Source organism: Phacochoerus africanus, chromosome 9 (assembly GCF_016906955.1).
Source record: "Phacochoerus africanus isolate WHEZ1 chromosome 9, ROS_Pafr_v1, whole genome shotgun sequence".
Classification (NCBI taxonomy): domain Eukaryota; kingdom Metazoa; phylum Chordata; class Mammalia; order Artiodactyla; family Suidae; genus Phacochoerus; species Phacochoerus africanus.
In genome coordinates, this window is record NC_062552.1 from 62071131 (window position 1) to 62327336 (window position 256206).

The following is a 256206-nucleotide window of genomic DNA, read 5'->3' on the forward strand; positions in this document are numbered from 1 at the left end:
CCCTATTGATTCACTTTGCTTGCTTTTCAACTTCTTATAGTGTAATCGTACCCAGGTAATCTTTTTTGTCTGTTTTTTTTTCTTTTTTTTTGGCTGTACCCATGGCATGTTGAAGTCCCTCAGCCAGGGATTGAACCTGCACCACATCAGCAAGCCAAGCCATTGCAGTGACAACGCCGGATCCTAAACTCATTGCACCACAAGAGAACTCCCTGTGTCTGGCTTCTGTTGCTCAATATAATGTCTGTGAGGTTTATCCATTTTTTTGCATGATTCTATAGTTCTTACTTTTTAATTGCTTTATAATGTTCCATCTGTATGAATATACTACAATATATTTATCCATTCCTCTCTTGGTGGACATTGGGTTGTGTCTGGTTTGTGGCTACTGTGAACAAAACTGCTATAAAAATTCTCATACATGGATTTTAGTGAATGCATCAGGCATTTCTGTTGAGAATAAACCAAGCAGTAGAGTTGGTCAGTCAGAGGATAGCCCATAGAAAAAAAAATTACAAACCAAACTCCTTCATTACAGTTCAAGTTCTTTTTCAGATATCTTCTTTTCATGTTTGCAGATAACATGAAACTGCATATAGAAAAGCCTAAAGATGCCACTAAAAAACTATTAGAACTAGTAAATGAATTCAGTAAAGTTTCAGGACACAAAATTAATATATAGAAATTTATTGAGTTTCTAAATAATAACAAACTGTTGTAAAGAGAATTTAAGAAAACAATCCCATTTACACTTCAACAAAAAGAACAAAATTTCCAGGAGTAAATCTAAGCAAGGAGGTAAAAGATCTGTATTTGGAAAACTATAAGACATTGATGAATGAAATTTTGAAGATAATACAAACAAATGGAAAGACAAATTTGTACATGGGTTGGAATAACTAGTACTGTTAAAAAGATCATACTCTCCAAGGCAATCTACAGATTCCATGCAATTCCTATCAAAATACCAATGACATTTTTCACAGAACTAGAACAAGTAATTCTAAAATTCCTCTGGAAACACAAAAGAGCCTGAATAGCCTGAACAATCTTGAAAAAGAAAAACAATGCTGGAGGTAACATGCTCCCTGATTTCAAACTATACTATAAAGCAACAAAAATTCAATGGTACGATACTGGCACAAAAACAGACACATAACTCAGTGAAACAGAAGAGAAAGCCCCAAACTCATTAGAACCCACGTTATAATGGGCAACTAATCTACAATAAAGGAAGCAAAAATATACAATGGGGAAAAGGCAGCCTATTCAATAAATGGTGTTGGATATGCAAAAGAATCAATATAAAATAAACTCAAAATGGATTAAAGGCAAACATAAGACCTGAAACTATAAAACTCATAGAAGAAAACACAGGCGATACACTCTTAGACAATTGGTCTTCGCAAAAGTTTTTGGATATGTCTCCTCAGGCAAGGGAAACAAAAGCAAAACTAGACAAATGGAACTACATCAAACCAAAAAGCTTTTGCACAGTTAAGGAAACTATCAACACAATGAAAAGACTGCCTACTGAATGAAAGAAGATATTTGCAAATGCTATATCTGACATGGAATTATTATAAATAATTTATAATTTATACAAATCAACATGATTGGAAAATTGACAACCTGAATAGAAATTTTTCCAAAAAAGACATATGACAGGCCAACAGACACATCAAAAGATGTTCACATTCACTATTCATCAAGTAAAAAGACAACAAATAGTAAGCATTGCCAAGGATTGTGCACTGTTAGTGGGAATGCAAACTGGTACAGCCACTATGGGAAACAATAGAGTCTCCTCAAAAAAATTAAAAATAGAACTAACATACAATCCAGTAATTCTACTTCTGGGTAATTTTCCAAAGAAAACAAGAACACTAGTTTGAAAAGATTTATGGACCCCTATGTTCATTTCAGCATTATTTATAATGGCCAAAATATAGTAGCAACTTAAATGTCCATTAATATGGATGAAAAGGGAAAGAAGAAGTGTGTGTGTGTATATATATATATATATATATATATATATATATATATACATATGTATATATACATAAAATACTACTCATCCATAAAAAGAATGAAATCTTACCATTTGTGACAACATGGATGGACCTAATATAATCTAAGTGAAATAAGTCAGAGAAATACAAATACTGTAGGTTTCACCTATATGTGAAATCTAAAAAACAAAACAAATGAACAAACAACAAAACAGAAGCAGACTCATAAATACAGAAAAAAAAAAAAAACAGGTGGTTGTCAGAGGAGAAGGGAGAAGGAGGATGCACAAAATAGGTGAGTTGAGATTAACAGGTGTAAATTTCCAATTACCCAATAAATGTCATGACGATGAAATGGGGAATATACATGGTAAACATAGTCATTAATATTGTAATAACTTTGTATCATGACATATAGTCTAGACTCAATGTGGTAATCATTTTGTAATGTACAGAAATATCAAATCACTATACTGTCACCTGGAACTAATAAAAAAACTGAATAAAGTTGCTGGAAACATTTGTGTACATTTTTTGTGTGAATATAAGTTTTCATTTCTCCAGAATAAATGCCCTAGATTTCAACTTCTGAGTCATATGGCAGTTGCATGTTTAGTTCTATAAGAAACTGCCATCCTATCTTCCAGAGTGGTTTTAACATTTTACTTTCTCCTCAGCAATATGTATGTGATTTAGTTTCTCCATATCCTCAATAGCATTCGGGAGGATGACTTTATTATTTTAAGCATTCTTTTTTTTTTTTTTTGCCATTTCTTGGGCCGCTCCTGTGGCATATGGAGATTCCCAGGCTAGGGGTCTAATCGGAGCTGTATCCGCCGGCCTACGCCAGAGCCACAGCAACTCGGGATCCAAGCCGCATCTGCCACCTACACCACAGCTCACGGCAACGCTGGATCGTTAACCCACTGAGCAAGGGCAGGGATCGAACCTGCAACCTCATGGTTCCTAGTCGGATTCGTTAACCACTGCACCACAACGGGAACTCCTATTTTAAGCATTCTAATAGGTATGTAGTGATATCTCACTGTGGTTTTTAACCTGCATCTACCTGATGTCTAATGATGTTAATTAACTTTTCCTGTGCTTATTTGCCAATGGTATATCCTCTCAGGTGAAATGCCTGTTCATGTGTTGGGCACATTTTCTAATTGGATTATTTCATTTACATCTTTTTTAAAATTGTTGTTTTGGAGTTACATAGTCTAGATACTAGTCCTTTGTAACATGGTTTGCAAATATTTTCTCCCAGTCATCTGTAGCTTGTTTTTTTGTTATTCTTTTTTTTTGGGGGGGGTGTCTTTTTGTCTTTTCAGGGCCCCACTTGTGGCATATGGAGGTTCCCAGGCCAGGCGTCCAATTGGAGCTACAGCTGCCAGCCTATGCCACAGCCACAGTAAGGCAACATCGGAGCTGTGTCTGCAACTTACACCACAGCTCGCTGCAACCGGATCCTTACCCACTGAGTGAGACCAAGGATCAAACCCTCGTCCTCATGGATATTAGTCAGGTTTGATAACTGCTAAGCCTCGATGGGAACTCCGGTTTTTCTTATTAATAGAATCTTTCACAGAGCAAAGTTTTTCATTTTCATGGGAACTAATCTACCAATATTTACTTTTATTAATGTTTTTGCTGTCAAATCTAATAACTCTTAGCTCTAGATCCTGAAGATTTTTTTCCTAGTTTTTATCCTAAAAGCTTTATAGTTTTACAATTTACATATAAATCCACAATTCATTTTGAGTTGATTTTTGCATAAGGTACATGGTAAGTTGAGGTTCATTGTTTTGACCCCAGGATGTCCAATTCTCCAGCACCATCTGTTGATAAATCTATCCTTCTTCCATTAAATTGTCTTTGCATTTCATTTGGGTACATTTATGTGCATCTATCTTTACTATAGTAATTTCCCAGGACAGAAGGACAAGAAAGAAAAGCATCACAATTTGATATTGTGTTTTGTCCTCAACTACTCTTGGAAAGGGAATTTGTGGAACAGTTTTGCAAAATATTGCAAAGAGAAAATGTAACTGCAAAAACTAAACTCCTTCTATGATAGCAGAGGAGAGACCTTTTATAAAAAAGTTAGGCCTTTTTTTTTTTCTTTTTCTGCTGCCTCTGCAGCACATGGATGTTCCCAGGCCAGGATCAAATCCTAGCCAGAGCTGCAACCTACGCCACAGCTGCAGCAGTGCTGGATCCTTAACCCACTGCGCTCACCCAGAATCAAACCAGTGCCTTCACAGAGATAAGCTGGATCATTAACCCACTGCACCACAGTGGGTACTCCAAGTTAGGCATTTTAAACACAGTATTTTCAAGTAATTAGTTGAGCCCCTGGATCTCCCTGGGAACATGACTGGAAAAGGTAAAATTTCTGTGTGTAAGAAAATGTGAAGAAGATGGGTATTTCTCAAAGGGGCAGCAAAGAATTAAAGAGGATAAACAAAGATGGAAGATTAAACAAGCCAGGCAGTTATGCCAAGAGGCTTGGGTCCAAGGAGAAAAATGGCTGAGGAAGTTTTGTTTTTATTTCGCTCTTTACTGTTTAAGGACAAGTTTGCTTAATTACAGCTTTAGGAGTTCCCGGTGTGGCTTAGCATTAACGAACCATGAAGACTCAGGTTCGATCCCTGGTCCCACTCAGTGGGTTAAGGATCTGGCGTTGCCATGAGCTGTGGTGTACGTTGCAGACATGGCTCGGATCTGGTATTGCTTGGCTGTGGTGTATGGCAGCGGCTGTAACTCCAATTGTAACTTCCTCCAATGAAGCCGGAGAACTTCATATGCAGCAGGTGGGGCCCTAAAAAGAGAAAAGTAAATAAATACAATTTTTTTTGTCTTTTTTTTTTTTTCCCCTAGGGCTGCACTCACAGCATACGGAGGTTCCCAGGCTAGGGCTCTAATCAGAGTTGTAGCCGCTGGCCTATGCCACAGCCACAGCAACTCGGGATCCAAGCTTCGTCTGTGACCTGCACCACAGCTCCTGGCAACGCTGGATCCTCAACCCACTGAGCTAGGCCAGGGATCAACCCCACAACCTCATGGTTCCTCGTCAGATTCATTAACCACTGCACCACGAAGGGAACTCCAAATAAATACAATTTTAAGGCACTGTGTTGACATAGTATTATTCTGTTTCCCAAAACCTTTGGAGAAGTCAGCTTCACACTAATGACTTGTGTAACTTTTCTCCTAGATGAAGTCTATGTCATTACTTTTTCCTTTTCAAGAATAAGCCCGTTCATGTTTTAGCAACTCTGAGCACTTTCCCTTAAGGCCCTAGACTGACCTGGGTGTGCAGGACCTCAGTGTTCTGTTAGAGCTCCACAGACTTGTGTCTTACCCTTTGCTCTTACTACCTTTATACCCCACTGCATAGTGAACTACTTGTTAACGTTTAATAAACCTCTGTTAAATTTTTGTTGAAGGGATGATGCATGAGAAGTTGGGTATGATTAAAAGATGATGGAGGTTACAGGTTTCCAAACCAGTCAAATATCTCCATGGTTTTAGGCATACTTATAAGGAAAGTAAATTTTGTCTTTAACAATCTTTCACATTTGTTTCAACACTTTCAGTGTCCCTGCTCTCCAAGTAATTGGCTCTTTGATCTTGCCTAAGAGCTCCCAAATTCTACCCCCACACGAGCATCTAGACCTCCCCTTTGCAAGGTTCCTTTTTCTTCCTCCTCTCTCAACTATCAAAACATCTGCTCAGTAGTATTTGGCTATATAAATTATCTAATTGATTTAATCAACTTAAATTAAAATATCACTAAAATTTGAACTATCCCCATAGAGAATCTGTATGTTAATACAGACATTTTTTTCATTCATTTTTACAAGGAGGTATATCTTTTAATGCTCCCTGCCCTGTCCATCCTTTACTCTCTCTCCTGGTTCCTCATCTAATATTCCAGAAAGTAAAATGTGTTGAATGGGGGTGATATTATTTATTGAAGCCACTTTTAAAGATGATAAAATTAAGGGCTATAGAATTTACCTAGTGAGGGGTACAGGCAGGCAGAAATAGTATAACAGCTTTTAGGAGTCTAAGGAATTAAAAGTAGGTTTTCACAGTGAACTACTAACACAGCCAACCAAAAAATTAGCTTCCACTTTCAAAGACCACAATCCTTTGTGCAAAACCATTTAAAGTCTCCCTGAGTCTAGATGATATACTCTCTTGCAGAGAGTCTGTTCCTTTTGCCTGTATCTTATTCCCTCCTTTCCAATTCCTACAAATAGTCGGAAATTATAGGAATCGGCTACATTTTTTCCCCCTTTTCAGCCGCCATACGGCATATGGAGTTCCCAGGCCAAGGATGAGATCCGAGCTGCAGTTGTGACAAGCTTCGGCAACACAAGATCCTTAACCCACTGTGCCAGACCAGGGATCAAACCTGTGTCCTAAGATGCTGCCAATCCTGTTATACCACTGTGGGAACTCCATCACCTACATTTTAAAATGAGGTATCTGAATAAAAAATAAGAGACAACTTTTCAAAAGTTACCTTGGAGGTAGAGAATTGAATTTAATTACTCCAAGTTACTTACTAAAATAACCTGGGGTTGTAGAGGCCAACAGGAATAACTTCTCTATTATTTACTGTGTTTAGCAATAAACAGCACTAGAAATTTCAGAGCCTTGCTGGTTAATGGAGGATCTTAAGCCCAAGAAACTTAAATATTTGCCAAAAGTTAGCCTAATTCATTAGGGGAGTGAAGCCCAAAAAACGAGAGTCTGAATTTCCAAACAGAATGCCCTTTCCATTCTGCTAAGAGATCCCATTGGGTGGTCATGAAAATCTGTAAAGGCTTGGTGGCTTGGGCTCCCCATCTTTTGCAGCCTTTCCCATCACAGCACACAACACGAACATGGAAACTTCTTTTAATCAGCTTTTAATCACTTTGTGATTCTTAGGTTGTTGGTGCCTTTGACCTAAATGGTACGAATGATTATCATCCACAGTATCAATCTGTTCAGTGAACAGGGTGTAACGTAGGGAGGATTCGACAGTCCTCATACCATCCTCTCAGAACTACATCGGATACCCCTACTGCTCCTCACACAGACTCAACAAAATGTCTTCAACCCCAAATGGAAATATCTCCGCTGGATTGCTTTTTTTCCCCTTGCCCTTGACTACCTGACATCTAAGGTTAAATTTTTTTTTTTTGTCTTGTTGTCATCATTTCTCTCAGCTGAATCTGTTTCCATCATTCCTATTTTCGGCCATTTGCTTTTGATTACCCTCAAGTCTATTGCAACGTATTTCTCGGCCTCAGGTCTTTTTTCTACTGGGTCAGCAGAGGTTCTTCCTCAGCAGCTAACCTTGCCCGAGGGATAAACCCATCCCTTATTACTGATTCATCTCCTATCTCTGGCCCTGTCTGTATCTCTGACTCTGCCTGGATTCTCGCTTGTGCCACTGCACTTAACTGTCTTTCTGGTGTCTCACTCACCCACGGAGAAACACCTACATTTGCCTCAGGGAGACCCAATTCCTCTGCGGTTGTAGTTCTTAGCCTTGTCTTTGTTATAGAGACCATGAGGAGATTTTGATCCAGAAGAGAATCCTGAGAACTTATGTGACTGAGTCCAGAGAGGAAGCCTAGAGAAAAATAAAAGCTCAGGGTAAGCATGTTGGACAAGTAATGGAGAGAATCTCAAGTCATCAAACACCCCTGAAGAGTAACACTGGCTTAATTATAGTGTAATTTGATCAATAATACATTTCTGAATATCCTGTTCATTATCTTCATGGAGCTTGGGATTCAAAATATTAGCATCAGCTTTTCTGTAGTACAGTGTTTCCTGGAGGGTATGCAAGCCAATTTATTGGGGCACAGGAAGAAAATAATTTCTTTTCATATTTTTAGAAAATAATGATTTAAATTTTCTTTTTGAGTGTTTACAATGTCATGACTATATAAATAATATAATACATATACATATTTTATAAATAAACATTTTGGAATGCTCGCTAAAAAAATGTCTTACTAACAGAGCATGTGGTACAATGGTTTGGAGACCACCATTGTAGTTCATAAAAATAAGTACATGGTTTAGAAGGATTCAAGGAGAAGTGTTACCCATCCTATGTTACTGTTCTACTTTATTCTGGAGAGTCACAAAGGTGGAGAGGTTATTTGATATGACACAAGGAGAGGAGAATTTAGAAACTGTCTTTTGGAAAAACAGAAGATCTACAGAGTAGCTCGATTATATCTTTACCTTCTTCCTCTGCTTCCTAATCTTTCTCCTGTCCATTCAGGGTAAAGTATCATTACAGAAAAAAAATGTTTCAGATAAAATTGGAATACTTGCTTTAGGATGGATGTTTAACATAGAAATGACACTTGTGGGGCCCTTCCAAATTGTGAGATTCTAATATACCAAGCAACCAACCAAAAGAAAAGGGACTAGAAAAAGAGAGAAGGACCTAGCACAGAAGCCAATCACAAGAGGTTTTTTTCCTGTGCCTTCACTACTTAACAAGAGCATTAACTCACCAACTATCACATAGAAGATACCGCCCCACCAATTGATGTGGTAGACCAGAGGAAATAGGGCTCCAAGACATTCCCACTGTATAATTTCATTTGCATCAGGAATGAGATGAGGCAGAGGAGTAGGCAGGTGCCTAGGGTTGGAATGAAAGCTGTTAAAACCCATGATAACCCTTCTTCTGCCATCCCTCCCATTCCACCCCTTCCCTCTCTTCTTGGCACTTCTTGTCACCCTCAGCCATCTCAGTTATGCCATGGAGGCCTGTTACATGGCAGTGGTCATGGGAAGACCCATTTGGCAAAGGCCTTCTGCTTTAACAGGAATAAAGTTGTCACAGTGGAGCCTGTAGATAAGATGGACAGAACAGGTAGCTTGAAGCTACATGGTAATTTTCTGGGTGCCAGAAGGGCCTCTAGCCTATAATATCTCCTCAGGAGTCCCTCAGATAACAACTCTTAGAGATGTTTCCATTGGATTAAGCATAATCTTTTCAAGGCTGCCTCTTTAAGAGGCAATGGCCCTGTAAGGAGTGAAAATTTATTGGAAGTTTTCCTCCCTTTGGGAAGACACAAAGGTCCTGTGATAGTAGTATCCATGTAAGGCTGGGAAGGACTTGATAAAAGAAGGGGTAATGGCACCAGAAATGGAAGAAATACAAGGACTCTAGGGACAAATTTCTCCAACCTCATCATGCTGTACTACAGAAGATGGATATGCCCAGATCTGTGACCGTTTGGTGAGAGAGATGCTGAGCCACATAATATTAATGAGGATGGAGAGGACATAGATGAGGAAGAAGGCCCTGGAATACTGGAGGTAGTCTGCCCGGGAAGTGGGAAAGGAAAGGCTTGGCTGGGGCAGAGGTGACCCGCTGTTAAAGAAGGCTGGACAGGGTCTTGGGGCAGGAGCCAAGAACAAAGGGGTTGGGAACTTGTCTTACTTTCAGTGTCTTACTTGCAGTGGAGTCTTAAGAGTAAGGAGCCACCAAGTGGGTGGCTTTATAGGACCCTCCTTCCATTTCCTTATTGACATGTGGAATTCCTTCAGCTAGGAAATAAATCATTTATTCCACAATGAGAGGAAAGTGGATATTATACTTATTAACTGGAGAGGCATATTATGAAGTAACTATTATATTAGGGTGTAAATGACCAACATTTCTTTTTCTGAGGGAAGTTGTGAGCGCAAAGGTCACTAGACGTTAGCTTCCAACAGGGAAGGAGCTTTGGCTTTTAAGTCATGGGAGGAGCCGAGATGAGACAAACTTGGGCACATTTCTCCTGTTTGGAGGGGCTGGTGAATCAGTCCAGGAAAGAAGAGGCAGTGTTGTGGGAAGGAGAAAGGAGAATGGTGAGCTGTGGGGGATCTGACTGGGTCTACCAAAGTTGGGGTGGGGGGAGGTTGGGGGTAGCGCTAGGATTTGGAAAGCACTCACAGGGTGCCTCTCTGTGGATCTCTGTGGCTCCAGCAGAGATTGTGGTGGCACACGGTCCAGAACCCTGCCAGGACCCTCTGCTTGTTGGTCAGCACCATGAACCACACCCAAGTGTAAAGAGGACAAGCAGAGCAGCAGGACACAGTTGAAGACCTAGAGGCCAGTACAGAGAAGGAGAATGCAGCTGCGGATCTTCTCCAGGAGCCTATGCTGGAGGGCTGGCATGGAAGAGAAGCGGTGCATGCGAGAGAGAAATTGGCTGTGGTGGGGAAGAGAGGGGAACATCAGGAAAGGAATTTCTTCCAGGCGTCTCCATCTCCATTCACAGAAAAGACAAGCCCGGCATCTTGTGCTGAGAAAAACTCCTCCTCACTCCACACTTCAGCATCTTTTCCTTTTTTGGTTCCAGAGCCTCCCACAATTTTTTTTTTTTTTTTTTTTTTGCTTTTTAGGGCCGCACTCTTAGCATATGGAGGTTCCCAGGCCAGGGGTCCACTCAGAGCTGCAGCTGCCGGCCTACACCACAGTCACAGCCATGCCAGATCCGAGCCCTTTGTCTGCAACCCACGCCACAGCTCATGGCAACACTGGATCCTTAACCTACTGATCAAGGCCAGGGATCAAACCTGCAACCTCATGGTTCCTAGTCAGATTCGTTTCAGCTACGCCACGACAGGAACTCCCTCCCACAAATTTTTATTTTTCAATATTAACTTTAAAAAAATTCCATTTCACCTGTCCCCAGTTTTTTAAGAAAAAAAAAAAAGCGGAGTGACCTTGGCCTCTCCCACCTCAACAATTTCCCCATGACACACACAAGCTGCTTCTTCCAAAAGGATCCCCACCCACTTTAGCCTACAAAAGGCTTCCTCACTCTGTAGGTTGGGACACTCATTCTGCTGATATTGTAAACATTCGGGAAGATCTTGTCGTTTCCTTCTCTCCATCCTGGCTTCTTGCTCAACTGCCATAGAACTTAACACCCCTCGGTCCTGACACCCTTTCCTGCCCCTCCTCCACCAGAGGGGACCAGAACCAACAGGAGTCAGAACATAAAGCATGGGAACAACATCTCTGTCCCATGATCTGCCAGAACGGATCCAATCCCTTTCTCCTGAACAGATCTCTGCCAAACTCCAGACTCCTATAGCAACCTGCCTGCTGCACCCAGGTTTCTCTCAGACACACCAATGCCCGAGAGGTCTTTGTGAAATGTAGCCACCCTCTTTCCACCCTGCACCCTCATCCTGTACGGTTTTCTTATCTCCCACTTGTCAGTCACAATGTGTTCTGCCAATTCCACGTCTTTAATGTTCTCAAGCTCATGTTGTATCTCATCCTGTATCTTTAATGTCCTAAGCCCATCTCAAGGCCACTTAAAAAAAAAAAAATCGGAGTTCCCGTCGTGGCGCAGTGATTAACAAGTCCGACTGGGAACCATGAGGTTGAGGGTTCAGTCCCTGCCCTTGCTCAGTGGGTTAACGATCCGGTGTTGCTGTGAGCTGTGGTGTAGGTTGCAGACGCAGCTCGGATCCTGCGTTGCTGTGGCTCTGGTGTAGGCCGGTGGCTACAGCTCCGATTAGACCCCTAGCCTGGGAACCTCCATATGCCGCGGGAGCGGCCCAAGAAATGGCAAAAAAAAAGACAAAAAAAAATCTCTTTGTCATTCCTACCCTGGATTGCTGCAAAAGCTTGTTACCTGGTCTCTCTTCCACCAGGTTTGCTCTCCTTCAGTTTATTCTCCACTGAGTCACAAGGTGGGTGCCTCTAAAAGGCAAATCTGACTGCATCTCTCCTTTACTTAAAATACTCGGATTGCTCCCCACTACTATGAAGTAAAACCACGTTAGCATGAATTGGCAAAACTCAGGAAGATGGGGTTTCTGCTCACTATCAAGCCTCACTCAGTCCTTCGGTAGCTCCTCTGTGCCAGGTATGGTGTTAGGTACTGAGGGTGCAGTGGTTTGTTGCAGATCTTCCATGCACCCCATCCAGATCCACTCTCCACCCTTGCTCAAGGAGGCTGACAGATTTGGACTCTTCAGTGGGTTTTCTTGCCATCCAGTCTCTGATTAGACTTGACCAATAGGCAGGCATGGGCAGATCAGAGGTGTAGAAATCAGTGTGTTTATTCACTGATTCCCGCCCTGCCAGCGTGCCGAGGGGTGTCCATGTCCTTTAACTAAGGAAGAGTTCCTAATAGGCAGCCCTCTCCACAGAGCCACCCTTTTCTATTATGGTCACTGCTGCTTTCACTTAAGTGATCAGGCTTAGGAGTGGTAATGACTCTTCCCACTGATGGTTTCCCCAAATCTTTTTCAATTCTAAGGGGAGCTTGTAAATAGTCCCTTAAGTCAGTCTGTGCCAAGCCATCTGTTTCCTGCTGGATGTGGTTCTTAGTATCATGGAACAAAACGTTGAGCGTCAACTAGGCTCATTCTCTCCCTCCTTCTCTCCTGGTGCTCCAATTTTATTTTTCTTGCAGCTTCCTAACCCAGCATGGTCCTTCTTTTGCAGACGGTGCAATTGTTATGTAGCTGGTGCATGGTATCTATCAAACTTCCCACTTCATTTGTTAACATTATCAAATTCATTTTAGTCTTACCTTTTGGGGAGAGCCTTCCCGGAAACCAACCCTCAATCCCAGAATGTGTACTCCTACAGCACTTTGCAGTTGCCCTCTCACAACCTTTATCACATATTTCTGCAGTTTGTATGTTCTTCTGGTCTGTGACCTCCTTCAGTAGCAAGGATATAGCCTATACAACTGTGCATACTCGACATCTAGCACGGGGCTTGGAACATCATAATGATTCAGGAGAGGTTTCTGGATTGGAGGAAAATTTTAAAGGTAAAAAAAGAAAGACTGGACTTCAGGTTTCTGGTTTGGCATGCAAAGAAGTTGGAAGTTGTCACTCCAGTGTAACAACAGGTAAAAAGCTAAACAAACGGGAGTTCCCGTCGTGGCGCAGTGGTTAACGAATCCGACTAGGAACCATGAGGTTGCGGGTTCGGTCCCTGCCCTTGCTCAGTGGGTTAACGATCCGGCGTTGCCATGAGCTGTGGTGTAGGTTGCAGACGTGGCTCGGATCCCACGTTGCTGTGGCTCTGGCGTAGGCTGGCAGCTACAGCTCCAATTAGACCTCTAGCCTTGGAACCTCCATGTGCCACAGGAGTGGCCCTAGAAAAGGCAGAAAGACCAAAAAAAATTTAATAAAATTAAAGATCTACAAATAACAAATGCTGGAGAGGATGTGGAGAAAAGGGAACACTCTTATACTGTTGGTAGGAATGTAAGTTGGTACAGCCGTTATGGAGGTTCCTTAAAAAAATTAAAAATAGAGTTACAGTATGATCCAGGAGTCCCACTCCTGGGTGTATATCCAGAGAAAATTTTAATTCGAAAATATACTTGGGAGTTCCTGTCATGGCTCAGTAGTTAACGAATCTGACTGGCAACCATGAGGTTGCAGGGTTGGTCCCTGCCCTTGCTCAGTGGGTTAGGGATCTGGCATTGCCATGAGCTGTGGTGTAGGTCGCAGATGCGGCTCGGATCCCATGTTGCTGTGGCTCTTGCGCAGGCTGGAAGCTACAGCTCCAATTTGACCCCTAGCCTGGGAACCTCCATATGCCTCGGGAGCAGCCCTAGAAAAGGCAAAAAGACAAAAAAAAAGAAAAAAAAAGGAAAGGAAAAAATACATGGACCCTAATCTGCACAGCAGAACTATTTACAATAGCCAAGACATGAAAGCAAACTAAATGTCCACTGGCAGATGAATGGATTAAGGCGATGTGGAATATATATACACAATGGAATATTAGCCATAAAAAAGAATGAACTAATGCCATTTGTAGCAACATGGATGGACCTAGAGATTATAATATTAAGTGAAGTAAGTTGGACAGAGAAAGAAAAATACCATATTATATTGCTTATATGTGGAATCTAATGATATATATGAATGACATACAAAAGAGAAATAGACTCACAGACATGGAAAACAAACTTGTGGTTACCAAAGGGGGTGGTGGGGGGTGGATGAAGAGATAAATTAGGAATTTGGGATTAACATATACACACTACTATAGATAAAATAGATAAACAACGAGGACTTATTGCATAGCACAAAGAACTATATCCAATACCTTGTAATAACCTATGATGTAAAAGAATCTGAAAAAGAATATAAATATGTATGTATGTATAACTGAATCACTTTGCTGTACACCAGAAACTAACATAACATGGTAAATTAACTATATTCCAATTTTAAAAATGGTTATAACAAACAACAAAAACAAAAAAGCAAAATGCCAGGGGACAAAGAGATCTTTAGCCATCAAAAGATCCATGTGATTGCCTGAATGCCTCACCCTTACTCAGTGTTACACAGTATATAAAAATATGGAAACTTTTTTTTTTTTTGGTCTTTTTTGCTGTTGTTGTTGCTATTTCTTGGGCCGCTCCCACGGCATATGGAGGTTTCCAGGCTAGGGGTCTAATTGGAGCTGCAGCCACCGGCCTACGCCAGAGCCACAGCAACGCGGGATCCGAGCTGCGTCTGCAACCTACACCACAGCTCACGGCAACGCTGGATTGTTAACCCACTGAGCAAGGGCAGGGACCGAACCCGCAACCTCATGGTTCCTAGTCGGATTCGTTAACCACTGTGCCATGACGGGAACTCCTGGAAACATTTTTAACTTGGTCCATGTATATACTTAGATTGAAAAAAGCCCTTTAACTTCATTTGGCTCAGTGAAACATAACTGTAGCCTAAGGAATCAAAAGAGTCACAGGCTGTCAAGAATCTGAGAGAAGAGGGGGGCTCTGGAGCCAGTTCCCGTGTAAAAAGAGCCCATGGACAGATGAGCTCTCTCATTCTGCCCTCTGCTTTCCCTTAGCAGTGTATTCAATAAAGCTCTTCTAATTTACTTCTAAAAAAACCTCTCCCTTCTAAAAAAGCCTCTCCCCCCAAAACCAAACCAAACCAAACCAAACCAAAAACAAGAATCTGATGGAACCTATGGCCCTCTTCACAGAAAAGAGCATACAAGTTTTATACAGAGTGTCAGAGTTTGTAGACACTTGGTTAATGCTTCCCCCAGCCTGGGGAGAAGTATTGGGTTTACATAATAGCCTATAAGGGCTTTAAATGACCAATCCTTATGAGAAGTGGGATTTCATAGATTCCTCAGAATCTATCCAGCACCTCTCAACTCCTCTGGGTGGTAGATATCATCTCTATTGCTGTTCATTCCATTTCTCCAATTCATATTCAACAACGTTGTCCAAATGCCTTCTATCCTGAGTATGCCCAAAGCCACACATGATAAAGAAAATTTCAAACAGAATTTGGTGTCATTTTTCTTCATGGACCAGAATGGTCCATGAGATCCCTGATGCCCAAAGAGAGCTCTGATCCACGTACCACATCTTTTGCTAGTTTCTTTCATTTATGACCCTAAACACTGATGTTTTCTTTCAGAAACCTTTTCTTAAGTGAGTTTTCATTACTTTATGACTGTCATACACATTTTGGATGCAATATACGCAAAGGACATTTCATCAGGTTTAATGCTGTCTCCTTCAGTAACATGGACATGATGTTTGGAGAGTTTCCTCCAATCTGCACAACTACTCCCTACTCAGTTGGCTTCTCCCCTGTTTTAAAGACAAGGAGTAGCTGGGTTGTCCTATCGCCATCACAGTTCTGCACTTGGTAGTTTTGTCTCTCTTTCACTTGTAGATTCTATCGGAGACCTTAACTCCTCATCTTCAGCAGGCGATACTGTAGTCACTGGACCAATTCCCAGCCTTGACTTTTCTATGGGAACTGCAGAGACATTTTGATCAAGGGGAGGAGCTCTGGAAGTTATGTAGTTGAGGAAGAAGAGGATCCCTAAGGGAAGAGAAGAATTTGAGATGAGTTTCAGTAGACAGGTGGTCTTTTAGTTTTTAAAAATCTTGCTCATCTTTTACATACTCAACTCAGAAGGCCTCTTTTCAGTAAAGCCAACCCACCCTCCCCCACCAGGGTTGATTCCCTCCTGTGCTCCTAGTTCATTATAGTATTTCTCATGTGGTTAGGACAAAGCTTGAACCTCTTGGGTGCAAAGCATAGTTCCACTACTTTCTGCATGGTCTTGAGCAAGCTACTCAACCTGTCTGTGCCTCAGTTAGTGGTACAACAGATTATGAATTCTAGATTTCCAGACTCCAAAATTCATGATTTCTTTACCATACCACAGTGCTTCTCCACATACAAATGTTTTTTGGGTTTGTTTTTGGTTTTGGTTTTGGTTTTTGCTTTTTAGGGCTGCATTCGTGGCATATGGAGATTCCCAGGCTAGGGGTTGAATCTCGGAGCTACAGCTGCCGGCCTACACCACAGTCACAGCAAAGCAGGATCCAAGCCATGTCTACAACATACACCACAGTTCACAGCAACACCAGAACCTTAACCCACTGAGCAAGGCTGGGGATTGAACCCGAAACCTCATGCTTATTAGTCGGATTCGTTTCCCCTGAGCCACAATGGGAACTCCTAAATGTTCTTAATAGGAACAATTAGTGCTTCTATTTCTCCTAGATTCCACCTCCCTCTCAAGAACTGATTTCCCCTTCCATCCTTCTTGCATAAGTCAGGGAGGGAACTGACTCACCTGCAAACGTGTATAATAAGTCACTCCCCCAGGTAAGATAATAGGTCCATAGTAAATTTGACTCCATGGCACCCCTAGTATGCTCACGAACCTGTGCCAGAAATAGGATGAGGCAGAGGAGCAAGCAGAAAGCTAGGACCAGAAGAAAATATGTCACATCCCATCAGTGTCTTCAATTTGCCTTGACTGCCACCCCCAACTCTTCTACTTCCAGACACCATAATGTCTGGAAAGGATCAAAGGGAGAAACACTGGGGGACTGACCAAAATGGGAGACAGAAAGGGTCTCTACTTCTCCCCCGGCATAAGTCAACTAATCCATGTTTTATACCATAAGACAGGGGAAGTAACTGGCAACTTGATGTGATACTGAAGGAGAGAAAAAGGACAAGAAAAAGGAGGATGAAAGCCCCCACAGAGGAACTTTGGTCCCTTGACAATTTTACCATGGTGTTATCTTATCAGTCTAGGTCTGTACCTGAGATGAAGGTGAGCATGGATACCTTCAGATCCAAGTTAGCAGCCATGCTTTCTCTTTTAGGGAGGCAAGAGCGCAGGAGCCAGACAAGGACAACAAGTATGGTAAAGACAGAGATGAGGAAGAAGGCCCTGGAATATTGGAGGTAATCTGCCAAGGAGAAGAAGAGAAAGGCTTGGTTAGTCCAGTGGGGAACCTCTCCTTAAGAAAACCAGACAGGAGTTCCCGTCGTGGCGCAGCGGAAACGAATCCGACTAGGGACCGTGACGTTGCAGGTTCGATCGATCCCTGGCCCCGCTCAGGGGGTTAAGGATTTGGCCGTGCTGTGAACTGTGGTGTAGGTTGCAGATGCGGCTCGGATCCTGCAATGCTGTGGCTGTGGCACAGGCCAGCACCTGCAGCTCCAACTGGACCCCTAGCCTGGGAACCTCCATATGCCAAGTGTGCCACCCTGAAAAGCAAAATAAATAAATAAATAAAAATTAAAAATCATTGCAATTCTCCCTTAAAGTAAAAAACAAAAAAATTTTTAAAATTAAAAATAAAACAAAAAATAAGAAAACCAGGAGTTCCCATTGTGGCACAGGGGAAATGAATCCGACCAGCAACCATGAGGTTGTCAGTTTGATCCCTGGCCTTGCTCAGTGGGTTAAGGATCCGGTATTGCCATGAGCTGTGGTGTAGGTCGAAGACGCAGCTTGGATCTAGTGTTGCTGTGGCTGTGGCACAGGCTAGCAGCTGTAGCTCTGAGATTCAACCCCTAGCCTGGGAACCTCCATATGCTGCAGGTGTGGCCCTTAAAAAACAAACAAACAAGCAAAAAAACCAGACAGAGTCTTAGAGAAGGGACTTGCTAAGTGGCATCCAGGGCCTAAGTAAGTATCTTTTTTCATAGTTCTTCATTGATACTTGAATTTTTTACTATGAAAGCAAACCCTTAGCTGTAAAACTAAAGATAATATGCAAACAGTTGTACATTAACACATTAAGCTGGACATAAATTAGTTTATGAGATGTGACTATAACATCACAACATAAATTTAAACTTTCTCTTGTTCCTAATTCTAATTCTGAAAGTAATACATGTTCATGGAAGCAACATAAATGTCAATTGATAGATGATTGGATAAAGAAGATGTGATTATATATATATATACACACACACACACACACACACACACATACATACATAAAATGGCATACTACTCAGCCATAAAAAAGAACAAAATAATGCCATTGGGAGCAACATGGATGGACGTAGAGATTATCATACCAAGTAAGTCAGAAAGAGGAAAACAAATATGTGACTTATATGTGGAACCTAAAATTTGACAGGAGATCCTCTTGTGGCTCGCTGGTAACAATCCTGACTAATATGCCGGTTTGATCCTGGGCCTCCGTCAATAGGTTAAGGATCCAGCGTTGCCATAAGCGTAGGTTGCAGACATGGCTCGGATCTGGTGTTGCTGTGGCTGTGGTGTAGGATGGCAACTGCAGCTCCAATTCTACCCCTAGCCTGGGAACTTCCATATGCCGTCGGTGTGGACCTAAAAAGACAAAATAAAATAAAATAAAATAAGATATAAATGAACTTATTTATGAAACAAAAACAGACTTACAGACATAGAAAACAAACTTATGGTTACCAAAGGGGTAGAAGGATGGGGGGATAAATTAGGAGTTTGAGATTAGCAGATACAAACAACTACTTTTTTTTTCCCTGAGCCACGACGGGAACTCCTACAAGTTACCACATTTAAAACAAATAAACAACAAGGTCCTACTGTATAGCACAGGGAACTATATTCAATATCCTATAATAAAACGTACTGGAAAAGAATATGAAAACGAATATATATGTGTGTATGTGTATGTACAACTGAATCACTTTGCTGTACACTAGAAACTAACACAACATTGTAAATCAACTATACTTCAACTAAAATTTTTTTGTAAACTTAAGAAATAAACAAAAGGAATACATGTTCAATATAAGCACTGGAGAGACTACAAAAGTATCAAGAAGCAGGAAGAAAATCAGCCACAGTCCCACTACCCAGAGACAATCATTGCTAGTATTTTATTTGATTTCTTTCTGGTATTTTTCTATCCTCTGTACATAGTGAATACAACTCTAAATTTTGTGGGGGTTTTTCTTATGATCTTAGGGTAAGATTTTCCCCAAATCATCTGTTGTAAACATTGTGTTTTTCTTGGCAACACCCACGGCATGCAGAGGTACCCAGGCCAGGGATTGAACCTGCATCACAGCTATAACCAGAGCCACAGCAACAACAATGCATGATCCTTAATCTGCTGAGCCATGAGGGAACGCCCAAAATCATTTTTATTTTTATTTATTTTGTTTGTTTTTGTTTTTTGTCTTTTTGCCTTTTCTAGGGCCGCTCCTGCAGCATATGGAGGTTCCCAGGCTAGGGGTTGAACAAGAGCTGCATCTGCTGGCCTACACCAGAGCCACAGCAATGCGGGATCCGAGCTGTGTCTGCAACCTACGTCACAGCTCACAGCAACGCCAGATCGTTAACCCACTGAGCAAGGGAAGGGATTGAACCTGCAACCTTATGGTTCCTAGTCAGATTCATTAACCACTGTGCCATGACGGGAACTCCCAACATCATTTTTAACGGCTACAAAAGAGTCTGTCAGAGTTCCCGACTAGGAACCATGAGGTTGTGGGTTCGATCCCTGTCCTTGCTCAGTGGGTTAACGATCCAGCGTTGCGGTGAGCTGTGGTGTAGGTTGCAGACGCGGCTCGGATCCTGCATTGCTGTGGCTGTGGTGTAGGCTGCCGGCTATAGCTCCAATTGGACCTCTAGCCTGGGAACCTCCATATGCTGCGGGAGCAGCCCAAGAAATGGCAAAAAGACCCCCCCCCAAAAAAAGTCTGTCATCTCAACATATTTCCCCCCCCCTTTTTTTTTTTTTTGGCTCTTTAGGGCCCCACCCACAGCAGGTGGAAATTCCCAGGCTAGGGGTCAAATCAGAGCTATGCCGGCCTATGCCGCAGCCACAGCAACTCAGGATCCAAGACATGTCTGCAATGTACACCACAGCTCATGGCAATGCCGGATCCTTGATGCAGTGAGCAAGGTCAGGGATGGAACCCACATCCTCGTGGATACTAATCACATTCATTTCCACAGTACCACAACGGAAACTCCTGATTTTACGGTTATTGGAGTTTGTTTCCATTTATTTTTTCTCTTTCAAATGTATCTGGCATGTACAGTCCTTGTCAGCCTGTGACAACAAAATGAAGTCACATTTACCTTAACTCCCATATTGTAGTGATTTCAAGCCCTCATGGATTGCAGGAACTTAACACCCCGCAAATATCTCTTCCCTCCTCCCAGCCCCAGAGTCTCTCAAGGTCCCATCTCACATGTGTTTGAGGAAAGACCTGCTAAAGTTCTCTTGCTCCAATGCTCTGACCCAAGTGTGCTAACACTCCTCCTTCTCTCTCTCATCTCTTGGCTCCAGACTCTGCTCTTTGGCTCTGCCTCTGCAGCCTGGATGCTGGTAAGAGAGAAGACGGGACACACTAATTTTACTTTTCACTACCACATCCGTGATGTGGAATAGATCCTTGCCTTGATTTCCCCAGCAATGTTTTACAGAAGATTTAAGAAATAGAGTAACTAACAATTACAAGTAGATGTATTCTTTCTGAGATACCGCAGGCCCATCAATATCTTCAACATCCTTTATAGGGTGCTTCCTTGTCTAGCTTATTTTCTGTCTCAGTGTAACAACGGCCAGCTCATCCACCACTGAAAGCTCTCTAAGCACATCTATGCCTAAGGATTGAAATCCAACTTCCGAGTAACCCAGAGAGAAGAGTATTAAGCTTATCCCAGTCTATGATCTGCCTCTTAAGTTTTGTTTTGTTCTCTAGAACACATCACTGGCCAACATGATCAATAACAGTAGTTTCCATTAAAAGAAACCACACTCCTACCCACAGAGGTCAGTTCTTTGGCCCCAACAAGTTATCCATATTAAAACCTGGTAAGCCAAGGGCAGCACATTTTCTGAAAACCGTGTCATTCAGAGTAAGAGTATATGTAGTCAGTCAGAACCATCAGCTGCATGAAGCCCAATGTCTTAAGTATCTTTTGCAGTATGTGGCCCACAGTCCTCCATGGGCTCTAGAAGCTCTTGTCTAGAGCTCTGGATGCTTGATTATAACTCCCTTGATTACAGCTAATAGGATCAAGGAAGGGTGTCTGATCATGTTGGACGAATTTGATTCTTATCTTGGATATCTGGATTTGGGACTGATTGATGCTAATTTCCCCTTTTGATTGCTTGAACCAAGAAGATATAAAGCTAGCCTGGGATATCACTTTTCGGGCACTTATACACTGATAAACAGGAAAGACTGAGCTGCAGAGATAAAAGAAAACATAAAAAAAAAAATGGAGTTCCCATCGTGGCGCAGTGGTTAACGAATCCGACTAGGAACCATGAGGTTTCGAGTTCGGTCCCTGCCCTTGCTCAGTGGGTTAAGGATCCGGCATTGCCGTGAGCTGTGGCGTAGGTCGCAGACGCGGCTCGGATCCCGCGTTGCTGTGGCTCTGGCGTAGGGCGGTGGCTACAGCTCTGATTTGACCCCTAGCCTGGGAACCTCCACATGCCACAGGAGCGGCCCAAGAAATAGCTAAAAAGACAAAAAAAAAAGAAAAGAAAACATAAACAAAGATAAGTGACAAAGGAGCTCTAGAGAGACTGCATGACTGGCTGGCTTGATTTTGTTTGAGATCACAGCCTCCTTTGAAATCCCCTAAGGTCCAGAAAACTTCCTGCCTCTGGGAGCCTATGAGATTCTTTTAAATCTTTATAAATAAATTCACTCTTTAGTTTATGCTAGTTTGAATGTGTTCTGATATTTAAAACACAAAAGAGTACTTGCTAAGATATCCAGTCCAACTCCTAGACATGTTACAGTCCAGCCTTTCTTCTACCACAAGGGGAAGACTGCTCCTTCGTGTTCTTATTACAATCTGCTCTGTTTTAGCTTCTCTTCTCCTGAAAACTGCATAAACAAGATCACCCATAATTCCACAGGAACAATTAAAGTTTTGCAGCCTAGTATAGTCTGGTCCCATGAGGAACCAAGACTATCAGTCATAATGATATACAACAAATTATCTAGGCAAACTAAACACAGCTTCAGAGTCTAAAACAGCTGCATTCAGTTAACTTCATCGTTTTTTTAAATTTGTGTAATGAGACAAAGTTCTGAAAAGTGAATTCAAACCTTTATCTCCTCTTAGACATAACATATTTCAACTTTTAAACAACAGTTTGTACAGCAGCTTACCCACTAAAGTTTCAAAAATTTTAGGACCTAAGTCCAAAACAAAAGACCCTATTTGTACATATCGGTAAGAAACCTTGGTTCAGGAGCTCCCACTGTGGTGCAGCAGGTTATAGATAGACCCAGTGTCGTCTCCGTGATGGTGTGGGTTTGATCCCTGACCTGGCGCAGTGTGTTAAGGATCTAGTGTTGCCACAGCTGTGGCATAAGTCACAACTGTGGCTTGGAATCAGTCCCTGACCCAGAAACTTCCATATGCTGCCAGTGCAGTCAGAAAGAAAGAGAGAAATAAATAAATAAATACATACATACACACACCTTGGTCCAGAGAAAGAAGTGCCCTAGATATAAGGAACACCGATGGGGGTCTCTTGCACGCAAACATTTCTGAAGCCTTCCCTAAAGACGTGCATCAGTTGCAGGAACAGCAAGGCAAGGCTCCCAGATAATGAAGGCGATGAAATTAACGCCATGGGAAGAGAGGGGATGTCAGTTTCCATTTGGAGAGAAGTCTAAATCATTTGTGAAACTTGGTAAGATCCTCGTTTTCAGAATCATCCCGGTCACTGTTTCTGCACTTCAGAGCACCGTTAGGTAGGATGTAAAAGCTACCCAGATTAGAGGGAATGCTACTCAACCAGAAAGCAGTAGCATTTCTCAGTGAATTGAGAAACCATGTGGAAGTTTGTAACTGATGGACAGGATCTCCTTCTACTATTATGAAAGTAAAACTTTGCCCAAGAGTTACTGAAAAGTGGGAGGTACAGGACTATAAGCCACCCCACTCTTGTGAACAAATAGGTTTGCTTCGCACTCGCTGCTCTTCTCTTTTAAGGCTGTTGACACCCTGGAAGGAAGCAGTGGAGAAGCCAAGATGACATGAGAAGAAAGAGTACAAGAAAGAAGCCACCTGGCACTCAGATGCTCCAAAGGGGCTCCCCTCACCTAACTCTAGGTCCTTCAGCAAAAATCAAAGCCGGGATAGGAAAGCAGTGCTCCCAAAGGTTCTAGTCCCTTTTAACTTTGAAGGAGGCAGACTGAAGGGATGGAGGTGGGATGTAGAATTGATTTTGAGGGTGAGGAATGTGCTATTGGAGATAATCTTTTTCAACTAAAATTAAACCTCCATGCTGCTGCCATTATGCCTTCATTCTAGACGCTCCATTATGTAAGGTCAAGACCAAACTCCCCCAGATTGAGGAAAAATGCCCAAAGGAGGTGGTTTTGGAATGGAAAAGATGCTGGATGGATACCTAACACCCTGAAGAGGAAGCTTTGAACTCTGCTTAGTATTTAGATTCCCTTGCAACAGGTTGGTATCAGGATAAAAATCCCTACACAGCTTGTGGGTGATGACTGTGTGATGGTTCCTGGGGTCCTGACTCTGGACCAAAAGACCAAGGCTTTCTTCCCCACCCTCAACAAAACAGTTCAGGTTATTCTCTGTGGCAACACATTCTTTTACATTACGGTCTGATCTCACCTATGCAATGTGAGAAATTAGAAGTGAGACCTAGTAGTAAAAGTGAAGGATGATGTCCTTTACTCCTCATCCTTTCTTCATCGCATGAGCAATAGCTACAGCACAGGGGCCATCAGTTACCTAGAACCAGGTGAAGTCAGAAGAGAGGAACAGGGAGTTCCCGTCGTGGCGCAGTGGTTAACGAATCCGACTAGGAACCATGAGGTTGCGGGTTCGGTCCCTGCCCTTGCTCAGTGGGTTGATGATCCGGTGTTGCCGTGAGCTGTGGTGTAGGTTGCAGACACGGCTCGGATCCCGTGTTGCTGTGGCTCTGGTGTAGGCCGGTGGCTACAGCTCCGATTCGACCCCTGGCCTGGGAATCTCCATATGCCGTGGGAGCGGCCCAAGAAATGGTAAAAAGACAAAAAAAAAAAAAAAAAAGAAGAGAGGAACAGGAGTTCCCTTCATGGCGCAGTGGTTAATGAATCCGACTAGGAACCATGAGGTCATGGGTTCGATCCCCGGCCTTGTTCAGCGGGTTAGGGATCCGGCATTGCTGTGAGCTGTGGTGTAGGTTGCAGACGCAGCTCAGATCCTGTGTTGCTGTGGCTCTGGCGTAGGCCGGTGGCTACAGCTCCGATTCGACCCCTGGCCTGGGAATCTCCATATGCCGTGGGAGCGGCCCAAGAAATGGTAAAAAGACAAAAAAAAAAAAAAAAAAGAAGAGAGGAACAGGAGTTCCCTTCATGGCGCAGTGGTTAATGAATCCGACTAGGAACCATGAGGTCATGGGTTCGATCCCCGGCCTTGTTCAGCGGGTTAGGGATCCGGCATTGCTGTGAGCTGTGGTGTAGGTTGCAGACGCAGCTCAGATCCTGTGTTGCTGTGGCTCTGGCGTAGGCCAGCAGCAACAGCTTTGATTTGACTCCTAGCCTGGGAACCTCAGTACGCTGCAGGTGTGGCCCCGGAAAAGACCAAAAAACAAAAACAAAAAACCAGAAGAGGATCAATGGCCTGAAGTGAGTCGAGGACAGTCTATCCAGGACAGAAAAACAATGGTCTGAAGTGAGTCACATTCTTGAGCCTGAGAAAGCCCCAGTGAAACTCTCAGAAATGACTGGGGACACAATGGGACAGTGGGATAAATTCTTGCAATTCAGTCAGCAAAAGTTTGAAGCTTTTTTTTTTTTTTTTTGTCTTTTTAGGGCCACACCTGTGGCATATGGAAGTTCCCAGGCTAGGGGTTGAACTGGAGCTTCAGCTGCTGGCCTACACCACAGTCACAGTAATGTGGGATCAAAGCTGCGTCTGCGACCTACACCACAGCTCTCGGTAATGCCGGATCCTTAACCCACTAAGCCGGGCCAGGGATTGAACCCACATCCTTATGGATCCTAGTCGGGTTCATTACCGCTGAACCACACTGGGAACTCCAAGTCTAAAATTCTTGAACTTCGGCAGTAATGTATTTGGGTAACACTAACATTAATGTCATAGGCTGATGAGACCCGGACATACTGACTACACTTGGGGAATTCCTTATGAGATCTGTATTGCAGACTGATCACTAACCCTAGAAATAGGCCTATATAACATTGGAAATAGGATGGATACTTGACTTACAATTGTGTCCTTAAGGACTCACTTAAAGAATTAACAGTTGGCCTCAGGTGAGTTCAAGGCTCCAAGAAATAAGCTATTTGCTGATTATTTAAGAGACAACATTTCAAGATTTTGACTCCTTAAAGATTTAAATAATAGCCTCACGGCCCGAAGTTTAGCTTGGGTACTCAGTCACATAAATAAAACGGCAACTTAATTTTTATGCCTACATCTCTTACTCAGTATCTCTAGAAAAGAAATTAGCAATTGTAAATCTCTGGATGCACATAACCACATTGCCTTGGTTGTACCTATTTACACAATCCCAGCGCGTATGGGGGGTGTGCAACGCTGTGCGTTGCCATTTGCAAATCTCTGTGAATGTCATGATCGAGAAATCCTATCTCATCATTCATTTGATTTGCCGTTATTTAATGACTGATTGAGGTTAAAGTTATTTTTCCTATGATTATTGACATCTGTAGTTTCTGTTTTGTGAATTTTCTATTTACAAAAACATTTATTGGGGTATTCGTCTTCATAATAATAATTTGTATATCTTTTTTTTATATATTAAGGCCATTAACCTTTTATCTTTTGTATTTGTTGCACATATTTTCTCCAGTTTTTCTTTTTAGTTGAATATGCAGTTGAATTGTCTGCCTGCCTTTGCATTTAGTTTCTTCCCAAGATCTTGTTTTAGGATCCTGAGTCTTAGTTCCAAACACCCACAGCCCATGCCAAATAGGTGAGGCTCTACCTCAGGGTTGGCCATAGGTACCCCTTTCCTGCCACATTCTGAAACTCCTGTTTATCTAAGAAGGAGAAATAAACATTTACTCATGTTATTTTTTCTTTCACAATACCTCTTCCTTTGTTTAAATGTATCTCTTGTGAATGTTTGGGAAACTGTTGAGTGTAGTTATATCTTTTTTTTTTTGTCTTTTGAAGGCCGCACCTGGGGCATATGGAGGTTCTCAAGCTAGGGGCCGAATCAGAGCTGTAGCTGCCAGCCTACACCACAGCCACAGCAAGACTAGATCTGACCTACACCGTAGTTCACAGCAACACCGGAGTCTTAACTCACTGAGTGAGGCCAGGTATCGAACCTGTGTCCTCACGGATGCTAGTCAGACTCGTTTCCGTTGAGACATGATGGGAACTCCTGCAGTTGTATCTTTCCTCTATACCTTGGTTCTGATTGAAAAACTCATGCATATGATATTTCCTAAAATACCATGTCTCGCATTTTCAGATTTACTTAAATTCACATAAAACTGGATAATTTACTCTCTAAATAGCTGGCATTTCTTACACTATATATCTGACATGCACTCAACTCCTCTTCTACTGCTAGCAGAAGAACAAGCTGACCTTGAAAGTTCAATCTGATGGAGATTGAGACACTTTGCTTTATCTCCCAGCTAAGAACAATCACTTTGATTTCTGCAAGCTACATTAGAATAACAATTTCTGAGAAAGCTCTGAGAACTGCGGGGCCTATGGCATTCAATTTAGTGGCACTCACAGGGTGGCTTGGGGGTGTGGCTCCAGCACAGCTCATGGTCGCATGAGATCCAGAGTCCTGCATAGAGTTCAAGGCCATTCTTGATCACCAGGAGCTGCACCCAGTTCAGTGGGGACACGAAGATCAGCATTAGGAGGCTAAAACCACAGAGACCGCTACAGAACATTCGGATGTAGGCGTGTGTCTGATCCACATGCTGTTGTCGCCTCTCGGGTGGCATCGAGGCACTTGGATGTTTGTTGGTGGGGAGGGTAGGCTACAAGGATGAGGGATGAGGAAGATATTGCCTACCCAAAAAGACAATCCTTGATCCCCGGGATCTCCTGCACTTCTCCAGCTCAAGTATCCCCATGTGGGTTCTATTTGTGGCTATCTTTCCCTACCCCATCTATAAAAACCGGACATTTCAAGGTCACCTTTTCCCTATCTTTAGGAAACTCTGGGCCCGCCTTTAAGTAAGTCTACTTCCTCCCATCTTCCTCCATCCAGACCACTACTAGATGGAGCTGCTGTGGAAATGATATCATGATGGCTATTTATTCTCCCTGCAGAACCTACAATTGGGTACTGCCTCACCCTTCGGTAGTTTCTGTTCCCCTTGACCTTGGGAACCTTGGGATTGTAGAAGGTAAAGGTTACTTGTTCTTCCCGCTCCATCTTGGCAGCCAGTTCACTTTCTAACTGTCACGGAATCTGTCTCACCACTGCCTTATATACACTGGCAGAATCAAAAGAAACCATAGCACAGATCCCATTTCTGTTTCATATTCTGGGTCTGGTCAGACCAGCAAAAAATAAATAAATAAATAAATCATTACATTTTACGCATGTGCGTGTATGTGTGATGCTCCTCACCCTCCCTTCTCTGACTCCTCCCAACTCCTTGATTAAATAAATCCACAAATATTTTGTCAGCAGTTGTTGTGGGTCAAGCTTTCTGCTAGATCCTGGGATATACAGATAAATAAGACACAGTTCCCTAAAAACAAATAAAAAAATGTAACTCAGGACAGGGAACTTGCCAGGGCCTGAGATGCATATGACAAAATAAGCACTTATTCACAGCTAACAGCTGTCATTCACTTACTTTAAAAAGCAATGTGGGGTCTTCAGTCTGTGCTACAGGCTCCACTTCCAGGCCCGTGGGGTCCCAGGGGAGCATGGCCACAGCCAGTGCACCAAGTGCCTTACTCCTTAGATCACTACTGGATGGAGCTGCTGTGGAAATGATATCATGATGGCTATTTATTTTCCCTGCAGAATCCCAAAGCTCTGCTTTTGCACTGAAGGCCTTCAGTGTGGAACTGGCTCAAGCTGGTTAAAGAATCAGTCTCTGTGAAAACAATTGGACTGATGCGAATGCAGTTTTGGAAAAAAAAAATGTGGCCTATATATACCATGATAATCCACCCCATCAGCCTGTGGCTAATGAACAACAGAAGGTCTGTGCACCAGCAGAGCAGCCCTTGTTTCTGGGCCCCAGACTGACTTCACAGATTCCCAGTAAGGACGGCAAGCCAGGCCCCCACATGGGGGACTGAGAAGAAAAAAATGGATGGGAAGCTGCTATGAAAAATCGTAATTTGGGAGTTCCCATCGTGGCTCAGTCGTTAACAAACCTGACTAGTAGCCATGAGGACTTGAGTTCGATCCTTGGCCTCGCTCAACGGGTTAAGGATCTGGCGTTGCCATGAGCTGTGGTACAGGTTGCAGACGTGGCTTGGATACTGCGTTGCTATGGCTGTGGTGTAGGCCGGAAGCTGCAGCTCCGATTCAACCCCTAGCCTGGGACCTCCATACGCCGTGGGTGTGGCTCTAAAAAGACAAAGACAAAAAAAAAGTCATAATTTAGGGAGTTCCCTTTGTGGTGCAGCAGAAACAAATCTGACTAGTATCCTTAAGGATGCAGGTTCAATCTCTGGCCTTGCTCAGTGGGTCAGGAATCCAGTGTTGCCATGAGCTGTGGTGTAGGTCTCAGATGTGGCTGGGATCCTGAGTTGCTGTGACTGCAGTGTAGGCTGGCAGCTGTAGCTTTGATTCAACCCTTAGCCTGGGAACTTCCATATGCTGCAGGTGCAACCCTAAAATGTAAAAAAAGAAAAAAAAAAACAAACAACAACAACAAAAAACCATAATTTGACCTTGCAGTGGATCCTAAAAGTCATTGATGAAGGAGAAAAAAAATGTGGATGACAAAGCATATTATAATGTGCAGAAACTGGAAAATTGTGCTGAAAACACACAGATATCTCTTCTTGTTGTTTTTTGTTTTCTTTCTTTTATTTTCTTTTCTTTTTTGGCCACACCATGGTATGCAGAAGTTCCTGGGCCAGGGATTGAACTCATGCCACAGCAGTGACAACTCAGGATCCTTAACGCACTATGCCACAAGAGAACTCCCAGAGTTCTCTTCTTTAACGCTGGAAATACTGGGTGTAAAGGATCTTGGTGCAGACCATACTGTAAGTCATACTGGAAAAGCACAAGGCATTGTCATATACTTAAGAGCAATGTCCTATCATGATAGCACAAGAATGGTGTTCCTTCCCTTTTATATTTGCATGTTTGACAAATACAACACATAGTGTTTCACGAGAGAATTTTCTACAGAAGAACCAAGAATTAAAATGGGAGAAACATAATCTATGTCAGAGTGGGTTAAGATAACTGCAACATGTTTATCTAACAAAGGGCTTGTAGCAAGAATACATTAAGAACTCTTAAAAGTTGGGAGTTCCCGTCGTGGCTCAGTGGTTAACGAATCGGACTAGGAACCATGAGGTTGTGGATTCAGCCCCTGGCCTTGCTCAGTGGGTTAAGGATCCGGCGTTGCCATGAGCTGTGGTGTAGGTCGCAGACACAGCTCGGATCCTGCATTGCTGTGGTGTAGGCTGGCGCCTACAGCTCAGGCTACCGCTCTGATTAGACTTCTAGCCTCCATATGCCGCAGGGCTCTTCAAAGTGAAGAGGAAGGAAAGCAAAGTATTAGAGAGATGAAAAGTCCTTAATCGTTGTTTTGCAAGATATCAAAATGGCCAATAAACATACAAAAAGGTGCTTAACTTCATTAGTCATCAGAGAAAGGCAAATCAAACCACAATTATCACACAAGTGCAATTATCACTACACTTCCATCAGAATGGCTCAAAGGAAAAACTATTGGCAAATATGTGGAGCAACTGGAACTCTCCTATGCTTCTCTTGGCAGTGTAAATTGGTATCATCACTTTGGAAAAATGCTTGGCAGCATCTGCTGGAGCTGAGTAAACACATGCCCTCTTCCTTGCAAGTAGGTATGCAACAGGAAAGTGTCCTTACATCCACCAAAAAGCATGTATTATAACACTCACAGTGGCACATTTCATAATAGTCCCAAACTGGGAACTACTCAACTGCCCATCAACAGAAGAATGGAAAATTGGGGTACATTCATACAACGAAATAGCACACCGCAATATGAACAATCTATAAGCACACTGGAACTATGGATAAATGTCATGAACCCAATGCTGAGCAAAAGAAGCCAGACACTAAAGGGTATGATTCCACTCAAATTGAGTACAAAACAGGCAAAACTAATCTGTGTTGTCAGAAGTCAGAACTACTCGGGAGTACCCGTCGTGGCTCAGTGGAAAAAAATCTAGCATCCACGATGAAGCAGGTTCCATCCCTGGCCTCACTTACTGGGTTAAGGATCTGGTGTTGCCGTGAGCCATGGTGTAGGTCCCAGACACGGCTCAGATTGGGCCTTGCTGTGGCTGTGGAGTAGGTCGGCAGCTATAGCTGTGATTTGACCCCCTAGGCTGGGAACCTCCATATTCTGCGGGGAGGAAAAAAAAAAAAAGTCCGAAGTACTCTTTGGAGAAAGATGACTAGGGACTAGAAGGGGATAAGCAAGGGACTTTTAGGATGCTAGAGCTGTTCTATTTCTTGATCTGGGCACTGATTATCAGAGTTCTATATGTATACTTCAATAAAAAGTTAAAAAATAATTTAAACATATCAAGAATATATATCTTTTAAAATCAAGAATCTTATATACAGATGGCCAACAAACACATGAAAAAATGCTCAACATCGCTGATTATAAGAGGAATGCAAATCAAAACTACCATGAGATATCACCTCACACCAGTCAGAATGGCCATCATTAATAAATCCACAAATAACAAGTGCTGGAGGGGCTGTGGAGAAAAGGGAACCCTCCTGCACTGTTGGTGGGAATGTCAACTGGTACAGCCACTATGGAGAACAGTTTGGAGATACCTTAGAAATCTATACATAGAACTTCCATATGACCCCGCAATCCCACTCTTGGGCATCTATCCGGACAAAACTCTACTTAAAAGAGACACGTGCACCCGCATGTTCATTGCAGCACTATTCACAATAGCCAGGACATGGAAACAACCCAAATGTTCATCGACAGATGATTGGATTCGGAAGAGGTGGTATATATACACAATGGAATACTACTCAGCCATAAAAAAGAATGACATAATGCCATTTGCAGCAACATGGATGGAGCTAGAGAACCTCATACTGAGTGAAATGAACCAGAAAGACAAAGACAAATACCATATGATATCACTTATAACTGGAATCTAATATCTAGCACAAATGAACATCTCCTCAGAAAAGAAAATAATGGACTTGGAGAATAGACTTGTGGCTGCCTGATGGGTGGGGGAGGGAGTGGGAGGGATCGGGAACTTGGGCTTATCAGACACAACTTAGAATAGATTTACAAGGAGATCCTGCTGAATAGCATTGAGAACTTTGTCTAGATACTCATGTTGCAACAGAACAAAGGGTGGGGGAAAAAATGTAATGTATACATGTAAGGATAACCTGACCCCCTTGCTGTACAGTGGGAAAATAAAAAAAATTATTAAAAAAAATCAAGAATCTTAAAATGTATCTTTGGTAATTTCACCTCTAAGAATCTATAACATCAATATTTTATTATTAGGGCTTATTTACATAACCTCTTATCTACTAGAAACTCTGCTAGGTGCTTTGCATACATTAATCCAATTGCTTTTGTGAATCAATTTTTCTATTTTATTTCATAATTTGTTATTGTTAACATGGAAATAAGCTATCTTTTTCTTTTCTTTTCTTTTGTTCTTTTCTTTTTCTTTTTTGGCTTTTTAGGGCCTCATCTGCAGCATATGGAAGTTTCCATGCTGGGGGTTGAATCAGAATTGCAGCTTCTGGCCACAGCCACACTCACAGCAATGCAGGAACTGAGTTGCCTCTGGGACTTACACCACAGCTCTAGGCAAGGAACCTTAACCCACTGAGCAGGTCAGGCATAGAACCTGCATCCTCATGAATAGTAGCTGGGTTCATAACCTACTAGGCCACAACGGGAACTCCTAAGCTATCTTTTCTTATGTATTTATGTTTTACTAGGGTATTTGATTAAATTATTTTAATTCCAATCATTTGTTCAGATATTTTTCTTGAGCCTTCTAAGTAAACATCGTCTCATCTGCAAATATTGATAATTCTCTCTCTTCCTTTATAAAATGTGTTTTATTACACTGATTGGATAGTGTTTATTAAGAGTAGTGGGCAACCTTATCTTGCTCTTGACTTTATTTTTTTTATTCTTATTTTTTATTTTTTGTCTTTTTCCCTTTTCTAGGGCCTATGCTACAGCATATGGAGGTTCCCAGGCTAGGGGTCTAATTGGAGCTGTAGCCACCGGCCTACACCAGAGCCACAGCAATGTGGGATCCAAGCCGAGTCTGTGACCTACACCACAGCTCACGGCAACGCCGGATCCTTAACCCACTGAGCAAGAGCAGGGATCGAACCTGCAACCTCATGGTTCCTAGTCGGATTCATTAACCACTGCGCCACGATGGGAACTGTGATTGCTCTTGACTTCAATGAAACTGACTATGGCTTTTTGTTTCATATGTACATTCATTTTCATGTTAATGAAGTTTCATTCTACTTCTATTTTATATTTCTAATTTAGAAGAGCTGTATCAAATTTTTTAATCTATTTAACATAAACACTGCCTTTAATACTCTTCCTTTTGTTTATCTAGTTTCACGTTCCTGTAATAAAATGTTTGGACAGGTCACATTATTCTGATATACTTCTAGGCATATTTATTTTTATAGTTGGCCCAAGAATTATTTAGAATTTTTTTTTTGTCTTTTTGCCATTTCTTGGGCTGCTCCCGTGGCATATGAAGGTTCCTAAGCTAGGGGTCCAATTGGAGCTGTAGCCGCCGGCCTACACCACAGCCATAGCAATATGGGCTCTAAGCTTCATCTGCGACCTACACCACAGCTCACGGCAACGCCCGATCCTTAACCCACTGAGCAAGGCCAGGGATCCAACCCGCAACCTCATGGTTCCTAGTCAGATTCGTTAACCACTGCGCCACAACAGGAACTCCGAATTATTTAGAATTTAAAAAGTATATCCACGTATTTAGAAGTCCCCCCATTTTAATATATTATGCTCAAAGAAAACGTCCGTTAAGAATTCTAATTTTGGGGAGTTCCCGTCGTGGCTCAGTGGTTAACGAATCCGACTAGGAACCATGAGGTTTCGAGTTTGATCCCTGGCCTTGCTCAGTGGGTTAAGGATCCGGCGTTGCCGTGAGCTGTGGTGTAGGTCGCAGATGTGGCTCAGATCCCGCGTTGCTGTGGCTGTGGTGTAGGCCAGTGGCTACAGCTCTGATTGGACCCCTAGCCTGGGAACCTCCATATGCCGAGGGAGCGGCCCTAGCAAAGGCAAAAAGACAAAAAAAAAAAAAAAAAAGAAAAGAATTCTAATTTTTGGAACTTAGTAATATTTGCCTTTTTGCCAGTTTTTCTAAATGTCTTATGAACATTTAATAACTGTATAAGATAAAAAGTTTTAAATATATTTGTGTAGGATATAAGATTCTATTATACATTATTATAATCATCATTATTATTTTGCTTTTTTTTTTTTAGGGCCACATGTGTGGTATATGGAAGTTCCCAGGCCAGGGGGTGGAATTGGAGCTGCTGCTGCTGGTCTACACCACAGCCACAGCAACTCAGGAATCCGAGTGATGCCTGGGCCCTACATCACAGCTCACGGCAATGCTGGATACTTAATCCACTGAGTGAGGCCGGGGATTGAACCCATATCCTCATGGATACTAGTTGGGTTCATTATCGTTGAACCACAACAGAAACTCCAAAATCTATTATACTTAAATTACTAATGATATCATTCAAGATGTTTCCATTCTTATTTTTTCTGCACTTGATAGAATATTTTCAGAGAAATGTCAATGTTTCTCACCATGATTATAGTTTTTTCTTTTCCCATATATTTGTTCTGGTTTTTGCTTTATACATATTTCTTTGTTGTTAGGTGTCTGATTGTTTATGCTGTCTATTTTCTTTATGAATTATACCTTTTATCATTAAAAATATTCATCTTCAATTTAATTTTTTTGTCCTGGGTTTTGTCAGATGTTAATAAAAGCCTTCCTTGCTCTTTTTGTTTGCATTCTCCTAGCATATCTCTGACCATTCTTTTACTGTCATCACTTTGGTTTCATTTAAAATGTCTCTTACCAAGATTTATCCTGTTCTTTGCTCAATTTGAGTTGTTTTGTCTTTTATGGGGGAATTTAACCTATTTACATATACAGTGATAGTTTAGATATAGTTGGCTTATTTCTATCCTCTTATTCTTTGTATTTTTGGTTAAATATATAGTCATGTTGCTTCCTTCCCTCCCCCCCTTATTTTTTTCAGAATGATCCAGCTTCTTTTTCTACAATATGTAGAAGGCATGAATCCTGTTTCTCTCTTGCTTGAGTTTACATGTCAATTTTACTAGATACATCTTTTAAAAAATTAATTCCAAGGCATTATCAGTAGTGATGAGAAGATAAATACTAATGTAGGAAGAGAGTAATAAACCCGGCATTTTCATACATTATTGATGGAAATGTAAAATCTTATCGCCTGTTTCCAAGTGTTTATAGTGAGGGGGTGGGAAAAGTAGACAGAAACCACGGAGGGCCTGGGGCTACTCTAAGTCTCATTTAAGCTAGCAAACTGAAGGATGAAATTTCCAAATGAAAAACAAAGTATTCATGGTGAGAAAGGATGGTAATAGATGCTGGCATAACAACCAATATCCTTTATAATGGTCATTGCAGCATTGTTTCTAACTGAGAAAACCTGGGAGCCACCTAAATGTGCAGCAACAGGGAATTGGTGAAATTATAGAATGTGCACACAATTCCTCCGGGGAGATCAGAAGAATGTTGACTTACACAGAACTTTGAAAGATAGCAGACTCTCCAGAAGCATACACAGGAGAATGAGAGGACTCGGGGGCTGGAAATTTATGGAAAATTATAGATCTATTATGCCAAGTCATGTGTGAACAGAGGTTATAAAGAAGCTGATGTAACTGTCAAGCGATGTGGAAAAACTGATCAGAGAAACAGATAGAGAGGAACAGAAAAGCCATGAGAGAGAGGGAGATGAGAGAGTCATCAGGTCCTTGATTTCTGCTCTTTCTGCAGTTAGGTTTTCTGCTCTTCTGGGTTGTTATGCATATCACTTCAGTAGACCTCCTTTTCTCCGCAATGACATAATAAGTCATTAATCCTTGCAAGCAAAAGCCATGTCATGGAGATAAAGTCAATACATTTTGACAACATGAGGACTTAGGACCTATCTATATTTAAAGGTAGGAGGCAAAGGAAGTCAGATTTTCTGGTAAGCCCTTCATCCTCATCCACACCTCTAATCTCAGCTTACTCTTACTAGCTACCATCTCTCCTCTGGACTCCTTTTGACCCTCACAAACTTCTCTCTCACCAGAGTCCTCTTTCTCCCAAATTTTTAGCCTTCCTTCCCTTTTCCTATTTCCCTTGACTGTTCCATATATCTTTATGATCTCAACTGTCATCTTAAAGCAGATGATGCCCAGAGCTCTCTTGGCCCCGCTAAATATCCCAACTTTGCTGTCCTTCGAGCTCCCCCACAAAGCAGCATGTCTCAGAGCCCATCATCTTTTCCCCAAACTTGGCCCTTCCTTTTGTATTTGGTCAATGGCACCATCATTCCCTCGGGAAACCAGACGCGTACACCCTCACATTTTTTTCTCTCCTTTTCCCTCTGTCCTCATTCCCACCCCACTCAGGTAGTTGAGTTCTATCATCTTGTACTGAAATATTGCATTTGAGCCATATCCCTCTTTCCCACTGTCAATCTTTTTGCTCAGATCTGCTGAAAGTTCCCTTGGGGCTTTAATTTTTCCAATTTTTTTTCCTTTTTGGCCGCCTTGTGGCATATGCAGTTCCAAGGCTAGTTATCAGATCTGAGCCACAGTTGCAACCTATGTCACAGTGGCAGCAATGCCAGATCCTTTAACCCACTGTGCCAGGCTGAGGATCAAACCTGTGTCCTGGCCCTGGAGATGCCACCGATCCCATGGCATCACAGCAAGAACTCTGTTTTTCTAATTTTCTGACCATAGAAAAACACCTGCATAAATACTCAGGAAATTCTTTTTGAAAAGTCTATGTGTTGGAGTTCTCTTGCAGTGCAGCAGGTTAAGGATCTGGCATTGTTACTGCAGTGATTCGAGTCATTGCAATGGTGAGGGTTCGATCCCTGGCCGGGGAGTTTCAACATGCCGTGCTCAAGGCTGAAAAAAAAAAGTTCATGTGGGAGTTCCTGTTGTGGCTCAGTGGAAACAAATCTGACTAGTATCCATTAGGACGTAGGCTCGATCCCTGGCCTTGCTCAGTGGGTTAAGGGATTCGGTGTTGCTGTGGCTGTGGTATAGGCTAATTTGACCCCTAGCACAGGACTTTCACATGCCGTGGGTGCAGCCCTAAAAAGACCAAAAAGAAAAAAGTTTATGTATTGCTTAGAATTGGATAGATGTAAGACAATTATTGCAAGAGATATATATTTAGAGTTAGGAAAAGTTGTTAAGAATGAATTAGGAACTAAATATGAATAAGATACCTGGGTGGTTATATGATAGATATGAGAAAAGAGGGGATAAAGCTCAAAAAGGAAGACAAACTGGACACGGAATATTTTTAGTAACCCCAAGGAATGCTGTACATGTTCAGTAGAGGGAAACTGGGAAGCATTTTGTAATTCTGGAAATAGGATGGGAGGGGCTGGCGGTAACAGTATACAGCAGAGGTAGGGATGCCTCATGTGAACTGGAATGGGTCTAAACTCCATAAGGGGGCCTAAACAATTTTGGCCATCTCCACTACTGTAAACTTTGACAAGTTAAACAAAACTTAAGTCTCACTGGTCTGGCTAGCCAGTGCAGGAGAAGAGAAATGAAGCCATGAACACCAAGTGAATTTAGCTCTGCATTCTCTGAGTTCCACAGCACACAGAAATGGTCAGGTTGTTTAGACAGCTCTTAGCCGCAGACCTAACCTCCCTGCCCACGGATTTCCTCATTCAATTCCTCCACATACATTAACAGATTAATCTTAGCAAATTTCAACTCTGGTCTTGTCACTCCTCAAGTAAACAAATTCAACTAGCTTACTCAAGAGTAAGATCCCAACACAGTCTTCAGCCAGCTTTCAAGGAAGTGTGATAGATGTCTTAAGCAATAGGCTCTGGCACAGAAAATCTTGGTCTAAATACTGGTTTTGACAACTATCTATGGGGCCATAGTTATTTTAACCCTCAGAGCCTGTTTACTTACCTGTGTGTGAAATGTAGGTAATACTAAATTTCATACAACTGTTGTGAGAGATCAGTAAAACAGCATATATCTAGTACACGGTACCTTGATCAAGAACTTCCTCCTTTCCTTACTTCACGACCTGGCTTCAACCTACTTTTCTAACATTATTTTTGTTACTGTTTCTCTTTATTCCCTATTAGTTCCAGCCAAACAGCATTGCTTGGCATTCCCTTCATGGCACAGAGGTTAATGAACCCGACTAGGAACCATAAAGATGCAGGTTCAATCCCTGGCCTCACTCAATGGGTTAAGGATCTGGTGTTGCCATGAGCTGTGGTGTAGGTTGCAGAGGTGGCTTGGATCCTGCATTGCTGTGGCTGTGGTGTAGGCCAGCAGCTGCAGCTCTGATTCGACCCCTAGCCTGGGAATCTCCATATGCCGCAGGTGTGGCCCTAAAAGGAAAAAACAAAATAAATAAATAAATAAATTTTAAGGGCTCTCTGACATGTTGACAAAAGAAGAAAGGAAGGAAGGAAAGAAAGAAAGGCCCTAGAGGAGATGTCTAAGTGCTTCCCAAAGTTTCTCACGTTGTAGCACACACAGGAGATTCCTCTTGGCTGGAGATGACTGACTAGATATCTAGTTGCCCCCATGCTCTGCCTGGCCACCCTGAGGACTGGGGTAGGAGGGTGTCACTGTCTCAGTACACCTGTACTCCATCACAGCATACCTGTTGGTCTGTTCTAGGCTAAGACCTGAAGGATAAAAAAAGGCTAAGTAGAAGAGGAAATACTCAGGGCCCTTCACTCATTCATTTAACAAGTCTTTTTTTGAGAATCTACAATGTGCTAGACACTGAGCGAGGGGCTAGGAATACAACAATGAACACAGAACCTGCCCCAAAGGAGCTTTTACTCTAGTGGATAAGACAGACAAATGGACAGGCCATTACAATACTGAGGTAAGTGTTCCAATGGAGATAAGCTCAAAGAGGTATGGAACCTTATCCAGATTTGAGGAGTTAGAGAAGATTTACAGGGTGGTAAAATATAAGTTTAGACCTTCAAGTAGGTGGTGGGAGTGGGAGGTGGGAAAGGCATTCCAGAGAGAAGTGAATATGGCAGAAGTGAGATAATTATGGCCCTTTTTCGCTTCTCACTATCTCCATAAACCCTATGCTCAATATACCATCTTTTTCCAAATTTCTGTGCTTTGCCCATGCTCCCCTTCCCTGCCAACACAAATGTTTTGGGAGCCAGCTCAAGTCACTTCCTCTTTGATAGACTTCCCCAGGGAAAATGAGTCATTCCCTCATCTCTTTCCACACTGATGACTCAAATCTATGAGCCAAAAATCTGGACACATTGTCTAACAGTGAATTCTTTTTCTGATATGTAAACTAATTTTATTAGAAGCTATACATATGGAAATTAAATGTTTTAATCATTTAACACATTGTCTTAATAAAAGGAAAAACAGAGAAAACCACCAGATATTATACACCAAATATTATCTGTCATTATTTTTGTTATTCATCTATTGTCAAAATTGATGGCAATGTTATATATGCACAAAACTAAAGAGTTTACATATTCTTAAATAACTATTAATTTTAATTTTGGGTACTATCTCTTTGCTTGGCTCTGAATATTTATCTGGATTATGATGATTTTTAAAAAGATTTTAGTGGTTGTTCAAGACGTCTCTGATTGTCTGATATACTGGTCAGAGAAGGAGGATGATTAGAATAATATGTTTGCAATACTCTCTCAGCAAAAATCTCTAAGTATTTTCATTAGTAATTTTTATAGTCTTCTTATTTGGGTTCGGTTCCTTTATTTTGCCACTCTTTTGTGTAAATTACTTCTCTCCTGATCCAGGGTGAGTGTCACACTTTAAGGGGTGCCTTGGCATTTGTTCAATCCTGAGACCCCCTTTGAACCAATTGCTCTCACCTTCGAACCTGCTCTGAACTCTCCCCAAACTACCCATCCTGTGAGACAGTGGGCTTATTATGAAGTTGGTTCTTCTGACAATGATTCTGGATCTCCTTCCTAAGTCCCTTGGGTAAATGTCTCTCCTGACTGGTGGAATACCTATAGACTTGCTAGCGGTAGAAATTAGTGTAAATATCCAACTGTAGGATCTGTAACTGTAATTGTGAAATCTAATTTCTCCTTCCTCTGTTACAAGGGCCATTCTAAGCGATAGCCTTCTAAGAGAAATTTCTTCTTCTTTTTTTTTTTTTGTCTTTTTGCCTTTGCTAGGGCCGCTCCCTCAGCATATGCAGGTTCCCAGGCTAGGGGTCCAATCAGAGCTGTAGCCGCTGGCCTACACCACAGCCACAGCAACGCGGGATCCGAGCCACATCTGTGACCTACAACACAGCTCACGGCAACGCCGGATCCTTAACTCACTGAGCAAGGCCAGGGATCGAACCCACAACCTCATGGTTCCTAGTGGGATTCGTTAACCACTGAGCCTGACTGGAACTCCCTGAGAGAAACTTCTTGATGAACCCTAGAAAGTTACAAAAGTGAAAGACAATGTTTCTTTACCTGATTTCCCATTATGAGCCATGTATATATAACTGTTAAATTAGGTACTTGAAACCTAAATGTAAGTGATCGTGATTTTAAAGAGCCCTATATTTTAAAGAGTTCACTTTCCTGATCTTTGCACTTATTCTAAAGCTAAAATGCAATTTCATGATAAAAAAATTACCTACTGGCTAAATAATGACACACAGTATTATTTTTTTCTCCTTTTTCAGCGAGGGGCTAAACTATGCTCCCATAATACAGTGGTGAATGAGGAAGACTGGGTCCCTGACTCAGAATTGGGTGTTCTCACTGATCAGCCCTCAAGCCTCTCTTGTATTAACTCCTCTGCTTCTGGATACCCACTATTTTCTGGATCTACAGCTTTCTTCCTTTCCCTAAAGTCCTGACCATCAGATTTCCTATGAAAATCCCTGCGGGACTTATTTTGGGGTCTTATCTCTGAGCATTCTCCAACCTGTATGCAAAGTTTAATGATTTACTGCTTGCAGGAGGTACAGGACCTACCCTGTTTGTGGAGTTTTGTCTGCAAGGAGGTGATTTGGGGGCAGTTACTAGGAGATTATCAACCATCAAGAAAGAGCCCACGGAGGCAGGAAATGGGACGCCTCAAGCTTGCTTTGAAAATGCACATCCCCCCCGCCCCCAGGGATAAGCAGATCCCATTTTTGTCATTTTTATGATGCTCTCCCTAGCTGAGCCATTCTGACTGCCAGCCCCTGTATGCCCCACAGCATTTCACTTCACAAGGACCTGTGGTTTCAAGCCTCCATTTTTCTGCTTCTGAAGTTCTCCGGGGCTGGGACGTCCTTTACCCCCCAGCAGGCCTGGCGACCTCTTATTCCGCGTTCAAGATTCCGGAAACTTTCCTTTTTCGCTGGCCCACTCGGCCTCCCGACAAGGGGCTCCTAGCCTCTGGTGCGTTTATAACTCTGTGACCGCAGGCCTGGCATCTGCGGTGGCGCATTAGCTACTGCCCCAGCAGGCGGGTGAGCTGCCAGCATCTGGGCCATCACCGAGGTTCGCACCACCCAACGCAGGCCGCACGAACTCCGGTCTCACGCCGGGACTGGAGAGGCCAGGACTAGGTCCTCCGGAATTCCTGGTGAGAAGCCGTCTCTGGTCACGTGACCCGCCAATTGTCACGCGGACGCCGCTCACCTGACCATGGTGTCACGTGACTCGGCCAGCTGGGAGAGAAGAGACCGGCGGGCCATGGCAGCCTCCACGCTCTGGTTTTCGCTGCTATTGGCGGCAGCTTCCGCTGGGCGGGCGACGGCCCTGTGGCCATGGCCCCAGTACATCAAAACTTCCGACTGGAGCTACACCATCGTACCGCACACCTTCCAGTTCCAGTACCACAGGAGTTCGGCCGCGCAGGTGGGCTGCTCCGTCCTCGACGAGGCCTTCCAACGCTACCGTGACCTGCTCTTCGGTTCCGTGACTTTGCACTTTCCCCATCGCGTGGGTAAGTCGGACCCGCCTTGTCTGGTTCCGGGCTCCGAGAGGGCCTGCCTTGGGACACCCTCCCCTAAGCCTCCTGAGACGCCCTTCCTGTGGCTTTTGCACAATCCGCTAGTCCATCCCAGCTTTCTGGGCTCCACGTCCACCTCCCCCTTTTCTCCTCTCTGCTTCCCCAAGGATTAGTCCCCCACCTCCATTCATTTCTTCACTGGGCTGACCACTGGGGTCAGGGCTCCTCCGGAATCCTGCTCTCGAGCTACGTATTTCACCAAAAAGGTCTGCTTTAGGAGTACAATTCAATCAGGATGGAAAATTACTGAAAACATTGTGCCGGTAGAGATAGAAGGTTATCCCTCTGACCTTGTTCAAGTGTCCAAGGTTCTAGTGAGGTTGCGACCAGGGCTGGGGAGAGGATACCAGAGCTGACACCCCAAATTGGTAAGACAAGGTAGAGAGATGTGTTGACCTATGCAAAGTACATGAACGCATCTGACATGTAGCATATTAGGTAAATGTTTTAACTGGGAGAGAAATCATAGAACACTGCCATCAGGAAATGAGTCTTGAGCAGCCACATAAAGTGAGGTGGTAGATATAATTGGCCAGGAGAGAAAGAAGGGTTTTCCAGGAGGGAAGGAAGGCTTGAGCAAAGGCTCAAAAGATTATGATTGAACTCAAAGTGCTGGGCTGGTGTGTGATGAGGGTGGGAACTGGGGAGGGGTGAGGTTCAAGAGAGTGTGGGATTGAAATGAAGAGTCAGAGTGCTTTGGATATGGCTTTCATATGAAATAGCAGGGGCTGGCAATTTTCTTTAAGGCAGTTGCTGAGAGTTGTGTTTGAGGAAGGTTATTTCACAGCAAATTGATGAGTACAGTCATGAATAGAGTCAGCAATGAAAAGAAATAAAATTCTACTTTATAAGCTTAAAATTTAGAGTTTTCTAGAAACTTTCTGCAATCTAGTCCTCTGGTGTTGAGGTATTTATGGAGGGAAGCCATATTTATGGGGTTGGGCCATATGGTAATAGCATTTTGTCTGGCGTTTTAAGTATGCTTAAATTACTTTTTATTTTTTAATGTTGAAAATTAATTAATTAATTTAAATTACTCAAATGAATTTATCACATCTGTAGTTGTATAATGATCATAACAATCTGATTTCACAGGATTTCCATCCCACAGCCCAAGCACATCCCCCACCCCCCAAACTGTCTCCTCCGGAGACCATAAGTTTTTCAATTTCTGTGAGTCAGCATCTGTTCTGCAAAGAAGTTCAGTCTCTCCCTTTTTCAGATTCCTCATGTCAGTGAAAGCGCTTAAATTACTTTTTAAAAGTTCTCATTTGATATATAGAATTAAAAACATTTAATTAAACAGATGGCACTGAGAGTGTGACGGATGATTTAGGGAAAGAAATAACACCAAAGGTATTTCTTTCCATTAGGCTAAGGTAAGTTGCATTAGGCTAAGGTAAGATGCATTAGGCTGAGGAGGATAAAAGGCCTGCTCTTGTGTGCGTGGTTGAATCCTTCATGACAAAAATAGACTGCCTCGAAGAAGGATGGTGCTCAGAATGTTTATTTTGGTATAGAAAACTTAGGGTCTGACTTGGATCTGCCCTCTATTTGGTTTGGTACATGCCTATTCATTTGGTGCTTACAAGAATGATATATAACCTAGGTCCAAGCTTTGCAGTCCAATTGGGGGAATAGGAAGCAAAAGGATGCAGTGTGTTATAAAATGCTTAAAAGACAATTAGAATGTTTACTATTATTATATGTTAGAATAATTTTCTACTTCTAAATGAAGCTTTTATCTCCCTTGCTATAGGACTACAGCTTAATCAAGAAAATGGAAATGAGGTTATATGACAATGCTGTGCTGTAAATTATTTAATTTAATTTATTTATTTAGTCTTTTGCCTTTTCTTGAGCCACTCCCACGGCATTTGGAGGTTCCCAGGCAGCTGTAGCCACTGGCCTACACCAGAGCCACAGCAACTCGGGATCCAAGCTGCATCTGTGACTCACACCACAGCTCACAGCAACGCCAGATCCTTAACCCACTGAGCAAGGCCAGGGATCGAACCCAAAACCTCATGGTTCCTAGTTGGATTCGTTAACCACTGCGCCACAACGGGAACTCTGCTGTGCTGTAAATTCTTTAATGAAAGAGACTTACAGACAGCTAAGAAACTAAATAAAGTGTTTATTTCAATTTATTACCATCCTATAAGTGAATCTGCTCTGTTAGTTGAGGGTTCTTATCCATTGAGAGAGAATGAAAACTGGTGTGGATGAACATCAGCAAAGACAGACAAGTAACTTCCTTCTCTACTGTTCTGCCTATGGAGGCTTCTCTTTGGAACAGCTTCCTAGAGAGGCTTTTGGAGGCCTTGAACCATAATCCTATTTTTTGAAAACAAGGCTGAATCTATGGGGGAAAACAACATCAGCACAGCCCAAACCATACCATATTTCCCTATGGGGTTGATTTTAGTAAAGAAAACCACATTTGCAAGTTAAAACTTAGCTGAAGCTTTCTGTCTCTTTCCTCCAAATAACTTCCTGGTAGGCTCTGGGCCAGTGTTTTGCTTAATGCAGCACAATTTCTGGATTTGAATCTGGAATTCAGTTAAGTTCATACTTCATTTTCTAAAAACCAAGTCTAGTATTGAGGTTCAACTCTAGTCTGAATTCGCCTTCAGTTGTTGCCGGTAGTCCATTAATTGCTAAATGGTCTGTGGGGGTGTTTAGTATTTACTACCTGTCTTTGTAATTGAGAAGTATTTCTGCCACCTGGAGGATGTGTGTTGTATGATGTTAAACTTGTTAAATGGAATTATTTTAGGCTCTAGATACTTGAATGAACCCAGTTTTCTGTTTTGATTATTAAACCACATCCTGTTTGTGAATCAAAGATCTGATTATTTGGGAGTGCACCCATCTAATGTTGCTCCAAATACTTTTGGGGAGCTGATACAGCCCAGGTAAAGTGACTAAATTCAATTATGTCATATGACTGCATTTTTCTTTACTTCTCCTGAAACTAGTTGATTGAAGTCATAGCCCTTAAGAGTTATTCCCATCCTGTCCTGATTTTCACAACACATCCCCGAGTTACTTAGGATGCCATTGTCCCTGAACAGAATAATTGGGGCTTCCTCCCCAAGCCCTTTTGTTCTAGAATGCAAGGAAGATTATTGTATGAGTATCATTCTGCAGCCATTATTAATATTTGACTTGTCCTTCCTCAGATATTAAACAAGTGACCAAGCTAATAAATGGCATAATTCATTATAATCTGAATCTCCTAAAATACCTCCTTTGGCCATTCCTTCTATAACTATGCCTGGATCTTAGAAGACTCTTAATTATTTGTTGGTATTGTTAACTTAAAAGGGCTACTTTGTATAAAAGTTTGTAAAAAGACCCCATGGTTTTTGTTCATTTCTAAGATCATCAAAAAGGAGGTGATTTGCAGGTTTCATTTAGAATTGACTGTCTTTCAAGTTTCACATCTGGAGTATTGGCATGTGATTCCAGGGAAAGGAGAATTACACTAGGCTTTGGTCCCAACTCAGGCTGCTCTTCACAAAGTTGGAGACACGCTGGGGATACATCTAGAGAGTGTAGGAGGAAAACCGATAAGGAGCAACTGGGCTGGGGAGAAAGAGGCATGCTGATGAGCTCTCTCCACTTTAAATGTCCACTTTAACCTTTCCCATAACAAGGACAAGGCAGAGCCTTGTGTAAGACTTGATTGCCATTTACGTATGTTGTCTTAAAAACAAAGAGGAAGAAAATGCAGGAAGAGAGTTTTGTAGTTGAATTATTTTCCTTGGGAAGGAGTATGTGGAGGATAAAGGGACACATGAGGAGAAATACGGTTGAGTTGGGAAGAATAGGTAGCAGGAGCATAGTTTTCAAGTGAGGGCAAAATAATTGTGTTCCATTTTGAATCCCTAGGCCTAGATTAGCTTGACCTGTAGTCCTCTCTTCTCACAACTCTTGTTTTTTTCCTTATTGCTAAATCATAATGCTTTTCCAATAGCCCCAAATAGTACAGAGCCCAAGAAGCTCAGCTTGGTCAAGATGTATCTGGGTAGTCTGGACCTAGTTTATGACAGACTCTAGTCTTTATTTCCTTGAGTTATCACTGCTCCCCCTCTCCCTCTGCCTTGGTGTTCTGCTTGCAGACCAATTGCAGTAGAGGACTCAGGGACTGGAACATGATTTATTCTGGAATCAGCCAGAAAAGGTTTATCAGTCTCCTCTTTAACCATGTGCTCTTGGCAAATTGCCTAATTTGTAAGCAGCTGCTGCTGCTTTTTGTTTTTTAAATATGCCTACATTCCAAGAATTTCCTAAGAACAGGAGATAATGATGAGTGTCTTCACAAACTTTGAAGGAGGATCCACAGTAGAAGGAAGAACCTGGTGTGTGGTTTTTTTTTTTTTTTTTTTGAGTACTGCACCTGTGGCATATGGAAGTTCCTAAGCTAGGGGTCTAATCAGCTACAGCTGCCAGCCTACACCACAGCCACAGCAATGCCAGATCTGAGCCATGTCTGTGACCTATACCACAGCTTATGGCAATGCCAGATCCTTAACCTACTGAGCAACGCCAGGGATTGAACCCGCATCCTCATGGATACTAGTCAGATTCATTACTGCTGAGCCACTAAGTAAACTCCAAGAACTTGGTGACTTAAAAAAATGAAACAAAATGGCGATCATTAATAAGTCCACAAATAACAAATGCTGGAGGGGGTGTGGAGAAAAGGGGACCCTCCTGTGCTGCTGGTGGGAATGTAAACTGGTACAACCACTATGGAGATCAGTATGGAGATACCTTAGAAATCTATACAAAGAACTACCATATGAGCCAGCAATCCCACTCTTGGGCATCTATCCGGACAAAACTCTACTTAAAAGAGACACGTGCACCCGCATGTTCATTGCAGCACTATTCACAATAGCCAGGACATGGAAACAACCCAAATGTCCATCGACAGATGATTGGATTCGGAAGAGGTGGTATATATACACAATGGAATACTACTCAGCCATAAAAAAACAAAATAATACCATTTGTAGCAACATGGATGGAACTAGAGACTTTCATACTGAGTGAAGTAAGTTAGAAAGAGAAAGATAAATACCATATGATATCACTTATATCTGGAATCTTACATACGGCACAAATGTACCTTTCCACAGAAAAGAAAATCATGGACTCGGAGAATAGACTTGTGGTTGCCGGGGTTGGGGGGAGTGGGGTGGTTGGGGAGCTTGGGATTAATAGATACAAACTATTGCCTTTGGAATGAGTAAGCAATGAGATCCTGCTATGTAGCACTGAGAACTATGTCCAATCACTTATGATGGAGCATGATAATGTGAGAAAATAGAATATGTACATGTATATGTAACTGGGTCACCATGCTATACAGTAGAAAAAAAATGTATTGGGGAAATAACTATTAAAAATAATAATTGCAAAAAATAAAAAATAATTAAAAAATGAAACAAAATAAAAATAAGATTCCTAAGCCCCAGCGCTTCCCTTCCTCCCATGTCCTTACACTCCACTTCCTCACCTCCACGCAGAATGAAGCAGGGCATTGGAGAGGTTTGGCCAGTTGATATCTTCTTTTTTGATTTTTAACAGTAGATGGTGGGCTCCCACTCTCCTTATAGTTCCACAGTCTTGCTGGGGTATATTGTCTATTTCTTAGCCTGTCAAAGACATAAACCTCAATCCTTTTCCTAACAATTTGTCGACTGAAATAAAAATGCACATCAATGTGAGAGTTGTGAGTTTCTTTTATTTGGGTACTTACTGAAGACTATAGCCCAGGAGACCACTCTCAGATAGCTCTAAGGAACTGCTCTGAAGAGGTAAGGAGGGAGGCCAGTATGTCTGTGATTTTAGAGAACAGGTATGTACAGTTCATGCACACATCTCGGTAGAAGGATACTACCAGTCACAAGAACAGACACCTTAGTTCATGATTTTAGTGCTTTTCTAAGTATGGGAAGATACGGGAATCTGGATTCATATAATTTTCTTCTGAAAATATCTAACTATCTGAAGGCCTGTTCTGCCAGTTTTCTCAGAGCACAGAGGGCCTCATTCCTGAACTCTGCCCTGAACTCCTATCAGACTGTGTTGAATGTCAGAGATTGCAGGGGCTAATCACCCAATCCTTGTAGAACCAGATGGCGAATGATATTCTTTAGGCGACAGAAGGAAAGGAGTTTTACTGCTTAACTAATATTTCTTTTAGACATGAAAGAGGTTATGCTTACGTTTCTGCATTTTCCTAAATTTCCTCTGTGGGCCCTGGAAATAAGTGATAGGATACAGAGTCAATGGGCAACATCGAGAGGTTTAACCAATTGGAAGAGGAGCTTGCTCCCTCTTTTGTGGGGCCCCTGACAGCAAAGTCAGCTGAGAGGCTGGATCTGTAGAGGGGAGAAAGGGATAGGGGTGAAGGATTTTCTGTGATCTGCATTTAAAGTTTATGGGCCCGGAGTTCCCGTCATGGCACAGTGGTTAATGAATCCGACTAGGAACCATGAGGTTGTGGGTTCGATCCCTGGCCTCGATCAGTGGGTTGGGGATCCGGCGTTGCCGTGAGCTGTGGTGTAGGTTGCAGATGTGGCTCAGATCCTGCATTGCTGTGGCTGTGGCATAGGCCTGCGGCTACAGCTCTGATTGGACCCCTAGCCTGGGAACCTCCATATGCCACGGGAAGTGGCCCTAGAAAAGGCAAAAAAAATAATAAATAAATAAATAAATAAATAAAGTTTATGGGCCCAAGGTCTGTTGTAGTAGAGAAATGGGTCTGCTTTCCTTCTCTATCCCTGGCAGTAGTGAATAAGACCTATTGTTGGATCAGGACCTTCTCTCTTTTCTTTCTCCTACATCTGTTTTAAGTTTCTGTTATTGCTGAAGCTCCCTGGCCATGCACACCGTCCTGATCCTGATCGCTCGCTACCAGTGGGGTGCTAGTGTTGTGTCTACATCTTGAGGTTGGCTGGGGCTTGGTATACTGCGGAGCTCTCTTCTCTGGAAGTGTACGCTCAGTCTTGTCAGCTCGAGTGTCAGTAAGCAGCCTCCCCTTCTTTCAGAAAGCTTTGGGATGGGGCAAGAGAGATGGTTTAGCAGGTACCCTGTGTCCTAGATGAAAAGTTTATCTCCTGTCCTATTCAGCTTTGTTTTGGTAGTAACTAGTTCTAGGACCCCATCTGTGTGGCCTTGGTCTTTTGACTAGGGCCACGATCCTAGCTGGAGGCAGATTCAGAGTTCTAAGCCCATGTCCCTTTTATATGTTGGATTGTCAGCCTGTTTGCAGCACAGGGTAGCATTACACAGTGCTGGAGCCCTCAGGCTCCTGTAAGAAGTTCTGTAAAGATGCTCCTGAAAGCCCTCGGGGAAGCTGCTCCTAGGGTGTGGCTATCCCACAAGGCACTCTGCCCCTGGGCTCCTCCAGCCAGGTGGCAAAACTGACTTGTTAAAAGGAAAGTAGAAAAGGGAAGGAAACTAGCATTTATTGAGTATCTGGCACTTGCTGTATGTTGTGCCCTCTGATCTTCATAACAGCTCTGTGAGGTTGGTGTTCTACCCATTTTTCAGAACTGAGACTCAAAGGGTTTAAGTAACATGTCCAGTTTTACACAGCTAGTAGTGGTGGAGCAAAAATTCCAGTCAGGTTTGTTTATCTACCAAGATTTTGCTCTTTTCACTGTGCAGTTTGGGGCAGTCTACTGATAAATACCGTTACCAAGCGTTACACCAAGTAATGATGTGGAGAACTACTGACCTCTGGTGGGATTAAGCCCTGATCACATTTCAGTGTTAATTACTTCAAATAGTAACTTCTAACATCTAATTGCTTTAATTGTTAGTACTCATGTTATAAATATTTTGATCCCTGGCCCATTGTTCTCAGATGCTAATAGCATTTCTGGTTGGCTTCCTCCCTTCCGTTCATGCTTAGTACACACAGTATTTATTAAGCAACTATAATTTGTCAGTAGCACTGGTCCAAAGAATATTAATGAGCTGCCCCTGTCCTTAAAGAATTTAAAGTCTCATACTGCAGAGCTACAGTAATCAAAACAGTTTGGTACTGGCACAAAAACAGACACACAGATCAGTGGAACAGGATAGAGAGCCCAGAAATAAACTCATGCACTTACGGTCAATTAATCTATGACAGAAGAGGCAAGAATATACAATGGAGAAAAGACAGTCTCTTCAATAAGTGGTGCTGGGAAAACCGGACAGCTGCATGTAAAAGAATGAAATCAGGACATTCTCTAACAGCATATACAAAAATAAACTAAAAGTGTATTAAAAACCTAAATGTAAGACCACATACCATAAAACTCCTTGGAAAAAACATAGGCAGGACACTGTTTAACATAAATCCCAGCAGCATTTTTCTGGATCCATCTCCTAAACTAAAGGAAATAAAAGCAAAAATAAACAAATGGGACCTAATTTTTGTCCAGGAAAGGAACTATTGGTAAAATGAATACCATTTTACTGAATGGGAGAAAATATTTGCAAATGATATGAATGATAAGGGATTAATATCCAACATATATAAACAGCTCATACAACTGAACACCAAAAAAAAAAACCAATTTAAAAATGAACGGAAGAAATAAATAGACATTTTTCCAAAGAGAAAATGCAGATGGCCAACAGGCACATGAAAAGATGCTCAACATTGCTAATCATCAGGGAGATGCAAACCAAAACCAGGTTGAGATAATCACCTCACAAATGTCTGAATGACTGTCATCAAAAAGAACACAAATAACAAATGTTGGTGAGGATGTGGAGAAAAGGGAAGCTTTATACACTGTTGGTGGGAATGTAAAATTGGTGCAGCCACTATGGAAAACAGTATGAGGTTTCTCAAAAAAATAAAAATATAACTACCATATTGCCCAGCATTTCCACTCCTGGGTGTATATCTGAAAAACACAAGAACACTAGGTCAAAAAGAGCCAGACACCCTAGTGTTCTTAGTAGCATTTTTTCCATTTGCCAAGATATGGATGCAACCTAAGTATTATCAGGTTAATGAATAAAGAAGCCATGGTATACATACCCACATACACAAAGGAATACCACTCAGCCATAAAAAAAGAATGAAGTTTTGCCATTTGCAGCAACATGGATAGACTTTGAGAGCATTATGCTAAGTGAAATAAGTCAGACAAAGACAAATACTGTATGATATCACTTGTATGTGAAATCTAAAAAATACAATGAACTTGTGAATACAACAAAAGAGGCAGACTAACAAACTCGTGGTTATCAGTGGGGAGGCCTACCCACAGCTATAGCAACACAAGATCTGAGCCGCATCTGCGACCTACACCACAGCTCACAACAATGCCGGATACTTAACCCACTGAGCGAGGCCAGGGATCAAACCCGCGCCTTCATGGATGCTAGTTGGGTTCGTTAACTGCTGAGCCACTATGGGAACTCCAAATTTCAGCATTTTTAAGTTAAAGTATATCTTGAAAATGGAATTCTATTCAGCACTAACAACTAACAATGTAGCTCTATATATCACTGACATTAAAAGATCTGCAAATCATTTTTGGTAAGTGGAAAAAAGTTACTATTATGTATTAGCATCTCATTTTTCGTTTAAAAATAAATTATGCATTTCAAAATTGGAAAGGTTGTGCAAAATGTTAACCAGAGCTATCTCTCTTTTTTCTTTTTTTTAGGGCCGCACCTGGGCACATGGAAGTTCCCAGGCTGCTGCTGGCCTACTTCACAGCCACAGCAAGGCCAGATCCGAGCCACATCTGTGACCTACGCTGCAGTTCCAAGTAACGCCAGATCCTTAACCCAGTGAGCAAGGTCAGGAATCTAACCCACTTCCTCAGGGATACTAGTCAGGTTCTTAACCCACTAAGCCACAATGGGAACTCCCAAAGCTATCTCTGAAGATCTGGAATTATAGGGAGATGTTCTCCTTCCAGCAGGAGGCAGGGAAGAGAACAGATTAAGTTTTAAAAGTAGGGAAAAAAAGAAAATTTTTAATTACAACTTTCACAAAAGCAGATGGGAGGGAAAACACTGAGCATTCATCTGTGGGCTTGATGGATTATACTTCCAAGGAGGTACTGGTAGTCTCCGGAGGTGAATAATCTTGGGACTTGTGGGAGGAGGCACCATGGTCCAAACTGAATCCAGCAGCACTAGGGACAGGCTCCAGGCTCAGGGCGGTTGGATTCTCAGGCTCCCACTATACTGGAAGAAGTTTGAGGGGGTCAGGCCTTGCCTCTTCCCCTAAACACACCCGTGCTCATATATCTCAGCTGCTTCCCAGGCCTGGAATACCTTTTCTCCTCTGGGTAGCTGGCAAATACCAATTCAGGGTTCAAGGTCCTGCTCAGAGGCCCCCTCCAAAGTTAAGCCTTCCTCTCAGGAGGCAGCTGTTGTATCTGTTTTGTAATTGTTTGTATTTGTCTCTCCCACTAGACTGTGAGCTCCTCAAGGGCAGGGACCAGGGCTCGTTTTGCTTTTTAACTGCCCCAGCACGTAGCACAGTTCCTGATGCATAGTAAGTGCTCCACGGATCCTGGCTGGAATGAAGAAATGAGTGGGAGAGGAATGATTCCAAGGGCTCTCATTAGGCCACGTAGAGGAGAGGAAGCCTGGATGTCACCTATATGTGGGAGGGAACAAAGCAGGTGTGGAGAACCAGTGGTGGCCCCAGCGAGGAGCCTGTCAGGACACGCGAGGCAGGGTAGACCTGAAGGAGTGGGACGGTGCCAAAGACTGGGTTGACACTCCTAGTTTACACCCCAGAAGCTAAACCAAATGCCACTTTATAACCAAAATGAGTGGTGTTTTCTTCCTGCTATTAAGATTCTGTGATTTAAACACATCCACATGATGGTAATGTTTTGTTTCAGGGAGGAGCAGGGCGGGTCGAGGGAGAGGCTAACATGCCCTGAGGTAAAGACTAGTTTCCGGGTACCCTGTTGCAGGAATGAGTTCTTCCGAAGAAGTCAAAAGACCTGAATCTGGATTTGTGAACCTAGCCCTCTTCAGAGCAGTGTCTGAAATCATTCCTACCCCAATCCCAGAACTTCAGAAATACTAGGTTTGGATATATAACCGTTATATCCAGTTATATAAACTGCATTAACCGTTTGCCATTTATACCTGATTGTTGTGTAGCACAGTCATTATGCATATATATAGCCTTAAATATGCATTTAAAAGGTTCTAGCATCATTCGTCTGTTTTTTTCTTTTTTCAGCAAACAGTTATTGAATGACTACCGTGTGTCAGGCACTTGGGATACAAAGACACTGAGATTGGTCCCTTCTGTTGAGGAGCTCACAGCCTTGGTGAGGAGACAGACAAATAAACAGCATATATTAAGATACCTGTTATGAGAAATGTATGTATATGTTGCTTCGGGAGCACATAGGAAGGTCTCTTAGGAAAGGGTGGGGGACCAACAAAGGAGTTTTAGAAAAGGAAAATCAGAGCTGTTTCTTAATCAGGTGAGATATGGAGACGAAATATGTTTCAACTGGAGGAAGCAAAATACGCAAAGAAAAAGAGGGAGAGGGGAGAAAACGTGGCATGTACAGAGTTCTGTGAAGAGTTCATTGTGCTCCTGTGAGAGTTCCTGCACAGCAGCAGAGAATACGAGGCTGGAGTTTGTATAATCATCCAGTGGATCCTGGACTTTATCTGGAAGCTGTTTCTGGGGAAGCATTGTAGGATTTTGAGCAGAGATTGTCATAGTCTAACTTTCATATTAAACGATCACAAAGCATAGTGGATTGAAATGGGATACATTTATATGGTCATCCATCCAGGTGAGAATTCACAAGAGGCTACAGCAGGGCATGGACCCAGTGGGGTGAGAAGATGGTGATGATGTTAAGAGCTAGTAAGGATTTTGTAGTTGTAACACTCAGTTGGGTCTTTCTTTTTTGCTCTTGTAATCCCAGTGTTTAGCACAGTGTTTGACACCTAGTAGACAGTCAGAAATACTATGCGTGAATGAACTCGTGCTCTACTCAGAAAGATGGGAGAAGAAGGAGGTACCTGGTCTGGGTAAATCCATAGATGGTGCTGTTATCAAACTGAGAGAGAAAGTCAGCCAGGAGGAGGATTGAAGAGTTAGTTCCATTCCGTATTTAAGATTCAAAGTGATATCTGAGTGGAGGTGCATGATCTAGAGCTCCAGAAGAAGAGCTGGCCTGGAAGGGTAGACTTGCAAATCACTGCCTGCTGTGGCAGTGGGTGACACTGCCCAGACAGTGTGGAAGTGAGGAGAAAAAGAGCAGCTTGGAATGCTGGGGAACACCAGCACATACGGGTGGGTGAATGAAAAGGAGGATGAGGAAGCATGTTCAGGAGTTAGAAGGAAAGCCAAGTCCCTTAAGCTAAGGGAGTTCAGTTTCTTTTTCTGTTTTTTTTTTTAATTTCATATTGGAGTATTAGTTGATTTACAATGTTGTATCAGTTTCAGGTGTACCGCAAAGTGATTCAGTTTTATATATACATATGTACATGCACACACATATATCCATTCTTTTTCAGATTCTTTTCCCATATAGGTTATTCAAGAATATCGAGGAGTTCCCATTGTGGCTCAGCGGAAATGAACCTGACTAGTATCCATGAGGATGCAGGTTCAATCCCTGGCCTTGCTCAGTGGGTTAAAGATCCAGCATTGCTGTGAGCTGCAGTGTAGGTTGCAGACACAGTGTAGGTTGAAGCTCAATATATATATATGTAGAGAGAGAGAGAAGAATTCCCTTTACTATACAGTAGGTCCTTGTTGGTTATCTATTTTTTATCTATAGTATGTGTGTCTATTAATTCTAAACTCCTAATTTATCCCTTCCCCCACCTTTCCCCTTTGGTAACCCTAAATTTATTTCTGAAGTCTGTGAGTCTGTTTTGTAAATAAGTTCATTTGTATCATATTTTAGATTCCACAATATAAGTGATATAAAGGGAGTTCAGTTTCAAGAAGGTAAGGGATGTCTGTGGCTGCCAAGAGGTTCCAAAAGTGAGTGGTCAGTAGATTGTTACCTCTCTACAGCAGGGATCTTTGTTTTGATGACGTCTGTACCCCTAGCACTTAGAATAGCCTGGCATATAGTAAGTGCTCAATAAATAACTGTTGAATGAATGAATGAGTTTATTGAAAAGGATCCCTTGTGTTTAGTTGCAGAATACAGGCCCTTGGTGAAGGCATTTTCACAGGAGTGATGGTGAAGGAAACCCAGATTATAGTAGACTGAGGAGTAGATAGGATGTCAGGAAGTGGAGACAAAAGGAGGACTAAAGCACCTCTTGTGTGCCAGGCACTGAGCTGTGCACTTTACGTTCATTACTTCATTTAATCTCAGTGCCAAGAGTGTAGATACTGTCACGATCACTAGATGAGGGACCCGCAGCTCAGAAGGACAATAACTTGCTCAGGATCCCACAGCTGGAAAGAGCTGGAGCCAAGATTTTGAACCCAGATTGGTCTGACTATGAAATTCAGCACTAAACTGCTCAGCTATACTTCCTCTAGAACTTCTTTGTGACCAGAAGGAGAAAGAAATCGTGACTTTTTGAGATAACATGGAGTTGAGACCAGAAGACTTGCAAATATTTTAATGCTAATGGGAGAGAAGCAGGAAAAAGAAGTAATTTGAAGATTTGGGGATAGCACTGGAAACTATGTCTGGTCACTTATGATGGAGCATCATAATGTGAGAAAAAAATGTATACATGTATGTGTTACTGGGTCACCATGCTATACAGTAGAAAAGAGAACACTGTAAACCAGCTATAATGGAAAAAAATAAAAATCATTATGCAATAAATAAATAAATAAGTGTTTTATAAATGAGAAAAACAAAAGATTCTGGGGGAAAGGGAAATAATTTATACAAGAGGAGCGTGAGGAGATTTCCAGAGCACACTTGAACAGAAACCCCTTCCACTGAGGTAGGAAGAGGAGAAGGTCAAGATCAGGGCTGTGTTGCAGTCATTCCATCAGGGAGGAGAGGGGAGAGGTAGAGGTGGATGGGAGCTCCCTTCGGATTGTCTAAGAGTAAAGGAGGTGGTGATCCAATTACGGACTTGAAGTCCGAGGTCCCAGTTCTTTAACTGAAATAGATGTTGCAGAGAAGAGAACAAAAAAGTGGTGGAAAAGGAGATTTTCCAGGATGGCATTAAAGGCCCAACCAAGATGAGAGACCAGGACGAAGTACACAGCAGGCAGAGGTTCGATTGATCCGGGGTTGAGGGTTTTGCCCACTGCATGAAACAGAAGAAAAGGTTCCGGATGTTGAGAGTATTGTCCAGATAGTGTTTGAGGTGATGAGTCACCACATCTAGGGCAGCAGAGAAGGAAGTGAAGAAGGGAGAGGGTGGAGAACAGAACGGAAGTGAAAGGATCATAGTTCCAGCATAGTAGCAGACAAAAGTCAGCAGTAGGATTTTGGTAGTAAAAGGGTCTGGGGTCCTCTTGATCTCAGAGTTCCATAGCCAGAGCTGACCTGTCTGTGATGAATAAGGCTAAATTGTGCTAAAAGGGATGGGACACAAGGGTAGAAAACTAACTCTTATTTTTTTGTTGTAAACAGTTCAGGCTGTTTGATTCTTTTTTTTTTTTTTTTTTTTTTTTTTGGTCTTTTTAGGACTGCACCTGCGGCATATGGAGGTTCCCAGGCTAGGGGTCTAATTGGAGCCCTAGCAGCCAACCTATGCCACACCCACAGCAATGCCATGTCTGAGCTGCTTCTTCGACCTACAGCACAGCTCACCGCAACGCCAGATCCTTAACCCACTGAGTGACGCCAGGGATCAAACCTGCATTTTCATGGATACTAGTCAGATTCTTTTCCACTGAGCCATGACAGGAACTCCTGAATTTTTTAACTTCTTAAATTGAAAAAAACAAATTTTTCAATGAACCCAAAGATGTGAGCAGGCTTTCATGAAAGCAGGGGGTTGCGGGAACTATGGAGATAGGAAGTGGTGGTCTGGATCGGGACCTGGGGGGTGATCTGTCTGTGGCACCATGAGGTCTTTGCTCTGAAAGAGGATCAGCTGGAACCTGGTCCCACCCTGCCATTGTTTACCCCGGAGGGAAGTGCCAGCCCCGAGACTTGCTCAGCTTGGCAGCAGCAGAACCAGAACCAGAACTAACCCTTCCTGATCTCCCAGCTCAGTATTATTTCCCATGCTGCTTCCTGAGTATTTGAGGCTTCAGATTCCTGCTGTCCCACTGGGGCTTATTGTGAGTGTGCCTGTGCTCCTGCTGGCTGAGCAGGCTGTTTGCCAGACCTCGCTGCCCACGTCTCGTTCTTCCTGGTGCAGGGTGTGTGGGTGTGCATAGAGGCAGCTGGCCTGTCCCCTGCCTATTTCCTGTTCTCTGCAGGCGGAAAACCACAATGATCATCTCTATTTACATCCTTTGAAATGACCCAGTGTCCCTCCTGTTTTGCCAGCTCTCACATCACCACCTCCCCCGGCCCTTCCCACTCATAGCTTGTTTAAGCAGCAGCCTTGACTCTGTGTCCTCTTTATCAGCCTAAACCCCATAGGAGTCACTGAAAGCATTTAGGATGGGGATTCTTCACCATGAGATTGGTGGCTGGGGGTGGAGGGATGAGCTCTTAAATTAGGGGGCATTATTCTAGGGAAAAAGTCCTTTCATCTTTGTCAGATCTTCAAAGGATTCTTCCCCCTCTAAAAGACCCTGGATTTAGAGAATGGAGTGCAGATGCTTTTGTTTGTTTGTTTTTGTTTTTAGGGCCTTCCTCGTGGCATATGCAGGTTCCTAGGCCGGCCTACATGACAGGCCCAGCAACGTGGGATCCAAGCTGCGTCTGTGACCTACACCACAGGTCACAGCAACGCTGGATCCTTAACCCACTGAATGAGGCCAGGGATCGAATCGGCAACCCCATGGTTCCTAGTCGGATTCGTTTCCGCTGTACCATGACGGGAACTCCCCAGATGCGTTTTAGAGAAACAAATGTGTAATATCAAGAACAACAACAATTAGATTTTTTCTTGTCTTCCAAGTAATAGTTCAGATAACCTGGTGTTTGCACAGCCTCTCTTGTCATCAGCACAGTGACCATGGGTGGCAGTTGCAATATGGACAATTGTGATTTCTCCTCAGTTTGGTAGACCGAGGTCCAGTAGCCTAAGACTAAAGCTCAGGACTTTTGCCCTCTGTTGGATGCCACCTTGTAGATATGTATATGTGCCCCCCACACATTGATTTTGGGGTTCCGGGATGTGTGGGGTCAGGGTGGGGACAAGGAGACAAGGGATGAGGATTCCAGTCGAGGAGGGATATTCTTCTATAGTTTTCTTCACCCCTGCCTCTCAGTGAGGTTTTCCCTGGTCTTGGGTCTGTCTGCTTAGGAGCTTGGGGTGGTCCTGCACATTCTTCTCTGAGCGTGCCCTCTGCCCTGAAAGCCTGCTTGTCCTGTGTCTCAGGGTGGAGTTTTCAGGGTTTACAATGGAGTTGTGAGTTGGCCTGGCCCAGAGTAGCTTCAATTTCTCTTTTCCCGGCAGGATTTAGACAGCTATTAGTGTGGGGCAACAGAGTATGTACAGGGAGGGGAAAGAGTATGTTTGCTCATGATGGTAGGAAAGGCCCCTCATTGGCTTGCCTCTTGGCAGGCCTGAGAGCCGAGGTGCAGCCATATGGTGTAGGGATCAGGTGTGAGCAGGCTTCCTTGAGATGGTTCAAGGCTTCTGGGTGCCTTCTGCCTAGAGGTAGATAACGTTTGGGACCCCAATTTTGTTCTGAATCCTCACTCCCTGCTTTCTGCCAGACCATCTTCTCCCTGGCTTTGTGGTTCCATAGGGCATTATGGAGGTTGTGGCACCAGTGGGGATGCATGTGGCTCCAGAAAAAGAAGAGAGAAAGGGAGTTCCTTGAGGTTCAGGCTTGGGGTGGTACAATCAGAACTACCTTGAAGGTCATGGAGAAGAACTGGTAGGAGGGTGGAAAGAGACAGTACATTAGTGTTTTGGCTTTGGCTTTTTTTTTTTCCTACTTAGACTAGGATCTGGAACTATATTGGATAGTGTGTTAGCTCCTACTGAGTGGCTTTCCACTGTTGGCCAGAAGTCTGCCTCAGACAGAGAACTTGTTAGGGAAGAGGAAGGAAGGAAGCAGGATGGGCTGGTGACCACGTACCTTTGGCAGAGCGCCAGTTAGATCATCTTAGGCCTCCTCGGCATGGAACAATCTTCCTATCATCTGCTTCATCTGGAGCCCCCAGGGCAGTGCTGCCTCAAGTGCAAGTCTGCAATGACATGAGAAGCATACGTACCAGAATGTAAAACTGTACCCTTCATCAAGAAAAACCTTTTTATAAAAATTACCAGAACTAAACAGTGTGTTTGCTTTGACATAACTAATTTACATTCTGAAGTCATATAAACTTCTGACCTGGTGACCAACCAGTAATACAGTTTTACAAACCAGCAGCTAATCTGCAGGCCACACTCTGACTAGCAGTGCTCTAGAACCGCCTGTATTCTAGAAGCAGTTATTGAGGTCTCAGAATCATGTGCTTCACCCGCACAAGCCAGAAACAGAGAGCCCCAGCTCCAGAGAGCTGGGGCTCAAACATGGGTCATACATGGGTCAGGGTGGGTTATTGGGGAGAGAGGAGTACAACCAAAATGAGCAAGCTGAACAGATGATGAGGCAGTGCCCGTGCCCAGGGCAGGTGTCCCATCCCCCTTTCCCTCTACCACAGGCATACAAGCCAAAGGGCCTAGAGCTAGGGCCCCTCCTGTAGGGCCTTTGTTTTGCCTGTTGCTTCTGGTGGCAGGTCAGCCACACTGAGTTTACTCTGTCCTTGCAGAAAAATGGCATATATCAGAGAAGAATTCCTTGGTTGTCCTCGTAGTTACTCCTGGATGTGACCAGCTTCCTTCTTTGGAGTCGGTGGAGAATTGTGAGTACTATCTTGTTCCCTATTCTAGAAGTGCAAGCACTCATCTGGAGTTGTAACTCTAGATGGCCTGGCCTGAGTTGCAGGTGCTAGGCCTGGAGCTCTCCATGGATGTGGGAACCAGGGGTCACCAAGCACCCAGAGCCATTGAAGGTAAGTTTTTCCCTTACACCCTAGCCAGTGTTTGAATGCTGACTGTGAGCATCGCACTGGTTCTTCACTGAGTCTCACGGGACCCCCCCCCCCATCTGGACTAAATATAGCCCCATTAGCATTTTAGAAACTTTGTATACTTTGCTGATTTTCTCTACTAGACCCCACACTGGAGAGAGAAGGTGGTTTTGGACATCTGAACTGAGATGAATCCAAGTCCTCAGTCCTGTGGCTGCCTCCATCTTCCCTCAATAGGGCATCTGGGGACTTATCAGTCTGCAAAGTGAACATTCAAGTTTCAGCTTCTTCCTCCTATTCTTCTTGGAGTAGCTGAAGCTTGAGGGAAAGGAGGGTGACTTCAAAGGCTTTGAGAACTCTGTAACCTGACTCACCCCTCTAGGCATCCTCATACATCAAGATAAAACCTGGCAGTAATTCACATTTCTGGTGGGGACACTGACCCACAGGCGGATGGTTTTTCCAGAGGACTCCAAGTCAACCTGACTCTCCTCACACATCACCTTTCAGGGCCTGTAGAGCTGCTGGGTGTCCACCTTCACATTCTGGCCTCAGGCCTAAGTGCCACCCTGCTTGCTCAGGGAACATACCCTCTGTTGGGGGAAAATATATGATCTTTCTGTTACTGTTTTTTTTTTGTTTTTTGTTTTGTCTTTTGTCTTTTTAGGGCCCCACCCTCAGCATGCAGAGGTTCCCAGGCTAGGGGTCAAATCAGAGCTGTAGCTGCTGGCCTACACCACAGCCACAGCAACGAGGGATCCAAGCCTCATCTGCAACCCATACCACAGTACATGGCAATGCCAGATCCTTAACCTACTGAGCAAGGCCAGAGATGGAACCCGCGTCCTCATGGACACTAGTTGGGTTTGTTAACCACTGAGCCATGACAAGAACTCCTTGCTCTTACTTTTTCATCCAAGAGTTTATGTAGAACATGTGATTGTAACCTGAGAATAGAAACCCTTAACCATATGGGGTCATTCCTGTCATTTCAGACACGCTGACTATAAATGATGAGCAGTGTTTCCTCCTCTCAGAGACTGTCTGGGGCGCCCTCCGAGGTAACAAGATGGGGCCAACGCTGGGAGAGAGCAAAGGATGATGTGGGAAGGCTGGTGCTGGTGGGCTGCACTGGGGCCCATCGAATACCCCCACTTCAGGAAGCTTGCTTTATGGAGACCACTGGGGGTGTCCTCCTTACAGTGGTCTCTGGGACCTGGCAGGTGTCAGCCTCTGTGGGACAGCAGTGCTCCAGGGAAGCAGTGGGAGTCCCTGCAGGCTGATATCAGGGTACCCACAGGGAGAGGCCCAGCCTGCCACAGCCACTGCCTGTTCAGCTCTTACTAAAGACACCTGATTGGAAAGCTCCTTTCAAAAGGAAAGATAGATCAAAAGAAATAGAAAAAATATTGAAAATGAGGTGAATATGTAGGACTCCATTATTGGGGGAGAAAAATGAGGCCTTTGCTGGCTAACGGATGATGGATCCCTTCCCTTCTTGGTTTACTGAAAAGGTATTTGTTCCCTAGATACAGACGGACAAATACCCTCCTGCTTTTGGTAAAGGCTCTGCTGGTGAAGGATGAGGGAAATTCTCAAAAACCCCAGACCTTGTTTGGGTTATCTGTATCCTCTAGCTTCTCCTCTTCCCTGTGTTTGGAGAAACAGTGTGCCGACTCCCCTTTCTGCCCTCTTGTACCTTTTGCATGGGTGCTGACCATCAGTCAGGTTCAGGCAGGGGAGACAGGGGACCCTGAGTGCCAGGCACAGCAAGACTGGAGAGAAGCCCAGTTAGTCCACCAGTGTCAGCCTCAGGGGAGGTGCTCAGTGACCACGAAGGTCTCAGATCTTAACTTCTGAAAACTTGGGACCCTGGGAATCCATCATGGGTTTTCAGAAGTCAGGCCCAGCCACTGAGAACCGGGAGTGCTCTGGACTCAGCCTGCCTGTCCTCGGGCTTTGCTGGAGTCTGGGTGTCTGCATCCAGCCTTCTGGTGCTGCCTGCCCACACCTCGGCCCCCTAAAGCCAGTTCTCTTCCCAAGCTCCGAAGAGGAAGCGTGGATGCTTCTCTGTCTTCAGATCCAGCTGTGGACCTGCAGGTTTAGGAGCTCATTGAGTTTATGAAACTCAAATTTATAATCACAGTCTCACAGTTCAGTCTCAGAAGTGAAGGGAGCAGATTGAGGACCCTCTATTCTCAGCTCCCTAAGGTCCTGATGGGTGTTATCCATGGAAAGCTTTAACCCTTTGCGAGCTGGCTTGTCCCTGCATCCGTCCTCATAAGCACACATGTTGGCCTCTTGATATCGTGAATTCAAGGCTTAGGAAATACAGTGTGTTGTGAGGAGGGGCACAGAAACCCCTTACACTGCCACCTCCCAAATAAAATAGAGTAAAAACAGATCCTGGCTTCCTAATGTCCCTTTTCATAACTGAGAATCATCAGGCTTCCACTAGAGCCCCTCTCACTGTGTGTCCAAGCATTGTGCTCTGCTACCTTCCAAATGGTTCCAACCCTTTACCCACCTCCCTAAGTCTTTCCATCTGCCTCTCTACTTCTCTGCAGGTCTGGAGACTTTTAGCCAGCTTATTTGGAGATCTCCTGAGGGCACGGTGAGTATGGGCCCGCAAAAAAGTCTCCTTTTAAATCTCTAGGGTTTGCTCCCAATGTTTAGAGTCCTGGAAACATCTTATTTTGCCTTAAAAAAGTCCTTGTGGCTTGAGATGGCCCCAAAAAGAGTACACAAGGGGAGAGAGATGGGAAATTGGTTTGGTAGATTTTGCCAGTTGGGGTTTAACTTAGTTCCCCTGAGGTAATGACCTAGAGACCACACTGCTTTGAAGAAAATATTAACAGTCAGTGAAAATCTAGAATGTGTGGTCTGAGTGGTGTGTGGACAGCTGTATTTGGCTAGCGTAAGACAGCCGCTCTACGGACAGGTACCTGCTTGAAGTCATTGAGGTAGAGATGTAGCATGTTTGTGAAGATAGTTACCCTGCAGAACAGTCACAGACTGGCTTTTCAGGGATCTTGAAGACTTTTCTTATCTCCCTCCACCCCATGAGAGGATTCGCTTTGAATCCTGACGTGGTCAATGTTGTTGCAGTTCTATATCAACAGGACGGAGATCGAGGACTTCCCCCGCTTCCCCCACCGGGGCTTGTTGTTGGACACATCTCGCCATTACCTGCCACTGGCTAGCATCCTGGACACTCTGGTACCCAGGCCTTAAGGCCTTCTTTGCCCTTAGGGTTCTGGGGTGATGGGACAATGGATAGATCAGGTACCATGTTCCTAAAGAGTTACAGAGAGAATTTATGTAACTTTCAGAGTTCCTGGGGAAAATGTAAAAGATGACCTGCTCCAAGACTCAAAAAATAAAATAAAATAAAATAAAATAAAATAAAATAAAATAAAATAAAATAAAATAAGAGTGATTTAGGAGTTCCCATCATGGCTCAGCAGAAACAAATCTGACTAGCATCCATGAGGACGCAGGTTTGATCCCTGGCCTCGCTCAGTGGGTTAAGGATCCTACACCTTAGGTCTCAGACGAGGCTTGGATCCCGTGTTACTGTGGCTGTAGCATAAGCCAGCAGCTACAGCTCTGATTTGACCCCTGGCCTGGGAACCTCCGTATGCTGAGGGTCAGGCCCTAAAAAGACACACACAAAAAAGTGATTTAAACCTACCCCACTGACTACTGAGGACTGATGTCGAGGCTCTCTCCTGTGATGCAGAGATGGTTTAGGGAATTGGCTTCCTTGACTGAGCAGAGCTAACTAGTTAATACAGTCATAGGGAAGAGATGTTCAGAAGCCTTAACTGGGGATATTCCTAACTGTCTTGAATTTGGTGGGCGGTCTTATTTGACAGTTGCTGATCTAGCTTATGTATCTAATTTTTCCTTTGCTCTTCTGATGGAACCAAAGAAGTGGACACATCCACCAGTCTTGGCATCTGAGATTTGTGGATTATGGTGCTACTAAATTCACAACAGACCTCACAGTTTGGATAAACACTAGTCAGACAACCCAAAACATATGCCAGAAGGAAATATCTGGGTATTGTGGGGTTTTCTGCAGCCCTCCTCTCATCCCCCAAAGAGAAGCTCCTGCTTCCCTATCCATCTTTGGATGTGGAGGGTCTTCCCTGTCCCCTCCGTACCAGGTACTCCCTGATGGGAAGGTTTGATGGAGAGGCCCTGTGAACACTTAGCAGGAAGCTGGGGCAGGTTGCACTTGATCAGTGTGTGGAGCTGCCCACCAGGCTGCCCAGCTTCCCAAGCTTGAGCTGAAGCTGGAGAAGCTTTGAGGGTTCACAGTGTGTGCTCTGACCTACAGGATGTCATGGCATACAATAAATTCAACGTGTTCCACTGGCATCTGGTTGATGACTCTTCCTTCCCATACGAGAGCTTCACTTTTCCAGACCTCACCAAAAAGGTATGTCTCAGTTTCGCACAGACCAAATTCATGGCTTGAAGTCTGAACCTGCTGTGGCCCTGCTGGCAAGGACATGGGCTCTCATCCTAACCAGCCAGTTCTAGGGACACACTGACATATGGGGGAAGGGCACAGTGGCTTTGGAGTCAAAGACCTGAATTCCATTCCAAACTATGGCATTAATTTGCTGTGACCTTCAGGAGACAATCTCTCCTGGTCCTGTTTACTTTTTATTTATTTCTTTTCTGTTAGCTGGGCATAATACCTACTTTACTCATCTTGCTGGCATCAGGGCACTGAGATAAGGCAATGATAGCTTGTGGAAATTAGGATAAAGTTCCTTGAAGATAGCCCCTGATACCAAAGGCCTGTGGTAGATTTTTGGATGTCCAGAGGGTCCTGAGTGATTTTGGATATCTTCTACTCTGCTAGCTTCATGAAATGAGATCCTGAACAGTGTTGTGCCTTTCAGGGCTCCTACAACCCTTCCACCCACATCTACACAGCACGGGATGTGAAGGACGTGATTGAATATGCACGGCTTCGGGGTATCCGTGTGTTGGCAGAGTTTGACACTCCTGGCCACACTCAGTCCTGGGGACCAGGTGAGAATAATGTCTGCAGTTAGATGTAGTTTACTGATTCCCCTCAGTGGGGCTTTGGGATTTTGGCTCTTCGATGTGGCATGCCCCAGACTTGGTCTCTGGAAGAAATGTTTTTCATCAGCTTTTTCAGCTGGAAATTAATCAATCAATTTATTTATTTATTTATTTTTGTGTTTCAGGGCCACTCCCTCGGCATATGGAGGTTCCCAGGCTAGGGGTCTAATCAGAGCTGTAGATGCTGGCCTACGCCAGAGCCATAGCAAGCGTGGGATCCGAGCCGCGTCTGCAGCCTACAGCACAGCTCACGGCAACACCAGATCCTTAACCCACTGAGCAAGGCCAGGGATCAAACCCGCAACCTCTTGGTTCCTAGTTGGATTCTTTAACCACTGTGCCATGACAGGAACTCCTTTGGCTGGAAATTTAGATAGTCAGAATTTACTTTGGTTAAAGGAGGCCATTCTTACTGTTAAAATATGGGCAAATTCTTCTAAGATATCCTTGTCTCAGTGATGCCCTTGTATGTTGTTGTGCCCTAGAGCGAAACAAAGAATTTGCCAATTTGGCTGGATCAGGCTCTTTGCTGCAGGAGGAGAGCAGGCTTTGGGAGCAGGGGTGCATGAGGAAGGCAGGCTCTGGGAGCAAGGGTTTCCTACTGGCTGCATGAGGAGAGCAGGCTTTGGGAGCAAGGGTGACCCCGGCTGAGTGTGTCAAGGCAAGAATGTATGTTTGACAGTTGTATGGCTGTAACCCAGCCCCTGACCGTGTATGACTGTGGACATATTTGTATTTCTTTGATTGTCACTAAATGCTCATAATTACCTGTGTCTGAGTGCCTCAGTGTTCCTCCCTGGGTGCGTGTAATGTCTATGAACATGACTGCCATCATGTATCTGACTGTGTTGGGGGTCTGTGTTTGTGACACTTGTGTGGGGCTCTCTGTTGCCTTAGGTGTCCCTGGATTATTAACTCCCTGCTACTCTGGGTCTCAACCATCTGGCACCTTTGGACCAGTGAATCCCACTCTCAACCACACCTATGAGTTCATGAGCACGTTCTTCTCAGAGATCAGCTCTGTCTTCCCAGATTTTTATCTTCACCTTGGAGGAGATGAGGTGGATTTCACCTGCTGGTATGAGCTCTGTGACCTCCCCATCCTGGCCCCATGAACTGCTTACTCAGAATAGAGGTCAGCACTTGAGAGGCTACCTGCCTCAGTGCTCCTCATCCATCTCTATACAGATGGCTCAGGTGTTTGACCTTTTCTCTCCACCTACAGAGAAGCCCTACCTGATTTTGGCAAGTCTGTGAATGTGAACCTCTCCTTTCCTCCTGGCATAGCTTTGAGATATTTCTTGAGATATTTATAGGAAAACTCTCTGTGCTCCAAGCACATAATTGTCTTGGAAAAATCAGAAGAGAAACAGTCCCTGCTTTTGAGAGCTTAAAACAATCTGGCTGAAGAGATAGGAATGCATGAACTTGAGGCTAATATATGACAGGGTCTAGTTACTATTAAACTGTAGGTTCCCAACCTTCAGATCTACTTAGCTCAAAAGAGGGTGAGGGGCTTCTTGGAGAAGTGGGCAGCAGAGCTGGATCTGGGGAAAGCGTGGAGGAGGGGAGAAACAAAATGGAGATGTTGTGGGACAAGGGAGCTGCAGTGGGTGACAGACAGCAAGGCTTGCATCTGGCAGGAATAAAGAATAAACATTAAGGGAAAAGCAGAATATGCCTGAAGTGGGGGGTTATAGAGGGAAGCCAGAATCTGGTTTGCTGGAGCGCCAAGCTAAGACCTCAGAGTCACATGTCGTAGCCCGGAGAGATTGATATGTGTTCTCTTTGAGAGTTTGAACTTGGAGCTCTTCAGGCCCAGACTCAGCCTTTCTCAGCTTCTGTCAGTGGCCCTCCTTCGTGTAGCTCTGTTCAGCCACACAGCCCAAATTTGTGGCTTTTTGAGATCCTCAGTTGATTGGTTTTTCAGGGGAAAAAAGGAAGTTGTAGGAGGCCAAGGGACAAATCCCCAAACTTCAGGCTTCGAGAATGTTGAAAGAATTAATCTTCATTTTCTCTTGGGATTCAGGAAGTCTAACCCAGATATCCAGGATTTTATGAAGCAGAAAGGCTTTGGTAAGGACTTCAAGAAGCTGGAGTCCTTCTACATCCAGACGTAAGGAAGGAAGGAGGATGGGCAGGGTCCCTGGGGGTCACCTCTTGTGGAGTCCTCACTCTCTATCTGCAGGACCATGCTCTGGGCCCCTGAAGGGCTCCTTTGTCCTGTCCTTTCAGGTTGGGGGTGGCCACTTCCCAAATGGGGAAGGCCCTGCTCAGTCAGGAATGGACCCCAGCCTGGCTCAGCCCCAGGGCACTGGCACCAGCAGTCGAGGGTCTATCTGAGCTGAGCAGACATTCTCTTTTTACTCTCCAGGCTACTGGGCATTGTCTCTGGCTATGGCAAGGGCTATGTGGTGTGGCAGGAGGTATTTGACAATAAAGTCAAGGTGAGCCAGGGGCAGAGAGGAAGAGCTGCCTGCAGTGCCTCCCTCTGGTCTCCCATCCCTTCCCTATTCTGTGCAGACTGAGCCCCCTGGCTTGGCTTAAGCTTAATGTTTGGGGGTCCTGGGGCCATTTCTCCTTTTCCCTCTAGAAAGGTTGCAGAGGTTAGAACCTCTATCTATCTCCCTTCACTACAAAGTGATCAGGAGTTATTATTTCTGTTGCTAGGTGACTGGGATTCCTGGGTCTGGCATGATGGGTTGGGTTTTCCAGTTCTGGGAGCAGGGCTACCTTCTCCCTCATTGTTGATCAGTGAGATCCCAACTTTCTGCCACATCAGGGCCTCTGTAGGAACCTCGTCCCATCCTCAGGAGCCTGGTAACTTCTGATGAGTCTCCTGGGCCCCACTGCTTGCCTCCCTTGGCTCACAGCCCATGTTACCACCCCAGTGTAGACAGGGACGCTGCAGAAGAACTGGGGTGGGGGGAGGTGGCAGCAGGGAGCTCTCCTAGGGCCTGTGGGATCCCTGGCCTCGGCACTGGTTTGGGAACTCACTGGTTAGGAGTCACAGAGAAATGCTTTGCTGCTAGGAAACAGATGGGGCACACATGCCTTGGCCTGTGTGAGAATGTGGCCCAGAGATCTCCTCAGCTACATGCAGTTACTGCCATTTGACCTTTCATGACAGGTTCGGCCAGACACAATCATCCAGGTGTGGCGAGAAGAGATACCAGTAAAGTACATGAAAGAGATGGAACTGGTCACCCTTGCTGGCTTCCGGGCCCTGCTGTCTGCCCCCTGGTACCTGAACCACATAACATATGGCCCTGACTGGAAGGAGGTCTACATGGTGGAGCCCCTGGCATTTGAAGGTGCAAGCAGGGAGCTTTCCTTGCTGACCCAAGAGGAAGCTGGGGGGTAGGCACCAGGTGGGAGGGAGGATGACCCGAGGAGAGGGCCGCACTGGGAAGGTGGTCGAGGCCTGTCGTTGCTCGTCTCCCCTCAGGCACCCCTGAGCAGAAGGCTCTGGTGATTGGTGGAGAGGCCTGTATGTGGGGAGAGTATGTGGACAGCACAAACCTGGTCCCCAGACTCTGGTAAGCATTTTCCGGGGACGCGGAGGGCTGCACTTGTGAGCGGAGTTCTCCCTCACAGGCTCAATCTCATCCAGCCACCCCCAGCTGAGTACCCTCCTTCCAGGCCTGAGAGAGAAGGGGCATCGCAGTGTTGCTTCTGCTGTGTGTAACGTTCACTTCCTGCCTGACTTCCATATTTGCTCCTCCAATCTACTAGGTGTGTTGGATGGAGATTACTGTCCCCACTTCACAGATAGAGATAACAAGTAGGTTGAAAGAGTGTTGCTTTCTGGAGTTCCCATCGTGGCACAGTGGTTTAACAAATCCGACTAGGAACCATGAGGTTACGGGTTCTATCCCTGGCCTTGCTCAGTGGGTTAAGGATCTGGCGTTGCCATGAGCTGTGGTGTGGGTTGCAGACACGGCTCGGATCACGCATTGCTATGGCTGTGGTGTAGGCTGGTGGCTACAGCTCCGATTCGACCCCTTGCTTGGGAACCTCCATATGCCGTGAGAGTGGCCCAAGAAATGGCAAAAAAAAAAAAATGTTGCTTTCAGAATGGCTTGCTCAGATCCAGCCCTGCAATGCCTGGTCCCTATAATAAGACTCCCCTAATGCTGTTTCTTCAGGGGCTGCAGCCCCTCACTAAACCTGATTGGGTGTGTAGAGTTTCCATTTTGAGAAAAGCTGCATTGCCGCTGCCAGTTAACTGTTCATGATGCCTTTAGAACACACTCTGGTTCCTGCACCCTGGGTGAGGCGGAGGTGGGATCATGACCCCCATTTTACTGAAGACAGAGCTGGGCCCTAGACGTCCCTAGGAGCCCTCCAGCTGGGTTGTTGCTCTGACTGAGGTGTCGATCACATCCCTTGGTCCTCAGCTAGTCCAGGGTGCCTAAGCAAGAGGCTGTGGGTGTCCACCAGCCTTGCAAGGAATCCAGAGCCCAACCTGGTGCATGTCCACTTTCCTGCAGGCCTAGAGCAGGGGCTGTTGCCGAGAGGCTGTGGAGCAACAAGGTGGTGACCAACCTGGACTTTGCCTTTAAACGTCTGACACACTTCCGATGTGAACTGCTGAGGTAAGCCTGCATGAGCAGGTCGGAGGCTGAGGACCCCTTACTGACTAGAAAAGAAGAGCAGTAATATCTAACACTTGTAGAGGCATGCTGTGTGGCAAGCCCTGCTTGCAGCCCTCTGCAGGCATTATTTCATTAAATCTTCACGACAACCCTAAAGGGGGATGTCGTTTTATCCTCATTTCAGAGATAGACTGCTGAGGCACAGAGCAGTTAAGTAACTTGGCCAGAGCTGCTCAGAACCAGTATTTGAACCAGGTGGACTTTAGAGTCTGTGCTCTTAGCCATGGCCATGCTTTCATGGGGTCTTGTGACACTCGTGCCCTGCATAAGACCGTCATTTCCCTAATTCGTTCATTGACTAGGTCTTGAGGACCTGGGAGACACAGCTTAGTTGGGACAGAGTCCCAGCCTTGTTGCTGAGCATGGTGGGATTTGAGCCTCCACTTTCTGTGGTTTACTGGGTTACTTTGAGCTAGTTTCTTACCATCTCTGAACACGAAGCTCATCTGGATAATAAAGAAGGCATGCCTAGAGGTACCCGAAGGAAATTGGTCAGGTCCTGAAATTTGTGAGGCTCAGATCTAAGGATGGGATTTCAGGCCCACACCCTGGACAGCTTCTCAGTTCCCTGTCACCAAAGTCCCCCACGTCCCTAGATATCCCTGTATCAAAATCACCTGAGGCACCTGTTTAGATTGCAGATTCTTGTCCACACGTGGCCTCACTCCAAACAAGAATCGCTGGCAGTGAGCCCCTCAAGGAATGGTGGTGTAGAATGGGAGTTTGAAATCCACCGAAACTGGGCAAAGGGGAGGCTGTTGGTTGTAGTGGAGATGATGTTTCTGGGGCCTAAAGACTGATCTCCTGAGGGGCTCACCATGCCCTGTTTCGTCATGCCCTGTTTCGTCATGTCCTCTTGCAGGCGGGGTGTCCAGGCCCAGCCCCTCAGCGTAGGCTACTGTGATGTGGAGTTTGAACAAACCTGAGCAAGCAGCACCAGGCACCAAGGAGGGTGCTGGCCCTAGGAGAGCTTCCACTGCACCTCGCCCCGGGGGACAGAGCCCCTGCCCACATGCCCCTGTGCCTGGAGACAAGGGGGGCTGGTGCTGGAGCTGGTGTCCAATAAAGAGTGATGTGGTATTTTTTTTTTTTTTACAATGAATGTAAATTACCTGTGAGAGAAACAAGTGTGTGTGGCCCTGGGTTAGGGGACCTGCCAGGACTGGTCCTGAGGGTGATAGGGCTCAGCAGGGCCCAGCCAGGGTGGGCTCAGTATCTGTTCCTGGAGGGCTCTTATAAGTTGCGGGCTGGGAGTGGAAGCCGTAGCCTTTGTGCTATCCTGCTCTACCTGAGTTCTGAAGTCTCTCCCACCCTGCACACGGTCCAGACACGTACCCCATTCTTAGGGGGGTAGGTGGGGAGGTCACTAAGACCCCCAAGGCCTCTGTAAACAGAAGACATAGGGGACCAAAGAAGTCCTGGGAAGTGGCAGGGGCTCCAGCTCCAACCCGTTCACAGAAGAGCCCCTCCTCTGTGCATGCTTATAAACTTCCCTCTCCTACAGCTTTTCCTCTGCTTTAGGTTTCTTGTTACTTCAGTTTCACACAACCATCATTAAATACTGAATGCATACCATGGTCTTCACAATGTGGTAGGTGTTGAATTTGAAGGACTTGGTTCCCCAGATGCCCTGGTCAACTTCTCAAAATGCCAGCAACTTCTACCCCTCTTCCCATCCCTTTTCAGTCCAGTAGCATCTTCTCAGAGAACTGATGGCACAGGAGAGACAATGAGAGGAAAACCCTTGGGGAACCAAGAGGTGGGCCTGTGGCTCTGGAAGAGGGTCTTTGCACAGTGACCAGTTTTCCCTAGGAGGTGGACCCTGACTGCCCCCTAGTAGTTTCATGTTCAGAATTGACAGTGCAGCCCAGAGGCTGAGGCAATAACGGACAGCAGCTGTTTGAGATAAGAATTTCTTTGAACATTATCTCAGTCATTTTACCTGGTCCTGGGGTAGAAGGACAATGGAGAGGTCCTAGGTGTTTCTTTCAGAAAGGTACCAATTTGTGGATCCAGCAACTTAGGGAAAGCAGGTAAGAAAAGGGATCTCAGTAAAATATGGTCCTTAAAGAGTTTTCTTCAGTCCCTCAATCATGCTTCTTTGGGGCGCAGTTGGAGGTGCACCAGCCCTGCCTTCTTGCACTGTTACTATAGCGACAGGGTGGACACCTCTGCAGAATCCTCTAGGGAACACAGTATTCACACAGCTCAGGTGACTCTGGCCGCTGTGTTCTCCGTACACCACCAGGGGGCGTGGAAGTGCCTAGACTGATTACTGGCTCTAGTTAGCGATCTTAGGGCACAAGGGCCTCCCCCTGCTCGCCTGTGACTCTCCTAAGGATGCAAAGCAACCTTAATGGGAACCTCAGTAAAGGAGTGAATGGAAGCTGAGAGGACATTCAGCACCAGCTCCCTGGGTGGAGCTGAAGTATTCCAAGCTCCCCTCCCTTCTTGGAAATCTGGTGTTTTGAGGTACACCTCAGTGGTTTAGGGCAGGGATAGGATAGCCCAGGACTTGAAAGCACTGCTCCACAGCACCTGTGTTGTGGTACACAGCAACGGGTGAGGAAAGTTGAATGATGATGGGGAAAAGCAAAAAGGGGATTATATAGATAAAGACTGAATTTAATTAATATTACATGCTTACACTCCAAAGTTTAGATTTTTATGGTTTTCGTCAATTATCACTTGTAAGATTTATCAGTACAGGCTGTGACAGTTGTGTATTTTTTTTCCAATAAGAAAGAAAATAAGTGGGAATTGGGTACTCTGTCTTAAAATCATTCTGTATTTTTTCTTTTATAAACTTAAACTGAAAGTATAGTATCCTTTTGTATCATTAATAAATATATAAATATATATGAACTAACTTCAGTGGCTATTATTCAGTGAAACATTTACTTGATTTTTTTTTATATATACATACCTCTCTGTATGTGTATATATATATATATGTTTATATCTTCACAGTTGTCTTTAAAAGTCCTTTTTGAAGCAGTTGTATGTGTGTGAATATTCCTGCATTTTTCAGTGAGATTTTTTAAAAATGAAATTGTCCATGAACCTTGCTTTTTCACAGTAATTACTGATTCTAACCACATCCATGTTAGGTCTTCCTTTCCACAGTAAGAACATTTATTTAATGATTTCAAATGTTTCAAACAGGAAAGTGTAGAAATAAAATAGTAAACACAATATAACCACCAGTCAGCTTTATCACGTCAGTCATTGTATTTACTTCAGATTTGTTTTCTTTTTAAGAGACGAAATGTTAGGTATGCCCCCCCCTTTCCTAGGTCCATTCTCTTGCTTCCCAAAATAACCACTTTCTGGAATTTATTTTAAATCTCATTTCCTCTAGAATAACTGATACTTAGCTATGATTTTTCTTCATTGCTAATAAATTCTTTATGGCTCACTTCCTAGCAAATTAGGAAAGGATGTTTTGGAAGCCACTCAAAAAAGGGGGAGTGTGTGTGTGTTTGTGTGTGTATGTGTGTAGAGAGACCAGCTGGCAGGCAGACCCAGGCTGTGAAGCAGGATATCTGTGCTATGTTGATGTGCTGCTGAAGTTAAGAGAGCAGGCTGAGGGTATTTGGATAACTGTTATAAAAGAGAAGATATTTAAGAAGAAAATATTCAGAGAAAACTATTCAAATGTTTATGTGTTTGCTGTGTCAGTCATAGTTAAATGCACTTGGTTGGGAGGGAGGCAGAATTAAGATGGCAGAATAGAAGGACTGGAGCTCAACTTCTCTCCTAAAAATAACAAAATTACAACTAAATGCTGAGCAATCTTTAATCGAATGGACTGGAAACTCTCAAAAAGACATCCTACTCCAGAAGACAAAGAGGAGGCCACATCAAGAGGTAGGAGGGACGATTATAGGATATAAGCAATCCCATACCTCCCGGGTGGGAAGCCCCACAGACTGGAAAGTAACTGTATTACAGAGACTCACCTATAGGAGGAAGAGTTCTGAGCCCCATATCAAGTCCCCATGCCTGGGAATCTGGCATCAGGAGAAAGAGCCCCTGGAGCATCTGGCATGAAGGCCAGTGGGGCTTGTGTGCAGGAGCTCCATGGAACTGGGGGAAATGGAGACCCCATTCCTAAAAGGTGCACACACACTTTCACATGCACTGGGTCCCAGGGCAAAGCAAAGTCTCCATAGGAATCTGGGTCAAACCTGACCAGTTCTTGGAGGATCTCCTGGGAAAACAGGGATTAATGTGGCATGTTGTGGAGGAAGGACATTGGAAGCAAAGCTCTTGGGAATATTCATCAGCATGCTTTTCTCTGGAGATGGTCACTTGGGAAAATCTGGCCCCACTCATTTGAGAAGCCCCAGGCCAAACAATAATCCTGGTGGGATCACAGCCCCACCCATCAGTAAACAGGTTGCCTAAAGAGCCTCCAGGCACACAGCTGCCTCTAATCTCACCCAGAGACAAAGCCCCACCCACCAGAAGGATAGGAATCAGCTCCACCTACCAGTGGGCAGGGACCAGTCCCTCCCATCAGGAAGGCTACAGCAAGCCCCCTGTACCAACTTCAGCCACAAGGGGGGCAGATACCAGAGGTAAGAGAGGCTACAACTCTTATTATCTGTAAAAAGGTCACCACACCAAAAACCTATAAAAATGAAAAGACAGAGAACTATAACTCAGATAAGGGAGAAAGAAAAAAAACCAGAAAAACAGCTAAATGATCTAGAGATTCTCAGCCTCCAGGAAAAAGACATTAGACTGTTGATGCTGAAGATGATGCGAGACATTGGAAATAAACTGGAGGCAAAGATGGATAACTTACAGGAAACACTGAGCAAAGAAATACAAGATATAAAACTTAAGTGAGAAGAGATGCAAAATACAATAACTGAAATAAAAAATTCATTAGAAGCAGCCAACAGCAGAATACAGGAGGCAGAAGAACAAATAAGCAAGGTGGAGGACAGATTAGTGGAAATCACGGATGTGGAACAGAAAAGAGAAAAAAGATTGAAAACAAATGAAGAGAGTCTCAGAGAACTCTGGGACAAGATTAAACGCATCAACATCCAATTATAGGGGTGCCAGAAGGAGAAGAGAGAGAAAGGGACAGAAAAAATATTTGAAGAGATAATAGCTGAAAACTTCCCTAACATGAGAAAGGAACCACTCACTCAAATCCAGAAAGCATAATGAGTACCATATAAAATAAATCCAAGGAGGAACACCTCGAGACACATATTAATCAAGCTGACCAAAATTAAAGACAAAGAAAAAATCCTGAAAGCAGCTAGGGAAAAGAAAGAAATAATATACAAGGGAACCCCACTAAGGTTATCAGCTAATTTTTCAGCAGAAACCCTGTAGGCCAGAAGGGGGTGGCATGATATATTAATGTGATGAAGGGAAAAACCTCCAACCAAGGTTACTTTACCCAGCAAGGCTCTCATTAAGATTTGAAGGAGAAATCAAAAGCTTTACAGATAAGCAAAAACTAAGAGAATTCAGCCACACTAAACCAGCTTTACAACAAACACTAAAGAAACTTCTCTAGGCAGAAAAGAAAAGGCCACAACCAGAAACAAAAATACCACAAGTGACAAGGCTCACCAGTAAAGGTATATATACAATAAAGATACAAAATCATCCATGCACAATTATGCCACCAAAATCAGAAATCGTGAGAATAGGAGAGTACAAATGCAGGACACTGGAGATGCACTTGCAATTAAGAGACCAACAACTTAAAACAATCTCATGTATATATAGACTCTTACATCAAAACTTCAGAGTAACTGCAAACCAAAAATAAGTCCACTTGGTTGGATGTTAATTTAATCTTCATCACAGTCAGTGAGGTAGGTATCAATATTATTCTCACCTGATAGATGAGGAAACAGACATAAGTTAAATGACTTGTTCCTGGTTACACAGCTAGGCCGGTTCAGGATTTGTGCTTAGGGACTGTGGATCCAAGCTCATCTTGTTAATTCTAGCCATATTGCACCTGGCCATCAGCTGCCGCCCCACACTAACCCAGGCATCTTCCTGGGCTTGAACACCACACTCAGACACACAGCTAAAGCTGGGTACTTAACTATATCTAGGCTTGAGTCCACTTCCTTCCACTTTTCAAAACTTCCCAACAAATGGTTCCTTTCTTTCAGCACACACACACCATCTCCCTTATCTTTAACTCTCTGTCCTGCTTTTTCTCAGTCAAGTTGCCTGAAACAGCTGCAAATTTGTCTCCATTTCTTGACTTCCCATTCAGTCCCCAGGAAGGCTGTTCTCAACAATAACCTACATGTTGCCAAGCCAAGGGACATTTCTCATTAAGTAAAATATCACCTGACCCTTTCTTGTATTGTGAGATTTTGATTACTCCTTGGAAATTCTTTCTTAGATTTCTGTGACACCATCTTTCCCTGAGTTTCCTCCTACATCTTTCATGATTTTTTTCTCAACCTGCATCACTGACTCCTCAAGCAAACTCTCGCCCGCAGCTAGTCATGTTTTTAAGGGTTTTTCCTTTTTCCTCTTCTCTACCTTCTTCTCAACAATCTCAGTTACACTCAAAGAAGACTTCAGCTATATCTATATCCTCTGAGCTCCAGACTCATATACTGCAGATCACATGAAGCTTATGAACCAGGAGTTCCCCTTGTGGCTCAGTGTGTTATGAACCCAGCTAGTATCCATGAGAATGCAGGTTCAATTCCTGGGTTCACTCAGTGGGTTAAGGATCCAGCATTGCCGTGAGCTGTGGTGTAGGTCGCAGACTCAGCTCAGATCTCACGTGGCTGTGGCTAGAAACTGCAGCTCCAATTCGACCCCTAGCCTGGGAATTTCCATATGATGCACATTCGGCCCTCCAAAGCAAAAAATAATAATAAGCCCATGGGCCAGACATTTTATCATCTTCCTAGCCCCTACCCTACTTCTGTACCACTATTTTGCTAGTCATTTGAGCGAAAATCTAGGGAATCTTCTTTAACTCCTTCCTACCTATCATAATTAATTACCTTCTAATCTTTCACCAAGTCATGTCCACTCTATATCAATAACTGTTAGAGCCATTTACTCTTCTCCATCTTCACAGCCACTCTCTTTTGGCCTATTACATCTTCCCTGAACTTGGAATGTAATCCTGATACACCTGCCTCAAGTCATCTTTTTTTAGGGCCGTACCCATAGCATATGGAAGTTCCCAGGCCAGGGGTCTAATTGGAGCTTCAGCTGCCAGCCTACACCACGGCCACAGCAATGCAGGATCTGAGCTGCATCTGCGACCTACACCACAGCTCACAGCAATGCTGAATACTTAACCCACTGAGCAAGGCCAGGGATCAAACCCATGTTCTCATGGATACTAGTCAGATTCATTTCTGCAGAGCCACAAAGGGAACTTCTCAAGTCACCTTTTTAAGCTGAAGTCAGATTATATCAATTTCCTGCTTTTAATTTTTCCAAGCTGCTCCCTTGTCTAATTCACTTGGCAGGTTATGTTAGTCTCCCACTTCAAATGAAGTGTCCCTTGAGCTCTCCATTATCACTTCCTGACACAATATATTAGTCAAGACTCCTTTAGTTGCAAGGAAACAACTCAAACTGGCTTAAATAAAAATAAATGAATAAATAAATAACATTGCTTCATGTAACAAGAGTCAACAATTACATGACTCTAGGAATAAATCTAATAAAGGACGAAAAATTTATATGGGCGTTCCAGTAATGGCTCAGTGGTTAATGAACCCAGTTTGATCCCTGGCCTTGCTCAGTGGGTTAAGGATCTGGTGATGCTGTTAGCTGTGGTGTAGGTCACAGATGCAGCTTGGATCCTACATTGCCATGGTTGTGGTGTAGGCTGGTGGCTACAGCTCCAATTGGATCCCTATCCTGGGAACCTCCATATGTCACGGGTATGGCCCTAAAAAGACAAAAAGACCAAAAAAAAAAAAAAAAGAGAGAGAGAGAGAGACATAAAAAATTTATACAGAAAATTATTAAAAATTTCAGAGACACATAAGTCTTTTTAAAAGAAGACCCAGATATAGATATGAAATATGTTCATGAATCAGAAGACTCAATATTGTAAGGACTTTAAGGTGACCTGTAGATTCAATGTGACACCAATTAAAATCCAAATTTTATTTTTTTCTTAATCTAAGGAATAACAGTTTGCTCAAAGTAATAACAGCAATGTTATTGGTTATGATACCTTATGAAATGCTATAAAGCATGGGAGGGGGAAATTGGGAATAGTCTAAGGCTCTTGTACTACTGTGAAGCAGTACAATGTTACTTGAAAATGGACTTGGATAGGGAGTTCCTGCTGTGGTGCAGTGGAAATGAATCTGACTAGTATCCATGAGGATGTGGGTTTGATCCCTGGCCTCCTTCAGTGGGTTGGGGATCCATTGTTGCTGTGAGCTGTGGTGTAGGTCACAGATGTGGCTTGGATCTGGCATTGCTGTGGCTGTGTAGGCCAGCAGCTGTAGCTCCGATTTGACCCCTAGCCTTGGAACTTCCATATGCTGTGAGTGCAGCCATAAAAAGGAAAAAAAGGTATACTTGGATAAATTGTAAATAAATGTATTGTACAAACCCTAAAAGGGCAACCACTAAAGTGCAAAAAGAAGTATAATTGATATCCTAAGAAAGGAAAGAAGATGGAAACATAAAATGCTCAGTTAAAAGTAAAAAAGGCAGAAAGAGAGTAGAAGATTAAAAAAAAGGAACAAAGCAAAAGGGCAACAAATGGAAAAGGGTAACAAATATGTTAGTAATCCAGCTTTATTAATAATTACTTTAAACATAAGTGGTCTATATACACCAACTGAAAGACACATTGTCTGAGTGGATAAAAAAGCAACACCCGGAGTTCCTGTCGTGGCGCAGTGGTTAATGAATCCGACTAGGAACCATGAGGTTGCGGGTTTGGTCCCTGCCCTTGCTCAGTGGGTTGACGATCCGGCGTTGCCGTGAGCTGTGGTGTAGGTTGCAGACGCGGCTCGGATCCCGCGTTGCTGTGGCTCTGGCATAGGCCGGTGGCTACAGCTCTGATTCGACCCCTAGCCTGGGAACCTCCATATGCTGCAGGAGCGGCCCAAGAAATGGCAAAAAGACAAAAAAAAATTATAAAAAAAAATTAAAAAAAAAGCAACACCCAACTACATGCTGTCTATAAGAAACCTGCTATAAACATAAAGACAAGATGGATTACATGTAAAGGGATGGAGAAAGATGTTTCATGATGCACTAATCAAAAGAAAGCTGGAGTAGCTATGTTCATTTCAGACAGAGACAACTTCAAAGCAAGGAAAATGGTCAGGGGTCAAAAGGGGACATTACATATACCGCCCAAGGCAATCTGTAGATTTAATGTAATCCCTATCAAATTACCCATAACATTTTTTTTCACCAACAAACAAATAATCCAAAAATCTGTATGGAACTATAAAAGACCCAAAAATGCCAAAGCAATCCTAAGGACAAATAACAAAGCTGGAAGCATAACCCTCCCAAACTTCAGACAATAGTACAAAGCTACAATAAAACAAAACAGCATTGTATTGGCACAAAAACAGAATACAGATCAATGGAACAGAATAGGGAGCCCAGATATAAACCCACATGCCCACAGTCAATTAATCTTCGACAAAGGAAGCAAGAATATACAATGGAGAAAAGGTCTATAGCCAGTGGTGTTGGGAAAGCTGGATAGCTGCATATAAATCAATAAAGTTAGAACACTCCCTCACACCATATACAAAAAGAAACTCAAAATGGCTTAAAGTCTTGGAGTTCCCGTCATGGCACAGTGGAAACGAATCTGACTACAAACCATGAGGTTTTGGGTTTGATCCCTGGACTCACTCAGTGGGTTAAGGATCTGGCATTGCCATGAGCTGTGGTATAGGTCACAGACGTGGCTCAGATCCCTCGTTGCTGTGGCTGTGGTGTAGGCCAGCAGCTGCAGCTCTGATTCAACCCCTAGCCTGGGAACCTCCATATGCCATGGGTGCAGTCCTTTAAAAAAAATGGCTTAAAGTCTTCAATATAAGACATGATACCATAAACCTCCAAAAATAAACACATGGAATCTAATCAACTTATAAGTTTTTGCACAGTTAAGGAAGCCATAAATAAAATGAAAAAATTAACTACAGAAGTGGAGAAAAATATTTGTAAATGATGCAACTGACAATGGCTTCATTTTCAAAAAGCACAAACAGCTCTTACAACTCAAAACCAACAAAAATAACCCAACTGAGAAGTGGGCAGAACACCTAAATAAAGATTTCTCCAAAAAAGCATACAGACAGCAATAGGCACATGAAAATATATTCAATATCCCTAATTATTAGAGAAATGCAAATCAAAACTACAATAAAGTACCACCTCCCACCAGTCAAAATGGCCATCATTAAAGAGTCTACAGATAGCAAGTGCTGGAAAGGGTGTGGAGAAAAGAGAACCCTCTTATGCTGTTGGTGGGAATGTAAATTGGTACAGTCACTATGAAAAACAGTATGGAGGTTCCTTAAAGAAGTATAAATAAAGTTGCCATATGATCCAATGATCCCATTTCTGGGCATATATCCAGAGAAAACTATAATTTGAAAGAATACATGCATCCCTATGTCCATTACAGCACTATTTACAATAGCTAAGTCATGGAAGCCACCTAAATGTCTAACAACAGATGAATAAAGAAGATGTGGTACGATGGAATATTACTCTGCCATAAAAAGAATGAAATAATGCCATCTGCAGCAACATGATGGACCTAGAGATTATCATACTAAGTAAATCAGAAAAATATAAATACCATATGATAGCACTTACATGTGGAGTCTAAAATATGATACAGATTAATTTGTTTACAAAACAGAAATAGACACATAGACATAGAAAACAAACTTATGATTACCAAAGGGAAAAGGGACTGGGGGAGGAATAAATTAGGAGTTTAGAAGTAGCAGATAACAAAAATACTATATATAAAATAGATAAACAACAAGGTCCTACTGTACTACACAGGGAACTAATATCCTGGAACAAGGCATAATGGCAAAGAATATGAAAAAGAATATATATATTTAACTGAATCACTTTGCTGTACATCAGAAACTAATGCAACATTGCAAATCAATTATACTTCAATAAAAAATAAAAATTAAGGGAGACATTATATAATGATAAAGGGATCAATTCTCCAAGAAGACATAATCCTTAATGTGTATGCCCTAACAATACAGCATAAAATACATGAGGGAAAAATTTATAAAACTGCAAGGAGAGACAGACAAATCCGCTATTCAATTTTTTTTTTGTCTTTTTGCCTTTTCTAGGGCTGCTCCCGTGGCATATGGAGGTTCCCAGGCTAGGGGTCTAATCAGAGCTACAGCTTCCAGCCTACGCCAGAGTCACAGCAACGCAGGATCCGAGCCCCATCTGCAACCTACACCACAGCTCACAGCAACACCGGATCCTTAACTCACCGAGCAAGGCCAAGGATCAAACCTTCAGCCTCGTGGTTCCTAGTCGGATCGTTAACCACTGAGCCACAATGGGAACTCCCTGCTCAGTAATTAACAAACACAGCAGGTAGAAAATTAGTACTGACTTTTTTTTTTTTTTTTTGCTTTTTCAGACTATAACCATGGCATATGAAAGTTCCCAGGCTAGAAACTGGAGCTACAGCTGCCAGCCTATACCACAGCCACAGCAACGTCAGATCTGAGCCACATGTGCGACCTATATCATAGCTCATGGCAACGCCAGACCGTTATCCCACTGAAAAAGGCCAGGGATCGAACCCATAATCTCATGGTTTCTACTTGGATTTGTTTCCACTGCACTATGACAGGAACTCCAATACTGACATAATTGACCTGAACAACACCATGAATCAAGTGGATCTATACACTCCTCTCAAGTTCACATGGAACATTCACCAAGATAGACCATGTTTTGGAGCATGAAACACACCTTAACAAATTAAAAAGACTGAAATCATACAATATATGCTCTTAGACCACAATGGAATTAAACTAGAATAACAGAAATATAGCCAGAAAAATCCACAGATAATTGTAAATTACATAACATGCTTCTTCTGAGTAACATTTGGGTAAAAAAAAATCTCAAGAAAAAAATTTTAAATATTTTAAACTAGGAGTTACTGTCATGACTCAGCAGTCAAAGAACCCAACTAGCATCCATGAGGATGCGGTTTCCATCCCTGGCCTTGCTCAGTGGGTTAAGGATCCAGTGTTGCTGTGAGCTGTGGTGTAGGTCACAGAGGTGGCTCAGATCCCTCGTTGCTGTGGCTGTGGCGTAGGCTGGCGGCTAAACTCTGATTGGACCACTAGCCTAGGAATCTCCATATGCTGTGGATGTGGCCCTAAAAAGACAAAATAAAAAATAAATTAATTAATTAAATATTTAAAACTAAATAAATATAAAAACACAATGTATCAAAATTTTTGAGATGCAGTAAAAGCAGTGTAGAAATGTATGGCATTAGGAGTTCCTGTCATAGCTTAGTGGTTAACGAACCTGACTAGTATCCATGAGGACGCAGGTTAGATTCCTGGCATTGCTGTGAGCTGTGGTGTGGGTCACAGATGCAGCTCGGGTCCCAAGTTGCTGTGGTTGTGGTGTAGGCTGGCAGCTGCTGCTTGACCCCTAGCCTGGGAACCTCCATATGTTGCAGGTGTGGCGCTAAAAAGACAAAAAAAAAATGTACAGCATTAAATGTATATGTGTGTGTGTATATATGTACACGAGAACATAGAACTAATTTCATAGTTCCGTGGGAACTATGAAATTTTATATTTATATATTTATATTTTATATCTTAGTTCACAGGGATCTAAATATGTTTTAAAGGAATGATCTAAAATCAATAATCTAGAGTTCTCGTCATGGTGCAGTGGAAACGAATCCAACCAGGAACCATGAGGTTGTGGGTTCCATCCCTGGCCTCGCTCAGTAGGTTAAGGATCTGGCATTGCTGTGAGCTGTGGTGTAGGTTGCAGATGTGGCCCGGACCTGGCGTTGCTGTGGCTCTGGTGTAGGCAAACAGCTGTAGCTCCGATTAGACACCTCACCTGGGAAACCTCCATATGCCATGGGGGCGGCCCTAAAAAGACGAAAAGAAAAAAAAAAAAGAAAAAAGAAAACAATAAAATCAATAATCTAGGCTTTCAACCTGAAGAAACTAGAAAAAATTTAATCCAATGTAAGCAGAAAAAGAAAATAGTAAAAATTAAAGCAGAAATAAATAAAATGAAAAAAAAAAACAGAAGTAAACAGAAAAAAACAACAAAAGCAAATGCTGGTTCTTTCTAAATATCAACAGAGGGAGTTCCTGCCATGGCTCATCAGTAATGAACCTGATTAGTATCCGCAAGGATGTGAGTTTGACCCCTGGCTTCACTCAGTGTGTTAAGGATCCAGCATTGCCATGAGCTGTGATATAAGTCACAGATGCAGCTCACACCCGGCATTGCTGTGGCTGTGGTATAGGCCTGTAGCTACAGCTCTGATTTGACCCCTAGCCTGGGAACTTCCATATACTGCAGGTGCAGCCCTAAAAAGACAAGAACAAAACAAAACAATAGAATCAATAAACCTTGAGAGTAATTAAAAGTCTCAACAGAAGTTCCCTTGTAGTGCAGCAGGTTAAAATCTGGCATTGTCATACCAGTGGCTAGGGTTGCTGCTGTGGTGCAGGTTCAATCCCTGGTCTGGGAGCTTTTGCATGCTGAGGGTAAGGCAAAAAAAAAAAAAAAAAGGCTAAAATTTAGCAGATTGACTATTACAGGTGTTAACAAGAATATAGAACTTGAATTCTCATGCACTGCTAGTGAGAATATAATATATAACAGTCACTTTGGAAAATGATTTGATAGTTTCTTAAAAAGCTAAAAACACACCTATGGACATTCCACTCCTCGGCATTGACCCAAGAGGAAAGGAAATACATGTCCATAAAAAGACTTGCACAGGAGTGTTCATAGCAGCTTTGTTTGTAATAGCCCCAAACTGGAAACAATCCAAATGTCCATCATAAGGTAAATGGATTAACAAAGGGTGGTTTATAAATACAATAGAACACTACTTCCCAATAAAAAGGAGTAAACTGTTGATGTGTACAACAACATGGGTAAATCTAAAAATAATTTAAGTGAAAGGAGCTAGAAAAAGAATACACACAGTAAGATTCCATTTGCATAAAACTATAGACAGTGTGAACTAATCTAGAGTGGTAAAAAATATATCAGTGGTTGCTGGGGGATGGAAGAAACAGGGAGGAACAGAAAGGAGAGATTATATAGGAGCACAATTAAGCCTTTGACTCTGATGGATGTAGTCACTATCTTGGTTGTGGTGATGATTTCGTGGACTCAAATGTCAAATTTTATCAAATTATATACTCATAATACTGTATGTATGTTTCACTATATTCAGTTATACAACAATGAAGCTATTTTAGAACAAGATATTGCCCTAAAAACTCACAAATACTATCATTTGCATATAAACCAATATGTATTCAGCATCTGTGTAGGAGAAAGGGAAGGGAAGGCAATGAAGGGTCTAAAAACCCTGAGAATAGAACTCCCAAATCATTGACGGAAGTAAATGGTAAGTACAATCTGAGAATAGTGCAAAAACTGGGAGGAGTCATGAAGACTCAATTTGAAAGTGCATACAAAGGAACTCCAATAATTGTTGGAGATGTTGAAGGGGGATGAACCCTATAACGTCTTGATGCCAACAAATCAAAACCTACTTCCAAGACAAAGCCTAAACTGGGGAAAAACTGATGGGAGCAGAATCCAAACAGAGATGGGTAGGGACATCAAGGGCAAAAGGAGAAGGGCGTGGTAAAAATGGATGGGACAGTAGAAGATGCAGATCTCAGATGTCAGAGTTTATTTATTTTTCTCTTCTTTAAAGAAAAATAAAGAAAATTCTAAAGCTTTAGAGATAAAAAATCTGTTCTTCTTATTGCTCCTCATAAACAGAAAAACTCATTGCACTTAGACATTAGCAATTGAAGCTGATCTCAATTAAATCTCATTTATAATCGCTATTAAAAAAGAAGAGAATAAGAATTACAGCAATGTCCATATTGACAATGAAAGCATGATGGAAAGATTTACCCAGAAAGAGAAAAAACAAAACAAAACAATCAGGAGAAAACCATTAAGAAAATAAAAGAAGTTATTTTAAAAATCAGTATAAGTAAGAATTAGAAAAATCACATATGCGATAATTGGAAAAAGTAAATATTTTAAAAAGTAAGGTTATAAAACTCAGAAAAACGAATAAACAGAAAGTTATTTCTGAAATGAAAAGTAAACTAGAAGGAACACAAGAGAAAATAACAATGCTTTATATCTTCAAACAAGATTAAATGGAGGAACTTCAAAAGCAGTAGTTCTTAATTGTGTTTATAAGCACTTTGAATCAACAGGGCACACACATTTAAAACACATTTATGCCTAGGCCCCATCCCAGCAATTCTGATTCAATTAGTTTAGGCTGGCTGTGGCTGTAGCAATGTACTCCTTTTCCTCCCCATCATCAAAGTAGTGTCAGGGAGGTCGAATGGGGAACTGGGATATTCATTCCCACCTAACATTAACAAATTCTCTTTCTGTGGGTTCACTGGAGACCACATGAGTCTCCTCTCCCTCCATCCAATAGTAATAAGACATTACTTCCCTCCCATTCTGTAATTCAGTCATGAGACATTACTTCCCTCCTATTTAGGGTTGTCTTAGCAGAGATTTAGTAGGAAATGCAAACTTAAACCCCTACCTGTCAGTAACAAGCCAGTGTCTCTGATTCTCAACTAGTGTAGGATCAAAGAAGACTGTAAAAAACAGAAAATTTAAGTATTCAGAGTAACGTAATAACATATTCAGAGCGTGATAATAGGCACCGACATTGAGATGACACAGATGTTAGAATTATCTACCAAATATTTTAAAGCAGCCATCATAAAATGCTTTAACAAAAAAATAGAAAGTCTCAGCAAATAAATAGAAGATATAAATAAGAACCAAATAGAAACTTTAGAACTGAAAAATACAACTAAAATCAAAACCTCACTGGATGGGCCTGACATCATAATTTAGATAAGGGAGGAAAGAATCACTGAACTTGAAGACAGAATATAACTTATCCAATATTAACAAGAGAGAGAAAATACATCAAAAAAAATTTAACAGAGTCTCAGGATTCTATGGGATTATAACAAAAGATTCTTGTCATTACACTTCTGAAGAAAAAGGAGAAAGATGAAGGGGATGAAAAAGTACTTGAATGGCTAAAACTGCCCAAATTTAGCAAACCCCAAACACCATAAAGCCTAAGAAATCCACTTCAAGACACCTCATAATCAAACTTCTAAAAACTAAAGATAGAGAATTGAAAAAGCAGCAAGAAAGAAAGGACATCTTACCTATTTGGGAAGAATAATTTGAATGACAATAGATTTCTCATCAGAAACTGTGAAGGCCATAAAGAAGTGGCATATTTTTAAAGTGCTGGAAGAAGATAACTGTCGGGCAGCAAAAATACCCTTCAGGAAGAAAGGGAAAAATTGAGATATTTTAGGATGAAGGAAAACATAGGGAATTTGTCACCAGAAAAACTACCTTAAAAGAATGGCTAAAGAAGTTGTTAAAAGGTAAAGGAAATGATAAAAGAAGGAATTCTGTATTATCTGTAAGGAGAAAAAAACAATGGAGAGAAGAAAATATGGGTAAATATAATAGGCTTTAATGTCCCCTCCTTTTGAATTTTCCAAGTTGTTTTTTTTTAATAATATTGACGTGATTTTCAAATGTGTAGAAGACATAGTTAAGACAATTATATTATAAATGAGGAAAGATAAAAAGACTTAAAGGTAGGTACATTTTCTATACTTCACTCAAAATGGTAAAATGTCAACATCAGTAAACTTTGATGTGTATGTATAATGTACCCAGAATAAGGAACGAGTACCCCTTAGGAAGATAGAAGAAAGAAAACAGAAATGAAGAACAGAGAAGACAAAAAAATTGAGTGCAGATTTAAGCCCAAACATATTGATAATTACATTAAATGTAAATGGTCTAAATACAAAAATTAAAAGACAAAGACTGATGGCCTGAATTGTTAAAAGGACCCAACCACACATAGTTTGAAGAAACTCACTTCAAATATAATAGTCTACATAAGTTGAAAATAATAAGATGGAAAAACATAGACTATGTAACACTAACCAAAAGAAGGCTATATTAATATCAGATAAAGTAGATGTCAGAGCAAGAAATTTGTCAAAAACAGAGAATGATGGAGTCCCTGCAGTGGCTCAGCAGAAATGAATCTGACTAGGAACCATAAGATTGCAGTGGGATCCTTGGCCTTGCTCAGTGGGTTAAGGATCCGGCGTTGCTGTGAGCTGTGGTGTAGGTCGCAGACACGGCTCCAATCCCATGTTGCTGCAGCTGTGGCATAGGTCAGTGGCTATAGCTCTGATTTGACCCCTAGCCTGGAAACCTCCATATGCTGCAGGTGTGGCCCTAAAAAGCAAAACCAAAAACACAAAAAAACCACAAAAAAACCCCCAAAAAACAGAGAATGAGGGGTTCCCATCATGGCTCAGTGGAAATGAATCTTACTAGTATCCAGGAGGATGTAGTTTTTTTTTTATTTTTTATTTTTGCTTTTTAGGGCCACACCCAAGGCATATGGAGGTTCCCAGGCTAGGGATCGAATCAGAGCCATAGCCGCTGGCCTACATCACAGCCACAGCAATGCAGGATCCAAGCCATGTCTGTGACCTACACCACAGCTCATAGCAATGCCAGATCCTTAACCCACTGAGGAAGGCCAGGGATTGAACCTGAAACCTTATGGTTCCTAGTTGGATTCATTTCCACTGTGCCATGACGGTAACTCCAGGAAGACATAGGTCTGCTCCCTGGCCTCACTCAGTGGGTTAAGTATCTAGCTGTGCTGTGAGCTTTGGTATAGGTCGCAGATTGGGTTCAGATCTGACATTGCTGTGGCTGTGATTTAGGCCAGCAGCTACAGCTCCAATTCGACCCCTAGCCTGGGAACTTCCATATGCCATGGGTGCAGCCCTAAAAAGACAAAAAAACAAACAAACAGAAAGAAAAAAACAGAATGACTTTACATAATGATAAAAGAGTCAATCCACTGAGTTCCCTTGTGGTGCAGTGGGTTAAGGATCCTGAGTTGTCACTGCTATGGCGAAGATTTGGTCTTTGGCTGGGGAACTTCCACATGCAACAGGTGTGGGCAACATAAAAAAGGGGGAGGCACACCAAAAAGACATAGCAATCCTAAATGTGTATGCACAAACCAAGTTGCAAAATATGTGAAGAATAAGCTAAGAGAACTGAAAGGAGAAATAGATAAGATCACAATTACAGTTGAGACTTCAACACCCCTCTCTCAACAGCTGTTAAAATAAATAGCCATGAAGTCATCAAAGAAACAGAACTCAATGCACTATCAACCAAGAGGACATTATCAACATTTATAGAACACTCCACCCAGCAACATCAGAATATACATTTTTTTCCTATTTTTGTCCTTTTTAGGGCGGCACCTGCAGCGTGTGGAGGTTCCCAGGCTAGGGGTCTAATCAGAGCTGTTGCCCCAGCCTACGCCAGAGCCACAGCCACACCAGATCTGAGCCTCGGCAATGATGGATCCTTAACCCACTGAGAGAGGCCAGGGATCGAACCCACAACCTCCTGGTTCCTGGTCGAATTCGTTTCTGCTGTACCACGATGGGAACTCCAGAATATACATTTTTTTTGTGCACCAAAAACACATTCACTAAGATAGATCATAATCAGAGGATGATACCTCAACAAATGTAAAAGAACTAAAATCATACAAAGTATGTTCTCTAACCAAAATGGATTCTAACTATAAATCAATAACAGAAAGAGAACAGGAAAATCTCCAAACACTTGGAAATTAAACAATACATTTATAAATAATCCATAGCTCAAAAAGGAAGTTTCAAAGAAATTAAAAACTACATTGAGCTCATTAAAAATGAAATGTTCTGGTAACCAGTCCCATAATCAGGTAATTAGAAGAAATAACTTTTGTGAAAAGACAAAAAATGATTTTTAAAAAAATCATAGTTCATTTCTGAACTTGAATATCGCTCTAAGACATTTTGTTGATTCCAATTGCTACGCTGCTCTTGAGAATTTTCTTGAAATAGTCCATGGAGAGAGGTTAGCAATTTTACTGAAAGAAGGCCAGAAAATTTTTTTGAAGTAAACATATAATTTATGAATTATTTATCTTTATTGTATTACTTCTCTGTCCAGACATCACCAGCCCATCAAGAGAATACTCAGACATGAGCAAGAGTAATAAAATTCCATCAGCTCTGATATTTTGCCAACTTTCAGCATATAAAAACAGTTTTACACGTATTTTTCACTTTTATGAAGTTGTATTTGTGAAAATAAGTGAACATATTTAACAAATTGTAACTTTATATATTTTAAGTATTTATACACACGATGTGTCTATTTCCATTTCTTATCTTGCCCTGTGCCCAGCTGTTGGAGGTGGGCCTGGTCCTAACCTCCTTGACCTCAGACCCTCAGCTTCCTTTTCCAGAAAAGGAGGATAACACTCCCGAGCTCACGGAATTGGAATCAACTAGGCACCTGAGCAAATACGGTTAATGTAACTTTCCTCACTCTCCAGAGGAGGAATTCATGTTAAATGTCTTTTGGAGTTTCTGTTTTGTTTTTCTTTCTTAAAATTTATTTTTTATTTTTTAGAGATTCAGGGGAGACAAAAGTGTTTGAGGCTCGTGGCTACAAAAGTGGTTGAAGACACCCAAGAGAGAGCCGTGTGACGGGGCAGGGTGGGGTGGGATCAGCTGGGAGGAACTGGCTTTTAGTAGTGGGAATGGAGATGAGGAATCCCCAATCCACCCCCGCAGGAAATGCTACAGTGATTGGAGGTGTGTGTGCCTGTGTGTGCCGGTGTGAGGTGGGGGTTAGCTCTGACTCCCGCAGACATCACCACGCATGACGAAGCTACTTCCCCCTCACGCGGTCCAAGGCGCAGAAGCGCGATCCACCGCCACGCCCGCACACACTCCAACACACACAGGGCATCCAAGGGTCCAGTTGCCATGGCGAGCAGGAGCGCGTGAGCCCAGGCGCCCCTCCCGCCCTCAGCCGAGCCCGGTCAACTCCAACTCTGATTGGTCGCTGCTTCCTCATTATGCAAATCATTTGCGTAGACCCGGCGGCCAGCTACCTTACGTCATCAAGCACGGGGGCTGGGGCTCGGGGCTCAGCTCCGAGAGAGCTCGGGCGGGAGCCCAGAGAGCGCCGCGCGGGGACCTCAAGCCAGACCCCAGCGTCCCGCCGCCTCGGCCTGGGCCTGCCCCGCCCCCTGCCCCGCCCCTTTCCAGCCCGCCCCACCCCCTCTACGCCCTTCCACCCGGACCCCGCCCCCTGTGCAGCTACCCCCCGCCCTCTCTGCCTGGGACCCGCCCCCTCCCCCCCTTGCCCTCGCCGCCGGTCCAGGGAGGGGACGGCGGGACAGGCGGGACCGGCGGGACCGGCGGGACCGGCGGGAGGGCGGACCGGGCGGGGATATGGCTGCGGCGCCCGGAGGGTCTGCGCCGCCCGCCGGCCCCGGCCCACGCCTGGGTTTCAGCACCGCGGACAGCGGCGTCGGCATGAGCGGGCTAAACCCCGGTCCTGCCGTGCCCATGAAGGACCACGACGCCATCAAGCTCTTCGTGGGGCAGATCCCGCGGGGCTTGGACGAGCAGGACCTCAAGCCGCTGTTCGAGGAGTTCGGCCGAATCTACGAGCTGACGGTGCTGAAGGACCGGCTCACCGGCCTCCACAAAGGTGCGCGGGGTCAGCCCAGCCCAGCCCAGGCCAGCCCAGCCCTGCCCAGCCCAGCCCAGCCCCAATCCGATTAGAGTGCGGCCCAGCCCAAATCCCAGCCTCAATCGCAGCCGCAACCCTAGCCCTACCTACAGCCAGTCCAACAGCAGTCCAATTCTAGCCCACTTCAGCCCAGTCTTCTCCCTATATCACAGACCCTCCAACCCAGAATTTTCTGACATCTTCACTCTGATTATCACTCTGGTCCCCTGACATGTTCTTCACTCTAATCTCCACCTCTTTACCCTTCACCTCACACATCCCAACAGTCCCTGCCTTTCAGTTGGACTTCCCTTCATCCTACCCATCAGACATCCCAAATTCTGGAATCTGGAAATTTATTCCACCTTCTTTTGATATTCCAAACCCTGGACCCAGTCATTCCTGAACCACCATCCTCCCCTCTGGTGCCATCCCACTCAGGCCTAACCAACTTAACACACATTTTGAACTTGCACCCTTCATTCTGGCCTCCAAGACTAGCCAATCCCTAGAGACTTCCTTTGATTCAGACTGCCAACCTAAAGCCTGATAGACTAAATTCTCTCCTTCTTCAGAACCCAGGCCTGGCTAAGTCACAAAATCCAATTCCCCTCCAAGGAGGCTCTCAGCTCCAAATTCCACCTTCATGTTAACAATAACCCCAATCTCTACTACTCCCATCCAGAATCCCAATACTCTCTTCCTCTTTTGATTTGAATCTGACCTCAGTTGGGAACTCCAGCCACCTTGTGCTCTGTCATCTCAGGTATCCTCTCAGCTGAACCCATGCTTGTTTCACCCTCCAGTGTCACCACTCCTCTGCCACGTATTTGTCCCTTCCCAATCCTCTTTATGGCCTTCTGTTTTCCCTCCCTCACAGGCTGATCTTGGACCAGAGCCTCAGGGTGGGTCAGGTTCAAGAGGCAATAAGGGGTCTTCTCCCTACCCTTGCTAGAGAGATAGAGGCACCACTGTCCTGTCCAACCACACCCCTTTCTTCTTGTAGGGCGAGGGAGGAGGCTTGTTTACATGCAGAAAAGTCTGTCCAGGCTGGGCTGGAGTAAGAGAGCCAGAGTCACATGTCACACATGAGCAGGGGAAGGAAATGATTTGAGAAGAAAACACCTTTTTCTCTCCCTACCTTCACCGTGCTGCAGTTTCAGGGTTTGGGTGGGGGAGGGTCTCTAACTATCCCCCATGATCTTTCTAGGAGAGAAGTGGTAGGCCCTGGATAATAGCTAAATGTACTTTCCTAAGGGCTGAAAGCTAGAATCAGGCTGTCACCTTTTTGCCTGGTAGGCTTTGGGGAATTTCTAGGCACATTACTGTAGGGGCTACAGGAAAATGCCCATAAAACATCTGGGACCAGCTATGTAGCAGTGCATCTTCTACCCTATGGGGTGGGGTCATTTTTAAAGGTGCATGAAAAGGACAAGACCACACCATCCAGCTACTTGGCTCTCCACCTATCCATAACAACTTATTTTCCTATTTTTTAGACATTTATTTCACTATGTAAGTACAAGCTAATCTTTCTAGGCCATCTGTACAGTACAGGAAGTGTACAGAATACCTTTCATTCTCACTCTTCTCACTTAAACACCATCAGAGTCTGAACTATTCCCTTATCCTTTCTCTTTCTCTCCACTTAGCTTTAATTATTTCCAGGTTTTTTTTTTTTTTTCATTCATCTGTCCTTCAAGCCATGCTCCTCTGTCTTTCTATCCCTCTGTTCTTCCACTCCCTATCCCAGGTAGTCACATAGGACTCCTTTAGCCTTTCAGACAGCAGCCCAGTCCTGCCCAGTTCTCATGTCAGCTAATACAGCTTATGGCAGAAGATGGAGCAGAGATGTAAGAGGGATCAGATGTTTGGTGATTTATCCCCAAACCAACCCGCAACTCCTGAAGGTGGGACTGCCTTGCAAGATCATTGAGGAAGGTCTCCAAGTCAACATGTACCCACCCCTCCCCAGCAACAGTGACATCTAAAAGCTGGAGTAACTCATTTGCCTTTTGATGGCTGAATACAGGAGGGCAGCCACAGTGCTTTGAAAAAAAGCTCAGCCTAAGAGTTTGGAGATTTCAAACCCTATCCTGCCACTTACACACTCTCTGGGCTTCAGTTTCCCTAAGGATAAGAATTTGTGGAGTACCCTGGTGGCCTAGTGGTTAAGGATTTGGCATTGTCACTATTGTGGCTAGGGTTTGATCAATCCCTGGCCCAGGAACTTCCATGTGCTGCAGGCACACCCCTGCCCACTCCTCCAAAAAGTTTGTCTCAGAAATTCTCTAAGGTCGCTTTAACCCAGTGAATGCGGATATCCACCCTCCTTAAGGGGGCAGCCACCTAGAAGTAATTGGAGAAAAATTTCCTATTTGCCTTTCTAGTCTGCTGAGGTCTAAGTGGAAGACTACACCAAGCTCCTGCTGGCTTTCCATATCCACTTTCTCTTCCTTCAGTCTTTCTTCTTCCTATACTCAGAAGCCTTTTTTTTTTTTTTTTTTGAAAAGACAGACCTAATGTCACAACCCTGCTTCAAACCTTTTAGTCGCTCCATTGTTGCAAGGAAAATGTTCAAAATCCAGACTATGATGAGGTTATAGATGAGCTGATCCTTGCATACCGTACGGGCCACTCTGCCCCCAGTTACCAATTTCCAACCATACTAGCCTTCCATCTGTTTCTTCAACACACTGAATTCTTCACTCAGTCCGTCATATGTACTATTTCCTCAGCCTGAAATAATCACCACCCTTTTTGTCACCTCGTTAACCCCCCTTTGTTACTGAGAACTCAGAGTGTTCTTTGAGACATTCCTTAACCCTGTGGACTCAGTTACATCCCCTTTATGATCCTTTACATAATCCGAATGAGGGCAGGGAATGTGTCTGTCTTATTGCCACTTTACCCCCAAGCCCATCATAATGTCCCACCATAATAAATATTCAATAGATCTTTTCTGAACGAGTGAGTGCTCAATGACTTTTGGAAAGGAAGAAATCTTGGCCCTGTGCTTCCTAGCAGGCTATGGGTTCTAAGGCTGAAAAAAGAGAGGGTAGGACTAACTCTTTGGCTCAACCCAGACTCCTTCTCTGCCCTATATCTATTGGATCATTTAGAGAAGTCAGATTTGGTACACAGTAATTCTTTAAAAGGCCCTATCTTGAACTCCTGGGAGAGCTGACAGATCAAGCTCTTTGGGTAGCATTGGAAGCCCCTGGAAGTTCCCACCTACAAGATTCCCTTCAAAGAGTCCCATCTTGCAAGTATCAAATTAATCCAGTCCTCAGACTCAAACTTGAAGGAGGTGTTAGGAAGGAGTTGTGGGGTCCTGGTCTTAGCTCCCAACACTTCTCCTCCTCTTCTGTCTCCTCCCATCTAAAACTGAATTGGGAAGGAACTGAGACTGATTCTGGGAGATGCTGGGAGAATGAATACAAAAAGGAAGGGAGACGCTGGGGTTAAAGCTGAAGGCAAAGCTGCTTAGGGAGGTTTAACCCCAACAGGACTTCTAGCTGGACTGGGGAGGGGAGATGTGGGATTGTATGAGCATGTGACTGGGTGTGGGTACGTGGGTACACATGTTCCCTGGGCAAGAGGCCACAAGCAAGTAAGAGGCAGCCAGAGCCTGGGAAACAGGCACATGAAGCCTCTCCCTTCAGAGAAGGTGAGAGGCAGAGATGGCTTTTCAGAAGCAGTGTCCTTGTTTAGAGGAGAGTGGCCTTGAGTTTGTCAACTTAATGGGGTCTTTCCAGGAAGAGTATCTGGGGGTTTCAGGAAACCCCCTGAGCCAGCCTCTTCCTCCCCAGGCTGTGCCTTCCTCACCTACTGCGCCCGGGACTCTGCTCTCAAGGCCCAGAGTGCACTGCACGAGCAGAAGACCCTGCCAGGGGTAAGTCCACCAGGGCTGGGGGGTGGGAATCACCTCAGGCTGGGGACAAGCCCTGTGTGCATGCCAAAGCAGCATGTAGGGGCTGGGCTAGGACCAGGAAACAGAAGAGTCATCTTTCTAGGAGAAGACTTACCTATACCCTTAACAGCTACAGGTTATTTATTCTATTCAGTCTTTTGGCCCAAAGAAATGCACTCAGGACTCTTGGGCCAAGTGTTCCACCCCCATATTTTAGGAGAGGCATCACTGTTGTGGGCTATGCCATAATTTGTCCACCATGGCTAAAATCCTGATTTGAGGTGTCATTTGTCACTGGTGTGAGCATATCTGCAGGTACATGGGATAGAGGCTCTGCTGGGCTAGGATACCATTTCTCCAGTTCCAGGTCCTTGATGGCACTTCCCTCTACCTGTAATTTTTTTGGGGTGTTTTGACTCATCAAGGTTGCTTTCCCTCCACATCCCAAACACTTAGCTAAAGTTAAGAGAGACCTGATTCTACAGGCAGCTAGGCCACTGTGTATCAGTGGCACCTGATATGGCCTTGGCTAATGGCTAATCACTGGACAAAAGGCAAAGTGGGACCTACTGTTGAAGGAAGAAACTGATTGTCGGGAACTAGTGTGGGTTCACCAAGAGAAAGTCATCCTACACCAGGCTCATTTTCTCTTGTCCAAGGAGTGATATGTCTAGAACAAGAATGCTATTCCAATGTCCTGGGCAGTCTGAATCTAGGACTGTATCCAGTTCCAGGCTTTAGATTTAAGAGGGTAAAGAGCCTATCAGGAAGAGACCAGGATGGGATGGGGACATAACATGTATTACGGAATGAGAGTCTGAAGAAATTGGGGATATTGAGCTGGAGAAGATAGGGTTTATGGGAGCTTCAATAGGGAGGCATCATAACATAATAATTAAGAATACTAGTTTTTGTTTCTCACAGACTGGATTTGAATCCCAGCTCTGCCATTTACCACTTCTGTGTCTTCAGATACATGACTCAGATGCTTGAGCTTCAATTTCCTCATCTATAAGGAGTGGGTTATACTAACACTTAGCTCACTGGGCTACTGTGAGGATTAACTGAAGCTTCGCAAGTGCCTGACACAGAGTAAGATCACGATAAATATTACTGTTGGGGTGGGTAACCGCTTTCAGAGTCTGAAGAGGGATTTGATTTTCTATGGGTGGCCCCACAGGGCAGGATCAGGATCAGTGGGCATAAAGAACAGTCACTAGGAGTTCCCATCGTGGCTAAAAGGAAACAAAGCTGAATAGCATCCATCAGGATGCAGGTTCGATCCCCGGCCTCACTCGGGTTAAGGATCTAGTGTTGCTGTGGCTGTGGTGAAGGCCAGAAGCTACAGCTCTGATTCAACCCTTAGCCTGGGAACCTCCATATGCCATGGGTGCAGCCCTAAACAAACAAACAAACAAACAAACAAACAAACAAAAAAGACACTAATATCAGCTCAGTATAAAGAAGTCATTTCTCTGAATAGGAGCTCTCCAGCAATAGGACAAGCTTTGCTTAGAGCTGATGAAGCTGTTAATGGGGTTTCAGATCCTAGAACCAATACCAATAATTGAAGGAACTTGAGCTTCCCTCTTGAAGACTCAATGTCGAGTACCACCAAGTCATCACCCTCACTAGTCCTCTGTTTGCAGGCTCTGGAGGCAGATCTGGGTGTGGATCCAGGCCCTACCACTCACTAACTCTGGGCAAGTCTTTACCTTTCTAAGCCTAAGCCTCATCATCCATGAAACTGAACTTATAGGGTTATTGTAATAATTAAATGAACTAAGTTGTATAAAGTGCTTAGCATAGGTCTTGGCAGACAGTAAGGACTCAATATGGTTAGCAGGTGTTAGTAGAGGTGGTGGTGGTGGTGGTGGTGGTAGTAGGAGTAATAGTAAAAGTCATTATTCATCCAGCCTTAGGAGTAAATGACTTCTGTCACTGGAATTAAAAGAGTCTATGAGACATACAGTAACACTCCACGCGGGAAACACCATGGTAAAGGGGCAGAGACAGGAGGAACCACTGGTTGTGAAATGGGACTGGAAGTGAAGTGGAGGGCCCAGGTGAGCAATGGGCCAGACCAGAGAGAAATTCCACAGAGGGCAGTGCTTGAAGGGGAGACTTCCAATTCCAGGCGGAGGGGGTTAGCAAATGGAAGATACCAAAAGAATTAGGATGAACTTTGGGAGGAAAAAAAATCCTCTCCTCAACCAGCCACAGGATACCACAAGATAAGGGGTACCTGGGGAACTCTATACAGCTGAGGGTACCTGAGATAAGGGCAGTGAAGCCCTATACCACTGGGATAATTCCTGGGGTAGAAAAGAGAAATAATAATTAACATATACTGATACCAGATAGTGTTCCTAGCACTTTACATGTTCAAAGTCATTTAATCTTCTGTGAAGAAGATATTGTTACTGGCATTCCCATTTTACAGATGAGAAACTGAGTCATAGGAAACAGGTGACTTGCCCAAGGTCATGCAGCTACTAACGGGAAGATGTGGGTTTTGAACCCAGGTAGTCTAGCTCCAGAATTCATGACGTAACCACTGCACTGTGATCTGAGCCAAGCGGGTGGCAGACAGGGGTCGAAGGCTCTTGGAGAGGATAGTGACTGGGCACATCTTCTCCCTCCTCCCTTTCTTCTACAGGCTTCCAATATGGCCTGGCTTCCTCTGCTACTGCCAGGACTGGCTTTATTCACTGCCTTCGTTTAACAAAGTGAAAATTAATATTTAATTATTCTCCTAAATGAAAATCAATGGTCCTGTTGGCCAGCCCCAGCAATGGCCACGCCATCAATCTTTCCTCTGGGCCTGCCAGGGGCTGCAGCAGCTTTAGTCACCTGGACTCAGGCCCACCAGCATGGAGAAGGGAGGGTGCCCAGTTTTCTCTAGGCACAGGGTCCTGGGCACACCTGTCATCTGCTGGAGAAGCAAAGACAAAACTTCAATCTGGGCTCCTACTGGAGGAAGGCAGGACTATCACTATCAGGAAAAGTTGGATCAACCCCAAAGAGAAAACCTGGGCCTCTAGGAGAGTTATCTGTTGGACTGGGACCTCCCCTCACCTCCCCTCCACCAGCCCCTTGCTAATTTCTGTCACCTATCAAAGCTTGGCCCCCTACTCAGGACTTCCTTTGGACCTCAGTGTTCTGTCCCATTTTCTGCTGCTTCTTCCTCATGAAGCTGGAGCTACTTCCTTCAGCCTCATTTTAGGCTCTGGGATCTACCCGAAGAATGTGAGGCCCAACCTCAGCTCCACCTTCTAGGATTCAGAAGGTGCCTCCCCCCATTTGTTTCTCTCCATGCTCATAATCTTCTTTCCCTTGGGCATTCATCCCTTCAAACACAGCGAAGGAGACAGACATAACTGAGTACATTTGCTTTCGCAGGTTGTGTCCTGCACAAAACAGCTTGTGTGGGAAAGGCAAATGGGGACTGAAATCCAGCCAGCCTCTAATGATCAAGCCATGCACATTATCACAGGGCTGCATCAGCCCAGAGGAAAGGGGTGCATTTTCCCTAATTTGTCTGCAGGGTTGCCTCTTTGTAACTCACACAGAGGCATTTACATGCCAGCAGCTGCCCAGTGCATGAGTTGGAGCCTTGGCCCTCAAGGAGCTTCCAAATGAGAAATAGCTCATGGCTCTTCAGTGGGGTTTACATCTGGGCACAAAAAAAGAGGCATCAGGAGTGGAAAGGGAGGAGATGCTCCACAGAGGAGATGCTATCTGAGCTGAATCCTCATCATACTTCATGTCTGAGGGTCTGGAAACCTAAAAGTGAAGGCTGCTTCTGGAATTCGGGGGACAGTGTGAGAACTCAAAGGGAAGGTTCCAGCAAAGATAGCTAAGGCTCTGAGTGAATGCAGAGCATCATGCATGTTGGGCAGCATGGGAGACAGGACTAAGAGGTTTTGACTCCCAGTTTTAGGGTCTTGGGCTTTACCTAGAGGCTTGCAGTGAAGAACCATTGGGGGGGGGGGTTAAGCAGGGAAGAGTGAAGAACTAGTGTTAAAAGATCACTTAGGCTACAATGTGAAGGTTGGGTGGAGAGGAAGCAATGCTGGAGGCTGGTGACTCTTTGGACACTGTTGCTCGGGTGCAGGTGAATGATGATACTAGCCTGGAGCTGGGGTTAGGGCAGGAATAGAGATGACAGGACAGACCTGAGATCTGCTTAGGATATCCATATCGATTCTAGAACCAATAGGACTTGTAGTGGATTGAATTAGAGCAAGGCGATGAGGTAGAACAAAATGCTGAAAATGGCCAAATTTCTTTTTTCTCCGCTCCACTTTTTCTTGCACCCATGACACCTCTCTCAGACCCACCAGCAGTCCCTTCTATGGGGAGGTTCCAGTAAACATTCTTCCCATGGTAAGGGGAAGGGGCTGAGGGCATGAGTGCTGAGTGGAGGGAATAGTTGGCATCAGGACAGAAGAGTCTGAAGAGAGTAATGCGGAGCCTCAAAGGCAGGAATTTTAGGCAAGTCCAGCAGGAAGAAGGGGTAAGGTCATGCTTTTCCTTCTGCTTAGAGGGCCAGAAGGACCAGGACTGCGTGCCACTGCCTGGAGTAGGTTGTTCCCTCCTCTTTCTGACACACTTTCTCCTGATTTCTCCTCCTGGACCTGGGACACTCTCAGGAATAGGTGCTCAGTCAAGGGCAAGAGCTCCCTGAGGTCCCATGGCAGGCCCTTGGCCAAGAAAGCACCATCCTCTTTTGCTCAAAGGAAGATGGTGATCATGGCAGCCGACTCCCACATCCCTCTCCTGGCTGTGGCAGGACTGAGACAGGGTAAGCGTGCCCAGGGAGCTCACGTGGGCGGCTCTCTTTCTCTTCCAGCCACAGAGAACATACCCCAGTGCTGAGTGTCCTCCCTAACCACTTGCCAGTGGAGACTGAAGGCCCAGAGCCCTGGGGAGCACTGCTCTTCCCAACTCCATCCTCACCACATTAGGCTCCTCCCTCGGGCTTCCCCTGCACCCCCTAACTCCCAACTCCTAAGCCATAAATCTGGAGTCAGCCAAAATTCTCTCCTCTTCCTTTGTCCCCATACCCAATCGAAATTTAGTCCAGTAAATTTTCACTAAATGTCTTTTAAATCTGTCCATTTCCTTCTGCCCTGGTCCAGGTCACTTTCACTCCTTACCTATATCACTCTTCTTCCTGCCTCTAATCTTCCCCTTTCCAATCCTTTCTCTGCATAGTGACAGCTCATGGGATCCTTCGTAAAATAGATCCTTCCTCTACTTAATATCCTCCCCTGGATCCCTACCGCCTTTGAAATACAATAAAGTCAAAACTCTTTGTCATGGTTTTCACAACCTGCCCCAATCTGCTCCCTGCCTACCTTTCAGTTTCATATCCTTCTACTTAAAACACACATACACACATACACCCCCCAAAAGAAAAACTTATTATATCTGGTGCAGCTACTAAGAACTAGCCTTTGCCACTTTCCTGCAAAGTAGAATCATGATTCCCTCTTCTACTAATGTGGATACTGAGGCTCAGAGACCTTAAGGAAGTTGCCAGTGGTGGAACCAGTGTTTAAATCCATGTCTATCTGACTTGGAAGCAATTTGCTCTGCTCTGGCTCCCTCAGTGTCAGCTGTTCACCAGAAAATCTTTGCTCCTTCAGACTTGCATTTCCCTCCCCAACCCCCAGCCATCTGGAGTGCTCAGCCTCCGGGCCTACCTCGCTCCCGATCTCCACATGGTCTAATGGCCCAGTCCTGCAAGACCCAGGTCAAACTCAGCTTCTTCCATGAAGCTTTCTCTGAGCCCACCTCTCCAGCTAGAGTCAGCCTCTCTCACAGAGCTTCACCTTGCACTCCTCCTAAAGTCCTGGTACCTCTGTGCCTCGTTTTTTTGTGTTCATGTCTCAAGCACGGAGTTGAATGGCACAATGCAAAAAAATCATGGACTTCAGTATCAGACAGACCTCGGGGCAAATCCCAGCTCAAGCACTTAGCCACCATGGGATCTCTGATATGTGATTTAACCTCCTTCAGCCTCGGGTTTCTCATCTGTACTATGGGAACAATGGCATTATCTTGCAGAGTGATTGGAAGGAATTTAGAGTCAATGTATGTAAAGTGCCACTGGAAGAGCCTGGCACATAGTGGGCTCTCGGGAAACGGTGGCAGCATCATCCCCTCTGTAAGCCTTTGAGGACAGGGTCCCAGGTTCATTGTTCTCTCCTTTGAAGGGCTCTTCACAGAGTTGTGGAAATACTGGCAACATGCCTGGGTGGTAGAAAGTGTAGGTGTCTAGCCTCCAAGACCTAGACTCTGCCAGGTCCACGTGGGATATGTACATACCACCTAATGCTCACTCTCCATCAAACAGCGGTGGAGTAGAGGAGGGGAGAAGGGATGTCCCCCAGAGCACTAACAGGTTCTATCTCCCCAGAAACCCAGCCAGGGAGGCAGCTGCCATGGAAACCACTGCTGTCACATATGCTCGTCACTCTAGGCTCCAGAGAGAAATTCTCAGAATCTGTTTAAGAACTAATAAAATAATGATGGTCTTGCTCACTCTCACTGCCCCCCACTTTAGGCTTCTACCCTTCCTTCCTTCTCCCTGCCACACTCCTCCCCACCTTTCCTGAAGCTCCTTCCTGACCCCTTATCCCCTCATTTCCTTCCCATCACCACCAGTGTCTCTCTTTACTTGCCCTTAGTAGGTCTGTCTCTTACTCTATCATTTCTGTCTTCCTGTATCTCTTTATCTCTCCCTGTGTCTCTGCTCTCCATGTCTCTGTCTCTTGGTCTTTCCTCCACAATCACAGGTGGCCATGCCCAGGGACAGGTCCCGTCTTCCTGGTCCCTGGTCCAGGCCAGTCCAGACCTGTACAGCTCGCCCTGATCTGCTCGGATTGATCTGTCATCCCCTCTAGACTGCAGCCTGAGTCCTGTCGGTGTCTCGGCCCCCACCCACAGCCTGGCACACTGCAGGTGCTCCACCACCGGCGGGTGGGTGTGTTAGAGCACTTAAGAACCTGAGCCCTGGGTGGGAGGAGGATGTGCTGGTTAGGCTTGGCCTGTTTTCCTTTCCTTTCCTTTTTTTTTTCTTAAATGAGCCCTCCCCACTCCCCCACCCCCAAATTTGATCCAAAGGAAATTGCTCAACTGTGACTGCCAGGGCGTTACCATGGTTACTGGGTAGCACTTGTGGCTATGGTAACAGGAAGCTGCCTGTTGTCTCGGCAACAAGCATATTGGTAGGGGATGGAGTAGCCCCTGATTGGTGCAGAGGCATTGCATTTCCTGAGGGGAGGGGTTCAGATCATCACCTTCTCAGGCCAGATGGGCATCAGTACCCCTTCCTCCGTGAACAGGAAGGCCGCTGTTCTTTCCTCCCGGCACTCAGCTGTCTGCCCCCCAACAATAATTCCTCACATCCTACGCACCCAGCTCTTGGCAGTTTACAAAGACCCTTTGCGTCCCCATTATCTCATGTGATCCCCACAACACCCATGAGAGGAAGGTGAGATGGGGATTCAATCATGAATTCTCTCAGGGTGGTTGGGGGATGGGAGTGTGTGGGGTGCATATCGAAATCACCTAGGAGCTTTTACAAATTATACAGACCCCCAACTTGAAAGTCTGATGTGGTTCCCAGGTGATTCTTATCGACCCCTGATCAGGGAACCCCTCAATTGGAAGGTGAAATTGGTTGGTGGGGAAGGGTAGGGAGGGAGGAGTCAAGCTGCTTTTCAGGTTTATAGCTTGGATGACTGGAAGGAACAGATTTGGGCAAAAAGATGAGCTCTGGTTTGGGAGTGTCGAGTGGAAGGTGCCAGCAGGACCTTCTAGTCTGGGTGTCCAGCAAGCAGCTGGGCACGCAGGTCTGAAGCTCAGGAGGGAGGTATGGGCTAGAGACGCAGAGCTCTGAGTCATCCCTGTGGGGAAAGGAGCTGAGGCTGCGGATGTGGATGAGATTACCCAGGAAGAAAGGGTAGAGCGGGATGAGCAGGGCTGAGAACTTCAGTGTCCTTAGGGGAAAGGGGGCCCCACAGAGGGGACTGAGGGGGTGAGTGTAGAGACTGCGGTGACGCGGAAGCTTGGGGAAGGTTTTTCTCATTTGACAAGTTGAATCTGGGAGAGGGTGGCTTACTCATAATACCATTACATGGCAGAGTTGGGGGTAGACAGTACTAAATCTGATTCCTGGATTGTTTAATTTAAATGACGCATAGAATTATATTCTCAGTTTTAGACACAAAACACAAATCTGCAGTATCAACCCTACCCTCCTACCCAATTCCTTTCACTCAAAGCCTTTAAGGAAGTCTAGGAGCCAGAGGGACAGGCCTCATATGGTCCCTGCAGAGCCCAAGGCAAGAGAATCTCTTTAGCTTCCACAGCCCATCTTGCCATGCTTGCCACTGAGTTTCCTATCACCTAATCCTTCAGGCTTCATCACCTTCTAAATCCCTAGGTTTAAGGGCGGAATCTTGGAGAAAACCTGTAATCTCCATGTGAGAGTGTTAAAGCGTAGAATTCAAAGGGGCCAGGGTTTGGATCCTGAGAGAGAGTCCAGGGGTGGAGAAGCCTGGGGCCCCAGGAACAGGCAGCCATGCTGACTGAATGTGTTGGTCCAATGTCTTTCAGATGAATCGTCCCATCCAAGTGAAGCCGGCTGCCAGTGAGGGCCGAGGAGGTAACTAGCCTGCTTGTTAAACCTCAGAAGTATCATCCATGTAGGGGTTGGTGGGCCCCCTCCTGGAGTCAGTCCTTCCCATGGTTTATTACTAGAGCTTCCCTGAGTCAAGGGGACAAGTAGGGACCAGAGTTACTCAGCACTAGAAACAGCTCAGCCATTCCAGCTCATACTGTAGGGATGGGGTCCTGGGGTCCCCAGACACAGAAGGGGCAGGAGATAGAGGCTGGACATAGAGGAAGGGTGTTCTTGCTAACTAGCCCTTAGAGAGAGTACATTCCTGTTTTAGAGGGTGGAACTTCCAGGTTTGTTTGAAGGACCAAGCTAGAGTTAGTCTCCTTTTCCAGATTCTTCCAGTTATAGAGAACCCAGTCCAATCTGGGCTGAAGCCACTCGTTTCTTCACTGCAATTGCCTGGGTACTTGTGGTAAAAGATGAAGCTGGTAAGACAGGTTTTACAGGCCATATTAAGGACTTTGACTGTATGCTGAGGACCATGGAAAATCTTTGAAAGTTTTTTTAGCTTCATTGTCTGCTAGTGCAGAAAGATAAATGCTCCTTAAGAACAGGAGGGTTTGAAAGCCTGTACTTTTTGATAACCAGCCATGTTCTGGCAAACTTCCATGCAGCAAAAGCAGTACTGTCTTCTGGTCAGTGCTTGGTGTCTTTCTTGCCTTTGGGTGTTATTTCATTCCAAGATATCTGCCTGTAGCCCTCCCTGATGTCTGCTGACTTTCCCTTAAATAAGATTCTCTCCACACCTTAGGGAAATCAGCCATGGCTTTATAGGTTAAACAAACAAACAAAAAAGCTCCCAGATCAAGGAGAGAATGGAACCCAACTGACAGACATTTATTGATTCCTACTAATTTTGTACACCATCCTGCTCGGTGTTCATTCCTACAGAGGACTCTATTAGCTTCATAGTTCCATTGTGGAATTCTTTCCTCTAGATTCTTCATCCTTTTAGATTTTCTGGCCTCTGGTCTTTGATTCTCAACTTCTGGTCAAGATGTTATCACCCGCAATTTGTCCTGAAGAGATATTTTCAAGCTTCCTCCCTTCCCTCCAAATGCATATCCTTCTCTCCCATCTCATTCTTTCCAGACTGGTTTTTGAGAAGTTCCAGGCTATATACCAAATCTCTGGCTCATCTGTCCCAAGAATTTCTGCTTCATGGGCAACTGTTAGGCATTAAGGCCAATGCTGGCCATCTTCTAAGCCCTGCCCACAAACGCTACACAATCCCACAGCTGAGAAGGCACCTGAGAGTACTTGAGTGAGCTAAGAAGCCGACAGGTTGGGCTAGTTTATTCAACCATTCAATCAACATCTTTTGAGTAACTTACTCTACATTAGCAATGCAAGGCAGACCTGGCACTTGGCCTCATGGAGCCCTGGAGCTATGATGGGGTGAGCAAGGGAGCAAGTATTTCAGGCAGAGGAAAGAACATGTGCAGAGCTCAGAAGAACATGATGCAACTTGGAGTCTGGTACAGGAACTAAGTCCACAATGCTGAGGGCACACTTGCTGTTTGGAGCCCAGCCCAGCTTGTCAGGGTGAGGGCCACTGTGCAAAAGAGGCCTCCATGCCGATATTGCTTCTGCTTAGCCTGGGCCAGGTGTCCTGGTCACCTGGGCTCCCAGCAGTGACATCAGTGTGAGTTTTATAACTTTCTTCTACCCTCTTATATACCTTTTTCACGTGTCATATTATTGACAAATTCTGTACACATGGCATCTCACCTCTACCCGTTCAGACTCCGGGCAGCTCAAGAGAGCAAGAAAAGCAAATCTAGCTGAAAAGAGGTCTGCCTGGCAGCAGAATTCATAATTTTAGTAGTTACATGTAACAGAGATATTTCTTGACAAGTGATGGCTCTTAAAGAGCATACACTCCAAATGCATCCATGGATAATCCTTCTTGCAGGTTTGGATGACCAGATCTCTCAATTCCTTCCTGCTCCCTCTCAAAGCCACCAAATGTTCCCTGGTACGCATTTGGGAGAGAGGAGGCATATGCAAAGTATTTGCAGAACAGTCAGGCCTTTACAATTTATAAGTATTTTACTACTAACTGATCCGTTTAGACACTAATCAAAATGTGTTCCTTCTCTTCAATGCTATCATACATCTCTTCTAAAGTGAGTTCAACTCTCTGCTGAATTTTAACACAAATTAATGCTTTAGAAAACTCAACTTTTAAAATGTTACTGAATTTTGCTTTTGAAATGTAGTGTTTGATAATGTTTGGAACAACTTGTCTCATTCAAGTTTTATCTCTGTGATCCCAAACAGTCTATAAACCTTCAGAGTTAATGGTCATACCTGCCCTGATATATAGTTAAACTCATGAACTTGCATATTTTAAAATTATTCCTGAAATTAAATCCTTTGTTTACAGTAGTCTAATAACTATTTCTATATCTGATAAAAATACTGGCATCATTGCAGACATAATCAAAGAGGTATCAGGGCAAATATAATCTTCCACAATTTTGCCAGTTTTTTCTGGAAGGGATTATTAGATTTTTCTTCCTATAAAACAGAGATCACTAACTCAAATGCTACAGGAGTCAGGTAAGTAACCCTAAATGGGTGAAACTTCCATGACTGAAAAAAATTTTCTGTTTTAATTATATTAAATGTTGGCAAGTAATTCAGTTTTTAAAAGTGGGCCAGCACTGTGAGAGCCTAACCAAACCTATCAGATTTGCTTCTTTGCTCCAAAGAGTCATTTTCCCCCCATCTGCCACATAGGAGTATTCTATTATGCACGCATGAGCTTTTTGACAAAAATAGTTACTTTACATTCTGTCTCTTGAATTTTGATGCCATTGCAACAGAGTAGTGTTACTAATTTCTTTTTTTTTTTTTTTTTTGGTCTTTTTTGCTATTTCTTGGGCTGCTCTCGCAGCATATGGAGGTTAACAGGCTAGGGGTCTAATCGGAGCTGTAGCCACCGGCCTACGCCAGAGCCACAGCAACACGGGATCCGAGCCGCGTCTGCAACCTACACCACAGCTCACGGCAACACCGGATTGTTAACACACTGAGCAAGGGCAGGGACCGAACCCGCAACCTCATGGTTCTTAGTCGGATTCGTTAACCACTGCGCCACGACGGGAACTCCCGTGTTACTAATTTTTAATCAATAGACATGAGGTTTGTGGTTGAAATAACCTAATTTTAAATAAATTGTATGTTGTATTCCTTTTAGAAGTTATTGATAACACTTGCACATTCAATGCCTACAATGCAATAACGGTAGCAATACTATAAGACTTGCCTGATAGAAGGTGCTAGGGTCCTCTTTTTCCATGGCCATCCCTTGCAGCCTTGGTGGCACTCGGAGTGCATCCAGGTCTTCATAGACTATATTATAGCAGCCTTTTAATATACCCCAGCCCTATGTATGTTTATACATATGTTTAATGTATTCCACTTCCCATGATTTTGCAGCCAAGTTCCACTCTGTTCATATATTCCATACTTCATACCTATATTTTACATCCTGTGGTATTGTACAGTACACTCTTCATTTTTTTTTTTTTTGCTTTTTTGCTTTTTAGGGCCACACCGGTGGCACATGGAAGTTCCCAGGCTAGGGGTTGAATCGGAACTACGACCACCGGCCTAAGCCACAGCCATAGCAAAGGAGAATCCGAGCTATGTCTGCGATCTACACCACAGCTCATGGCAACGCCAGATCCTTAACCCACTGAAGGAGGCCAGGGATCAAACCTGCACCCTCATGGACCCTACTTGAGTCTGTTGACTGCTGAGTCACAACAGGAACTCCTGAAAAGTACACTCTTCACAGAAAATGAATGTAATTTTCCATAATGAAATCATCTCATAGTATACCAAATGCATCCATTTGTACATTAACTATACATAGTGCCAAAAAGTTTTCCCTCAGCATCTGGATTTATTTGAATGTGATCATTAAAATGTTTGCCTGAATGAAAATTCAAGGTTCATGTATCTCAAAATGTTAACCTCAAATGACACGAGGTCAGAGCTAGGGATCCCCAAATCCTTCAGACAATGGTAACTAGATAGGACTTTTATTTGCTCTTCAGCATAAAGACCAGTTAGTTGATTTTTCCTAACTTACATTATCTCTACTATGGAGAGAGTAAAAATAAGTTAAACTGTAAGTACCAATCTCATACAAAAAGTGTTTTTTAGTCCTAAGGCAAAATCTTCAAAAATCATTGAACTCCTGTATATTCTTTCCTATATTTCAAATTTCATAACATAAAATCAATAAATTTATAAATCACAATTGTGATTGTTCTGCTAGTTCATTTCCCCAACTTGGCTGTATTTTTCACAAAGTAAATATTTATGTATCCAAAATGCCTAAGGTACAGAAATAGTTTTAAGTAATCTATCCATGCAATCTTTTCACTTTAAGTTTTTTAACTTTAAAATATTCTCTGAGGAGTTCCCATCATGGCTCAGTGGTTAACGAATCTGACTAGAAACCATGAGGTTGAGGGTTCAATCCCTGGCCTTGCTCAGTAGGTTGAGGATCCAGCATTGCCTTGAGCTGTGGTGTAGGTCGCAGATGCGGCTTGGCTCTAGCGTTGCTGTGGCTCTGGTGTAGGCCGGCAGCTACAGCTCCGATTTGACCTGGGAACCTCCATATGCTGCAGGTGCAGCCCTATAAAGACAAAAAAAATTAAAAAAAAAAAGACAAAAAACAAAAAATATTCTGAGGTGATGCATCTCTTTTTAAATCTTCAAATTTGGTTTACCTCAAAAGCCAATTCTCTGTTATCACATTAACTCTCCTATCACCATCCTATAATTGTTTAAGTAATTTCTTCCTGAATCTGCAAGGATTTAGTTAAACATAAACCTGGGTTTTAAGTATTAAACATATATTACTATCTAACTAGGTAAGCCACTTTTCCAATTTTTTCCCTAAGATCCTCTTTTATTCAGTGTTTAACAACTAAACTTTGAGGTAAAGTTAAATTTTGAGCTAGAATTTTCCTATTTTCTTAATACTGGGACATATTCTCTGAGTTAAATCAAATGTGGACCTTAGCAACAACTGTTCCATCAGGTAGTTGATACTAATATCTGTCTTTGATCCTTATACTGATTTAACTCTATTTATTTATTTATTTATTTATTTTTCTTGCTTTTTACAGCCACATCTGTGGCATATGGAAGTTTTCAGGCTAGGGGCAGAATTGGAGCTGCAGCTGCCAGCCTACACCACAGCCATAGCAATGCCAGATTTGAGCCATGCCTTCATCCTATGCCTCAGCTCAAGGCAATGCCGGATCCTTAACTCAATGAACAAATCCAGGGATCAAACCCACATCCCATGGATACTAGTTGCATTCTTAACCCACTGAGCCTCAATGGGAACTCCCTGACTTAATTCTAAAAAGTGTTCTTCCAACAAGACCTGACTGGATAAGTCTTACAGTACTGCTTAAACCTTGTTAATGTCAAGGTAATGTTTTACTTCCTGAAATGCATGCTGCCTCCAAAAGGTAAAGAGTGGCACTTTCCTGCCACTCGACTTGAGCAGATCACCCCAAAGCTGATGGTTATAATACTTTTAGGCTGTGGATCTGGCTGAATCTCTGATAGGCCCTTCAGGTACAGGTGAACAGCCCACAGAAGAGAAATGCTTCTCTGGAGGCTAAGACCTTCTCTCTCAAGACAACCCAAAAAGCTGGGCTTGGTCTACTTTTCTTGTCTCCCGGCTCTCCTAGATCAGGATGAAGGAACAGTGGAGTCCCTGTTCTTTCTTGGTCTAAGTCCCTATTTTGCAGGCCTCCTTCACTTTATTTTTTTTTTAATTGTGGTAAAATAGACAAAAAATAAACATCACTATATTTACCATTTTTAAGAGTACGGTTCAGTAGTGTTAGCAATATTCACAATGCTGTGCAACCAATTTCCAGAACTTTTTCATCTTACAAAACTCAAACTGCACCTATTAAACAGCTCTCCAGGAGTTGGAGTTCCTGTTGTGGCTCAGTGGTTAATGAACCAGACTAGTATCCATGAGGACACAGGTTTGATCCCTGGCCTCACTGAGTGGGTTAAGGATCTGGCGTTGCTGTGAGTTGTGGTGTAGGTCGCAGACTTGGCTTGGATCCCACACTGCTCTGGTGTAGGTCGGTGGCTACAGCTCCAATTCAACCTCTAGCCTAGGAACCTTCATACGCTGTGGGTGTGGGCCTAAAAATACAAAAAGACCAAAGACAAAAAAAAAAAAAAAACCAGAAAAAAAACTCCTCTCCATTTCTCCCTTCCTCCAGGCCCTGGCAACCACCATTCTACTTTCTGTTTCTATGAGTTTGACTAATCTAGATACCTCATATTAAGTAAAATTATATAGTATTTGTCTTTTTGTGACTAGCTTACATTACTTAGCATAAGGTCCTTAAGTTTCATCAATACGTTGCATCATATGTCAGAATCTCCTTCCTCTTAAAAGCCGAATAATATTCCACTGCATGTATATATCACATTTTGCTTATCCATTCACTGACTGATAGACATTTGGGTTGCTTCCACCTTTTTAACTATTGTGGATAATGCTACTGTGTACACGAGTGTACAAATATTCTTTGAGACTCTGTTTTCATTCTTTTGGATATACACCCAGAACTGGTATTGCTGGATAATATGGTAATTCTATTTTAAATTTTTTGGGGAACCATCAATACATTTTCCATAGTGGCTGCACCTTTTACATTAGTGCACACATATATATATATATCATTTCTTCACATCTTTGTCAACAATTATTTTCTCTTTTTTTTTTATGGTGGTCATCCTAATGGTTTTAAGTTGATATCTCATTATGACTTTGATTTGCATCTTCTTAATTATTAGTGATGTTGAGCATCTTTTCAAATACTTTTTGGCCACTGTATATCTTCTTTGTAGAAATGTCTATTCAGATCATTTGCTCATTTTTTTAAATTGAATTACTTTTGTTGTTATTGTTATAAGAGCTCTTTATATATTCTGGATATTAAACTCTTATCAGATATGTGGTTTGCAAATATTTTCCTCCCATTCTGTAGGTTGCCTTTTCACTCTGTGTCCTTTGATGCACAGTAGTTTTAAAATTTGCTATAGTCCAAAACTTCTGTTCTTACCTTTGTTGCCTTTGCTTTTGGGGTCATACCCAAGAAATCATTGCCAAGTGCAAGGTCTTGAAACTTTCCACCTGTTTATTCTAAGGGTTTTATAGTTTTAGCACTTATGTTTATATCTCTGATCAGCTTTCATTTAATTTTTGTATATGGTACAAAGAAAGGATCCAACTTCATTTTTTTGTATGTAGATGTCCAGTTTTCTCGGCACCACTTGTTGAAAAGACTGGCACTCTTGTCAAAAATCATTTCAGCATATATATGAGGCCTTATTTCTGGCCTCTTAATTTTCCTCCATTCGTCCGTATAGGTCCGTCTTTATGCCATTACCACACTTTGATCATTATCGGCTTTGTAATAAGTTTTGAAATCAGGAAGTCTGAGACCTCCAACTTTCTTTATTCCCCCATGATTATTTTTGCTATTCAGGGTCTTTTGACATTCCATATGAATTTCAGGATCAATTTTTATATTTCTTTTTAAAATTCCATTGCAATTTTGAGAGAGATTGCATTAAATTTGTAGACTGTTTTGGGTAGTACTGACATCTAAATATTAATTAAGTCTTTCAGTCCATGAACACAGGAGAGCTTCCATTTATTTGTGTCTTCAGTTTCCTTCAGCAATGTTTTGTAGTTTTCAGGAAACAGGTCTTTTTTATCTTTGTTTAAATTTATTCCTAAGTATTTTGTTCTTTTTGATGCTATTGTAAGTGGAAGAGTTTTCTTTTTTAAAAAATTTTAAATTAGGAGTTCCCGTCATGGCGCAGCGGAAACAAATCCGACTAGGAATCATGAGGTTGCAGGTTCGATCCCTGGCCTCGCTCAGTGGGTTAAGGAGCTGGCATTGCTGTGAGCTGCGGTGTATGTAGCAGATGTGGCTCGGATCTGGTGTGGCGGCAGCTGTGGCATAGGCTGGCAGCTGTAGCTCCAATTTGACCCCTAGCCTAGGAACTTCCATGTGCTGCAGGTGCGGCCCTAAAAAAGACAAAAGACCAAAAAAAAAATTATAGTTGACTTAGGATGTTCTGTCAATTTCTGCGGTACAGCAAAGTGACCCAGTCATACACACACATACACATATATATGTACATTGTTTTTCTCATACTATCTTCTATAATGTTCATGTAACAGTTTTTTTTTTTTCCGTTTGTTTGTTTAGGGTCACATTCGTGGCATATGGAGGTTCCCAGGCTAGGAATCCATCTGAGCTACAGCTGCTGGCCTACGCCACAGCCAATAGCAATGTGGGATTCCAGCTGTGTCTGCAACCTACACCACAGCTTGTGGCAACCCTGGATCCCCGACCCACTGATCGAGGTCAGGGATCGAACCCCATCCTCATGGATACTAGTCATATTCATGTCTGCTGAGCCTCAATGGAAACTCCCTGAAATAGTTTTCTAAATTCCCTTTTCAGATTGTTCATTGCTAGTGTATAGAAACACAACTGATTTTTTTTGTTTACTTTGTATAGTGGAATTTTGCTTAATTTTTTTGTTTCTAACAGTATTCAAGCCCTCCTTGATACTCATCAGATCTGGTCAGGAGACTGTATCCCCCAGATATTTCCATCACTCATTTCCTAGTCTTCCTTGGCTCCTTACAGTGCAGTAAGAACTCATCACTAAGAACAGCAGGAACATCAAATGCAGCCATCAACAGGATCTCCTGGGTTGGTATTTGGATGGAAAGGTATTAGGATGTGTTTTGTGGTTGGTACCCCAATGCTGACACCTTGTCCCTATACGGTCTCTATAATCATGATATCCCACCAAACATGGAGGTAAGTGAGAGTGGCCTAGAAGCCAGAAGCTTGGGCACCTCAGGAATTCCTCTGGGCCAACCTGAGGCAAAGCCTCCTTCCTAGAACACCATCTTGATACCTTTCCTGAGGAAGATGGAGTAGATTGACTCTGACTCTGGGCTCTCAATCCAATTATTTGCTGCATTAGAATCCCTGACCTGTATGACCAGCTACATAGGCAGATTCATGGAGAATGACCTGTGAGATCCAAGCAACTTGGTTTGCGTTAAAAACAGCATTTGGTAGAAGAGAAAGAAGTACACAGTGGTTGCCATGAGGAAAATGCAGTTATACCATTCAATCGTATGTCTTTCTTACTATGTCTCAACTCAACACTAAAGCCATCTTCCAGTTCCTTCCACTCCAGGAAAGCTGAGGCTCCCTGTGAGATAGGTCCATCTTTCTAAGGACCCACCCACCACTCATGGGGTGCTTTTATTCAGACATTTCTGACCTACTTCTTACTGAGTCTTCTTCTCACCAAACTGGTATAGTTTGAATTTGTGGATGTTGAATTTTTTGGGCTAAATCCCATTATCATCATTATCTCTCTGAGTCATGGATCAGCCCTCAGAATCTTTAGGACTATGGATTTGGGGGCTACTTTCAGAGGTCTAGCCTGTACTTCTCTTTGACCGGATGTCTTAAGAAACTTATCCCAACATTTCAGGGTCATCTGATGCTTATATTCACTGTGACCCAGATCATCCTCCTGTCAAACACCATCAAGGTCCCTGTGAAGTGGCAATGAGGACAGCAGGATTCAAGGCAGTAACTGTGAAGCAGGCAGCATAAGGGTCCAGTCCATAGCCCAACCTCTGAAGGGCCAGACCACTATCCACACAAACCTCCTTCCTATCCTGGGGGCTCTGTCTCAGCCATGACATCTCTCTTCCTACCTAGGGCTACCTGAATGCTGTTCCATGTGGCACAGGAGCTTACCCAGGTGCTATCATCTTTCTGCAGACCCTAGCCAGTGTCAGAAATGCACTATAAATTAGGGCATCATGAAGCCCTAGGCCTCTGGAGACCCTAAGATGTCTCTAGCCCCTACCGGGCCTCTTGTAGACACGTGGGCATACTTTAGTTTCATAGCTCAGAACAATAACACAATCACAGAGGGTTTGATTCCCTGACCAAATAGGGCCTGTTTTCCAATGTTAAGGCAAAGTTACCATCAGACTATTCAAGACAGTCAGGAAAGACCTTTCCCATATTTTCAGGTTCCTGAACAGAATGATCTCAGACCTCTCTTCATACACTGTATGGAACTCTATTCTCAATCTTTTAGGTCAGTGGTTTACAAAGATCTTTCCTTGCAGCCCCATGTACGAAATACTAGGGGAAGATGAAGCAAGAGAAACTCCAGCCCTCCTACTTTTCTGACTTTGGTCCTAGAAAAGTTCTGCTTTTCTTTTTCGTTTTGAGCTTTACCCTAATATTTCTGTTAGAACAATAGATTCCACAGCTTTTTAAAAAAAGGTTAGGAAATCAGTGATCCACTCCAAGGGCACTATTCTGTGCCTAACACTCCTAGGAGTGAAGTACATCTACTGGATTGTACTCTCAACCACAGAAGATTGGTACCTCCACTGGAATTCCAACCACAAGTACATTATCCATCTCTTCCCCAACAAGATTTCTGGGCAGCAATCCTCTGGACGGAGGGCAGCATTCTGCTGAAACATGCTCTCTCTGGCCCATGTAAACCACAGGCCCTGCCCTCCATTCAGACACACCATTGACAGGCGGGTGACAGAGAGCAGGTTACTCAGGGCAGCCTAGGCTGAACCCCACACCATCCAGATGAAATATGGACATATATACCGCCTTGTTGGAGATTCCCTCCATTGTTAATTTTAGTCAGTCTAAACCAGGCTTCAGTCTGCGATCTTCACCAGCCTTGTTTCCTCTTTACTCAGGATCCAAGGACCCCCCCACTGGCCTAGCCAAGCTTATCGAGGAGTAAAAGAGTTGGGATGGGTAGTGGGCTCCAGGATCTCAAAGGTGAAGCCTGAAGCCAAATTCCCACCCACTCCTTCTGTCTCAACTTGTAATGCCCTGATGAAGTCCCACCTCAAATTCAGAGACTTACCTTGGTGCAGAAATGAGAGGGCCTGTGACAGCAGGACCAGTGGGCTGGGCTCCTCCTCTCTCACATGCTCCTGGACAGTGCTCCTGAGGCCTGACTTGCTGGAAATGTAGCTGAGATCTGGTTTCTAGACCCCAGCTTGCCAGCTTTCTCCAACAATATAGGCCCAGGTTGCAGCCCTTTTCCCGGCATCTCTATCACTTGCAAAGGAAGGGTGGATACAGGGAAAGATCCTCAGGTGGCCCTCTTGGTCTACTGGCAGAACTTGTTCTCCCATAGCATGAACACCTGGGGAGAGATCAGGGCAGGAACACAGGGGAAGTCAGAGAGGAGGCAGGAGGGCATAGTGAGGGAATAAAAGAAGCAAGGAAAGGAGTCATGGGTTCAGTAAGTGTAGTGGGGGAAATGATAGTACTGAAAGCTCAGGAACCCAAGCTTCCTGTCTTCTTCAAGTCCTTGGGAGGGGCGCCCAGGTTGAGTTTAATGCTGGGGGTGGGGATTCATCATTCTAGTGCTCAGTGTCTGTGGATGAGGCAGAATGATGAGACAACTGTTTTCTGTGCTGTTTTGTTTTTTGTTTTTTTGACCCAGAATCCCTCTTGAGTCTAGCCAGTGCCATCAGGCTTACCTACAGGGTAGACTTATCTTCTCCAGACCCAGTCTGAATACAAAGGAGTCCTCTGAGGACACCCTCCCTTAATGGGGCTGAAATGGTCCAAAATAACATTTCCCAAACTCTAAGAACAGAAAGGTCAAACATATTAAATGATGCATTTAGGGCTCTATCGAACCAAAGATACTGAGTGAATCACTTCCCACAAGAGCAGCAATGAGTCTTTCTGGGTTTTTCTAGGCCCTAGATTTTCCTGATGGAAGGCTGGAATTCCTTTCCTTCATATCTGCTGTAGGTCATCCTGCCCCTCAAAAAAACCCAGGCTTATAGCCCCAAGTGAGTAGGACCTCCTCATTCCTTAAGACTGTGATTAACCACCTTCCTAAGTGCCTCCTGTTACTCTGGGGGAGGGGGGGTCCAAGAGGATTTAGGGTTCCCAAGTGATTCCTGGATTTGTCCCCAGAGGACCGAAAGCTGTTTGTGGGAATGCTGGGCAAGCAGCAGGGTGAGGAGGACGTCAGACGCCTGTTCCAGCCTTTCGGCCACATAGAGGAATGCACTGTCTTGCGGAGCCCTGATGGCACCAGTAAAGGTGACTTGGGCTGACCCCTGGATTTCCTGATGCTCCCATCTCACTCTGGATCACATGACCCTCTAGCCTCTGTGACCTGAGGCACCTTTATCCTGCCCCAGGCTGTGCCTTTGTGAAGTTCGGGAGTCAAGGGGAAGCTCAGGCGGCCATCCAGAGTCTGCACGGAAGCCGGACCATGGCGGTGAGTGCAGGCACCTGCGCCCAGGGTGGGATCAGCAGCGGTGGGGACGGGTTCCTCTTCCCAACATGCCCGGAGAAAGGGCATGATGAGCAAGGAGCTCAGCCCAGGGCCGGGGCTGGGGTCTGGACCGGTCCTTGCAGCCTCCCCTGCCTTACGCAGGGCGCCTCGTCCAGCCTCGTGGTCAAGCTGGCGGACACCGACCGCGAACGCGCGCTGCGGCGGATGCAGCAGATGGCAGGCCAGCTGGGCGCCTTCCACCCGGCGCCGCTGCCACTTGGGGCCTGCGGAGCCTACACCACAGCGGTAGGTGCCTGGCCCTGATGGGCGCGGGAGACCGCAGGTGAGGTGGGATGTCGGGAGCCGGTGAAGCTGCCGGCTCCTGGGTCCTCCACACCAGCCCTTCTTCCCTCCCAAAGATCCTGCAGCACCAGGCGGCCCTGCTGGCGGCGGCGCAGGGCCCGGGCCTAGGCCCGGTGGCCGCAGTGGCAGCACAGATGCAGCACGTGGCGGCCTTCAGCCTGGTAGCCGCGCCGCTGTTGCCCGCGGCAGGTATGGCACACAGAGGGCCGGGGCTGCAGCGGGTCCGGGCGGGGCTGCGGCCTAACTCTCCCACCTTCTCCTCCACCCGCAGCCAACTCCCCGCCGGGTGGCGGCCCTGGCACGCTTCCGGGTCTCCCGGCGCCCATCGGGGTCAATGGATTCGGCCCCCTGACCCCCCAAACCAACGGGCAGCCTGGCTCCGACAGTCTCTATAATAACGGGCTCTCTCCTTACCCAGGTGGGTTCCCTCCCCACCCCCCGCAGCTTGGTCCAACTCTCCCTGCAAAAGGAGTGGGAAGCGGGGTGGGGGGAAGTGGGGGGTGGAAATGGGGGGCAGGGCCTGGCCTCCCTGGGAAGGGCCTTCTCCTTCCCTTCAGCCTCTCGCAGCCTCCCTCCACATTCCCTGAGCTCTCACCTGACCCTGCCTGCAGCCCACTTCATTGTGGGCCTTGCGCCCCTCTCTCCCCAGCCCAGAGTCCTGGCGTGGCTGACCCCCTGCAGCAGGCCTATGCTGGGATGCACCACTACGCAGGTTTCACTTGGCGCTCCGCGGCCTGGGGGGTTTTAAGGGTCGAGGAAAGTAATAGGGAGATTTGTGTGTAGGGTGGGGGTTAGGCTCTGTTCTGAGTCGACCCTCCAGTTTCCTCACCGTTGGACCCAGAACAACTTTTCTAGGGGTAAGGGTTACTGCGGACTGGCTGAATTGGTCAAAGATGGCCAGGCAGATGGGGCCCTGGTTGGGGGATGGCTCCTGGGGGTCACTGCCCACTTCCCCCTTGCCTCCAGCAGCCTATCCGTCGGCCTATGCCCCAGTGAGCACAACTTTTCCCCAGCAGCCTTCAGCCCTGCCTCAGCAGCAAAGAGAAGGTGAGGGACAGGGGTCTGGAGATCAGGGCCTGGTGGGGCTGGACTCAGGATTCCTCCCCTGAACCAGCTGCTCCCATTCCTGCAGGCCCCGAAGGCTGTAACCTCTTCATCTATCACCTGCCTCAGGAGTTTGGTGATGCAGAACTCATCCAGACATTCCTGCCCTTTGGAGCCGTTGTCTCTGCCAAAGTCTTTGTGGATCGAGCCACCAACCAGAGCAAGTGTTTTGGTGAGCAGAACCCCATTCCTGGGCCTCTCCCATTCCTAACTTTGAAATTCCCTAAAGGCCCTAAGATTGTGCCTCCAGAAGTCAATGATTCCCAGAAATTGAGTGTACAGCACTCAGCAGGGTCACAGATCAGTGATGGGGCTAAGCCCAGACCAGGAACAAGTCTATTTCAGGTTCACCTGGGACGGTTAGGTGTCTGGTAGATCTTCAGCCATTTAGGCTTTAGAGTCTAGCCAGGGCAGGTGGAGTCTGGGTCTGGGACCAGAGATCCCCTCCAAGTCCAGCTGCAATTCAGAGAACCAGAATGGGAGCTGTGGAGGGAGAGAGCCTTTCCTGTTCCAAGGAAAGACAGGGAAACACACCAACTAACACATGACCTGCCTCCCAACACACACACTCCTGTTCTTCCAAGAATTACATCTTTAGGAAACTCAGGCCACTTACGCATGTAAGTATGAGTGTGTATCCATGTGTGCGTGCATGTACAAACGCTGGGGGGTGGAGGAGTATGTGTTTGATGGAACTGGCCTGAGTGGGCAGGGAGAAGGGGCTGGTCATAGAGAAAAGAGGCCCTGTCAGGCAGAGTTCCCACCTAACTTCTCTGCCCACACCCTCCAGGGTTTGTTAGCTTTGACAATCCAACCAGTGCCCAGACAGCTATTCAGGCCATGAATGGCTTTCAAATTGGCATGAAGAGGCTCAAGGTCCAGTTAAAGAGGCCCAAGGATGCCAACCGGCCTTACTGATTTGCTCTCACTGACCAGCCACAGAAAGGTGAGTCCTTGGCAAACCCTAGGCAGATGTGGCCTGAATGATGGAGGCACTCTCAGCTTAGATATTCCTTTTGGAATGTTGGGGGTACCCATATCTGAAAAAAATCTGGGAGAGAAGAGCCAGGAGTTAGGATGAATCCTCAGATGGAGACCATGATTTTCCCTTCAATCTAAGGACTGAGATAAATTAGACAAACTTCCTGCCCTATTCTGTCTAGGAGAGACAATTACAGTAAGATCCAACCAGTTAGTTCTACTCCAGAAATAGCCAAAAGGGGCCACAGAAGAGAATTCACGTGTGAAGAGAGCCCTGGTTGGGGGAGAATGAGGCTAGAAAAGTAGGTTTGTGCCAGCACATGGAGGGTCTTAAAGGCTATGAGTTTGGACTTTATCCTGAAGATGGTAGAGATCCATTGATGAGTTTAAGCAAAGAAGGGACAGAATGTAAGGGTTGGGATAATGGCAGTGAATATGGAGATGAGACAAAAATGCTGAAGAAGCAGGATCTACAGGGCCTGGTGGTGATGGGGAGGAGGATGTCGAGCTCTCTTAGGTTCCTGGTAGGTCTGGCTCCTTCAACTTTCGGGGATTATCTCTCTCAGAAGGTTCACAGGACCCTGCCTCACTTGAGCTACCCTCAGGGAGCCCTCTGGAGAGGCTGTTGGGCTGAGGTCATCTGCCCGGGACCCAGGGTCTGGCTTCAGTGGAGGCCTGAGGTCCAGCCACTCCCCAGAGATGTCCCTGATGGGGCAAGCTCCTCTTCTTTTCTTGCTCTCCAGAGTAATTTTTCCCTCCCCCCCCTCTGTCCTTATCAATTAATACCCAACAGTGGAAACTGAAGAGTGAGAAGAAAGGAAAAGCACAGCACAGATATTGCTTGAGCAGCCCTTCCTGAAGGAGCAGCCGCAGACGGAGGTGGAACGGACCCAAGGCCGGCACCTGGGCTCAGGCCACTTTAAGGATTGTTTTTACCAAGTGGGTTGTTCTGTGCCTGTGGCGTAGAGCTCAGGCTGGCAAAGCAGCAGGGGCTGGCTAAGGACTGACTGTCTAGGGGAACCAGCAGAGGGCCTTGGGGGTGCCAAGGGCTTCTCTACAAGGGAAGCCCAGATTTACTTCTTTCAAAATCATATCATTCCTTAGAGTTTAGGGACCAAAGGACTATTGCTTTTTTAATAATATATATATCTATATAAATTAAAACAAAGAAACAAAAAACAAAATGAGAAAAAAAAAACACAAGGAAACAAAAAAAGACTGTATAGAGTCTCATAAAAGCTGCCTTTAAATATCCCTAGGAGACAGGGTGAAGGAGACCCTTGAAGGCCCCAGCCTAGGCAGAGGGAGGCTGTGGAAAGATTGTTCTATGTCTCATTCCCTCTTAAACCACCCCCACCCTTTAAAAATAAGTAAGGACTTGAGGTCTAGGCTCACATGCAGGTAACGAGAGTTATGGAAGCAGTGAACCCACAATCCTCAAACTCAGCATCCCTGAAGAGGCCCCAGGAGGAGCTCTGGCCCACCCTGATCTTCGCCACCTCTGAAAGGCCCTTAAGCCAGCAGGAGTGGGAACCTGCCTTTCCTTCTTGACAGCCTTTCCCATGGAACCACTGCTTCCCCAGGCAGGAAGGAAGGGAGGGTGCATCACCCCAGCTTTCCCTTCCCCCATCCAGATAGACAGAGTCCCTGCCTTTGGCTGAGCCGAGACACCTCCTGTTTCCCCTCACCTTGAGCCAGCCCCAGTGTCCCCTTGCTCCAGGCCACCTTCTGTCTTTAAGTCTAAGTTTGCCCACCTGTAAAGTAGATTCAGGATATATGTAGAGGGCTGTGACAACAGACTTGGAAGGTTTGCTACTACTGTATATACTGCCATTGAGAAGGGGATAAATTTCAATATGTAGAAGCTTCAGAATTTAGAGGTCCCTCTTTACCCAGGACCTGGGAGGGAAGTAGATGTTTTGCCAAAATACTTCTTCATTCCTTTAAAAACTACATCTTTCCTATGCAAGAGTGTCTCACATGTGCTTATCCAAGGTGCTTCTAGATGGTGAGCAGTGTTCAGCTTAGAAGTGGTGTGTGCTCTGTCTGTCTGTCTTTGTCTGTCTGTTGTATACAGTGGGTGCCATATAAAGCTGATCAACGGTGGTGCTTTCTGCCTGCTTCTGTGAGATGGGCAAAAGACTCAGCTTAGAACACCATGACTCACCTTGCCTGGTCAGCCTTTCCTGGGCCTGCAGGGCCTTGCACATATTTTTCCCAGGAGGACAATTTCCCCTCCACCCCACAGACCTGGATCAAACTAGCCTGGGGCCCCAGCTGTATGGTGGGCTCCCTGGTCCCCAGATGTTGCTACGGCTGGAGGCCTCTGATCTGATAGCACATCAGACAATAAAGGATGTGGGGGTGGGGTCGAAGGGTTCCTCCTTCATGAGAGTTTCTAAGAAAACTTGTTCCCACCTGTTCCTCTGTCTTTGACTCGTTTTTGGAGGGAATGGAATGAAAAAAAACATTAACAGGTAAGGTATGGTGTCTGTCAACAAACAATGTCCAACTGAAGGAGGAACCAGTGTCAAGGGCATCTGTACACCAGCACCATGCTGACACAGAGACTGACCACCCTGGACACAGAGAGGAATATGTAATACCTGCACATTCAGATATCCACCTGGAGGCATAGAGGCCCCTCAGTGCTAGGTGCTAAGCATTGTGCTGGGAGCTGGGGCTCAGGCATGTTGTGGGCACTCAAGAGTTAGGGGGAAAGGTAGACCAAAAATGCAGTTATACTGGAAGGCCACACAGGGTCTGAGATAGCAGGAAGAGTACCTAATTCAGACTTGACTGGTAAAGCAGGTCAGAGAAAGGTTTACTGAAGGAGAGGAAGGGTCTTCAAGAATGAACTGGCACATCTGTACAAAGCCATTTGGACAGCTGCATCATTCTCATAAACTATCTCTACCAAGCAATAACGATGACTGTTTACTACAGTACCCGTTATGTGGCAGAAATGGGAACCAAGATAAGACCCTTTCCCATTTCTAACTCTACCCTGAACTTTATATCATTACCAAGTCATGTCAAGACATGAACAAAAATGGCCTTTAAAGTGTTTTGTTTCATGGTAAGGACTAGCAGACTGTGTACAAATGCTGCAGACGTTGGCAAGGTCTAGATCAGGGTTAGGCAAACTATGGACTGTAGGCAAATCTGGCCTACAGCCTGCTTTTGTGTGGCCTACTAAGAATGTTTTTCACATTTTAAAAGGGCTATAAAAATAAAAGAAAAAAGAATACAAGACAAAATGTGGCCCACGAAGCCTAAGAGATTTATCTGGTCCTTTAGATAAAAAAGTTTGCTCACCCCATAAGATCATGGAAGACATGTAAAATGTCTAGTTAGTTTATACAACAATGGTGTTTGTGTCTCTGTCGTGTGTGCATGTATTAGTCCAAATCCTTTCAGTTGCAAGTGTCAAAAACCCAACTCAAAAATGCTTAAGCCAAGAGGAAATTAGGTGGCTTACATAATTGATAAATCGAAGGATGTATCTGCCTTTGGGCATGCCTGGATTTAGGAGACCAAATGATCATGTCTCCATCTCTTGGCTCTGCTTCTTTCTATTTGGTGGCTTCACTAGTTCTAGCTCTAAAGACCTTAGGAGGACTTTAGCCAGAATGGACATGTGTCCACCTCTAGGGTAGAAAAGTAGGCCACCATAATTGACAACTTCACCAGGACTGGGTGGAGGGGAGAAATGGGTCTCCAAAAGAAGGGATGATAGGCCTATAAGCAATTTGCATCCATAATATTCTACCCCTTTACTGCTCAGCATTCACCTATACTTTTCTTGACAAACATACAATTTCAAAAATGTGCCTGCTGGAATTCCTGCTGTGGCACAGCAGGTTAAGATCCAATATTGTTTCTGTAGTGGCACAGGTTTGATCCCTGGCCTGGCACAGCAGGTGTAAGGATCTGGTGCAACCAAAAAACAAAACAAAAAAGTACATACCTAGCAACACAATGATCCTAGGCCCAAAAAAAACACACTCACCTACTCCTCAGTGAGAGACAATACAGAATCATGCTCAGTTGCTTTACTGATCCCTCAGGCCTGGATCCCTTTGTGATGTGCAATCCTTGATTGGATCTGGATATAACTTCTTGAGATTTTGCAATCTATGCTTAAAGATAAATGTAGCTATCCCTATATAACCAATATGAAATAGTGGAGGGAAACAGGATAACCATTTTGCTTTAGCCATGCCCTCAGCATGCAGAAGTTCCCAGGCCAGGGATCAAGCCCAAGCCACAGCGGTAATCTGAGCCACAGCAGTAACAATGCTGAGTCCTTAACAGCTAGGCTACCGGGGAACTCCAGATAACCATTTTTTTTTAACAAGGAAAAAACCACCTTCATTAAAGAGAAAACAATGGTCACTACTCTATAGCTTATAGCACATCCTTTTGGACAATGGAGCATATTTCTTGGTCAACAAAACTGATTACTTGTGGTCCTTTCCACTGGGAAATATCTCCTTTATCCATTGTCCTTTATGGACATCCCTGAGAAGATGCCCCTTCTGGAACTGAAACATCCCTCTTCCCTTTGGACATGGTTTTGCACCTAAAGGTTGCCTTGGAGATTATGCCTTCCCAGACCCCCAATTTCTAGGTGAGGAGTCTCTAGATAATTCCTTCCAGACTGATTAATTTGATCCCAGGGCTCTCTGTGAGCTAGTAACTATCATCAGGATTCTTGCTGAGTCCTTGTTCTAGAGTCTAGATCCAACCCTTGTGGTTTCTGTCTCTTAGCAATAGGTTATATTTGGCCCATTCCCTTCCCCCTCAGCTTTATGGCTTTCCTGGTGTCTATGATAATAAGTAAACTTTAATCTGCTCAGTGCCTCCAGAGAGAGATTACCTATTCAACACTAGGCAGGCTTATGCTCCAGTGACCCTGACCAGAGAGTCAAAATCCCTAAGTAGTACTGGCTTCTAGGCCTCAGCCCCAAGGTGATGCTTAGGACAGGAGTGAGGCAATCACACAAGCACTCATTCTGGCCAGTCTGTAGCTTGCTCCACTCCTTGCCCTCTGGCCATGGCCATGTTACACTGAGGCCACATCAGCAAAGTGCTCCTAAGAGGAGTCAGTGGACAGTGAATGGTGTGGGGGGGGAGGTGGTGGCTCTGAGAACTTGTATAACTTGTGGGCTGTGGGCAGAGTCTTTCTTCAGCCTTCAACAGGGCCCCTGGAATTTCTATCTTTCTCTCTGAATGCAACCTGGGTGTCTTGAATGGAGAGAGAAAAGACCTTTGGGCTGAGATGGGACCAATAACCTCTGACCTTGAAAGCATCTCTGGACCTGCTTTGTGCTCTGACCAGGCCTAGGGTCTCACCTCTGCTCAGGGGAACAGAACATGCATGCAATACCCTCCAAAAGAGGCTGCTAAAGTTAGGGAGATCACAGAATCTCTCTTCATCTTTTCCAGCTTTGGTTGAAATCTTTGGGCATCCACTGTCCTGACTGGACCTGCCTGCACTGTGACACAGCCAAATCCAGCAGGGATTCTGAGGCTGTTTTAGGCCTCTGGGCCTCCCTCAACCATTGTATTTGCACAAGCATTTACACATCCTTGTGTTCTTTGGAAGAACCAATGAAGGAAGAAACCTCATGGGCTCAGGGAGCTCAGAGCCAATGCAGACTCTGCAGCTGCCTTTGAGCTTGAGCCACCTGGGGTCCACAAAGAGGTGACCAAGTCCACGCCAAGTGCAAACTCAGAAACACTCTTTTTCTCTCCAGTCCCGGCTTCAGACACTGCCATCATGGGGTGGCAGCCTGGACTGATCAGAGCCTTTGATTGGCCATCTGTAGAGGGCACTTTGAACTTCCAGGCTCTAGCCTCCTGCCCTCTAGTGGCCTAAGAGCACAGGGACTCAGGAGGCAGAATGTGCTGCAAGCCAGGGTTTGACTCTTCCCAAGGTAAGTCCCAGGAGAATATGCAGGTAACCACAGACGAGCCTGAGAAATGAGCCTCAGCTTCTCCTAGAGAGCAGGCCAGAAATGGCCTGACCCAGCAACCTTGGTACTGGGCCCCTAACAGGATCCAGCAGTCTGGGCTGGGTCCCCTGCACATGAACAGGAAAAATCAGTTGTATCCTCAGGACCTTCTTGCTACCCTACTGTTGGGACTCAGCATTGGGATAGGGGCTTTGACTGGGGCTCCACGTCTTAACCCAAGTGCTCCACAAAGCAGACTCTGAGGCAAGGATTAAAGTCCTCGAACTGGGGAGTTCCCTGGTGGTCTAGTGATTAGGACTCAGTGCTTCTACCCACCACTGTGGCCTGAGTTCACTCCTTGGTCTGGGAACTGAGATCCCACATAAAGCCACTGCATGCCATGGCAAAAAAGGGGGGAGGCAAATAAACAAAATGAAATAAAATAAAGTGCTTGCACTGTTTGGGGAGATGGAAGCCCAGGATGACGGGAGGGGAGAAGAGATGTGTGGCAAGGAAAGACTTGAGGCAATGCAGGACAATGCATTGCTGTGCTGGCCTGTTTCACATGCACCGTGAGGAGGAAGCAGGTGACTTTACAGGCCTGTCTGATAAAGCGCATGGTATCTGCAAGGAGAAACTGTACCTTGGGTCAATTCACTAAGAGACTTTATCCATTGGTTCTCCTCTCATCTCCTGTTTCCCACTGGCTGAGGTGAACCCCAGCAAGAGCTAACTCCACTGCATTTCTGAGTTGCATCATTTGCCTCTTGGGTGGCTGCATGGGAAGTCAGATCCCATGCCTGCCATGTGCCATTTCTGCCACAGATGTGGAAGTGAAGTGGCTACTCAGCATAGGTGGGGGTGCCAACCAAGAGAGAGAAAGAAGGAGGTGACCTAGGAAGTCCAGAAAGGTACATGACGTTTGTGACTTATACATTTCACTCTCTCCCACAGGATTCAGAGCAAGGGTCCCAGGCACCAGAAACTCCAGCACTGTCTGGATTCCAAGTGAAATAAATAGTATGTAATCTGGGAGAAAAAAGACACATTCAGTATCATCAGGAGTATCATCAGCCTTTTTTTCTAGAATGTCCCAAGCCCTGAGATCCAGTGTCTCCTGCTGGATATCCCGCCTCTATGCCTTTGTCCTTATTCACTTTAGTTTGGGGTAGTGGATCTGGCTTTTATAAGCTATGAGACATGTGATGATCCAACCCTTGGCAGTCTAGGTAGCTGGCCACAGGCACAAAAGGAAAAAAAATCAATGCTTCATATGGCCTGGTTCTATCAGCAGAGAAGCAAGCTGAACTGCAGGACCTTTCTAGAAATCTTGCAAGAGGCCAGCATACTCCAACATCCAGACATTTTTCCAGTGTGTCCCTGAAATCTCCATCTCGGATGGATGCATGACCTAAAACTCCAGATAAAATAAAGGATCATTTAGCCAGCTGACTTGATATCGCTTAACAGGGATTTCTAACTTCCCATTCAAGGATCATCAGATCCCCACACTGCCTCCATTTCACTTCGGTTCCACCAATTTCATGTTCTAGAGTCTATTGACTGCACACGCCATTCCTTTTGTCTATTAGGCCTGGTTGAACTATAAGCAATAGCAGTCAACACAAACCAACAAGAAGGGAGCTGAGGAGTGTAGCTATATTACTGACTTCAGGAAGGGCTGAAATCAAAGGCTCAAACAATATCATCAGATCTCTCTCCATCTCTCAGGGTTCTGCTTCTCTTTGTTCCTTGTCCTATTCTCTTTCCTGCCAAAAACACTTTCTCCATGTGGTAGAGAGCTGGGTGCCAGCAGCTTCAATCTTATATGCTTTTAGCACCATGGCCTCAAAAGCAAGAGAGTTTAAAGGGAAGGTTTTCATTGGCTCTACTTAGGTCACAAACCCTTACCTGAATAATCACTTTGGTCAGGGTGATGGAGTCCTCTGCAGGGCCTGATGGGTCATGTATCATGGATCTCTGGGGGACGGAGGCAGGGAGGGGGCAGAGGTGGCACTGTGGCTGTCAGCCCCAATAAGGAAAAGAATGTAAAAATATGTCCTGCATGGTCTGTAAACACATGCAGTTTGACCTGGATGGCATATAGGACGCAGGTGAAGGAGTGCTGAGAGCTAAGTAGGAGCCCTAGAAAGGGTTCAAGTTTTATCCTAGAGGCAGTTGGGAGCTATGGGAGAACTTTGATAGAGAAATGACATGATCAGATTTGGGTTTTAGAAAGATTCCCCTAGGCAGCTAAGTGCAGAATAGATCAGAGGAGTAGATAGTGAGGTAACAGGTCTAGGTAGGAGGCTAGTGCAATGGTCCTGGTGAGGAGAGTAGGATATAAAGGAAGGGCTTATTTAAGATGTATTAAGAGGTAACATGTAAGAAGCATATGAGGGAAAATTGGTTCCATTTACACGAGGGTGGGAGAAGTCTAAAATATTTCCCTTTCAGAGTTCTAGCTGAACAAGTCCTGGTGCTATTTACTAAGCTAGGATCATGAAAGACATGCCGATTGGGAGGAAGAAGATGAGTCTGCCTGTGGGACATACAAGTAGACTTGTCTCAAAGGCAACTTGAAATGAAATAAGGATGGAGATATACATTCAGGAGTCCCAGTCACCTACAGTCAGTGTGTCACAAAGGATGATTTAAACAGAAAAGCCATTTCTTGAAAGGGCACTGGGTATGTCATGGGATGGCCAAGCAGGACATGTAAGCTTGAAAAATAACTGGGAACAATGGGAGGTCAGTCCACCAGAGCAAAAGCTAAAATCAGATGCCAGCCCAGGCCAGTGAGAATATTGCCAGTGTCATCACCATTGGACACTGGATGTCACCACTACCGGTACCCACACCACTACAGCCCCCAAGCACAGGACAGAGCTGACCCCACTGCAGCCACTGCCACCAGGATGACTACTCCATGGTTCTATCTCTCTGAATCATTTACTCTAAATCTGCATTTCTGGGGGCCACTTGCCCAGGCCTAGGTCACATGCCTCTGACTTAGCTGCTAAAGAGCTGGGAAGGTGGAGTTCCTATTGTGGCTCAGGGGAAATGAATCTGACTAGTATACAGGAGGATGCGGGTTCGATCCCTGGCCTCACTCAGTGGGATAATGATCCAGTGTTGCCCTGAGCTGCAGTGTAGGTCTCAGGTGTGTCTCGGATCCTGTATTGCTGTGGCTGTGGCTGGTAGCAACAGCTCCGATTGGACCCCTGGCCTGGAAACCTCCATATGCTACAGGTGCAACCCTAAAAAGAAAAAATAAAAAAAAAATTTAAATAACATAAAAATTAAGAGCTGGGAAGGCAAAAAACCCAAACTTTTCTTTTTTTGTCTTTCTGCCTTTTCTAGGGCCGCTCCCGTGGCATATGGAGGTTCCCAGGCTAGGGGTGGAATTGGAGCTGTAGCCACCGGCCTACACCACAGCCACAGCAACGTGGGATCTGAGCCGTGTCTGCGACCTACACCAGAGCTCACGGCAACGCTGGATCCTTAACCCACTGAGCAAGGGCAGGGATCGAACCTACAACCTCATGGTTCATAGTCTGATTCATTAACACCTGCACCACGACAGGAACTCCAACCCAACCTTTTCAAAGTCTGTCATGGAAGGCAGGCTCTGCTTACCTCCAAGACTTGTAATACAGGAAGGGGAATCACATTCTGGGAAGCTCCAAATTACCGGGGTCTGTTTCAGGGGGTGTTTTTGAGGTCACTGGGAAGAGTAATGAAACAAGAAATGGGTGTTGACTCAACTGGGGTTTTTTTTTTTTTTTTTAGTTATTATCATTTAAATAGTGAATGACAGAAAAGGAGTCTTAAGGAAGCTGTGAAGGAGCCATGTGAGATGCAGAAAGAAACTGGAAGAACACACCCCACAGGAGCCAACAGAGGAAAGGGATGCAGGGACAGCTGATCAACAATGCCAACTGACATCAACGGTCAAATCAGTTGAGCTCAAAATTTTCCAAGGGGGTTGGCAGCTCAGAAGACATCTGTAACTTTGGTGAAAGTATTTTCAGTAGAGATTTGGGGGAGAGGTCAGTTGACACTATATTTAAGGAAAACATGGGAGGTGAGGAAGTAGAAATGGAGAGTGTAAACAACTCCCTAGAAGCTTGGTTGAAAGCAAGAAAAAAAAAAGTGTAATAGTAATGTGTGGGATGGATTTTTTTTTTAGGTTGAGCTAGTTGATCAAGTTTATATGCTGAGATCAAAGAGTAGGCGAGAAGAAAAAGTTGAATATTCATGAAAGAGATATGTAAGTAAAGGAGGAAAGTTCCTGAAGAGACAGAAGGGAGAGAAAAACAGATCATGGTGAAAGGATTAAACGTGGATCTGAGACCTCTCTACCTCTGAGAAAAAAAGGTGGGAGAGATTCAGATGTTTGGAGGGGGCTGAAAATTAAGGCAGCTTCCTCTGTGTTGCCTTTACTTCAGCTGCGAAGCAGAATGGGGGACGGTGGCAGAGCTGATGTGTGGAAGGATTGCTGGGGACACTCAGGGCCTAGCTGAGGAGACTGAATTTGCAGTATCTGCATATTGGGTTCAAGGTTACGTTTTCTTAAGATTTATTCAAGGTAAAGGTGACTCATAGATTCCAAGTTCGGAGGGCCTCAGAAACTTTCAGGAACCAGAGAACAGTCTTATAATTTCCGGTCTTTGCCTCTCCATGCTCATTCTCTTTCCACACATAGTCTTTCTTCACTTTTCATTCCTTAGAGTAGCTGGGAGTTGGGAGCACCACAGCTCCTAGGTTTATATATCTTCTGCTCAAGAAACCAGTCCACTCAGAATCATAATCTTTCAGCCCTATTCCAAGATTCCCAGGAGAGAACATTTGTTTAGCTCAGCTTGGATTAGGAATCCATTCACAGTTTGATGAACTGCAGTCAGGGCACCAGGGGTCACATAAGAAGAATACAACCCTGGGCCTGCAGATCTGGAAATCGAGTGTAGAAAATATAATTCCCAAAGGATAGCGCTTGTGGGCTGGACTAACATAAGATGGTGTGCACTTGAAGCTCAATTTTGCAGGACTGGGTGATCTCCTTTATCCTGATTTAGGATAGGAAAATAGAGAAAGTAGATGGCAGGAATGATCCAGGGTTGTGATTTTAAGGGCAAGCATGTTAGCAAAAATGTGGTTAGAGTAACCGACTATAGGATATAGACTAGATGGAAAAAGAGGCAAAGCCAGGAAAATCTTGATCAACTATGAGGCAGTTGTGACTCATGTGATTCATGATGAGTAAAAGAGCTGGTGGTGTGAAATGGGAGGGAGTGAGCAGGGGAAATTCTGGAAGGTTATGGTATACTGGATTCTGACATTTCACTCATGGGGACAGACCTCCCATGCTTACAACCAAGTGCTTCTATTCATACATTCCCCTGTATGTTTGGCTCCCCAAAGCTGCCACAGAGCCTTTGCCAGTGAGCTGTTTTAGGGAGCAGAGCCAACTCCTTCCCCAACTATTCTGAACTTCTACACTCTGGGCCTAAGTCTCCAAATCCTCTGATTTTATATCACTCATTTTTTTTTTTTTAGAATTTTTGCCTTTTGTGGCTTTACCTGCAGCATATGGAAGTTCCTGGGCTAGGGTCCAATGGAGCTGCAGCTCCTGGCCTACACCACAGCTGTAGCAATGACAGATTTGAGCCATGCCTGAGACCTATGCCTCAGCTCATGGCAATGCCAGATCCTTAACCCACTGAGCGAGGCCAGGGATCGAACCGTGTCCTCATGGATACTAGTTGAGTTCGTTATCACTGAGCCCCAAGGAGAACTCCCTATTCTCTCACTTTTTTTCAGTTATTATACAAAACGTGTGTAACAAACTAATACTAAAGCAGTGTTGTGGCCCAGGCTGAGAGGCCAGGTGAGAAAAGCAGTGGCATCAAAGGGAGAAAGGAGTGAGAAGGGAGATGCTGAGGACATCCAAATGTAAAAAACATCATTGGGAAAATTCTGACTGACACCGGCTCAGGAGGGCTGCATATGTCATGTGTTTATATCACTCAGAGCCAAAGCTTCCTTGTGTATGCTGTGTTTAGCTAAAAAGAGGGAAGGAGGAAGGTAAGTAGATAGACAATAAGCCTTCCCCAATAGTGCTGATGGAAAAGACGAGCATGTAGTAACTCCAAAACACCTGATTCTGGTAAGGACGAAGGGAGGTCTGGCCATGTCTGAGGTCAATAACCACAATAACCAGTCAACAGCTTCCATTTATATGTTAGGCTGAACCATATAAATTTTTTGTTTTGTAAAATATGAAGAGTCAAATACTCGCACATTCATACAATTCGACATACCTTCTCATTTCATCCTCACCACAAGAGCCCTATTAAACAGGTATTATGGTCCCCACTTCCCAGATGAGAAAATTAAGACTTGACGGAAACTCTAGAAAGTGAAAGTCTTGGTTCAAGGCTGAAAGAGTAAGTCCTGAAAGAAAGTTGTGATCCAGATTTTCTGAATATAAGGCCAGAGTGCTTTCCAGCACACCACAGCTACCAGGGGCGCAAATGAATTAAACTTAAGAATTAAAAGACCCTGAGGTATTACAAACTAGAGATTCTTGGAGTCAAGAGGGTCTCAAGAGTACCTTCTCAATCTCTATCGCCGCCTGGGCTCCAAAGAGGCTTCCGGAGAGCTTTCCCTGCTCCTTCCTCCCAACCGCATGGGGCGCCCAACCGTCTGGTTCAGAGGGCTCTCCCCGCCCTCTCAGGGCCCCTCTTGTTTCTCTACACATCCGCCCCCGACTCACAGCGCAGGCGCCCCCCCCTGCTCCGTGCCTCCTCCCAAACGGCAACCACTGCGCAGGCATCTCAAGCCTGGCGTCGGGGGCGGGGGCGTGCCCAGGGGCAGGCCGCGTGGCAGTTGGTCCGAAGCGGACCACGTGGCCATGGTGCCCGCCGCGCGAGCGTGCGCAGAGTGGCTCAGCGCGGCCGTGACGGAACGACGAGGCGTGCGGGTGCGCGACCTCTCCCGCCCGGCCCCGGCCCCCGCCCCTTGGCCTGCCGCTCCGCCCCCGCGGGGCGTCCCGGGCCGCTCGTCCCCTCAGCGGCGGCCGCGCGCGGCCCGGGGTCGCCGTGAGTACTCGCGAGGCCAGCTTGTGGGGCGGCCGCCACGGGGACGGGGCGGGGCGGCCGAGCCGCGGGAAGGGTGCGGGGCCAGGGTGGAGGAAGTGAAGGGTTTGGACCCGGTGGCTCTGAGAGGCCTTCTGAGTTTAACAGGCTTCGCTTATGGCCGGGCGGCTGGCGACACAGATCGGGCTCAGAGCTTCTTCCCCGGGAGGCAGGTGTTGGGTGTCTTCGAGGTCTCCGGGGGAAACCGGAGAAGAGCTCTAAGTGCTTCCCCAAGGGAGGCCTCAGTGAGGGCCTGTTCTGGAAGCACGAGTGGCGGCCAATGTTGGGGGCTCACCCCGGCCTCTTCTTCTGCCGGGTACACGAGATAGCGCTGGGAAGCGGGCATCGCCGGGCGGTGGGTTCTCCCCCGCACTCTTTGTTCCATGGCCTAGGCTTTTTGAAAGGAGCACTTCGCTGCAGAGCGGAGTCACCTTCTTTCCCAGGACCGCCAAGCCGGGATCAAACGTTGAGATCGGAGGCTTCTTTGACTAGATGCAAAGTTGTCACGCGGAGAAGCGCTCTTGGACCTAGGCCAGGACATTTGTGATCCGGACTTGATGCTTATTTACTTTTGGCCTATTCTTATGCAAATTTTTTGTTAGCTGCTCTCTAGCGCTGACACCCTTCCCTGGGCATTCTTCATACAGTCAGTATTTGACTTGGCTTTTCTTGAAAGGGTTCCCTTGATTACCTCGTTTAGATAAATCAAATAGGTCTTTCTTACTAGTTCATTAACAGCTCCCTTAATTGGGTTGTAATCTCATCACTGGAAGAGTGGATGTCATTAGAATCTGACAAATGTGCTATAGTCCCCAGTTCCACTGTACACTATTATACTTCTGACCCTAAGCAAGTTGCTTGACCTCTCTGCACCTGCATACTCTATCTGTAGTGTGAAAGGTTTAAAATAGGTTATATACAGCCTGGTTTGAAAAAGATGGTAGTCTCTAAATTGTCTCTTCACTGGACAGGAAAAATTCTCTCTGAACTACTTTTTTCTCCTTGTGGTAACAGCAGAAACCAAGCAGCAACAGCCCTTGGAGAGACACTAAGCTTTCTTGACCTCTACAGTGGCACAGTGGCAAAGAGCTTGAGAAAGTTGGCACTTCTGGGCTACACCATTGTCATCCAGGACATTAGTGCCTCCCTCTTTGTTCCTCTGAGACCGTCCAGATCAGCACCTGTTTATTTTCAAATCTCACAAACCCCACCCCAGATCTTCATAGTTTGGTTCTCAGCTGCTCTTGAAGGTGAATGGAGTCTTGCTTTTTAAAATCATTTTTGTATGGTTTTGTCTATGTGTAGCTGTATTTATCTCCCCTTTGGCTTAGGTCACAGTTCATTCATTCACTCATTCAATTAGCTATGTTATGAGAGACTGACAGTACAGACAGTGAAAATGCTCAAAGCCTCTGCCACAATAGAGCTTACATTCTGATGGGAGGTAAATACAATAAATATTTTGTGATAGAGTGGTAAGTGCTGTAGGAAAAAATAAAGCAAGGAAAGGGTTTGGAGAGTGCTAGTGTGTTGTGTATTGTGATTTTACTGTTTTATGTAGGATAGTCAAGGTGACCTTCAAGCAGAGATCTGAAAGAGTAAAGGAGCAAGCCCAGTGAATATGGGTGAAAAGCATTCCAAGAAGGGTGGCAAGCAGGCACAAAGACCCTGTGGTGGGAATATGCTTGATATGTTGGAAGAACAGCAAGTTAGAGAGTTTCAGTGATACTCTTCATTCACATTTAGAGTTGACAGGAGACCCCTTAAAAAGTATGAGAGTAGCCTCTGGGTTTGTTTGTTTTTCTTTTTAGAATGAAAATTTCCAACTATATACAAAAGTAGAGAGTTTACAAACCCTTGTGTACTTATCACTCAGCTTTGTCTGTAATCAACATTTTACGATTTTCATCTGAACATTTCATCTGTTCCCCGTTTTATTTGTGCTAGAATAGTATTTTAAAGCAAATCTTGGAGTTCCCATCGTGGTGCAGTGGAAACAAATCCGACTAGGAACCATGAGGTTGTGGGTTCTATCCCTGGCCTTGCTCAGTGGGTTAAGGATCTGGTGTTGCCGTGAGCTGTGGTGTAGTTCGCAGACATGGCTCGGATCTGGCGTGGCTGTGGCTGTGGTGTAGGCCAGTGGTTACAGCTCCAATTGGACCCCTAGCCTGGGAACCTCCATATGCTGCAGGTGCGGCCTTAAAAAGACAATAAATAAAGCAAATATTTAAATTAAGATTTGAATATTTAAAGATATCAAGCATTTCATCTCTAAGAACTTCAGCTGCAGTTTCCTTGTGCATTTTGTTTGTAATGGGTCAGGCAGCACTGTTGGCTGGAGGACTGCTATGTTGTTTGCCCTGGCATTGTGCTTTAGGTCCCCATTCTGGGTCAGTTACCAGGTTTAAATTGGTATCTGAGGAACAGACCACAAGCCCTTGGAACACACAAGGATTTAGAACAGTGGTCTCAGATTTTATCATTCATCAGAATAACTTGGAGGGCTTGTTAAAACACCCCATCTCTGAAGTTTCTAGTTCAGTAGGTCTCAGTATGAGGTCTGAGAATTTACTCTTTTTTTTTTTTTTTTTCTTTTTAGGAACACACCTGGAGCCCATGGAAGCTCCCTGGCTAGGGGTCGAATTGGAGCTCCAGCTTCTGGCCTATGCCACTGCCACAGCAGCATGGGATCCCAGCCATGTCTGCAACCTACACCGCGGCTCATGGCAACGCCAGATCCTTAATTTACTGAGTGTGGCCAGGAATTGAACCCACATCCTCATGGATACTAGTTGGGTTTGTTTCTGCTGAGCCACAACAGGAACTCCATGAATTTACATTTTTAACAAGTTCCCAGGTGATATTGATTCTGCAGATCCACAGAACCAAGGATCTAGTAACCTAAGATTCAATAGAACCATGTTACAGACCAAGAACATCTCTGTTTAAGGTTGGGATGGATGAAACTGAGATAAATGTAGAGCCAAGAAGGCCGAGGACAGTGGTTTTTAGTTTTGTGAAAGGGCTAGGAGTTAGTGTTTTTCTGAGCATTTCTTTGGATCATTATTACATTAATTGGGGAGTGGGTTCCAAGATGAGTCCATGGCTTTATTTTGACTATGACAACTCAGACTATGTGTACCAGAGAATGGTCAGTGTTGTTGAGGACTTTTTAACTTGGCTGTGATTGTTATATGATGGCTTTGAGGGATGCTAGTGTTAAATAAGAGATTATGACTCTATATTTGGAAAAATCACCAGGGGTAAAGACTCCAAAAGAGTCTGCTTCTGATGGGCGTTGGTACTATGAAGAATATTCTAAAATGAACTGACTAGACTGAGTAGCATAAGCGTCTGGTTCTGCCACCATCACTTGTGGCCTCAGAGGTTTGATGCAGCATTGTGAACTAGAGCAAGGACTTGATTCAATCCCAGCCTTCCAGCTTAATTGGAACAGTAGTATCTTATGTTTGTATAGTGCTTTCATATTTCATTATCTTTAAAGAACTGTGTGTACATGCATTCAAGTATGTCTTCTTATGTGCAGGTGCCTACATGTGTATAATAAAAATATATGCTAACGTGTACCTGTGTATATGCCCCCTAGCTGTTAAGTGAGGATGAAATCAGTTGTTTTCTACTTTCCATAGGACAGCGAGTGACTTATTACCACCACCACAACAGAGCCTGCCTTCTCCAGCAGATCTCCAGTCAGCTCCCGACATCATCCCCACCCCCTTCTCCCTTGTGGCCTCCTAAATGCCCATCTCATTAGCCTGGGTTCATCCGGTGGTATGGAGGGGTGCTGCCTAGCACTGACCTGGGAGTGTGTGTGACCCTCTGACCCAATGGTGAGAACTGATTGCCCACTTCTTCAACTGATCACTGGGGGCAGATGGAACAGACTGCAGACCACCTTTTCCTAGTATTTTCCTTCCCACCCTTTGGGAAGTAGAGTGGCTATTTGAAGTTAGAGAGAAGGGGCATGGGAACAGTCTTACTTGGTGTCTACAGAGGGAGTTTTCTTGGGAAGGAAGGGGAGAGTTAAATACTTAAGGGATAAAAAAAGGGAATTATGAGACAAAAGAGCTTAGGTAGGCTGGGGAGCTGCCTTAGGTAATGACCCTAGAAGTGGCCAGTATGTACTTGAACCTAGATATCCTAGAAATTAACTCTGACATCAAAGTGTTCCTCACCCTCAGTCATCATACCAGTACTTAAAGAAGGCCAAAATTCCCTGTTGTTTTCTTCCATGCCACCAAGTCAGTGATGGGCCATGGATGTGACCAGATTTAGGAAGAGACTGAGACCCTTCCAAAAGATAAGGTGAAGGGAACAAGGGGATTAGGGCTTCAGTTATTCTGTTCCAAGAGACCTCCCGTTCTTTGTGGAAATCTGTTTCCCAGCTTAATTTGACTGTGTTCCGTGGAATAACATGGACCCAGCAAAGCATTGTACCCTTATTTCTTATTAGGACATCAAAGGCCAGTTCTGGAATGATGATGATTCGGAGGGAGATAATGAATCAGAGGAATTTCTCTATGGAGTTCAGGTGAGGTCCTAGCCCCCAAAACCCATGTTGCATGATCTGAATGTGTGTTTCTCTCTTGATACATTGGAAGTGAAAAAGATTATTTTGGAGCAGAGATAAGATGAAGACCTAATGTCGGTGTGGTCTGAGGATTGTCATGTTAGAGCTAATTTCATATCTTTGCTCTTGCCTGGGACTCATACTTTTCCCAGGGTAAACTGCATCCTCTGTATGTGGAGCTTACTCATATCTTTAGTTGGAAATAATTTTCTGACTATTTCCTCGCTAGCCAGTGGGAGAATTTTATTCATCAAAATTTTAACAGATTATTCTGCCAGTGATTGGTTAATGCTGTCACTGTCCAGTGCATGATCCTGAACAGGAATGTTGGACTTTTAAAGTCAGAACCAATCTGATTTAAATTCTGTACTCTTCAGCATGTTCTGAGTTCTCATAGAAAAGATACCTAAGTATCCTGGTCAAGGTCTGAGAGAAGAGTTGAGACTTATGGATGTGAGCTCCTTAAGCAAAGCCCTCAGTTGGTCTACTGAAAATTCTTAGAGTGGTGATGGAGGGAGACCTGTCTCTCAGATCCCCAGCTAGAGCCACCACCAAGAGCACCTTCATATAAGCAGCTCTTGCTTATATGTATTGCTGTAGTTTGATTTTCCTGTTCCTGATGTTTCTTCATGTTCTATTTTCATCTGTTTCCTTTTCCCTGTATCTTTCCTCTCTCCACTGTTTTTGCTGCTGACTCAGGGGAGCTGTGCAGCTGACCTCTATCGACACCCACAGCTTGATGCAGACATTGAAGCCGTGAAGGAGATCTACAGTGAGAACTCTGTATTCATCAGGTGGGACTCGACTTTCTGGGATGGCAAGGGAATCAACCACATCTTTCCAAGTTGTTAAAATGACTAGAGGTTTTTTTCTTTATGGTGTGATGAGTTGGGTGTGGTCTGTGGATATTGATGAGTTACGAGCTTAATGATGGTGGGAGTGGCTCAGAATACTTAAGGATGGCTGACAGGAATAAATAGGGAAGTGCAGCCACTTTTCCTAGAAGTTCCCTCTTATCCTAGACTCCTCTAGGCTGTTTCCCCTTTGAGGTAAGAAGGGCTTCTGACCTGGAGAAGACCTTGATCATAAAAGTGGGATGAGACTATAGCTAAGAGCCTAAATACAGAGTTGCCTTCCACCCTTCCCTTTCCCTTGTCCCCAGGCTCATTTCTCTCTCCACTTCAGTCTCTGTTCCCTTCTTTCTCCCTTAATGAGTCTCACCTCTGGTCGCCTGTATCTCTGTAGAGAATATGGAACTATCGATGACGTGGACATTGACCTCCACATCAACATCAGCTTCCTCGATGTAAGTGGTGCTAGTAGCTGCCAACAACATGTCTGTTGGGCTTGTGGATTGGATTTTGCCTTGTAGGCTGAGAATCTTGTTTCTGAGTACTGTATTCAGAGCACATCCTCTTCATCTTTGTCTTTCCTTGACCATCAGCATACAGTGGTGTGTGCATGTGTGTCACATAGGGAAAATGTCAAGTCCATTCCTCTCTGTTGCCACACTGGAAACTGTTTCCCTTACTCTTTTAGGAGGAAGTTTCTACAGCCTGGAAGGTCCTCCGGACAGAACCTATTGTGTTGAGGCTGCGATTTTCTCTCTCCCAGTACCTCGATGGACCAGGTAAAGGCAGTGACTTCAGGCAAGTGGGTGCTTTGAATGTGGTCTAGTCCAAAATCTTAAGTTAACTCAGGTAGAGAACATCCCTTAAAGGCCTTTTTGGTTAATGAAATTGTTTTCTCTAGTCCCTGGATATTATTTATTCCTTCTTTCCCCTCAACTTCTCTAAGGAAATATTTGAAATTGGTCAGATAGTTCCCAGATTCTACCCTCTGCCTCGATGTTTTCCTTCTCCATCATTGGTATTTAGAGCATCCTTAGAATCTGAGGAAGCTAATCCACTGAACTGGAGCTGTGGACTCCCAAGAGGATAGACACGCATATGTAGGAGCTTTCTCTTCTCTTTGCAGAACCATCGATTGAAGTTTTCCAGCCATCGAATAAGGAAGGATTTGGGTTGGGTCTTCAGTTGAAGAAGTAAGAACTTTTTTTTTTTTTTTAATCTTGTTTTAGGGCTGCACCCACAGCATATGGAGATTCCAGTCTAAGGGTCAAATTGGAGCTATAGCCGCCAGCCTCTGCCGCAGGCACAGCAACCTGGGATCCGAGCACATCTGTGACCTACACCACAGCACACGGTAACACTGGATCCTTAAGCCACTGATCGAGGCCAGGGATTGAACCTGTACCTTCATGGATACTAGTTGGTTTTGTTAGCTGCTGAGCCATGATGGGAACTCTAGGAAAAGTAGGAACTTTGATCTTTCTGATTATGAACTTTTTTTTTTCTTTTTTGCTTTTCAGGGCCACACTTTTGACATATGGAAGTTTCCAGGCTAGGGGTTGAATTGGAGCTACAGGTATTGGCCTATGCTACAGCCACAGCAGCATGGGATCTGTCTGTGACCTGCACCACAGCTCACGGCAATGCCAGATCCTTAACCCCACTGAGCAAGGCCAGGGATTGAACGGGTGTCTTATAGATACTGGTCGAGTTTGTTTCTGCTGAGCCACAACAGAAACCCCTTGGTTATGAACATTTGAGGGGAAGAGATGTGGATATGTGGATGGACAGACAGAAATCTCAAATAGACTATTTCTTTCCAAAAATGTATTTCTGAGATATGCCCAAGAAAGAGTAAAATTAATTTGGGCCAAATTTCTGGTTGTGTGGGGACGCTTATGTTTTTGGGGTATCTGCCCTTCAGACTTCTTGGAGGTGAGAAGATAGGCTTGAGGAAAAGCACAACCCTGGAATTTGAGTCATGCTTATCACATTTCCTGTGTGGTTTACTCAGAGTAGGGCTCTAGGAGCTCAGAGAGTTTTAGCTATTGAATGTGTGGGGCACCTTACTAAGTATTTGGTATACAAAGAGAAGTGAATTATAGATTCTCCCCTCAGTCATGTTCCAAATAGAGTCCAGTGGATACATGTTCTAATACAAGTGAATATGTAAGGTTTAGAAAGGACACAGAGGAAGTTATAACTCAGTCTGGTGGCAGGTGAATGAATGAAAGATGAAAGGAGGTAATTAATGGTTTTCAAGAATGGGTAAGAGTTGCCCATGAAGACAGGTTCTGAGGGTAACATTTGCAAGGGCACAGTCATGTGTAGGAAGCTTAAAGTAGTTATATATTGCTGGTAAAATGCAAAGGGAGTAGGATCTAAAGCTAAAGAAGTACTAATGAGTCCAAATCAGAGAGGATCTTGAAATTTTATTTTGTAGGCAGTGGGAAGATTGAAGGGTTTTAGGCAAGAAAAGGACTTGATCAGTTTTAGTTTTAAAAAAATTATTTTGGTAGCATTGTGCAAAGATAGAAAGGATGAGACAAGAGACCAGAACTATTTTTGTAGGCAACATTTGTTGGAATCCATCCATGAGATGATGAAAACCTGAGCTAGGTATGACTCTAGGTAAGAAGAAAGGCTAGAGAGATTATTTGCAGGGTATAAAATTGATAAGACTTGATGACTGAGTTGGGTATATTATACATGACAAGAGCCAAGGAGTAGTGGAATATTACTCATGTGTTTCCAGCCTGGATGTATATTGTAATACCAGTAATCTAAATAGGGGCTTAAGAAGAGTAAGTTCATAGGATGAAGATTAATAATTAGTTCCATTTTAAACATGTAGTTTAAAGGTAACTTTGGGTTATTCAAGTGGAGAAGCTCAGTAGAGAGATATATAGATTTGATACTTAAAGGAGAGGTTCAGGTTGAAGATTCATATTAGTTATACGGGTCAGAATTGCAGCTATCATAGAATATGGTGCTCAGAGGTTGCTAAGGGAGAGCATGATAGAATGAGAAGAAAATAGGATCAAGGGCAAAACACCCTTTAACACCCAGACAGAATGCCAAAAGTAGGTAGAGGGAGAGAAACACTCAAGGTAGGACAGAGAAGTTGGAAAAGAACGGGAAGAGAATAGTGTCATAGAAGGCAAAGAGGAGTGTTTCTACAAGGAGGGCCGAAATTTCTGTTTGATTTAACATCAAGGTGAGAGCAATTGTAGCGCAGTGGTGAAGGTAGAAACCAGACTGTACTAAGTAAAAATTCGTCATTGGCAAGAAAAGAGAAATAGTAAGTATGGGTTGAGAAATTTGGTTGCAGATAGGAGAGGAAAAGAGAGGTAGCTAGGCTGAGGTGCCAAAAGTTGAAACTTTTTATAGACTTGGGTAAAGGAACTGACAGGAAAGGGGGATGGTTGACAGATCAAGGTCCCTATAGAGGGTCTGAGATCTAGGGTACAAATAGAGCAATTTGTCCTTAATAGGAGGGTCACCTTGTCTTTGGAGAATGGAGGGATCAAGGTAAGGGTAGAAATGGATTTTGTGGTAGGGTTGCAGAATTTTCAGTTTTCTTTATTGAGAAGAAAGGTCATCAGTTGTAGGGTTGTAGGTGAAGTTAGGAGCTTAAAGAAGATGATAGGATTTAGAATAACAGTGTAGAGTGATGTGAGAGAGAACTGATCAAAGAGAAGTGAAAGGATTGACAAGACCAGCTGAGGGCCCAGCTCAAGTTGGAAACCATAAATTTAGGGATGTAATTTTTTGCCCAACAAAGTCAGAACCCCTCATGTCCCTTGTCTTTTTCTTCACTGTTCACAAGGCAGTGGGTGGTACTCACTATCCCACCACTTTTGTTCCATTCTCAGTATAGTTATTCTTGGCAATAAATTGCCAGGTTCACAGCCCTGGAAGACACACCTCTAAAGGCAGAGGATCTGAGAATTTCTCTGGTCCATTAGATGAGGCCTGCTAGCTAGTGGGTATATATCCACTGAGGTAAAGAGGTACTTTAGGACAGTACATTTCCATGTGCTAAGGTTTTAACAGGGGGGTTCTTTAGATCCACATTCCCTTGTAACAACTAGCTTAGTGGTCCCTGGGTCTGAATTTTAGATTAGTTGCCTTTTGTGATCCTGGTCCCCCAACCCCCAGATCGGAAACATGTAAGATGAAGACAGGATTTCATTACCATCTTACTGCAATTTTCTTTTCTTTCTTTCTTTCTTTTTTTTTTTTTTTTGTCTTTTTGCCTTTTCTAGGGCTGCTCCAGCAGCATATGGAGGTTCCCAGGTTAGGGGTCGAATTGGAGCCATAGCCGCCGGCCTATGCCAGAGCCACAGCAACGGGGGAATCTGAGCCGCATCTGCAACCTACACCACAGCTCACTGCAATGCTGAATCCTTAGCCCACTGAGCAAGGCCAGGGATCGAACCTGTAACCTTGTGGTTCCTAGTCAGATTTGTTAACCACTAAGCCACGACGGGAACTCCTTACTGCAATTTTCTTATGTGTTAGTAGCCTACATACCTCATGTTTTCTGTAATCACGCAGATATGAATAGAAGTTTGAATGATTAAATAAATGAAAAGTTCATTTACTGCAGAGAATCATTTCACAAGGCATCACAGTCCTATATCTTGATCACTTCCCTGCCTGGGCTTCCTTAAGCCTGTTCCTCTTTGATTCTTTAGGATCCTGGGTATGTTTACATCCCAACAATGGAAACATCTCAGCAATGATTTCCTCAAGACCCAGCAGGAAAAGAGGCATAGCTGGTTCAAGGCAAGTGGTACCATCAAGAAGTTCCGAGCTGGCCTAAGCATCTTCTCACCCATCCCCAAGTAAGTGTTCCTCCATAAGCTGATTATCTCTAATCACCTTAATCTCCTCTAAGCCCCTACCTCACCTTGATAAACTTACATATTCTTTCCTCTCCCCAGGTCCTCTGAATTCTGTGTCTTTAACTATTAACACCATCCACATGGTCCTGTCCCCTATGTGTCTTTACCCTTTTACTCCTGGCCCAGTAGTCATACCTTGTCCTTTATGTAAAACCCAGTACCTAGCTCATGGTATGTATTTGGAGAAATGTATGCTAATCTCTCCACCTATCCTGTCTTTGACCCTCATCCTTATTCCCTATGCTAAGGAGGCAGAGTCAGAGCACCAAATCCTTGCTTTTCTGGAAGGATACACTGATTTATTATCTAGGTTCTAGAAATAAATTCTTTTCCATTCTTTGATCCCAGGTCTACATTTTCCCCTCCCTGGTGCCTTCTGATCTTTTCAGAGGCAAAAACAAACCCAGATTGTAGTTTTCCTTACACAATTATTGTCAGTCAAAACATTAGGCTCTTTGGGGTCTAGCTGCCTCTTGCCTAGTTTAATCACATATATACAAATGCATGCACGTGTGCACACACACACACACACAGTAGGTGAACTAGGAATCCTCTCCTTACCTGGCCTAGATGCCGTAGAGATTGACCTAGGCTTTGCCTCTGCCTGCAACTTTATGTTCTAATCTTAAGAACACACAGGTAATGACATAAGATGTCTGGTGATCTCCTTGTTTTGACAATTTGATCCAATGAAACTTTCCTCAGATGTGAGTTGCTCTTTGGCTTAGCTTGTTTGGTACTTTCTTATCTCCAGGCCTCTTCCAGGACTCATACTGAATCCCCAGTTTCATCACTTCTCTTTACTTTCTCTTCAGGTCTCCCAGCTTCCCTATCATACAGGACTCCATGCTGAAAGGCAAACTGGGTGTACCAGAGCTTCGGGTTGGACGCCTCATGAACCGTTCCATCTCCTGCACCATGAAGAACCCCAAAGTGGAGGTTTTTGGCTACCCTCCCAGCCCCCAGGCAGGTCTCCTCTGCCCCCAGCACGCAGGCCTCCCTCCCCCAGCACGGACCTCTCCTTTGGTACATGGGCTGAGTTAGGGTTTGACTTGGGTATCAGAGGATGGGAGGGAAAATGTGGGAATATGATTTCTCAAGATGAGGTGGGGATCTGGTTGTCAGGTATCAAAAACCATGATATGAATCATGAGGGAGTAGAATGGAGCACATTTAGTAGCTGTGAACTTATATTTAAACAGTCTGGCAAGCTTCTCTGATGGTAGGCAAAGAGTCTGGGGTTGGGCAGCTCAGGGAGATGTCATGTATAATTTTACTAGGTTGTGGTTAGGACTTGGTAGTCAGCTGCTATAGAGACCTATTCCACCTACTTTGGAGAGGGTTAAGGACAGGTGAGCCTTTTTCAAGAGCCTTTGGCCAAAATGTCTGAAGGTCTTCTCTCCAGCTTGGGGACTACTTAGACTGATCAGAGCTAGGGCATAGCTACTTTAGGAGAATTTTAGGTAATGGGTATGAGTGAGGTCTTTCTAGGCACCAGCTTCATAGGAGGCTCATGGGGTTTGTCTTTTTAATCTCATCAGGTCAGTGGTCACTGCAAGAACATCCCCACTCTGGAATATGGATTCCTTGTTCAGGTAATCAAGTCTAAAGCTTCATGCATAAGCCTTTCCCCTGTTTTCTGACCCATCTAATTCCCCAATACCTCCCAGCTTTTTAGTCAATTAGCACACATTTCCTGAATTGCTCTATTTCCAGAACTAAGTAACTGTTCAGATAGGAAAAAAGAAGGCACAGTTCCCATCTTCAAGAAGCTTGTAGCATTACTGGGAAGACAACATTCACAGACTACTTACAATCTAGCGCCAAATGAGGCACTGCAAATTTTAAGTGCACAGGTGCCAAGATGAGAGTTAAAAATGAAGCTAATTTTCTTAGATTCCCACACATCCTTGCTCATGTGGTCTTTACATTTCCTCACAAATTTTCCCTGCTTGGCCACCACTGGTCGCTTGCTTCTTTTTAAAACCTTTTTACTTTCTGGACACAGTTTCACTTTTGCATCTGCAATTCCTTTGTTCATTTCATTCCCTCCAGTGGCCTTCTTCCCTGTGTCTGCCTATTGCAGTCAAAGTCTCTGATGCCACCTTTTCCATAAAATCTTCCCTTTTACCTGAAATATATTAGCTGGAAATATGTCTCCTCTCACTGAACTCACATAACACTTTTTGTTTTATATGGCACTGATGTGTCGTGTGCCACATGCTGCCTTGGATTGTAGTTAATTTATGTACATACCACATCTCTCCTGTTGGACTGTAGTGTCTGAGAAAACTTTTGTTACTGAGTAATCAAGGAGACCTTTCACCAAGTTAGGTACATAGTAGGCATTCAGTAAATCCACATTAAAGGAATGAGTAAAAGCCCTTGTATGTCCATTTACCATACCAAAAGTTTGTGAAATGGAAACAATTTGATTTATACACAAAGTATATACGTGATTGGAATAGCCATGTTAAGACAGTGTGTAAAAAAATACATTAGAATATTGCTGCATGAGCTCTGGATTTGTGCTGTCTGCCCAGCATAGGGTTTTATCTATGATATTGATCAGTTTACAGGCAGATTGTTCTTGGTAGTAAAAATGGCTTTTCTGGCCCCCTGACATCTAATCATGGACTGAATACTCGTTTGCCACACAGGCACAGTCTTTAATGACTACAGTTAAGGTTAATAGTTTGATTAGTACCTGTAAATGTTTATGAAATATTTCCAGATTCATCTCATTACTCTTGATACCTCTTTGAGGTGAATAATGTGCACTTTGTAAATGAGGAAACCAAGGCTCAGGTTAACTAAATTGCCCAAAGTTATATATGATATTAAGTAGCGGAGGAGGGGAGTTCCCATTGTGGCTCAGAGGAAATGAATCTGACTAGTATCCATGAGGATGCAGGTTCAATCCCTGGCCTTGCTCAAGTAGGTTAAGGATCCAGTGTTGCTGTGAGCTGTGGTATAGGTCGCAGATGCTGCTTGAATCTGGCATTGCTGTGGCTGTGGTGTAGGCCAGCGGCTACACCTCCGATTCTACCTCTAGCCTGGGAACCTCCATATGCCACGAGTATGGCCCTAAAAAGAAAATAGATAGATAGATTGATAGATAAAGATCAGTCAAAAAATCCCATACTAAAGAAAAACTAGTAGAGGAGGGATCTTAACCAAAGTCATCTACCATGGCTGGTCTTGTTTTTACTATAACATTCAGTCTTAGCTCTAGAGTCAGGCCATCAGTTTAACTAAGTGTAGAACCTAAGAATAGATTCTACCTTACTTACATGTCTGGGAGGTGGGAGAGTAACAGAAAGAAGTTTAAATTATTTCCTATATCTGGGTCTGTACTTCTGAAAGACTTAATAGAATCTCTTCTCCCTCCAGATCATGAAATATGCAGAGCAGAGGATTCCAACGTTGAATGAGTACTGTGTAGTGTGTGATGAGCAGCATGTCTTTCAGAATGGGTCAATGCTCAAGGTAAATGCCTCAAATGTGACCCTCTTCCTTAGACCCATGGCTAAGACCGCTTCAGACCTCATCTCTATTTTTCCTGGGTCTGTGGTAAAGGTAGAATTCTGTCTCTACTCCTTGAGACTTTAGAAATCTCATCAATGGTACTTGGAAAGATAAGGATATGTCATTATCATTCTAGAGTTGTCTGAGGTCAAGATTGTCCCTCACTCCTTACCTTCTTATTGCACACCTCTTACCACCACCATCTCTTAATATTTCCATTCAGCCAGCTGTTTGTACTCGCGAACTGTGTGTTTTCTCCTTCTACACATTGGGAGTCATGTCTGGAGCTGCAGAGGAGGTGGCCACTGGAGCAGAGGTATGGGGGAGAGAAAAGCTGCTGGGGACCCAGGATCAAGAAAGACCAATGAACCTAGCAGTTTCACCGCTTGGAATTTAATGTCCAGAAATGCTTTCCTATGTTAGGATATTCACTGTAGGATTGTTTATAACAGCTTTTTTAAAAATGGATACAGGCCCATCTGAATGAAGTCCATTTAAGTTATGGTATTTTCTTACACTGGAAATACTATACAGCTGTTATTTATGGATAGAAAATTACATATAAAAAGAAAATACAACCGTATGTATAGCACAGTTCTTTTTTGTTGTATTTCCTATATAATAACTATTTCTCTAGGAAAACTATCTGGAAGAGTATATATCAAACTTAGCTGTAGTTACCTGTGAGGAATGGAATTTGGGGATGAGGGGATGATTTTTATCTTTTTAAAATCACTCTTTTAAATATTATTCTTATTAGGAGTTTATATTTTCTAATGAAAAAATGATACACATACTTGCTTTTGAAAAAAATGCTGAGAGCCTCCATAAGGTAGACCTATGCTGGCTACTGTGTGACTCCCAGCACTGGGAAATCATTTCGCTTCTTATCTCTTTCTCTCCTTTTCCCTAAGGTGGTGGATCTGCTGGTGGCCATGTGTAGGGCAGCTCTGGAGTCCCCTAGAAAGAGCATCATCTTTGAGCCTTATCCTTCTGTGGTGGACCCCACTGATCCCAAGACTCTGGCCTTTAACCCTAAGGTATAGTTGCTTGGGAAGAAAGTCAGGGCAAAGGAACAGAAATGCTAAAGATAATGGGAGACTATGGGCTATCATTCTAGTGTACACAACAGGTTGGAATAAAGGGAACTCTTAAACACTAAACTTTGGTTGTTTTAGTGAATAAATAAGTAAACATAACTTGTAATATAACATAAACAATAACGTCTGAGTTTGTCAGAAGAAAGGGAGAAGAGTTAATATTAGTTTTGTCGTGATAGGAAAGAATATAGACTTTGATTCAAGACACACTATGATTCTGTTTAGGTTCCGTTGCATCCTAGCTTAATGGTGTTAGGCAAATCACTGAATATTTCTGAACCTCAGTTTCCTTATAATGCCTATTGTAAAAATAAGAGATAACATAAAATACTATATTAGTAAGGGTTCTCCAGACAAACAGAACCAGTAGTTAATATATGGAGAAATTTATTGTAAGAAATTGGCTTATGTGATTATGAAGACTGAGAATACCAAGATCTGTGGTGGGCAAGCTGGAGATTCAGGAGAGCTGACGGTATAGGGTCCAACCCAAAAGCCAGCAGGTTCAACATCCAAGAAGAGCTCATTTTTCTGTTTCAGTTTGAAAGCAGGGAAAAAAAACCAATGTCTCAGCTCTAGGCAGTCAGGCAAGAGGAGTTCCTTCTTACTCAGCTTTTGTGTTCTATTCACGCCTTCAGCTGATTTAGATGAGGCCCATCTGAAGAGGGAGAGGTATCCGCTTTCCTCAGTCTACTATCCCATCTAGAAATGCCTTAACAGACACACCCAGAATAATGTTTGAGCAAATGTTTGGGCAGTCCATGGCCTAGTCAAATTAGCACAATTAACAGTTGACAAAATTAACCATCATGTGTTCCCAGCAGAGTGCTTCACTATTACTCATTGCTGTGTATCAGGCACTATACCAGGTTCTTTACATATGTTAGTTAATCTTCAGAACAGCTCTATGAGAATAGTGGGATTTTGTATTTTCACTTACACAGAGATACTGAGGTCCTAAGAGGTTTATAACTTACCCTATTATGCTCATTTGGTAGAAGAGAACGTACATACTATTCTAGAACTTCCTGACACTAAATATATGTTCTTTCCATGAAATACTATGCTGTTTCCCAAGGGCCTAGTCTTCTTTTGTACATCTCACCCTCCTTTGCATCACATCTCACTCTCTTCCTCTTTTCTTCACCTGGTTCTTCTCTTCCCATTGATTCCTTGCAGAAGAAGAATTATGAGCGACTTCAAAAAGCTCTGGATAGTGTGATGTCCATCCGGGAGATGACCCAGGTATTCTGCCCTCTGCCTGTCCCCTGTGTTATGCCTGCCGGCTCATATGCCCTATTCTGCTTGGAATTCATGGGAGTGGAATGAAGATTTAGAAATGTTACTCAAATCTCTCACTGTATTTTCTTTAGTCTTCCCTTTTTAGCCTTCCCAGTCTTTGTTCTCTGTTTTGTTAGCTCTGTTACACCTCTTTCTCTCTCCTTATGTCTCTCTTAACCTTTACCTTTATTGCTGATTTATTCGCAAGTTGTTCATATTTAATGTTTTTCCCATAATTCTTAGGGCATCAGAGAGGTGAGGGGAAGCCCTTTGCCCAGGGTTGGGAGGGTGAGGAGGGGGGCTTGGAGGTAAGGAACTAGATCCAGGGGCCTACATCTTCTATCCTTCTAGGGGTGGGGCAGCCACATGGAGCAGTGATCATCCTTTGACTCAAGGCTGTCCCTCACCAGACTTCCCCACCCCTCGTCTGCAATCTCTGCATGAATAGACATTCATTTGTACTCACATTGACAGGTGGGCCTCTTCTCAGCAAATCCTATATATCACAATTCAGATTAACACATAAGATACACCTAGGAGGGATAATTTACTTGTCAGAAGAACTCTTTGCATTATGTCAAGTTTTACCACAGGATTCCTTAGCCTAATCTTTCTGCGACATTGATTTTGTTTATTTTTTTGATTTATAGTAAACTTTTTAGGGCTGTAGGAATTGCATAAAATGAGGGAGACCCACCTGCATGTTGTTTTGTAAGCATCTTCAGTCATTTTCATATTTATTTATTTATTAGTCTTTCCAACCTGACTGGGGTCCTTGAGGGTGGGAACCCCATCTCCTCTTGCCTTGGTGTGGCCTTCAGTGCCTACCTTGCCCTGGGCTGATAGTCTTTGGAAAATGGGAGGGCTCCCACCTCTCCTGGGAGATAACCTTATGGCTGTTGTCTTACAGGGCTCATATCTGGAAATCAAGAAGCAGATGGACAAGCTGGATCCCCTGGCCCATCCTCTCCTGCAGTGGTACGAGTAGAATGGTTCATCCTTCAGCGGGTGGGGGAATAGGGCATAGTACCAGATGTGGAGCCTTCTCTTCTTGGCATCTTTCTCTTAGAGGTGGTTTCAGCATCCTTCCCAAGGTTATATATTTTATGGCTGCTTTTTCTTGGGGCTTTATTGATACACCTGGACTTGACAAGAACTCAGATTCTGACAAAGAGCCCACAGGTTCTGACATGATGCCTCAAGTTTTCTGTAGGTGTTTCCTGTTTCCTAGTAGGCTTTTGAGTGCCGCTTGCATGTAGGAATTAATGCTGTTGAATTCAATTCTTTTTTTATGCATGCAGAGAGATCTGTCTCCCTATTTCTACTCCCTTTCCCTATTTCAAGCCCTTCCCTGTTGTTGACTGGTTGACTGGCCAGAGCCTTTTGAAGCACTATCATTACCCCCGCTTCCTTGCAAGGTTCTGGCCCTTCTCTACTTTCCTCCACCCCCCTGCTCTCTCCCTGATTTTGATTCCGTTCTCTATTCCTGACAGAGCTTTCCCCTTCTATACTACTCTCTGTCTGGTTAGCCTTTGACATTAGTACTTTCTCAGTGCAGCATGCTCTCTCTTAGCATGAGGAATGGCCAGGCATAGACCGTCCAGGATGGCATCACAGGTACTGGCGTGAAGCATCAAAAACCAAACCATATCCATAGGAGATAATGCTCCCTTGCTGAGCCATTAATGGTTTACTCCTTTGTTCTCTCCTGTCATCTGAGTTCAGCCTACATACAGCCAAGTCTGTCCCTGAATCCTCAGGAAATTTGGGCTAATTTCTTCTGTTTCTTTTTCCAGCCCAAAGAGTAACTTTTCATCTTCCCCATCTCGGAGGCTTCAGGCTTCCTCTCAGGATAGCCCTGAGCCCTAGTTCTAAATTTCTAAATCCCAAGTGTCAGTTGTCACACCGTAATACAGACCCCACCTTTCTAGTTTCTTTTTTTTTGGTAGCTTACCTCTTGTTCATTTCTTTTTTTGTTTTTACTTTTTATGACTGTACCTATGGCATATGGAAGTTCCTGAGCCAGGGATCAAATCTGAGCTGCGGCGGGGGCCTGTGCCATAACTATAGCAACACCAGATCCGAGCTGCATATGCAACATATGCCACAGCTTGTGACAATGCTGGATCTGTAACCCACAAAGTGATGCCAGGGATCAAACTTATATCCTCATTCAGACAATGTCTGGTCCTTAACCCATTGAACCACAGTGGGAACTCTTCACTTCCTTTCATTCTATTCTTTAGTCTCCCTAGATATAGGCAGCCCATTTCCCACCTCTTGCTTTCTTTTATCCATTTTTTAACTATACCTTGTAACTAGCTAGTCTCTGGTCAGTAACTTCACTTTTTTTTAAGTTTTTATACACAAACACTACCTGTAGGAATATCCATATAGTGACCTGGACTTTAATTCACACAGCCCTGGAATCTTTGCTTGTTCTCGCAGAGGCAGAGCAAGCTGCTACTTTGTTCAGAGTGGCCTAACCACACACTTATTCTATCCTTTTTGTTTTTACTCTGTTTTGTCTTAGGATCATCTCTAGCAACAGGTCACACATTGTCAAACTACCTCTCAGCAGGGTAAGTGACCTTTCTCCCGCTAAACTCTTTAAATTTCTGGTGAGAGGCAGGGAGGAGCTCCAAACCAGCTAACCACATTAGTCCTAGACCTGCCTGGTTGTCTTGTCCATCAGTAATAGTCTATGCGCCTAAGTATATATCCTTTATTTGGGGTCAGTACAAGCCTGATTTGCTCCCTATCCCCAACCCTTCCCTCCCTGATCTCGATTTCTGTTCTGTTTTCCTGACCACCCCCCCACCCTGGGCAGCAGCTGAAGTTCATGCACACCTCACACCAGTTCCTCCTGCTGAGCAGCCCTCCTGCTAAGGAGGCTCGGTTCCGGACCGCCAAGAAGCTCTATGGCAGCACCTTTGCCTTCCAGTGAGGAGTGGGGGGGGGCTGGGCGTGGGTGCTGGATGAGGCAAAAATAATATAGGGGGATGGGAGGGTAGATTCTCTTGAGGAATATGAGTTTATGTTACACTATGTCCATCAACCAGTCAGTGAACAAATACTTATTAAATGCTATTGTGATAGGCATTGTAGAGAATAGAGATACATAAGATAAAGTCATTACTCTCAAGCTACTTACAGTGTTGTTGAGGAGAAATGATATTTACATATAAAAAGATGTGGTTGAAAGAACAGATTGGCAGGGGTAGATTTGAAAGGTACTTTGAAGGAAATCACTTTATGCCTAATTATAGGAGGAGAGAGAGGGGAAAAAAAGAGAGATTAAAGATAATTTCAAGGGGAGTCAGTGGTACCCTTCCTTAGGATAGATGTGAAGTCATGACTGGAAGCCATATTTGGAATCAGTGATAAGCTTGTTGAATTCAAGATGAGTTTGTTTAATTTGAAATAGCAGGATAATAGACAAATGAAAATATTGAACCAGCAGTTGAGGATTTAGGATGGGATTAGCCAAAGCACAGAAAAGAGGGTGGGACTGAATATTAGCCACACACACACACATCTTGCATGCCTGTGATGACACCCATGTGCATGTCCATTGCTAGGTGTATCTGTGTCCATCTTCATGTCCTGCGTGGGTGAGAATGGGTGGGAGTGGCAGTCTTGGAAGTTCTTTTGGGAACCTCATACCATGAGGAGACATATATTCTACCCTGCCTTGCAGTGGGTCCCACATTGAGAACTGGCATTCGATCCTGCGCAATGGGCTGGTCAATGCATCCTACACCAAACTGCAGGTGAGGCTGTGTCCCTTTTCCCTTTCCACTCCCTGCCCCCTGCCCCACTCAGTTTTGGGGAAGTCTGCCCTAGAGTACCCAGCTGTCTTTTGCTTCAGCATCCTCAAACCTAGCCTCCCGTGAGGCTTCCCTAGGGAGGAAGTTGAAGCCACGTAGAATGAATGTGACTGTTGTATATTTGACCTTAAGCTGTGCTTTTTGGTGTTGTAGGAATGGGAATGTAGCTCTAGGCAGGAATCAGCTGTAGGCTGATTGCAGCCACTGTGATCAATTAACCTGTTAGAACTTTTCCATTTATTTGACTGTTCATTCAGAGAGTTGATATAGGAGACATATTTCTTTGCTCTGCAAGACTCTAAAGAATGGTTATTGTCCCTCGTCCTGGCTGCTGTCCTATATTCCTTTTTGGGGGGTGGTAATCTGCATATGTCCCAAGGCCTAGGGACAGGAGCATGGATTCTGAGGGAATGGATTCAGCGGCTCTATTACTCCTCTCCAAGGCATCAGTATCTAGTGTTTCATAGGCAAAGGGTTAACCTGCATCCACTTTTCAGCCAAGCAGCTTGTCAAGAGTAGGTGCCTAAAATTATCTGAATGAGTGAGAAGATAAAATGGGGGGACAGAGGGCTGGATAAGCCTTGTGGCTGCCTAATATACAGCCATGGGAGGGCCCAGGCTCATATTGCTCATCCTGGTGTTTCCCTGCAAGCTGCATGGAGCAGCCTATGGCAAAGGCATCTACCTGAGCCCCATCTCCAGTATTTCCTTTGGATACTCAGGTAAGAAATAATCTCTGGCCACGTTGACTCTATTTACATTGCATCCATTTTGTGAATACATAATCCTATGCTGTCTCCTCCATCATGGATACTTGGTCTGTGTCAGCTCTCTCCCCAATCATGGATACATAATCTTCTCTACTTTCTCTCCTTAGAAATTTAGATTCTTTGCAAAGTGAGGCCATGTCTCCCTTTCTCTTAGATAGTCCTCTTCTTCATGGGGATGGTTTTATTCACTGGAGAGGCTTGGCTCTGAGAATGGGTTATGGAATAACTGGTAGATGAAACTAGGCTCTTTTGGAGAACACATTTTTGGTAGTAGCCTGTCATTACAGGTTGTGTGTGTGTACACATGTGTATGGGTTTATATATGAAAGCTTGAGTCCCTTCCACTGGCTTATATCTCTGGAGACATTGTTCTTCTCCCTGTCAACCACCTTTTACAATTTAAACTGTCTGTGATTACACGTTGTTGTATTAGTCACTTTAAATAGAAAGCATTTTATTTCAAAGATAGGCATGACCAAGTTTCATAGTTTAGTTAGGAGATGAGTTAAGCTTTGTCCAGTTCAGAAAATCTGACTTAAAGCTCTGTCTTTGTTCCAGGTTTATGTCTGAGTTCCTTTTCAGTCTTCTTTTGTTCTTATTCTGTATTGTCTGTGTATAAAAGATAGCCACCACGTAGCTGCATGTCTACCATATGAAGGGGACAGTGCTAGATCCTTTATAGATTACTATTTAGTATCCTCCAGTAATTATAACTGTTATAAAGATAAGGAAACTTGGGTCCAGAATCGCAAAACCAGAAAATTCTCTAACAATAGGATAAACCAAACAAAGTAGAAGAAAGGAGATAATACAGGTAAGAGCCAAAATCAGTGAAATAAAAACAGGTATCAATAGGAGTTCCCACTGTGGCAGAGTGGGATTGACAGTGTCTCTGTGGTACCAGGATGCAGGTTTGATCCTCTGCCTGGCACAGTGGGTTAAAGGATCCGGCATTGCTGTAGCTCTGGCGTAGGTCGCAGCTGCAGTTCAGATCTGATCCCTGGCCCAGGAACTCCACATGCCTCGGGGTGGTGGAAAAAGAAAAGCCAGATATATTAGATAGGTCCAAAAAAGCCAAAAGATGATTCTTTTAAAGAACTAACAAGACAGATAAACCTGGTTAGACTGACTAAGAAGAAAAAGCACAATTAATAATAAAAAGCACAATTAAATAATGAAGAAAGGAACATAACTATCGATGTAGCAGAATTTTAAAAGTTAATGGTGGAAATCCGTCAGCTTTATGCCACTGATTTGAAACCTTTGTCAAAATAGATGAATCCCTAGAAAAATATAACAACAAAATTGATTCAAGAAGAAATAGTCTGAATAGCTCTAAAATTATAAAAGACATTGAAATAGTAGTTTAAAATTTTCTACAACAAAACAGAAAAAGTTACCAAGCCCTGATAATTTTACCTAGTGAGTCCTAGTCAAACTTTCAAAGAACATATTATCCCAATCTTAAACAAAATCATCCAGAGAATAGAAAGAAATGGAATTGCAAATCATAATAAATTGATAAATTTAACTTTATTAACACTAAAATCTTCATCAGAAGACACCTTAAGAAAGTAAAAAGGGGAGTTCCCGTCGTGGCACAGTGGTTAACGAATCCGACTAGGAACCATGAGGTTGCGGGTTCGGTCCCTGCCCTTGCTCAGTGGGTTAACGACCTGGCGTTGCCGTGAGCTGTGGTGTAGGTTGCAGACGCGGCTCGGATCCCGCGTTGCTGTGGCTCTGGCGTAGGCCGGTGGCTACAGCTCCGATTCAACCCCTAGCCTGGGAACCTCCATATGCCGCGGGAGCGGCCCAAGAAATAGCAACAACAACAACAACAAAAAAAAAAAAAAAAAGAAAAGAAAAAAAAGTAAAAAGTTAAGTTACAGAGCAGGAGAAAACATTTGCAACACATATAACCGCAAAAGATTAGTAGTAAAAATGTGTTAAAAAAAATTCTTTCAGGAGTTCCCATTGTGGCTCAATGAAAATGAATGTGACTAGTATCCATGAGGATGCAGGTTCGATTCCTGGCCTCTCAGTGGGTTAAGGATCTGGCATTGCCATGAGCTGTGGTGCAGGTCGCAGACACATGTGGCTGTGGCTATGGCTATGGCTTAGGCCAGTGGTTACAGCTGCGATGAGACCCCTAGCCTGGGAACCTCTATATGCCATGGGTTAGGCCCTAAAAAGACCAAAAAAAAAAAAAAATCACAAATAATAAAAAGACAACTCAGTTAAAAAATAGGCAAACAACATGAACAGACATTTCACTGGAGATGTGACCAAAGAAACATGAGCAGCTGCTCAGCTTCTATTAATCAAGTAAGTAAAACAAAACCAAAATGACTTACCATTTAGCATGTAAGTGGATTGGCAAAATTTGAGAATCTGATACCTTTGTAGCAGAGGTTGTAGATCAGCATGATCTCTTTTATTGCATATGGGAATATAAATTGGTACAACCACTTTGGAAATAATTTGGTGGTAAATTTCATAAAAGTGAGAAAATTTTACCCCTGCAATCCAGCATTTTCATTTCTGCATATGTCCACCCAAAGGTATATACATGTATGTTCAGAGTAATACTGTTTGCGACAGCAAATCTTAGAAACAACGCAAATTCTCATCATCAGGAGAATGGATAGAGTTCCCGTTATGGCTCAGTGGTGACGAACCTAACTAGTATCCATGAGGATAGTGGTTCAATCCTTGGCCTCGCTCAGTGGATTAAGGATCCAGTGTTTCCATGAACTGTGGTGTAGGTTGCAGACGCAGTTTGGATCTGGCATTGCTGTGGATGTGGTAGCTACAGCTCCGATTTGACCCCTAGCCTGGGAACTTCGATATGCTGCAGGTACGGCCCTAAAAAGTCAAAAAGAGAGAGAGAATGGGTAGATACATTTTAATATATTCTCGCATTGGGTTATTCAGCAGTGAAAATGAGCCAACAATGGCATTCAACAACTTGGGAGAAATTAGCTTAGGTCTGTAGGTATTCATTGTGCTATTAAATAAAAGTGTGTAATGAACCAAAGGTCATGAGTGATCCACGAAGGGTAAGTGCTCAGTGAATATTTATTGAATGTGTGAATGAGTCTTACTCTGTGTGCTTGGGGTCCAAAGTGTGGGTGGGGTTGGAATAGTCTTTTGGCTTTGTCTAGGTTCCTAGTTTTTATCTTTGTCCCTGCCTGAGCTTCCCTCTAATTAAGCTCTTGTTCTAAGTAGTGAGGTTCCTCTGGCTCCCGCTACCCACAGAGTTTCTTTTTGTCTATTTTCTCCCTATTCTCTCTCTCTCTTCTCTCCCATTGGCCTTTATTTATTACTGAGTGCCTGAATGACTTTAGTTATCATTTGAAGCCAGAAATCTCTATTGACTTTTTAATTTTCTTCTTTATTTACTGTTTATGTAAAATGTCATATGGCACCATTCTTCATCCTCTCCAAAGGTCAATTTGATTATATATACAAAATGCCATATGCTTTTGCTGTTGGAGTTACAGGTCATCTTATTCAATCTTTTATTACTTTATAGATAAGAAAGCAGACACACAGAAAAAAATGACTTTGTTGGGGTCATACGGCTTGAAGTAGCAGAGCTAGAACCCAGATCCAGTTCTCTTAACCTCTAGGCCAGTTACAGGACTGACAGGGTAGGCTTTGCTTGAATGACTGAGTTTCTGAGGGCCCCATAGATATGTGAGAGTCTCTACCACTGGGTGGGATGTTTGGTAATGTCCAGACTTATTTTAGTCACTCTAGCATTTGGCCAGCTCTGTCTTCATTGTATGTTTCCTTCTGCTCCTTTCTGCTCTGATTTTCTTTATTCTTCCTCAGGGTATCTGTAGGTTAGTGTCACCGGGCACCCTCTGGACATCATTATAAATAGAGAGCATCCATTTGACTAGCGGAAACTGATGACTTTGCCATGGTTGCAGGTTAAAATGAGGCACAGTGGGAGATGGTAAACTTCGTCTGTTTATTTAGTCATGTGTAGAAACTTCTCACAAGTATATACTCTGGACGCCAAGTCTTTAGGGACTGTCCTTGGCTCCAGGTTCTCAGTGTGCATTGGAAATCTCACAGAAGATGATTGGGTCACTGCGGACAGGACAGTGCAACAGGATTGAAATGGGACAAAATTTAGATTATATCATAAGGACCATCTCTAAGACTAGCTGTAGAAATCAGGGTGTTCTCTGGGGTAGAACCTAAGTGGGAATTTCACTTAGGACCGTGCACTGAAATACTCAAATCTAAAAATGTCGTAACATTTGGACGCAGAGCTAAACCTAGTCAAGACTAATGGAGAAGTTGGAAACGGGTGGTAGTTGTCCTGTAGGAGGAAATTGGAAATTCAAGTCTTGAGGCTCTCGTTGCCCTGAATTTTGTCAGGGACTTCAGTATGAGTGCATGATGAATTGACAGCCTGAGCAGTGAAGAATGTCAGTCCAGTGGTTATCATTTCTACCTCTATACCATGACTATCACAAAACCAAGACTTGCAGCAGAAGTTAGTTGGAGTTAGAAATAGAACGTTCCAGGGTGGGCTGATCAGATAAGGGCCCCTGCTTATGACCTGCAATGATGGCATCATTTTCCATCCTCATTCATCTTCCTTTCAGTGTCATGGTCTCATACGCACATACACAGACTCATCCCAACTGTCATAAGGCTGTGCCTGTGATGAAGCTGAATACAGAGACTGAAGTCCTAATCATAGGCCAGAAAGAGTTGGCACTCTTTTCGTATCTAAACAGGAAGAATTGGAATGAGTCTATAAATGTTATAAACAGGGCTATTCAGTGAGGGGTAAGGAGGGTGGAGGATTTATGGATCTAGATAGGGTGAAAATGAGTGAACTGGCACCTCTCCCTTAAGTCTGGGAAGACTTTCTGCAGGAAGCAGAACTCTTCAAGGTAGTTACTGTTATGGTTACCTGTGGAAAATTTTTCATCTCTTAATGTTGTGCTTTATCCCTTTACCCTGAATGACTCTTGTCAGAGCTTTTTATGTAACTTTGAAACTAGAGTAGTTCTGATTTGCTCTGCTTGCTTCCTCTCCACTCATTTCACTCAGCCTGGCATTTGACGTGAGGCATTGATGTCACCATTCTCCTGGGCCGCTCATTCCTGGCTCATTTCACGTGTTACTTCCTATCTTAGAATCCTTCAGTGATGCCCTGATGTTCTTAGGATAAAGTCCAGTTGCCTTAACATGGCCTACAAGGCGTGCTTGATTTTATCCTAGCCCACCTCTTCCACATCATCTTTCACCACTTCTCTACCATTGACTATACCCCATACAAACTAAGGCACAAGGCTTTGCTTTTCCTCCAGGCCATTCATGTCATATTACCTCTGCTTAGAACACTTCCCTACCTTCATTTAACTAATTAAGTCTTCCTAATCCTATACTTCTCAGCCTAGCTGTCACCAGGAAGCCTTCTTCAAACCCCTAGGCTAGGCTGGTTCCCCTCCTCTGGCTCCACACAGTGTTCTGTATCCTTCCCATCATAACCTTTAGCATGCTGTGTTGTAATTATTTGTTCCTTTCCTGTAATCTCTATAAAACTAAAGTCTGTGAGGGCAGATACATTGTTTGTTTTCTTCGCTGTTGTATTACCATGTATCTCTAGCTTAGTGCCTGACACATAGTAGGTACTTCAGTAAATATTTGATTAAGGAATGGGTGACTGAACTGGTTTGTTGTTCTGTGACAGGAATGGGAAAAGGACAGCACAGGATGCCCTCCAAGGATGAGCTGGTCCAGAGATATAACAGAATGAATACCATCCCCCAGGTATTATTCGTTAGTTGCCCTTGGTCCACTGAGGCAGAACCCTTCCTCTGGGATAAGTTTAGGCTACAGGGGTGGATGGGGAAACAGTGGTAGTGGTGGGATGGGTTTAAAGATCATTTTGAAGGAATCAGATATGTTTTAAGATGAACACATTTCCAGAGTCATTTGTGGCCTCAGTCATAAGTATGAAAGCAGAGACTGAGTTTAAATGCAGTGACATGAAAATGTAAAGATGGAAGCTTGGACTCATCTAGACTCATTATGGGAAAGCAAAAATTTTGGGGGGGGTGACTGGGAGCCCAGGATATCCCAATACCCATCCCCAACCATCACCTACTAACCAGCCTCTCTAGGGAAAGTGTAATAGTCTACCTGGCTCTGCTTTCTTCTTCCAGACCCGATCCATTCAGTCGAGGTTCCTGCAGAGTCGGAATCTAAACTGTATAGCACTTTGTGAAGGTATGTAGCTTACCCAGCCCTGTTTTTCTGGGCCCTCTGTCTTTATTTCTGGTGCCCCTTTGGCACATGGATCCAACCAAGGATAATGATGATGCCATTTCTTCCCTGCCTAAACATTATATCTGTAACCTCTGGCCCTCTTCTTCCCAGTGATTACATCCAAGGACCTCCAGAAGCATGGGAACATCTGGGTGTGCCCTGTCTCTGACCATGTCTGCACACGGTTCTTCTTTGTGTAAGTCTAGGAGGGTACCTTGGGGACTCCTTGGAGGAGTGAGGGTGCATGATGGGACTGGGAGCATGACGATGTGTGACTATGGGGAAAGTCTCTTTCTGTTATCAGAGACTTGTCCCTGGCTACCTGAGTGGTGCTAGCACTGGGACTTGCCCCTTGGAGGACAGGGATGGGTATAGATCAGGGTCCGTTTAGAGGAAACCAGATAAGCTGAATCTTTTCCACACTAAAGAGTAGCAAGAAAGGGTTTGACTTATGGGGTGGTGTGGCCACACTTCTGAATGCAGTTCCATTGGTTGACATTATTCTGGTATTGTTCTCCCTCTTGCGCTCACACTTGCCCTATCTTTGGCAGATATGAGGATGGTCAGGTGGGCGATGCCAACATTAATACTCAGGACCCCAAGATACAGAAGGAAATCATGCGTGTGATCGGAACTCAGGTTTACACAAACTGAGGGGGCCCCAGCCCTCGTACCACCCCCATTCCCCCGGGATCCATCCACCCTCACAAAAAGGGCTCAGGAGCAGCGGACAGGGCTGCCCTGAGGACAAGGGGCCATTATCAAGGGGCAGGAAAAGGATAAAAGCGGCGGCCTTCATGGTGGAAATTGACCCAGGAACTACTCCACATTTGGATGGCCCAGATTGACTCCCTACCCCTGATTGTCCCAGTTGACTTCACCCTGTTTGTAAATAAAACAATAAAATGGAAGGTGCTGTGGACTGGATATGATCACTGTGGTCTGACTAGCCTTGGCCCAGCACCTGCCCGAAGCCCCAATGGAGGTGGGGGTGGGGAGAGTGGAACATCACGAGGGTTGGGACTGTTTATGTTGTGGGAATCAGAGCTGAATCTGTCTAGTATAGTATACTACAGATCTGTCAACATTTTAACCAACAAATTAGATAAAGGAAACTTATCAGTTATGCAGATGACATAAACTGAGAAGGATATAGAATACCACTGATGACTGTTCTTCACAATTTAAAAGGACTAATGGAGGCCAAAACCCCTCAGATTTCCTATGCTTAGAACCTCTACTTTCTGCATAAAACCTCTCCGCTCTCCTTTGCCGTATATATCAGAAGCTGATCCCTATTCGCCTCCTCCTCCCAGCTGTTTCTTTTTGATAGGGAGGTGAGGGGAGAGCTGGCAGGTACAGGAAGTGGGTTGGTCTCTAATTCAAAATCTATAAAGAAATCCTAAGGAATCAGTTTCCCTTAGTGAAATGAAATCCAAATTCTCCAAGGTTAGCAATGGGAGGGAAGACAGCTGTTCCTAGGAGACCTAATTGTTTCAGTGAAAGCCATCTCCCTGATGAAATTCCCACTGCCAGCCTTCTGCTGGCCTTTAGGCTATGCTCCATGTACCTAAAATCCTAAATTAGTTACAAGAGACCAGTTGGACATTAAAAAATATTTTATGAACTATTAATGAAAAATAGGAACATAAGCATAGAGACTACAAAAAGCACTGAACAAGCCTGGTTTTTAAGTATAGATTTTTAATTCTGTTATAACGTCTTGATGCTGGACTACCTGTTTCCTTTCATTATCTTCACCCTACTTCGGAAATAACCTTCTTTGCCTGGGTGCCTTACCTGCTTTGTAGTTACGACTACAAGGCCTGAACTTAACATGGAAGTACCATTCTTAAGGTCCATCTCCTAGGAGCTGTTTCTTAAACTGCTTTACTCTTTGAACAAGACTGCTGCCATTCTGACTCTACATGTCTCCTAAGGCTCTCTCCCCCAATCTGGTTTCAGGTCTAGAATACCTCTTCTCTAAGTAAATGACCCCATCAGGTGACCCACCCTAACTGAAAATCCTGCCTCCTGGGAAGACCCTTGCAGCTCATCTGTGTAGTATCAGAGATAGCTACTAACATTTTTTAGTTTTTAGGTAGATCATTAAGTTTATAACACTTTGGCTTTCTTACCAAGTGCTTGGTATTGTTGTAAGCTCTCTACGTGCATTGACTAATACAATTCTCAAAACAAGCCTGTGAAGTAGATGTCATTATTCACATTTTGCAGATGAGAAAACAGGCACAAGGATGAGTGATTTGCTCAGATTTCATGGCTAGTGACTGACGGGGCAACCTGACTCCAGAATTGCTATTCTGGTTCTATGCTATATATCCTTTCAAACTTCACAATTTTTGTTTTTTTCATTTAATCCTGACAACAAAGATGGAAGATAGGTGTTTTTAGAGATCATAAGTAATGTGTGCAAGGTCTCACAGTTGGTTAGTGGCCACTGCTGGGTTTTTAACCAGATTTGCTCAACTCCAGGACTTGACCTCTTAACCATTCTTTTACTTCCCCAGCAGTTCTCAAACTGTTTGCACTGGTGTTCCAACAGTTGAACCTACGTGCTTGGCTACTCAAATGGTATAACATTTTTGCTCAGTTTTCAGAAATATTAATAGATTTTTCTCAGTTGTAACCATTTCTTACAGTTTTTCTGTATCAGTAACATCTGACAGAGCAAGTACTAGCAAATGGTGGAATGAGAAGTAATGAACAGGAGTTCCCGTCGTGGCTCAGTGGTTAATGAATCTGACTAGGAACCACGAGGTTGCGGGTTCGATCCCTGGCCTTGCTCAGTGGGTTGGGGATCCGGTGTTGCCGTGAGCTGTGGTGTGGGTTGCAGACGTGGCTTGGATCCCATGTTGCTGTGGCTCTGGCGTAGGCCAGTGACTACAGTTCCAATTAGACCCCTAGCCTGGGAACCTCCATGTGCTGCGGGAGTGGCCCAAGAAATGGCAAAAAGATAAAAAAAAGAAGTAATGAACAGATAGTGTATGTTTGCAGAAAAACTTAAAATACCTGAGCTGACCCCATGGAAGTCACTTTTTTAATAGGATATACGCAAGTCTTTTAATGCCAATAAAATTATAACGAAATTAAATGTACCATTTTATAGTGTTCTTCATAACAGCAACAGGAGTTTTTTAATCTGAAAAGTTAGAAAGCTGTACATAACCATATCTGAAAAAATTCAGGAATTCCCTGGTGGCTCAGTGGGTTATAATCTAGCATTGTCACTGCTGTGGCACAAGTTCAGTCCTTAGCCTCAGAACTTCCACATGCCGCAGGCATGGAAAAAAAAAATTCAAAACATGTATGGTATAAAACAAATCTAATTAAAACCTGCAGCATTCCTATAACAAGAATGCTTGCATTGCCCAGAAAGTTGCACAGGGCCCTGAGTTTCTGGAGAGGAGTCCTCCCACAGCCTGGAGTGGAAATTGAAGGACCATTGCCCCTTTCTCCCACCCAGGGCTGGCTGCCTTAGAGGTGGGAGGTGAAGCCTATGAAAGCCAAGTCTGTGCCAGAGATTGTCCTTCACCAAAGCCAAGATTGTTGCAAATCCTACACACAGAGGTTCACCTACTCCTGGTTCACCCTTTCAGACCTGGATAGGCTTTGTTAGTACTAGGTCTGGGAAAATAACTATTTTCTTCAATTAGTTCTAGGGGGAGAGTAAATAGCTATGATTTCTGGATTGAGAACTTAAAACTCCTGGAGTTTAAACTTCCCCTTCCCTCTTATGGTAATTTTCCATCCAGGCAGGGTGTGGCCATGATTCAGTTTGTGGTGAGGATGTGGCCATCCAGAGAGGAGGAGCCTTCTGTTAGATTCTGCCTTTCATCTTGGCCAGTGGGGAGAGGGAGGGAAGAGGCTGGTGCTGAGTCATGACTGGGTAACTTACCAGGTTCTCACAAGATGGATTCTGAGATGGAGGTTTGGGTGCTGTCTCAGTTTCTGGAATCAATTTGGGAGTGGCAGGGAGGAAGCTTCAGGGGTCACACAATTCCTTCAGAGCCCTCTTCCCCCAGAAAGGGTGGGAGTAAAGTGGTTCATCTGAAGTGACATCAGTCTCTGGAGTATAGGAATTTTCCCAAGTATTTCAGAGCCACCCTGCAGTGGGCCCAAAGATGTTACCTTTAAGTTAAAGCATTGCCTACAAAAATTGTTTTATGTAGAAAAGAGATCAAAATTTCTCTTGTCCTAGCTCTCCTTCCTGGGACAAGTAGATCAGGCTAGCTGGTAGCCAGTGAGCATGGAGTGGAGACTAGAAATATGGTGCTAAGGACAATGTGACTTTGATGGAACTACAGCAGGAGGACATCCTGGGGAAGGAGGCATTTGATCTCTTGTTTGCTGATGCCTTTCTTGGTCTTCCAGATCTTAATTACTTTGGGGTAACAAGGCCTGCATACAATTCCACTTGCATCTTAGGGAGCCTGAGCTCTGGCTGTACTTATAGGGAAAAAGGAGAGCGCACCGCAGTGGGAAAAGGTAGAGGCTTGGTGGATAGGACAAACCCACCCTAAGGAGGCTTTGTCCTGTAAGCACTAGCAGTTCTGGGCTATAGAAAAATTGCTGGAGGTCTTGTTGGCTGGGGCAGGACTTCACTGGAATGAACAAGGACTCCTCAAAAATCTCTCCATCTAAGTGCTGATGAGGCATCTCCTTAGGAGGGGGACCTAGATACACAGTTTGATCCAGAAAACATTTTTTTTTTTCACTCTTCCTTTCCTCTGAAAGGGTCTTTCCATACATACATTCACGTCTCCTTCCCTTTTCCCCACAACCTCTTCCCTTAACTCCAAAAGGCCAACTTTCTCTTTCTTCCAGGATTTGTCTGGAATTAAGATTTTTCTGCCACCCTTCCACCTACCTCTGGTGGGCCTGAAGAGATCTTGGGAATCTGAAGGAAAGCAAAGAAGAAATTAAAAAGGCTACTTCTTCTGGCTCTGGAAAGGGCATATAAAGTCCAAAGTGAGGAGTTCCTGTCATGGCTCAGTGGAAATGAACCTGACTAGTATCCATGAGGATGCAGATTCAATCTCTGGCCTCACTCAGTGGGTTAAGGATCCGGTGTTGTCGTGAGCTGTGGTGTAGGTCGCAGACGTGGATCGGATCTGGCCTTGCTGTGGCTGTGGTATAGACCAGTGACTACAGCTCCAATTAGACCCCTAGCCTGGGAACCTCCACAGGCCATGGGTGTGGCTCTGGAAAAAAAAAAAATTCCAAAGTGATAAGCATTTCTAAACCTGACATTCAGGCCAATGGGTTGTCCTGGGAATTTATATTGGCCTGAGAAAACTAACTGCTGTTTCAGGCAGAAGCCAAGAGTTAACATAACGGTAAATAAAACTTGTAACCTTGCCTTCTTTGTCAGGGCCAAAGCTTTTCTGTGGTCTCCAGAGTTGGGTCAGATATTGTTTGCTTACACACCTACCTTGCCAGTGACTCCAAATGACCATCAAGACTTAAATCATTAAGGAGTTCCTGCTGTGGCACAGCAGAAACAAATCCAAACTAGTAACCATGAGGTGGTGGGTTTGATCCCTGGCTTCACTCAGTGGGTTAAGGATCCAGCGTTAACGTGAGCTGTGGTGTAGGTTGCAGACATGGCTTGGATCCTGTGTTGTTGTGGCTGTGGCCTGCAGCTGTAGCTCTGATTCAACTCCTAGCCTGGGAACTTCCATAGGTTGAGGGCACAGCCCTAAAAGGGGAAAAAAAAACAAAACAAACAAACAAAAAAAAAGAAATCATTAAGCTCCAGAGTCTGATTCCCTGGTTAAGAATCCAAACAGGTAACAGCAATCTACACCCTCACTCACACCTCTGTCCAGTGAACCTAGCAGCTCCCCCTCCTATCTGCCAGGTCTGTGAGCATAGTAGGAGGGCTGGCTTATGGAGGAGGAGCCTAGCTTCTAGTTGAGTCTGTGTCCTTCCTTAGTTTCCCTAGTTTCATGCAGTCCTGGGGTTACCTGTTGCTGAGTCTAAGGAATAAAGGTTCAAGAGGATGGATCAGAGAATGGCAGAGTTACTTGAATTGAGAAAGATGTTCTGGTACAAGCCACAAGGAAAAATCTCTAGGACTAGTCAATTCTCAAAGAAGATGCCTGCTGGGCACTGGTTTTAATACTCATTCACATAATCATCTAACCAAACCCCACCCAAGAAGTATGACTTTTCTTCAGTTTACCTTTAATGAACTGGACTCACGTTCAATTACAAGATACGGTCATAGGGCTAGTGAGTGGAATTGTAACTAAACACCACAGAACCCAAGCTTGCTTCTGTACTCTGTTCCTCATCAAAGTAATGACAACCACCTTAAACTCTGACAGATTTTCACCATGCATCTAATGTGAACAAAATTATGATGGATTAGAGGAGTAGGTCACAACTAGGAACTAACCCCTAGTCTGGGAATTCCATATGCCACAGGGTGGCCAGGGGCGGGGGGATCCAAAAAACTGGATTAGGGTCTGCCAGTTTCATGGACAGCATTTTAAAAAAATAACTGTTGGATGATCAATATCTGTAACCGAAGGGCAATAGTTTGCCATCAGCTCTCTAGCTTAATGCATATGCTTTTCCATCCTGGGAATATACCTAGTTTAGATCTTTAAAGTGCAACATAGTCTAGCATTAGCCAGATTTTTGCCACTCCATTGTGGTCCACCACTGTTCTTAGTTCATCATTAGCTCAGGGGCCACAGCTGGTCATTTATACCATTCCTTTCTCTGGACAGGGAGGGATCTGATTCTCCCTGGTGGGACATGTGGCTTTTTTCCCCTCTCAACTTCATGTGCTCTCACCATCTCAATAACCAAGCATTTACTTCCTATCTGCAAACTAAGGGGATGGGAAAAGATTACAGAAGAAATTATAAAGTATTTTATCTCAAATTTAAGTTGTCACTTTCTCCTCAAAGCTTATCTGAGCTAACAGGAAGGCATAATGAACGCCTGTGATTCAGCTACAGCGTGTCTGCCTGAGCGAGCAGGTCACACCCATTGGTCTCATTTTCCAGGAAAAGGAAAGAATCTAAGAGAATAGCATTCACGATTTTTAACGAGGCAACACTATCTGCTTTTAAAACTTGGCTGAAAGCAGGCAAGAGTTATAGGTGTTTCGTTGATAACTGCAGCCATCACTTGTTGCCTAATTACTGGGAAATCAGAAAATGCTTTAGAGAAAAATGTAAGAAAACCTCCAACAATATTGATTTAAACGCACAAAATTGAAAACAGAAGTGCTTATTCCAGCAGAGATTACGGGATCTAAGTCTAACTGTTATTTCCTGTTGGTTGAGTTCTGCACGAAAACTTTCTATTCACTTTCTACTGTCTGCTGGACTCCAGTCCCCACCAAAGCATTTGCCTGGCCCAACTTGTCCTTTGTTCTAGCCCTAAGAACAAAAGGGCCTCGTGCTCCCGTGCTCCCGCTCCACGCAAACTCCGCCCTCTCTATTTCTCCCTACCCCAGTTCCAGTGTCGGAGCCCCTTCGAAGGCGGCCCATTGTCTCCGTCCCTCCCCACCTCTGATACCCTCTCAGGCTCCTCAACCTGCAGCTCGGCTTGGTCTCCAGGGTGCGCGCTGGGGCGGGCACCCGGGCGGAGTGGGGGGCGGGGAGTCGCAGGACAGGACTTGGGGAATGCTGTCCAGGGACCCATAAATTTGGGTAGACCAGGGTAGCTCAGCTGGGGTGGCCTGGGCCAAAGGTCAAGAGAAGAGCGCTGGTCCAGGATCCCAAATTGGCGGCAACAGGTGGCCTTGGGCGCCGGGAGGTCTGGGAGGGAGGTCTTCGGCACTCCGAGGGCGGGTCCTGCTCCTCGCCGCTTCCCCATTGGTCTCTACGGAATGTCAATGCTCAGTATTTTATGTAATGTGTCCTTCCGCCACGGAATGTAGTCCTCCCCAAAAGGGCAACCTGCCTGCCTGTTCTGCCTCAGCGGCACTTCCTGCAGAAGGTGACTGTGCCCCGCGAGGACGCAGAGGGGCGGGGCACTGCGAGAGGGGAGCCAGGATTGGGTGTGGGGCGGGGCGGCGGAGGGATTGCGGCGGCCCTGCAGTGGAGATAACCTTGAGGCTGAGGCAGCCGATACCCGCATTGGAGCGACGCGTCGTGAGCCTCCAGACGTCTCTGCGGTAGCATCGCATCCCAAGCCGGACCACGTCGGAGGTGAGCAGGGGGAGACACTGGGCCATCTGTCCCCACTAGGGCTCCATCTGCCCGGCCAGTGCGGAATCTTGACCTGCCTACGCACACAGGGCACCCATATCGGAGACAGCGCAGGAACTTGGGCATCTTGGAGTCACCCGGTTGGGGTCGGAAGAGAGGAGAAAAGCTGCTTGCGCCTAGGGCCTCTTTTTCAAAACCCTCCAGCTCCTGCTTTTTCGGAAGGCAGATGCGTTGGCCAGCTCCTTTCCTGCCGCAGTCCTTCATCTTCCCCCACCCCCATTCTGGTTCCAACCTCGCCTCCATTTCCTTCCCTTCTCTTTCTGGTCCCATCCTCATCTTCTTCCCCTTATTCTCACCTAATTTGGTCCTTTCCTTTCGACCCTCCTCGTTTCTCCTTTCTCTACTCTGCTCCCATGTTCGCCTCCTCCCCTTCCCCCTTAATACTCGCATCTCGTCTTCAACCTGACTGTGCCCCCTTCATTCTGATGCTTTCCTTGAAACTCCTCTAGCTCCACTCCCTGGTCCCTCCTCCGTTCAGGTTCGGTCCCCTCCACATGCCTACCCGCATTCATGCCTGGTTCCTGCCCCTCCCCCTCCTCTCTGGTCACGTCCTCTCCTCCGCATCCCTCTCCTCCGCACCCTCCTTCGCGCCACCCGCGTCCTCGCCCCTCCTCTTCTGTTCTAGTCACGTCCGCCTGCTTTCCCGCCCCCGCCCCTTGGCCTCACATCTAGTTCTGTCTCCTCCATCGCGGTTCTTCACTCAGTCTTGGGCACTCCTGCAGCCACGGACCTGCGTCCCGAGGTCACTGTGCGAAGTACAGTGGTTTGCGGGTACATAGGCTCCCGTGTGGCCAGGGGATGCAGAAGCGGCGCCCGGCACCGCTAAAGGGTTACGTAACCCTTGGCCTTCTCCACTGCACAGGAAGCAAGGGTGGTTGCCCTGTGGCGTGTTCCTGTTTTGTGCGGTCCTTAATAAGATGGGGCGACAGCAGCGCTGCACTAGCTCCAAGAGGGTTACAAGACTCCATCCCGCCTCGGCGGGGTTGCACGTAGCGGCCCAGGACCCGCCCCGCCCCGCGGGATCACCAACTACTGACCTTCCGGCCCGTTACCGGGCCAGGCATCACCCCTGGCCTGATAAGACTGTGCATGCTGCTCGGGGGCCTCTTAACATTGGAGGCAGTCACCTGGCTCCTGGCCTCGGTTTCACGTTAACAGATACTCCCGATTGTAGAACGCGGAGGCCACGGGGTGGGGCCAGGAGCAGGTTATGGGGAGAGGAGGAATTTGTCAAGAGCTTGGTGCCCAGTACTGCACCCACTCAGTATGTAAAGTGTGCAAAGGGCTGTTTGGGGAAGGGGCGTGGAGACCAGGATGGCTAGAATGGTCATAGCCCAGGGAATTCACAATCTAATTAGGGGACACAGTGCTAAAGTCTGTGAGGAAGGTACACACTCCCTGTGAGGGGGGAGGGCGGCCGGAGGCCTTATAAGGTGGTATCACATTGGGTTTGAAGCAGGAAAGCACCTTCCAATCTGAAGGTTATGTAAAGACCCAGTAATGGAAAGGCATCCCTTGGCTTCATATCTGTGTTCTTCAAACCCAGAACATTGATTCTCCCCCCCACCCCCCAGCCCTTGCACATGCCGTGCCTGATAGTTAAGGTCCAGACATGATAGTGGCATTGGGAACTTGGAAATAGGCTGTTAGAGTCAGGTCTAACTCATTAACATACTGCTATGGGTAATGGAGGGAATTCAGCCTCAGCACCACAGTTTCCCACATATAAATTGTAGCATTTTCCTCCTGATGAAAGGATTGCTTTGTACACAACTACATGGAAATATGTTGACTACTCAGTGCAGTATCTAATCTCTCGTGGAATGGCTCTAAACGTATACTTTTCTTTCTTTCTTTTTTTTTTTTTTTTGCTTTTTATACCCCTGTGCCCAGGGTATATGGAGGTTCCCAGGCTAGGGGTCAAATCAGAGCTGTAGCTGCTGACCTAGGCCACAGCCACACCAGACCCGAGCTGTGTCTGCGACCTACACCATGGCTCATGGCAATGCTGGATCTTTAACCCACTGAGTGAAGCTAGGAATCGAACCTGCAGCCTCATGGATACTAATCAGATTCATTTCCACTGAGCCACGATGGGAACTCCTAAATGTATTCTTTTGGTCACTGAGTGCAATTACTTAATCCATAACTGAGGGTGAAGTTTCTTCTCCCTGCCATCCCCAAACTCTCAGAGTTAATCTTTGAGAGTCAGGCTCTCTAAATACCAGACATCTCCTGGAAACCAGTTCCCTCAGGGATCCTGGTATAGTGTTTACAAAGTAACTAATAATGTTACGTTGCAACTCCCCGCTTGCAACAGGGGCTCTTTGGTCTCCTGAAAATGGGGACCTCTGGACAAAGAAAGGCAAGGAGGGGGATGATTTTAGCCTTTGATGTTTGGCTACAAGAGTAGAATCAAATTTGCAAATGGGGATGGCAATCTATCTTCGCCTTCCACTCCCACCTACTACAGGTAGGGTTCTAGGACCTGCTTAGCCAGCTGGTGAGTGTGAGATTAGGATTGGAGGCAAAGGACAGTAGCTCCTTGTTGGCTGTGCAAGGGTGTGGCCACTTCCTAAGGCACAGAGGACAGTTTAGGTCAGGACTCTGAAGCATTGTTAGCAAATAATTTGCCCTCAGGTTGCCTGAGGATGCTGCTGGGAATGCAGTGGGGCTGTTCTGAGGGGAAGAGTGTAACCCATCACCTGGTCTGTGGGGGAGGGGAAGGCTTTGGGGACAATGGCTCAACCTTTGAATATATCTGCTTTTAAGAGAACTCTCTTCATTGGGTGAGTGGGGAGACTGCACTATGGGCTTCCACAGGCTTAAAAACTCCCCTCTCCCCTTTCAGTGAGTCAAATAATGAAGCATGAATTTCTCTCAGTTAAGTATCTCGACTAAGTGGAAAAATGATTAGCGCAGGTCCGCAGGCTGTATACCGCCCTAATGCTTAGGTGCAGCACGGCAGAGCCCCATGCCCAAGTAATATAATTTGTGCACCTGAATTCCTGAGCCTTATGCAGTGGGCATGGTAGCCCTTTGGGGAATAAAAGTTGTAGTGGATATGAATAACAATGACTTAAAGAATGTCCTTTAACTCACTTCTGAATTACTGGACTTGAGCCAAGATATATGGACATTAGTCTTTTCTCTAGGACACTGCGCTCTTGTTAAGCACTGCATTAAAAGCAGATGATTTTAGTGTTGAATTCACAGTTTAACCAAGAGCACTATTGGGTCTTTAAGAATTGCACCCTCAGTGATTTGGCAAGTGACTCCAAGCAGAACTAGCACCTTTTGGGAGGTGCTTCTTTGTCCTGAGTATTGTGACATAATGCAGGGGTCACAGGAAAAGCCATTTTATGTCTTAAAACTGTTTATGTCTTAATATTGAGGCAGTGGAAGAAATGAGGAAATGGTTGGGAGCAGGAAGGTAGAAAAAATGTAACTCTTGCATTACGAACTTGCACTGCAGTGGTTTTAACTTGCTTCAGCTTTTATGAAGGCAAGCTAGGGTGTGTTATTTTGGCTAAGAGTTGAGACTTAGGTGAAGGTAGTGGGAAATGACTCATCTGACATTATCTTTATTTCTGAATCATTCAAAATATCCACAGTCCAATCCCAGTTAACTGGTACACCACAAGAATGAGTCGTCCCATGCTAGAAGCAATAGTTTTCTTGTAACTTTGTTGAGGATCTTGTGAGATAATGTAAGTGATTTATTTCATAAAAGTTCTCATAAGACCTTGAGTCCTCACTTTAGCATCAATTCTGGTATGGAGAGGAGCAGAGCTAAATGAAGACTACTACCATACTTTCTGGGAACTTTTTTTTTTCTTTCTTTCTTTCTTTTTTCTTTTAACCATGAGCCAGCCTTAGATGATAAACAAATAGGCTGATTATCTGGGGCTTTGTTAGAGAAACTGCTTTGGGAAGGTGATCCAGGGTGGGTGGTGAGTGCAATATGCAGCCTCTGTCAGACTTTTTGGCCTCCTGGTATGACTGCTCAGCTTAGGAGGGGAGGTTGGCAGGGCCACCAAGTGGTTCAGCTCCGCCCCTTGCAGCCATTTTTCCTACATTGGTTTGTGCCAGTCTGCACGTAGGAGGGAGGCCAGGCTGCAGTACTTCTGGTGGCCTCTGGGACTCACCTCCCCCACTCTGTCCATAGGCAGAACTCCTGGGGAGCTGTAAGCCTCTCTTTCCTGACGCCAGCAAGCTGTATTTGGAAGGATTCTGGTGGGGGAGATGCCAAGAGCCGCTATGATAGAGCATTGAGCTTGCTGGTCATAGCATTTCAAAGTAAGGACCAGCTCAGCTGATCCAGGGGGGAAAAAATTCTCTGAAGGGAGCCCCAGCCCTTCCAAACACTTGATCAACTGGTAGATAATATTTGTTTAACTTTAGACAACTGGTATCTCCTCTGTCTTGGGTGATGAGTTTAAAATAATTAGTCAGCTGAGTCAGGCTTAGTATAGGAGACAAAATTGCGCATTTTGGAGGAATCATGGAGTTTTGATCTAGTTAAGAGGCAGAAGAGTAAAGACTTGGTAAACAAAACCATCCTGGTAATCTAGTATCCCTCTTCTGTTTTTACATTAGAGAGCAGATTAACACATGGCACCCATCAGATGGGCAAACGTTTTAAAAGTCTGACAGTGTCAAGTGTTGGCAAAGGTGTAGGGAGGCAAGAGCTCCCTTTACTGGTTGATTGTAAGTGGATATAACCACTTTGGAGAGCAGTTCGGCAATATTTAGTAAAGTAGAAAGTAAACTTACCCTGTGACCCAGGAATTCATTTCTGGATGTATAGAAACTCACGTCTGGACTAGGACACATGTACTAGGAGAGTATTGATTAATGAGGAAAAATTTGGTTTAATGGGGGAAATGACCAACTAGTAAGGGAATGCATAGATGAATGGACTAGTCATACAATGGACTAGTATAGCAGTTCGTACAAGTTAACTAGATCTGTATACCAACTGGATAGATCTTAAATGTGCTGGAAAGGCAAGTTGTAGGATGGTACCTTATAATACACTACTTAGGGAATTTTAAATAATATAATGGAGTTCAGTATAGATACACACACCCTCAAATGAACTGGAAAAATACGAAGTTCATGACAGTGGTTGGTTATCACAGTTTATGATGGGGTGTGGAAGGACTGGAGGGACCTGGGGATGGAGGAAAATGAACTTATTTTTAAGAGTCTAGAGAAAATTTGGCTAAATGTTAATGGTCAGTTCTGGGTGGTAGAAATACAGATGTTAATATTTCTTTAGTTCAAAGCAAAACAAAATAGAAGCAAATCTATGACAGTCACTATAGGAACACCAGGCTTACTAACTAGGTCAGTGCTCTCAGAGCTGGCACTGCTCTTCTTCCTTCCATCCCCCCTTCTCCCCACAGCTGTGATGCTGAGCAGTTCCTCCTTTAAATGCTGAGCCAGTGCCTCCCTTTTGCTGAGGCCCTCAGGCATCCTGGTGTCGTACCTGACTTGGAAGGGCTCTAAATCAGGGTTGCAGATCCCTTGCTGCTTCCAGAGTGTAAATATCTTGCCCTCAGACACTGCCTTATAATTTTAAGCCTCATAAGGAGCACAACACAGCAAAAATTTCATCTAAACTTCCTCCTTTAGACTGAAACCAGTTCTCTGCTCTTAGTGTCTGTGATCAAACCAGGAAATCTTTGATACCTGAGGACAGCAAGATTTCTGTGACTTGGGACTTTCTGCCCTGGAGTTGAGTGGTCCTGTTGGGGGTGGGCCCATTTAGTATCAGCTTTTGTGACTTATTCAACCTCAGATTTGAAATAGGGCCTTGGGCTCCTGCTTATAAAGTTTAAGTCGACTTCTAGCCCTGAATAAAAGAGCAAAGGAATTTTACTTGAACCTATAGGTGGGCTCATTTTATGTAACCTAGTAACAGCAGACTTTGCTTTCTGGTATGGGGCCTGCTGAGGGTAGAATGGACTTAATAGTCTCATTTCTTAGGCTAAAAACTGCATGTCCTGGCCCCACTCCATATGCAAATATACTGTCATCATTACTCTAACTGTATGTAAGGATGAACAGCCATTCACTCCAGACCTTACTGGGTTCTGCTGTTGTCAGATTAGGGCCAGTCTTGGGAATTATGTTCTGCTCCATCATCTAGGAACAGAGTCCGGCACATTCCGATGCAAACTTTCTAGTGGATGCTGGAGTTCTGAAAGTGTGGAAATCGGGCCTTCATGCTGGCTTGGAGACATGGAGCTGTGGGTAGCAAATTGATGTTGCAACAAGGAACAGTTGTGGACATCAGGTGCCATCATCATTGGGTTAGTCTGTGTGGTGAGATGGGCAACAAAGCAGAATTGGTACACAGAGCCCTGGCTAGTGGAAGATTGGCTTAAGTATATGCCAGCTCCTAGGCCATGCTGGTTTACTAGGGCGGAATGATTTGGGCCCCTATGAAGGAAAGAATTGGTTGAGTGAAGCATGACTTTTCCCAGCACAACCTGCCAACAGTACTGGCTCTAAGTGACATGCTGGGTATTTTTAATTAATTTATTTAAAAAAAAATTTTTTTGGCCGCACCTGTGGCATCTGGAAGTTTCAGGCCAGGGATTGAATCTGAGCCTCAGCTGTGACCTATGCTGCAGCTGTGGTAATGCTGGATCCCCTGCTCTGGGCCAGGGATCGAACCCAAGCCTCCGAAGCAACCTGAGTCACTGCCGTCGGATTCTTAATCCACTGCACGATGGCAGGAATGCTGGGCATTTTTTCTTATATGATTTTCACCCTTTGGTTTCTGAAAAGTGACCAAAGGATTGTGTCTGACAACAAAACTTGAGTTTTTGAGAACCAGCAGCCACTTAAGATGAAAGGTGGGAATAGGGGCCGCTGGAGCTGAGCTGGCTGCCTGCTCTATCGTTTTGGCCCCCACCAGGGCCTCTGATGGTGTCTCATTTCTCACAGAGGAGAAATGGCTCTAAGGAAGATCCTACTGCAGGGGCTCAGGCTCAAGAATAAGGCTCCCCGGACAGGGCACAGCATGTGCTGCCGTCAGTGGATATGCCCGGCTTCCACTGCGGGCTTGAGGTTGGCTCTGCATGTCTGTGCCTCCTGAGGAGGATGAAGGAATGAGTCAGCCTGGCACAGGCTGGGCCTTGGGTGCTGGCAGGCACTGTCCTGACAGCTGATGTTGGGGAGGGGAGCTCTTTGCAGAGGCCTGCCTTGAGAAACCAGGGCCAAGGCTGCTGTCCTGGGGCTGGGGGAGACCCCAGAGGGTGTTGTAGGTGGAGACAAGCAGGAGAGCCCTGACTCTCCCTGTAAGGGAGACTCTGGGGCGGAGTCTGAGGGGAGGGAGACCAGTGATGACCTGAGCATGAGTCATGAAGTCTCTGGTTTGGTCTGGGTTTTAAGGACATGTTGAGATTTTGTAGGAGTTTGGACTGACTTGCTGACAAGCCAGGTTTTTTTGATTGCTGGTGTGTAAACCCACTCAAAGGCCAAACAAAATTTCATTTGTTATTTTTGTCCTTAATAGCCTGGGTGAGCAAAAGATGAGAGCTTTTAGACCTCAGATTTAATTCAAGATGGTGAAATAGGGTTAGTGTTTGAGTGCAGTATAGTTGTATCTGCTCTATGTCCTTGAGACGGCCCTTCTGTACCAGAACATTTTTTTTTTTTTTGGCTTTTTAGGGTCGCACCTGCGGCATATGGAGGTTCCCAGGCTAGGGGTCAAATAAGAGCTGTAGCTGCTGGCCTTTGCCAGAGCCACAGCAACGCGGGATCCGAGCCACATCTGCAACCTACACCACAGCTCACAGCAACGCCAGATCCTTAACCCACTGAGCAAGGCCAAGGATCGAACCCGCAACCTCATGGTTCCTCGTCGGATTCGTTAACCACTGCACCATGACAGGAACTCCTACCAGAACATTCTTATCACAAATATTTTCCTCTGATGCTTGAGGACAGACTACGTAAGAAAGGAAGTTTGCTGGGTTTGGGCACATAACAGGCTTTTTGGCAGAGAACTGTCCTATGGACTGTATTAATTGTCCCCCAACCCCCGACCCCTTTGAGGTTCTGAAAGGGATCAAGGTTGACCTTCTTAAGTCAGTGAAATTATCCTGCAGTGCCTTTGTGACCTAGGGCTTAAGGTGCATTATCCCACCAAGGCCATGTTTAAACAGTATTCCTGAAGTGCATAGAGCAGCGATGGACTAATGGAGCTGGGAATTTCTCATTGCTTTCACTTCCAACACTTTTACCAGGATGCTTGTAAATCTATCATTTTTGGAAGAGGTACATTTGTAATTTATCTTATTATGAAAGTATTTCACATCAGTAAACTTTTTTTAATAAGAGAAGAAAAATTTGCAATTTACAGTGATCCTACCACCCAGATAACATGCTGATAGTAATTTGGTAACTATCCTTCCAGTCCTGTTCTGTATGTTTAATTTAGTGACCCTTCCCCTACTCTCCCCCAAAGGGGAGGGACCAGGTTCTTCTGAGATTTTTTTTTTTTTTTGTCTTTTTCGGGCCACACCCACAGCATATGGAGGTTCCCAGGCTAGGGGTCAAATCAGAGCTGTAGCTGCTGGCATACACCACAGCCACAGCAACGCCAGATCTGAGCTATGTCTGTGACCTACATACACCACAGCTCACGGCAACGCCGGGTCCTTAACCCACTAAGCAAGGCCAGGGATCAAACCCAAGTCCTCATGGATACTAGTCTGGTTCGTTACTGCTGAGCCACAATAGGAATTCCTAAAGAGACTTTAAAGGAGAGCAGTCATTGGAGTATTAGGGGAGTGATAAGCCTAATACCAAAGAGATGGTCCCACAGAAGGACCAATAAGAACTCATTTTTGCCTGCAAATTTTCTGTTAATCAGTTTCTTGGTATTTTCTTGGGAGGCTTCTGTGTTTTACTTTATAACATGGCTGAATCTCTAGAAGCAGCTATTGCCAACTACTACCTGGATACCTGGTTATTAAGGTAATTTCTCTATTACCCCAGAGAGCCTTAGTTGCACTCAGCTTTTACCTTGATCCTTGTACAGCTCTGCAGGGCAAACCTTTCTCAGATCCGAGCAGTCTTTGCAAGTGGGGCCAAGGAGCCACCCTGAACCAACAAAAGAGCATTATATCACCGGAAGCCCAAGCCCTGAGAACACAAGGTATGAACAGTAATCAGTGGCCCCAGCCAGGTCTTTGCAAGGAGACCCTAATGTCTCAGGTAGAGTGAAGATCCAACCGATGAGTTTTAAGAAGAGTGGGGTTGGTTACTTTAGCCTACTCATTGAGGTCACAATACAGCCCCCAGGCTGGATGGCTTCTCCCACTGGGAGGCCACACCAAGGCTTGTGTGTCTGTAGTTGAGGACTTGTAGCCACTGGCTTTCACTAGCTTGCAGGAGATTCACTCACAACTGGTCTCAAAACTTCTTGGCCTTTACCCGACTTCTAGGAAGTGGCAGAGATCGACTTAGATGCAGGCTCTGCTCAAGCCACCCAAAGAGGCTACAAAGTTAGGGATGGAGGAGGAGAAAAAGGTGGGGTTAAATGTATGGGTGCCTTGATTTGGAGCCCTGAGATTTAGGAGGAGGTGGGACAGGGCAGAAGAAGGGCTTGGCTTGTTCCTGAGCCTGGGTGAAGCACCCAGGCACAGGGATTTGAGAAGGAGTAGCCCTTGGTCTGAGGGTTGGAGGAAAGAGATGGTCTGCTGACAAGGCGTGTCAAGCTTCTGGCTCACATCCTTGCCTGATGGTTCTTCAAATGCTGCCTGGAAGCTTCTCAGGTCTCTGTCTACAATCAGCTAGCTAACCGGCTGAGTGAGTTTAGTTGTAAGTAATGAAGAAAAGCAAAGGTTGGGGCAGTTGTCAGGAGGGTGACCTGTGCTGATTAATTACCTGGAACAGATGGTCTTTGTTACTGTGGGTGGTGTGCTTGTCAGACTTAGAAAGGCAATCGGGGTGGTGCATCAGAAGATCTGCTGTGGAGAGGATTTGACAAGCAACCTTCACTTCCTCGTGTTGCAACTGTCCTGTTAATGTAACTGTAGTAATTTTAGAATCAGATAGTGCCACTGTGGTTATCCTTGGCTTGATGCAAACTGCTTTGCATGTCCTAAAGTCCTGACCAAAAGTTACAGGATGGGGTTGGGTACAGATTCTTGGGACTGGTTTTTATTGCCTGTCCGTGGCCTGGGACCTCCTCTCCAGCCTAGGGTGAATTGAGGAATGTGCTTATGTAGTCCTGTGGGTTAGTGAAAACCTTGGACTCCAGAACTAGGAAGAATGCCTGGATGGTGGTTATCTCCATGATTAAGAAAGTCACTTTGGGTTTGGGTGTAGATTGTTAAGAGGCAGTGTGGGCGCCCTATCCTGTAGCAGGTATTTGTAGCTTTGAGACAGCTTTTTGTACAAAGATCTAGTTTGACCAAGGTACTAAACTAGGGGTGAGTTGTTGATATCACTGGGAGATTGGTTGCAGCCTCCTTCAGTGCATTTAAAATGATATTTATAGGATTAGCCCAGGGTGAGGGTGGTATGCTTACAGTGGATGCCTGGGAAGTCCCCTGCGTTGGCCATGCTTTTTAACTTGTTTGTTTGTCATCTTTTCCACTTGCTCACGGTGACAAGCCTGGGGACCTACCTGAGGAGCACCCACACAGCCAGAGCGTGGCAGGGCTCCCTGTGGCCTGTGCACAGAGCGTGCTTGTTGAGTTAATGTGTAAGCAGGAAACGGCTTCCTGTGCCAAGCTGTATATTAGCCATCCCAGGCCTCTCAGACTGATCCCTCTCTCTCTTCAGTTCCTCTGGACCCAAGACCTCAGAAGCCATGCCGAAGCCCCACAGTGATGCCGGGACCGCCTTCATTCAGACCCAGCAGCTGCATGCGGCCATGGCTGACACGTTCCTGGAGCACATGTGCCGCCTGGACATTGACTCGCCACCCATCACGGCCCGGAACACCGGCATCATCTGTACCATCGGTGAGTGGGGGTGCCCCCCTCCCCCGGAAACAAGGGCTTCATGAGACAAGGGATCTTTTCTCTCCTGGAAAGACTAAGTAAATGTAGCAAACCTGGGTGCTGAGTGAGATGCTAAAAAGATCCTTATGGGAACTGAGGTCGTAGGAATTTACAGTGAGGCACTGGTATGCTCTACGCATGCTCTATGCTTTATGATAAAGGTGAAATTTAGAGGGTATCTTCCTTAGTGGATCTTTGTAGGAACATCTCAGAAACCTACCTGGGAAAGATTTTGACATGCTGTGTACAACCAAGACTCTGTAGCTGGACATCTGGCTGGGCTTCAGGGAGAGCAAAGAGCGCTGGTCTAGTCTTAGCTAGGCTTTCCTAAAAGAATTAGGAGTTATTTGGGGGAGGAAAAGTTTAAGGGGAGGGAAAAAAATTTTTTTTTCTTCTTATACTGAAGCAAACTTAAAGTGTTATTCTTATTTTGAATAATTAATACTTAATCACTTTAATTTTTTTTAACTTAGGCCCAGCTTCCCGATCAGTGGAGACACTGAAGGAGATGATTAAGTCTGGAATGAACGTGGCTCGTTTGAACTTCTCTCACGGAACTCATGAGGTGAGCCTCTGCTGGACAGTTTGGCCACTGGGGCACCTTGTGGGCAACAGGGCGGGGGATGCCATGTTCATTTAGCCACGGTGGACCAGGCAAGAAAGATTGGTTTACAGCCAGTGGGAAGGTTGTCTTCACCCGCCCATCCTCACGCTCCTTTCCCCTCTCCTCCTCCTGCCCTCTCAAGTGGCCAAGTCTCCTCTAGCAAACAAGACCTGCTTTGTCATTGGCCATGGTTCTCCCCCACAGCCGAGCTCCATTAGCCCTCAGTAAGGAACGTGTGGGAGGGTTTCTCTGGAAAGCCCTCTAAGCCATGGGGCTTGACATTCCCACCCCAGCGTTTCTCTAACAGCTCATGTTGCAGTGATGAACCAATAGCTCACCTTGCAGGTTGATTCTGGCCAAGTTTAGACCCAAGACAAACTGGGCAGGTCCAGGAGAAGGGTTTCCACTGTTGCCAGTGAAGGACTGAGTCTAATGCTCTAACGCCGTCTGGTGTATCCTACCCCACTTCATCAGCATTGTGTTGCCAGCCTTTCCCTTCCCAGGGATTCTGGTACATTGAAATAAAGAAGCCAGCATGTTTCCCCAGGAGCCTGGTAGGAATATCTTAGCTGGGGCTGTTTATGAGCAGACTTGACCTGTGGGACCTTACCTGGGGTTGAGGTGGAAGCTATTGGGAAGCACTCCCTCATGCTTCTATTCCCAAGTTCAGAACAAATTTATTTTGAGGAGTGTGGGGAGCTCCCTGAGGGACAGTGCCTTTTAAAAAGACCTTCAGTTTCAACCACAGGCCATGGGCTGATGAGAGGGTAATGGATGAGATAAATTTTTCTCACTCTTAATCTCTGTATTTCCTATTCAGGATAAAGAAAATGCTACCCCATAAGGTCAAGTGGTGAGGGGTTGCCCTCTGGCATTTGGCGGTTGGTGTTAAGTTTAAATTAAAAATAAAGGCTTAGAAAGTGCAATCCAAGAGCTGAATTCCTCCTTTCTGGAAACATGAGGCTCTTCATTGGAGGTTCCCTAACCAATATTTCATAAACAGCCTATGGTCTGGCAGGTATCCAGCCTCCAAATGTCAGAAGGGCCTGACCAAGTGCAGAGGAACTGTGCTCAGCAGGCCCCTTGGGCAGGTTGATACGTCCGTGGTGGCATTCTGTAATTTTCCAAAGGCAGGGAGTCCTCAGCAGGAAGTCACTGGGCATTCCTGCAGGTATTAGCTTAGTCCACGGAGAGAGCTGAAGATATCAGTGAAGGTCAGTTCACTATTGATTGCTCCTGCTGGCCTCTGTGCAGGGGAAGGAACAGAAATAGATTTTAAGAAGTTGACCTTTAGCTAGGCTTTATGGCTTCTTCCATCCAGTAAAATAACACCACACAGCTCTGAAATGGCAAGGGCCAGTGGTATCTGGTGCACCTGCTGGAAAGGAGCTGGCTCAGGGATTTTGGCTTTTTTTAACTCCAAGAGGCTTTTGGAGGTTCTCTGTGCTTTAACTCTCATTCCAAGATGAGACTTGGGATTTAAACAAAAACCCACGCCTACCTTGTGGATTTATTTTGAGATTTTTGACCAGGATGAAATGGGTTGTCCCTGGGATTGGCATTTTAGAAACTGATCTGAAATTGTTCTAATATTAATTATATAGCGTAAGCAGTCTTATTTTGACAAGCAGTTGGAACATCCTTTTCCAGCTCGTGACAGTTTTCAGTATTCTTCTAAGCAGAACATTGGAGTGGCTTTCTCTCCCTCACTGTGACAATGGGACCTCCAGTGTCTGCATCTGATCTTTTTGTGGGGTTGTTGTTGCTACAGCATCTGATCTTTTGACAGCTTTGCCATAGCACCTCTAAACCCCACTTTTGGCAGTTCTCATGGGCAAGATGTGTTCCTACTGATTGTGTGGTCCCATTGTGCCATGTGGGCTAGAAATACAGACTTCTGAACAAACTAAACGTAGAACCTTCCACAAGGACAGTGTTGGTTTGATGGAATTCACTGCCACCCCGCCCCAGTCCCCTCCTCGTGCGTGGCACTCTCCTGGACGGTGGTGGTTAAATGACAAGGCCCACAAAGTGCTGAGTTGGGAGACTTTTATCAGCAGTGTCATTTCAATAACTCTTATCTAAGAGCTTTTGACATCTTGCCTCTGAGTCCCTTTTTAGTCAAGTAGTTGTGGCAAATGGAAAAAGAAAAAGGAATGGGAGAAAAAATTATGTATTCATGTATGTGTAACTGGGTCCCCATTCTGTATAGTGGGGAAAAAAAAGTGTGTTGAGGGAAATAACAATAAAAAAAGAAAAAGAGAAAGGGCTTCACAGGTGAGATTAAAACCAGGATTTGTTGCAAGCGAGAAATAGCAAAGGTTAGTTAGTTCAGAGAAAGGTGTGTTCCCACCGTTGCCTTTTGCACTTTGAGACTCGAGGAAGTGATTATCAGAACCAGGTCTGTAGTACCTCCGCAATGAGTTATTTAGCTTGGGCCACTGTTAGCTTGAGTAAATAACTGAGTTTGAAGTGCAGTCATAATCAATAGAGGAACAGCTCAGAATTACCACATCTGTCAGTCTGACCCTGATGGCCACCAGACTGGTATTTTCCAAACATAAGTCCTAGGTCTTTTAGCCCAAGTGTCTGCTTTATTTGCTGAGGGTTTAGGTGGCAGTCTAAAAGTTCCTAAGATTGGCTCTGAGAGCGGGGGAGTGCTGTGGTAGAGGTGGGTGGAAGGTGCTCGGTGAGTGGGCGGCGCTGAGACTAGCCGATGGCGACAGGGGTCCAGAGCGTCCGTCCACAGCTCTTTCCTGAGTGCTCAGCTTCAGCTCTGGTGCTCCACCCTGGGGCAGGGAAGGTGGCTTATCCTTCTCACTCCTTTCCCCCAGTACCATGCAGAGACCATCAAGAACGTGCGTACAGCTACAGAAAGCTTTGCTTCAGATCCCATTCTCTACCGGCCAGTGGCTGTGGCCCTGGACACTAAAGGACCTGAGATCCGAACCGGGCTCATCAAGGGCGTGAGTATCCTAGGGGAGGGGGGAGGGAGCTGGGGCCCCAGAGACATCCTCTGCAGCCTGTCCCACCCGGAAGCCTTGTTTCTCAGAGCTGAGGTCTATACATGAGTTTTATCCATCACTGCAAAAAACTTTGATCTACTTTGCTTAGAAACAATACCCAGAAGGAATGATTTTTTTACTCTCAAAACCTGCTTCCAAGACTCTCCTAACCTTTGGGATCAACTTGTCTCTTTTCCCCTATCATGAAATAGTATCACTAAAACCTTGTGGGTTTTTCTTGGGTCATTCCCTTGAAATTATACTGAGTTAGACAATGGGATCATTTCTTTCCAAAGAAAAAAGCTTTATTGTCACTTCCAGCTGAGATTTGAGCCTTGCTCCCTGGAGGAAAGCTTTTCTTCTCCTGCCAGGAGGGCCTGGCTTCTCTGGACCTGTGGCTTCCTCTTGTCTGCAGAGCGGCACTGCTGAGGTGGAGCTCAAGAAAGGAGCCACGCTCAAGCTCACCCTGGATAATGCCTACATGGAAAAGTGTGACGAGAATGTCCTGTGGCTGGACTATAAGAACATCTGCAAGGTGGTGGATGTGGGCAGCAAGGTCTACGTGGATGATGGACTTATTTCTTTGCTGGTGAAGCAGAAAGGTATATATGGGAGCCAGGGTCTAACTGTCTAGAGGCAGCTCCCATCTCTAAATTTCTTTGGCAGAAGATAGGAAGGTGGTGGGTTGGCTGGCAGCAAGATTGAATCCATGCATCCTCAGGAATTTCTTTTATAATAAACTCCTTATCCTCAAAAGCAGCTCTGTCGTACTTCTTGGGAAGCAGATGAGAGGATTTCTTTTCTCCCTGTCCTCACTACTTGAGGTTTTCTGCTTTTCTCCTCCATCTCCCCAGTGTGGCATGTCTGGGACTCCAGTATGCCTGTGATTGATAGCTCACACTTCAGTGCCAGGCACTACTCTAAGCATTTAACATATTAATTTGTTTAAATTTTAAAACAACACGAATTCCTTGGTGGCACAGCAGATTAAGGATCTGTCATCGTTGCTACTGTGGCTCAGGTCGCTCCTGTGGCACAGGTTTGATTCCTGGTCCCAGAACTTTGGCATGTCTCAGGTGCAGCCAAAAGCAAGCAAACAAACACCTTATGAGTGGATATTGTTATTATCCCTATTTAACTGAGGTATGGAGAGGTTAACTGACTTAACCCCAGGTTACACAGCTAGTGGAGTGTGGATGTGAACCCTGCAATGTGGCTCCAGCACCCACCACGTGCTGTCACCCAGTTCTGTCTCCTGGAGAGAGCCTACTTCCTGGAGAAGACGTGGCCCCCATGGCCCTGCCACCCCACCTACTCCATTTCCCACAGGTCCTGACTTCCTGGTGACGGAGGTGGAGAACGGCGGCTTCCTGGGCAGCAAGAAAGGCGTGAACCTTCCCGGAGCTGCTGTGGACCTGCCTGCCGTGTCCGAGAAGGACATCCAGGATCTGAAGTTTGGGGTGGAGCAGGACGTGGATATGGTGTTCGCATCTTTCATCCGTAAGGCGGCCGACGTCCATGAAGTCAGGAAGGTCCTGGGAGAGAAAGGAAAGAACATCAAGATAATCAGCAAAATCGAGAATCACGAGGGAGTTCGGAGGTTAGTCCTCCTGCCTGTCCCCTGCCTCCTTCAGCCCCCGGCCCAGCTCTTTGAAGAGCAAGATGTCCCTGTAAATACCTGCGTCCCTGCCCATCAGCTTAGAGGCTCTCAAGCTTATTTCAGAGCCACTGAATCAGAATATCCTAAGAGGGGGAGTGGAAAGTGTTGGTTTTTTCAAGGGGGAAAAAACAAACCAATAACTTAGGTGACTGGGATGCTGGTATCTTTTTTTTTTTTTTAATGACTTTTATTTTTTTCCATCATAGCTGGTTTACAGTGTTCTGTCAGTTGTCTACCATACAGCATGGTGACCCAGTCACACATACATTCTTTTCTCACATTATCATATGCTCCATCACAAGTGACCAGACATAGATCCCAGTGCTATACAGCAGAATCTCATTGCTCATCCATTCCAAAGGCAATAGTTTGCATCTATGAACCCCAAATTCCCAGTCCATCCCACTCCCACCTCTCCCCCTTGGAGCCATAAGCCTGTTCTCCATGTCCATGATTTTCTTTTCTGTGGAAGCATTCATTTATGAGGATGCTGGTATCTTGACATTGTTCCTAGGCCCCGGGACCAGCACCAGAGAGCCCAGGGCCACTGCTTCCCAGTTTGGGAGCCATCACGCTGTGCTCCTAACACAGCCTGTGTTTGCTAGAATTGGGCCACCCAGAGGGAAGGCAGCAGACTCTTGGGGGTGCTCCCTCCCCTGGGAGCCACGTGGAAGCTCAGGGCCTGGAGTTGACACCAAAGCATGTGGCCTCCTAGTCTTCACTGGCCGTGGCTTGGGATGGGCCAGTTCTGGCATGGTATCAGCTTCCCAGGGGGAAGCATGTCATTCTCCTCCAGGTCCAGGTTGTCCCAGCTCATCTCCACCTCCCCATTGCTCACCAGGTAGAGCCCCATGAGCATAGCCAGCTTGGTGGTATCACTTCCTCTTTGGCTCCCTTCTAGAAACACAACTCAGTGCTGTGACCCCCTGACCTGCTCGTGTGGGTTCAGTATGTGTGTTTGCCCGCCTTAGCTTTGTATAGATGTCCTTAGTACTGGGAAATTTGGGGTCCTCCCTTTGCCATCCAGAAAAGCCATGGGTACTTGCTGACCTTGTCTCCAGGCCAAGCAAAGCCATATCCCCTTGCCTTCAGGAAGTTGGAGGTGCCCCCTGAAGGAGCAGCCCTCAGGTGTCCTTGGGTGGAAGAGGCCGTGGACCTTTGTGTCAGGAGCAGTCAACCACCTTGGGTTCCCTTTGCTCCAGAAGCGGGGACTGGACTGGAGGTGGTAGAGAAACACCTTAAGAGGGGCCTCATAAGAAGGAGATGGAGAGGAAATGGGACCCTGGGACTTTGGAAGAGACCTCACTCCCTTCCATTTCCCCCAGTAAAGTGTCCACACTGGTGCCGACGAATCCCAGAAAGCAGAACTGTCGACCCTCTTTGAGGTACTGAGGTAGCTGGAAGACCCACCACCTCTATGTACCCATGATGACATCATGCATGGGTGTTTGTCTTGGTGCAAGGACGGCTGAGTCAGAGAATCCCAGGAAAACGTCCTTTGTATCACCATTCTTCTGGCCCCTATTCCATATAACTTCTATCTCTTTCCAACTTACCTGTCAGATTTGATGAGATCCTAGAAGCCAGCGATGGTATCATGGTGGCTCGTGGTGATCTAGGCATTGAGATTCCTGCAGAGAAGGTCTTCCTTGCCCAGAAGATGATGATTGGGCGGTGCAACCGAGCTGGGAAGCCTGTCATCTGTGCCACGCAGGCATGTGTCTCTCCTGGAGCTTACAACCTTGCATGGGGAAGCACTGGTGGCTACCAGGTCTCCCCCATCTCTTCCCTGCTCCACATCTCACGTAACACACACACACACCCCCTTTCCCCCACATCCCTACACAAAGCCATTCTGTCTGCACATACATGCTCTCTAGGGGGGTTAGCCTGCAGTCGTTTGTGTCCGGAGACAGTCCAGGCCACGTCTCACAAGTACTCTGTCCCCTCCCAGATGCTGGAGAGCATGATCAAGAAGCCCCGTCCCACCCGGGCTGAGGGCAGTGATGTGGCCAATGCAGTCTTGGACGGAGCTGACTGCATCATGCTGTCTGGAGAGACGGCCAAAGGGGACTACCCCCTGGAGGCTGTTCGCATGCAGCACCTGGTGAGTTCTCTGCCTGCCATCTCCCCACTCAGCTCAGCTTGGGCTTGGGCTGGGATGGAGGTGCGCTCTGGCACTGAGCAATACCTTTTAGGCTTCTATGCCTACAGGGTTTTATCTGCCAAGTCACAAGCCAGAGTGAGGAGGTGTGTGCTGGGGGTGTGGAGATGTCTTATTTTTTTTCTGTTCTACCTTCCTGCCCACACCCCTCTCCCAGTTCCTTCTGTTCTGGAGGTGGCCTCCTTCAGCAGACGTAGCACAATTTACTCCTGTCTTCAGGGTTGTGAATTCTTCCTTTGGCTCCAGTACTGGGCTATCTATCTGTCCCTGGACAGCCCAGAGGACCTGAGTACCTCTGCCCTATTCTGGAAAAGGCCACAGGCTCCTGCTCCCAGCTGTTCTTTGTTTGGCTTCTGTTTTGACTTGACACCTGTCCCAAGCCAGCTGCCTCCGCCTGCAGGAGGAGCCTGGGCCTGCGGCCTGCACTGGAGTCTGTTGCCCACGCTGAGTCGACTGAGCTGGCTTTGCATGGTGCCTACAGCAGCGCCTGCTTTGCTGAGCTGTTGCACTCGCCTCAGACTACAAAGTGGGGTTTTTAAGTGGTGGGTGACAGGGCCACAAATAGAGACAGTTGGAGGGATGACTGATCCTGGCTGGCTCTGGGGTGAGAGCATCTGGAGGAGCCCTGATGGCCACTCGTCCTTTTCCCCTAGGACCTAGCTTTTCAGGGCTCTCCCACTGAGCCATGTCCCACAGCCTGGCTGCTTCTCAGGGCTTGAGGCTGGGTTCCTGTGTCTGCTCCTGCTCTAGAGCTTACTGAAGAGTTAGTGCAGGGATCAGCTATCAGAGCTGGGAAAGCAAGTGAACTTTCAGAGCAGTCCCAGGTCACTGTCGATAATAGCTCAGTGAATGAACTTGCCTGTTAACCTGAAATGGTGTTTCTTTAAGCTTCTATTTGCTTTTCAGCCAACAAAAGACCCTGTGCCCTTTGTGTGACACCCTCTCCCCTGCATTCCGCCCAAATTTACCCCCCCACACATACCCCATAGGAACCCCTAGACTAGATAGGATCCTTTTTTCCTTCACTTTCTGTGTAATTATTAGGCTTTGGTAGCTTCCAAAGAAGATATGACTAAATCATTTTTTACACTAAATCACTTTTTCAGTGGTGAAACAAGACATCTTGACTAAAGAGGCTCTCTGGGCTGTCATTGGCCTCCTGGGTGGGTTTGCCCATAACAAAATTGATAGAGACCAATCCCTGTCCCTGGGATGGGAGATATGTTTAGTTAGAGCCTTAGAGTTAAATTTTGCTGCCAAAATTTTCCTGTGTAGATTGATGTAATCTTCATAACTTCAGTGAGATAGAAGTCACCCCTTGTTATAGAGGAGGGTCCCTGATGAAAGGACTTGAGTCTGAACCCAGATCAGCTGGCTCCAAAACCCGTGTTCTCCTCTGCAATATGGTGCTTCGTCTAGCAGGAGATCAGGACAGGTTTCCATGTGGGGGCTGTGCAGAGGCCAGAGACGAGGCATCAGGCTCTGGGCTTTGAATCCATGTATGTTTTTCCATATCCCTGTCTTTCCTTTGAACAGACACCTTAGAACTGCAAGGCTGGGACTGCATAAGCACTGCTCAGGAGATAAGTTATGGAGTCTGGGCCAGGCAGTGCAGGCCTCTCCTGTCCATGTCACCAGTTAACACTGGCCAGCAGCTTCCCCTCTTAACTGTCCACTGCTTTCTCCTATATCTAACCGAGGCAGTCGATATCCCATAACTAAGGGTTAGGCAATACCAGGTATGGTTCTCTTTCCTGTCACATCTCCTGTCCTGTGGGCTGCATGCCTTCCATTCTTGCAGGGAGAAAACCTTTAATAACCGAGCAAATTCTGCCACTCATCTGCTTATCCTATCTGATTAATGAGATGGCATTACCAATTGTCCCTCGTCCATCATTCTCTAAGGTGCTGGTAATCGCATTATAACCTCTAAAGCTTACATTTTCTTTCTATTTCTTGGTCTGAGCAGGTTTGTGAATAACTCAGTGGCTTTCTCCTGGGTGTTTTAATCACTTGATTTTAATGAAATGTCTTGTTACACTTACCTGCATGCTTCCACAGGCACCTGTCTCTTCACATGGCTGTTCAGTGTGCCCCCTCACAGCTCACCGATTTTCCACCTGCCTGCTTAGAACGTGGTCAAGCCACGTGGCCTTGGCTTTGTCTGACCCAGCTTCCCAGCGCAGCTCAGTGTGCTTCCATGGCAGGCCATTGCAAAGGCTCGTAGCGTCCCTGTGCCTGAAGCCAAGCAAGTGCTCCATGAATGCATGGAGGCCGGCAGGAAGCCCTGTTGGTAACCAAACAGCCATGTGAGGAAGGAGGCCTGTTCCTTCTGTGAGCTGTGTCATGAGGCAGCGTGGTCAAGTCCTACCAGGGAGCCATGCAGGCCCAGCCTATGTATGTTTCCATGCCAAGGCGCTAGGGTCTGCTGCCATACTGTCTCCCACCGCCAGTCAAAAAGTCCTTCCAAAATCAAAAGGCCCAATTTCCCTTCTGTTGGAAGGGAAGCAGCAGCAGTCAGTGCTTGGACCACACCTCCCTGAGTGGGCTTCCATCACCCTGCCTCTTTGCATCTGCCTAAAGGACAGACTTAGCCAATTAACCTAAGGTACCTTCCTCTCTGATTAATTCCCCATTCTGTCTTTCCATGTTGTTGTCTCTCGTTTTTTTTTCCCCTCCTCCTTCCCTCTTCCTTGCCTCCCCTCCTCCTTAAACCTTACAGATAGCTCGTGAGGCTGAGGCAGCCATGTTCCACCGCAAGCTGTTTGAAGAACTTGTGCGAGCCTCCAGTCACTCCACAGACCTCATGGAAGCCATGGCCATGGGCAGCGTGGAGGCTTCTTATAAGTGTTTAGCGGCAGCTTTGATAGTTCTGACGGAGTCTGGCAGGTAGGGCCCCGAGAGCAGGTAACTCTGTAGGATAACCAGCCTCTTGCTCCAGCTGCTCTAGAAGACAGCCAGGGCCTAGCCCTGTGCTCAGGACCTCTTCTCTCATCTGCAGGAAGCCAGCCAGGGAGGTCAGGGCACGACAGGACTGCAGGGTCCTTGAGCCCCGTAGGGACATAATGTCACAGGCACCTGGTGAAGGGCTGGTTCCTGGGGAGCCTTGATCTCGCTTAGCCCCGCACCCCAATGTTTGGGCTCCTCTTGGCCTCTGCACCCAGGGACATGTTCCTCACCAGCTGTCTGTGCGACTCTTCCCCTCCCTCTCCCGTGTGACACGGCTCTGATAAAGCTCTGTCCCCCTCTCGTCCATCCGGACGGATGTTGCCCCCCTAGATTGCCCGTGAGGCAGAGGCCGCCATCTACCATTTGCAATTATTTGAGGAGCTCCGCCGCCTGGCGCCCATTACCAGCGACCCTACCGAAGCTGCCGCCGTGGGCGCCGTGGAGGCCTCCTTCAAGTGCTGCAGTGGGGCCATAATCGTCCTCACCAAGTCTGGCAGGTAGGAGGTGGCAGCGGCTCCCCAGGAACGCCCCGCTCAGTGGCACCCTTCCTTGGGGGTCCTGGGAGCAGTGCACTGAATGGTGCTCAGATGGCACTGAGCCAAGGTAAGACCCCTCTGCCTGCGCCCCGGACCCTGCAGGGAAGGAGCTCCCCCAGCCCCACTGGCCAGGCTCTGGGAGCGAGCCTAGCCCTTGCCCTGGGCCTGAAGGATGGGACCCCAGGCAGCATGCATAGGACGACCGTTTGGGTCCAAATCAAGTTTATATCCTCATGATAAATCAGAGACTTAATTGCATAACTACAGATAGATAGAGTGGTGACAAATGGTTATTCAACATTAAAAGCTGTTCTCAAAAAGTAGGAGATAATCAGCTACCACTTTTGCTTATTTTAGTTACTACATGCTCTTTAAAAAGTTCAGTTTGGAAAGTTAGTGCTGCTTGCTTACATGCTTTGGTTGGTGCACTCATCCCATCTGTCTTTGAGTCCCAAAGACAAGTAATTGGGTGCTGCCCAGGAAAGGTCACCGTGTTGTCTTGCTGGCACTGTGGGACTGGGCAGCCACGCCGAGGCCTCTGCTTGACCTCAGACTCGGGGTCCCTTCCAAATTCGGGACATTGAGTTATCAACTTTGCTCCTAGGGCCTGGCGATGTGCTCCTCCCAGGGCAGCTAGGGTTTCCTGGAAGAGGAGGGTGGAGAGGAAGGAACACCGAGGAGCAGCAGATGGGGCTGCTGTGGGACCATGACACAAGATGCAGATTTCCTCAGCAGAGGGCTCGGGATAAACAGTTCCAACCATTAGGGTTGACCTTTGTGAAAAGGTCCAACCTTTGCTACTTGGCTATTTTTAACTCCAGTCTTCTGGGATTTCACTCAGTGGGTCCTGACTTCAGCACTTGCTTCCCTCCGAAAGCCTTGTATGGAGGCCAGGCCTTAAGCAGGGCATCCTCTGCTGTGACATGGCTTAAGTTTCCCTGACACCTGTTCAGTGCCCTCATAGCTTGCCTTCTGGGGCCCAGTTCCCCCTGCAGGCCCTTCTAACCCCTAAGACACATCTGCAGCTACAAGTGCAGAGTGTCAGTGTTGAAAGAAGTGCCAGCATTAGGGTTTTAGGGGGGGCCTCACCCCTCCAGAGGAGCCTCCACAGGCAAAGCCTTCCCCGCTAAGCACTCCAATCTCCTAGTCTTGACCCCTGGGTAGCACCTATATTTCTAAACCTCGCTTGGGTTTGACTTGAGCTCTACAGCCCAGTTGCTGGGACTGTTTCAGGGGTCATGTGAGGTCGGGAGAGGGCGCAGCAGAAGGGAAGGCTTGCGTTATAAAGTCCCAGGGGGACTGGTGGGCTCTGCTCCTGTTTTATGCAGATGTCAAGAGTCAGGTGCTATTCACATGCTGCTTGGCTTGTATGTAGCATTGCTGGCAGCAAAAGAAATGGGTGTGGTGAGGTTGGGCAGGGCTGCCTCCCTGTGCCAGAATGGAAAAATTCAGGGAAGGGGGGTTCTGCCAACTATGGGCCCTGTGGGTAAGTGGGTGAGCCTGACCAGGCTGGGTCAGCATGATCCCCAGTCCCAGGCCTGTGGGGAGGGGTGCAGCATAGATGGGGAGCACAGCTGTGAAGAAGAGCTATATGCTGTGGAAGATAAAGGATGAGGGGCTGCCCAGCTTTGGGAGCAGATACTGAACTGGTCAGAGCCTCAGGCTGGCATGGTGAGTTGGATTAGAGGGTGAGCTCTTGCTAAAGGCCCTAGGGGCTTCCTGGGACACTGTTTAATGGTCTTGCCTGTCCCTCATCTCAGGTCTGCACATCAGGTGGCCAGGTACCGCCCCCGAGCCCCCATCATTGCTGTGACCCGAAATCACCAGACAGCTCGCCAGGCCCACCTGTACCGCGGCATCTTCCCCGTGGTGTGTAAGGACCCAGTGCAGGAGGCCTGGGCCGAGGACGTGGACCTCCGGGTGAACTTGGCCATGAATGTTGGTGCGTGGCTGGGAAGCAAGGGCTAGAGGTGGGGGTTGGGGAAGGTGTCCCTCTCTAATGCTGAATGTTCTCTCTGAATCCTCCATCCCATTCCCTGAAGCCTCTGGACTGAGACCAGGAGGGTCTGATCCACCCGTTTCCTCTCCTCACTCTCTTCTAGTCTGGGGTCCAAAGCAAGGGATCCTGGAGAGCTAGGGTTGTTCATTCTTTGGCATCTGCTCATTATTGAGATTTTTCATAAATTTAGCCAGAGCTCCTGCATTGTGGGGCAGCACACATATGGCTTCTGTCCAGTATAAGAGCAGAGTGTTGTGGGATCAGAGGAAGCAGCTATAGCTGTGACCTTGAGCTGGGCTCTCCACCCTCTAGAGTAGAAAATGAATGTTGTCCAAAGGTCCCTGCCAGCTCTGCTCTTAATGATAAGGAAATATCAGGGCTATGGGGCTGGCGCCACCTTGTGGGTGTAAGGAAGTAAAGGCCTGCCTGTCCTGCTTGCTATTTTTGATTGTGGGGCCGTCTTTTAGGTGCATACCTTCCTGGCGTGATTTTTACTCACCCGCCTCTCTTCTCTTTTTCCCCAGGCAAGGCCCGAGGCTTCTTCAAGAAGGGAGATGTGGTCATTGTGCTGACCGGGTGGCGCCCTGGTTCCGGCTTCACCAACACCATGCGCGTAGTGCCTGTGCCGTGATGCACCCTGCAGCCCCTACTCCAGCCCCATCCCATCCCCCTCCCTCATTCCATCCATTAGGCCAGAAATGCTTGTAGTGCTCACTTGGGGCTGTGTGTGGCACTGGTGGGCTGGGACCCAGGGACACCTCTGTGAAACATGGCTGTTTTTAAGACCCTGCTTGGGTGGGGTAGTTCAGAGCTGGACCTCCCATCAAGTGGCCCCATCCAAGCAAGGGATGAAGGAAGGGTGCAGGCAGGACTGGAGTCCCCAGAGGGCAACAGCTCCTGCTTCTCTTCCTTTGTGTACTCCTGTAGTTCTGTAGAAAATGGATACCCAGAGAACTCCCAGCCCTGGCCTGGAATCAGCAAAGAGCAGGGGCCTTAGGGCATGGGGCATGAAGCAGTGGTTCCAGTTTAAGCAGACTCTGGCCCTGGCCCTTACTTACTTCTCCAACCCCCTTAGCCTCCCTCACTCCCCCTTTGTTGTGCACTGTGCACTTCTGTTCCTTCACTCCATTTAGCTGCTGCTGCAGACAAACACTCCACCCTCCGCCTCCCATTTCCCCGACTACTGCAGCCGCCTCCAGGCCTGTTGCTATAGAGTCTACCTGTATGTCAATAAACAACAGCTGAAGCACCTGTTTCCTCTCTTTTCTGATGATTAAGGGGGTGGTTGAACCCTGCCCTCTGAGTGGGGTGAAAATGGCAAGAGCCTTGTGGCTGTGTACTCCTGTGTTAACAACTTAAGCCACCTGCCATCCTGTCTCCCACCGTGCTGAGGTGCTGGGAAAGCCGTTGCTGACTGTCTTGAGGATACACATTACCCTTTGCAGCACCCGGGGATCTAAAAGCTCAGAGAAGGCAGCAAAAAGGTCCTCTTCCTCCTGCTCCTGAGTAAACTGGGGAGTGAGATGGCCCTTGCCCTCCCCCTCCCCCTAGGTTCTCCTGGAGTAGAGGCCTCTAATGGAAGGATGAGGCCAGATTCCAGAAAATTTATGGAAACCTGGGCTGCTTTTGTGTTCCTTCTGTTTTCTAACGCCCACCTTCCATAATAAAGCAGGGCCAAGGGGAGGGGAGAGGGCTGGGCATGAAACTGCATCTGGCTTGCACCTTTTCTCCAGACCAGTCCCAAGGACCAAGCCTTTCCTGGTGGGGATTTGAGGGAAAGGGCCCAAAGGTCAGTTTGCCACATCCCCACCAATCTGATCTCTTCACCTGTGCTGCCCTACTCTTGATTTCTGGCCATCTGCGGTCCCTCCCTAGAGACCTCCGAAAGCGTTCTGTTTGGGGAGATTGCCAAGCCCCCAACTCTGGGAAAAGTACATGAATCATTTCATCTCCGGAGCTATCCGACATCCGACTCTTGTTCAAAATTCCCTCTGGTGTTCCCTACTCATATCCTCTTCTATTGTGAAGAGAAATTGAAACTGCCCTGGAACTTAGGTTTGGGAGGTTTTGGAGGCGGGCGGGAATTGGTTGCTGCAGAGGCCTGGGGCTCCAAGGCTAATGGGCTAAAGAGGAAGAACGTGGAGCAGGCACCCAAGGCCCTCGCTGTGAAGAGTAGACCCAGACGGACAATCGGGTGGACCGAGTCGTAGGATCTGAGCAGAACTTGGGACCCCACTTAGATCTGGAGAGAGGGAGGAACTGCCAATGGGCTGGACCCGCCCCGCACGGGCAGCCAATGGGCGTTCGGGGGCGTGTCCTCCGAGGAGATCGTGGGTGAGTGTTCAATCCAGCCGCGATGTTTCCACCGACCTGGAGGCTCCGAGATGACCGCCGTGAGCAGAGGCGAGGCTGCGGAGTCCTGCAGGTAAGGGTCTGTGACTCGCGGACCGCGCGGGGTCCCAGAGGCCGCCTCGAAGGGACGCTGTCCGACTGGACCGGCGGCCGCCGCGCTTCCGAGCTTTCTGCCCGCGGGGCAGGCACTTCCCAGCCGCCGGAATGCGGGCTCAGCTCCAAAACTGCGCTGCGCGGGCCCGAGCGCTTCCTGGGCTGCTAGGTGTTCGCGTGGAGGCGGGATGTCCGTCTGTCGGCGCTTCGTGCTGCACCCCCTGACCCTGAGGGATGAGGCACGTCTGGGCGACCTCAGGGAGGCGGAGGTCACCCTCCTCGGGGTACCTCCCAGGGTCCACCACCACCCTTCTCCGCCGTCGTTGGTCGGTCATTCATTCATTCCCCAGCCATATCGACCCCAAGTCCTGACTGCCCCCCACCCAAGGGCCGGGGCATCCCTTTTGGCCCTTGGAAGGGTCAGCCTCTCTCCTCGCCTAACCAGGTGTGCAATTGTAGCGGCGCTGAGCTGCCCAGGAGGCAACGTGGAGCTGTCCCAGCACGACGGCCGCACCTGCGCGTCAGGACGGCCCAGGTCGGGCGGGCTGGGGCCGGTCTCTCAGCCTCAAGATCTCTTCCACCCTCGCCCTCGGAGGAAGCAAAATACTTGGAGCTAGGGAAGGGGCAGGGAGGCAGGGAAGGCGGGAGGTGGCGTTTCAGGTGACACCAAGAATTGGGGTCTCTGTCCCCTGAGGTCTTGGGGCCCTGGGGGTAGAGGTTTTTGGGAAAAAGAGCCAGTGGATGAACCTGTAAATTCCTGCCTTTGCCCAGGTCTCAACCCCCACAGCCTGAGCTCTGGAGGGTGCCTGGCACCCCTGGCCAGCTAGCACTGGGGCAGATAGGGTGAAAGTGTGTGAGCCCAGTGCCCAGTCTATATGGAGCTAGTGGAATGTTTAAGGGCTCTCTCTGTCCTGTCCCCAGAGAGGCTGGTGGAGATCTACCCAGCTGGCACTTGCCCTTCTTTGCTTTGCTTGCCCCACCCATCCTTGGAGGAATTCGGCTTCTAGGGAATGAGAGACTGTCCTGACAATCCTGCCTTTTCCTCATGTACACCTCCAGATGGCTCTGAAGTCCAGCTCCTTTCAGACTGAAGACTTTGGGGTTGCAGGGAGTGGAGGATAGGGTGTCCCTCCCCTCCTGCACTGAGGTGGCCAGTATGCTCCTATCACAGTACTCTGTTTGCACAGGCAGCTGCCCTCAGGTCTGAGGCTGTCGTTTGACAGGACCAGTCAACAGTAAGCATCTCTGGGGCAAATGGGCAGGTTTAGAGCCCAAAGCTGCCACAAGCTGCCACTGAGCTTCCAGGAGCATTTCTGCTGGGACCAAATCGAACTTCTCTTTCCCAACTTACCTTTGGGAGAATTTTCTGAATAACCTAGAGGGGACAACCAAGGTCCTATCCATGCCTTGATGTTACTGGTTGCTTGAAATTTCTGAGCTTAGGTGAGTCTTCGAAGCCTTAGTGCAGACCAGAAGGATCTGTGTGCCAATCTATCCACCTAGGAGGACCCCCTGATGTTGTGGTTGGCACTACTCAAGATAGGCTATGCCAGCCAAACTCCCTGAAGCTCTTTCAAGTGCCTGCTTGGGTGGCCCCTCCCAGTCCTTAACCTGGTGAGGTTGTGGCCCTTGAATGCCACATACCATATTTATCAGACCAAGGTGAAGAGCCTCTCTCATCAGAAGTTCCTATTTTGCTGTGACCTGGGACAAGTTAGGTACCCACACTGCTTTGCCATCATGAGGTAAGGAGATTGGATTGCTGGCTCCTTAAAGGCCTTCCCCAGGCAGTCATTCAGTGATTCTGCCAACTAGCCTGTTTCCTCCTTGATTTCTGAAGGTATTTTATCTCTTACATAACTGCTTCATTGCTATGACTACCTGTGGAAAGCCCATGAATTCATACCCATGCAGCATTCCACTTTGGTGTCCAGTGTGTGAGTCTAGATACCAGAAAATAATTTGCTTTTCTCCTTTCCTGAGAAGTGAAAATAATTCCCCTCCCCCCAATTCTGCAGCTATCTCTTATACAAGGGTAGTTCTGGCATGGAGTCAGTCTTGGCCATGGTGCTGCTATTCGCCTGGGCTGCAGGGCATCCTTCTCTCACCACCTGTTATCACCAACTTTTGAAGCTTTGATTAATTTCCCAGCTGTTTAATAATGTAGGAAAAGGAGGAGGAAGGGGAGGACAGAAGGCCCTAGGAACAGATCTTCCTTTGTAACTAAGAAGTACCTGCCTCCCCAGGGCATCCCTGTTCCCATGAATATAAGTGTCTACAGGGCAAGCTGGTTCCTTCTCCCCACCACAACCAGACATTTTCTTTTTTTTTTCTTTTGTCTTTTTGCCTTTTCTAGGGCCGCTCCCATGGTGTATGGAGGTTACCAGGCTAGGGGACTAATCGGAGCTGTTGCCACCAGCCTATGCCAGAGCCACAGCAACACGGGATCCGAGCTGCGTCTTCGACATACACCACAGCTCACGGCAACACTGGATCCTTAACCCACTGAGCGAGGCCAGGGATCGAACCTGCAACCTCATGGTTCCTAGTCAGATTCATTAATCACTGAGCCATGATATGGGAACTCCCAGACATTTTCGTTAGTTCAGAAATGCTTGGTCATGATTTAGAACTGGAGTGTTTCAATAACCTGTGGAGGTTGCACCAGTCTTTAAGTCTTTGTCCTAAATTAGTGTTTCCTCAGGTGATGTTTAAAATCACACTGTTCATTTTTTTTTTTTTTGTCTTTTGTTGTTGTTGTTTTTGCTATTTCTTGGGCCGCTCCCACGGCATATGGAGGTTCCCAGGCTAGGGGTCGAATCGGAGCTGTAGCCACCGGCCTACACCAGAGCCACAGCAACGCGGGATCCGAGCCGCGTCTGCAACCTACACCACAGCTCACGGCAACGCCGGATCGTTAACCCACTGAGCAAGGGCAGGGACCGAACCCGCAACCTCATGGTTCCTAGTCGGATTCGTTAACCACTGCACCACGACGGGAACTCCACACTGTTCATTTTTAATAGGACATTGGTTTTTGGCTGATGCTATTTTTAAAAAATACTAACTAAAAAGCATATACATCAAACATGGGAGTTCCTGTTGTGGCTCAGCGGGTTAAGAACCCAACTAGTATCCATGAGGATGCAGGTTTGAACCCTGGCCTCACTCAGGGGCTCGGATGTGGCATTGCCGTGGCTGTGGTGTAGGCTGGCAGATACAGCTCTGATTCAACCCCTAGCCTGGGAACTTCCATATGCTGCAGATGCGGTCCTAAAAAGAAAACAAAAAATCAGACACAAATTGCTTTTCCCGCTCACGTGTTGACTGGCACATCACAGTACAGTAAAAGATTGTCAGAATCCTACTGGTACTTCATTTAATTGGTGTCCCTTTGTTCACTGACTTAGGGTCAGAGCAGCAGCATGAGTGCGTTGCCTGAGCAAACAGCTGTGACTGGTTGTAAGAGTGTTTTTCTCACTTCCTCTTCTATAGTAAAAAAAATTACACACATATATAATTTGGCTGCATCCGTGGCGTGTGAAACTTCCTGGGCCAGGAATTGAACCCATATCACAGCAGTGAAAATGCCAGATCCTTAACCTGCTGCACCACAAGGAAACTCCAGTGTTTCTTTTTTTTAATTAAATATTTGTAATATGCGTTGACGTTAATCAAATTATTGGAAACTTGGCCATAATCACCAGGGCCACACAAAATGTTATTTTAAAATAATTTTTTGGGATTAAAATGCTATAAAATTGGGTTGTGATGATCATTGTATAATTATAAATGTAATAAAATTCATTGAATTAAAAAAAAAACTTTCCCTGAAAGCCATCAGGGAGTTCAGGCCTTTTGAGCGTGAGCTGCCTGCATTCCTTGCTTGTGCCCTGCAATAAACGCTGCACTTTCCTTCATCTAATAATAATAATAATAATAATTTTTGAATTTTGAAGGACTACTCAGAAATTTTATTCTAAAATAACCCAGAATAACCCAGAGGTAGTATCTCAGAATTGATATTCATATGGCTCCCTTGATTACCAAACAAATTGAAAAATGTTTCTATATTTAATTGTTGAGTCTTTTTGTTGTGGAGAATTTCCCACACGTACAAAAGGAGAGAATAGTACAAAAAGCAGCATGTGCCCCTTACCCAGCTGCAGCAATTATCAAATCATGGGCCTCCTTTCTCCATCACTCCTGGATTATTTTGAAGCAAATCTAAGATATATTATTTCATCCACAACTATTTCAGTGTGTATCTATAAAAGATAAGATTTTTTTTTTTAAGTCTTTTTGTCTTTTTCTAGGGCTGCACCTAGGGCATATGGAGGTTCCCAGGCTAGGGGTCCAATCGGAGCTATAGCTGCCAGCCTATGCCACAGCCATAGCAACACCAGATCCAAGCTGCATCTGTGACCTATGCCATAGCTCACAGCAATGCTGGATACTCAACTCTCTGAGTGCAGCCAGGGATCAAACCCACAACCTCATGGTTCCTAGTCAGATTCAGATTTGTTAACCACTGAGCCATGACGGGAACTCCAAAAGATAAGATCTTTAAAAAATATAACTACAGTACCATTTCACACCTAAAAAATAATAACTCTTTCAAATCATCAGATAGCTAGCCGGCATTTAAAGGTCCCCCATCATCTCATAAATGTTTTCGTGCCATTTAAAATTTTTGTTTGTTCTTGTTTTTATTTTGTAGGGCCACGCCTGTGGTGTATAGAAGTTCCCTGGCTAGAGGACGAATCAGAGCTACAGCTGGTGGCCTGCACCACAGCCACGCCAGGTCTGAGCCGTGTTTGTGACCTACACCACAGCTCACGGCAACACCAGGTCATTAACCCAATGAGTGAGACCAGGGATGGAACCCACATCCTCATGGATATTAGTCAGATTCATTACCGCTGAGCCACAATGAGAACTCCTAAAAATTTTTAATAAGGATCCAAATGAGGTTTATATAACTGGCTGAAACATTGAATCTGTATATCTATATCTCTATAATATTTTATAATCTCTAAGTTCCCCTTCCGTGTCTTCTTTTTTCTTGCAATTTATTTGTTGGGGAAAAAACGGGTTATTTTTCCTAAACCATTTTCCAGTTTGCTATTATTGTTGGAAATGTTCCTCTGACTCCTGTATTTCCTATAAATGGGCTGTTGGATCTAGAGGTTGGTTGGATTCAGGAGGTAATGAGCACTTGAGGAAGCACATAAGGTCTGGTTATTTATCTTTAGGGGATGTTAGCAGCCATTGATGGTTATTTCATGCAGACCTATTATTTCATTAGGGATTAAAAAAGAGTCTTACTCTAATTCTATTACTCTGTAATTATTTAGTAGCTTGAAACTTTTTATGAAAGAAATATCCGGAGTTCCCGTCGTGGCGCAGTGGTTAACGAATCCGACTAGGAACCATGAGGTTGTGGGTTCGGTCCCTGCCCTTGCTCAGTGGGTTAACGATCCGGCGTTGCCGTGAGCTGTGGTGTAGGTTGCAGACGCGGCTCGGATCCCGCGTTGCTGTGGCTCTGGTGTAGGCCGGTGGCTACAGCTCCGATTGGACCCCTAGCCTGGGAACCTCCATATGCCGTGGGAGCGGCCCAAAGAAATAGCAAAAAGACAAAAAAAAAAAAAAAAAAAAGATGGGGCTTGGATACTGAGTTGTTGTGGCTGTGGCATAGGTCAGTAGCTGCAGCTTCGACTTGACCCCTAGCCTGGAAACTTGCATCTGCCAATGGTACGGCCCTAAAAAGCCAACAAACAAAAAACCCTTCTTCAACTATTTGGTTAGCCTGAGGTATAGCTAGTACCATAGAAAGGCAGAATAAATCCTCAACTCTTTCCTTTTTTACTTACAAGTTTTCAAAATGAGATTCACATAGTATTCACCAAAGGTGACCAATGAATCATTTTGATATTACTAAAATCTCATGGATTTAAACATATTTGATGTGTTTAAGCCCAGTGTAGACACCATTCTTATGTCCCATCTTTGTCCAATCTTCAAGTTGGCTCCTGAATACTCGTGCTATGACCTCAGTCTTTGATGGCTTCCTTGCTTTCTGGTATGATTAGATATTTGAGGCTCATTTGTGTATTTCCTGCCCCAAATCTGGAACCAGCCATTTATCTAAGGAGCACTGGTTCCTTTTAGTGGGAAATTGTATTTGGACACCATAATCCAAGTACCAGGGGTGTTCATTGCCAGCTGAGTGTTTACTTTTTAAAGACACCAGTTTTGTAGTTTATATTTCAAACCCATTTTGTTGCTGATCAAACTAAAGTTGTATTTCCTATCATCTGGAGAGTCATGGTCTATATTAAAAATCTCATAAAAGTGAAATATTCTCTTTCCAGAGACATGTCCCTTTATTAAGACATGACAAATCTGCCCAAAATTCCAAGGGTGCACTATAACCCTTGCCTGGACTCCAGGCTCCATTAGTTTGTCAGCCAGCGTCCATAATGATGGAGGAAGACTTGAGAGAACTGGAAATAACCATTTGGCCCCATGCAAAAGCATTAAGTGGGAAAGCTAATCGGTCTTGCAGTATCTGACCCAGGAGAAGAGAGATTAGGAGTAGTCATGGCCCTGACTCTGTATGGGTCCCACCAGCAGTGCAGAGCTGGTTTTATCAAGAAAGGAACGTGATGTCAAAGGTTTGTTCTTTGGTGAAGGAGCAGTAGATAGAGTAAGCTTCATTGGGTGTTGGAAAGAACTCTGTAATAATCAGGGTTGCAGTGATGTCCCTAAGGGATGGTACTGCCAGGTAGGCACACATATTGAAATTCCTTGTGCCTAATTGAAACTCCACCTTTTTTTTCACCCACTCAAATATTTATTTCCTCACACTAAATACGTTGATATAGATAACACTCAATACTTTTTTTCCTTTTAAGTTACTCTCAGGTATGTAGTTACTGTGATAGAATAATAGGAAGAGCCGGAGCTTTTTAGAAAGACCTGGATTCAAATCCTTGCTCCATAACTTACTGCTGAATTACTACTGGCTCCATTCCTTCATCCATAAAACAGAGTCACATCTGGCTCACTTCAGAGATTCTCAGGTTGTAATGACCTGGGACACAGTAGATGTTCACCAAAAATTAGCTTCCCTACAGTGTCTCCAACTTTGAGAATCTGAGACAAGACTTCTCTGATGATGAAGCCTCAGCTTTAAGAAAAGCTTGGTCTGTTTTCCTATTCAAGGTGCAAGGTTCATTTTTTTAAAAAAATGAAATTTAAAAAATTTTAGTTAATTGTAGCTTCACATGCAATTGTACGAAATAATACAGAGATCTTATGTACCTTTCACCCAGTTTCTCCCACCCATTGACCCTGAGATAATCCATTGAGCTTACTCAGATTTCTCCACTTTTATGTATACTCATTTGCGTGTGTGCATTTGTTTAGTTTTGTGCAGTTTTATCACATGTGGAAATTTGGCGAAGTTCATTTTTATTTATTTTTATTTTGCTTTTTAGTGCTGCACCAATATCATATGGAAGTTCCCAGGCTAGGGGTCAAGTCAGAGCTATAGCTGCCAGCCTACACTACAGCTCATGGTAACGCTAGATCCTTTACCCACTGGGTGAGGCCAGGGATCAACTTGTGTCCTCATGGATACTAGTCAGGTTTGTTACCACTGAGCCACACAAGGAACTCCCTAAAGTTCATTTTTAAAATCAACTTTCATGAGTTCCCATGTGGCAGAGTGGAAATGAATCCAACTAGTATCCTTGATGATGCAGATTTGATCTCTGGCCACCCTCATTGGGTTGGGGATCCAGCGTTGCCATGGGCTGTGGTGTAAGTTGGAGACATGTTTTGGATCCCGAGTTGCTGAGACTGTGGTGTAGGCCAGCAGCTGCAGCTCTGATTCGACCCCTAGTCTGGGAACCTCCGTAGGCTAGGTTCGGCCCTAAAACGGAAAAGAAAAAAAAAAAATCAAGGTTTCTTTTACTGTTGGAATCTGGTGATTTTTATATAAGAAGCATGAGGTTTTAGACGTCTGGAATTTCAGAGGTGTCTATTAGTTAATATTAGTTAATATTTGGATACCCTTGGAACAAGGTTTTTTGTTTTTTTTTCCTGTATCCTTTTCCTTTTTCCTTTTCATTCTTTTACCAAGTGAAAATTGTTTATTGTGATGATAAAATTTAGGCAAAGTATATACAGCAAAGTATAAAGAAGAAAATAAACATCCAAAATCCCAACTTGTGGAGAAAAATAGTGTTAGGATTTTGATAAGCATCCTTCCCACTTATATTTTATTACTCATGCCATTCTACATAATGCTGTTTCCAGTGTTATATAATGCTACCCTTCATGTTAATAAACTTATTTTTAGTAATCAGTTTTATTAAATAACTTGATAAATATCATTTTAATAGTTATAAGGCCTTTCATTCTGTGAATTAACCATAATTTGTTCATGCCTGTTTTTTCTTTTTTTCTTTTTTGGCCACCTCACCATATGGAGTTCCCAGTGATCAGATCTGAGCCGCAGCTGCGATCTAAGCCACGGCTGTGGCAACCCCTGATCCTTAAGCCACTGTGTGGGGCTGGGGATCAAACCTGTGTCCCAGGGCTCCCAAGACACCACTGATCTCATTGCACCACAGTTGCTTTTTGTTTTGTTTTTTCCTCTTCTAAATACACTTCGGTGAACAATCTTTGTTTTGTTTTGTTTTGTTTTTTCCTTTTTTTTTTTTTTTCATATATGGTCATGGGCTATGCAGTAGGTACCAGGTTAAATAAACCCTGTGTTTATTTTTTTAATTATTTAAAAAAATTTTTTTTGGTCTTTTTAGGGCCGCACCCACGGCATATGGACGTTCCCAGGCTAGGGCTCGAATTGGAGCTGTAGCCACCGGCCTATGCCAGAGCCACAGAAACGCGGGATCCAAGCAGCATCTTCGATCTGCACCACAGCTCACGGCAATGCTGGATCCTTAACCCACCGAGCAAGACCAGGGATCGAAACTGAAACCTCATGGTTCCTAGTCAGATTTGTTTACCGCTGAGCCACGATGGGAACTCCTCAATAAAACTTTAAAAAATGGTAAAAACAAAAAAATTCAAACAAAACAGAAATCATTGAGAGTGAAAATCACCCCATAATTCTCCCCTGAGATATAATCATTACTGTTTGATATAGGTTTTTAAATTTTATAAATGGATTCTATTTTAGTTACTAACTTGTACCTACTTTTTAATAACACATTTTGAACTTTTTTCCATATTAACACACGCAGCTATATTCTTTTAGTCAATTGCATAGGAATCTATTGTACTGATAAAATATTGTTTGGTATTTCTACCTTTTTTCCTAGTAATTGTTAGCCACATGAATATAAATTTTTGCCTACTTGTCCATTTATTTCCTTATACCATATTCCATGAGGTGGAGTTTTGAGATCAATGAATTTGCATTTCTTAAGGCATTTGATACATGCCAGAAAGATTAACTCAGTTTTCAGTCTGGATGCTTATTTTCTGAGCCCTTGGTAATTTTGAGCACTATAATTTTTAAAATTACTCAGTGAATTTTATTACATTTATAGGTGTACAACAATCATCACAACCAAATTTTATACCATTTCCATCCCAAACCCTCAGCCCCAACTGGTCTCATTTGGAAACCATAAGTTTTTCAAAGTCTATGAGTCAGTATCTGTTCTGCAAAGAAGTTCATTGTGTCCTTTTTAGATTCTACATGTAAGTGATAGCATTTGATGTTGGTGTCTCATGGTCTGACTGACTTCACTTAGCATGATAATTTCTAGGTCCATCCGCATTGCTGCAAATGCCATTATTTCCTTCCTTTTAATGGATGAGTAATATTCCACCGTGTATATGTACCACATCTTCTTGATCCACTCCTCTGTCGATGGACATTTAGGTTGTTTCCATGTCTTGCCTATTGTAAATAGTGCTGCAGTGAACACTGGAGTACATGTGTCTTTTTGAGTCATGGTTTTCTCTGGGTAGATGCCCAGGAGTGGGATGAGCACCATAATTTTTTAATGTTTACCAATAAGACAGGCAAGAGACAGATTTCTTCTCTTGTGACTTGCCTGTTCATATTCCTTACTCAGGTAGCTACTAGATTATCTTTTTCTTATTGACTTGGATGAACTCATTGCAGGTTAAAAACACCAATCCTTTGTTAATTTAAATTTTGGTATACAAAGGATTTTAATTTTTAGGCAATTAAATTTTTTTTTTTGTGCTCTGCATTTTTTTTTTTTTTTTGCTTTTTAGGGCCATGGCATATGGAGGTTCCCAAGCTAGAGGTCCAGTCGGAGCTACAGCTGCTGGCCTACACCACAGCCACAGCAACGCCAGATCCTTTACTCACTGAGCGAGGCCAGGGATTGAACCCAGAACCTCATGGTTCCTAGTCGGATTTTTTTCCACTGTGCCATGATGGGAACTCCTGTGCTCTGCATTTTATATTTTGTTTAGAAATACTTTTCCTGATATAATGTTCTCCTCTATTTTAGTTTTAGTTCTTAATTGATTTATAAAATACTTGGTTATTTAGTCTATTTGGAATTTACTTCTGTGAATGATGTGAGGTAACCAATTGCCCAATACCATTTATTGCACAGTCCATTCTTCATGTATGTATTTGAAACAGCTTCTTTATTGTATAAAAATCTCAGATACCCCTAGCTCATGTTCTAGACTCCCTCTTCTGTTTTATTGACATATTAATGTTTCTTGAAGTAGTAAGTTTAATTGCTCTAGCTTTGTCATCTGTTCAGACTTTTGGTGGGGCAAAGCCTCTGCATGCAATTTGGGATAAATTTGCTTCTTTAAAGCTCTCAATCTTCCCACTCAAGAACAGAGTTTCTCTCTCCATTTATTCACATCTTACATCATTCAGAAAATGTCTGTGGTTTTCTTCTCATAGATTTTCTACATATTAAAAGTTTATTCTCAGGTATATGAGTTGTGGCCATATGAATGGAATTTTTTCCCTAGTTATATTTTATAACCTTATTGCAGGTCTACTGATAAACTGTTGGTTTTTATGTTCATATTGTAACCACTAGAGTAGCAATTAACTTTGCAAGAGTGTATTATATGTGTATTCTCATCACAGCTGCCTAGTCCAGTACCCGAATGGAAGAGTATGCATGCCACTGTCTTATGATTTTCCAGTTGATTATATGTCCTCTAGCTAGTATATATGTTACCATCTTTCAAATAATAATCATCTCTTTTTAATACATGAACCATTTTTTCCCCATGTCTTTGTGCAGTGGCTAGAACTTCCAGAATAATGTTGAATTGTAGTGGTATACACAGGCATTCCTAGGGGTTTTCCACTATTAGACAATCTGGGGTTTTCTCTGGAGGAAGAGGTCCCAGGACCCAGTGAGCTCTTTAGGAGTAGTTCATCGCTCACTCGAACGCGCCTGAGGGTTTCGAGGTAGTTGGAGCCTGCGGCAGTTCGCAGAGCTGGACCATGCCTGGGATGCCCCAAATACGGGTCAGCTACTGGGTTTGGTTCTCAATCGGGGCCTGGGCTTCCTTTTCAGGGAGCAGGAGGGACAGGCGCGACAGTTGCACTTCAACAGCCCCAGAGTCTGTGCAAGTGTTTGCTCTTCTGCCTAAGCACCCGCCAGCCCCCACCAAGCCGTAGTGGGTGGCGGGGCAGACTCTTTGGCATGGGGCGCTAAGTGTGGTGCTGGAATTCTGGGTGTGGCTGCCTTCTCTGCACTGGTGGCTCTGGGCTTTCCAGTCCTTCCAAAGGCAGGCACAGAAAATAGACTTGTGGTTCCTGGGCTGAGGCAGAGACGTATCAGGGGCTGAGGAGGAGCGTCCGGTGAGGATGGCAGGGGAAGGCTCGTCCACGGGAGAGGCTACGGGCAAGGGCACCACCCCTCCCTCCCGACCGCAGACACACCCCTCAGGGGACCAGGAGAGGGAGGAGCAGTCCCTTCTCCTTCCCATCCCCCAGAATTGCCACGGTCCTTCACTGGGAGGAAGGCAGGATCTGAGGTTGGTGAGGCGCTGAGCTGGCCGGTGGCCTGGGCTTTCAGCTGTGCGCAGCAGCACCTCCTCTTGGGCTCAGAGGCCTGTCCTCACTGTCTGTCCCTGAGATGCAGTCACCAGCGTGGGAGGCAGGAAGGAGGGGCAGACTTTAAAGTCTGAATTCAGACACCTCCCCCCCCCCCAAAACTACTGCACCATAGGGTCCTGGCTAAAGTTGCAGATCCTCTCCTTGTTGCTAAAGTTGGTAACTGCCTTTCATCCTCCTCCTACCTGGCCTCTCAGCGAACTTCACTGCTTTCCCATTCCTCCTTTTTGAAGCACTCCTTTGTCTTCCATGACAACACCCAGTTTTCTTCCTACCTCTTGGACCACTTTCTCCTAATCTCCTTAGAGGACTCCTCTTCCTCTACACAGCCTGTAAATGTTAGGGTCCTTGAGACCCCAGACTACTCTCCTTCTCCTTCCCTTTCCCCTTTCCCATCCTCATCATCCAGATACCATGCACACACCATAAAAGTCACCCTTTTAAAGTGTGCCATTCAGTTGTCTTTTAGGTATTCACAAAGTTGTGTGGCCATGATCACTGTCTAATTCCAGAACAATTTCATCACCCTAGAAAGAAAACCTGTGCACATTAGTCATTTCCCATTCCCCTCTCCCTCCAGCCCCTGGCAATGACTCTCCTTCTCTGAGGATTTGCCAGTTCTGGACATTTCTTCCACGTGGAATCATATGATACTTGGTCTTCTGTGACTGTCTTTTCCTTTAGAGTGTCTTTAAGCTTCATTCATGTTGTAACGTGTGTCGATAGTATATTCCTTTTATGGTTGAATTATAAAATTTTGTCCACATTTTGTTTGTCCATTTCATCAGTTGGTAGGTATTTGGGTTGTTTCCATTTGGGGGGCATTATAGTAATAATCATAATGCTATGAGTATTCGTATACAAGATATTGTGGAGATGGAATTCCTGTTGTGGCTTAGTGGGTTAAGAACCAGATGTAGTGTCCGTGAGGATGTGGGTTCAATCCCTGGCGTTGCTCAGTGGGATAAGGATCTGTGTTTGCCACAAGCTGTGGCATAGGTTGCAGATGTGGCTTGGATCCGGAGTTGCTGTGGCTGTGGTGTAGGCCAGCAGCTGCAGCTCCAATTTGACCCCTAGCCCAGGCACTTCCATATGCCTCGGGTACGGCCTTAAAAAAGAAAACAAAGAAAAAAAAGATATTGTGTGGACATATATTTTCAGTCCTCTTGGGTACATACCCAGAGATAGAATTGCTGGGTCATATTGTAACTCTGTGTTTAAGAATTTGAGGAACCACCAAACTGCTTTCCAAAGCAATTGCACCATTTTTTTCAATGAATGTTATTATATTTATAGTTGTGTAACCCAATTTTACATTTCCATCCTAAACCCCCAGCCCATCCTTCCCCCCACCAATCTGTGTCCTTTGGTAACCATAAGTTTCACAAAGTCTATGAGTCAGTTTCTGTTTTGCATATAACTTCATTGTATCCCCCCCCCTTTTTTTTTTTAGATTACCCATGTAAGTGATAGCATATGGCATTTGTGTCTCACTGTCTAACTTCACTTAGCATGATAATTTCTAGGTCCATTTCTAGGTCCATCCATGCTGCTGCAAATGACATTATTTCATTCCTTTTTATGGCTGAGTAATATTCCATTGTATATATGTACCACATCTTCTTTATCCACTCCTCTGTCAATGGACATTTAGGTTGCTTCCATGTCTTGACTATTGTATATCGTGCTGCTATGAACATTGGAGTACATGTGTCTTTTCGAGTCATGGTTTTCTCTGGATAGTTGCCCAGGAGTGGGATTACTAGATCAAATGGTAATGGTAATTCTGTTTTTAGTTTATTGAGGAATCTCCATACTGTTTTCCATAGCAGTTGCACCAATTTACATTCCTACCACCAACAGTGTAAGAGGGTTCCCTTTTCTCCATACTTTCTCCAGCATTTATTGTTTATAGACTTTTTGATGATGGCCATTCTGGCTGGTGTAAGGTAGGACCTCACAGTAGTTTTGATTTGCATTTCTCTAATAATTAGTGATTTTGAGAATCTTTTCATGTGTTTTTTGGCCATCTGTAAGTCTTCTTTGGAGAATTGTGTATTTAGATCTTCTGCCCATTTTTTTTTTTTTCTCTTAAGGGCCACATCCACAGCACATGGAAGCTCCCAGGTTAGGGGTCAAATCAGAGCTGTAGCTGCCACCCTATGCCACAGCCACAGCAATGCAGGATCTGAGCTGCATCTGTGACCTACACCACGTCTGGAACCCACACCACAGCCCATGGCAACACTGGATCCTCAACCTACTGCACAAAGCCCGGAATTGAACCCATGTCATCATGGATCCAAGTTGCTAACTGCTGAGCCATGAAGGGAACTCCCTTCTGCACATCTTTTGATGTTTTTTTTTTTGTTTTCTTTTTTGTATTGAGCTGCAGGAGGCATTTTATATATTTTGGAGATTAATCCCTTATCAGTTGCTTCATTTGCAAATATTTCCTCTCATTCCATGGATTGTCTTTTTGCTTTGTTTAGGGTTTTCTTTGCTGTGCAAAACCTTTTAAGTTTAGGAGTTCGCATTGTGGCTCAGCAGTTAATGAACCTGACTGGCATCCATGAGGACGCAGGTTTGATCCCTGGCCTTGCTCAGTGGGTTAAGTATCCGGCATTGCCATGGGCTGTGGTGTGGGTTGAAGATGTGGCTCAGATCCTGCATTGCTATGGCTGTGGTGTAGGCTGGTGGCTATAGCTCCAATTGGACTTCTAGCCTGGGAACCTCCATATGTTGACGGTGTGGCCCTAAGAGACAACAACAACAACAACAACAACAACAACCCAAAAAAACCCTTTTAAGTTTAATTAGGTCTCATTTTTTAATTTTTGTTTTTATTATCATTACTCTAGGAGGTGGTTCTGAGAAGATAGTGCTGTGGTTTGTATCAGAGGGTGTTTGGCTTATGTTTTCCTTCAAGAGTTTTATAGTACCAATCTTATATTTAGGTCTTTAATCCATTTTGAGTTTAATTTTGTGTATGGTGTTAGGGAGTGTTCTGATTTCATTCTTTTACATGTAGCTGTCCAGTTTTCCCAGCACCACTTATTGAAGGGACCATCTTTTCTCCATTGTATATTATTTTATTCTCTGTCATAGATTAGCTGACTATAGGTGCTTGGGGTGAATTCTGGGCTTTCTCTCCTGTTCCATTGATCTATATTTCTGTTTGTGTGTGTGTGTGTGTGTGTGTGTGCCAATACCATATTGTTTTGATGACTATAGCTTTGTAGTATAGTCTGAAGTCAGGGAGTCTGATTCTTCCAGCTCTATTTTTCTTTCTCAAGATGGCTTTGGCTATTCTGGGTCTTTGTGCTTCCAAACAAATTTTAAAATATTTTGTTCTAGTTCTGTGAAAAATGCCATTGGTAATTGGATAGTGATTGTTTTGAAACTATAGATTGCCTTTGGTAGTATAGTCATTTTGACAATATTGATTCTTACAATCCAGGAGCATGGTATATCTTTCCATCTCTTTGTGTCATCTTTGATTTCTTTCATCAGCGTCTTATGGTTTTCAGAGTAGAGGTCTTTTTTCTCTTTAGGTAGGTTTATTCCTAACTATTCTATTCTTTTTGATGCAATGGTAAATGGGATTGTTTCCTTAATTTCTTTTTCTGATCTTTCATTGTTAGTATATAGAAGTACAGTTGATTTCTGTGTGTTAATTTTGTATCCTGCAACTTTACCAAATTCATTGATAAGCTCTAACAGTTTTCTGGTAGCATCTTTAGGATTTTCTAGGTATAGTGTCATGTCATCTGCAAACAGTGATAATTTTACTTCTTCCTTTCCAATTTGGATTTCTTTTATTTCTTTTTCTTCTCTGATTGTTGTGGCTAGGACTTCCAAAACTATATTGAATAATAGTGGCAGAAGCGGACATCCTTGTCTTGTTCCTGATCTTAGCAGGAATTCTTTCAGCTTTTCATCATTGAGAATAATGTTAGCTGTGGTTTGTCATATATGGCCTTTATTATGTTGAGGTAGGTTCCTTCTATGCCCACTTTCTGAAGGGTTTTTATCAGAAATGGGTGTTGGATTTTGTCACAGGATTTTTCTGCATCTGTTGAGAAGATCATATGGTTTTTATTCTTCAGTTTGTTAATGTGGTGTATCACACTGATTGATTTGCAAATACTGAAAAATCTTTGCATTCCTGGGATGAATACCACTAGATCATGGTGTACAGTCCTTTTAATGTATTGTTGGATTTGGTTTGCTAGTATTTTGTTGAAGATTTTTGTGTCTATATTAATCAGTTATATTGGCCTATAATTTTCTTTTTTTGTGATATCTTTGGTTTTGGTAACAGGGTGATGGTAACCTCATAGAATGAGTTTGGGAGTGTTCCTTCCTCTGCAATTTTTTGGAATAGTTTCAGAGAGATAGGTGTTAGCTCTTCTCTAAATGTTTGATAGAATTTGCCTGTGAAGCCATCTATGTCCCAGACTTTTGTTCACCGAAAGTTTTTTTTTTTTAGGACCACACCTGTGGCATATGGAAGTTCCCAGGCTAGGGGTCCAATAAGAGCTCTACCCACCAGCCTACACTACAGCCACAGAAACACAGGATCCAAGCTGTGTCTGCAACCTACACCACAGCTCGCAGCAATGCCAGTTCCTTATCCTACTGAGTGAGGCGAGGGATTGAACCTACATCCTCATGGATGTTAGCTGGGTTCATTAACTGCTGAGCATGATGGGAGCATCTATTTGGTGGAAGTTTTTAATCACAGTTTCAATTTCAGTACTTGTGATTGGTCTGTTCACCTTTTCTATTTCATCTTAGTTTAGTCTTGGAAGATTGTTCATTTCTAAGTATTTGTCCGTTTCTTCTAGGTAATCCATTTTATTGGCATATAGTTGCTTGGAGTAGTCTCATGATGATTTGTATTTCTGTGATGTCCATTGTAACTTCTCCTTTTTCATTTCTAATTTTATTGATTTGAGTCCTCTCTCTCTTTTTTTTCTTGATGAGTTTGGCTAAAGGTTTATCAATTTTGTTCATCTTTTCAAAGAATCAGCTTTTAGTTTCATTGATCTTTTCTCTGGTTTTCTTCATTTCTGTGTCATTTATTTCTGCTCTGATCTTTATGATTTCTTTCCCAAATTTTGGGTTTTGTCTGTTCTTCTCTCTCTGGTTGCTTTAGATGTAGAGTTAGGTTGTTTATTTGAGCTTTTTCTTGTTTTCTGAGTTAGGCTTGTATTGCTGTAAACTTCCCTCTTAGAACTGCTTTTGCTGCAATCCATAGGTTTTGGATTATTGTGTCATCATTGTTATTTGCTTCTAGGTATTTTTTAATTTCCTCTTTGATTTCTTCAGTGATCCATTGGTTGTTTAGTAGTATGTTGTTTAGTCTCCAGGTGTTTATGTTTTTTCTAGGTTTTTTTTCTTGTTGTTGATTTCCACTTGTATATCGTTGTGGTAGGAAAACATACTTGATATGATTTTAATACTCTTAAATTTACTAAGACTTGATTTGTGGCCCAGAATGTGATCTATCCTAGAGAATGTTCTATGTGCACTTGAGAAGAATGCATTTTCTGCTGCTTTTGGATGGAATGTTCTATAAATATCTACTAAATCCATCTGGTCTAATGCATCATTTAAGGCCTGTGTTTTCTTGTTGATTTTCTGTCTGGATGATCTGTCCATTGCTGTAAGTGGAGTTTTAAAGTCCCCCACTATTAATGTGTTATTGTCAATTTCTCCTCTTAAGGTTGTTAGCAGTTTGCCCTATATATTGAGGTGATCCTATGTTGGGTGGATATATATTTACAATTGTTATATATTCTTCTTGGACTGATCCTTTGATCATTATGCAATGTCCTTCTTTGTCTCTTATAATAGTCTTTGTTTTAAAGTCTCTTTTGTATGATATGAGTATTGCTACTCCAGCTTTCTTTTGATTTCCGTTTGCAAGAAATATTTTCTTTTATCTTCTTACTTTCAATTTGCATGTGTCCTAGAACTGAAGTGAATCTCTTGAAGGCAGCACATATACTGGTCTTGCTTTTGTGTCCATTTAGCCTGTTTATGTCTTTTGGTTGGGGCATTTAATCCATTTACATTTAAGGTAATTATTTATTATTTATTTTTTTGCTTTTTAGGGCCACACTCATGGCATATGGAGATTCCCAGGCTAGGGATCTAATTGAAGTTACAGCTGCTGATCTATACCACATTCACAGCAACGCCAGATCTGAGCTGCATCTGCGACCTACACCACAGCTCACGGCAATCCTGGATCCTCAATCCACTGAGTGAGGCCTGAGATCAAACCTGCAACCTCATGGTTCCTAGTCGTATTTGTTTCCACTGTGCCATGATGGGAACTCCCATTTAAGGTAATTATTGATATGTATGTTCTTATTGCCATTTTATTAATTGTTTTGGACTTGTTTTTGTTGGTCTTTTTTCTTCCCTTCTTCTCTTTTTCTCTTGTGGTTTGGTAACTATCTTTAGTATTGTCTTTGGGTTGCTTTTTCTTATTTGTGTGTGTATGTATTGTAGATTTTTGGTTTGCAGTTACCATGAAGTTTTGATATAGGAATGTATATATATTCCTATAGTTATTTTAAGTTGTTGGTCTCTTAATTACAAGTGCATTTCCCGTATCCTGCATTTGTACCCTCCTCTTCTCATGATTTCTGGTTTTGGTAGCATATTTTTTATGGTGTGTGGATGATTTCCTACCTTTACTATATATGTATACCTTTACAGGTAAGCCTTATCATTTATAATATTTTCATTTCTAGTGTGGCCTTTTTTTTCCACCTAGAGAAGTTCCTTTAGTATTTGTTGTAAAACTGGTTTAGTGGTCCCGAATTCTCTTAGCTTTTGCTTTTGATTTCTCCTTCAAATCTGAAGAAGAGCCTCGCTAGGTAGAGTAATCTTGGTTGGAGTTTTTTTCCTTTCATCACTTTAAGTGTATTGTGCCACTCCCTTCTGGCCTGCAGAGTTTCTGCTGAAAAATCAGCCAGTAACCTTATCGGGGTTCTCTTGTATGTTATTTGTTTCTTTTTTCTAGCAAAGCAGCTAGAAATATTTTTTCTGTTATTAATTTTGGTCAGCTTGATTAATATGTGTCTCTGGGCGTTCCTCCTTGGGTTTATTTTATATGCTACTTGCTGTGCTTCCTGGATTTGAGTGAGTGATTTCTTTTTCATGTTAGGAAATTTTTGACCATTATCTTTTCAAATATTTTCTTTGGCCCTTTGTCTCTCTCTTCTTCTGGCACCCCTATAATATATATGTTGTTGTGTTTGAAAGTGTCCCAGAATTCTCTTAGCCTGTATTCATTTCTTTTCAGTCTTTTTTCTTTATCTGTTCCATGTCATGATTTCCACCTTGTTCTCCATCTTGCATATTCATTCTTCTGCCTCCTATATTCTGTCATTGATTCCTTCTAGTGAATTTTTTATTTCAATTATTGTATTTTGCATCTCTGCTTGCAAAGCGCCTGTACCAACTTCAGCAACAAGGCGGGCAGACATCAGAAGCAAGAGAGGCTACAACCCTACTGTCTGCAAAAAGGATTTAATCTTTAAATCTCTATTTCTTTGCTTAATGTTTCTTATAATTTATCAGTATTTGCCTCCAGCTTATTTCCAAGATCTTGAATCATCTCTGCTATCATCAGTCTAAAGCCTTTTTCATTGAGGCTGATAATCTCCAGATCACTTAGCTATTTTTCTTTCTTTCTTTTTTTCTTTCTTTCTTTTTTTGTCTTTTCTAGGGCTGATCCTGTGGCATATGGAGGTTCCCAGGCTAGGGGTCTAATTGGAGCTGTTGCTACCAGCCTACACCAGAGCCACAGCAACATGAGATCCAAGCTGCATCTGTGACCTACACCACATCTCATGGCAATGACAGATCCTTAACCCACCGGGCGAGGCCAGGGATCAAACCTGCAACCTCATGGTTCTTAGTTGCATTCGTTTCTGCAGTGCCACGATGGGAACTCCTCCATGAATACTTTTTTTTTTTTTTTTGGTCTTTTTGCCTTTTCTAGGGCCGCTCCCCCCGCGGCATATGGAGGTTCCCAGGCTAGGGTTCGAATCGGAGTTGTAGCCGCCAGCCTACACCAGAGCCACAGAAACGCAGGATCTGAGCTGCGTCTGCGACCTACACCACAGCTCACGGCAATGCTGGATCCTTAACCCACCGAGCAAAGCCAGAGACCGAACCCGCAACCTCATGGTTCCTAGTCGGATTTGTTAACCACTGAGCCACGACAGGAACTCCCATGAATACTTTTAAAACATTTTTTACAATACCAAATTTCTCCATCTTTAGGCTTCAACGGCCATTAGAGGAAGTTGATACATTCCTTGAACTTCTTAAAATTCTTGTAATCTGTGACCGTTTCTCCTCTTCTTTTACTTCTTTGACAGTTCCTTCTTTATATACTCTTAGTAGAGAAGGCTTTCTTATATTTCTTCTCTCACTTTCTCATGGCTATAGTTGCTCCATATTCTTGCCCTCTGGTTCTTTAGGCAGCAAGATTGCAGATTTTCTATTGGATTTTTAGCCTTCCCATCTGGTGAGGACTGGGATCTGCCCTCAGGTTTTTTTTTTTTTTTTTTTTTTGGCTTTTGTTGTTGTTGTTATTGTTGTTGTTGCTATTTCTTGGGCCGCTCCCGCGGCATACGGAGGTTCCCAGGCTAGGGGTCAAATCGGAGCTGTAGCCACCGGCCTACGGCAGAGCCACAGCAACGCAGGATCCGAGCTGCGTCTGCAACCTTCACCACAGCTCACGGCAACGCTGGATCGTTAACCCACTGAGCAAGGGCAGGGACCGAACCCGCAACCTCATGGTTCCTAGTCAGATTCGTTAACCACTGCGCCACGACGGGAACTCCTGCCCTCAGTTTCTTAAGAGGCTTTGGTGATGTGCTGTGGGTCCCTGGAAGTGCATGCATAAGCACAGCAGGTTTCAGTGGTCCCAACTCTGTACCATTGGCAGTCACGGCTCCCACTTTCTGCTGCCACCTAGAGGGAAGCCCAATTGCACCATTTTATAGTCCTACCAACAGTGAGTGAGGGTTTCAGTTTCTCCACATCTTCACTAACACCTGATATTGATTACATTCTTCTTGGGGGGTGTGAAGTGGTATCACATTATGGTTTTGATGAGTATTTCCTGATGACTAATGATGTTGAGCATCTTTTTGTGCACTTGTTGATTTTTTTTGGGGGGAAGGGCACACCCATGGCATATGGAAGTTGCAGATTAGAGGTTGAATTGGAGCTGCAGCTGCCAAGCTATGCCACAGCCACAGCAACACTGGATCTGAGCTGTAACTGCAACCTACACCACAGCTTATGGCAATCCCAGATCTTTAACCCACTGAAAGGGGCAAGGGATTGAACGCATGTCCTCATGGATACTGTATAGTTGGGTTCATTACTGCTGAGCCACAACAGGAACTCCTCTTATTGATTATTTGATAGCTTCTTTGGAAAATTGTTTAAATATTTGCCCATTTTTAGTCAGATTCTTTGTTTTTTTATTGTTCAATTTTAAGTGTTCTTTTGAAAAATTTTAATTGTGGTTAAGAAAAAAAATAACATAAAATTTACCATCTTAACCATTTCTAAGATAATTTGTACAATTCAAGTGTTAAATATTCATATTCATAACCAATCTCCAGAACTTTTTTATCATGCACAACTGAAATTCATATCCATTAAATAATTCTCCATTAACTGGCAACCACCATTGTACTTTTGGTTTCTATGAATTTGACTACTCTAAATACTTCATATAAGTGGAGCCTTACAATGTTTTCTTTTTGTGACTGGCTTATTTCACTTAGTTAATATCTTCAAGTTTGTAATAGTCCATTACATATTCTAGATACTAGTCCCTTATCACATATATGATTTACAAATATTTTCTCTTATTCTTTTCACTTTCTTAATATCATTAGCAGCACAAAAGTTTCTAATTTTGTTTTATTTTTATTTATTTATTTTAAAATCATTTATTTTTTTGGCAGCACCTACAGTATGTGAAACTTCCTGAGGCGGGGATTGAACCTGTGCCACAGCAGTAACTACAACCATAGCATTGACTAAGTTGAATCTTTAACCAGTTGAGCTACCAGGGAATTCCAAAAGTTTCTAATTTTGGTGAAATTCAATTTATCTATTTTTAAATTCTGTTTCTTGTGCTTTTGGTGTCATATCTTAAGAGACCATTGCCTGAAGTTCCCACTGTGGTGCAACAGGATCAGCAGCATCTATGGTGTGCTGGGATGCAGGTTGGATCACTGGCTTGGCACAGTGGGTTAGGGATCTGGCATTGCTGCACCTGCAGAATAAGTCACAACTGTGGCTCAGATTTGATCTGATCCCTGGTCCAGGAACTACATATGCTGTGGGGTGGCCAAAAAAGAAAAAAAGAGAGAGAGGGACCATTGCCTGATAAAAGATTTACCCCTCTGATTCTTCTAAGAGTTTTATAGTTTTAGCTCTGACATTTTTGAGTTAACGTTTGTATATGATGCGAATTAGGGGTCCACCTTAATTCTTTTTCATGTTATCCCTGAACATTTGTTGAAAAGAATGTTCTTTCTCCCATTGAATTGGTCTTGGTACCCTTTTTGATAGATTCTCTTCTTTATATACCCACTTTCCCTGGGGGATCTTCCTAGCTCCTGTACCCAACCATGGGCCAGTAACTCAGATACGTATCTTTCCAGCCTCAACCTTCCTTACTCATATATAACTTGATATCTCCATTTAAATGTTTCTCACACATGTTCAAGACTGAACTCATGATTGTCTCTTTCAAACATGTTCTTTTCCCCATGCATTTCCCCCCACCCTGTTTTGTCTCAGCAAAACAGAGCAGGATCCTACTTGCTTAAGCCAGAAATCTGGAGTCATATTTGATGCTTTTTCCCTTAGGCCCCACATCCACTTGATCACCAAGTCTAGGTTGACTTCTCTTTGGAAATATATATCCTGAATCCATCCCTCATCCTCTGTCACCAGCACTGCCACGAAATCTGAGACATCATTATTCTGCTGGAATACAGTCTCCTAACTGGCCTATCTCCACGGACAGTTTTAAACATATACAAAAGAGGAGGAGGGTTATAGGATGGACGCCCATGTATCCATCACCATCAACTACAATAACCACCAGCATAAGCTTGTTCCTACCTCATCTATGTACATCCTCTCCTCCTCCTGCCCCCGCCCCCTTTGGACTGCTTTGAAAGGAATCTATTAGACTGATCTGTGACCATGTCCAGGAATGCCAGCTCAAACAGATGCTCTTCCATGCTCTTTAACATACAACGTTGATTGTGTATTTTCCCCTTTAAATCTCTTCCTTGGTTCCCCATTGCTTCTAAGAAAATGACAAAAACCCTTCCTAGGGTCCATCCAGCTCTGCCAACCTCTCCAGCCTCATAGCTCAGCACTTCACTGCTCACCTCTACCCTCCAGACACAAAGGCTCTGTTTGTTTCTCATATATGCCACACACCTCAGGGCTTTTGCACATAATAAACCCTCTACAGCGACCCTTCTCCCCCAGTCTGATTAGCATCCCTTGGCTATCAGCTCAAATGCTGCTGCTGCTGCTGATTCAGGGAGGTCTTCCCTGATTTGCATAGTTGATCAGGGCTCCTTGACAGAGGTCCTCCTAGGACACTGTGCTTTTCCTTCATAGCATACATTGCACAGTTATAATTATGTATTCATCTCTATAAATATGTATGTCATGTCTGCCTCTCCTACCAGGCGTCTTGGGGATAGTACCTTGCCTTATTCTCCATATACACAGCACTTACACAGAGCTGAGGAATGCAGACATTCAGCTGGCATTTCTAGGAGGGAGGCAGAGGGGCCAGCAGTCTTCTGAGGGCTGTACTTTTGCCAGCCTCTCCTGGGATTGTGGTTCTTCTGACCACAGGGAGCCAGTGGCCATCTGCCACAAAGCAGGTTCCCAGCCTGGCTTTGTTATTCCCCCAGAAAGTTTGCTTTTCCTCCCGGCCTTAGACTTTCTTGCCATTTCGCAGAGGAGTAACTGAGGCTCAGAAGGACAGAGTGGCTTCCCCAAGGCCCCTCAGTGCTGAGAGGCACTTCCAGGCCTGCCTCCCTGTCTTCCTGCCCCCACACCAGGCTCTTTCGGGACTCTGAGACCACTTGAGACTGCCTATCCCTCAGAAGAGCTGGGTGGGTCCCCAAAGTCAGAGTGATTCTGCCACACCTCCTGGCAGCCTTGCGTGGGGGGCGAGCATCTGAGGGTGTCTGTGGTCCCTTCTCTCAGCAGGCCCGGCAGAGGGTGGCCCCTAGGAGCACAGGAGTGCTCTGTTTCTGAATGAATGCAATCCTGTGTTTAGACCTGAATGACCAGCTTCTTGTCTGGAAACATCCAGGTTCTGAGTGGCCTGCCAAGAAAAAGTGGTCTGTGACCAGGGCTGGGGTGCCAGCTCAAACAGATGCTGCTCCAGCAGTGGGCACCGAGGGTTGAGGCCAGCAATAGGCTGGCATGCTCTGCAGAACTGATTCCTTGCTCTGTGGCAGCCTGGGCTTTGTAGGAAGTCCTGCAGATGTCCAGGAGCCAAGCTTCTAGGTTTTGGCTATTTGTCTGTCTGTCTCTCTGGGGACTCTTCTCACTGCAGGCCTTTGAGCTCTGGCCAGGAAGGGGGCAGCAACTGCTGGTCTCAAACCTCTGATGGGTGGGAGGGAGAGAGTGGGACCCTGAGTATGGGTGGGCCTGCACTGCAGGAGCCCCTCTGGGCCTGGGGTGTGGTGAGAGGCAGTCCATGGGTGCCATCCAGGTATAAAGAGGGCCCTGCTCGCAGCCACGCTCTCTGGCTGTGGTCCCAGGGCAAAGATTCAGGCACGTAGGACACGTATGGAGCTTTGTGGGTGCATTTCTGCTTCCCAGGGGGAGCTCACCTCTAGGCATCCTTCAAGGGACATGATAGGACAGGGTGGGGGCAACTCCACTCTCAGTGGTGTGGGCAGGGGTGTGAAACTCAGTGGGCAAGGTGGTGAGGACTGGCCCCTTCCCCAGGGCTAGGCCATGCCTCTCTCATATCCTGAAAGCAGCCCAGACAATCTGTAGGCCAGAGAGGGGATTCTCCCCATTTTTTCGAGGAGGGAGGTGCCTGTGGGACACCTAGAGGGTCAGGTGGAGCGAGAGGTGAACTTGAGTGAGTTCTCTCACTCTAGGTCTCTTGTTTGAGTCCTGAGGCCCTGCTGCTGCTGAACAAACTACTAGGACTTTTCGACAGGGGGCATTTGTCTATTTGGTTAACAGTTATTGGGCACTTACTGTCCACCTGAGGCTGTGCGAGGCCCCTGGGGTAGAAGTTAACTAAGACGGTCTAGTGGGGACACAGCTGCAATAGGCAGTGCAGCAAAGGAAGCCATCTGAGCAGCCGGGTGGGCAGAGCAAGGGCAGGGTCTGCTCTCCCTGGAGGTACTGGTGGCCAGGCTTCAGCGAGGAGAGGTGCTAATGGATGAGGGCCAGGGGAGCTCCATCTGGGACAGGAGCAGCTTAGCCGAGCGGGGCTCAGGCAGAGCGGGAGGGGCAGCCCATTAGGAGGAGAGGAATCAGCCTGAGCACTTTGTTGTCAAAATCTGCCTTTCTGGTGCGCTGAGAGAGCCCAGGCCTGGGTTGGGGGGGTCAGGGAGCAGGGAAAGGAGGTCAGGGACCTTTAACCAGTGTGCTGGTCCAGTCACCCAAGCAGCTTGGCTGTGGAGTAAGTGAGGGAGACGGGCCCAGCCTTGCTGTTGGCTCTCCCAGCTCCCATTGGATGAGAGGACCAGAGTTTTTGAGATGCCTGTAGGTAGGAGTTCTTATTAGCACCAGAGCTCAAAGAGGTCCTTATTCCAGCTGAATCCAGCCTCCCCCAAGAGGGCTGGTCCAGCCCACATCTCCTGAGCAACGAGCTCTCCCAGTTTGGTTCTTGGAGTAGGGGAGATAAAAGCGGGGGGCGGGGGGAGTACATGTCTGATATGGGGAACCCCACTCCCCAGAGGGACTCTGCATAGTCATCTTAGCCCAAAAGACCCCCCACCACCACCTCTGTCTTCCCTCATCCTCCTGCATGGGGCTTGTGGGGAGAGCGGGGGCCAGGCTTGCATCAGGGAAAGCTCTAGGAGAGGGCAGTGTGCCAGGTAGGAAGAGTGCACACCTTCGGCCAGTCTGGAGTTTGGATTTGAGCTCCAGTTGTGTGTCATTTGTGGTCTTTGGGCAAGCCAGTTGTGGGGGTTTCGGGTCTTGGCTGCAAGGCCGGGCCCTGGAAGCAGGATGGAAAATTAAAAAGCAGCTGAGGTGGGTGGACCCCCTTTGCTGCCTCCCAGACAGGGGCAGAGGTGGGGGAGCTTGGCCCATGGCCCACCTGCCTCTCCACTCCCTTGCTCATTTTAGACCCAGTCTCCTGGTGCACCTGGTGACTCCGCCCCCACACACCTGCCGCTCTCTCCTGCCTGTTCCCTGTCTCACTCACCTCTACATCCTGTATTTCCCAGTTAGGATTCACCAGAAAGGGATTCTGATGGGCCACCCATCTTTTTGTTCTAAAGAGGCCATGGGTCAGCCTGTGGGTGGCTTTGCTTGGGTCTGGAGCATACCTGTGACTCTGTTGGCCATGGTCAGGGTCACCTGGGATAAACTGGGCCATCTTGGGAAGCCGGGCTTCTGCTGCCACATCCCCCATCATTTCAAATCTGCCACAATGTAGTCAAGGGAAGCGAAGCCTGTTCCTGGCCCAGGGGTTCTCAGACTAGCTCCTGGGAAGCAGGTATGTGACCAGGCTGAGGGCCTGCCCCACCTAGAGTCCTTTGCCAGGGTTGCTGAGCAAGACAGTAGGATTGGGACCCAGCATGTGACCCCCAACTCACTGAGTCCCGCCCCCTCGCACTCTGTATGGAACTCAATTGTGGGATTTTCTCCCCTTTTGTGAATGGATGGAAAGGGCAAAGCTGTTGCCCAGGATATGGAATATCAGCTTAGGAAATAAAAAGTAAGGGACAGTTTCTGTGGAAGTGTGTATGTGCAGCTTCGATGTAAGATGAAATAGTTATTTTTCAAAAAGAAGGAAGGTGTCTTTCAAGTTTCAGTGTATTGATGAAGCTGACTCCATCCACATTATTCCAATTTCCCTTGGGGGGAGGTCTGTCAACCAGTTTCTGGGTAGTGTGTTGGGACAGTGGCCCCTAGAGAAAGGTAGGAGGCTCTTGGGAAAGACACAGTGTGGCTCAAAGCCAGCCGCTGCCACTCAGGAAGGCTGGTCTTACTTCCTTGGCACAGCATAGGAAATGTACTCTGTGACCTTAACAGATGAGGGAAATCTCTATAAACAGTGTGATGCCCTGTCTCGGCGAGGATGTTCCTGGAACTCCAAAGGGCTGGGTGAAGGTATAGGCAGGTCAGGGCCTCAGGTTCAGAACTCACACAGGAGGATTGGCCTTGGAGACCAGGACATATGCATTTTTCTCTGAGTCACAAAGAAAGGAGGGGTTTAAAATCATCCGACCTTTTAAAAGCCTGAAGCTGGGAGTTCCCGTCATGGCGCAGTGGTTAACGAATCCGACTAGGAACCATGAGGTTGCGGGTTCGGTCCCTGGCCTTGCTCAGTGGGTTAACGATCCGCCATTGCCGTGAGCTGTGGTGTAGGTTGCAGACGCGGCTCGGATCCCGCGTTGCTGTGGCTCTGGCGTAGGCCGGTGGCTACAGCTCCGATTGGACCCCTAGCCTGGGAACCTCCATATGCCGCGGGAGCGGCCCAAAGAAATAGCAAAAAGACAAAAAAAAAAAAAAAAAAAGCCTGAAGCTGAAACTCATGACCCAACAATGCCAATGCTGAGTGTTTACTCATTGAAATGAATACCTGTGTCCACAAGGCAGGTGCTGGAATGTCTGTAGCAGTGATTTTTGTAATCGGCAAAAATGGGAAACACAATGTAGGTTGCCCCTCAAGAGTAAAATTAATAAATCAGTTGCAACCGGTCCTTATAATGGGGTTCTTAACATTAGTGAAAATGCACAGTTTACAACCACACATGGCACCATGGATGAATCTCACAAACGCGCTGCTGAGTAAAAACCCGCCCTGTGTGATTCCATCCATAGAAAGTCCCTGAAGAGGCAAGGACCATCTGTGCTGTTGGAAGTCAGGATGGTGGTTCCCCTTGATGGGGGCACAAGGAGCAGGCGGGGCTCTTGGGGGCTGGGTTTTCAGGTGCGCTCCACTGTGAAACTCATTGCACTGCACACTTGCTTTATGTGCACTTTTTAATATGTAAATTATACGTCAGTAACAAGTTAAAAAGATATAGTTACCTAAATGCTACCCCCAGAGCTTCTGATTTAATTGGTCTGAAACAGGGATCAGGCATCATTTTTGTTTTTTTTAAAAAAGCTCTACAGGTGGGAGTTCCCATCGTGGCGCAGTGGTTACTGAATCTGACTAGGAACCATGAGGTTGTGGGTTCGATCCCTGACCTTGCTCAGTGGGTTAAGGATCCAGTGTTGTGGTGAGCTGTGGTGTAGGTTGCAGATGTGGCTCGGATCCCGCATTGCTGTGGCTGTGGTATAGGCCGGCAGCTATAGCTCCGATTCGACCCCTAGCCTGGGAACCTCCATATGCTGCAGGAGTGGCCCTAAAAAAGGCAAAAAGACAAAATAAATAAATAAATAATAATAAATAAAAAGCTCTACAGGTGATCCTAGTGGGTACCACAGGCTGTACATTAGAGTTAACAGAATGATCTCTTTCCCTTGGGTAGGTGGTAGGCTGTGTGCCAGGAGGCAGAGGTGGGGTGGGGTAACCTGTGGGAATGTGGAAGAGCCCCAAGGTCCAGGCTGCTGAGCACTAGTGGCTGACGTTCCTTCCAGGACAGGACCCCTCAGCTCCCGTCCCTAGATGTCTCTTTCTGTGGCCTCTGGGTTTGCGCTCTCAGGGCCCTGCTACTAAAATGGGCTTTTTGATTGGAAGAGAAGGTGTCTCCTTGGAGCTGCATGGGGCCCAGCATCCTGGCTGCAGGAGAGGCTGGAGCTGTTCCTCGCCTTGAGAGGAGCTGACAGGTAACAGGATGCTCTGTTCACTGGAAGACAACTGGGGAAGGTGTGGACACCTTCCTGAGGGAGGAGATGCCACAAGAGACCCACCTGTGACCACAAAGGACCAGCTGGCGGGGGCTGCCAGGCCTGGCTGAGCTTTCTGCTTCAGCATCAGCTGCGGGCACCGCTATTGCCAGAACCCTGAAGAGCTGGGGTGGGAGGTTTGCCCTGTGTTTGGGGAGGTTGTGGTGAAGGGGGCTGGGTAGGCTGGGGAGTGTTTCCTGGGAGTGCAGCCAGTGTGCACGGCTCTGGGGGAGGGAGGGGCCCAGCCTGGCCTTTCTCCACTCTATCTACTCGTCTAAGCCTTTTGACCCTTTCCCCTGTGTCTTACACCTCCCACCCGAGCACCCCTTTGACCAGTCAACCAGCATGGATTGAGTGCCCTGTGCTACTGGGCCAGGGCTGTGCCTATTCCATGGGCTGGGGCTCCTGGAGGGAAAGGCCCATCTATGGGTGACACCATCAGCTCCTGTCTGCCACTCTCTCCCCTTACTGTGGGGCCCCCATCATTCTCTGTGCCTCCTTCACTCTTACTGCCTGGCTTTTGTTCTCCCCTCCTCCCTCCTGAACTGTCACATCTCTTTCTGTCTCTTTAGCTCATTGGTTTAGCAGACCCTGGGTGCCGGCTGTGTGCTGGGGATGCAGAAATGGGTAAGACACACTCTGGTGGAGCTCAGAGGTATAAACAGACAATCATAGTCTGGTGTGGTAGGTGCTGGAGCAGAAGCATGAAAGAAGGGACATGGGACCACAGAGGAGGGATGACCCGCTCTGCAGCGGGGGAAGCATGGAAGGCTTCACAGAGAAGGGGACCTCTGAACTGGGCCTTGAAAAATGACTGGGAATTCCCCAGGTGGAAAAGTATGGCAAGGAATTCCAGATAGAGTGACCATGGGGGTTGAGGGGCTACTGTGGTGAGGGAGCTAAGGGGCTCAGCTGAGCTGCCTGGGTGAGGCTGGAAAGGGAGCAGGAAGGGCAGAAAGGGCAGCTGAGGAGGCAGATGGGGACTACAGAAGGAAAGTCAGAGGAGTGGGCTGGGCTCAGATCTGGGCACCCAATGGCTCTGTGAACAGTGTGGATGTGGGAGGAGGCCAGGTGTGTGAGGGCAAGGCTGGAGACAGGTTTAGTTAGGAAGCTGTTGCTAGCCTCCAGGAAAAAGATGGTGGTGGCCTGGGCTTGCCTGGTACCTCAGGAGTGGGGCGAGTGGCTGGTACCCTGGGCTTCTGCTTAGTGGGAAGGCTCTCAGAGCCTTGGGGGTTGCCTAGCCGTGGGGTTTGGGAGAAGCATGAGTTGAGGCTTCTGGCCTGGGAGACTGTGAGGCTGGGGCCCTTCAGGGAGAAGCAAATTCGGGGGGATGATGCTGAGCTCATCTTGATGGATTCATCTAAATGGCAGGTCAGGAGGGATGAAGTGTCAAGGTTAGGGATTTTTATTTATTTTAGCTGTGAACCACAGCATATGGAAGTTCCGTGGCCAGGAACTGAACCTGTGCCCACAGTTGCAGCAGCACGGGATCCTTAACCTTCTGTGTCACACGAGAACGTCCAAGGTTTGGGATTTAGACTGGGGAGTGTCTTCCTGGTGCAGATATTTGGAGCCGGGGGTTGGGGGTGAGGCATCCAGAGCAAGGGTGCATGTGTCAGGTGTCCTGAGAAGCTTTGTCCATGAGGTGTGTGGGAAGCAGCCAGACGCTTGCATCTCTGGGTCCCCTATGCACTCCCTCTCCCTCTCCTAACCTCTCTGTCCCTCCCCTTTCTTGATGGGCCTGGCTCCTCTTAGGACATCTCTCAGTGCTAGCTGCCCATCCCCTCCCTCTGAGCAGCCCCAAGGCTGGGCAGGCCCATACTGGGCCTATGGGGTGATAAGCTCTGCAAGTATGTGTGGAAGGAATGAAGGAATGGGCAGTGAGCCTGAGTTCCCACTCTGGCCCGTGAGGCCCGAGGGCAGGGCAAGTACCAGCTCCATCCTCTGGACAGGTGTCTTGCCTTTGGACCAGGCGAAACAGGGTGAAAGGGCCTCATCTAGGAATTTTCAAATCTTTACTACACTTTATTTTATTATTTTATTTCATTTCATTTCATTTTATTTATTTTATTTCATTTGGCTGTGCCTGCAGCATAAATAAGTTTCTGAGCCAGGAATTAAACCCGCACCATAGCAGTGACAACGCCGGATCCTTACTGCTAGGCCACTGGGAAATTCCTTTAATATCCAAAATGCTAGGCCTCCCCTGCTCCATCCCCTTCATGACCATAATGGCAATTTTTGTGGCTTTGAAAAATGCATATGGCTTTGAAGACCCCTGACATTAACTGCAGGTGGAGATGGGATGGGGATGGGTGGCAGAGGGTGCAGTCCACAGCCTACAGAGCAAGAGCAACTTTCTAGAGGAGGTCTATGTGGGAGCAGAGAGAGGCTGACAGCAGGGTGGGGGACCCAGGTTGGCTGCCCACTCTCTAGCTCCCTGCTCTTGCCACCTCCCTCCTCTGGGTTGGTCCTTGAGTGGACCCTGCCTGAGTGGTTCTGTTGGTGAATTCTCCATGACCATCACCCCAGACCTAGCTTTTCATCTGACTTTGCTCCCATCTCTTTATTTGCACTCATCTAAAAAAATACTGTAGGAGAGAAGAGGAGTCAGTAGAAAGGCTGACTTGAAGGTGTTCTTGAAAGCAGTGCATTTTTGGCCATATCCAGGGTCTCTGTGTCAACAGCATTATCATGACAGCCAGGAGAGGGGCTGGCTTTAGTCAGTGGATATGAAAGAATGGCTTGTGACCATCCTGTTCATCACACACAAAGGGGCTGCTTTTAGTTTAAACATATTTGAGTCATTTCCCCCAAGCAACTCCTGTTTGAATGATTGATTGATTGATTGATTTGCTTTTGAGGTCCTCACCCACGGCAAGTGGGTGTTCCCAGGCTAGGGGTCAAATTGGAGCTACAGCTGCCAGCCTACACCATTGCCACAGCAACATAGGATCCAAGCTTGTCTGTGACCTATACCAGAGCTCACAGCAACGCCGGATCCTTAACCTACATCCAGGCCAGGGGTCGAACCCACATCCTCATGTTTCCTAGTTGGGTTGGTTTACCCCTGAGCCACAAAGGGAACTCCCAACTCCTGTTTTATTGGTATTCTTTTCTTCATGGAGATGCTGTGGGAAATGTGACAGCCTTTTGTTATTCTCATGGCCCCTCTCTCCAGCCTCGGTCCTTGACCTTGCTTACACTGTTCATAGCCCTTCCTCAGTCCTGTCTTGAGTGCCCAATGCATGCTAGTGTTGCCCTGGGCTTAGCGGGTGTAGAGGAGGCAGAGTTCCTGATGTCCCTGAGCCCCTGGAGATGGGTAGGTAGAGCTCACCGACACAGTGTGACAGGTACTCGAGAGGGAGTCTGGGATTTGGGGCTGAGAAGGTCCTCTTGGAACCTAAGGACCATTGGGTTTAGAATGCATGCAGTGGTGTGGTTATCCATGCGGGTTAGATGATGGAAGCCAAGCAGGATTATAGTCCTACCCAGTTAGTAAGGCTTAGCTTCCTTTTCTCTGGGAGCCTTCTGTAACTCTTTTACTCTGCGTGTCCTCTGAGCCCCTGCAACCCTGGCAAATCACACTTTCCAGTACCCGAGTGACAGGCTCCCTGCCTCTGAAACCATGGCCAAGCTCCTTCTTCCACCTTTTGGGGTCCTGTTTTTACCTTGGTCCTCCAGGCTGGCGTGTGTTCCTTAGAGCAGAGCCCACACCCTTCTCCTCTGGCAGCTCCTGGGCTGTGGGGTTCAAGCTCTTTAAGGACTTAGTGGTTTGTCTTGTACACTCCTTGCCTTGGGGGCCTCTCCTCTCAAAGCACACAAACCAAGAAAGAAACAGAGAGATGAAAGAGAGGGATGGAACCTGCCACTCAAAAATTAAACAGAAGTGCAGTAACAATATCACAGACAGAACTAAAAGGCAAATGACAAACTGGGGGAAATGTTAGCAAAAAGATAAACTAGGGATTAATATTCTCAACAAAGAATGTCTATAGATCAATAAGAAAGATATGAAGTTCCTTACAGGCAATTTACAGATGAAATCACAATGATTAATGTGTATTTGGCAAAAATGTTCACCCTATCAGTAAGCAGAAATAGAAATGAAAATTATATCTTTTCACCTATCAACTTGGCAAAGGTGAGAAAAGATAGTACCCAGTGCAGGGCCTGGATGTAGGGCAACAGGCACCCTCGTATAGTGCTGATGGCTGTGCTCATTGGTACAGCATCTGGAAAGCATTTTGGAAGTGAGTCTAAAGATCCTGAGAAATCTTTATTCTCCATCCAGTAATTTCTTCTGAGAATCTATCTGAGGAATGAACAGTGACATTGGGAATTTCTCGTGAAATCATGTTAAGCAACAAAAGTAGGGCATACAAATTATATGATACATAATCCCACTGACATAAATTACACATTTATGCATATTTTCTTTGGATGATTTTGGGGGGAATATTTTTTTCTTTTTATGGCCACACCCACAGCATATGAAGGTTCACAGGCTAGGGGTCGGATCGGAGTTGTAGCTGCCAGCCTACACCACAGCTTACAGCAACACCAGATCCTTAACCCACTGGGCGAGGCCAGGGATCAAACCTGCATCCTCATGGATAGTAGTCAGATTTGTTTCCACTAAGCCACGACAGGAACTCTCGGGAATTTTTTTCTTATGGTTAATTTTGATCATCATACTTTACACATTTTATATTTCTCATTTTCTATAATAAGCATTTAAAAGAATCAATAAGGGTAGGGGGAAGTCTCTGTGAAATGGGTAACAACGGAACCAATTAATCCAGAACTTAGCTTTAAGATGTCAAGGGGTCAGACCACTGGTACAACCTGTCCCTTTGCAAGATTCAGGAAATGCATGATGTGTGCACCAAAACTCTCCGTAAGGTTGAGGGCAGAGGTCAATAGGCCACGTGGCTGAGGTTGGGCTCATTTGATGGGTGAGATTACCTGGCTCTTCACTGTGTGACACTAGGTACAGCCTGGCCCTTGGCAGGTTTCAGTTTTCTATCCGTGTAGTGGGAGGGTGGGGGGTTGGATTAATAACCTTGGAGGGTCTTGGCAGGTCTCAGCTGAGGCGGTCACTCTGTTCTTGAAGAAGAAATCCGTGACTTTGCCAGGTTACGTTACTTGACAGGGACGGAGCTCTGGGATCTGCAGCCTCCAGGTTCCACCTCCTTACCTGCTCAGAGACCACTGTTGCCTCTTCATAAGCACCACACTATCCTGCCTTGGCCACCCTCCCCTCCCTTCTCATCAGCCCCTGGATCCCCTCAGCTGTGGTTGGTTTGACCGCTCAGGCTTTACTGATTCCTAGTCTTGCTGCTTTGGAGGAGCACAAAGAGGAGACAGAACACTAGACTTTAGAGCTGTTGAGTGGAGGCATGAACTCAAAAGCCTTTGGGGAGGCCTGACACCCCACCCCCCAGGAAGAGGGTGTCTCCTCCATCGCAGGCCCTCTGGGACATTTTTGAGATGGTTTGGCTCTCAGGGCCAAGCTCCCCGGACTGTGGTGTGGAGGCCACCTTCTGCCGTGGGGAAGCCCTGCCCCCTTGGCCCACATTCACCTGTGGGCTGACTGGCCTTCGCGTCCACACCTGCGCTGCATCAGCTGCTCAGCCTCAATAAGGCCTCCGGTGCTCAGACTCCTTTCCCAGAATCTACAGGTTTATGGTAGCACTGCCTTCAGCCTGAGCAAGCTCAGGGTCCTCCCTTCCTCCCAGCTGCCTTCCCAAGGGTGGGCCTGGAGGCCTAGCAGCTGCCAGGTACATGGATTTTCCTTCGTGCCCAGGCATGAGCTGAACTTCAGGCTTCCAGAAAAGATAGGAGTGAGATTCCCTCCATCAGCTGTCCCCCGCCTCTGCCTGGGCTGCTGCCTCTGGACTGTGACACCTTCAGCCTCACCCTCAATAATGGGGCTGGTCTTGGGAGGCAGGCAGAAGCTGCCCTGGGCAGGGTGGGGCTGGCTGGGAAAGCTGTCCCCAAAGAGCTCCCCTTCCTCATGTGGGCCTGTTTCTCCTCAGCAACCAACAGATGCATGGAAAGATGGCTTCTCTGAAGAGCACAGAGAAACCAGGCAGGGTCCAGACACCCCCAGACTCCAGGTGAGGCCCTTCTCCCAGGCAGCTATACACATACAAACACACTGGGGGTGGGAAGCCCTCCGGAGGTAGCCTTAAGGCTGTGTCAGGGGGTCGGTTGGGCATAGGCCGGGGGCCTCTCCCTCCCACCCCCAGGCTTGTCCTAGGTGCACTGGGACCTAGAAGAGTCCAGGCTTCTCGGGTTACCAACTGTCTCCCTGCCCACCTGTCCTCAGGCCAACCTGGTTAGGGCCGAGGTTTGCATTTCAGCACCAACCCTCTCGGCCAGCCTCGGTAGCCTCCGTCAGGTCAGGTGGGTCTGCCCAGCTCCAGGGGAGGTGGCTGCAAGGAGGGCAGGCCTGCTGGGATCATGGCCCACGGCCAGGCCCCTGAGCCTTGAGTCTGATACTTCTGCCTCACCCACTTCCCATGCTGGTCCCCCGTCCCTGGGCCTCCTACTCATTCATTCTGGGGTCTGCTCCTCTGCGTGCCTCTTGGCTAGAGAAATGCGGGAGAGGGCTTTTGACACAGGGTGGGAGGATAGCCCCTACATACCTCTGGGAGATTGAGGCTTGGGCTGAGCACCTCCGCGGGGGGCTGCTGCTGACGGCTGTCTGGGAGGAGGGCTCTCTTCCACCCCCGCCTGCATCAGGAGTGCCCTCCCCTGGGGAGCTGTGTGCTGGATGAGCTGACCACTTTGCTGCAGCCTCTAGAGAAGGGCCTCCGTCTCCAGTCTCTGCCCCAAGTTTGTGTCTTGAGGCCAGGGCAGAATTGGCACTGAGGCACCATGGGTAGGACCCAAGAGATCCTCATCCCTGGAATGGCTTGTCTCCTTTGCAGTCTGCGCTGGCCACGAGCCTTGAAGGGTGAAGACATAAAGAAGTGCAGCCAAGGAGGGGTGAGTATGTAAGGGCCACTTCTCACCGCCCACCAGTGGAGGGGTCCTGGGCTGCCTGAATTCAGTGACTGCTGGCTCCTTGGCCGCTGGCCTGTCACCAGGAAACCTGAGTGGGTGTCCCTTCCTGGGTGAGAGTTGTGTCTCCTTCTAGTCACAGGCTGCCTGTAGGGACCCTGTGTTACTGGGAAACAGGCTATGCTTGGAACTCAGCCCTCCACACCCCCTGGCTGATTACTGGCTGCTTCAAGCCAAGTCCCCGTCGGACCCCCCAGCACCCCCCTCCTGTGCCATTATCTCCTGGTGGCTGGAGCAGGGCTCTCTGGTGGCCTGATCTCCCAAGACTTCTCAGACCCAGCTTGTGTGTTTGCAGACACTACTGACTAAATACAACCAGCAATACCACAAACTGTTTAAGGACATCCCCTTGGAGGAGGTGGTTCTCAAAGGTGAGCCGTCTCCTAGTGTGGCTGGACAGGTGCCTGCAGTGCCCGTGGCCCGGGTCCTCTCCCCCAGAGCCTCTGGGCACAAATCAGATACGGGAACCAGCTGCCCTTCGAATGTGGTTAGTCCTTTTTTTCTTCAAAAGTGTGAGGAGCCTGGGCTGATTTGAAATAGGAAGGTGAATTTATGAAAGTTTTCTTGAGGAAATGTCAGGGCTTCCAAATCTTATTTCTGTTCTGCTCTTGTCCATGACCATTCGTTCCTGTTCAGGCCTCTCACTGAGCGTGGAAGTGTCTGCACAATCAAGGCCCTCTCTGCAGGGCAAGGAGTTCTGCCTGCAAGAGTGAACAGCCTCTGGGGGACCGGGGCAGAAACTGCTGGGCCTTCTAGGGCGTGGGTGGAGGAATAGGAAACATCTAGTAGTCCTGGGGGAGAGGGGGGATTCTCAGGAAGGGATGATAGGGTGCTGGGGGAATGGGTTGTTGGGGCCTGAGATTGGGAGGGGGACTGAGGAGGTCAGTCCCTGAGGCTGGATTCTGGACTCTTGAGTGGGAGGATCCAGGCCCTGGGGCTCCCAGGCTGGCCTTGCTCATGACTGTCTCTTTCCTGTGACTTCCCAGTGTGCTCCTGCGCCCTCCAGCGGGACCTTCTTCTCCAGGGCCGGCTCTACATCTCCCCCAACTGGCTCTGCTTCCACGCTAGCCTCTTTGGCAAGGATATCAAGGTAGTGATAAGTGGTAAGGGCTGCCGCAGCCCAGGGAAGAGAAACCCCTGCCCTGCGGACGTGCTTCAAGCCAGGCCTGTCCCTCTGCACCTGGCACCTGGTGAATCCTCTCTCTGTGAGGTGTCCCAGCTGGTGTCCAGGGAAGTAGCCACACCACTTCTAAACAGGGGCTCCTATCTAGACTCCACATCTTGCATGAAGAGTTCACTGCCAAATTATTCTGTCTGCGGGTACCTCCAGAATGCCTTCAGAATCACTGTGGGAAGTCACATTTACCAGGGCCATAATGTGGCCAGGTGGTGGCTCAGGGAACTCTGTTACTGGAGAATGGGCTTCACCAGGGCCCATCCACTCTTGCCTGGGTGATGGGGTGACAGCCCAGAGCACTGTGTGCAGCCAGAGGCTGGAGGGTAATGGGAAAGGAGCCCGCATGAGAAGGTGGAAGGCTCAGGTACCCTCCCATGTGGGATGAGCTTCTCTGTGGTGCTAGTACTTGGTTCACTGCCAGCTGTGGCCCTAAGCAGGAAGCAAAGGGACTGTGTCCTTGGGGACAAGTCCTGAGAGAAGCATGCCTCTCCCCCTCCCAGGTGGTCATTCCCGTGGTGTCTGTGCAAATGATCAAAAAACACAAGATGGCACGGCTCCTTCCCAATGGCCTGGCCATCACCACCAACACCAGCCAGAAGGTCAGTGAGTTTCTGGGCCAGTGCTCCCCTGTCCCAGCCCAGGAGTCCTCAGCCTGGCTCTGGCACACTCCCAAGTCTTTCCTTATTTCACCCTTTTCTGTGTTCTGTGTTCCAGTATGTCTTTGTGTCCCTGCTCTCCCGGGACAGTGTGTACGACATGCTAAGGAGGGTCTGCACCCACCTACAGGTATGGAGCCTGGGGGCGGGAGGGCTGGGGAGGCTGCTGAGGCCTGGACTGAGGTCTTGGGGCATAGTTGGTGGGGCAGGTTGGCCCGTCTCTCCAGCACACGGAACAGGGGCAGGGACAGGGGAGTAGTGGCTCAGGCTCAGTCAGTCAGAGGCAGTGCTTGGACTGTGTGTCTATGCTTGTGAGCCTGTCTCATTAAGGTCAGGGGGCCCTTGAGTGTCCCCATGTATAGCCCTCACTTGTGCAACCTCAGTGCAGAGATAGGAGCATGTGGCCATGTCCCAATATGCCTGTAACTCTCTCTGGCCTATGGTGAGGAAGGGGGGCGGGCAGCAGCTTTGGGGGAATATGGGGCCTTGGATTTATTCTCTGCTCCAGCATTAACTAGGGCTCCCCCTGCAAACTAGAGGCAATAGTGCCCCTATATAGTACCTTATTTGGAGGACAATCTCTCTTGGTCTCATGCCTGGCTTTGGCTGTTCCAGATGGATAAGTGACCCCTGTCCCCTTCCTTCCTCAGCCTTCCAGCAAGAAGAGTCTGAGTGTAAGAGAATTTCCAGAGGAACCTGAGTGCGAGTCTCTGGTGAGAGCTGAGACTGGGAGCAAGAGCAGCTGGCCCGAGACTGCCCACAGCTCTCAGGCTTCATGGCCTCCCAGGCAGAGGCCCACAAAGCAGAGCTGTGGTAACAGGCTCAAAAGCCAGTGGCCATGCCGTGTCAGAGGGTCCTCTAGAGGTCCCAGACAGACTTGCTGGCTTTCTCAGCAGATGTCCAGGCCCTGGATCACTGCCCAGGTTGGACCCCGCACCTTCACAGGCACAGAGCCAGCAACCCATGTTGTCCTTTAGAAGAGTCAGGAGGGCCTTCAAGGGGATGGAGAGGTCATTGTAGAACCCAGGCAGGCTCATTTTAGATTTGCCGAGGTCCCAGTCAGTTCTTTTGATCCTGGAGTCCTGGGTAAGCAGAGTTTCTAGAGCAAGGGTAGGGGTGGGGGGTGGAAATGACTCTAGGGTGTTTGAAGTCTCCTTCAGTAACCATTAAGCATTTAGTCAAGCATGCAGTATGCACAATGCCATGCAGGGGATGGAAGGTGATGTTCCCATTTTTATTGTCCCTGCCAAAGGTCAGTGACCTACTTAGGGTTAGAACGCAGATTAGCCGGAGTCAGGACTTACTTCATCTAAGATACATAGTGCTGAGCTCTCTTGGACTCAGCTGGGTACCTGGGTTGGCTCATGTCTTAAGACTCCACTGTGGTTCTACACTAGCAGTCTTCAAAGCCACTTTCCTCTTGGAGAGTGGCTGGGCACAGCAAGGGAGCAGATATGAGAGACATGTGATTGCTAAGGCAGTGGTTTCCCCTGCTTCTGGGTACCTGGTTTCATGCTTGCTAGGCATCCTAGCATTGATAATATCTGGAAAGGCTTTGATAAACCTGGCAGGGACTACTTAGTGCAAGTGAGACCCCAAGGACCATGGTGAGCCAGCTTCTCCTGCCTTCTCTGCAGGAAGTCCTCATCCCCGAGATGAAGTGGAGAAAAGTGTGCCCTGCCTCCAGGTCCCTGTCCCTCCCAGACAACATCCCTTGTATCCCTCGGGCATCCGTGGACTCTGCAGACGGCCTCTTCCCCTCCAGGAAGCCTCCAGGGTCTGGTGAGTTCAGTGTGCTTGTCCATGGCAACTGCTTGTGAAGACCAGGCTTTCCCTCCTCCCACTTCTGCAAAAAGGGGTCATCACAACCAGCAGAGCTATTTCCTTGTCCAAATCCATAAGGGAAAGCCAAAAGCCCAAGTGGCTTCAGAGAGTGAGGGTGGGTGGGGGCCTGCCTTCTGCCCCAGTAAGAGCCCTCATACTGTCCTGTTGCAGAGAATGCTGTCTGTGAGGATAAGCTGGAGGAGGAAGCCAGGAGCGACAGGGAGCTGAGGCTCTGGGATTACCGGCTCCTGAAGATCTTCTTCGTGCTGTAGGTGACTATGTGGGGTTGGGGGAGGCAGACCAGCCTGAGTGTCTAGGTGTTAGAGCAGGGGCCTTGGTGTGTGGGGAGGTTCCTGTCCAGAGTGAGGGGAAGGTTCTGAGTCAACTGCAAACTCCGGGGTGGCGTTTGGTGGCCAGGCAGCAGGCCCTTCTGGAGCAAGATAAAATATCTCTAGCTTTTGTGCCTACAACCCTGTAATTTGAGGTTTAGCCTGTGTGGTTGGGAGGGGCAAGATATGAAACTGTTGAGGAAAGACAAAGTGGCACAGGACTGGGGAGGAGGAGGGCTGGTGAAATCTGAGAGGCCCATCAGATAGACTAGGAGAGAGCCCTACCCTTCCCACGGCCCCTAAGAACTAGTAGAGCAGTGAGCGTGGTGGGATGTCTTATGAACAGCCAGCCCCTGGATTCTCTCACTCACCTCATCACCTTCCTCTGGCTCTGATGGTTTCTGTCACCCTGAGCACTTGCTGGGGGAAGGGCTGCTGCCTCCGGGTTATCTTAGTGGCCTTGCAGGGGGGGTGCAGGACCAAGGTATCTGGTCAGATACCTGCTCAGCTGAAGGACCTGGAACTCCTTCTGGGCTCTGAGGACACCTCCATGAGGACAAGCCTCAGGGACCCCTACGTGGCCTCCGGGAAGAAGGATGCACAGGTCTGAACATATAGCTACAGGCAAAGGGTTAATTCCTCCAATTGCAGGAATTAGCTTAGTCCTATTCCTATTTTTGGTGAGCCTCTAAAAATGCCCCGTTTTTAGAAGAGAGATTCAACTCCTTGCTACCCCTCTTTCTACAGGATCTGCTTCTTGGTCATGTCTTCCTCCTACCTGGCATTTCGCATCTCCCAGCTGGAACAGCAGTTATGCTCCTTGACTTGGGATGGCTCGGTCCCTGGGCACAGGTGATGCCCTTTCTCTTTCTCAGGCCTCCGGGATTGAGGGTTAAGGACAGGAGCCAAAACCTATTGCCAGGCTGCTTGTTACTCTGGTTGGTCTTGGCCTTGCCCTTGAGCAGGCTTGATGGCCTTCAGCAAGGTCAGGCAGGTATGCAGAGTAGAGAGATCCCCCTTGACTTGCTTTCATGTGGGGAGAGTCTTCACCAACCTGTCTGTCTGCCTTCTAGGCCCTTTGTCTGACCTGGCTACCTCTCCTGTGCGCAGGTAACAGCCACCTGACCTTTGTCCCCACTCCTCTAAGAAGACAACTCCAGGTGCTGAGGTGCCACCAACGATTCCCTTGGTTTATGCTGCTGCTGTGCTGAGACTTAGTCTGAAGGAAATTATTCTGGATCCCCTCCCCGCACCCTCCCCCTGACCCCTGCAACTCTTGCCCCTCCTTTAATGAGTATTCTGAAGTACATGTTTACAAAGCTCCTACAATTTTGGGACTTAGACAAGAAGTCAGACTTTTGGAACTAGCTGAGGAATTCTATATTCTAAGCTTCAGCAAACACTTGAGTGGAAAAAAAAAAACAACACAAAAAACAACCAACTTGTTCCTTGAAAATAGTTCTGGCACACAGGCAGAGCACTTAAGGCCACGTCAAGGGCAAAGGCCATGCCTTGATACCTGTCACATGGCTCACTCCAGTGGTGGGACAGAGGCGAGAACCCAAATGACCAGTGTGGGCCCTGATCTCTCCCAGCATCCTGCACTCTCGCCTGGCCCCTGAGAGTCTCTGTTCTGGGGCACAAAGACTTCTCTGCAGGCAGCCAGGGACCCATGCAGGGCAGACTGGAGGGAGGTGAGCTATGAGTGGGAAGAGGGCCTGTGGCCAGTACTCCAGCAAGAGAGGAATGTTCCTGCTCTAGCCCTGTATGAGGAGGCTGGCTACATCTGGGAGGACACCACCTGCAGCGGGGGACAGTGGCAGGGGCTGTGAAGGAGAAGGGAGATCCAGCATTCTGTGTTTTCAGCTGCCACCTCCTGGTGAGACAGGTGGAACAGGGCCTTTGATCACTGTGGGAGGATGGAGGTGTCCGTGATGTGCCTGGGACAGTGTGAGGACCGGGCCAAGGGGATCTGTCTGATACCTCTGGGGAAAAGAGAGGTAGAAGAAGGAACAGTGGACTTGGTGGTGGCTTTGTCTTAGAGTCCTCCTTCTCCGTCACGGTCTTCTCAATTCTAAAAAGTTTCTCTGTGCCTTAAAACTCTGATCTGCTAAGACAGTGCCTTTGGAGGTTCTGGGAAGGCCTTAGTGAGGAGGCCAGAAGTATCAGGGACAGTCACTGGTGATGGGGTGGGTGCTGTCAGAAATTGCCACTTTTCCCCTCTTCAGACACCTGAGAGGTTAACTGGGGATAAATTCACGTGGAAATTATTTATTGTGGAGCTCTGATTGTCTGTCTGGTTTATGAAAAACCCAAATGAAGACTGGAGGGACTAACAGGAGGTGACAACTCCTGAAACTCAGACTGGAGGTCTCTTCATTCTCTGCCATCGCAGGTTCTAGGATTTGGTTTAGAGCCTGGCCTTGTGGGTTGCTTGCACCAAATCTTTATGTCTCAGGTGAAACTCACTGTGCCCATTCTCCCCACAGTGCCACACTGGATGAATGCCTGTCCTTTTTTTGGAACCAGCCCCCTTCATCACTCTTCTCCATCATATTTTCAGGGAAATAATCCTACTTACCCTACTGCCTCCCCTCCCTGGTCTTTGCTGAAGGGCAGGGAGAACAGGTCCATTCTCTGAGCCTTGCTGGGTTGAGCCAGAGGCCATGAGAGGTGCCAAGTCATGATAGGCTGTGCCAACATGCTGGTGAGCCTAGTCTCCAGACATGCCCCAGGCTCAGAGACAGCAAGAGGCATGCAGTAGAGTAGGTAGCTTTGGAGACCCTCTTGGGGGTCCAGGGCTTTGAGTGATATGGTGTGTCTGTCCCTCTGGCCAGCATACCTTCTGTTGTGCTCATTTATAAACTATATGTATTTATAAAGACCTGCTTGCATTGGCGAATGCTCCTCTAACTCCCTGAGAGTTTGGCTCAACTATCCTTCAGTTGTTCCACTATGGCATTAGCCTTTGAAAATAATTTTAAATAAAAAATCTGATTTTTCTAGTGTCTTGCCTGTGGTGTGGAAAGTTCATTTTTATCTTCTGTGTACTGACATATTTGGCACCAAGGAAATTGATGGAACCCAAGTCACTCACAGAATCCCAAGTACTTTGCGAATTTCACTCAGGCAAATGGGGAACAGCAAGGATGGCCACAGCAAACCACCAGTCTCCTGCCTTTGTTGGGTGGACACTGGGAATGCTTCCCCGTTTCTCCTGAGCAACTCCAAAGCAAACAGTACTGTGCTTCTGACTCAGGATTTAAAGCCTGGAACTCAGAGCTAGAAAACTCCTGTGTCCTCTTCTATGACATCAAAAGCCTAGATTAGGTTAAATTCCAATTTGGGCCACATCAACTTTCTCCCTGGGAGGCCCGCTCTAGCAGTGATTCGTTCATTCAGTAGATATTGAGCCCAGACTATGAGCAAGGTACTGTGATTTTAGGAGAATGATCAGACAATTCACAGAACAAAAATATATGACTAGGATCCTAAGGATAGAGCAGTGAACACGTCAGGCAACATCTCTGCATGTCCCAGGGCACTTAACATTCCACAGAAACTAATTTCCAGGTAAAGAATGAGCAGAGAAGGTAATTACAGATTGTGATTAAGTTCCAAGAAGGAAAGAAACAGTGATATGAAACAGAGTAAATAGGGAGATGGTTTTAGATAGGTGGTCAGAAAAGTTTCTGTGAAGTGACATTTAAGCTGGTTTTTAAAGGATAAGGAGCCAGTCATGGGAGGAGCCTGGAAAAGAGCATTCCTGGCCAAGGGTTAGCAACTGCAAGATAGGAAAGATGCTTATGTCTCTGATGAACAGAGAGACCGTCTGTTCGTGAGTCTAGAATACCAGTCAGTGGAAGAGAGACATGAAAAGAGGCTGGAGAGGTCAACTTGGCAACAATAAACCCATTTAAATGTCAGTAAAGGACTTGAACAGACATTTCTCCAAAGAAGATATACAAATGGCCAATGAGAAAGATGCTCAACATCACTGGTCTTTAAGGAAATGCAAATCAAAACAACAATCAGGCACCACTTCATATCCATTAGGATGACTACTACCAAAGAAACGTCAAACAAAAGGTGTGAGGATATGGAGAAATTGGAACCCTTGTGTACTACTAGTAGGAGTGTTAAATGGTGAGACCACCATGGAAAACAATGCAGAAGTTCAAAATATTAAAAATAGAATTACCATATGCTCCAGGGTATATACGCAAAAGAAGTGAAAGCTGGGGCTTGAAGAGCTGTACACCCATGTTCACAGCAATGTTATTCACAATAAGCCAAAAGGTGTAAACAATCCAAGTGTTTACTGGCAGATGAATGGACGAACAAAATGGGGTGTAAACATGCAGTGAAATAATAGTCAACCTTCAAAATGAAGACAGTCTTGACACAAACTACAATATGGATAAACTTTGAGAATATTATGCTTAATGAAATAAGCCAGTCACAAAAAGACAAGTACTGTATAATTCTGCTTATATGAAGTAACTTGGGAAGTGATATGCATAGAAATAGAAGAATAGTGGTTGCCATGGGTTAAGGGGAAGAGAAATGAGTTACTGTTTAATGCATACAGAGTTTCAGTTTTGTAAGATAAACAGTTGTGGAGATGGTGATGATGGTTGCACAACAATGTGAATGTACTTCATACTGTGGAACTATTCACTTAAAATGATTAAGAAGATAAATTTTATATGTATTTTACCACAATAAAACAAACCAAAAAAAGAGGTTGGAGGAGTTCCTGTCATGGCACAGTGGTTAACGAATCCGAATAGGAATGGTGGGTTCAATCTCTGGCCTCGCTCAGTGGGTTAAGGATCTGGCATTGCCATGAGCTGTGCTGTAGGTTGCAGATGTGGCTCGGATCCCATGTTGCTGTGGCTCTGGCGTAGGCTGGTAGCAACAGCTCTGATTAGACCCCTAGCCTGGGAACCTCCATATGCCCCAGGTGCAGCCCTAGAAAAGACCAAAATAAATAAATAAATAAATAAATAAATAAATAAATAAAATAAAAAGAGGTTGGAGGAGTTCCTGCTATGGCGCAATGGGATTGGCAGCATCTTGGGAGTGCTGGGACGCAGGTTTGAGCTCCAGCTTGGCACAGTGGATTAAGGATCTGGACTTGCCGCAGCTGTGGCTTACGTCTCAACTATGGCTTGGATCTGATCCCTTGCCTGGGAACTCCATATGCTGCAGGGTGGCCAAAAAAGAACTAGACCCATTCTAAAAGAAATACTGAAAGGGTTCCTCCAAATAAAAAAGACATAAGAAACATGATGGAAGAAATCACAATTGGAAGTAATCGCTTAAATAAGCCAGTTACAGATCTAAAAGGAAAAAAAAAAATCTATTGTAAAAGCAATGATAAACACATTATCAAAAAGGAAAAGCAAAAGGATAAACATGAAGGTGTTAAAAAATGACATCTGGGAGTTCCTGTCGTGGCGCAGTGGTTAATGAATCCGACTAGGAACCATGAGGTTGCGGGTTTCGGTCCCTGCCCTTGCTCAGTGGGTTAACGATCCGGCGTTGCCGTGAGCTGTGGTATAGGTTGCAGATGCGGCTCAGGATCCCGCATTGCTGTGGCTCTGGCGTAGGCCGGTGGCTACAGCTCCGATTCAACCCCTAGCCTGGGAACCTCCATATGCTGCGGGAGCAGCCCAAGAAATAGCAACAACAACAACAACAACAAAAAAAGACAAAAGACAAAAAAAATAATAATAATAAAAAAATGACATCTGGAGTTCCCATTGTGGCTCAGTGGTTAACAAATCTGACTAGGAACCATGAGGTTGCAGGTTCAATCCCTGGCCTTGCTCAGTGGGTTAAGGATCTGGCGTTGCTGTGAGCTGTGGTGTAGGCTGCAGATGTGGCTCAGATCTGGTGTTGCTGTGGCTGAGGCACAGGCCCGCAGCAACAGCTCCGATTAGACCCCTACCCTGGGAATCTCCATATGCCGCAGGTGTGGCCCTAAAAGGACAAAAGACAAAAGACGAAAAAAAAAATCATAAAATGTGAAGAAAAGTAAGAAATCTAGACTTCTTTTGTTTTAATGTGTTTGAGGCTATATGACTATCAGGCCAAAGCAAGCAGATATAGGAAGGGGTTAACATACTTGAAAAACAGGGCACCACAAATCAAAACCAAACAATACTTGAAATGCAATTATTCAAAATCTATAGGATGCCGCAAAAGCAGTTCTTAGAGGGAAGGTAATAGCAATACAGGTCTTCCTCAGAAAAGAAGAAAAATCTCAAATCAACAACTTAACCTACCACCTAAAAGAATTAGAAAAAGAAGAACAAACAAAACCTAAAGTCATCAGAAGGAAGGAAATCATAAAAGATCAGAGAGGAAATCAATACAACTGAGATTCAAAAAACAATAGGAAAAAAATCAATAAAACCAAGAACTAGTTCTTTGAAAGGGTAAACAAAATTGACAAACCTCTGGCCAGACTCACCAAGAAGAGGAGAATAAGAACTCAAAATAAGAAATGAAAAAGGAGGAATCACAATACATATTGCAGAAAAACAAGAAATCATAGGAGAATACTATGAACAATTATATGCCAACAAATTTGACAACCTAGAAGAAATGGACAACTTTCTAGAGAATTACATCCTGCCAAAACTGAATCAAGAAGAAAGAGATAACTGAACAGTGTGATCACTAGAAATGAAAGTGAATATGTAAATCAAAACACTCCCTACAAACCAAAGTCTAGGACCAGATAGGCTCACAGGCGAATTCTACCAAACATACAAAGAACTTAAACCCACCTTTCTTAACTTTTCCAAAATGTTCAAGAAGAAGGAATAATCCCAAAGACATTCTATGAAGCCACATCACCCTAATACCAAAACCAGACAAAGATACTACCAAAAAAGAAAATTACAGGCCAACATCTTTGATGAACATAAATACGCAAAAATTCTCAACAAAATTTTAGCCAACTGAATCCGACAACATATAAAAAAGATCATATATCATGACCAAGTGGGATTCATCCCAGGTTCACAAGAATGGTTCAACATATGCAAGTCAATCAACATCATACACCACATTAACAAAAGAAAAGTCAAAAACCACATGATCATCTCAATAGATGCAGAAAAACATTTGACGAGATACAACATCCATTCATGATCAAAACTCTTATCAAGGAAGGTATAGAGGGAACATACCTTAACATAATAAAAGCCATTTATGACAAACCCACAGCCAATATAATACTCAATGGAGAAAAGCCAAAAGCCTTACCGCTAAAATCTGGAACAAGGCAAGGATGCCACAGCAATCAGACAAAAAAAAAAAAAAAAAAGAAAAAAGAAAAGAAAGAAAAGGTATCCAAATTGGAAGAGAAGAGGTAAAACTGTCACTCTATGCAGATGACATGATACTATATATAGAAAACTCTAAGGACTCCACACAAAGACTACTTGAACTGATCAAGGAATTCAGCAAAGTAGCAGGATATAAGATTAACATTCAGAAATCAGTTGCATTTCTGTATACCAACAATGAAATATTAGAAAAGGAATATAAAAATATAACACCTTTTAAAATCACCCCCCCCCCAAATTAAATACCTAGGAATAAACCTGACCAAGGAGGTGAAAGACATATGCTGAGAAATAAAAACATTAATCAAGGAAATTAAAGAGGGTTCAAAGAAATGGAAAGATGTTCCATGCTCCTGAATTGGAAGAATTAATGTTAAAATGGCCATACTACCCAAAGCAATCTATAGATTCAATGCAATCCCTATCAAATTACCCATTACATTTTTCACAGAACTAGAACAAACAATCCAAAAAATTATATGGAACCATAAAAGACCCAGAGTTGCTAAAGCAATCCTGAGGAACAAAAACCAAGCAGGAGATATAATTCTCCCAGACTTCAGACAGTATTACAAAGTTACAGTAATCAAGACAGTGTGGTGGTATTGGTACCAAAACAGACATACAGACCAATGGAACAGAATAGAGAACCCAGAAATAAACCCAGACACCTATGGTCAATTAATCTTTGACAGAGGAGGCGATGATATAAAATGGGAATAAGTCTCTTCCACAAATGGTACTGGGAAAACTGGACAAGTGCATATAAATCAATGAAACATACCCTCGCACCATGCACAAAAATAAACTCAAAATGGCTTAGAGACTCAAACATACGACAAGACACCATAAAAAGTCCTAGAAGAGAATGTAGGCAAAGCATTCTCTAATATTAACTGTAGAAATTATTTCTTAGGTCAGCCTCCCAAGGCAATAGAAATAAAAAAAAAAAATAAACCAATGGGACCTAGTCAAAATCACAAGGTTTTGCACAGCAAAAGAAATCATTACAAAAAAAAAAAAAAAAGACAAACTACGGAATGGGAGAAAATAGCTGCAAAAGATGCAATCACCAAGGGCTCAATAGCCAAAATATAAACAACTCATACAACTCAACAGCACAAAACCAAACAACCCAATTGAAAAATGGTCAGTAGACCTGAATAGACATTTTTCCAAAGAAGACATATGGGTGGCCAAGAGGCATATGACAAACTGCTCAACATCACTAATTATTAGAGAAATGCATATCAAAACCACAATGAGGTACCACTTCACACCTGTCAGAACAGCCATCATTAGTCTACAAATAACAAATGCTGGAGAAGGTGTGGAGAAAAGGGAACCCTCCCACGCTCTTGGTAGGAATGTAAATTTGTACAACCACTATGGAAAACAGTATAGAGATTCCTCAGAAAACTAAATATAGAACTACAATATGACCTAGGAATCCCACTCCTAGGCATATACCCAGACAAAACTTTCATTCAAAAAGATACATCCACCCCTGTGTTCATAGCAGTAGTATTCACAATAGCCAAGACATGGGAAACAATCTAAATGTCCACCAACAGATAAATGGATTAAGAAGATAGGTACCTATACACAATGGAGTACTACTCAGCCACAAAAAATAACAAAACAATGCCATTTGTAGCAACATGGATGGAACTAGAGACCCCCATAGTAAGTGAAGTAAGTCAAAGAGAAAGACAAACACCATATGATATCACTTATATCTGGAATCTAATACATGGCTAAAATGAACCCATCTACAGAACAGAAACAACTCTTGGACATGGAGAACAGACTTGTGGTTGCCAAGGGGGAGGGGGAGGGAGAGGGAGTGGGATGGACTGGGAGTTTGGGGTTAATAGATGCAAACTATTGCATATGGGGTGGATAAGCAATGAGATTCTGCTGTATAGCACAGGAAAATCTATCTAATCACTTGTGATGGAACATGATGGAGGATAAGGTGAGAAAAAGAAAATATATATGCATAACTAGATCACTTTGCTGTACAGCAGAAATTGACAGAATATTGTAAATCAACTACAGTAAAAAAAGAAAAGAAAAAAGAGGTTGGAGAGGTAGGCAGAAGAAGGGAGTTTGGATTTTATACATTCCCTGAATACTGCGGCTTAGATCTGAAAATTTGGAGCTGGTAAATTCAGTGGTTGCTGAAACCAAGTGCTTTCTTTTGCTAGAGGAAATAAACTTGTGGATGTAATATGCAGAAGAATGTGGCCATACACCCCTTTTCACTATTTCCAGGGAGTGGTTCACAGCAGCCGCATCACAGTGAGGGCATATCATTTTATACTGTTTAAATTGAGCTAACTTTATAAGGGAGAAATAACTGCCTTACATTTGGAAAAAAGGAGGGACACATACACACTTCATGCAAGAGCCTCAGGAAAAAAAGGAGGGACACACACACACACACACACACTTCATGCAAGAGCCTCAGTTTTGTAACATGGGCTTTAGCCAGATGAGGAAGGGTCGCAGGAGGGAGCAGGAGTTCTTATATAAGGGCATCCAGGAGTGAGGCCGGCTCCCAGAGACCTGCTTCTCATCAGAGACATCCTGGGAGTAAGAAACCATTCCCATCTCCACTCCCAGGAACCCAGCCAGCCAACCAGCCCTGATCCTCCTGCTTGGTGGCCACGGCATTAGGACACTTATCAAACTGGGTAAGGCTGTGACCCTGTGACGCTCCTTTGTCCAAGCAGCTGGGCTGCAGAATCAGGGCATCCTAGGGCAGAGAAGCTTCTCAGAGAAGGCTCTCCTGCCAGCCTTAGGCTGGGCCAAGCCAGATCCTTAGGCTGAGGGGCTGAGATGCCACTGGGTCACTAGATGGCAGTAAAGTCCACCAGGAACTTGGGCCACGGCAGAGGCAGAAGGAAAGCTGGGCAGGCTCCTGTGGCAATTTCTCCCCAGTACACTTTGGTCCTTTCTCTCCTTTCATATCCCAGGAGAAAGGCCTGAGGTGATTCTGAGAGAAAAGCATTCATTGCCAAGGGTTCTGCAGATGTTCTGAGGTCATTCAGAAAGCAGAAGTGGAACGTGTGTGTGTGTGTGTTGGTGGTGGTGGTGGTGGTGGGGAACCTGAGGGAGAGTGGGGAGCTCAGCTTCCAAAAAGGGCACAAAACCCCCAGGCTTTCCCCCTGCTCTGCCCTCGTTTGCAGTAGCATCTTTTTTTATTCAGAGCGCAGAATTACAGAAAGGTGTGATTTCATGCTTTCTCTTCCTACTTTCATTTAGAGATAAGGGCTGGACCCCAGAGCAGAGAGGACTCAAATTTAATGGTTACATAGGATTTGCCCACTGAAAGTGAGGGTGAGAGAGGCGTTTAAGCCTCTAAGAGGATAATCCAGAGTAACCTCAGTTCATCCTCTGTCTGCTTGACCTCCAAAGAGCCGAGAAGCACCTGGCGCCCAGCAGGCGCTGACTGCTGGGCCATCTTGGCGTTGGCAGGGCTCCTTGCCTTCCTGGAACGTGTTTCTTCTTGTCTGCCACTCAGTGCCTGGCCCAAAGTCAATCCCCGGCTGCTTGGAACACCATGCCCCACTCACTGCTCACAGGATCTGGGACCAGGCTCTCTGCCGTTTGGAGAAAGGCCAAGCCCTCAATGCAGCCTCATCCCACTGGTGCCAACTTCTCTAGGGACATCAGACTTGCTAGTGGCTGAAGGTGAAAGCATTAGGCAGAATGCAGCTGGCACCCCCGCAAAACAGAGTGGCATAGTGACATCTTATCCTTGTGGCAGGATAAGGATCCTTATCCTTCTAGGTTGGGACAGAGTGGGGAAAGCGTTACTCACAAGTGGGCCATTAACTTGTTAAACGCAGAAAGGTTGGCTTAGGCTCCACTGTGGGAAAATGTGACACCCACTGCTCCTGGATCCACTTTAGCATGGAGGAGTGTTAATTGGTGTAGAATTTCTTTTTTTGCTGTTGTTGTTGTCTTTTTTTTTGTTTGTTTTGTCTTTATGCCATTTCTTGGGCCGCTCCTGCGGCATATGAAGGTTCCCAGGCTAGGGGTCTAATCAGAGCTGTAGCTGCCAGCCTATGGCAGAGCCACAGCAACGCAGGATCCAAGCCATGTCTGTGACCTACACCACAGCTCATGGCAACGCCGGATCGTCAACCCACTGAGCAAGGGCAGGGACAGAACCCACAACCTCATGGTTCCTAGTCGGATTCGTTAACCACTGCGCCATGACGGGAACTCCATTTGGTGTAGAATTTCTGATGGAAGTTTTTTTTTTTAGTTAGTTCCAAATACAGGCTAGCCTGAATGCATGCTCTCTCCAGTCTGTAATTACATTTAAAAGATTTATTACACACTTTCTATGGATTCCTGAGTGTATGTTTCTACAGATCTACAATTCTATAATTTTCTGAGCACCAAACTGGGCACTGGGTCCTATACAGGTGACTTTTATGCTCCCTTGACTCTCACTACAATAAATTCTCAGTACAACGATACAGTTTTCAAACCTTATGCTTTGGGAACAGAGATTGGCAGGACAGAAATACGATATGGGTCCCTTCAAAGAGTTTTCGGAGGAGACAGGACAGAGGGAATAGCTATGTACCAGTGTAAGACCTGTGAGCCCTGAAAAATATAAAAGGGAGTGGTACAGACTGACTCAGGGGCAGAAGGGGGAGAGGTGGGGGGAGGATCCTCACAGGATGTGTTGCGGGGGGTAACATCAGTAAAAGGATGGTGGTGTGGAGGGAGGATGGTGCCTGTGAAAGCTCGGAAGAAGGAGAGTTCCCTCTGGGGAATGGATATGTAGGTGTGCAAAATCCCTCAGGATCTGAAGGCAGGGATGGGAATGAGACTCCATCTTACAGGCAATGAAAGGTTACAGGGGCTTCTGTGACCGTTTAGGAGTGTAGGTTTGGCGATGGAGTACGAGGTAGATTAAAAGTCGGCCAGAACAGTCTAGATAGTGTTTCTCAACCTCAGCACTACTGGCAGTTGGGCTCAAAACCCTTTGTTATGGGGTGGGAGTTATCCTGGGCATTGGAGGGTGCTTGGCCACATCCTTGGCCTCTACCCACCTGATGCCAGTAGCACCTCCCACTCCTAGTTTTGACAAACCAAAAACAATCCAGACATTGCCAGATGTCCCCTGGGGAGCAGCGTTTCCCCTGGTTGACAATCACTGGTCTAAAGGCAGGAGGTAAGAGCTTGGACCTCAGTATGTTGGCAGGTATTTTCTTAAGGAACTGCATCAATCTGTTGATGTTTAGAATAGCTGACAAAAGTAAAAACGGTTTCCTTGCCACAGGAAATTCATCATCAGTGCCAAAGAACTTAACGGCCTAGAGAAAACAGCCTTTAGAAGTAGATCATTCTGCATATCAGAAACCTCCAAAGAATACTCCAAGGCTACAGATAACATGCTCTAGACTCATTAGCAAGAAAGTGGCTGATATCAGGATTTCTCTCTACCTATCACCCTCTAAGTCCTATCTTATTCAATGGCTAATTTGAATAAGGAATGCTTTATCTATCTGCAGGCAGAGAAGCTACTGATCTGTAATTTCTCCAGGTTTGCATTCACCCTTCAAACATTGTGTTTTTGGCCATTGGTAGGATGGATAGATAAAGCCTGGCCTTATAATGAATAACTTATGATTTACCAAGATGTCTCTATGTCTAAAGCAGGAATCAGTGAGGTTCAGCTAAAACCATGTAAGAACTTTGGCTTTTAATCTGAATGAAATGAGAAGCAAAAGAGTGAATTTTGTAAAAAAGTAAGTTTTATTACATAGGCTTTAGAAGGATCACTGTTGGCTGTAAGAGATGGAAAGCTGCAAGCAGGGAGGTCAGTTAGGAGACTTTTGGGGCGATCTTGTTGAGAGATGACAGCGGCTCTGACTTAGGTAGTAGAAGCAGAGAAGGTGGAAAAGGTAAGATTCTGGATATATTCTGACATTAAAAACAACAGAATTTCTCGTTAGATTAGAGCTGGAGGATAACAGAAAAACAGTTATAAAGGATGACTCATGTTTTTTGGCTTGACAGGATGGATAGAGTTGCCATCCACTGAGATGGAGAAAGTCATGAGTGGTGTAGTTTTTGGAAGGAAGATCAGAAATGTACAATTGCACATGTTAAGTTTGGGATGAGTTTTAGACATCCAAGTGGGGATGTCGAGTGGGCAACAGATATGTGGCTTTGGAGTTCAGGAGAGAGGTCTCAGAGATACACATTTGGAAACTGTCAACACAGGGATGGCATTTAAAAGCACGACATCACCAAGTGACTGAGTGTGTCTGTTGACAGAGCAAAGTATGGAGGCCTGAGCCCTGTGGCACAGTGTCATTAAGAGATCAGGGAGAAAAGAGGAACTAGCAAAGGAACATGATGAGTGCCTGATAGTGCAGAAGGAAAATGGGAAGAGACTGGTATTCTGGAAGCCGAGTACATATGGCAGGGAGGAAATTGACAAATGCTGCTAATACACTAAATTTCCTTTACTGTGGCTCAACCAAAGTTCTTTCTCACTTGAATATAATTGAGAAGTTTCCAATCTGGACAACTCCAAACAATTTCATGTTTAGTGGTTATTCTTTCAGTACAAAAGTGGCCTCAGCCCTGTTTCTAACCACTGTGGTCAGCCCTGAGACCTCAATTTCTCTAAGAGTTACTGAATCTCCTGGGTTAGACCACGATGCAGTCTGCTTGTCTACTGTCTCCCATTCCTTTAGCTACTGCCCTTGTGTCCATGATGTACAACTCCTCATCCTTCATTCCTCCAAATGGTCCACCACCAAGATAATCAGATCTATCCAAACCGCACAAAAGATTTAGAGTTAATGGAAAGCTATGGCTGAAAGCAGAAAACTTGAAGGTCAGTGCACACGTGACTGCTGATAGAAATGTGACAGCCATTCTCTCAGGAAACTCCTCACCAGCCCTGTCCTCCAGTAGGCTCCTGCCTCCTGCCATGTTTCTGGCATGTATCCCATCTCAGTCCCTTTCGCCATCCTCCCTCCACTTTTTTCTTTCATAGGTCTCATTCTCTTTTTCTTTTTTTTTTTTTGTTGTTGTTATTGTTGTTGTTGTTGTTGTTGCTATTTCTTGGGCCGCTCCCGCGGCATATTCCCAGGCTAGGGGTTGAATCGGAGCTGTAGCCACCGGCCTATGCCAGAGCCACAGCAACGCGGGATCCAAGCCATGTCTGCAACCTACACCACAGCTCACGGCAACGCCGGATCGTTAACCCACTGAGCAAGGGCAGGGACCGAACCCGCAACCTCATGGTTCCTAGTCGGATTCGTTAACCACTGTGCCACGACGGGAACTCCTCATTCTCTTTTTCTAGGGCATCCAATGAAAATTCAGATTTCTTTCATCTTATTATTTGGAATAACTGATCTCTCTTTGTATCCTCCTGACCCACTTAGGCTAAACCAGAGAGTTAACCTTTCTCAATCAAAAAATTCCATCTAGGAGTTCCCGCTGCGGCTCAGTGGGTTAAGAACCCGACTAGTATCCATGGGGATTTGGGTCTGAATCCTGGCCTCGCTTAGTGGATTAAGGATCCAGTGTTGCCACAAGCTGTGGTGCAGTTTGCAGAGGCAGCTTGGATCCCTCATTGCTATGGCTGTGGTGTAGGCTGGCAGCTGCAGCTCCAATTCAACCCCCTAGCTTGGGAACTTCCATATGTGGCAGGTATGGCCATAAAAAAGAAAAAAAAAAAAGCAAACCAAAAAAAGGTCCATCCCACCTAGATATTCACCTCAACAAAACAACGAGCTCTCTAGCAATAAATTAGGCCATATGCCTGAAATCAGAAAGGCTACATTCAGTTTTTAATAGTTTTTCCTTTTGGGTAAATAAAAGAGAAAAACACACCACTAACAAACAACCATACAGCAGTGTATCACAGTGGTTAAGACCACAGGTTCTGCAATCAGTGCATCTACATTTAAGCCTCATTAATTTACTTGGGCAACTCTAAGCCTTAGTCTTCTCATCTCTAAAAGGGGAATAATAATAGTATCTATATGAACTTTATGGTTATTATTAAATGGGAAAATTTACATCAAATCCTTACAAGAATGAAGGATGATAATCTCAGGGAAGGAGACATGATTACATATTCCACATACTTAAAGGGCTATCCAATCACAGAAGGAATATTTATTCTGTACTGTCAGATGAAAAAAAGCAAGACCTTTTAGGAGTTCTCTTGTGGTACAGTGAGCTAAGGATCTGGTGTTGTCTCTGCAGCAGCTTGGGTTGCCACTACAGCATGAGTTCCTGGCCCAGGAAATTTTGTATTCAGCCTGGCCAAAGGTGGGGGGGTTGGGGGGAAAGGAGGACCATTTAGCTCAATAATCCTCCCTGAACAGAACAATTTTTAAATATTTTTCTTAAAAAATTTATTTATTTGGAGTTCCCATTGTGGCTCAGCAGTAATGAACCCAATTAGCATCCATGAGGATGAAGGTTCAATCTCAGTGGGTTAAGGATCTGGTGTTGCCATGAGCTGTGGTGTAGGTCGCAAATGTGGCTCAGAATTAGTGTTGCTGTGGCTGTGGTTTAGGCCAGCAGCTGCATCTTTGAATCCCCAGCCTGGGAACATCCATATGCTGTGGGTACAGACCTAAAAAAAAAAAAATATATATATATATATATATATATAATTGAAGTATAGTTGATTCATAATATTGTGTTAGTTTCAAATGTACAGCAAAGTGATTCAGTGAACAGAACAATTTTTTTCTTCTTATGGCTGCACCTGAGGCATATGAAATTCCCAGGCTAGGGGATGAATTGGAGCTGCAGCTGCAGGCCTATGCCACAGCTTGTGGGAACCCCAGATCCTTAACCCATTAAGCAAGGCAAGGGGTAGAACCCAAGTCCTCATGGCTACTGGTCGGGTTCTTAACCAGCTGAGCCACAACAGGAACTCCCAGAACAATTCTTATTTGGACACATTGCCTTGCAGATTATTTTACATATACATGTAGTTTTTCCCTTGAGGATAAATAACCTTCATTAGATTCTCAAAATGAACATGAGACCTCTATAAGGTTAAAACCTATTGTCCTAGAACAATATATCTATCTTTTCTCATTACTCCATTAGGTCAGAGACCAGTTTCTGCTTCAGGTAGCACTGAAAATCCTGTTTACTAAATGTAGTGGTACTTAATAAATGACTGGATAAACCAGTCAACTGTTATATTTATACAGCTGCCACCAGAGTGTGCTTTAAATAGTCTTTATTTTATTATTTACATAATGTTTACACCTGCCCTGATGAACGTATGTTATTGTTATGTAATATCCCACTGCCTTGATGAATGACCTTCATTTACTGAATCAATTATGTTCAGTCATTTCCATTTTGACAAAATTATATCATCATGTTACTGATGCAGCTTCTTTTTGAATTAGTAAGTATACACTCTGCCTAAAAATAGCAAGATAAAAATATATCTACCTACCTACTTCCTTCTCTTTTCAGTAAGAGGCCTCACAGCACAGCTGAAAGCTTCAGAGTCAGACAAAGCAGACAAAGACTGGTTGAATCTCAGCTATACCTTTTATGAGTTAAATGATCTTTGGTAAGTGATGTTAGTGTCTTTTACTTTCCCTGGGACAGAGCTCCCAACTGGTATACAGAAGCATATAGAGAATCACACTGAATCTCTCATCTTTCAACTGGTAGTCTTAGGCTACAGGAGTGGCCGCTTCCATTTATCCCCATGTGTCATCATGTAAAAGATGTTAGGAAGCACTGCCTAGAATAAACTAAAATCTGAAATCTGAATAACTTGGAACTGTGAACAAAACTGTATGTATAGGTGATTTTTTTTTTCCCTCTGAAGAGATAGTTTTCATTTGATTCTCAGGAACAATATGGGGTTAAAAGTATCGTTCCTGCTGTGGCGCAGAGAGTTAAATATCTGACTGCAGTGGCTCAGGCTGCTGTGGAGGTGCGGGTTTGATCCTCCGGACTGGCACAGTGGGTTAAAGGATCCAGCATTGCTGCAGCTGCAACTCAGATTCAATTCCTGACCTGGGAACTTTCACATGCCTTGGCTATGGCCATTAAAAAAAATAATAAAATAAAAAGTATTGTTTTGGAATAATGGGATCCACCTCTTCCCCAACACCCTTTTTTATCCATTAGGCCAAACATAACATATCTACTAAAGAGCTTAAAAGTATATCTAAGATAGTGAAAGTAGGAAATACTACTTTCTATTAAGCATGACAAGCCTTACTAAAATATCACTCACTGGTATTGACAACATACCTCATCAGGAAAATCCAATAAGCCTTTACTCGGTCTTTTTGTAAATACTGAACATGCACTGAAGTTCATAAAAAGCAAATGTCTATAAGAACCCTTAAAAACTTGTGGAAACCAATCCAAAGTCTCTCAAGATGTTGTGGATTAAACTGTCGTGAAAATAATGTGCATTACTGATTGTATACTTTTCAGGCTACTAAGATAATGGAATTATTACTATTAATGTAGATGGGAGAGAATGAAAATAATATGGATTAAGCAAGTGAATCTTTAAGAACAATGAGGAAATATGGACTGTTTCTTGTTTTGGGGGGTGGTGGTGGGGGAAATGCCTGCAGCAAGGGGAAGTTCCTGGGACCAGGGAGTGAACTCAGGCCACAGTAGTGATGATGCTGGATCCCTAATCTGCTGAGCCACCAGGGAACTCCAATATGGACTATTTCAAATAGTTATACACTGTACAACCTAAACAGAGAAACATACTGTGGTCATGTTACTATCCAACTGCTGTGGTTTCCAGTGACTTCTACGTCTGTTCACACTCTAAAGGAAAATAAGGTAGACAAATGATCTTTAGAGACTGGATAACTGAAAAGAAATCACTGCTGCACCATAATCTAACAATCCTAAAGTTTGGAAAATACGTTTCAAACTGTATTATGTCTAAGGGTTATAACAATAACTTGGTAATTGATTCATGAATATTCTTATCTCATATATTAGAATCCTAAATTGTATTTTTCCAACCTCAGTCTAAAAACAGAAATAAATGGGAGGAAGGGAGGGAGGCATTTAAACTAACTAAATGATAAAGTACACTTACTGCTGAACAGTTGGAAACTGTGCCACCTGTTGCTGTTGCCACTGAAGTGTGGGGGAACATGCTTTGGCGCAGGCTGGCATCCTGAAAGCTAGAAATCAGTTCATAAATCAACGTTAGTGTTGTAAGTAGAATCTCATGACTCTTTGAAGTAAAAGCAGAATAAAGATGAAAAATGAATAATAAAGCAAATGAGACTACATAAGATAGTTTGTAAAAAAATTTTTTTCAGATGCAAAGAAGGAGGGAATTCTCTACTATGAGTTTAAGACATTAGGAAAAGACCCCTTATATAATCAATTCAGTAAGAGCAGTCTGAAATGGTTTATAGTATATATGTAAAACATACATATTTAGAAATCAAAATGATATGAACCCTGAAGATATAATCTAGTCCTCCCTTTCTATAATAGCAAAATAGTTTGAAACAAAAAGAGATATATCCCAAATAAAGAATTCTGGTATGAACAGAATGTACTCAAATAATTTAAGATGCTTGACTTTACAAGGCCTACTTCTGTTTCTCGTAACAGTACATAGGTCACAACTGATCACATATTGCCTTGAAATAAAACTTAGGGTGGTCACTTTTTAAAATCCAGGTATACAAGGTATCATCTTTCTGCAACTAAAAACTTCTGAAAAGGAATTATATGAAAAGCATAGTGTCTGAATTAAAATCTCGTGACTATAAACATCAGATTAAGTAATTACTTAGAATAAAAAAAGAAAAGGAATTATTATAATTTAAAAATGAATCCTTGGAGGTCCTGTTGTGGCTCGGTGGGTTACAAACCTGACTAGTATCCATGAGGTTGTGTGTTCGATCCCTGGCCTTGATCAGTGGGTTAAAAGATCCAGCGTTGTTATGAGCTGTGGTGTAGGTCACAGACACGGCTCAGATCCTGCGTTACTGTGGTTGTGGCATAGGTTGGCAGCTGTAGCTCACATTTGACCACTAGCCTAGGAACTTCCATATGCCACAGGTACTGTCCTAAAATAAACAAACAAAAAACCAAATCCTCTCCTTTCAACATGGATTAAATAGCACCTCCTCAAAGACAGCTTTTGCAGGCTACACCCTGTTGCTTATTGGTCATTATATGTTAACTTTCTTCACAGCAATACTCACAATATGTAATTAATTTGTTTGCTTTTTTTTTTAACTGTCTTTCTCAGGAGAATGTAAACTCTACAAGAGTAGGGGCATTTTTTGTCTCATCCTCTGGGCCTGGTACAATATAGTTGGTTAGTACAAAGTGTGCTGGATATACAAATGAATGAAAAGGTCTACAGTGGCCAAGTACCTAGAAAAGTTTAAGATATTTGGATTTCTATTTTTAAAAACAAAACCCAGTCAAATTCAGAACATGTAAACTACACTAAGATTAAACATCAGTCCAGTAATAATTATTAATAAGTGGAAAAACGTACCTTAAAAATAAAGGATAGCATAAGTAACATATTTAAAGCCCCCTCTGGGATTTGATAGTGTTCTTATAGTATAATGAGCAAATCTTCAGGAATGAAGGGTTACTGAAAACCTTTCTGGAGGCAGTAAATGGCAGATGTCCTTTTAGGGGAAAAAGTAGATGCAAATGTCTAATTTAGTATCAAGTAGTCACATTTTACCTACATCATAACTGATACTGATACTGTAGGGAGAGCCTTGGTCTTTCAATTTGTGGTGTGTGGGGGTAATCCCGTGACAGGTAATAAAACTCACAGAAACATTCACACTTTGCTTCCTTTTCAACTTCTTTGGGTCAATCTGAGCTACCACAACATCTGGGCATTGAGCAGCTTCAATACTACAAATAAGTAATAAAAGCAAGAAACATGATTACTATTGTTCATGTGTAGTAATGAGGTAGGAGGGAGATGGGCTCCTGGGCAGAGAACAGCTGGGACCTGTCAGGCTGAGTAAACTGGGCCTTGTTTCTCTTTGACACTTCAAGGAGAAAGGTTTTTTTTCCAACTTTTTATTTTTATTTATTTATTTTTAAATGGTTTTTTTCCCCCCATCATAGCTGGTTTACAGTGTTCTGTCAAATTTCTACTGTACAGCAAGGTGACCCAGTCACACACATATACACATTCTTTTTCTCACATTATCATGGTCCATCATAAGTGACTAGATACCCAGTGCTATACAGCAGGATCTCATTGTTTATCCATTCCAAAGGCAATAGTTTACATCTATTAGCCCCAAATTCCCAGTCCATCCCACTCCCTCCCCCTCCCTCTTGGCAACCACAAGTTTGTTCTCCAAGTCCCTGATTTTCTTTTCTGTGGAAAGTTTCATTTGTGCCATATATTAGATTCCAGATATAAGTAACATAAGTTATTTGTCTTTCTCTTTCTGACTTAACTTCAGTTCAAGGAGAAAGTTAACTGCAGGAGCTGAGCTCTGCTGGAGTAAAAAGATACAATAACCACTTCAATCACTCCTGGGGTCAAGGAGAGCTCCGCAATTACACTTAAGCAGTAAGACTCCTGGGGTCAGAAAGGGAGGGGGCGCCAGGCCATAATAAGTCCTGATCCCAACCAGGCACCCTTTGCTCTGGAATCCTTCTTTGCTAAAAGATGTGCACACATATCAGTGAGAGTCCTGTGTCTAGTAAGGTGTGAGAAATAAAAAAGATGATTGGCTAAAGGGAAATAAAGACGCATGACCCGTATTAACTGTGCTATATAAGTGATTTAAATCGCCCAGGTGACGCCCGCAGGCGCACTTCTCTTTGGGGTGTGTATTACTTCTTTGCTTCTGACAAATGTTACTTCTCTGTGTGCTCTTCCACATGTTGTACTGATTCTAACAATAAACTTTATACTTGTTTTCGCAGTCTTTACCTCTTTAAAACATTCTTGCTTTCAACAGGGGGTAAGAATCAGGGCAATTCTGTTTTTAGCCTCTAGTTAGTCTAGTGGCTAGGATTCCTGGTTTTCAACCATGCCGCCCAGGTTCAATTCCCAAGCAGAAAATTAAGATCTCCAAGCCATCACTCACTGCTGCCTCTCTGAGATCAGTGAAACAAGTGATCCACTTCTATTTCATTGTAAAACCAGAAAAACTTCAAAATTGTAACTGGGATACTAAAATGTATTTCTGAAATTATCTGTACTGAAAACAAATCTAATAGCATACACCTTGTCACGAGTAATCAGGTCTAACAAAGTTAAGTTCGCAGAAACTCATTCACACACACACATGTAATCAAGGGATCTTGACTCGGCCAGGGGAACTGGGAAGGAATAGAGGGTTGAGAGAGGAGGCAGGGGGTGCTGTGCGCAGGGTCACAGAGGACGACCAGCCCACCTGCTCAGGGTCAAATCGCTCAATGGACCAGCCGCAGGTATTCCTAAGGAGTTCTTGGTAGGTACGTTGCTACTGAAACTTTCTATCAAGTCGCAGTGTTCCACTCGCAAGAGTCGGGGCATCAACTCTTCCACCGCAGAAGGGTAGGATACCCAAGCCACTGCTTTCAATCCGGCCGGGCCCTCGCCGCTTAGCGCATGCGCCAAGTCTAGATCGCCGCGCAGCCGCACGTGTGGGCGGGTACCTTTGGCTGGGATATGAGCAAGATGACGTGCTTAGGGGGCGAATCTGCGCATGAGCGAACCCGCTGATTGTTCCAAGTTTAAGGCTCCGGGGGAATAATGAAGACTGCGAAGTTAGTTCCTGATAGAAGTGGTTCTGAAGTGTTTCTGGGTGTTCCCCTCTCTACTCTCCCAAGTAAAGACTGCGGGTTATTTTAGGCATCCCTAGTAGATAGTGAGGGAAATTTAACGAGCAAGTTACTGTAATTATCATTTGTTGAACTTTAAATTCTTAAACCCCTGGTAGACACATCGCATCCACTTACTTCTTTTCCTACCTTCCTGTCTGTCTTTCTTGGACCTGCAACATGTGGAAGTTCCCCGGCCAGGGAATCCAACTGGCAGCACAGCTGTGCCCTCAGCGGCTGGATTGACAATAGTGGGATCCTTAACCCCCTGCGCCACAAGAGAACTCCTCACGTGCATTTCTTTAATTTTTACAACCTTTCGAAGTGGTATTATCCAGGTATTGTAGAGGAGGAAATTGATAGAAAGGGGTTATGTACTACAATTGTGACTTTCTTTTAAAGGGAAGAGCCAGTTCCAACCAGATAAGAGCCCAACTAGTATCCATGAGGACAAGGGTTCAATCCCTGGCCTGGCTCAGTGGGTTAAGGATCTGGTGTTGCCATGAGCTGTAGTGTAAGCCGGCCGCTGAAGCTCTGATTCGACCCCTAGCCTGGGAACTTCCTTATGTACACGTGGGGCCCTTAAAAAAAAAAAAAAAAAAAAAAAGCATACACAATAAAGGTTACTACTTTCGGGGG

At 45.1% G+C, this 256206-nt stretch overlaps 6 protein-coding genes, 1 long non-coding RNA gene and 1 pseudogene across 24 annotated transcripts; 6 read left to right on the plus strand and 2 right to left on the minus strand.

Annotated features, from left to right (window-relative positions):
• Window positions 1-15569: 15569 nt before the first annotated feature.
• On the minus strand, window positions 15570-27718 carry TMEM202 (transmembrane protein 202). Its single transcript, XM_047796709.1, has 5 exons — window positions 27638-27718; window positions 27062-27317; window positions 17129-17278; window positions 16651-16782; window positions 15570-15887 (listed from the first exon to the last, which is right to left on the minus strand). Exons 1-5 carry the CDS (start codon window positions 27716-27718, stop codon window positions 15691-15693), a joined length of 816 nt encoding a protein of 271 aa, XP_047652665.1. The 3' UTR covers window positions 15570-15690.
• Window positions 27719-28314: 596 nt separating this feature from the next.
• Window positions 28315-41486, plus strand: LOC125136634 (NADH dehydrogenase (ubiquinone) complex I, assembly factor 6-like; annotated as a pseudogene).
• Window position 41487: 1 nt separating this feature from the next.
• HEXA (hexosaminidase subunit alpha) lies at window positions 41488-70806 on the plus strand. Of its 2 annotated transcripts, XM_047796440.1 has the most exons (15): window positions 41677-41789; window positions 53098-53188; window positions 59702-59794; window positions 60958-61023; window positions 62530-62576; window positions 63071-63181; window positions 64308-64409; window positions 64882-65014; window positions 65966-66146; window positions 67098-67184; window positions 67443-67515; window positions 68199-68382; window positions 68517-68607; window positions 69562-69666; window positions 70589-70806. In XM_047796440.1, exons 7-15 carry the CDS (start codon window positions 64314-64316, stop codon window positions 70650-70652), a joined length of 1014 nt encoding a protein of 337 aa, XP_047652396.1. In that variant the 5' UTR covers window positions 41677-41789; window positions 53098-53188; window positions 59702-59794; window positions 60958-61023; window positions 62530-62576; window positions 63071-63181; window positions 64308-64313; the 3' UTR covers window positions 70653-70806. The 2 variants fall into 2 exon arrangements, with proteins under 2 accessions (XP_047652395.1, XP_047652396.1); XM_047796439.1 differs by lacking the exon at window positions 53098-53188 and having other exon boundaries at window positions 41488-41789.
• Window positions 59025-130909, minus strand: LOC125135929 (uncharacterized). Its single transcript, XR_007137078.1, has 3 exons — window positions 130727-130909; window positions 114323-114607; window positions 59025-59134 (listed from the first exon to the last, which is right to left on the minus strand). It is a non-coding gene; the product is annotated as an uncharacterized LOC125135929 (long non-coding RNA).
• On the plus strand, window positions 90372-119267 carry CELF6 (CUGBP Elav-like family member 6). The gene is made up of 13 exons (XM_047796441.1): window positions 90372-90665; window positions 94499-94581; window positions 103231-103279; window positions 115396-115524; window positions 115626-115705; window positions 115865-116008; window positions 116122-116254; window positions 116337-116483; window positions 116715-116777; window positions 117032-117112; window positions 117198-117341; window positions 117960-118115; window positions 118944-119267. Exons 1-12 carry the CDS (start codon window positions 90404-90406, stop codon window positions 118085-118087), a joined length of 1443 nt encoding a protein of 480 aa, XP_047652397.1. The 5' UTR covers window positions 90372-90403; the 3' UTR covers window positions 118088-118115; window positions 118944-119267.
• A 164-nt stretch (window positions 130910-131073) lies between the features above and the next one.
• On the plus strand, window positions 131074-159337 carry PARP6 (poly(ADP-ribose) polymerase family member 6). 9 transcript variants are annotated; one of them, XM_047796443.1, is made up of 24 exons: window positions 131074-131213; window positions 132264-132499; window positions 134900-135100; window positions 135724-135801; window positions 136540-136634; window positions 137086-137146; window positions 137380-137470; window positions 137818-137884; window positions 141392-141541; window positions 142417-142627; window positions 143143-143196; window positions 144995-145090; window positions 145353-145445; window positions 146044-146169; window positions 147409-147474; window positions 148421-148488; window positions 150044-150092; window positions 150341-150453; window positions 151211-151283; window positions 151993-152062; window positions 157833-157912; window positions 158308-158371; window positions 158522-158606; window positions 158962-159337. In XM_047796443.1, exons 3-24 carry the CDS (start codon window positions 135098-135100, stop codon window positions 159062-159064), a joined length of 1896 nt encoding a protein of 631 aa, XP_047652399.1. In that variant the 5' UTR covers window positions 131074-131213; window positions 132264-132499; window positions 134900-135097; the 3' UTR covers window positions 159065-159337. The 9 variants fall into 9 exon arrangements, 7 of the variants coding, with proteins under 7 accessions (XP_047652399.1, XP_047652401.1, XP_047652405.1 ...); XM_047796445.1 differs by having other exon boundaries at window positions 132267-132499; XM_047796442.1 differs by lacking the exon at window positions 131074-131213 and having other exon boundaries at window positions 131255-132499.
• A 7130-nt stretch (window positions 159338-166467) lies between these two features.
• On the plus strand, window positions 166468-191863 carry PKM (pyruvate kinase M1/2). Of its 5 annotated transcripts, none has more exons than XM_047797826.1 (11): window positions 166468-166602; window positions 177475-177656; window positions 178169-178260; window positions 181134-181265; window positions 181720-181906; window positions 182634-182904; window positions 184528-184678; window positions 184919-185071; window positions 187851-188017; window positions 190374-190555; window positions 191137-191863. In XM_047797826.1, exons 2-11 carry the CDS (start codon window positions 177503-177505, stop codon window positions 191241-191243), a joined length of 1596 nt encoding a protein of 531 aa, XP_047653782.1. In that variant the 5' UTR covers window positions 166468-166602; window positions 177475-177502; the 3' UTR covers window positions 191244-191863. The 5 variants fall into 5 exon arrangements, with proteins under 5 accessions (XP_047653782.1, XP_047653783.1, XP_047653785.1 ...); XM_047797827.1 differs by lacking the exon at window positions 187851-188017 and adding an exon at window positions 188408-188574; XM_047797828.1 differs by lacking the exon at window positions 166468-166602 and adding an exon at window positions 175724-175840.
• Window positions 191864-192334: 471 nt separating this feature from the next.
• LOC125136089 (GRAM domain-containing protein 2A-like) lies at window positions 192335-234769 on the plus strand. Of its 5 annotated transcripts, XM_047796721.1 has the most exons (13): window positions 192982-193037; window positions 222875-222929; window positions 228344-228424; window positions 229241-229298; window positions 229669-229744; window positions 230360-230463; window positions 231051-231149; window positions 231265-231336; window positions 231857-231919; window positions 232844-232988; window positions 233202-233298; window positions 234107-234211; window positions 234433-234769. In XM_047796721.1, exons 3-13 carry the CDS (start codon window positions 228354-228356, stop codon window positions 234443-234445), a joined length of 903 nt encoding a protein of 300 aa, XP_047652677.1. In that variant the 5' UTR covers window positions 192982-193037; window positions 222875-222929; window positions 228344-228353; the 3' UTR covers window positions 234446-234769. The 5 variants fall into 5 exon arrangements, 4 of the variants coding, with proteins under 4 accessions (XP_047652674.1, XP_047652676.1, XP_047652675.1 ...); XR_007137107.1 differs by lacking the exon at window positions 222875-222929 and having other exon boundaries at window positions 192335-193037; window positions 233202-233302; window positions 234470-234769; XM_047796718.1 differs by lacking the exon at window positions 222875-222929 and having other exon boundaries at window positions 192335-193037.
• Window positions 234770-256206: the final 21437 nt, after the last annotated feature.

Coding starts and splice junctions, on each gene's coding strand:
- TMEM202 (XM_047796709.1), bottom strand. CDS start 27,718: ATGGAGCGGGAAGAACAAGTAACCTTTACCTTCTACAATCCCAAGGTT. Junction 27,318..27,637: donor GGAACAGAAACTACCGAAGG/GTGAGGCAGTAC, acceptor TCATCCTTGTAG/CCTACCCTCCCCACCAACAA. Junction 15,888..16,650: donor CTTATTATACACGTTTGCAG/GTGAGTCAGTTC, acceptor CTCTTCCCTTAG/GGATCCTCTTCTTCCTCAAC.
- HEXA (XM_047796439.1), top strand. CDS start 41,489: ATGGTGTCACGTGACTCGGCCAGCTGGGAGAGAAGAGACCGGCGGGCC. Junction 65,015..65,965: donor CACTCAGTCCTGGGGACCAG/GTGAGAATAATG, acceptor CTGTTGCCTTAG/GTGTCCCTGGATTATTAACT. Junction 68,608..69,561: donor AACCTGGTCCCCAGACTCTG/GTAAGCATTTTC, acceptor ACTTTCCTGCAG/GCCTAGAGCAGGGGCTGTTG.
- CELF6 (XM_047796441.1), top strand. CDS start 90,404: ATGGCTGCGGCGCCCGGAGGGTCTGCGCCGCCCGCCGGCCCCGGCCCA. Junction 90,666..94,498: donor GCTCACCGGCCTCCACAAAG/GTGCGCGGGGTC, acceptor CTTCCTCCCCAG/GCTGTGCCTTCCTCACCTAC. Junction 115,706..115,864: donor ACGGAAGCCGGACCATGGCG/GTGAGTGCAGGC, acceptor TGCCTTACGCAG/GGCGCCTCGTCCAGCCTCGT.
- PARP6 (XM_047796443.1), top strand. Junction 145,446..146,043: donor AGGTGGCCACTGGAGCAGAG/GTATGGGGGAGA, acceptor CTTTTCCCTAAG/GTGGTGGATCTGCTGGTGGC. Junction 150,454..151,210: donor GGCAGCACCTTTGCCTTCCA/GTGAGGAGTGGG, acceptor CCTGCCTTGCAG/TGGGTCCCACATTGAGAACT.
- PKM (XM_047797826.1), top strand. CDS start 177,503: ATGCCGAAGCCCCACAGTGATGCCGGGACCGCCTTCATTCAGACCCAG. Junction 181,907..182,633: donor TTTGCTGGTGAAGCAGAAAG/GTATATATGGGA, acceptor CATTTCCCACAG/GTCCTGACTTCCTGGTGACG. Junction 188,018..190,373: donor GTTCTGACGGAGTCTGGCAG/GTAGGGCCCCGA, acceptor CCCTCATCTCAG/GTCTGCACATCAGGTGGCCA.
- LOC125136089 (XM_047796718.1), top strand. CDS start 192,997: ATGACCGCCGTGAGCAGAGGCGAGGCTGCGGAGTCCTGCAG. Junction 230,464..231,050: donor TCTTTGGCAAGGATATCAAG/GTAGTGATAAGT, acceptor TCCCCCTCCCAG/GTGGTCATTCCCGTGGTGTC. Junction 231,150..231,264: donor CCACCAACACCAGCCAGAAG/GTCAGTGAGTTT, acceptor TCTGTGTTCCAG/TATGTCTTTGTGTCCCTGCT.